Here is a 261,358-nt window from a genome sequence, read left to right as displayed (position 1 = left end):
CACCGCAAGAGAATCCTGGTCCCAAAGGAGCCTTCTGGGGGACCGGTGCTGAGAGAGGTTGTGGGCATGGCCCGCTGGGGCTCTGCCCGACCCAGGGCTGAGAGATGCCACCTCCCAGCTCTGGGTCCCTGCAGGAAGTGTTGGCAAGCACAGGGCCGGTCCTCCAAAGGCCCAGGTGCAGGGAGCCCAGGCCAAGCAGCCTGTGGAAGAAGCCACTTGCCGTGCCACCCCCGGGAACAGGACTGCAGGTCCCGGCCCTTCCCACCTCCTCCTCCTCCTCCTCCTCCTCCTCCTCCCCCCCGCCCCGCCCCCACAGGGCACAGGGCTCAGAGACACCTCAGACTCTTGCTACCCAAAGTGCAAAGGGCATCAGTTGCTCCTCCAACACCCCCCACCCGCCCAGCAGACCACGTTGTCCAGCCAGCCCCCGGGCCTCCCTGGGGTGCCCAGCACAAAAGTGCAGACACCCACCGGACCCTCAGTCTCAGTTTTCGGAGGTTTTTGCCACTCTAAGGACCCGCAGGCCAGCTGGGCCTTCGGGCAGGACAGAGAGCCCCGGAATCCGACGTGGAGAGCTGCGTGTACGTCCCCATCAGGAGGCGGTCCCCACCTCCGCGGCTCTCCCCTTGCGGGGAGCGGCAGCCCAGCCGGCAGCCGCAGGGCCTCAGGGAAGACACCAGGCTGGGCCCCCGCGGCACAGCGGGGGCACGTCCCCCGCACTCACGCGACTTAGGGACGGCTGCTGGAGACTGCTGCGGCCACCCTGCTGCCGGGTTTCTGGAGGGCTTCCTGGTAGCAGCATCCACACCAAGCCCTTGGAAGGCCCAGGCGACGGAGGAGCCGGTCAGGCAGGGGCCGAGGACGGTGAGAGGCCGGGGGGGAAGGAGCGTGTCAGGCAGGGGCAGAGGACGGTGACAGGCCGGGCGTGGAGGAGCCGGTCAGGCGGGGGCCCAGGACAGTGACGGGCCTGGCCGGGGAGGAGTGCGTCAGGCAGGGGCAGAGGAGACGGGCTGGGTAAGGGTTAGGGTTACAGTTAGGGCACAATTCACAATCCCAAAGACGTGGAAGCGACCCGAGTGCCCATCCATCCAGGAGTGCATCAATAAAATGTGGCGCGTGGACACCACGGAGTGCCATTCGGCTGTGAGGAGCAGCGGTGAGAGGGCGCCTCTCGTGTTCTCCTGGCCAGAGCTGGAACCCGTTCCAGTAAGCCAAGTATCCCAAGAATGGACACACGAGCACCACGTGAGCGCGCTCACCAGCAAATTGGTACGAACGGATGGACACCTAAGTGGACAGAGAGGAATCACCTTCATCGGGTGGGTGTCGGGCGGGTGGGGGGAGGGGAGGGGCATACACATCCATTAGGCATGGGGTGGGTGCGCACCGACTGGGGGATGGGCGCACTTGAAGCTCTGACCCGAGGGGGGAGGCTTGGAGAGGGCAAGGCACCCGACCTTAACATTGGTACCCCCACAATACGCTGGAACAACATGAGAGGTATATGAATAAGAACACAGGGGGGGCCGGGCGCGGTGGCTCACGCCTGTAATCCTAGCTCTCTGGGAGGCCGAGGCGGGCGGATTGCTCCAGGTCAGGAGTTCGAAACCAGCCTGAGCAAGAGCGAGACCCCGTCTCTACTAAAAATAGAAAGAAATTAATTGGCCAACTAATACATATAGAGAAACACAGCCGGGCGTGGTGGTGCATGCCTGTAGTCCCAACTACTCGGGAGGCTGAGGCAGCAGGATTGCTTGAGCCCGGAGATTCAGGTTGCTGTGAGCTAGGCTGACGCCATGGCACTCACTCTAGCCTGGGCAGCAAAACGAGACTCTGTCTCAAAAAATAAAAAAAAAAGAACACAGGGGGGAGGGCGGCACGGGCAACACATGTCACCTGAATACTTGTACTCCCATCATCTGCTTGAAAAGAGAGAGAAAAGAAAATGCAATCCTAGAGGTAAGAGACACTTTTTAAAAATAATGAATCCGAAGAGAAAAGTAAAAGGAGGCCTGTGGAGCAGGTCTGGGTGTGACTCCGGATCCCCCAACATCAGGTGCCACCACCAAAGATTCCTGCGTGTAGCCCATAGAACCCCAAAAGCAACGGGACGAGTTCTGGTCACATACTCCCTCAAAATGACATCCTGGCCTTCTTCTGGAACTCCCTCCCCTCTCAGACTCTCAAGGTTTCCTCCAGCGTGTCGGTTCCCACAGAGCAGACCTTTGGTCTGAGACCTGACAGTCCAGATGCCACGCATGCTGCCGCGTGGCGGCGGTGTCGCGGCTTGGGACAAGAGGAGGCCCCACGGTGCGGGCTGGGGCGCCAGGCACCGCGCGGGCGCTGAGGGTGGGGGTGACCCCCACCCCGGGCCGCCGCCGCGCTCCCAGAAAGGGGACAGAACAAGAGGCAAAAAAAAAAAAAAAAAAAAAGCAGCAGCCTGTGGCACCCGGTATTCCCAGGCGGTCTCCCATCCAAGTACTAACCAGGCCCGACCCTGCTTAGCTTCCGAGACCAGACGAGATCGGGGGCGTTCAGGGTGGTGTGGCCCTAGACGGCGGCGGAGGGCGCCCCTGCCCCGCTCGAGAAGCCGAGCCTCTCTGGGCTTCCCCGCCGCCGCCTCCCGCCCCAGGCCCCGCGCCGGGCCGGGCCGGTTGAGTTCGCCGGCCGGGTCCCGCGGGCTCCCAGGGACGGGGGTGATGGGCGGGGCGGGGCGGGGCGGGGCGGGGTGGGGGGCTGTCTCTCTATACACACACACACACACACTCACACTCACTCACACTCACACAAGATGCGCCTCCACGGCTGGACTCGCCAAGGTGGAGCCCTCCCAGCCCCCCTCGTCTCCTCGCCCGGCCTCCTTCACCTACCCGCTGCCCACCCCCAGCGCGTCGCTGCCTGCCGCTGACTGCGCACGCACGGGACGCTCGCCCTTTGACACCAGCCAGGGGCCGCCCTCCCCCACAACCCCTTTCAGCTGCGCCCCCCCCCTCGCCCTGTGGGTGGGCTGCCGCCTATTCCCCCGGGCCAGGGCTGGGGCACAGCCAGTGTATGGGGCGTCTCTCTCTGGGGATGTGTCCCATGGGTGGGGTGGGGTGGCGTGGTTTGGGGGGCGCTGAAGAAATCAGTCCCCTCCATCTCCTACCTCTGGAAAACGCCCAAGCCCGTGGAGAACTGCCGGCACCGCTTCGTGGGGGCTGGGAACCTCCTCCGTGTCCTCCTGTGGCCCAGTCCAAGGGGCCTGGGCCTGGCCGGGGCTGCATTGGACCCCGACCACCCTGGCGTGTGGACTCGCTAAAAATCGGCCATTAGATATTGGATTCCAGCTTCCTGGAGGTCATTTCACTAATGAGTGCACCGGAAAGAGTTTCCTAATCCATCTGTGAGGGTGGCAACTGAAAGAGAATTTTAAAGCTGACAGAATAGGCGAGGGAAGGCATAGGAGATTTCCACAGCCAGCAAGGAAGACTTTCCCGAAATGGAAGAAAGAAACGAGCAAACAGAGACACCGGTAGCCCGCCCGGAAAAGAGTCTGCCCCTGAGAGAAAGCACCCTGACCAGGTTCACCCGTGGGTGGGTGGCGAGCTAGCGGCATTCAGAAGAGCGAGGCCCGCAGTCTGTGCGGAAGACACCTGCGCTCGGGTGTGTGTGGCGGCGCGATTCACAAGCAGCTCTAGACGTTAAACCAAGGAGAAGCCAGGGAGTTCCCAACGCCCCAGGTGTCCTCAGCCCACGACTGGCTGCTGTGGGAATGCGAAGCCCGGCTCCTTGTCTCAGAGCGGGGTTCCCAGGAGGATCAGGCTGAAGCTGGGACTTGGCCTCAAAGTGTCCCCTCGCACGGCCACCCCCTTCCCCTTCCTGCTCCTCTACTCCTGGTGCCCCTCCATCCAGGGGCCAGACCTTAAAGAGTCACTGCAAGAGAATCCTGGTCCCAAAGGAGCCTTCTGGGGGACCGGTGCTGAGAGAGGTTGTGGGCATGGCCCGCTGGGGCTCTGCCCGACGCAGGGCTGAGAGATGCCACCTCCCAGCTCTGGGTCCCTGCAGGAAGTGTTGGCAAGCACAGGGCCGGTCCTCCAAAGGCCCAGGTGCAGGGAGCCCAGGCCAAGCAGCCTGTGGAAGAAGCCACTTGCCGTGCCACCCCGGGAACAGGACTGCAGGCCCCGCCCTTCCCACCTCCTCCTCCTCCTCCTCCTCCTCCCCCCCGCCCCGCCCCCACAGGGCACAGGGCTCAGAGACACCTCAGACTCTTGCTACCCAAAGTGCAAAGGGCATCAGTTGCTCCTCCAACACCCCCCCCCCCGCCCAGCAGACCACGTTGTCCAGCCAGCCCCCGGGCCTCCCTGGGGTGCCCAGCACAAAAGTGCAGACACCCACCGGACCCTCAGTCTCAGTTTTCGGAGGTTTTTGCCACTCTAAGGACCCGCAGGCCAGCTGGGCCTTCGGGCAGGACAGAGAGCCCCGGAATCCGACGTGGAGAGCTGCGTGTACGTCCCCATCAGGAGGCGGTCCCCACCTCCGCGGCTCTCCCCTTGCGGGGAGCGGCAGCCCAGCCGGCAGCCGCAGGGCCTCAGGGAAGACACCAGGCTGGGCCCCCGCGGCACAGCGGGGGCACGTCCCCCGCACTCACGCGACTTAGGGACGGCTGCTGGAGACTGCTGCGGCCACCCTGCTGCCGGGTTTCTGGAGGGCTTCCTGGAAGCAGCATCCACACCAAGCCCTTGGAAGGCCCAGGCGACGGAGGAGCCGGTCAGGCAGGGGCCGAGGACGGTGAGAGGCCGGGCGGGAAGGAGCGTGTCAGACAGGGGCAGAGGACGGTGACAGGCCGGGCGGGGAGGAGCCGGTCAGGCGGGGGCCCAGGACAGTGACGGGCCTGGCCGGGGAGGAGTGCGTCAGGCAGGGGCAGAGGAGACGGGCTGGGTAAGGGTTAGGGTTACAGTTAGGGCACAATTCACAATCCCAAAGACGTGGAAGCGACCCGAGTGCCCATCCATCCAGGAGTGCATCAATAAAATGTGGCACGTGGACACCACGGAGTGCCATTCGGCTGTGAGGAGCAGCGGTGAGAGGGCGCCTCTCGTGTTCTCCTGGCCAGAGCTGGAACCCGTTCCAGTAGGCCAAGTATCCCAAGAATGGACACACGAGCACCACGTGAGCGCGCTCACCAGCAAATTGGTACGAACGGATGGACGCCTAAGTGGACAGAGAGGAATCACCTTCATCGGGTGGGTGTCGGGCGGGTGGGGGGAGGGGAGGGGCATACACATCCATTAGGCATGGGGTGGGTGCGCACCGACTGGGGGATGGGCGCACTTGAAGCTCTGACCCGAGGGGGGAGGCTTGGAGAGGGCAAGGCACCCGACCTTAACATTGGTACCCCCACAATACGCTGGAACAACATGAGAGGTATATGAATAAGAACACAGGGGGGGCCGGGCGCGGTGGCTCACGCCTGTAATCCTAGCTCTCTGGGAGGCCGAGGCGGGCGGATTGCTCCAGGTCAGGAGTTCGAAACCAGCCTGAGCAAGAGCGAGACCCCGTCTCTACTAAAAATAGAGAGAAATTAATTGGCCAACTAATATATATAGAAAAACACAGCCGGGCGTGGTGGTGCATGCCTGTAGTCCCAACTACTCGGGAGGCTGAGGCAGCAGGATTGCTTGAGCCCGGAGATTGAGGTTGCTGTGAGCTAGGCTGACGCCATGGCACTCACTCTAGCCTGGGCAGCAAAACGAGACTCTGTCTCAAAAAAAAAAAAAAAAAAAAGAACACAGGGGGGAGGGCGGCACGGGCAACACATGTCACCTGAATACTTGTACTCCCATCATCTGCTTGAAAAGAGAGAGAAAAGAAAATGCAATCCTAGAGGTAAGAGACACTTTTTAAAAATAATGAATCCGAAGAGAAAAGTAAAAGGAGGCCTGTGGAGCAGGTCTGGGTGTGACTCCGGATCCCCCAACATCAGGTGCCACCACCAAAGATTCCTGCGTGTAGCCCATAGAACCCCAAAAGCAACGGGACGAGTTCTGGTCACATACTCCCTCAAAATGACATCCTGGCCTTCTTCTGGAACTCCCTCCCCTCTCAGACTCTCAAGGTTTCCTCCAGCGTGTCGGTTCCCACAGAGCAGACCTTTGGTCTGAGACCTGACAGTCCAGATGCCACGCATGCTGCCGCGTGGCGGCGGTGTCGCGGCTTGGGACAAGAGGAGGCCCCACGGTGCGGGCTGGGGCGCCAGGCACCGCGCGGGCGCTGAGGGTGGGGGTGACCCCCACCCCGGGCCGCCGCCGCGCTCCCAGAAAGGGGACAGAACAAGAGGCAAGAAAAAAAAAAAAAAAGCAGCAGCCTGTGGCACCCGGTATTCCCAGGCGGTCTCCCATCCAAGTACTAACCAGGCCCGACCCTGCTTAGCTTCCGAGACCAGACGAGATCGGGGGCGTTCAGGGTGGTGTGGCCCTAGACGGCGGCGGAGGGCGCCCCTGCCCCGCTCGAGAAGCCGAGCCTCTCTGGGCTTCCCCGCCGCCGCCTCCCGCCCCAGGCCCCGCGCCGGGCCGGGCCGGGCTGGTTGAGTTCGCCGGCCGGGTCCCGCTGGCTCCCAGGGACGGGGGTGATGGGCGGGGCGGGGCGGGGCGGGGCGGGGTGGGGGGCTGTCTCTCTATACACACACACACACACTCACACTCACTCACACTCACACAAGATGCGCCTCCACGGCTGGACTCGCCAAGGTGGAGCCCTCCCAGCCCCCCTCGTCTCCTCGCCCGGCCTCCTTCACCTACCCGCTGCCCACCCCCAGCGCGTCGCTGCCGCTGACTGCGCAGGCGCGGGACGCTCGCCCTTTGACCCCAGCCAGGGGCCGCCCTCCCCCACAACCCCTTTCAGCTGCGCCCCCCCCCTCGCCCTGTGGGTGGGCTGCCGCCTATTCCCCCGGGCCAGGGCTGGGGCACAGCCAGTGTATGGGGCGTCTCTCTCTGGGGATGTGTCCCATGGGTGGGGTGGGGTGGCGTGGTTTGGGGGGCGCTGAAGAAATCAGTCCCCTCCATCTCCTACCTCTGGAAAACGCCCAAGCCCGTGGAGAACTGCCGGCACCGCTTCGTGGGGGCTGGGAACCTCCTCCGTGTCCTCCTGTGGCCCAGTCCAAGGGGCCTGGGCCTGGCCGGGGCTGCATTGGACCCCGACCACCCTGGCGTGTGGACTCGCTAAAAATCGGCCATTAGATATTGGATTCCAGCTTCCTGGAGGTCATTTCACTAATGAGTGCACCGGAAAGAGTTTCCTAATCCATCTGTGAGGGTGGCAACTGAAAGAGAATTTTAAAGCTGACAGAATAGGCGAGGGAAGGCATAGGAGATTTCCACAGCCAGCAAGGAAGACTTTCCCGAAATGGAAGAAAGAAACGAGCAAACAGAGACACCGGTAGCCCGCCCGGAAAAGAGTCTGCCCCTGAGAGAAAGCACCCTGACCAGGTTCACCCGTGGGTGGGTGGCGAGCTAGCGGCATTCAGAAGAGCGAGGCCCGCAGTCTGTGCGGAAGACACCTGCGCTCGGGTGTGTGTGGCGGCGCGATTCACAAGCAGCTCTAGACGTTAAACCAAGGAGAAGCCAGGGAGTTCCCAACGCCCCAGGTGTCCTCAGCCCACGACTGGCTGCTGTGGGAATGCGAAGCCCGGCTCCTTGTCTCAGAGCGGGGTTCCCAGGAGGATCAGGCTGAAGCTGGGACTTGGCCTCAAAGTGTCCCCTCGCACGGCCACCCCCTTCCCCTTCCTGCTCCTCTACTCCTGGTGCCCCTCCATCCAGGGGCCAGACCTTAAAGAGTCACTGCAAGAGAATCCTGGTCCCAAAGGAGCCTTCTGGGGGACCGGTGCTGAGAGAGGTTGTGGGCATGGCCCGCTGGGGCTCTGCCCGACGCAGGGCTGAGAGATGCCACCTCCCAGCTCTGGGTCCCTGCAGGAAGTGTTGGCAAGCACAGGGCCGGTCCTCCAAAGGCCCAGGTGCAGGGAGCCCAGGCCAAGCAGCCTGTGGAAGAAGCCACTTGCCGTGCCACCCCGGGAACAGGACTGCAGGCCCCGCCCTTCCCACCTCCTCCTCCTCCTCCTCCTCCTCCCCCCCGCCCCGCCCCCACAGGGCACAGGGCTCAGAGACACCTCAGACTCTTGCTACCCAAAGTGCAAAGGGCATCAGTTGCTCCTCCAACACCCCCCCCCCCGCCCAGCAGACCACGTTGTCCAGCCAGCCCCCGGGCCTCCCTGGGGTGCCCAGCACAAAAGTGCAGACACCCACCGGACCCTCAGTCTCAGTTTTCGGAGGTTTTTGCCACTCTAAGGACCCGCAGGCCAGCTGGGCCTTCGGGCAGGACAGAGAGCCCCGGAATCCGACGTGGAGAGCTGCGTGTACGTCCCCATCAGGAGGCGGTCCCCACCTCCGCGGCTCTCCCCTTGCGGGGAGCGGCAGCCCAGCCGGCAGCCGCAGGGCCTCAGGGAAGACACCAGGCTGGGCCCCCGCGGCACAGCGGGGGCACGTCCCCCGCACTCACGCGACTTAGGGACGGCTGCTGGAGACTGCTGCGGCCACCCTGCTGCCGGGTTTCTGGAGGGCTTCCTGGAAGCAGCATCCACACCAAGCCCTTGGAAGGCCCAGGCGACGGAGGAGCCGGTCAGGCAGGGGCCGAGGACGGTGAGAGGCCGGGCGGGAAGGAGCGTGTCAGACAGGGGCAGAGGACGGTGACAGGCCGGGCGGGGAGGAGCCGGTCAGGCGGGGGCCCAGGACAGTGACGGGCCTGGCCGGGGAGGAGTGCGTCAGGCAGGGGCAGAGGAGACGGGCTGGGTAAGGGTTAGGGTTACAGTTAGGGCACAATTCACAATCCCAAAGACGTGGAAGCGACCCGAGTGCCCATCCATCCAGGAGTGCATCAATAAAATGTGGCACGTGGACACCACGGAGTGCCATTCGGCTGTGAGGAGCAGCGGTGAGAGGGCGCCTCTCGTGTTCTCCTGGCCAGAGCTGGAACCCGTTCCAGTAGGCCAAGTATCCCAAGAATGGACACACGAGCACCACGTGAGCGCGCTCACCAGCAAATTGGTACGAACGGATGGACGCCTAAGTGGACAGAGAGGAATCACCTTCATCGGGTGGGTGTCGGGCGGGTGGGGGGAGGGGAGGGGCATACACATCCATTAGGCATGGGGTGGGTGCGCACCGACTGGGGGATGGGCGCACTTGAAGCTCTGACCCGAGGGGGGAGGCTTGGAGAGGGCAAGGCACCCGACCTTAACATTGGTACCCCCACAATACGCTGGAACAACATGAGAGGTATATGAATAAGAACACAGGGGGGGCCGGGCGCGGTGGCTCACGCCTGTAATCCTAGCTCTCTGGGAGGCCGAGGCGGGCGGATTGCTCCAGGTCAGGAGTTCGAAACCAGCCTGAGCAAGAGCGAGACCCCGTCTCTACTAAAAATAGAGAGAAATTAATTGGCCAACTAATATATATAGAAAAACACAGCCGGGCGTGGTGGTGCATGCCTGTAGTCCCAACTACTCGGGAGGCTGAGGCAGCAGGATTGCTTGAGCCCGGAGATTGAGGTTGCTGTGAGCTAGGCTGACGCCATGGCACTCACTCTAGCCTGGGCAGCAAAACGAGACTCTGTCTCAAAAAAAAAAAAAAAAAAAAGAACACAGGGGGGAGGGCGGCACGGGCAACACATGTCACCTGAATACTTGTACTCCCATCATCTGCTTGAAAAGAGAGAGAAAAGAAAATGCAATCCTAGAGGTAAGAGACACTTTTTAAAAATAATGAATCCGAAGAGAAAAGTAAAAGGAGGCCTGTGGAGCAGGTCTGGGTGTGACTCCGGATCCCCCAACATCAGGTGCCACCACCAAAGATTCCTGCGTGTAGCCCATAGAACCCCAAAAGCAACGGGACGAGTTCTGGTCACATACTCCCTCAAAATGACATCCTGGCCTTCTTCTGGAACTCCCTCCCCTCTCAGACTCTCAAGGTTTCCTCCAGCGTGTCGGTTCCCACAGAGCAGACCTTTGGTCTGAGACCTGACAGTCCAGATGCCACGCATGCTGCCGCGTGGCGGCGGTGTCGCGGCTTGGGACAAGAGGAGGCCCCACGGTGCGGGCTGGGGCGCCAGGCACCGCGCGGGCGCTGAGGGTGGGGGTGACCCCCACCCCGGGCCGCCGCCGCGCTCCCAGAAAGGGGACAGAACAAGAGGCAAGAAAAAAAAAAAAAAAGCAGCAGCCTGTGGCACCCGGTATTCCCAGGCGGTCTCCCATCCAAGTACTAACCAGGCCCGACCCTGCTTAGCTTCCGAGACCAGACGAGATCGGGGGCGTTCAGGGTGGTGTGGCCCTAGACGGCGGCGGAGGGCGCCCCTGCCCCGCTCGAGAAGCCGAGCCTCTCTGGGCTTCCCCGCCGCCGCCTCCCGCCCCAGGCCCCGCGCCGGGCCGGGCCGGGCTGGTTGAGTTCGCCGGCCGGGTCCCGCTGGCTCCCAGGGACGGGGGTGATGGGCGGGGCGGGGCGGGGCGGGGCGGGGTGGGGGGCTGTCTCTCTATACACACACACACACACTCACACTCACTCACACTCACACAAGATGCGCCTCCACGGCTGGACTCGCCAAGGTGGAGCCCTCCCAGCCCCCCTCGTCTCCTCGCCCGGCCTCCTTCACCTACCCGCTGCCCACCCCCAGCGCGTCGCTGCCGCTGACTGCGCAGGCGCGGGACGCTCGCCCTTTGACCCCAGCCAGGGGCCGCCCTCCCCCACAACCCCTTTCAGCTGCGCCCCCCCCCTCGCCCTGTGGGTGGGCTGCCGCCTATTCCCCCGGGCCAGGGCTGGGGCACAGCCAGTGTATGGGGCGTCTCTCTCTGGGGATGTGTCCCATGGGTGGGGTGGGGTGGCGTGGTTTGGGGGGCGCTGAAGAAATCAGTCCCCTCCATCTCCTACCTCTGGAAAACGCCCAAGCCCGTGGAGAACTGCCGGCACCGCTTCGTGGGGGCCGGGACCCTCCTCCGTGTCCTCCTGTGGCCCAGTCCAAGGGGCCTGGGCCTGGCCGGGGCTGCATTGGACCCCGACCACCCTGGCGTGTGGACTCGCTAAAAATCGGCCATTAGATATTGGATTCCAGCTTCCTGGAGGTCATTTCACTAATGAGTGCACCGGAAAGAGTTTCCTAATCCATCTGTGAGGGTGGCAACTGAAAGAGAATTTTAAAGCTGACAGAATAGGCGAGGGAAGGCATAGGAGATTTCCACACCCAGCAAGGAAGACTGTCCCGAAATGGAAGAAAGAAACGAGCAAACAGAGACACCGGTAGCCCGCCCGGAAAAGAGTCTGCCCCTGAGAGAAAGCACCCTGACCAGGTTCACCCGTGGGTGGGTGGCGAGCTAGCGGCATTCAGAAGAGCGAGGCCCGCAGTCTGTGCGGAAGACACGTGCGCTCGGGTGTGTGTGGCGGCGCGATTCACAAGCAGCTCTAGACGTTAAACCCAGGAGAAGCCAGGGAGTTCCCAACGCCCCAGGTGTCCTCAGCCCACGACTGGCTGCTGTGGGAATGCGAAGCCCGGCTCCTTGTCTCAGAGCGGGGTTCCCAGGAGGATCAGGCTGAAGCTGGGACTTGGCCTCAAAGTGTCCCCTCGCATGGCCACCCCCTTCCCCTTCCTGCTCCTCTACTCCTGGTGCCCCTCCATCCAGGGGCCAGACCTTAAAGAGTCACCGCAAGAGAATCCTGGTCCCAAAGGAGCCTTCTGGGGGACCGGTGCTGAGAGAGGTTGTGGGCATGGCCCGCTGGGGCTCTGCCCGACCCAGGGCTGAGAGATGCCACCTCCCAGCTCTGGGTCCCTGCAGGAAGTGTTGGCAAGCACAGGGCCGGTCCTCCAAAGGCCCAGGTGCAGGGAGCCCAGGCCAAGCAGCCTGTGGAAGAAGCCACTTGCCGTGCCACCCCCGGGAACAGGACTGCAGGTCCCGGCCCTTCCCACCTCCTCCTCCTCCTCCTCCTCCTCCTCCTCCCCCCCGCCCCGCCCCCACAGGGCACAGGGCTCAGAGACACCTCAGACTCTTGCTACCCAAAGTGCAAAGGGCATCAGTTGCTCCTCCAACACCCCCCACCCGCCCAGCAGACCACGTTGTCCAGCCAGCCCCCGGGCCTCCCTGGGGTGCCCAGCACAAAAGTGCAGACACCCACCGGACCCTCAGTCTCAGTTTTCGGAGGTTTTTGCCACTCTAAGGACCCGCAGGCCAGCTGGGCCTTCGGGCAGGACAGAGAGCCCCGGAATCCGACGTGGAGAGCTGCGTGTACGTCCCCATCAGGAGGCGGTCCCCACCTCCGCGGCTCTCCCCTTGCGGGGAGCGGCAGCCCAGCCGGCAGCCGCAGGGCCTCAGGGAAGACACCAGGCTGGGCCCCCGCGGCACAGCGGGGGCACGTCCCCCGCACTCACGCGACTTAGGGACGGCTGCTGGAGACTGCTGCGGCCACCCTGCTGCCGGGTTTCTGGAGGGCTTCCTGGTAGCAGCATCCACACCAAGCCCTTGGAAGGCCCAGGCGACGGAGGAGCCGGTCAGGCAGGGGCCGAGGACGGTGAGAGGCCGGGGGGGAAGGAGCGTGTCAGGCAGGGGCAGAGGACGGTGACAGGCCGGGCGTGGAGGAGCCGGTCAGGCGGGGGCCCAGGACAGTGACGGGCCTGGCCGGGGAGGAGTGCGTCAGGCAGGGGCAGAGGAGACGGGCTGGGTAAGGGTTAGGGTTACAGTTAGGGCACAATTCACAATCCCAAAGACGTGGAAGCGACCCGAGTGCCCATCCATCCAGGAGTGCATCAATAAAATGTGGCGCGTGGACACCACGGAGTGCCATTCGGCTGTGAGGAGCAGCGGTGAGAGGGCGCCTCTCGTGTTCTCCTGGCCAGAGCTGGAACCCGTTCCAGTAAGCCAAGTATCCCAAGAATGGACACACGAGCACCACGTGAGCGCGCTCACCAGCAAATTGGTACGAACGGATGGACACCTAAGTGGACAGAGAGGAATCACCTTCATCGGGTGGGTGTCGGGCGGGTGGGGGGAGGGGAGGGGCATACACATCCATTAGGCATGGGGTGGGTGCGCACCGACTGGGGGATGGGCGCACTTGAAGCTCTGACCCGAGGGGGGAGGCTTGGAGAGGGCAAGGCACCCGACCTTAACATTGGTACCCCCACAATACGCTGGAACAACATGAGAGGTATATGAATAAGAACACAGGGGGGGCCGGGCGCGGTGGCTCACGCCTGTAATCCTAGCTCTCTGGGAGGCCGAGGCGGGCGGATTGCTCCAGGTCAGGAGTTCGAAACCAGCCTGAGCAAGAGCGAGACCCCGTCTCTACTAAAAATAGAAAGAAATTAATTGGCCAACTAATACATATAGAGAAACACAGCCGGGCGTGGTGGTGCATGCCTGTAGTCCCAACTACTCGGGAGGCTGAGGCAGCAGGATTGCTTGAGCCCGGAGATTCAGGTTGCTGTGAGCTAGGCTGACGCCATGGCACTCACTCTAGCCTGGGCAGCAAAACGAGACTCTGTCTCAAAAAATAAAAAAAAAAGAACACAGGGGGGAGGGCGGCACGGGCAACACATGTCACCTGAATACTTGTACTCCCATCATCTGCTTGAAAAGAGAGAGAAAAGAAAATGCAATCCTAGAGGTAAGAGACACTTTTTAAAAATAATGAATCCGAAGAGAAAAGTAAAAGGAGGCCTGTGGAGCAGGTCTGGGTGTGACTCCGGATCCCCCAACATCAGGTGCCACCACCAAAGATTCCTGCGTGTAGCCCATAGAACCCCAAAAGCAACGGGACGAGTTCTGGTCACATACTCCCTCAAAATGACATCCTGGCCTTCTTCTGGAACTCCCTCCCCTCTCAGACTCTCAAGGTTTCCTCCAGCGTGTCGGTTCCCACAGAGCAGACCTTTGGTCTGAGACCTGACAGTCCAGATGCCACGCATGCTGCCGCGTGGCGGCGGTGTCGCGGCTTGGGACAAGAGGAGGCCCCACGGTGCGGGCTGGGGCGCCAGGCACCGCGCGGGCGCTGAGGGTGGGGGTGACCCCCACCCCGGGCCGCCGCCGCGCTCCCAGAAAGGGGACAGAACAAGAGGCAAAAAAAAAAAAAAAAAAAAGCAGCAGCCTGTGGCACCCGGTATTCCCAGGCGGTCTCCCATCCAAGTACTAACCAGGCCCGACCCTGCTTAGCTTCTGAGACCAGACGAGATCGGGGGCGTTCAGGGTGGTGTGGCCCTAGACGGCGGCGGAGGGCGCCCCTGCCCCGCTCGAGAAGCCGAGCCTCTCTGGGCTTCCCCGCCGCCGCCTCCCGCCCCAGGCCCCGCGCCGGGCCGGGCCGGTTGAGTTCGCCGGCCGGGTCCCGCGGGCTCCCAGGGACGGGGGTGATGGGCGGGGCGGGGCGGGGCGGGGCGGGGTGGGGGGCTGTCTCTCTATACACACACACACACACTCACACTCACTCACACTCACACAAGATGCGCCTCCACGGCTGGACTCGCCAAGGTGGAGCCCTCCCAGCCCCCCTCGTCTCCTCGCCCGGCCTCCTTCACCTACCCGCTGCCCACCCCCAGCGCGTCGCTGCCTGCCGCTGACTGCGCACGCACGGGACGCTCGCCCTTTGACACCAGCCAGGGGCCGCCCTCCCCCACAACCCCTTTCAGCTGCGCCCCCCCCCTCGCCCTGTGGGTGGGCTGCCGCCTATTCCCCCGGGCCAGGGCTGGGGCACAGCCAGTGTATGGGGCGTCTCTCTCTGGGGATGTGTCCCATGGGTGGGGTGGGGTGGCGTGGTTTGGGGGGCGCTGAAGAAATCAGTCCCCTCCATCTCCTACCTCTGGAAAACGCCCAAGCCCGTGGAGAACTGCCGGCACCGCTTCGTGGGGGCTGGGAACCTCCTCCGTGTCCTCCTGTGGCCCAGTCCAAGGGGCCTGGGCCTGGCCGGGGCTGCATTGGACCCCGACCACCCTGGCGTGTGGACTCGCTAAAAATCGGCCATTAGATATTGGATTCCAGCTTCCTGGAGGTCATTTCACTAATGAGTGCACCGGAAAGAGTTTCCTAATCCATCTGTGAGGGTGGCAACTGAAAGAGAATTTTAAAGCTGACAGAATAGGCGAGGGAAGGCATAGGAGATTTCCACAGCCAGCAAGGAAGACTTTCCCGAAATGGAAGAAAGAAACGAGCAAACAGAGACACCGGTAGCCCGCCCGGAAAAGAGTCTGCCCCTGAGAGAAAGCACCCTGACCAGGTTCACCCGTGGGTGGGTGGCGAGCTAGCGGCATTCAGAAGAGCGAGGCCCGCAGTCTGTGCGGAAGACACCTGCGCTCGGGTGTGTGTGGCGGCGCGATTCACAAGCAGCTCTAGACGTTAAACCAAGGAGAAGCCAGGGAGTTCCCAACGCCCCAGGTGTCCTCAGCCCACGACTGGCTGCTGTGGGAATGCGAAGCCCGGCTCCTTGTCTCAGAGCGGGGTTCCCAGGAGGATCAGGCTGAAGCTGGGACTTGGCCTCAAAGTGTCCCCTCGCATGGCCACCCCCTTCCCCTTCCTGCTCCTCTACTCCTGGTGCCCCTCCATCCAGGGGCCAGACCTTAAAGAGTCACCGCAAGAGAATCCTGGTCCCAAAGGAGCCTTCTGGGGGACCGGTGCTGAGAGAGGTTGTGGGCATGGCCCGCTGGGGCTCTGCCCGACCCAGGGCTGAGAGATGCCACCTCCCAGCTCTGGGTCCCTGCAGGAAGTGTTGGCAAGCACAGGGCCGGTCCTCCAAAGGCCCAGGTGCAGGGAGCCCAGGCCAAGCAGCCTGTGGAAGAAGCCACTTGCCGTGCCACCCCCGGGAACAGGACTGCAGGTCCCGGCCCTTCCCACCTCCTCCTCCTCCTCCTCCTCCTCCTCCTCCCCCCCGCCCCGCCCCCACAGGGCACAGGGCTCAGAGACACCTCAGACTCTTGCTACCCAAAGTGCAAAGGGCATCAGTTGCTCCTCCAACACCCCCCACCCGCCCAGCAGACCACGTTGTCCAGCCAGCCCCCGGGCCTCCCTGGGGTGCCCAGCACAAAAGTGCAGACACCCACCGGACCCTCAGTCTCAGTTTTCGGAGGTTTTTGCCACTCTAAGGACCCGCAGGCCAGCTGGGCCTTCGGGCAGGACAGAGAGCCCCGGAATCCGACGTGGAGAGCTGCGTGTACGTCCCCATCAGGAGGCGGTCCCCACCTCCGCGGCTCTCCCCTTGCGGGGAGCGGCAGCCCAGCCGGCAGCCGCAGGGCCTCAGGGAAGACACCAGGCTGGGCCCCCGCGGCACAGCGGGGGCACGTCCCCCGCACTCACGCGACTTAGGGACGGCTGCTGGAGACTGCTGCGGCCACCCTGCTGCCGGGTTTCTGGAGGGCTTCCTGGTAGCAGCATCCACACCAAGCCCTTGGAAGGCCCAGGCGACGGAGGAGCCGGTCAGGCAGGGGCCGAGGACGGTGAGAGGCCGGGGGGGAAGGAGCGTGTCAGGCAGGGGCAGAGGACGGTGACAGGCCGGGCGTGGAGGAGCCGGTCAGGCGGGGGCCCAGGACAGTGACGGGCCTGGCCGGGGAGGAGTGCGTCAGGCAGGGGCAGAGGAGACGGGCTGGGTAAGGGTTAGGGTTACAGTTAGGGCACAATTCACAATCCCAAAGACGTGGAAGCGACCCGAGTGCCCATCCATCCAGGAGTGCATCAATAAAATGTGGCGCGTGGACACCACGGAGTGCCATTCGGCTGTGAGGAGCAGCGGTGAGAGGGCGCCTCTCGTGTTCTCCTGGCCAGAGCTGGAACCCGTTCCAGTAAGCCAAGTATCCCAAGAATGGACACACGAGCACCACGTGAGCGCGCTCACCAGCAAATTGGTACGAACGGATGGACACCTAAGTGGACAGAGAGGAATCACCTTCATCGGGTGGGTGTCGGGCGGGTGGGGGGAGGGGAGGGGCATACACATCCATTAGGCATGGGGTGGGTGCGCACCGACTGGGGGATGGGCGCACTTGAAGCTCTGACCCGAGGGGGGAGGCTTGGAGAGGGCAAGGCACCCGACCTTAACATTGGTACCCCCACAATACGCTGGAACAACATGAGAGGTATATGAATAAGAACACAGGGGGGGCCGGGCGCGGTGGCTCACGCCTGTAATCCTAGCTCTCTGGGAGGCCGAGGCGGGCGGATTGCTCCAGGTCAGGAGTTCGAAACCAGCCTGAGCAAGAGCGAGACCCCGTCTCTACTAAAAATAGAAAGAAATTAATTGGCCAACTAATACATATAGAGAAACACAGCCGGGCGTGGTGGTGCATGCCTGTAGTCCCAACTACTCGGGAGGCTGAGGCAGCAGGATTGCTTGAGCCCGGAGATTCAGGTTGCTGTGAGCTAGGCTGACGCCATGGCACTCACTCTAGCCTGGGCAGCAAAACGAGACTCTGTCTCAAAAAATAAAAAAAAAAGAACACAGGGGGGAGGGCGGCACGGGCAACACATGTCACCTGAATACTTGTACTCCCATCATCTGCTTGAAAAGAGAGAGAAAAGAAAATGCAATCCTAGAGGTAAGAGACACTTTTTAAAAATAATGAATCCGAAGAGAAAAGTAAAAGGAGGCCTGTGGAGCAGGTCTGGGTGTGACTCCGGATCCCCCAACATCAGGTGCCACCACCAAAGATTCCTGCGTGTAGCCCATAGAACCCCAAAAGCAACGGGACGAGTTCTGGTCACATACTCCCTCAAAATGACATCCTGGCCTTCTTCTGGAACTCCCTCCCCTCTCAGACTCTCAAGGTTTCCTCCAGCGTGTCGGTTCCCACAGAGCAGACCTTTGGTCTGAGACCTGACAGTCCAGATGCCACGCATGCTGCCGCGTGGCGGCGGTGTCGCGGCTTGGGACAAGAGGAGGCCCCACGGTGCGGGCTGGGGCGCCAGGCACCGCGCGGGCGCTGAGGGTGGGGGTGACCCCCACCCCGGGCCGCCGCCGCGCTCCCAGAAAGGGGACAGAACAAGAGGCAAAAAAAAAAAAAAAAAAAAGCAGCAGCCTGTGGCACCCGGTATTCCCAGGCGGTCTCCCATCCAAGTACTAACCAGGCCCGACCCTGCTTAGCTTCCGAGACCAGACGAGATCGGGGGCGTTCAGGGTGGTGTGGCCCTAGACGGCGGCGGAGGGCGCCCCTGCCCCGCTCGAGAAGCCGAGCCTCTCTGGGCTTCCCCGCCGCCGCCTCCCGCCCCAGGCCCCGCGCCGGGCCGGGCCGGTTGAGTTCGCCGGCCGGGTCCCGCGGGCTCCCAGGGACGGGGGTGATGGGCGGGGCGGGGCGGGGCGGGGCGGGGTGGGGGGCTGTCTCTCTATACACACACACACACACACTCACACTCACTCACACTCACACAAGATGCGCCTCCACGGCTGGACTCGCCAAGGTGGAGCCCTCCCAGCCCCCCTCGTCTCCTCGCCCGGCCTCCTTCACCTACCCGCTGCCCACCCCCAGCGCGTCGCTGCCTGCCGCTGACTGCGCACGCACGGGACGCTCGCCCTTTGACACCAGCCAGGGGCCGCCCTCCCCCACAACCCCTTTCAGCTGCGCCCCCCCCCTCGCCCTGTGGGTGGGCTGCCGCCTATTCCCCCGGGCCAGGGCTGGGGCACAGCCAGTGTATGGGGCGTCTCTCTCTGGGGATGTGTCCCATGGGTGGGGTGGGGTGGCGTGGTTTGGGGGGCGCTGAAGAAATCAGTCCCCTCCATCTCCTACCTCTGGAAAACGCCCAAGCCCGTGGAGAACTGCCGGCACCGCTTCGTGGGGGCTGGGAACCTCCTCCGTGTCCTCCTGTGGCCCAGTCCAAGGGGCCTGGGCCTGGCCGGGGCTGCATTGGACCCCGACCACCCTGGCGTGTGGACTCGCTAAAAATCGGCCATTAGATATTGGATTCCAGCTTCCTGGAGGTCATTTCACTAATGAGTGCACCGGAAAGAGTTTCCTAATCCATCTGTGAGGGTGGCAACTGAAAGAGAATTTTAAAGCTGACAGAATAGGCGAGGGAAGGCATAGGAGATTTCCACAGCCAGCAAGGAAGACTTTCCCGAAATGGAAGAAAGAAACGAGCAAACAGAGACACCGGTAGCCCGCCCGGAAAAGAGTCTGCCCCTGAGAGAAAGCACCCTGACCAGGTTCACCCGTGGGTGGGTGGCGAGCTAGCGGCATTCAGAAGAGCGAGGCCCGCAGTCTGTGCGGAAGACACCTGCGCTCGGGTGTGTGTGGCGGCGCGATTCACAAGCAGCTCTAGACGTTAAACCAAGGAGAAGCCAGGGAGTTCCCAACGCCCCAGGTGTCCTCAGCCCACGACTGGCTGCTGTGGGAATGCGAAGCCCGGCTCCTTGTCTCAGAGCGGGGTTCCCAGGAGGATCAGGCTGAAGCTGGGACTTGGCCTCAAAGTGTCCCCTCGCACGGCCACCCCCTTCCCCTTCCTGCTCCTCTACTCCTGGTGCCCCTCCATCCAGGGGCCAGACCTTAAAGAGTCACTGCAAGAGAATCCTGGTCCCAAAGGAGCCTTCTGGGGGACCGGTGCTGAGAGAGGTTGTGGGCATGGCCCGCTGGGGCTCTGCCCGACGCAGGGCTGAGAGATGCCACCTCCCAGCTCTGGGTCCCTGCAGGAAGTGTTGGCAAGCACAGGGCCGGTCCTCCAAAGGCCCAGGTGCAGGGAGCCCAGGCCAAGCAGCCTGTGGAAGAAGCCACTTGCCGTGCCACCCCGGGAACAGGACTGCAGGCCCCGCCCTTCCCACCTCCTCCTCCTCCTCCTCCTCCTCCCCCCCGCCCCGCCCCCACAGGGCACAGGGCTCAGAGACACCTCAGACTCTTGCTACCCAAAGTGCAAAGGGCATCAGTTGCTCCTCCAACACCCCCCCCCCCGCCCAGCAGACCACGTTGTCCAGCCAGCCCCCGGGCCTCCCTGGGGTGCCCAGCACAAAAGTGCAGACACCCACCGGACCCTCAGTCTCAGTTTTCGGAGGTTTTTGCCACTCTAAGGACCCGCAGGCCAGCTGGGCCTTCGGGCAGGACAGAGAGCCCCGGAATCCGACGTGGAGAGCTGCGTGTACGTCCCCATCAGGAGGCGGTCCCCACCTCCGCGGCTCTCCCCTTGCGGGGAGCGGCAGCCCAGCCGGCAGCCGCAGGGCCTCAGGGAAGACACCAGGCTGGGCCCCCGCGGCACAGCGGGGGCACGTCCCCCGCACTCACGGGACTTAGGGACGGCTGCTGGAGACTGCTGCGGCCACCCTGCTGCCGGGTTTCTGGAGGGCTTCCTGGAAGCAGCATCCACACCAAGCCCTTGGAAGGCCCAGGCGACGGAGGAGCCGGTCAGGCAGGGGCCGAGGACGGTGAGAGGCCGGGCGGGAAGGAGCGTGTCAGACAGGGGCAGAGGACGGTGACAGGCCGGGCGGGGAGGAGCCGGTCAGGCGGGGGCCCAGGACAGTGACGGGCCTGGCCGGGGAGGAGTGCGTCAGGCAGGGGCAGAGGAGACGGGCTGGGTAAGGGTTAGGGTTACAGTTAGGGCACAATTCACAATCCCAAAGACGTGGAAGCGACCCGAGTGCCCATCCATCCAGGAGTGCATCAATAAAATGTGGCACGTGGACACCACGGAGTGCCATTCGGCTGTGAGGAGCAGCGGTGAGAGGGCGCCTCTCGTGTTCTCCTGGCCAGAGCTGGAACCCGTTCCAGTAGGCCAAGTATCCCAAGAATGGACACACGAGCACCACGTGAGCGCGCTCACCAGCAAATTGGTACGAACGGATGGACGCCTAAGTGGACAGAGAGGAATCACCTTCATCGGGTGGGTGTCGGGCGGGTGGGGGGAGGGGAGGGGCATACACATCCATTAGGCATGGGGTGGGTGCGCACCGACTGGGGGATGGGCGCACTTGAAGCTCTGACCCGAGGGGGGAGGCTTGGAGAGGGCAAGGCACCCGACCTTAACATTGGTACCCCCACAATACGCTGGAACAACATGAGAGGTATATGAATAAGAACACAGGGGGGGCCGGGCGCGGTGGCTCACGCCTGTAATCCTAGCTCTCTGGGAGGCCGAGGCGGGCGGATTGCTCCAGGTCAGGAGTTCGAAACCAGCCTGAGCAAGAGCGAGACCCCGTCTCTACTAAAAATAGAGAGAAATTAATTGGCCAACTAATATATATAGAAAAACACAGCCGGGCGTGGTGGTGCATGCCTGTAGTCCCAACTACTCGGGAGGCTGAGGCAGCAGGATTGCTTGAGCCCGGAGATTGAGGTTGCTGTGAGCTAGGCTGACGCCATGGCACTCACTCTAGCCTGGGCAGCAAAACGAGACTCTGTCTCAAAAAAAAAAAAAAAAAAAAGAACACAGGGGGGAGGGCGGCACGGGCAACACATGTCACCTGAATACTTGTACTCCCATCATCTGCTTGAAAAGAGAGAGAAAAGAAAATGCAATCCTAGAGGTAAGAGACACTTTTTAAAAATAATGAATCCGAAGAGAAAAGTAAAAGGAGGCCTGTGGAGCAGGTCTGGGTGTGACTCCGGATCCCCCAACATCAGGTGCCACCACCAAAGATTCCTGCGTGTAGCCCATAGAACCCCAAAAGCAACGGGACGAGTTCTGGTCACATACTCCCTCAAAATGACATCCTGGCCTTCTTCTGGAACTCCCTCCCCTCTCAGACTCTCAAGGTTTCCTCCAGCGTGTCGGTTCCCACAGAGCAGACCTTTGGTCTGAGACCTGACAGTCCAGATGCCACGCATGCTGCCGCGTGGCGGCGGTGTCGCGGCTTGGGACAAGAGGAGGCCCCACGGTGCGGGCTGGGGCGCCAGGCACCGCGCGGGCGCTGAGGGTGGGGGTGACCCCCACCCCGGGCCGCCGCCGCGCTCCCAGAAAGGGGACAGAACAAGAGGCAAGAAAAAAAAAAAAAAAGCAGCAGCCTGTGGCACCCGGTATTCCCAGGCGGTCTCCCATCCAAGTACTAACCAGGCCCGACCCTGCTTAGCTTCCGAGACCAGACGAGATCGGGGGCGTTCAGGGTGGTGTGGCCCTAGACGGCGGCGGAGGGCGCCCCTGCCCCGCTCGAGAAGCCGAGCCTCTCTGGGCTTCCCCGCCGCCGCCTCCCGCCCCAGGCCCCGCGCCGGGCCGGGCCGGGCTGGTTGAGTTCGCCGGCCGGGTCCCGCTGGCTCCCAGGGACGGGGGTGATGGGCGGGGCGGGGCGGGGCGGGGCGGGGTGGGGGGCTGTCTCTCTATACACACACACACACACTCACACTCACTCACACTCACACAAGATGCGCCTCCACGGCTGGACTCGCCAAGGTGGAGCCCTCCCAGCCCCCCTCGTCTCCTCGCCCGGCCTCCTTCACCTACCCGCTGCCCACCCCCAGCGCGTCGCTGCCGCTGACTGCGCAGGCGCGGGACGCTCGCCCTTTGACCCCAGCCAGGGGCCGCCCTCCCCCACAACCCCTTTCAGCTGCGCCCCCCCCCTCGCCCTGTGGGTGGGCTGCCGCCTATTCCCCCGGGCCAGGGCTGGGGCACAGCCAGTGTATGGGGCGTCTCTCTCTGGGGATGTGTCCCATGGGTGGGGTGGGGTGGCGTGGTTTGGGGGGCGCTGAAGAAATCAGTCCCCTCCATCTCCTACCTCTGGAAAACGCCCAAGCCCGTGGAGAACTGCCGGCACCGCTTCGTGGGGGCCGGGACCCTCCTCCGTGTCCTCCTGTGGCCCAGTCCAAGGGGCCTGGGCCTGGCCGGGGCTGCATTGGACCCCGACCACCCTGGCGTGTGGACTCGCTAAAAATCGGCCATTAGATATTGGATTCCAGCTTCCTGGAGGTCATTTCACTAATGAGTGCACCGGAAAGAGTTTCCTAATCCATCTGTGAGGGTGGCAACTGAAAGAGAATTTTAAAGCTGACAGAATAGGCGAGGGAAGGCATAGGAGATTTCCACACCCAGCAAGGAAGACTGTCCCGAAATGGAAGAAAGAAACGAGCAAACAGAGACACCGGTAGCCCGCCCGGAAAAGAGTCTGCCCCTGAGAGAAAGCACCCTGACCAGGTTCACCCGTGGGTGGGTGGCGAGCTAGCGGCATTCAGAAGAGCGAGGCCCGCAGTCTGTGCGGAAGACACGTGCGCTCGGGTGTGTGTGGCGGCGCGATTCACAAGCAGCTCTAGACGTTAAACCCAGGAGAAGCCAGGGAGTTCCCAACGCCCCAGGTGTCCTCAGCCCACGACTGGCTGCTGTGGGAATGCGAAGCCCGGCTCCTTGTCTCAGAGCGGGGTTCCCAGGAGGATCAGGCTGAAGCTGGGACTTGGCCTCAAAGTGTCCCCTCGCATGGCCACCCCCTTCCCCTTCCTGCTCCTCTACTCCTGGTGCCCCTCCATCCAGGGGCCAGACCTTAAAGAGTCACCGCAAGAGAATCCTGGTCCCAAAGGAGCCTTCTGGGGGACCGGTGCTGAGAGAGGTTGTGGGCATGGCCCGCTGGGGCTCTGCCCGACCCAGGGCTGAGAGATGCCACCTCCCAGCTCTGGGTCCCTGCAGGAAGTGTTGGCAAGCACAGGGCCGGTCCTCCAAAGGCCCAGGTGCAGGGAGCCCAGGCCAAGCAGCCTGTGGAAGAAGCCACTTGCCGTGCCACCCCCGGGAACAGGACTGCAGGTCCCGGCCCTTCCCACCTCCTCCTCCTCCTCCTCCTCCTCCTCCTCCCCCCCGCCCCGCCCCCACAGGGCACAGGGCTCAGAGACACCTCAGACTCTTGCTACCCAAAGTGCAAAGGGCATCAGTTGCTCCTCCAACACCCCCCACCCGCCCAGCAGACCACGTTGTCCAGCCAGCCCCCGGGCCTCCCTGGGGTGCCCAGCACAAAAGTGCAGACACCCACCGGACCCTCAGTCTCAGTTTTCGGAGGTTTTTGCCACTCTAAGGACCCGCAGGCCAGCTGGGCCTTCGGGCAGGACAGAGAGCCCCGGAATCCGACGTGGAGAGCTGCGTGTACGTCCCCATCAGGAGGCGGTCCCCACCTCCGCGGCTCTCCCCTTGCGGGGAGCGGCAGCCCAGCCGGCAGCCGCAGGGCCTCAGGGAAGACACCAGGCTGGGCCCCCGCGGCACAGCGGGGGCACGTCCCCCGCACTCACGCGACTTAGGGACGGCTGCTGGAGACTGCTGCGGCCACCCTGCTGCCGGGTTTCTGGAGGGCTTCCTGGAAGCAGCATCCACACCAAGCCCTTGGAAGGCCCAGGCGACGGAGGAGCCGGTCAGGCAGGGGCCGAGGACGGTGAGAGGCCGGGCGGGAAGGAGCGTGTCAGGCAGGGGCAGAGGACGGTGACCGGCCGGGCGGGGAGGAGCCGGTCAGGCGGGGGCCCAGGACAGTGACGGGCCTGGCCGGGGAGGAGTGCGTCAGGCAGGGGCAGAGGAGACGGGCTGGGTAAGGGTTAGGGTTACAGTTAGGGCACAATTCACAATCCCAAAGACGTGGAAGCGACCCGAGTGCCCATCCATCCAGGAGTGCATCAATAAAATGTGGCGCGTGGACACCACGGAGTGCCATTCGGCTGTGAGGAGCAGCGGTGAGAGGGCGCCTCTCGTGTTCTCCTGGCCAGAGCTGGAACCCGTTCCAGTAAACCAAGTATCCCAAGAATGGACACACGAGCACCACGTGAGCGCGCTCACCAGCAAATTGGTACGAACGGATGGACGCCTAAGTGGACAGAGAGGAATCACCTTCATCGGGTGGGTGTCGGGCGGGTGGGGGGAGGGGAGGGGCATACACATCCATTAGGCATGGGGTGGGTGCGCACCGACTGGGGGATGGGCGCACTTGAAGCTCTGACCCGAGGGGGGAGGCTTGGAGAGGGCAAGGCACCCGACCTTAACATTGGTACCCCCACAATACGCTGGAACAACATGAGAGGTATATGAATAAGAACACAGGGGGGGCCGGGCGCGGTGGCTCACGCCTGTAATCCTAGCTCTCTGGGAGGCCGAGGCGGGCGGATTGCTCCAGGTCAGGAGTTCGAAACCAGCCTGAGCAAGAGCGAGACCCCGTCTCTACTAAAAATAGAAAGAAATTAATTGGCCAACTAATATATATAGAAAAACACAGCCGGGCGTGGTGGTGCATGCCTGTAGTCCCAACTACTCGGGAGGCTGAGGCAGCAGGATTGCTTGAGCCCGGAGATTGAGGTTGCTGTGAGCTAGGCTGACGCCATGGCACTCACTCTAGCCTGGGCAGCAAAACGAGACTCTGTCTCAAAAAAAAAAAAAAAAAAAGAACACAGGGGGGAGGGCGGCACGGGCAACACATGTCACCTGAATACTTGTACTCCCATCATCTGCTTGAAAAGAGAGAGAAAAGAAAATGCAATCCTAGAGGTAAGAGACACTTTTTAAAAATAATGAATCCGAAGAGAAAAGTAAAAGGAGGCCTGTGGAGCAGGTCTGGGTGTGACTCCGGATCCCCCAACATCAGGTGCCACCACCAAAGTTTCCTGCGTGTAGCCCATAGAACCCCAAAATCAACGGGACGAGTTCTGGTCACATACTCCCTCAAAATGACATCCTGGCCTTCTTCTGGAACTCCCTCCCCTCTCAGACTCTCAAGGTTTCCTCCAGCGTGTCGGTTCCCACAGAGCAGACCTTTGGTCTGAGACCTGACAGTCCAGATGCCACGCATGCTGCCGCGTGGCGGCGGTGTCGAGGCTTGGGACAAGAGGAGGCCCCACGGTGCGGGCTGGGGCGCCAGGCACCGCGCGGGCGCTGAGGGTGGGGGTGACCCCCACCCCGGGCCGCCGCCGCGCTCCCAGAAAGGGGACAGAACAAGAGGCAAGAAAAAAAAAAAAAAAAGCAGCAGCCTGTGGCACCCGGTATTCCCAGGCGGTCTCCCATCCAAGTACTAACCAGGCCCGACCCTGCTTAGCTTCCGAGACCAGACGAGATCGGGGGCGTTCAGGGTGGTGTGGCCCTAGACGGCGGCGGAGGGCGCCCCTGCCCCGCTCGAGAAGCCGAGCCTCTCTGGGCTTCCCCGCCGCCGCCTCCCGCCCCAGGCCCCGCGCCGGGCCGGGCCGGGCTGGTTGAGTTCGCCGGCCGGGTCCCGCTGGCTCCCAGGGACGGGGGTGATGGGCGGGGCGGGGCGGGGCGGGGCGGGGTGGGGGGCTGTCTCTCTATACACACACACACACACTCACACTCACTCACACTCACACAAGATGCGCCTCCACGGCTGGACTCGCCAAGGTGGAGCCCTCCCAGCCCCCCTCGTCTCCTCGCCCGGCCTCCTTCACCTACCCGCTGCCCACCCCCAGCGCGTCGCTGCCGCTGACTGCGCAGGCGCGGGACGCTCGCCCTTTGACCCCAGCCAGGGGCCGCCCTCCCCCACAACCCCTTTCAGCTGCGCCCCCCCCCTCGCCCTGTGGGTGGGCTGCCGCCTATTCCCCCGGGCCAGGGCTGGGGCACAGCCAGTGTATGGGGCGTCTCTCTCTGGGGATGTGTCCCATGGGTGGGGTGGGGTGGCGTGGTTTGGGGGGCGCTGAAGAAATCAGTCCCCTCCATCTCCTACCTCTGGAAAACGCCCAAGCCCGTGGAGAACTGCCGGCACCGCTTCGTGGGGGCCGGGACCCTCCTCCGTGTCCTCCTGTGGCCCAGTCCAAGGGGCCTGGGCCTGGCCGGGGCTGCATTGGACCCCGACCACCCTGGCGTGTGGACTCGCTAAAAATCGGCCATTAGATATTGGATTCCAGCTTCCTGGAGGTCATTTCACTAATGAGTGCACCGGAAAGAGTTTCCTAATCCATCTGTGAGGGTGGCAACTGAAAGAGAATTTTAAAGCTGACAGAATAGGCGAGGGAAGGCATAGGAGATTTCCACACCCAGCAAGGAAGACTGTCCCGAAATGGAAGAAAGAAACGAGCAAACAGAGACACCGGTAGCCCGCCCGGAAAAGAGTCTGCCCCTGAGAGAAAGCACCCTGACCAGGTTCACCCGTGGGTGGGTGGCGAGCTAGCGGCATTCAGAAGAGCGAGGCCCGCAGTCTGTGCGGAAGACACCTGCGCTCGGGTGTGTGTGGCGGCGCGATTCACAAGCAGCTCTAGACGTTAAACCCAGGAGAAGCCAGGGAGTTCCCAACGCCCCAGGTGTCCTCAGCCCACGACTGGCTGCTGTGGGAATGCGAAGCCCGGCTCCTTGTCTCAGAGCGGGGTTCCCAGGAGGATCAGGCTGAAGCTGGGACTTGGCCTCAAAGTGTCCCCTCGCATGGCCACCCCCTTCCCCTTCCTGCTCCTCTACTCCTGGTGCCCCTCCATCCAGGGGCCAGACCTTAAAGAGTCACCGCAAGAGAATCCTGGTCCCAAAGGAGCCTTCTGGGGGACCGGTGCTGAGAGAGGTTGTGGGCATGGCCCGCTGGGGCTCTGCCCGACCCAGGGCTGAGAGATGCCACCTCCCAGCTCTGGGTCCCTGCAGGAAGTGTTGGCAAGCACAGGGCCGGTCCTCCAAAGGCCCAGGTGCAGGGAGCCCAGGCCAAGCAGCCTGTGGAAGAAGCCACTTGCCGTGCCACCCCGGGAACAGGACTGCAGGCCCCGGCCCTTCCCACCTCCTCCTCCTCCTCCTCCTCCTCCCCCCCGCCCCGCCCCCACAGGGCACAGGGCTCAGAGACACCTCAGACTCTTGCTACCCAAAGTGCAAAGGGCATCAGTTGCTCCTCCAACCCCCCCACCACCGCCCAGCAGACCACGTTGTCCAGCCAGCCCCCGGGCCTCCCTGGGGTGCCCAGCACAAAAGTGCAGACACCCACCGGACCCTCAGTCTCAGTTTTCGGAGGTTTTTGCCACTCTAAGGACCCGCAGGCCAGCTGGGCCTTCGGGCAGGACAGAGAGCCCCGGAATCCGACGTGGAGAGCTGCGTGTACGTCCCCATCAGGAGGCGGTCCCCACCTCCGCGGCTCTCCCCTTGCGGGGAGCGGCAGCCCAGCCGGCAGCCGCAGGGCCTCAGGGAAGACACCAGGCTGGGCCCCCGCGGCACAGCGGGGGCACGTCCCCCGCACTCACGCGACTTAGGGACGGCTGCTGGAGACTGCTGCGGCCACCCTGCTGCCGGGTTTCTGGAGGGCTTCCTGGAAGCAGCATCCACACCAAGCCCTTGGAAGGCCCAGGCGACGGAGGAGCCGGTCAGGCAGGGGCCGAGGACGGTGAGAGGCCGGGCGGGAAGGAGCGTGTCAGGCAGGGGCAGAGGACGGTGACCGGCCGGGCGGGGAGGAGCCGGTCAGGCGGGGGCCCAGGACAGTGACGGGCCTGGCCGGGGAGGAGTGCGTCAGGCAGGGGCAGAGGAGACGGGCTGGGTAAGGGTTAGGGTTACAGTTAGGGCACAATTCACAATCCCAAAGACGTGGAAGCGACCCGAGTGCCCATCCATCCAGGAGTGCATCAATAAAATGTGGCGCGTGGACACCACGGAGTGCCATTCGGCTGTGAGGAGCAGCGGTGAGAGGGCGCCTCTCGTGTTCTCCTGGCCAGAGCTGGAACCCGTTCCAGTAAACCAAGTATCCCAAGAATGGACACACGAGCACCACGTGAGCGCGCTCACCAGCAAATTGGTACGAACGGATGGACGCCTAAGTGGACAGAGAGGAATCACCTTCATCGGGTGGGTGTCGGGCGGGTGGGGGGAGGGGAGGGGCATACACATCCATTAGGCATGGGGTGGGTGCGCACCGACTGGGGGATGGGCGCACTTGAAGCTCTGACCCGAGGGGGGAGGCTTGGAGAGGGCAAGGCACCCGACCTTAACATTGGTACCCCCACAATACGCTGGAACAACATGAGAGGTATATGAATAAGAACACAGGGGGGGCCGGGCGCGGTGGCTCACGCCTGTAATCCTAGCTCTCTGGGAGGCCGAGGCGGGCGGATTGCTCCAGGTCAGGAGTTCGAAACCAGCCTGAGCAAGAGCGAGACCCCGTCTCTACTAAAAATAGAAAGAAATTAATTGGCCAACTAATATATATAGAAAAACACAGCCGGGCGTGGTGGTGCATGCCTGTAGTCCCAACTACTCGGGAGGCTGAGGCAGCAGGATTGCTTGAGCCCGGAGATTGAGGTTGCTGTGAGCTAGGCTGACGCCATGGCACTCACTCTAGCCTGGGCAGCAAAACGAGACTCTGTCTCAAAAAAAAAAAAAAAAAAAAGAACACAGGGGGGAGGGCGGCACGGGCAACACATGTCACCTGAATACTTGTACTCCCATCATCTGCTTGAAAAGAGAGAGAAAAGAAAATGCAATCCTAGAGGTAAGAGACACTTTTTAAAAATAATGAATCCGAAGAGAAAAGTAAAAGGAGGCCTGTGGAGCAGGTCTGGGTGTGACTCCGGATCCCCCAACATCAGGTGCCACCACCAAAGTTTCCTGCGTGTAGCCCATAGAACCCCAAAATCAACGGGACGAGTTCTGGTCACATACTCCCTCAAAATGACATCCTGGCCTTCTTCTGGAACTCCCTCCCCTCTCAGACTCTCAAGGTTTCCTCCAGCGTGTCGGTTCCCACAGAGCAGACCTTTGGTCTGAGACCTGACAGTCCAGATGCCACGCATGCTGCCGCGTGGCGGCGGTGTCGAGGCTTGGGACAAGAGGAGGCCCCACGGTGCGGGCTGGGGCGCCAGGCACCGCGCGGGCGCTGAGGGTGGGGGTGACCCCCACCCCGGGCCGCCGCCGCGCTCCCAGAAAGGGGACAGAACAAGAGGCAAGAAAAAAAAAAAAAAAAGCAGCAGCCTGTGGCACCCGGTATTCCCAGGCGGTCTCCCATCCAAGTACTAACCAGGCCCGACCCTGCTTAGCTTCCGAGACCAGACGAGATCGGGGGCGTTCAGGGTGGTGTGGCCCTAGACGGCGGCGGAGGGCGCCCCTGCCCCGCTCGAGAAGCCGAGCCTCTCTGGGCTTCCCCGCCGCCGCCTCCCGCCCCAGGCCCCGCGCCGGGCCGGGCCGGGCTGGTTGAGTTCGCCGGCCGGGTCCCGCTGGCTCCCAGGGACGGGGGTGATGGGCGGGGCGGGGCGGGGCGGGGCGGGGTGGGGGGCTGTCTCTCTATACACACACACACACACTCACACTCACTCACACTCACACAAGATGCGCCTCCACGGCTGGACTCGCCAAGGTGGAGCCCTCCCAGCCCCCCTCGTCTCCTCGCCCGGCCTCCTTCACCTACCCGCTGCCCACCCCCAGCGCGTCGCTGCCGCTGACTGCGCAGGCGCGGGACGCTCGCCCTTTGACCCCAGCCAGGGGCCGCCCTCCCCCACAACCCCTTTCAGCTGCGCCCCCCCCCTCGCCCTGTGGGTGGGCTGCCGCCTATTCCCCCGGGCCAGGGCTGGGGCACAGCCAGTGTATGGGGCGTCTCTCTCTGGGGATGTGTCCCATGGGTGGGGTGGGGTGGCGTGGTTTGGGGGGCGCTGAAGAAATCAGTCCCCTCCATCTCCTACCTCTGGAAAACGCCCAAGCCCGTGGAGAACTGCCGGCACCGCTTCGTGGGGGCCGGGACCCTCCTCCGTGTCCTCCTGTGGCCCAGTCCAAGGGGCCTGGGCCTGGCCGGGGCTGCATTGGACCCCGACCACCCTGGCGTGTGGACTCGCTAAAAATCGGCCATTAGATATTGGATTCCAGCTTCCTGGAGGTCATTTCACTAATGAGTGCACCGGAAAGAGTTTCCTAATCCATCTGTGAGGGTGGCAACTGAAAGAGAATTTTAAAGCTGACAGAATAGGCGAGGGAAGGCATAGGAGATTTCCACACCCAGCAAGGAAGACTGTCCCGAAATGGAAGAAAGAAACGAGCAAACAGAGACACCGGTAGCCCGCCCGGAAAAGAGTCTGCCCCTGAGAGAAAGCACCCTGACCAGGTTCACCCGTGGGTGGGTGGCGAGCTAGCGGCATTCAGAAGAGCGAGGCCCGCAGTCTGTGCGGAAGACACCTGCGCTCGGGTGTGTGTGGCGGCGCGATTCCCAAGCAGCTCTAGACGTTAAACCCAGGAGAAGCCAGGGAGTTCCCAACGCCCCAGGTGTCCTCAGCCCACGACTGGCTGCTGTGGGAATGCGAAGCCCGGCTCCTTGTCTCAGAGCGGGGTTCCCAGGAGGATCAGGCTGAAGCTGGGACTTGGCCTCAAAGTGTCCCCTCGCATGGCCACCCCCTTCCCCTTCCTGCTCCTCTACTCCTGGTGCCCCTCCATCCAGGGGCCAGACCTTAAAGAGTCACCGCAAGAGAATCCTGGTCCCAAAGGAGCCTTCTGGGGGACCGGTGCTGAGAGAGGTTGTGGGCATGGCCCGCTGGGGCTCTGCCCGACCCAGGGCTGAGAGATGCCACCTCCCAGCTCTGGGTCCCTGCAGGAAGTGTTGGCAAGCACAGGGCCGGTCCTCCAAAGGCCCAGGTGCAGGGAGCCCAGGCCAAGCAGCCTGTGGAAGAAGCCACTTGCCGTGCCACCCCGGGAACAGGACTGCAGGCCCCGGCCCTTCCCACCTCCTCCTCCTCCTCCTCCTCCTCCCCCCCGCCCCGCCCCCACAGGGCACAGGGCTCAGAGACACCTCAGACTCTTGCTACCCAAAGTGCAAAGGGCATCAGTTGCTCCTCCAACCCCCCCACCACCGCCCAGCAGACCACGTTGTCCAGCCAGCCCCCGGGCCTCCCTGGGGTGCCCAGCACAAAAGTGCAGACACCCACCGGACCCTCAGTCTCAGTTTTCGGAGGTTTTGCCACTCTAAGGACCCGCAGGCCAGCTGGGCCTTCGGGCAGGACAGAGAGCCCCGGAATCCGACATGGAGAGCTGCGTGTACGTCCCCATCAGGAGGCGGTCCCCACCTCCGCGGCTCTCCCCTTGCGGGGAGCGGCAGCCCAGCCGGCAGCCGCAGGGCCTCAGGGAAGACACCAGGCTGGGCCCCCGCGGCACAGCGGGGGCACGTCCCCCGCACTCACGCGACTTAGGGACGGCTGCTGGAGACTGCTGCGGCCACCCTGCTGCCGGGTTTCTGGAGGGCTTCCTGGAAGCAGCATCCACACCAAGCCCTTGGAAGGCCCAGGCGACGGAGGAGCCGGTCAGGCAGGGGCCGAGGACGGTGAGAGGCCGGGCGGGAAGGAGCGTGTCAGGCAGGGGCAGAGGACGGTGACCGGCCGGGCGGGGAGGAGCCGGTCAGGCGGGGGCCCAGGACAGTGACGGGCCTGGCCGGGGAGGAGTGCGTCAGGCAGGGGCAGAGGAGACGGGCTGGGTAAGGGTTAGGGTTACAGTTAGGGCACAATTCACAATCCCAAAGACGTGGAAGCGACCCGAGTGCCCATCCATCCAGGAGTGCATCAATAAAATGTGGCGCGTGGACACCACGGAGTGCCATTCGGCTGTGAGGAGCAGCGGTGAGAGGGCGCCTCTCGTGTTCTCCTGGCCAGAGCTGGAACCCGTTCCAGTAAACCAAGTATCCCAAGAATGGACACACGAGCACCACGTGAGCGCGCTCACCAGCAAATTGGTACGAACGGATGGACACCTAAGTGGACAGAGAGGAATCACCTTCATCGGGTGGGTGTCGGGCGGGTGGGGGGAGGGGAGGGGCATACACATCCATTAGGCATGGGGTGGGTGCGCACCGACTGGGGGATGGGCGCACTTGAAGCTCTGACCCGAGGGGGGAGGCTTGGAGAGGGCAAGGCACCCGACCTTAACATTGGTACCCCCACAATACGCTGGAACAACATGAGAGGTATATGAATAAGAACACAGGGGGGGCCGGGCGCGGTGGCTCACGCCTGTAATCCTAGCTCTCTGGGAGGCCGAGGCGGGCGGATTGCTCCAGGTCAGGAGTTCGAAACCAGCCTGAGCAAGAGCGAGACCCCGTCTCTACTAAAAATAGAAAGAAATTAATTGGCCAACTAATATATATAGAAAAACACAGCCGGGCGTGGTGGTGCATGCCTGTAGTCCCAACTACTCGGGAGGCTGAGGCAGCAGGATTGCTTGAGCCCGGAGATTGAGGTTGCTGTGAGCTAGGCTGACGCCATGGCACTCACTCTAGCCTGGGCAGCAAAACGAGACTCTGTCTCAAAAAAAAAAAAAAAAAAAAGAACACAGGGGGGAGGGCGGCACGGGCAACACATGTCACCTGAATACTTGTACTCCCATCATCTGCTTGAAAAGAGAGAGAAAAGAAAATGCAATCCTAGAGGTAAGAGACACTTTTTAAAAATAATGAATCCGAAGAGAAAAGTAAAAGGAGGCCTGTGGAGCAGGTCTGGGTGTGACTCCGGATCCCCCAACATCAGGTGCCACCACCAAAGTTTCCTGCGTGTAGCCCATAGAACCCCAAAATCAACGGGACGAGTTCTGGTCACATACTCCCTCAAAATGACATCCTGGCCTTCTTCTGGAACTCCCTCCCCTCTCAGACTCTCAAGGTTTCCTCCAGCGTGTCGGTTCCCACAGAGCAGACCTTTGGTCTGAGACCTGACAGTCCAGATGCCACGCATGCTGCCGCGTGGCGGCGGTGTCGAGGCTTGGGACAAGAGGAGGCCCCACGGTGCGGGCTGGGGCGCCAGGCACCGCGCGGGCGCTGAGGGTGGGGGTGACCCCCACCCCGGGCCGCCGCCGCGCTCCCAGAAAGGGGACAGAACAAGAGGCAAGAAAAAAAAAAAAAAAAGCAGCAGCCTGTGGCACCCGGTATTCCCAGGCGGTCTCCCATCCAAGTACTAACCAGGCCCGACCCTGCTTAGCTTCCGAGACCAGACGAGATCGGGGGCGTTCAGGGTGGTGTGGCCCTAGACGGCGGCGGAGGGCGCCCCTGCCCCGCTCGAGAAGCCGAGCCTCTCTGGGCTTCCCCGCCGCCGCCTCCCGCCCCAGGCCCCGCGCCGGGCCGGGCCGGGCTGGTTGAGTTCGCCGGCCGGGTCCCGCTGGCTCCCAGGGACGGGGGTGATGGGCGGGGCGGGGCGGGGCGGGGCGGGGTGGGGGGCTGTCTCTCTATACACACACACACACACTCACACTCACTCACACTCACACAAGATGCGCCTCCACGGCTGGACTCGCCAAGGTGGAGCCCTCCCAGCCCCCCTCGTCTCCTCGCCCGGCCTCCTTCACCTACCCGCTGCCCACCCCCAGCGCGTCGCTGCCGCTGACTGCGCAGGCGCGGGACGCTCGCCCTTTGACCCCAGCCAGGGGCCGCCCTCCCCCACAACCCCTTTCAGCTGCGCCCCCCCCCTCGCCCTGTGGGTGGGCTGCCGCCTATTCCCCCGGGCCAGGGCTGGGGCACAGCCAGTGTATGGGGCGTCTCTCTCTGGGGATGTGTCCCATGGGTGGGGTGGGGTGGCGTGGTTTGGGGGGCGCTGAAGAAATCAGTCCCCTCCATCTCCTACCTCTGGAAAACGCCCAAGCCCGTGGAGAACTGCCGGCACCGCTTCGTGGGGGCCGGGACCCTCCTCCGTGTCCTCCTGTGGCCCAGTCCAAGGGGCCTGGGCCTGGCCGGGGCTGCATTGGACCCCGACCACCCTGGCGTGTGGACTCGCTAAAAATCGGCCATTAGATATTGGATTCCAGCTTCCTGGAGGTCATTTCACTAATGAGTGCACCGGAAAGAGTTTCCTAATCCATCTGTGAGGGTGGCAACTGAAAGAGAATTTTAAAGCTGACAGAATAGGCGAGGGAAGGCATAGGAGATTTCCACACCCAGCAAGGAAGACTGTCCCGAAATGGAAGAAAGAAACGAGCAAACAGAGACACCGGTAGCCCGCCCGGAAAAGAGTCTGCCCCTGAGAGAAAGCACCCTGACCAGGTTCACCCGTGGGTGGGTGGCGAGCTAGCGGCATTCAGAAGAGCGAGGCCCGCAGTCTGTGCGGAAGACACCTGCGCTCGGGTGTGTGTGGCGGCGCGATTCCCAAGCAGCTCTAGACGTTAAACCCAGGAGAAGCCAGGGAGTTCCCAACGCCCCAGGTGTCCTCAGCCCACGACTGGCTGCTGTGGGAATGCGAAGCCCGGCTCCTTGTCTCAGAGCGGGGTTCCCAGGAGGATCAGGCTGAAGCTGGGACTTGGCCTCAAAGTGTCCCCTCGCATGGCCACCCCCTTCCCCTTCCTGCTCCTCTACTCCTGGTGCCCCTCCATCCAGGGGCCAGACCTTAAAGAGTCACCGCAAGAGAATCCTGGTCCCAAAGGAGCCTTCTGGGGGACCGGTGCTGAGAGAGGTTGTGGGCATGGCCCGCTGGGGCTCTGCCCGACCCAGGGCTGAGAGATGCCACCTCCCAGCTCTGGGTCCCTGCAGGAAGTGTTGGCAAGCACAGGGCCGGTCCTCCAAAGGCCCAGGTGCAGGGAGCCCAGGCCAAGCAGCCTGTGGAAGAAGCCACTTGCCGTGCCACCCCGGGAACAGGACTGCAGGCCCCGGCCCTTCCCACCTCCTCCTCCTCCTCCTCCTCCTCCCCCCCGCCCCGCCCCCACAGGGCACAGGGCTCAGAGACACCTCAGACTCTTGCTACCCAAAGTGCAAAGGGCATCAGTTGCTCCTCCAACCCCCCCACCACCGCCCAGCAGACCACGTTGTCCAGCCAGCCCCCGGGCCTCCCTGGGGTGCCCAGCACAAAAGTGCAGACACCCACCGGACCCTCAGTCTCAGTTTTCGGAGGTTTTTGCCACTCTAAGGACCCGCAGGCCAGCTGGGCCTTCGGGCAGGACAGAGAGCCCCGGAATCCGACGTGGAGAGCTGCGTGTACGTCCCCATCAGGAGGCGGTCCCCACCTCCGCGGCTCTCCCCTTGCGGGGAGCGGCAGCCCAGCCGGCAGCCGCAGGGCCTCAGGGAAGACACCAGGCTGGGCCCCCGCGGCACAGCGGGGGCGCGTCCCCCGCACTCACGCGACTTAGGGACGGCTGCTGGAGACTGCTGCGGCCACCCTGCTGCCGGGTTTCTGGAGGGCTTCCTGGAAGCAGCATCCACACCAAGCCCTTGGAAGGCCCAGGCGACGGAGGAGCCGGTCAGGCAGGGGCCGAGGACGGTGAGAGGCCGGGCGGGAAGGAGCGTGTCAGGCAGGGGCAGAGGACGGTGACCGGCCGGGCGGGGAGGAGCCGGTCAGGCGGGGGCCCAGGACAGTGACGGGCCTGGCCGGGGAGGAGTGCGTCAGGCAGGGGCAGAGGAGACGGGCTGGGTAAGGGTTAGGGTTACAGTTAGGGCACAATTCACAATCCCAAAGACGTGGAAGCGACCCGAGTGCCCATCCATCCAGGAGTGCATCAATAAAATGTGGCGCGTGGACACCACGGAGTGCCATTCGGCTGTGAGGAGCAGCGGTGAGAGGGCGCCTCTCGTGTTCTCCTGGCCAGAGCTGGAACCCGTTCCAGTAAACCAAGTATCCCAAGAATGGACACACGAGCACCACGTGAGCGCGCTCACCAGCAAATTGGTACGAACGGATGGACGCCTAAGTGGACAGAGAGGAATCACCTTCATCGGGTGGGTGTCGGGCGGGTGGGGGGAGGGGAGGGGCATACACATCCATTAGGCATGGGGTGGGTGCGCACCGACTGGGGGATGGGCGCACTTGAAGCTCTGACCCGAGGGGGGAGGCTTGGAGAGGGCAAGGCACCCGACCTTAACATTGGTACCCCCACAATACGCTGGAACAACATGAGAGGTATATGAATAAGAACACAGGGGGGGCCGGGCGCGGTGGCTCACGCCTGTAATCCTAGCTCTCTGGGAGGCCGAGGCGGGCGGATTGCTCCAGGTCAGGAGTTCGAAACCAGCCTGAGCAAGAGCGAGACCCCGTCTCTACTAAAAATAGAAAGAAATTAATTGGCCAACTAATATATATAGAAAAACACAGCCGGGCGTGGTGGTGCATGCCTGTAGTCCCAACTACTCGGGAGGCTGAGGCAGCAGGATTGCTTGAGCCCGGAGATTGAGGTTGCTGTGAGCTAGGCTGACGCCATGGCACTCACTCTAGCCTGGGCAGCAAAACGAGACTCTGTCTCAAAAAAAAAAAAAAAAAAAGAACACAGGGGGGAGGGCGGCACGGGCAACACATGTCACCTGAATACTTGTACTCCCATCATCTGCTTGAAAAGAGAGAGAAAAGAAAATGCAATCCTAGAGGTAAGAGACACTTTTTAAAAATAATGAATCCGAAGAGAAAAGTAAAAGGAGGCCTGTGGAGCAGGTCTGGGTGTGACTCCGGATCCCCCAACATCAGGTGCCACCACCAAAGTTTCCTGCGTGTAGCCCATAGAACCCCAAAATCAACGGGACGAGTTCTGGTCACATACTCCCTCAAAATGACATCCTGGCCTTCTTCTGGAACTCCCTCCCCTCTCAGACTCTCAAGGTTTCCTCCAGCGTGTCGGTTCCCACAGAGCAGACCTTTGGTCTGAGACCTGACAGTCCAGATGCCACGCATGCTGCCGCGTGGCGGCGGTGTCGAGGCTTGGGACAAGAGGAGGCCCCACGGTGCGGGCTGGGGCGCCAGGCACCGCGCGGGCGCTGAGGGTGGGGGTGACCCCCACCCCGGGCCGCCGCCGCGCTCCCAGAAAGGGGACAGAACAAGAGGCAAGAAAAAAAAAAAAAAAAGCAGCAGCCTGTGGCACCCGGTATTCCCAGGCGGTCTCCCATCCAAGTACTAACCAGGCCCGACCCTGCTTAGCTTCCGAGACCAGACGAGATCGGGGGCGTTCAGGGTGGTGTGGCCCTAGACGGCGGCGGAGGGCGCCCCTGCCCCGCTCGAGAAGCCGAGCCTCTCTGGGCTTCCCCGCCGCCGCCTCCCGCCCCAGGCCCCGCGCCGGGCCGGGCCGGGCTGGTTGAGTTCGCCGGCCGGGTCCCGCTGGCTCCCAGGGACGGGGGTGATGGGCGGGGCGGGGCGGGGCGGGGCGGGGTGGGGGGCTGTCTCTCTATACACACACACACACACTCACACTCACTCACACTCACACAAGATGCGCCTCCACGGCTGGACTCGCCAAGGTGGAGCCCTCCCAGCCCCCCTCGTCTCCTCGCCCGGCCTCCTTCACCTACCCGCTGCCCACCCCCAGCGCGTCGCTGCCGCTGACTGCGCAGGCGCGGGACGCTCGCCCTTTGACCCCAGCCAGGGGCCGCCCTCCCCCACAACCCCTTTCAGCTGCGCCCCCCCCCTCGCCCTGTGGGTGGGCTGCCGCCTATTCCCCCGGGCCAGGGCTGGGGCACAGCCAGTGTATGGGGCGTCTCTCTCTGGGGATGTGTCCCATGGGTGGGGTGGGGTGGCGTGGTTTGGGGGGCGCTGAAGAAATCAGTCCCCTCCATCTCCTACCTCTGGAAAACGCCCAAGCCCGTGGAGAACTGCCGGCACCGCTTCGTGGGGGCCGGGACCCTCCTCCGTGTCCTCCTGTGGCCCAGTCCAAGGGGCCTGGGCCTGGCCGGGGCTGCATTGGACCCCGACCACCCTGGCGTGTGGACTCGCTAAAAATCGGCCATTAGATATTGGATTCCAGCTTCCTGGAGGTCATTTCACTAATGAGTGCACCGGAAAGAGTTTCCTAATCCATCTGTGAGGGTGGCAACTGAAAGAGAATTTTAAAGCTGACAGAATAGGCGAGGGAAGGCATAGGAGATTTCCACACCCAGCAAGGAAGACTGTCCCGAAATGGAAGAAAGAAACGAGCAAACAGAGACACCGGTAGCCCGCCCGGAAAAGAGTCTGCCCCTGAGAGAAAGCACCCTGACCAGGTTCACCCGTGGGTGGGTGGCGAGCTAGCGGCATTCAGAAGAGCGAGGCCCGCAGTCTGTGCGGAAGACACCTGCGCTCGGGTGTGTGTGGCGGCGCGATTCACAAGCAGCTCTAGACGTTAAACCCAGGAGAAGCCAGGGAGTTCCCAACGCCCCAGGTGTCCTCAGCCCACGACTGGCTGCTGTGGGAATGCGAAGCCCGGCTCCTTGTCTCAGAGCGGGGTTCCCAGGAGGATCAGGCTGAAGCTGGGACTTGGCCTCAAAGTGTCCCCTCGCATGGCCACCCCCTTCCCCTTCCTGCTCCTCTACTCCTGGTGCCCCTCCATCCAGGGGCCAGACCTTAAAGAGTCACCGCAAGAGAATCCTGGTCCCAAAGGAGCCTTCTGGGGGACCGGTGCTGAGAGAGGTTGTGGGCATGGCCCGCTGGGGCTCTGCCCGACCCAGGGCTGAGAGATGCCACCTCCCAGCTCTGGGTCCCTGCAGGAAGTGTTGGCAAGCACAGGGCCGGTCCTCCAAAGGCCCAGGTGCAGGGAGCCCAGGCCAAGCAGCCTGTGGAAGAAGCCACTTGCCGTGCCACCCCGGGAACAGGACTGCAGGCCCCGGCCCTTCCCACCTCCTCCTCCTCCTCCTCCTCCTCCCCCCCGCCCCGCCCCCACAGGGCACAGGGCTCAGAGACACCTCAGACTCTTGCTACCCAAAGTGCAAAGGGCATCAGTTGCTCCTCCAACCCCCCCACCACCGCCCAGCAGACCACGTTGTCCAGCCAGCCCCCGGGCCTCCCTGGGGTGCCCAGCACAAAAGTGCAGACACCCACCGGACCCTCAGTCTCAGTTTTCGGAGGTTTTTGCCACTCTAAGGACCCGCAGGCCAGCTGGGCCTTCGGGCAGGACAGAGAGCCCCGGAATCCGACGTGGAGAGCTGCGTGTACGTCCCCATCAGGAGGCGGTCCCCACCTCCGCGGCTCTCCCCTTGCGGGGAGCGGCAGCCCAGCCGGCAGCCGCAGGGCCTCAGGGAAGACACCAGGCTGGGCCCCCGCGGCACAGCGGGGGCGCGTCCCCCGCACTCACGCGACTTAGGGACGGCTGCTGGAGACTGCTGCGGCCACCCTGCTGCCGGGTTTCTGGAGGGCTTCCTGGAAGCAGCATCCACACCAAGCCCTTGGAAGGCCCAGGCGACGGAGGAGCCGGTCAGGCAGGGGCCGAGGACGGTGAGAGGCCGGGCGGGAAGGAGCGTGTCAGGCAGGGGCAGAGGACGGTGACCGGCCGGGCGGGGAGGAGCCGGTCAGGCGGGGGCCCAGGACAGTGACGGGCCTGGCCGGGGAGGAGTGCGTCAGGCAGGGGCAGAGGAGACGGGCTGGGTAAGGGTTAGGGTTACAGTTAGGGCACAATTCACAATCCCAAAGACGTGGAAGCGACCCGAGTGCCCATCCATCCAGGAGTGCATCAATAAAATGTGGCGCGTGGACACCACGGAGTGCCATTCGGCTGTGAGGAGCAGCGGTGAGAGGGCGCCTCTCGTGTTCTCCTGGCCAGAGCTGGAACCCGTTCCAGTAAACCAAGTATCCCAAGAATGGACACACGAGCACCACGTGAGCGCGCTCACCAGCAAATTGGTACGAACGGATGGACGCCTAAGTGGACAGAGAGGAATCACCTTCATCGGGTGGGTGTCGGGCGGGTGGGGGGAGGGGAGGGGCATACACATCCATTAGGCATGGGGTGGGTGCGCACCGACTGGGGGATGGGCGCACTTGAAGCTCTGACCCGAGGGGGGAGGCTTGGAGAGGGCAAGGCACCCGACCTTAACATTGGTACCCCCACAATACGCTGGAACAACATGAGAGGTATATGAATAAGAACACAGGGGGGGCCGGGCGCGGTGGCTCACGCCTGTAATCCTAGCTCTCTGGGAGGCCGAGGCGGGCGGATTGCTCCAGGTCAGGAGTTCGAAACCAGCCTGAGCAAGAGCGAGACCCCGTCTCTACTAAAAATAGAAAGAAATTAATTGGCCAACTAATATATATAGAAAAACACAGCCGGGCGTGGTGGTGCATGCCTGTAGTCCCAACTACTCGGGAGGCTGAGGCAGCAGGATTGCTTGAGCCCGGAGATTGAGGTTGCTGTGAGCTAGGCTGACGCCATGGCACTCACTCTAGCCTGGGCAGCAAAACGAGACTCTGTCTCAAAAAAAAAAAAAAAAAAAGAACACAGGGGGGAGGGCGGCACGGGCAACACATGTCACCTGAATACTTGTACTCCCATCATCTGCTTGAAAAGAGAGAGAAAAGAAAATGCAATCCTAGAGGTAAGAGACACTTTTTAAAAATAATGAATCCGAAGAGAAAAGTAAAAGGAGGCCTGTGGAGCAGGTCTGGGTGTGACTCCGGATCCCCCAACATCAGGTGCCACCACCAAAGTTTCCTGCGTGTAGCCCATAGAACCCCAAAATCAACGGGACGAGTTCTGGTCACATACTCCCTCAAAATGACATCCTGGCCTTCTTCTGGAACTCCCTCCCCTCTCAGACTCTCAAGGTTTCCTCCAGCGTGTCGGTTCCCACAGAGCAGACCTTTGGTCTGAGACCTGACAGTCCAGATGCCACGCATGCTGCCGCGTGGCGGCGGTGTCGAGGCTTGGGACAAGAGGAGGCCCCACGGTGCGGGCTGGGGCGCCAGGCACCGCGCGGGCGCTGAGGGTGGGGGTGACCCCCACCCCGGGCCGCCGCCGCGCTCCCAGAAAGGGGACAGAACAAGAGGCAAGAAAAAAAAAAAAAAAGCAGCAGCCTGTGGCACCCGGTATTCCCAGGCGGTCTCCCATCCAAGTACTAACCAGGCCCGACCCTGCTTAGCTTCCGAGACCAGACGAGATCGGGGGCGTTCAGGGTGGTGTGGCCCTAGACGGCGGCGGAGGGCGCCCCTGCCCCGCTCGAGAAGCCGAGCCTCTCTGGGCTTCCCCGCCGCCGCCTCCCGCCCCAGGCCCCGCGCCGGGCCGGGCCGGGCTGGTTGAGTTCGCCGGCCGGGTCCCGCTGGCTCCCAGGGACGGGGGTGATGGGCGGGGCGGGGCGGGGCGGGGCGGGGTGGGGGGCTGTCTCTCTATACACACACACACACACTCACACTCACTCACACTCACACAAGATGCGCCTCCACGGCTGGACTCGCCAAGGTGGAGCCCTCCCAGCCCCCCTCGTCTCCTCGCCCGGCCTCCTTCACCTACCCGCTGCCCACCCCCAGCGCGTCGCTGCCGCTGACTGCGCAGGCGCGGGACGCTCGCCCTTTGACCCCAGCCAGGGGCCGCCCTCCCCCACAACCCCTTTCAGCTGCGCCCCCCCCCTCGCCCTGTGGGTGGGCTGCCGCCTATTCCCCCGGGCCAGGGCTGGGGCACAGCCAGTGTATGGGGCGTCTCTCTCTGGGGATGTGTCCCATGGGTGGGGTGGGGTGGCGTGGTTTGGGGGGCGCTGAAGAAATCAGTCCCCTCCATCTCCTACCTCTGGAAAACGCCCAAGCCCGTGGAGAACTGCCGGCACCGCTTCGTGGGGGCCGGGACCCTCCTCCGTGTCCTCCTGTGGCCCAGTCCAAGGGGCCTGGGCCTGGCCGGGGCTGCATTGGACCCCGACCACCCTGGCGTGTGGACTCGCTAAAAATCGGCCATTAGATATTGGATTCCAGCTTCCTGGAGGTCATTTCACTAATGAGTGCACCGGAAAGAGTTTCCTAATCCATCTGTGAGGGTGGCAACTGAAAGAGAATTTTAAAGCTGACAGAATAGGCGAGGGAAGGCATAGGAGATTTCCACACCCAGCAAGGAAGACTGTCCCGAAATGGAAGAAAGAAACGAGCAAACAGAGACACCGGTAGCCCGCCCGGAAAAGAGTCTGCCCCTGAGAGAAAGCACCCTGACCAGGTTCACCCGTGGGTGGGTGGCGAGCTAGCGGCATTCAGAAGAGCGAGGCCCGCAGTCTGTGCGGAAGACACCTGCGCTCGGGTGTGTGTGGCGGCGCGATTCCCAAGCAGCTCTAGACGTTAAACCCAGGAGAAGCCAGGGAGTTCCCAACGCCCCAGGTGTCCTCAGCCCACGACTGGCTGCTGTGGGAATGCGAAGCCCGGCTCCTTGTCTCAGAGCGGGGTTCCCAGGAGGATCAGGCTGAAGCTGGGACTTGGCCTCAAAGTGTCCCCTCGCATGGCCACCCCCTTCCCCTTCCTGCTCCTCTACTCCTGGTGCCCCTCCATCCAGGGGCCAGACCTTAAAGAGTCACCGCAAGAGAATCCTGGTCCCAAAGGAGCCTTCTGGGGGACCGGTGCTGAGAGAGGTTGTGGGCATGGCCCGCTGGGGCTCTGCCCGACCCAGGGCTGAGAGATGCCACCTCCCAGCTCTGGGTCCCTGCAGGAAGTGTTGGCAAGCACAGGGCCGGTCCTCCAAAGGCCCAGGTGCAGGGAGCCCAGGCCAAGCAGCCTGTGGAAGAAGCCACTTGCCGTGCCACCCCGGGAACAGGACTGCAGGCCCCGGCCCTTCCCACCTCCTCCTCCTCCTCCTCCTCCTCCCCCCCGCCCCGCCCCCACAGGGCACAGGGCTCAGAGACACCTCAGACTCTTGCTACCCAAAGTGCAAAGGGCATCAGTTGCTCCTCCAACCCCCCCACCACCGCCCAGCAGACCACGTTGTCCAGCCAGCCCCCGGGCCTCCCTGGGGTGCCCAGCACAAAAGTGCAGACACCCACCGGACCCTCAGTCTCAGTTTTCGGAGGTTTTTGCCACTCTAAGGACCCGCAGGCCAGCTGGGCCTTCGGGCAGGACAGAGAGCCCCGGAATCCGACGTGGAGAGCTGCGTGTACGTCCCCATCAGGAGGCGGTCCCCACCTCCGCGGCTCTCCCCTTGCGGGGAGCGGCAGCCCAGCCGGCAGCCGCAGGGCCTCAGGGAAGACACCAGGCTGGGCCCCCGCGGCACAGCGGGGGCGCGTCCCCCGCACTCACGCGACTTAGGGACGGCTGCTGGAGACTGCTGCGGCCACCCTGCTGCCGGGTTTCTGGAGGGCTTCCTGGAAGCAGCATCCACACCAAGCCCTTGGAAGGCCCAGGCGACGGAGGAGCCGGTCAGGCAGGGGCCGAGGACGGTGAGAGGCCGGGCGGGAAGGAGCGTGTCAGGCAGGGGCAGAGGACGGTGACCGGCCGGGCGGGGAGGAGCCGGTCAGGCGGGGGCCCAGGACAGTGACGGGCCTGGCCGGGGAGGAGTGCGTCAGGCAGGGGCAGAGGAGACGGGCTGGGTAAGGGTTAGGGTTACAGTTAGGGCACAATTCACAATCCCAAAGACGTGGAAGCGACCCGAGTGCCCATCCATCCAGGAGTGCATCAATAAAATGTGGCGCGTGGACACCACGGAGTGCCATTCGGCTGTGAGGAGCAGCGGTGAGAGGGCGCCTCTCGTGTTCTCCTGGCCAGAGCTGGAACCCGTTCCAGTAAACCAAGTATCCCAAGAATGGACACACGAGCACCACGTGAGCGCGCTCACCAGCAAATTGGTACGAACGGATGGACGCCTAAGTGGACAGAGAGGAATCACCTTCATCGGGTGGGTGTCGGGCGGGTGGGGGGAGGGGAGGGGCATACACATCCATTAGGCATGGGGTGGGTGCGCACCGACTGGGGGATGGGCGCACTTGAAGCTCTGACCCGAGGGGGGAGGCTTGGAGAGGGCAAGGCACCCGACCTTAACATTGGTACCCCCACAATACGCTGGAACAACATGAGAGGTATATGAATAAGAACACAGGGGGGGCCGGGCGCGGTGGCTCACGCCTGTAATCCTAGCTCTCTGGGAGGCCGAGGCGGGCGGATTGCTCCAGGTCAGGAGTTCGAAACCAGCCTGAGCAAGAGCGAGACCCCGTCTCTACTAAAAATAGAAAGAAATTAATTGGCCAACTAATATATATAGAAAAACACAGCCGGGCGTGGTGGTGCATGCCTGTAGTCCCAACTACTCGGGAGGCTGAGGCAGCAGGATTGCTTGAGCCCGGAGATTGAGGTTGCTGTGAGCTAGGCTGACGCCATGGCACTCACTCTAGCCTGGGCAGCAAAACGAGACTCTGTCTCAAAAAAAAAAAAAAAAAAAGAACACAGGGGGGAGGGCGGCACGGGCAACACATGTCACCTGAATACTTGTACTCCCATCATCTGCTTGAAAAGAGAGAGAAAAGAAAATGCAATCCTAGAGGTAAGAGACACTTTTTAAAAATAATGAATCCGAAGAGAAAAGTAAAAGGAGGCCTGTGGAGCAGGTCTGGGTGTGACTCCGGATCCCCCAACATCAGGTGCCACCACCAAAGTTTCCTGCGTGTAGCCCATAGAACCCCAAAATCAACGGGACGAGTTCTGGTCACATACTCCCTCAAAATGACATCCTGGCCTTCTTCTGGAACTCCCTCCCCTCTCAGACTCTCAAGGTTTCCTCCAGCGTGTCGGTTCCCACAGAGCAGACCTTTGGTCTGAGACCTGACAGTCCAGATGCCACGCATGCTGCCGCGTGGCGGCGGTGTCGAGGCTTGGGACAAGAGGAGGCCCCACGGTGCGGGCTGGGGCGCCAGGCACCGCGCGGGCGCTGAGGGTGGGGGTGACCCCCACCCCGGGCCGCCGCCGCGCTCCCAGAAAGGGGACAGAACAAGAGGCAAGAAAAAAAAAAAAAAAAGCAGCAGCCTGTGGCACCCGGTATTCCCAGGCGGTCTCCCATCCAAGTACTAACCAGGCCCGACCCTGCTTAGCTTCCGAGACCAGACGAGATCGGGGGCGTTCAGGGTGGTGTGGCCCTAGACGGCGGCGGAGGGCGCCCCTGCCCCGCTCGAGAAGCCGAGCCTCTCTGGGCTTCCCCGCCGCCGCCTCCCGCCCCAGGCCCCGCGCCGGGCCGGGCCGGGCTGGTTGAGTTCGCCGGCCGGGTCCCGCTGGCTCCCAGGGACGGGGGTGATGGGCGGGGCGGGGCGGGGCGGGGCGGGGTGGGGGGCTGTCTCTCTATACACACACACACACACTCACACTCACTCACACTCACACAAGATGCGCCTCCACGGCTGGACTCGCCAAGGTGGAGCCCTCCCAGCCCCCCTCGTCTCCTCGCCCGGCCTCCTTCACCTACCCGCTGCCCACCCCCAGCGCGTCGCTGCCGCTGACTGCGCAGGCGCGGGACGCTCGCCCTTTGACCCCAGCCAGGGGCCGCCCTCCCCCACAACCCCTTTCAGCTGCGCCCCCCCCCTCGCCCTGTGGGTGGGCTGCCGCCTATTCCCCCGGGCCAGGGCTGGGGCACAGCCAGTGTATGGGGCGTCTCTCTCTGGGGATGTGTCCCATGGGTGGGGTGGGGTGGCGTGGTTTGGGGGGCGCTGAAGAAATCAGTCCCCTCCATCTCCTACCTCTGGAAAACGCCCAAGCCCGTGGAGAACTGCCGGCACCGCTTCGTGGGGGCCGGGACCCTCCTCCGTGTCCTCCTGTGGCCCAGTCCAAGGGGCCTGGGCCTGGCCGGGGCTGCATTGGACCCCGACCACCCTGGCGTGTGGACTCGCTAAAAATCGGCCATTAGATATTGGATTCCAGCTTCCTGGAGGTCATTTCACTAATGAGTGCACCGGAAAGAGTTTCCTAATCCATCTGTGAGGGTGGCAACTGAAAGAGAATTTTAAAGCTGACAGAATAGGCGAGGGAAGGCATAGGAGATTTCCACACCCAGCAAGGAAGACTGTCCCGAAATGGAAGAAAGAAACGAGCAAACAGAGACACCGGTAGCCCGCCCGGAAAAGAGTCTGCCCCTGAGAGAAAGCACCCTGACCAGGTTCACCCGTGGGTGGGTGGCGAGCTAGCGGCATTCAGAAGAGCGAGGCCCGCAGTCTGTGCGGAAGACACCTGCGCTCGGGTGTGTGTGGCGGCGCGATTCCCAAGCAGCTCTAGACGTTAAACCCAGGAGAAGCCAGGGAGTTCCCAACGCCCCAGGTGTCCTCAGCCCACGACTGGCTGCTGTGGGAATGCGAAGCCCGGCTCCTTGTCTCAGAGCGGGGTTCCCAGGAGGATCAGGCTGAAGCTGGGACTTGGCCTCAAAGTGTCCCCTCGCATGGCCACCCCCTTCCCCTTCCTGCTCCTCTACTCCTGGTGCCCCTCCATCCAGGGGCCAGACCTTAAAGAGTCACCGCAAGAGAATCCTGGTCCCAAAGGAGCCTTCTGGGGGACCGGTGCTGAGAGAGGTTGTGGGCATGGCCCGCTGGGGCTCTGCCCGACCCAGGGCTGAGAGATGCCACCTCCCAGCTCTGGGTCCCTGCAGGAAGTGTTGGCAAGCACAGGGCCGGTCCTCCAAAGGCCCAGGTGCAGGGAGCCCAGGCCAAGCAGCCTGTGGAAGAAGCCACTTGCCGTGCCACCCCGGGAACAGGACTGCAGGCCCCGGCCCTTCCCACCTCCTCCTCCTCCTCCTCCTCCTCCCCCCCGCCCCGCCCCCACAGGGCACAGGGCTCAGAGACACCTCAGACTCTTGCTACCCAAAGTGCAAAGGGCATCAGTTGCTCCTCCAACCCCCCCACCACCGCCCAGCAGACCACGTTGTCCAGCCAGCCCCCGGGCCTCCCTGGGGTGCCCAGCACAAAAGTGCAGACACCCACCGGACCCTCAGTCTCAGTTTTCGGAGGTTTTTGCCACTCTAAGGACCCGCAGGCCAGCTGGGCCTTCGGGCAGGACAGAGAGCCCCGGAATCCGACGTGGAGAGCTGCGTGTACGTCCCCATCAGGAGGCGGTCCCCACCTCCGCGGCTCTCCCCTTGCGGGGAGCGGCAGCCCAGCCGGCAGCCGCAGGGCCTCAGGGAAGACACCAGGCTGGGCCCCCGCGGCACAGCGGGGGCGCGTCCCCCGCACTCACGCGACTTAGGGACGGCTGCTGGAGACTGCTGCGGCCACCCTGCTGCCGGGTTTCTGGAGGGCTTCCTGGAAGCAGCATCCACACCAAGCCCTTGGAAGGCCCAGGCGACGGAGGAGCCGGTCAGGCAGGGGCCGAGGACGGTGAGAGGCCGGGCGGGAAGGAGCGTGTCAGGCAGGGGCAGAGGACGGTGACCGGCCGGGCGGGGAGGAGCCGGTCAGGCGGGGGCCCAGGACAGTGACGGGCCTGGCCGGGGAGGAGTGCGTCAGGCAGGGGCAGAGGAGACGGGCTGGGTAAGGGTTAGGGTTACAGTTAGGGCACAATTCACAATCCCAAAGACGTGGAAGCGACCCGAGTGCCCATCCATCCAGGAGTGCATCAATAAAATGTGGCGCGTGGACACCACGGAGTGCCATTCGGCTGTGAGGAGCAGCGGTGAGAGGGCGCCTCTCGTGTTCTCCTGGCCAGAGCTGGAACCCGTTCCAGTAAACCAAGTATCCCAAGAATGGACACACGAGCACCACGTGAGCGCGCTCACCAGCAAATTGGTACGAACGGATGGACGCCTAAGTGGACAGAGAGGAATCACCTTCATCGGGTGGGTGTCGGGCGGGTGGGGGGAGGGGAGGGGCATACACATCCATTAGGCATGGGGTGGGTGCGCACCGACTGGGGGATGGGCGCACTTGAAGCTCTGACCCGAGGGGGGAGGCTTGGAGAGGGCAAGGCACCCGACCTTAACATTGGTACCCCCACAATACGCTGGAACAACATGAGAGGTATATGAATAAGAACACAGGGGGGGCCGGGCGCGGTGGCTCACGCCTGTAATCCTAGCTCTCTGGGAGGCCGAGGCGGGCGGATTGCTCCAGGTCAGGAGTTCGAAACCAGCCTGAGCAAGAGCGAGACCCCGTCTCTACTAAAAATAGAAAGAAATTAATTGGCCAACTAATATATATAGAAAAACACAGCCGGGCGTGGTGGTGCATGCCTGTAGTCCCAACTACTCGGGAGGCTGAGGCAGCAGGATTGCTTGAGCCCGGAGATTGAGGTTGCTGTGAGCTAGGCTGACGCCATGGCACTCACTCTAGCCTGGGCAGCAAAACGAGACTCTGTCTCAAAAAAAAAAAAAAAAAAAGAACACAGGGGGGAGGGCGGCACGGGCAACACATGTCACCTGAATACTTGTACTCCCATCATCTGCTTGAAAAGAGAGAGAAAAGAAAATGCAATCCTAGAGGTAAGAGACACTTTTTAAAAATAATGAATCCGAAGAGAAAAGTAAAAGGAGGCCTGTGGAGCAGGTCTGGGTGTGACTCCGGATCCCCCAACATCAGGTGCCACCACCAAAGTTTCCTGCGTGTAGCCCATAGAACCCCAAAATCAACGGGACGAGTTCTGGTCACATACTCCCTCAAAATGACATCCTGGCCTTCTTCTGGAACTCCCTCCCCTCTCAGACTCTCAAGGTTTCCTCCAGCGTGTCGGTTCCCACAGAGCAGACCTTTGGTCTGAGACCTGACAGTCCAGATGCCACGCATGCTGCCGCGTGGCGGCGGTGTCGAGGCTTGGGACAAGAGGAGGCCCCACGGTGCGGGCTGGGGCGCCAGGCACCGCGCGGGCGCTGAGGGTGGGGGTGACCCCCACCCCGGGCCGCCGCCGCGCTCCCAGAAAGGGGACAGAACAAGAGGCAAGAAAAAAAAAAAAAAAAGCAGCAGCCTGTGGCACCCGGTATTCCCAGGCGGTCTCCCATCCAAGTACTAACCAGGCCCGACCCTGCTTAGCTTCCGAGACCAGACGAGATCGGGGGCGTTCAGGGTGGTGTGGCCCTAGACGGCGGCGGAGGGCGCCCCTGCCCCGCTCGAGAAGCCGAGCCTCTCTGGGCTTCCCCGCCGCCGCCTCCCGCCCCAGGCCCCGCGCCGGGCCGGGCCGGGCTGGTTGAGTTCGCCGGCCGGGTCCCGCTGGCTCCCAGGGACGGGGGTGATGGGCGGGGCGGGGCGGGGCGGGGCGGGGTGGGGGGCTGTCTCTCTATACACACACACACACACTCACACTCACTCACACTCACACAAGATGCGCCTCCACGGCTGGACTCGCCAAGGTGGAGCCCTCCCAGCCCCCCTCGTCTCCTCGCCCGGCCTCCTTCACCTACCCGCTGCCCACCCCCAGCGCGTCGCTGCCGCTGACTGCGCAGGCGCGGGACGCTCGCCCTTTGACCCCAGCCAGGGGCCGCCCTCCCCCACAACCCCTTTCAGCTGCGCCCCCCCCCTCGCCCTGTGGGTGGGCTGCCGCCTATTCCCCCGGGCCAGGGCTGGGGCACAGCCAGTGTATGGGGCGTCTCTCTCTGGGGATGTGTCCCATGGGTGGGGTGGGGTGGCGTGGTTTGGGGGGCGCTGAAGAAATCAGTCCCCTCCATCTCCTACCTCTGGAAAACGCCCAAGCCCGTGGAGAACTGCCGGCACCGCTTCGTGGGGGCCGGGACCCTCCTCCGTGTCCTCCTGTGGCCCAGTCCAAGGGGCCTGGGCCTGGCCGGGGCTGCATTGGACCCCGACCACCCTGGCGTGTGGACTCGCTAAAAATCGGCCATTAGATATTGGATTCCAGCTTCCTGGAGGTCATTTCACTAATGAGTGCACCGGAAAGAGTTTCCTAATCCATCTGTGAGGGTGGCAACTGAAAGAGAATTTTAAAGCTGACAGAATAGGCGAGGGAAGGCATAGGAGATTTCCACACCCAGCAAGGAAGACTGTCCCGAAATGGAAGAAAGAAACGAGCAAACAGAGACACCGGTAGCCCGCCCGGAAAAGAGTCTGCCCCTGAGAGAAAGCACCCTGACCAGGTTCACCCGTGGGTGGGTGGCGAGCTAGCGGCATTCAGAAGAGCGAGGCCCGCAGTCTGTGCGGAAGACACCTGCGCTCGGGTGTGTGTGGCGGCGCGATTCCCAAGCAGCTCTAGACGTTAAACCCAGGAGAAGCCAGGGAGTTCCCAACGCCCCAGGTGTCCTCAGCCCACGACTGGCTGCTGTGGGAATGCGAAGCCCGGCTCCTTGTCTCAGAGCGGGGTTCCCAGGAGGATCAGGCTGAAGCTGGGACTTGGCCTCAAAGTGTCCCCTCGCATGGCCACCCCCTTCCCCTTCCTGCTCCTCTACTCCTGGTGCCCCTCCATCCAGGGGCCAGACCTTAAAGAGTCACCGCAAGAGAATCCTGGTCCCAAAGGAGCCTTCTGGGGGACCGGTGCTGAGAGAGGTTGTGGGCATGGCCCGCTGGGGCTCTGCCCGACCCAGGGCTGAGAGATGCCACCTCCCAGCTCTGGGTCCCTGCAGGAAGTGTTGGCAAGCACAGGGCCGGTCCTCCAAAGGCCCAGGTGCAGGGAGCCCAGGCCAAGCAGCCTGTGGAAGAAGCCACTTGCCGTGCCACCCCGGGAACAGGACTGCAGGCCCCGGCCCTTCCCACCTCCTCCTCCTCCTCCTCCTCCTCCCCCCCGCCCCGCCCCCACAGGGCACAGGGCTCAGAGACACCTCAGACTCTTGCTACCCAAAGTGCAAAGGGCATCAGTTGCTCCTCCAACCCCCCCACCACCGCCCAGCAGACCACGTTGTCCAGCCAGCCCCCGGGCCTCCCTGGGGTGCCCAGCACAAAAGTGCAGACACCCACCGGACCCTCAGTCTCAGTTTTCGGAGGTTTTTGCCACTCTAAGGACCCGCAGGCCAGCTGGGCCTTCGGGCAGGACAGAGAGCCCCGGAATCCGACGTGGAGAGCTGCGTGTACGTCCCCATCAGGAGGCGGTCCCCACCTCCGCGGCTCTCCCCTTGCGGGGAGCGGCAGCCCAGCCGGCAGCCGCAGGGCCTCAGGGAAGACACCAGGCTGGGCCCCCGCGGCACAGCGGGGGCGCGTCCCCCGCACTCACGCGACTTAGGGACGGCTGCTGGAGACTGCTGCGGCCACCCTGCTGCCGGGTTTCTGGAGGGCTTCCTGGAAGCAGCATCCACACCAAGCCCTTGGAAGGCCCAGGCGACGGAGGAGCCGGTCAGGCAGGGGCCGAGGACGGTGAGAGGCCGGGCGGGAAGGAGCGTGTCAGGCAGGGGCAGAGGACGGTGACCGGCCGGGCGGGGAGGAGCCGGTCAGGCGGGGGCCCAGGACAGTGACGGGCCTGGCCGGGGAGGAGTGCGTCAGGCAGGGGCAGAGGAGACGGGCTGGGTAAGGGTTAGGGTTACAGTTAGGGCACAATTCACAATCCCAAAGACGTGGAAGCGACCCGAGTGCCCATCCATCCAGGAGTGCATCAATAAAATGTGGCGCGTGGACACCACGGAGTGCCATTCGGCTGTGAGGAGCAGCGGTGAGAGGGCGCCTCTCGTGTTCTCCTGGCCAGAGCTGGAACCCGTTCCAGTAAACCAAGTATCCCAAGAATGGACACACGAGCACCACGTGAGCGCGCTCACCAGCAAATTGGTACAAACGGATGGACGCCTAAGTGGACAGAGAGGAATCACCTTCATCGGGTGGGTGTCGGGCGGGTGGGGGGAGGGGAGGGGCATACACATCCATTAGGCATGGGGTGGGTGCGCACCGACTGGGGGATGGGCGCACTTGAAGCTCTGACCCGAGGGGGGAGGCTTGGAGAGGGCAAGGCACCCGACCTTAACATTGGTACCCCCACAATACGCTGGAACAACATGAGAGGTATATGAATAAGAACACAGGGGGGGCCGGGCGCGGTGGCTCACGCCTGTAATCCTAGCTCTCTGGGAGGCCGAGGCGGGCGGATTGCTCCAGGTCAGGAGTTCGAAACCAGCCTGAGCAAGAGCGAGACCCCGTCTCTACTAAAAATAGAAAGAAATTAATTGGCCAACTAATATATATAGAAAAACACAGCCGGGCGTGGTGGTGCATGCCTGTAGTCCCAACTACTCGGGAGGCTGAGGCAGCAGGATTGCTTGAGCCCGGAGATTGAGGTTGCTGTGAGCTAGGCTGACGCCATGGCACTCACTCTAGCCTGGGCAGCAAAACGAGACTCTGTCTCAAAAAAAAAAAAAAAAAAGAACACAGGGGGGAGGGCGGCACGGGCAACACATGTCACCTGAATACTTGTACTCCCATCATCTGCTTGAAAAGAGAGAGAAAAGAAAATGCAATCCTAGAGGTAAGAGACACTTTTTAAAAATAATGAATCCGAAGAGAAAAGTAAAAGGAGGCCTGTGGAGCAGGTCTGGGTGTGACTCCGGATCCCCCAACATCAGGTGCCACCACCAAAGTTTCCTGCGTGTAGCCCATAGAACCCCAAAATCAACGGGACGAGTTCTGGTCACATACTCCCTCAAAATGACATCCTGGCCTTCTTCTGGAACTCCCTCCCCTCTCAGACTCTCAAGGTTTCCTCCAGCGTGTCGGTTCCCACAGAGCAGACCTTTGGTCTGAGACCTGACAGTCCAGATGCCACGCATGCTGCCGCGTGGCGGCGGTGTCGAGGCTTGGGACAAGAGGAGGCCCCACGGTGCGGGCTGGGGCGCCAGGCACCGCGCGGGCGCTGAGGGTGGGGGTGACCCCCACCCCGGGCCGCCGCCGCGCTCCCAGAAAGGGGACAGAACAAGAGGCAAGAAAAAAAAAAAAAAAAGCAGCAGCCTGTGGCACCCGGTATTCCCAGGCGGTCTCCCATCCAAGTACTAACCAGGCCCGACCCTGCTTAGCTTCCGAGACCAGACGAGATCGGGGGCGTTCAGGGTGGTGTGGCCCTAGACGGCGGCGGAGGGCGCCCCTGCCCCGCTCGAGAAGCCGAGCCTCTCTGGGCTTCCCCGCCGCCGCCTCCCGCCCCAGGCCCCGCGCCGGGCCGGGCCGGGCTGGTTGAGTTCGCCGGCCGGGTCCCGCTGGCTCCCAGGGACGGGGGTGATGGGCGGGGCGGGGCGGGGCGGGGCGGGGTGGGGGGCTGTCTCTCTATACACACACACACACACTCACACTCACTCACACTCACACAAGATGCGCCTCCACGGCTGGACTCGCCAAGGTGGAGCCCTCCCAGCCCCCCTCGTCTCCTCGCCCGGCCTCCTTCACCTACCCGCTGCCCACCCCCAGCGCGTCGCTGCCGCTGACTGCGCAGGCGCGGGACGCTCGCCCTTTGACCCCAGCCAGGGGCCGCCCTCCCCCACAACCCCTTTCAGCTGCGCCCCCCCCCTCGCCCTGTGGGTGGGCTGCCGCCTATTCCCCCGGGCCAGGGCTGGGGCACAGCCAGTGTATGGGGCGTCTCTCTCTGGGGATGTGTCCCATGGGTGGGGTGGGGTGGCGTGGTTTGGGGGGCGCTGAAGAAATCAGTCCCCTCCATCTCCTACCTCTGGAAAACGCCCAAGCCCGTGGAGAACTGCCGGCACCGCTTCGTGGGGGCCGGGACCCTCCTCCGTGTCCTCCTGTGGCCCAGTCCAAGGGGCCTGGGCCTGGCCGGGGCTGCATTGGACCCCGACCACCCTGGCGTGTGGACTCGCTAAAAATCGGCCATTAGATATTGGATTCCAGCTTCCTGGAGGTCATTTCACTAATGAGTGCACCGGAAAGAGTTTCCTAATCCATCTGTGAGGGTGGCAACTGAAAGAGAATTTTAAAGCTGACAGAATAGGCGAGGGAAGGCATAGGAGATTTCCACACCCAGCAAGGAAGACTGTCCCGAAATGGAAGAAAGAAACGAGCAAACAGAGACACCGGTAGCCCGCCCGGAAAAGAGTCTGCCCCTGAGAGAAAGCACCCTGACCAGGTTCACCCGTGGGTGGGTGGCGAGCTAGCGGCATTCAGAAGAGCGAGGCCCGCAGTCTGTGCGGAAGACACCTGCGCTCGGGTGTGTGTGGCGGCGCGATTCCCAAGCAGCTCTAGACGTTAAACCCAGGAGAAGCCAGGGAGTTCCCAACGCCCCAGGTGTCCTCAGCCCACGACTGGCTGCTGTGGGAATGCGAAGCCCGGCTCCTTGTCTCAGAGCGGGGTTCCCAGGAGGATCAGGCTGAAGCTGGGACTTGGCCTCAAAGTGTCCCCTCGCATGGCCACCCCCTTCCCCTTCCTGCTCCTCTACTCCTGGTGCCCCTCCATCCAGGGGCCAGACCTTAAAGAGTCACCGCAAGAGAATCCTGGTCCCAAAGGAGCCTTCTGGGGGACCGGTGCTGAGAGAGGTTGTGGGCATGGCCCGCTGGGGCTCTGCCCGACCCAGGGCTGAGAGATGCCACCTCCCAGCTCTGGGTCCCTGCAGGAAGTGTTGGCAAGCACAGGGCCGGTCCTCCAAAGGCCCAGGTGCAGGGAGCCCAGGCCAAGCAGCCTGTGGAAGAAGCCACTTGCCGTGCCACCCCCGGGAACAGGACTGCAGGCCCCGGCCCTTCCCACCTCCTCCTCCTCCTCCTCCTCCTCCCCCCCGCCCCGCCCCCACAGGGCACAGGGCTCAGAGACACCTCAGACTCTTGCTACCCAAAGTGCAAAGGGCATCAGTTGCTCCTCCAACCCCCCCACCACCGCCCAGCAGACCACGTTGTCCAGCCAGCCCCCGGGCCTCCCTGGGGTGCCCAGCACAAAAGTGCAGACACCCACCGGACCCTCAGTCTCAGTTTTCGGAGGTTTTTGCCACTCTAAGGACCCGCAGGCCAGCTGGGCCTTCGGGCAGGACAGAGAGCCCCGGAATCCGACGTGGAGAGCTGCGTGTACGTCCCCATCAGGAGGCGGTCCCCACCTCCGCGGCTCTCCCCTTGCGGGGAGCGGCAGCCCAGCCGGCAGCCGCAGGGCCTCAGGGAAGACACCAGGCTGGGCCCCCGCGGCACAGCGGGGGCGCGTCCCCCGCACTCACGCGACTTAGGGACGGCTGCTGGAGACTGCTGCGGCCACCCTGCTGCCGGGTTTCTGGAGGGCTTCCTGGAAGCAGCATCCACACCAAGCCCTTGGAAGGCCCAGGCGACGGAGGAGCCGGTCAGGCAGGGGCCGAGGACGGTGAGAGGCCGGGCGGGAAGGAGCGTGTCAGGCAGGGGCAGAGGACGGTGACCGGCCGGGCGGGGAGGAGCCGGTCAGGCGGGGGCCCAGGACAGTGACGGGCCTGGCCGGGGAGGAGTGCGTCAGGCAGGGGCAGAGGAGACGGGCTGGGTAAGGGTTAGGGTTACAGTTAGGGCACAATTCACAATCCCAAAGACGTGGAAGCGACCCGAGTGCCCATCCATCCAGGAGTGCATCAATAAAATGTGGCGCGTGGACACCACGGAGTGCCATTCGGCTGTGAGGAGCAGCGGTGAGAGGGCGCCTCTCGTGTTCTCCTGGCCAGAGCTGGAACCCGTTCCAGTAAACCAAGTATCCCAAGAATGGACACACGAGCACCACGTGAGCGCGCTCACCAGCAAATTGGTACGAACGGATGGACGCCTAAGTGGACAGAGAGGAATCACCTTCATCGGGTGGGTGTCGGGCGGGTGGGGGGAGGGGAGGGGCATACACATCCATTAGGCATGGGGTGGGTGCGCACCGACTGGGGGATGGGCGCACTTGAAGCTCTGACCCGAGGGGGGAGGCTTGGAGAGGGCAAGGCACCCGACCTTAACATTGGTACCCCCACAATACGCTGGAACAACATGAGAGGTATATGAATAAGAACACAGGGGGGGCCGGGCGCGGTGGCTCACGCCTGTAATCCTAGCTCTCTGGGAGGCCGAGGCGGGCGGATTGCTCCAGGTCAGGAGTTCGAAACCAGCCTGAGCAAGAGCGAGACCCCGTCTCTACTAAAAATAGAAAGAAATTAATTGGCCAACTAATATATATAGAAAAACACAGCCGGGCGTGGTGGTGCATGCCTGTAGTCCCAACTACTCGGGAGGCTGAGGCAGCAGGATTGCTTGAGCCCGGAGATTGAGGTTGCTGTGAGCTAGGCTGACGCCATGGCACTCACTCTAGCCTGGGCAGCAAAACGAGACTCTGTCTCAAAAAAAAAAAAAAAAAAAGAACACAGGGGGGAGGGCGGCACGGGCAACACATGTCACCTGAATACTTGTACTCCCATCATCTGCTTGAAAAGAGAGAGAAAAGAAAATGCAATCCTAGAGGTAAGAGACACTTTTTAAAAATAATGAATCCGAAGAGAAAAGTAAAAGGAGGCCTGTGGAGCAGGTCTGGGTGTGACTCCGGATCCCCCAACATCAGGTGCCACCACCAAAGTTTCCTGCGTGTAGCCCATAGAACCCCAAAATCAACGGGACAAGTTCTGGTCACATACTCCCTCAAAATGACATCCTGGCCTTCTTCTGGAACTCCCTCCCCTCTCAGACTCTCAAGGTTTCCTCCAGCGTGTCGGTTCCCACAGAGCAGACCTTTGGTCTGAGACCTGACAGTCCAGATGCCACGCATGCTGCCGCGTGGCGGCGGTGTCGAGGCTTGGGACAAGAGGAGGCCCCACGGTGCGGGCTGGGGCGCCAGGCACCGCGCGGGCGCTGAGGGTGGGGGTGACCCCCACCCCGGGCCGCCGCCGCGCTCCCAGAAAGGGGACAGAACAAGAGGCAAGAAAAAAAAAAAAAAAAGCAGCAGCCTGTGGCACCCGGTATTCCCAGGCGGTCTCCCATCCAAGTACTAACCAGGCCCGACCCTGCTTAGCTTCCGAGACCAGACGAGATCGGGGGCGTTCAGGGTGGTGTGGCCCTAGACGGCGGCGGAGGGCGCCCCTGCCCCGCTCGAGAAGCCGAGCCTCTCTGGGCTTCCCCGCCGCCGCCTCCCGCCCCAGGCCCCGCGCCGGGCCGGGCCGGGCTGGTTGAGTTCGCCGGCCGGGTCCCGCTGGCTCCCAGGGACGGGGGTGATGGGCGGGGCGGGGCGGGGCGGGGCGGGGTGGGGGGCTGTCTCTCTATACACACACACACACACTCACACTCACTCACACTCACACAAGATGCGCCTCCACGGCTGGACTCGCCAAGGTGGAGCCCTCCCAGCCCCCCTCGTCTCCTCGCCCGGCCTCCTTCACCTACCCGCTGCCCACCCCCAGCGCGTCGCTGCCGCTGACTGCGCAGGCGCGGGACGCTCGCCCTTTGACCCCAGCCAGGGGCCGCCCTCCCCCACAACCCCTTTCAGCTGCGCCCCCCCCCTCGCCCTGTGGGTGGGCTGCCGCCTATTCCCCCGGGCCAGGGCTGGGGCACAGCCAGTGTATGGGGCGTCTCTCTCTGGGGATGTGTCCCATGGGTGGGGTGGGGTGGCGTGGTTTGGGGGGCGCTGAAGAAATCAGTCCCCTCCATCTCCTACCTCTGGAAAACGCCCAAGCCCGTGGAGAACTGCCGGCACCGCTTCGTGGGGGCCGGGACCCTCCTCCGTGTCCTCCTGTGGCCCAGTCCAAGGGGCCTGGGCCTGGCCGGGGCTGCATTGGACCCCGACCACCCTGGCGTGTGGACTCGCTAAAAATCGGCCATTAGATATTGGATTCCAGCTTCCTGGAGGTCATTTCACTAATGAGTGCACCGGAAAGAGTTTCCTAATCCATCTGTGAGGGTGGCAACTGAAAGAGAATTTTAAAGCTGACAGAATAGGCGAGGGAAGGCATAGGAGATTTCCACACCCAGCAAGGAAGACTGTCCCGAAATGGAAGAAAGAAACGAGCAAACAGAGACACCGGTAGCCCGCCCGGAAAAGAGTCTGCCCCTGAGAGAAAGCACCCTGACCAGGTTCACCCGTGGGTGGGTGGCGAGCTAGCGGCATTCAGAAGAGCGAGGCCCGCAGTCTGTGCGGAAGACACCTGCGCTCGGGTGTGTGTGGCGGCGCGATTCCCAAGCAGCTCTAGACGTTAAACCCAGGAGAAGCCAGGGAGTTCCCAACGCCCCAGGTGTCCTCAGCCCACGACTGGCTGCTGTGGGAATGCGAAGCCCGGCTCCTTGTCTCAGAGCGGGGTTCCCAGGAGGATCAGGCTGAAGCTGGGACTTGGCCTCAAAGTGTCCCCTCGCATGGCCACCCCCTTCCCCTTCCTGCTCCTCTACTCCTGGTGCCCCTCCATCCAGGGGCCAGACCTTAAAGAGTCACCGCAAGAGAATCCTGGTCCCAAAGGAGCCTTCTGGGGGACCGGTGCTGAGAGAGGTTGTGGGCATGGCCCGCTGGGGCTCTGCCCGACCCAGGGCTGAGAGATGCCACCTCCCAGCTCTGGGTCCCTGCAGGAAGTGTTGGCAAGCACAGGGCCGGTCCTCCAAAGGCCCAGGTGCAGGGAGCCCAGGCCAAGCAGCCTGTGGAAGAAGCCACTTGCCGTGCCACCCCCGGGAACAGGACTGCAGGCCCCGGCCCTTCCCACCTCCTCCTCCTCCTCCTCCTCCTCCCCCCCGCCCCGCCCCCACAGGGCACAGGGCTCAGAGACACCTCAGACTCTTGCTACCCAAAGTGCAAAGGGCATCAGTTGCTCCTCCAACCCCCCCACCACCGCCCAGCAGACCACGTTGTCCAGCCAGCCCCCGGGCCTCCCTGGGGTGCCCAGCACAAAAGTGCAGACACCCACCGGACCCTCAGTCTCAGTTTTCGGAGGTTTTTGCCACTCTAAGGACCCGCAGGCCAGCTGGGCCTTCGGGCAGGACAGAGAGCCCCGGAATCCGACGTGGAGAGCTGCGTGTACGTCCCCATCAGGAGGCGGTCCCCACCTCCGCGGCTCTCCCCTTGCGGGGAGCGGCAGCCCAGCCGGCAGCCGCAGGGCCTCAGGGAAGACACCAGGCTGGGCCCCCGCGGCACAGCGGGGGCGCGTCCCCCGCACTCACGCGACTTAGGGACGGCTGCTGGAGACTGCTGCGGCCACCCTGCTGCCGGGTTTCTGGAGGGCTTCCTGGAAGCAGCATCCACACCAAGCCCTTGGAAGGCCCAGGCGACGGAGGAGCCGGTCAGGCAGGGGCCGAGGACGGTGAGAGGCCGGGCGGGAAGGAGCGTGTCAGGCAGGGGCAGAGGACGGTGACCGGCCGGGCGGGGAGGAGCCGGTCAGGCGGGGGCCCAGGACAGTGACGGGCCTGGCCGGGGAGGAGTGCGTCAGGCAGGGGCAGAGGAGACGGGCTGGGTAAGGGTTAGGGTTACAGTTAGGGCACAATTCACAATCCCAAAGACGTGGAAGCGACCCGAGTGCCCATCCATCCAGGAGTGCATCAATAAAATGTGGCGCGTGGACACCACGGAGTGCCATTCGGCTGTGAGGAGCAGCGGTGAGAGGGCGCCTCTCGTGTTCTCCTGGCCAGAGCTGGAACCCGTTCCAGTAAACCAAGTATCCCAAGAATGGACACACGAGCACCACGTGAGCGCGCTCACCAGCAAATTGGTACGAACGGATGGACGCCTAAGTGGACAGAGAGGAATCACCTTCATCGGGTGGGTGTCGGGCGGGTGGGGGGAGGGGAGGGGCATACACATCCATTAGGCATGGGGTGGGTGCGCACCGACTGGGGGATGGGCGCACTTGAAGCTCTGACCCGAGGGGGGAGGCTTGGAGAGGGCAAGGCACCCGACCTTAACATTGGTACCCCCACAATACGCTGGAACAACATGAGAGGTATATGAATAAGAACACAGGGGGGGCCGGGCGCGGTGGCTCACGCCTGTAATCCTAGCTCTCTGGGAGGCCGAGGCGGGCGGATTGCTCCAGGTCAGGAGTTCGAAACCAGCCTGAGCAAGAGCGAGACCCCGTCTCTACTAAAAATAGAAAGAAATTAATTGGCCAACTAATATATATAGAAAAACACAGCCGGGCGTGGTGGTGCATGCCTGTAGTCCCAACTACTCGGGAGGCTGAGGCAGCAGGATTGCTTGAGCCCGGAGATTGAGGTTGCTGTGAGCTAGGCTGACGCCATGGCACTCACTCTAGCCTGGGCAGCAAAACGAGACTCTGTCTCAAAAAAAAAAAAAAAAAAAGAACACAGGGGGGAGGGCGGCACGGGCAACACATGTCACCTGAATACTTGTACTCCCATCATCTGCTTGAAAAGAGAGAGAAAAGAAAATGCAATCCTAGAGGTAAGAGACACTTTTTAAAAATAATGAATCCGAAGAGAAAAGTAAAAGGAGGCCTGTGGAGCAGGTCTGGGTGTGACTCCGGATCCCCCAACATCAGGTGCCACCACCAAAGTTTCCTGCGTGTAGCCCATAGAACCCCAAAATCAACGGGACGAGTTCTGGTCACATACTCCCTCAAAATGACATCCTGGCCTTCTTCTGGAACTCCCTCCCCTCTCAGACTCTCAAGGTTTCCTCCAGCGTGTCGGTTCCCACAGAGCAGACCTTTGGTCTGAGACCTGACAGTCCAGATGCCACGCATGCTGCCGCGTGGCGGCGGTGTCGAGGCTTGGGACAAGAGGAGGCCCCACGGTGCGGGCTGGGGCGCCAGGCACCGCGCGGGCGCTGAGGGTGGGGGTGACCCCCACCCCGGGCCGCCGCCGCGCTCCCAGAAAGGGGACAGAACAAGAGGCAAGAAAAAAAAAAAAAAAAGCAGCAGCCTGTGGCACCCGGTATTCCCAGGCGGTCTCCCATCCAAGTACTAACCAGGCCCGACCCTGCTTAGCTTCCGAGACCAGACGAGATCGGGGGCGTTCAGGGTGGTGTGGCCCTAGACGGCGGCGGAGGGCGCCCCTGCCCCGCTCGAGAAGCCGAGCCTCTCTGGGCTTCCCCGCCGCCGCCTCCCGCCCCAGGCCCCGCGCCGGGCCGGGCCGGGCTGGTTGAGTTCGCCGGCCGGGTCCCGCTGGCTCCCAGGGACGGGGGTGATGGGCGGGGCGGGGCGGGGCGGGGCGGGGTGGGGGGCTGTCTCTCTATACACACACACACACACTCACACTCACTCACACTCACACAAGATGCGCCTCCACGGCTGGACTCGCCAAGGTGGAGCCCTCCCAGCCCCCCTCGTCTCCTCGCCCGGCCTCCTTCACCTACCCGCTGCCCACCCCCAGCGCGTCGCTGCCGCTGACTGCGCAGGCGCGGGACGCTCGCCCTTTGACCCCAGCCAGGGGCCGCCCTCCCCCACAACCCCTTTCAGCTGCGCCCCTCCCCTCGCCCTGTGGGTGGGCTGCCGCCTATTCCCCCGGGCCAGGGCTGGGGCACAGCCAGTGTATGGGGCGTCTCTCTCTGGGGATGTGTCCCATGGGTGGGGTGGGGTGGCGTGGTTTGGGGGGCGCTGAAGAAATCAGTCCCCTCCATCTCCTACCTCTGGAAAACGCCCAAGCCCGTGGAGAACTGCCGGCACCGCTTCGTGGGGGCCGGGACCCTCCTCCGTGTCCTCCTGTGGCCCAGTCCAAGGGGCCTGGGCCTGGCCGGGGCTGCATTGGACCCCGACCACCCTGGCGTGTGGACTCGCTAAAAATCGGCCATTAGATATTGGATTCCAGCTTCCTGGAGGTCATTTCACTAATGAGTGCACCGGAAAGAGTTTCCTAATCCATCTGTGAGGGTGGCAACTGAAAGAGAATTTTAAAGCTGACAGAATAGGCGAGGGAAGGCATAGGAGATTTCCACACCCAGCAAGGAAGACTGTCCCGAAATGGAAGAAAGAAACGAGCAAACAGAGACACCGGTAGCCCGCCCGGAAAAGAGTCTGCCCCTGAGAGAAAGCACCCTGACCAGGTTCACCCGTGGGTGGGTGGCGAGCTAGCGGCATTCAGAAGAGCGAGGCCCGCAGTCTGTGCGGAAGACACCTGCGCTCGGGTGTGTGTGGCGGCGCGATTCCCAAGCAGCTCTAGACGTTAAACCCAGGAGAAGCCAGGGAGTTCCCAACGCCCCAGGTGTCCTCAGCCCACGACTGGCTGCTGTGGGAATGCGAAGCCCGGCTCCTTGTCTCAGAGCGGGGTTCCCAGGAGGATCAGGCTGAAGCTGGGACTTGGCCTCAAAGTGTCCCCTCGCATGGCCACCCCCTTCCCCTTCCTGCTCCTCTACTCCTGGTGCCCCTCCATCCAGGGGCCAGACCTTAAAGAGTCACCGCAAGAGAATCCTGGTCCCAAAGGAGCCTTCTGGGGGACCGGTGCTGAGAGAGGTTGTGGGCATGGCCCGCTGGGGCTCTGCCCGACCCAGGGCTGAGAGATGCCACCTCCCAGCTCTGGGTCCCTGCAGGAAGTGTTGGCAAGCACAGGGCCGGTCCTCCAAAGGCCCAGGTGCAGGGAGCCCAGGCCAAGCAGCCTGTGGAAGAAGCCACTTGCCGTGCCACCCCCGGGAACAGGACTGCAGGCCCCGGCCCTTCCCACCTCCTCCTCCTCCTCCTCCTCCTCCCCCCCGCCCCGCCCCCACAGGGCACAGGGCTCAGAGACACCTCAGACTCTTGCTACCCAAAGTGCAAAGGGCATCAGTTGCTCCTCCAACCCCCCCACCACCGCCCAGCAGACCACGTTGTCCAGCCAGCCCCCGGGCCTCCCTGGGGTGCCCAGCACAAAAGTGCAGACACCCACCGGACCCTCAGTCTCAGTTTTCGGAGGTTTTTGCCACTCTAAGGACCCGCAGGCCAGCTGGGCCTTCGGGCAGGACAGAGAGCCCCGGAATCCGACGTGGAGAGCTGCGTGTACGTCCCCATCAGGAGGCGGTCCCCACCTCCGCGGCTCTCCCCTTGCGGGGAGCGGCAGCCCAGCCGGCAGCCGCAGGGCCTCAGGGAAGACACCAGGCTGGGCCCCCGCGGCACAGCGGGGGCGCGTCCCCCGCACTCACGCGACTTAGGGACGGCTGCTGGAGACTGCTGCGGCCACCCTGCTGCCGGGTTTCTGGAGGGCTTCCTGGAAGCAGCATCCACACCAAGCCCTTGGAAGGCCCAGGCGACGGAGGAGCCGGTCAGGCAGGGGCCGAGGACGGTGAGAGGCCGGGCGGGAAGGAGCGTGTCAGGCAGGGGCAGAGGACGGTGACCGGCCGGGCGGGGAGGAGCCGGTCAGGCGGGGGCCCAGGACAGTGACGGGCCTGGCCGGGGAGGAGTGCGTCAGGCAGGGGCAGAGGAGACGGGCTGGGTAAGGGTTAGGGTTACAGTTAGGGCACAATTCACAATCCCAAAGACGTGGAAGCGACCCGAGTGCCCATCCATCCAGGAGTGCATCAATAAAATGTGGCGCGTGGACACCACGGAGTGCCATTCGGCTGTGAGGAGCAGCGGTGAGAGGGCGCCTCTCGTGTTCTCCTGGCCAGAGCTGGAACCCGTTCCAGTAAACCAAGTATCCCAAGAATGGACACACGAGCACCACGTGAGCGCGCTCACCAGCAAATTGGTACGAACGGATGGACGCCTAAGTGGACAGAGAGGAATCACCTTCATCGGGTGGGTGTCGGGCGGGTGGGGGGAGGGGAGGGGCATACACATCCATTAGGCATGGGGTGGGTGCGCACCGACTGGGGGATGGGCGCACTTGAAGCTCTGACCCGAGGGGGGAGGCTTGGAGAGGGCAAGGCACCCGACCTTAACATTGGTACCCCCACAATACGCTGCAACAACATGAGAGGTATATGAATAAGAACACAGGGGGGGCCGGGCGCGGTGGCTCACGCCTGTAATCCTAGCTCTCTGGGAGGCCGAGGCGGGCGGATTGCTCCAGGTCAGGAGTTCGAAACCAGCCTGAGCAAGAGCGAGACCCCGTCTCTACTAAAAATAGAAAGAAATTAATTGGCCAACTAATATATATAGAAAAACACAGCCGGGCGTGGTGGTGCATGCCTGTAGTCCCAACTACTCGGGAGGCTGAGGCAGCAGGATTGCTTGAGCCCGGAGATTGAGGTTGCTGTGAGCTAGGCTGACGCCATGGCACTCACTCTAGCCTGGGCAGCAAAACGAGACTCTGTCTCAAAAAAAAAAAAAAAAAAAGAACACAGGGGGGAGGGCGGCACGGGCAACACATGTCACCTGAATACTTGTACTCCCATCATCTGCTTGAAAAGAGAGAGAAAAGAAAATGCAATCCTAGAGGTAAGAGACACTTTTTAAAAATAATGAATCCGAAGAGAAAAGTAAAAGGAGGCCTGTGGAGCAGGTCTGGGTGTGACTCCGGATCCCCCAACATCAGGTGCCACCACCAAAGTTTCCTGCGTGTAGCCCATAGAACCCCAAAATCAACGGGACGAGTTCTGGTCACATACTCCCTCAAAATGACATCCTGGCCTTCTTCTGGAACTCCCTCCCCTCTCAGACTCTCAAGGTTTCCTCCAGCGTGTCGGTTCCCACAGAGCAGACCTTTGGTCTGAGACCTGACAGTCCAGATGCCACGCATGCTGCCGCGTGGCGGCGGTGTCGAGGCTTGGGACAAGAGGAGGCCCCACGGTGCGGGCTGGGGCGCCAGGCACCGCGCGGGCGCTGAGGGTGGGGGTGACCCCCACCCCGGGCCGCCGCCGCGCTCCCAGAAAGGGGACAGAACAAGAGGCAAGAAAAAAAAAAAAAAAAAGCAGCAGCCTGTGGCACCCGGTATTCCCAGGCGGTCTCCCATCCAAGTACTAACCAGGCCCGACCCTGCTTAGCTTCCGAGACCAGACGAGATCGGGGGCGTTCAGGGTGGTGTGGCCCTAGACGGCGGCGGAGGGCGCCCCTGCCCCGCTCGAGAAGCCGAGCCTCTCTGGGCTTCCCCGCCGCCGCCTCCCGCCCCAGGCCCCGCGCCGGGCCGGGCCGGGCTGGTTGAGTTCGCCGGCCGGGTCCCGCTGGCTCCCAGGGACGGGGGTGATGGGCGGGGCGGGGCGGGGCGGGGCGGGGTGGGGGGCTGTCTCTCTATACACACACACACACACTCACACTCACTCACACTCACACAAGATGCGCCTCCACGGCTGGACTCGCCAAGGTGGAGCCCTCCCAGCCCCCCTCGTCTCCTCGCCCGGCCTCCTTCACCTACCCGCTGCCCACCCCCAGCGCGTCGCTGCCGCTGACTGCGCAGGCGCGGGACGCTCGCCCTTTGACCCCAGCCAGGGGCCGCCCTCCCCCACAACCCCTTTCAGCTGCGCCCCCCCCCTCGCCCTGTGGGTGGGCTGCCGCCTATTCCCCCGGGCCAGGGCTGGGGCACAGCCAGTGTATGGGGCGTCTCTCTCTGGGGATGTGTCCCATGGGTGGGGTGGGGTGGCGTGGTTTGGGGGGCGCTGAAGAAATCAGTCCCCTCCATCTCCTACCTCTGGAAAACGCCCAAGCCCGTGGAGAACTGCCGGCACCGCTTCGTGGGGGCCGGGACCCTCCTCCGTGTCCTCCTGTGGCCCAGTCCAAGGGGCCTGGGCCTGGCCGGGGCTGCATTGGACCCCGACCACCCTGGCGTGTGGACTCGCTAAAAATCGGCCATTAGATATTGGATTCCAGCTTCCTGGAGGTCATTTCACTAATGAGTGCACCGGAAAGAGTTTCCTAATCCATCTGTGAGGGTGGCAACTGAAAGAGAATTTTAAAGCTGACAGAATAGGCGAGGGAAGGCATAGGAGATTTCCACACCCAGCAAGGAAGACTGTCCCGAAATGGAAGAAAGAAACGAGCAAACAGAGACACCGGTAGCCCGCCCGGAAAAGAGTCTGCCCCTGAGAGAAAGCACCCTGACCAGGTTCACCCGTGGGTGGGTGGCGAGCTAGCGGCATTCAGAAGAGCGAGGCCCGCAGTCTGTGCGGAAGACACCTGCGCTCGGGTGTGTGTGGCGGCGCGATTCCCAAGCAGCTCTAGACGTTAAACCCAGGAGAAGCCAGGGAGTTCCCAACGCCCCAGGTGTCCTCAGCCCACGACTGGCTGCTGTGGGAATGCGAAGCCCGGCTCCTTGTCTCAGAGCGGGGTTCCCAGGAGGATCAGGCTGAAGCTGGGACTTGGCCTCAAAGTGTCCCCTCGCATGGCCACCCCCTTCCCCTTCCTGCTCCTCTACTCCTGGTGCCCCTCCATCCAGGGGCCAGACCTTAAAGAGTCACCGCAAGAGAATCCTGGTCCCAAAGGAGCCTTCTGGGGGACCGGTGCTGAGAGAGGTTGTGGGCATGGCCCGCTGGGGCTCTGCCCGACCCAGGGCTGAGAGATGCCACCTCCCAGCTCTGGGTCCCTGCAGGAAGTGTTGGCAAGCACAGGGCCGGTCCTCCAAAGGCCCAGGTGCAGGGAGCCCAGGCCAAGCAGCCTGTGGAAGAAGCCACTTGCCGTGCCACCCCGGGAACAGGACTGCAGGCCCCGGCCCTTCCCACCTCCTCCTCCTCCTCCTCCTCCTCCCCCCCGCCCCGCCCCCACAGGGCACAGGGCTCAGAGACACCTCAGACTCTTGCTACCCAAAGTGCAAAGGGCATCAGTTGCTCCTCCAACCCCCCCACCACCGCCCAGCAGACCACGTTGTCCAGCCAGCCCCCGGGCCTCCCTGGGGTGCCCAGCACAAAAGTGCAGACACCCACCGGACCCTCAGTCTCAGTTTTCGGAGGTTTTTGCCACTCTAAGGACCCGCAGGCCAGCTGGGCCTTCGGGCAGGACAGAGAGCCCCGGAATCCGACGTGGAGAGCTGCGTGTACGTCCCCATCAGGAGGCGGTCCCCACCTCCGCGGCTCTCCCCTTGCGGGGAGCGGCAGCCCAGCCGGCAGCCGCAGGGCCTCAGGGAAGACACCAGGCTGGGCCCCCGCGGCACAGCGGGGGCGCGTCCCCCGCACTCACGCGACTTAGGGACGGCTGCTGGAGACTGCTGCGGCCACCCTGCTGCCGGGTTTCTGGAGGGCTTCCTGGAAGCAGCATCCACACCAAGCCCTTGGAAGGCCCAGGCGACGGAGGAGCCGGTCAGGCAGGGGCCGAGGACGGTGAGAGGCCGGGCGGGAAGGAGCGTGTCAGGCAGGGGCAGAGGACGGTGACCGGCCGGGCGGGGAGGAGCCGGTCAGGCGGGGGCCCAGGACAGTGACGGGCCTGGCCGGGGAGGAGTGCGTCAGGCAGGGGCAGAGGAGACGGGCTGGGTAAGGGTTAGGGTTACAGTTAGGGCACAATTCACAATCCCAAAGACGTGGAAGCGACCCGAGTGCCCATCCATCCAGGAGTGCATCAATAAAATGTGGCGCGTGGACACCACGGAGTGCCATTCGGCTGTGAGGAGCAGCGGTGAGAGGGCGCCTCTCGTGTTCTCCTGGCCAGAGCTGGAACCCGTTCCAGTAAACCAAGTATCCCAAGAATGGACACACGAGCACCACGTGAGCGCGCTCACCAGCAAATTGGTACGAACGGATGGACGCCTAAGTGGACAGAGAGGAATCACCTTCATCGGGTGGGTGTCGGGCGGGTGGGGGGAGGGGAGGGGCATACACATCCATTAGGCATGGGGTGGGTGCGCACCGACTGGGGGATGGGCGCACTTGAAGCTCTGACCCGAGGGGGGAGGCTTGGAGAGGGCAAGGCACCCGACCTTAACATTGGTACCCCCACAATACGCTGGAACAACATGAGAGGTATATGAATAAGAACACAGGGGGGGCCGGGCGCGGTGGCTCACGCCTGTAATCCTAGCTCTCTGGGAGGCCGAGGCGGGCGGATTGCTCCAGGTCAGGAGTTCGAAACCAGCCTGAGCAAGAGCGAGACCCCGTCTCTACTAAAAATAGAAAGAAATTAATTGGCCAACTAATATATATAGAAAAACACAGCCGGGCGTGGTGGTGCATGCCTGTAGTCCCAACTACTCGGGAGGCTGAGGCAGCAGGATTGCTTGAGCCCGGAGATTGAGGTTGCTGTGAGCTAGGCTGACGCCATGGCACTCACTCTAGCCTGGGCAGCAAAACGAGACTCTGTCTCAAAAAAAAAAAAAAAAAGAACACAGGGGGGAGGGCGGCACGGGCAACACATGTCACCTGAATACTTGTACTCCCATCATCTGCTTGAAAAGAGAGAGAAAAGAAAATGCAATCCTAGAGGTAAGAGACACTTTTTAAAAATAATGAATCCGAAGAGAAAAGTAAAAGGAGGCCTGTGGAGCAGGTCTGGGTGTGACTCCGGATCCCCCAACATCAGGTGCCACCACCAAAGTTTCCTGCGTGTAGCCCATAGAACCCCAAAATCAACGGGACGAGTTCTGGTCACATACTCCCTCAAAATGACATCCTGGCCTTCTTCTGGAACTCCCTCCCCTCTCAGACTCTCAAGGTTTCCTCCAGCGTGTCGGTTCCCACAGAGCAGACCTTTGGTCTGAGACCTGACAGTCCAGATGCCACGCATGCTGCCGCGTGGCGGCGGTGTCGAGGCTTGGGACAAGAGGAGGCCCCACGGTGCGGGCTGGGGCGCCAGGCACCGCGCGGGCGCTGAGGGTGGGGGTGACCCCCACCCCGGGCCGCCGCCGCGCTCCCAGAAAGGGGACAGAACAAGAGGCAAGAAAAAAAAAAAAAAAAAGCAGCAGCCTGTGGCACCCGGTATTCCCAGGCGGTCTCCCATCCAAGTACTAACCAGGCCCGACCCTGCTTAGCTTCCGAGACCAGACGAGATCGGGGGCGTTCAGGGTGGTGTGGCCCTAGACGGCGGCGGAGGGCGCCCCTGCCCCGCTCGAGAAGCCGAGCCTCTCTGGGCTTCCCCGGCGCCGCCTCCCGCCCCAGGCCCCGCGCCGGGCCGGGCCGGGCTGGTTGAGTTCGCCGGCCGGGTCCCGCTGGCTCCCAGGGACGGGGGTGATGGGCGGGGCGGGGCGGGGCGGGGCGGGGTGGGGGGCTGTCTCTCTATACACACACACACACACTCACACTCACTCACACTCACACAAGATGCGCCTCCACGGCTGGACTCGCCAAGGTGGAGCCCTCCCAGCCCCCCTCGTCTCCTCGCCCGGCCTCCTTCACCTACCCGCTGCCCACCCCCAGCGCGTCGCTGCCGCTGACTGCGCAGGCGCGGGACGCTCGCCCTTTGACCCCAGCCAGGGGCCGCCCTCCCCCACAACCCCTTTCAGCTGCGCCCCCCCCCTCGCCCTGTGGGTGGGCTGCCGCCTATTCCCCCGGGCCAGGGCTGGGGCACAGCCAGTGTATGGGGCGTCTCTCTCTGGGGATGTGTCCCATGGGTGGGGTGGGGTGGCGTGGTTTGGGGGGCGCTGAAGAAATCAGTCCCCTCCATCTCCTACCTCTGGAAAACGCCCAAGCCCGTGGAGAACTGCCGGCACCGCTTCGTGGGGGCCGGGACCCTCCTCCGTGTCCTCCTGTGGCCCAGTCCAAGGGGCCTGGGCCTGGCCGGGGCTGCATTGGACCCCGACCACCCTGGCGTGTGGACTCGCTAAAAATCGGCCATTAGATATTGGATTCCAGCTTCCTGGAGGTCATTTCACTAATGAGTGCACCGGAAAGAGTTTCCTAATCCATCTGTGAGGGTGGCAACTGAAAGAGAATTTTAAAGCTGACAGAATAGGCGAGGGAAGGCATAGGAGATTTCCACACCCAGCAAGGAAGACTGTCCCGAAATGGAAGAAAGAAACGAGCAAACAGAGACACCGGTAGCCCGCCCGGAAAAGAGTCTGCCCCTGAGAGAAAGCACCCTGACCAGGTTCACCCGTGGGTGGGTGGCGAGCTAGCGGCATTCAGAAGAGCGAGGCCCGCAGTCTGTGCGGAAGACACCTGCGCTCGGGTGTGTGTGGCGGCGCGATTCCCAAGCAGCTCTAGACGTTAAACCCAGGAGAAGCCAGGGAGTTCCCAACGCCCCAGGTGTCCTCAGCCCACGACTGGCTGCTGTGGGAATGCGAAGCCCGGCTCCTTGTCTCAGAGCGGGGTTCCCAGGAGGATCAGGCTGAAGCTGGGACTTGGCCTCAAAGTGTCCCCTCGCATGGCCACCCCCTTCCCCTTCCTGCTCCTCTACTCCTGGTGCCCCTCCATCCAGGGGCCAGACCTTAAAGAGTCACCGCAAGAGAATCCTGGTCCCAAAGGAGCCTTCTGGGGGACCGGTGCTGAGAGAGGTTGTGGGCATGGCCCGCTGGGGCTCTGCCCGACCCAGGGCTGAGAGATGCCACCTCCCAGCTCTGGGTCCCTGCAGGAAGTGTTGGCAAGCACAGGGCCGGTCCTCCAAAGGCCCAGGTGCAGGGAGCCCAGGCCAAGCAGCCTGTGGAAGAAGCCACTTGCCGTGCCACCCCGGGAACAGGACTGCAGGCCCCGGCCCTTCCCACCTCCTCCTCCTCCTCCTCCTCCTCCCCCCCGCCCCGCCCCCACAGGGCACAGGGCTCAGAGACACCTCAGACTCTTGCTACCCAAAGTGCAAAGGGCATCAGTTGCTCCTCCAACCCCCCCACCACCGCCCAGCAGACCACGTTGTCCAGCCAGCCCCCGGGCCTCCCTGGGGTGCCCAGCACAAAAGTGCAGACACCCACCGGACCCTCAGTCTCAGTTTTCGGAGGTTTTTGCCACTCTAAGGACCCGCAGGCCAGCTGGGCCTTCGGGCAGGACAGAGAGCCCCGGAATCCGACGTGGAGAGCTGCGTGTACGTCCCCATCAGGAGGCGGTCCCCACCTCCGCGGCTCTCCCCTTGCGGGGAGCGGCAGCCCAGCCGGCAGCCGCAGGGCCTCAGGGAAGACACCAGGCTGGGCCCCCGCGGCACAGCGGGGGCGCGTCCCCCGCACTCACGCGACTTAGGGACGGCTGCTGGAGACTGCTGCGGCCACCCTGCTGCCGGGTTTCTGGAGGGCTTCCTGGAAGCAGCATCCACACCAAGCCCTTGGAAGGCCCAGGCGACGGAGGAGCCGGTCAGGCAGGGGCCGAGGACGGTGAGAGGCCGGGCGGGAAGGAGCGTGTCAGGCAGGGGCAGAGGACGGTGACCGGCCGGGCGGGGAGGAGCCGGTCAGGCGGGGGCCCAGGACAGTGACGGGCCTGGCCGGGGAGGAGTGCGTCAGGCAGGGGCAGAGGAGACGGGCTGGGTAAGGGTTAGGGTTACAGTTAGGGCACAATTCACAATCCCAAAGACGTGGAAGCGACCCGAGTGCCCATCCATCCAGGAGTGCATCAATAAAATGTGGCGCGTGGACACCACGGAGTGCCATTCGGCTGTGAGGAGCAGCGGTGAGAGGGCGCCTCTCGTGTTCTCCTGGCCAGAGCTGGAACCCGTTCCAGTAAACCAAGTATCCCAAGAATGGACACACGAGCACCACGTGAGCGCGCTCACCAGCAAATTGGTACGAACGGATGGACGCCTAAGTGGACAGAGAGGAATCACCTTCATCGGGTGGGTGTCGGGCGGGTGGGGGGAGGGGAGGGGCATACACATCCTTAGGCATGGGGTGGGTGCGCACCGACTGGGGGATGGGCGCACTTGAAGCTCTGACCCGAGGGGGGAGGCTTGGAGAGGGCAAGGCACCCGACCTTAACATTGGTACCCCCACAATACGCTGGAACAACATGAGAGGTATATGAATAAGAACACAGGGGGGGCCGGGCGCGGTGGCTCACGCCTGTAATCCTAGCTCTCTGGGAGGCCGAGGCGGGCGGATTGCTCCAGGTCAGGAGTTCGAAACCAGCCTGAGCAAGAGCGAGACCCCGTCTCTACTAAAAATAGAAAGAAATTAATTGGCCAACTAATATATATAGAAAAACACAGCCGGGCGTGGTGGTGCATGCCTGTAGTCCCAACTACTCGGGAGGCTGAGGCAGCAGGATTGCTTGAGCCCGGAGATTGAGGTTGCTGTGAGCTAGGCTGACGCCATGGCACTCACTCTAGCCTGGGCAGCAAAACGAGACTCTGTCTCAAAAAAAAAAAAAAAAAAAGAACACAGGGGGGAGGGCGGCACGGGCAACACATGTCACCTGAATACTTGTACTCCCATCATCTGCTTGAAAAGAGAGAGAAAAGAAAATGCAATCCTAGAGGTAAGAGACACTTTTTAAAAATAATGAATCCGAAGAGAAAAGTAAAAGGAGGCCTGTGGAGCAGGTCTGGGTGTGACTCCGGATCCCCCAACATCAGGTGCCACCACCAAAGTTTCCTGCGTGTAGCCCATAGAACCCCAAAATCAACGGGACGAGTTCTGGTCACATACTCCCTCAAAATGACATCCTGGCCTTCTTCTGGAACTCCCTCCCCTCTCAGACTCTCAAGGTTTCCTCCAGCGTGTCGGTTCCCACAGAGCAGACCTTTGGTCTGAGACCTGACAGTCCAGATGCCACGCATGCTGCCGCGTGGCGGCGGTGTCGAGGCTTGGGACAAGAGGAGGCCCCACGGTGCGGGCTGGGGCGCCAGGCACCGCGCGGGCGCTGAGGGTGGGGGTGACCCCCACCCCGGGCCGCCGCCGCGCTCCCAGAAAGGGGACAGAACAAGAGGCAAGAAAAAAAAAAAAAAAAAGCAGCAGCCTGTGGCACCCGGTATTCCCAGGCGGTCTCCCATCCAAGTACTAACCAGGCCCGACCCTGCTTAGCTTCCGAGACCAGACGAGATCGGGGGCGTTCAGGGTGGTGTGGCCCTAGACGGCGGCGGAGGGCGCCCCTGCCCCGCTCGAGAAGCCGAGCCTCTCTGGGCTTCCCCGCCGCCGCCTCCCGCCCCAGGCCCCGCGCCGGGCCGGGCCGGGCTGGTTGAGTTCGCCGGCCGGGTCCCGCTGGCTCCCAGGGACGGGGGTGATGGGCGGGGCGGGGCGGGGCGGGGCGGGGTGGGGGGCTGTCTCTCTATACACACACACACACACTCACACTCACTCACACTCACACAAGATGCGCCTCCACGGCTGGACTCGCCAAGGTGGAGCCCTCCCAGCCCCCCTCGTCTCCTCGCCCGGCCTCCTTCACCTACCCGCTGCCCACCCCCAGCGCGTCGCTGCCGCTGACTGCGCAGGCGCGGGACGCTCGCCCTTTGACCCCAGCCAGGGGCCGCCCTCCCCCACAACCCCTTTCAGCTGCGCCCCCCCCTCGCCCTGTGGGTGGGCTGCCGCCTATTCCCCCGGGCCAGGGCTGGGGCACAGCCAGTGTATGGGGCGTCTCTCTCTGGGGATGTGTCCCATGGGTGGGGTGGGGTGGCGTGGTTTGGGGGGCGCTGAAGAAATCAGTCCCCTCCATCTCCTACCTCTGGAAAACGCCCAAGCCCGTGGAGAACTGCCGGCACCGCTTCGTGGGGGCCGGGACCCTCCTCCGTGTCCTCCTGTGGCCCAGTCCAAGGGGCCTGGGCCTGGCCGGGGCTGCATTGGACCCCGACCACCCTGGCGTGTGGACTCGCTAAAAATCGGCCATTAGATATTGGATTCCAGCTTCCTGGAGGTCATTTCACTAATGAGTGCACCGGAAAGAGTTTCCTAATCCATCTGTGAGGGTGGCAACTGAAAGAGAATTTTAAAGCTGACAGAATAGGCGAGGGAAGGCATAGGAGATTTCCACACCCAGCAAGGAAGACTGTCCCGAAATGGAAGAAAGAAACGAGCAAACAGAGACACCGGTAGCCCGCCCGGAAAAGAGTCTGCCCCTGAGAGAAAGCACCCTGACCAGGTTCACCCGTGGGTGGGTGGCGAGCTAGCGGCATTCAGAAGAGCGAGGCCCGCAGTCTGTGCGGAAGACACCTGCGCTCGGGTGTGTGTGGCGGCGCGATTCCCAAGCAGCTCTAGACGTTAAACCCAGGAGAAGCCAGGGAGTTCCCAACGCCCCAGGTGTCCTCAGCCCACGACTGGCTGCTGTGGGAATGCGAAGCCCGGCTCCTTGTCTCAGAGCGGGGTTCCCAGGAGGATCAGGCTGAAGCTGGGACTTGGCCTCAAAGTGTCCCCTCGCATGGCCACCCCCTTCCCCTTCCTGCTCCTCTACTCCTGGTGCCCCTCCATCCAGGGGCCAGACCTTAAAGAGTCACCGCAAGAGAATCCTGGTCCCAAAGGAGCCTTCTGGGGGACCGGTGCTGAGAGAGGTTGTGGGCATGGTCCGCTGGGGCTCTGCCCGACCCAGGGCTGAGAGATGCCACCTCCCAGCTCTGGGTCCCTGCAGGAAGTGTTGGCAAGCACAGGGCCGGTCCTCCAAAGGCCCAGGTGCAGGGAGCCCAGGCCAAGCAGCCTGTGGAAGAAGCCACTTGCCGTGCCACCCCCGGGAACAGGACTGCAGGCCCCGGCCCTTCCCACCTCCTCCTCCTCCTCCTCCTCCTCCCCCCCGCCCCGCCCCCACAGGGCACAGGGCTCAGAGACACCTCAGACTCTTGCTACCCAAAGTGCAAAGGGCATCAGTTGCTCCTCCAACCCCCCCACCACCGCCCAGCAGACCACGTTGTCCAGCCAGCCCCCGGGCCTCCCTGGGGTGCCCAGCACAAAATTGCAGACACCCACCGGACCCTCAGTCTCAGTTTTCGGAGGTTTTTGCCACTCTAAGGACCCGCAGGCCAGCTGGGCCTTCGGGCAGGACAGAGAGCCCCGGAATCCGACGTGGAGAGCTGCGTGTACGTCCCCATCAGGAGGCGGTCCCCACCTCCGCGGCTCTCCCCTTGCGGGGAGCGGCAGCCCAGCCGGCAGCCGCAGGGCCTCAGGGAAGACACCAGGCTGGGCCCCCGCGGCACAGCGGGGGCGCGTCCCCCGCACTCACGCGACTTAGGGACGGCTGCTGGAGACTGCTGCGGCCACCCTGCTGCCGGGTTTCTGGAGGGCTTCCTGGAAGCAGCATCCACACCAAGCCCTTGGAAGGCCCAGGCGACGGAGGAGCCGGTCAGGCAGGGGCCGAGGACGGTGAGAGGCCGGGCGGGAAGGAGCGTGTCAGGCAGGGGCAGAGGACGGTGACCGGCCGGGCGGGGAGGAGCCGGTCAGGCGGGGGCCCAGGACAGTGACGGGCCTGGCCGGGGAGGAGTGCGTCAGGCAGGGGCAGAGGAGACGGGCTGGGTAAGGGTTAGGGTTACAGTTAGGGCACAATTCACAATCCCAAAGACGTGGAAGCGACCCGAGTGCCCATCCATCCAGGAGTGCATCAATAAAATGTGGCGCGTGGACACCACGGAGTGCCATTCGGCTGTGAGGAGCAGCGGTGAGAGGGCGCCTCTCGTGTTCTCCTGGCCAGAGCTGGAACCCGTTCCAGTAAACCAAGTATCCCAAGAATGGACACACGAGCACCACGTGAGCGCGCTCACCAGCAAATTGGTACGAACGGATGGACGCCTAAGTGGACAGAGAGGAATCACCTTCATCGGGTGGGTGTCGGGCGGGTGGGGGGAGGGGAGGGGCATACACATCCATTAGGCATGGGGTGGGTGCGCACCGACTGGGGGATGGGCGCACTTGAAGCTCTGACCCGAGGGGGGAGGCTTGGAGAGGGCAAGGCACCCGACCTTAACATTGGTACCCCCACAATACGCTGGAACAACATGAGAGGTATATGAATAAGAACACAGGGGGGGCCGGGCGCGGTGGCTCACGCCTGTAATCCTAGCTCTCTGGGAGGCCGAGGCGGGCGGATTGCTCCAGGTCAGGAGTTCGAAACCAGCCTGAGCAAGAGCGAGACCCCGTCTCTACTAAAAATAGAAAGAAATTAATTGGCCAACTAATATATATAGAAAAACACAGCCGGGCGTGGTGGTGCATGCCTGTAGTCCCAACTACTCGGGAGGCTGAGGCAGCAGGATTGCTTGAGCCCGGAGATTGAGGTTGCTGTGAGCTAGGCTGACGCCATGGCACTCACTCTAGCCTGGGCAGCAAAACGAGACTCTGTCTCAAAAAAAAAAAAAAAAAAAGAACACAGGGGGGAGGGCGGCACGGGCAACACATGTCACCTGAATACTTGTACTCCCATCATCTGCTTGAAAAGAGAGAGAAAAGAAAATGCAATCCTAGAGGTAAGAGACACTTTTTAAAAATAATGAATCCGAAGAGAAAAGTAAAAGGAGGCCTGTGGAGCAGGTCTGGGTGTGACTCCGGATCCCCCAACATCAGGTGCCACCACCAAAGTTTCCTGCGTGTAGCCCATAGAACCCCAAAATCAACGGGACGAGTTCTGGTCACATACTCCCTCAAAATGACATCCTGGCCTTCTTCTGGAACTCCCTCCCCTCTCAGACTCTCAAGGTTTCCTCCAGCGTGTCGGTTCCCACAGAGCAGACCTTTGGTCTGAGACCTGACAGTCCAGATGCCACGCATGCTGCCGCGTGGCGGCGGTGTCGAGGCTTGGGACAAGAGGAGGCCCCACGGTGCGGGCTGGGGCGCCAGGCACCGCGCGGGCGCTGAGGGTGGGGGTGACCCCCACCCCGGGCCGCCGCCGCGCTCCCAGAAAGGGGACAGAACAAGAGGCAAGAAAAAAAAAAAAAAAAGCAGCAGCCTGTGGCACCCGGTATTCCCAGGCGGTCTCCCATCCAAGTACTAACCAGGCCCGACCCTGCTTAGCTTCCGAGACCAGACGAGATCGGGGGCGTTCAGGGTGGTGTGGCCCTAGACGGCGGCGGAGGGCGCCCCTGCCCCGCTCGAGAAGCCGAGCCTCTCTGGGCTTCCCCGCCGCCGCCTCCCGCCCCAGGCCCCGCGCCGGGCCGGGCCGGGCTGGTTGAGTTCGCCGGCCGGGTCCCGCTGGCTCCCAGGGACGGGGGTGATGGGCGGGGCGGGGCGGGGCGGGGTGGGGGGCTGTCTCTCTATACACACACACACACACTCACACTCACTCACACTCACACAAGATGCGCCTCCACGGCTGGACTCGCCAAGGTGGAGCCCTCCCAGCCCCCCTCGTCTCCTCGCCCGGCCTCCTTCACCTACCCGCTGCCCACCCCCAGCGCGTCGCTGCCGCTGACTGCGCAGGCGCGGGACGCTCGCCCTTTGACCCCAGCCAGGGGCCGCCCTCCCCCACAACCCCTTTCAGCTGCGCCCCCCCCCTCGCCCTGTGGGTGGGCTGCCGCCTATTCCCCCGGGCCAGGGCTGGGGCACAGCCAGTGTATGGGGCGTCTCTCTCTGGGGATGTGTCCCATGGGTGGGGTGGGGTGGCGTGGTTTGGGGGGCGCTGAAGAAATCAGTCCCCTCCATCTCCTACCTCTGGAAAACGCCCAAGCCCGTGGAGAACTGCCGGCACCGCTTCGTGGGGGCCGGGACCCTCCTCCGTGTCCTCCTGTGGCCCAGTCCAAGGGGCCTGGGCCTGGCCGGGGCTGCATTGGACCCCGACCACCCTGGCGTGTGGACTCGCTAAAAATCGGCCATTAGATATTGGATTCCAGCTTCCTGGAGGTCATTTCACTAATGAGTGCACCGGAAAGAGTTTCCTAATCCATCTGTGAGGGTGGCAACTGAAAGAGAATTTTAAAGCTGACAGAATAGGCGAGGGAAGGCATAGGAGATTTCCACACCCAGCAAGGAAGACTGTCCCGAAATGGAAGAAAGAAACGAGCAAACAGAGACACCGGTAGCCCGCCCGGAAAAGAGTCTGCCCCTGAGAGAAAGCACCCTGACCAGGTTCACCCGTGGGTGGGTGGCGAGCTAGCGGCATTCAGAAGAGCGAGGCCCGCAGTCTGTGCGGAAGACACCTGCGCTCGGGTGTGTGTGGCGGCGCGATTCCCAAGCAGCTCTAGACGTTAAACCCAGGAGAAGCCAGGGAGTTCCCAACGCCCCAGGTGTCCTCAGCCCACGACTGGCTGCTGTGGGAATGCGAAGCCCGGCTCCTTGTCTCAGAGCGGGGTTCCCAGGAGGATCAGGCTGAAGCTGGGACTTGGCCTCAAAGTGTCCCCTCGCATGGCCACCCCCTTCCCCTTCCTGCTCCTCTACTCCTGGTGCCCCTCCATCCAGGGGCCAGACCTTAAAGAGTCACCGCAAGAGAATCCTGGTCCCAAAGGAGCCTTCTGGGGGACCGGTGCTGAGAGAGGTTGTGGGCATGGCCCGCTGGGGCTCTGCCCGACCCAGGGCTGAGAGATGCCACCTCCCAGCTCTGGGTCCCTGCAGGAAGTGTTGGCAAGCACAGGGCCGGTCCTCCAAAGGCCCAGGTGCAGGGAGCCCAGGCCAAGCAGCCTGTGGAAGAAGCCACTTGCCGTGCCACCCCGGGAACAGGACTGCAGGCCCCGGCCCTTCCCACCTCCTCCTCCTCCTCCTCCTCCTCCCCCCCGCCCCGCCCCCACAGGGCACAGGGCTCAGAGACACCTCAGACTCTTGCTACCCAAAGTGCAAAGGGCATCAGTTGCTCCTCCAACCCCCCCACCACCGCCCAGCAGACCACGTTGTCCAGCCAGCCCCCGGGCCTCCCTGGGGTGCCCAGCACAAAAGTGCAGACACCCACCGGACCCTCAGTCTCAGTTTTCGGAGGTTTTTGCCACTCTAAGGACCCGCAGGCCAGCTGGGCCTTCGGGCAGGACAGAGAGCCCCGGAATCCGACGTGGAGAGCTGCGTGTACGTCCCCATCAGGAGGCGGTCCCCACCTCCGCGGCTCTCCCCTTGCGGGGAGCGGCAGCCCAGCCGGCAGCCGCAGGGCCTCAGGGAAGACACCAGGCTGGGCCCCCGCGGCACAGCGGGGGCGCGTCCCCCGCACTCACGCGACTTAGGGACGGCTGCTGGAGACTGCTGCGGCCACCCTGCTGCCGGGTTTCTGGAGGGCTTCCTGGAAGCAGCATCCACACCAAGCCCTTGGAAGGCCCAGGCGACGGAGGAGCCGGTCAGGCAGGGGCCGAGGACGGTGAGAGGCCGGGCGGGAAGGAGCGTGTCAGGCAGGGGCAGAGGACGGTGACCGGCCGGGCGGGGAGGAGCCGGTCAGGCGGGGGCCCAGGACAGTGACGGGCCTGGCCGGGGAGGAGTGCGTCAGGCAGGGGCAGAGGAGACGGGCTGGGTAAGGGTTAGGGTTACAGTTAGGGCACAATTCACAATCCCAAAGACGTGGAAGCGACCCGAGTGCCCATCCATCCAGGAGTGCATCAATAAAATGTGGCGCGTGGACACCACGGAGTGCCATTCGGCTGTGAGGAGCAGCGGTGAGAGGGCGCCTCTCGTGTTCTCCTGGCCAGAGCTGGAACCCGTTCCAGTAAACCAAGTATCCCAAGAATGGACACACGAGCACCACGTGAGCGCGCTCACCAGCAAATTGGTACGAACGGATGGACGCCTAAGTGGACAGAGAGGAATCACCTTCATCGGGTGGGTGTCGGGCGGGTGGGGGGAGGGGAGGGGCATACACATCCATTAGGCATGGGGTGGGTGCGCACCGACTGGGGGATGGGCGCACTTGAAGCTCTGACCCGAGGGGGGAGGCTTGGAGAGGGCAAGGCACCCGACCTTAACATTGGTACCCCCACAATACGCTGGAACAACATGAGAGGTATATGAATAAGAACACAGGGGGGGCCGGGCGCGGTGGCTCACGCCTGTAATCCTAGCTCTCTGGGAGGCCGAGGCGGGCGGATTGCTCCAGGTCAGGAGTTCGAAACCAGCCTGAGCAAGAGCGAGACCCCGTCTCTACTAAAAATAGAAAGAAATTAATTGGCCAACTAATATATATAGAAAAACACAGCCGGGCGTGGTGGTGCATGCCTGTAGTCCCAACTACTCGGGAGGCTGAGGCAGCAGGATTGCTTGAGCCCGGAGATTGAGGTTGCTGTGAGCTAGGCTGACGCCATGGCACTCACTCTAGCCTGGGCAGCAAAACGAGACTCTGTCTCAAAAAAAAAAAAAAAAAAAGAACACAGGGGGGAGGGCGGCACGGGCAACACATGTCACCTGAATACTTGTACTCCCATCATCTGCTTGAAAAGAGAGAGAAAAGAAAATGCAATCCTAGAGGTAAGAGACACTTTTTAAAAATAATGAATCCGAAGAGAAAAGTAAAAGGAGGCCTGTGGAGCAGGTCTGGGTGTGACTCCGGATCCCCCAACATCAGGTGCCACCACCAAAGTTTCCTGCGTGTAGCCCATAGAACCCCAAAATCAACGGGACGAGTTCTGGTCACATACTCCCTCAAAATGACATCCTGGCCTTCTTCTGGAACTCCCTCCCCTCTCAGACTCTCAAGGTTTCCTCCAGCGTGTCGGTTCCCACAGAGCAGACCTTTGGTCTGAGACCTGACAGTCCAGATGCCACGCATGCTGCCGCGTGGCGGCGGTGTCGAGGCTTGGGACAAGAGGAGGCCCCACGGTGCGGGCTGGGGCGCCAGGCACCGCGCGGGCGCTGAGGGTGGGGGTGACCCCCACCCCGGGCCGCCGCCGCGCTCCCAGAAAGGGGACAGAACAAGAGGCAAGAAAAAAAAAAAAAAAAGCAGCAGCCTGTGGCACCCGGTATTCCCAGGCGGTCTCCCATCCAAGTACTAACCAGGCCCGACCCTGCTTAGCTTCCGAGACCAGACGAGATCGGGGGCGTTCAGGGTGGTGTGGCCCTAGACGGCGGCGGAGGGCGCCCCTGCCCCGCTCGAGAAGCCGAGCCTCTCTGGGCTTCCCCGCCGCCGCCTCCCGCCCCAGGCCCCGCGCCGGGCCGGGCCGGGCTGGTTGAGTTCGCCGGCCGGGTCCCGCTGGCTCCCAGGGACGGGGGTGATGGGCGGGGCGGGGCGGGGCGGGGCGGGGTGGGGGGCTGTCTCTCTATACACACACACACACACTCACACTCACTCACACTCACACAAGATGCGCCTCCACGGCTGGACTCGCCAAGGTGGAGCCCTCCCAGCCCCCCTCGTCTCCTCGCCCGGCCTCCTTCACCTACCCGCTGCCCACCCCCAGCGCGTCGCTGCCGCTGACTGCGCAGGCGCGGGACGCTCGCCCTTTGACCCCAGCCAGGGGCCGCCCTCCCCCACAACCCCTTTCAGCTGCGCCCCCCCCCTCGCCCTGTGGGTGGGCTGCCGCCTATTCCCCCGGGCCAGGGCTGGGGCACAGCCAGTGTATGGGGCGTCTCTCTCTGGGGATGTGTCCCATGGGTGGGGTGGGGTGGCGTGGTTTGGGGGGCGCTGAAGAAATCAGTCCCCTCCATCTCCTACCTCTGGAAAACGCCCAAGCCCGTGGAGAACTGCCGGCACCGCTTCGTGGGGGCCGGGACCCTCCTCCGTGTCCTCCTGTGGCCCAGTCCAAGGGGCCTGGGCCTGGCCGGGGCTGCATTGGACCCCGACCACCCTGGCGTGTGGACTCGCTAAAAATCGGCCATTAGATATTGGATTCCAGCTTCCTGGAGGTCATTTCACTAATGAGTGCACCGGAAAGAGTTTCCTAATCCATCTGTGAGGGTGGCAACTGAAAGAGAATTTTAAAGCTGACAGAATAGGCGAGGGAAGGCATAGGAGATTTCCACACCCAGCAAGGAAGACTGTCCCGAAATGGAAGAAAGAAACGAGCAAACAGAGACACCGGTAGCCCGCCCGGAAAAGAGTCTGCCCCTGAGAGAAAGCACCCTGACCAGGTTCACCCGTGGGTGGGTGGCGAGCTAGCGGCATTCAGAAGAGCGAGGCCCGCAGTCTGTGCGGAAGACACCTGCGCTCGGGTGTGTGTGGCGGCGCGATTCCCAAGCAGCTCTAGACGTTAAACCCAGGAGAAGCCAGGGAGTTCCCAACGCCCCAGGTGTCCTCAGCCCACGACTGGCTGCTGTGGGAATGCGAAGCCCGGCTCCTTGTCTCAGAGCGGGGTTCCCAGGAGGATCAGGCTGAAGCTGGGACTTGGCCTCAAAGTGTCCCCTCGCATGGCCACCCCCTTCCCCTTCCTGCTCCTCTACTCCTGGTGCCCCTCCATCCAGGGGCCAGACCTTAAAGAGTCACCGCAAGAGAATCCTGGTCCCAAAGGAGCCTTCTGGGGGACCGGTGCTGAGAGAGGTTGTGGGCATGGCCCGCTGGGGCTCTGCCCGACCCAGGGCTGAGAGATGCCACCTCCCAGCTCTGGGTCCCTGCAGGAAGTGTTGGCAAGCACAGGGCCGGTCCTCCAAAGGCCCAGGTGCAGGGAGCCCAGGCCAAGCAGCCTGTGGAAGAAGCCACTTGCCGTGCCACCCCCGGGAACAGGACTGCAGGCCCCGGCCCTTCCCACCTCCTCCTCCTCCTCCTCCTCCTCCCCCCCGCCCCGCCCCCACAGGGCACAGGGCTCAGAGACACCTCAGACTCTTGCTACCCAAAGTGCAAAGGGCATCAGTTGCTCCTCCAACCCCCCCACCACCGCCCAGCAGACCACGTTGTCCAGCCAGCCCCCGGGCCTCCCTGGGGTGCCCAGCACAAAAGTGCAGACACCCACCGGACCCTCAGTCTCAGTTTTCGGAGGTTTTTGCCACTCTAAGGACCCGCAGGCCAGCTGGGCCTTCGGGCAGGACAGAGAGCCCCGGAATCCGACGTGGAGAGCTGCGTGTACGTCCCCATCAGGAGGCGGTCCCCACCTCCGCGGCTCTCCCCTTGCGGGGAGCGGCAGCCCAGCCGGCAGCCGCAGGGCCTCAGGGAAGACACCAGGCTGGGCCCCCGCGGCACAGCGGGGGCGCGTCCCCCGCACTCACGCGACTTAGGGACGGCTGCTGGAGACTGCTGCGGCCACCCTGCTGCCGGGTTTCTGGAGGGCTTCCTGGAAGCAGCATCCACACCAAGCCCTTGGAAGGCCCAGGCGACGGAGGAGCCGGTCAGGCAGGGGCCGAGGACGGTGAGAGGCCGGGCGGGAAGGAGCGTGTCAGGCAGGGGCAGAGGACGGTGACCGGCCGGGCGGGGAGGAGCCGGTCAGGCGGGGGCCCAGGACAGTGACGGGCCTGGCCGGGGAGGAGTGCGTCAGGCAGGGGCAGAGGAGACGGGCTGGGTAAGGGTTAGGGTTACAGTTAGGGCACAATTCACAATCCCAAAGACGTGGAAGCGACCCGAGTGCCCATCCATCCAGGAGTGCATCAATAAAATGTGGCGCGTGGACACCACGGAGTGCCATTCGGCTGTGAGGAGCAGCGGTGAGAGGGCGCCTCTCGTGTTCTCCTGGCCAGAGCTGGAACCCGTTCCAGTAAACCAAGTATCCCAAGAATGGACACACGAGCACCACGTGAGCGCGCTCACCAGCAAATTGGTACGAACGGATGGACGCCTAAGTGGACAGAGAGGAATCACCTTCATCGGGTGGGTGTCGGGCGGGTGGGGGGAGGGGAGGGGCATACACATCCATTAGGCATGGGGTGGGTGCGCACCGACTGGGGGATGGGCGCACTTGAAGCTCTGACCCGAGGGGGGAGGCTTGGAGAGGGCAAGGCACCCGACCTTAACATTGGTACCCCCACAATACGCTGGAACAACATGAGAGGTATATGAATAAGAACACAGGGGGGGCCGGGCGCGGTGGCTCACGCCTGTAATCCTAGCTCTCTGGGAGGCCGAGGCGGGCGGATTGCTCCAGGTCAGGAGTTCGAAACCAGCCTGAGCAAGAGCGAGACCCCGTCTCTACTAAAAATAGAAAGAAATTAATTGGCCAACTAATATATATAGAAAAACACAGCCGGGCGTGGTGGTGCATGCCTGTAGTCCCAACTACTCGGGAGGCTGAGGCAGCAGGATTGCTTGAGCCCGGAGATTGAGGTTGCTGTGAGCTAGGCTGACGCCATGGCACTCACTCTAGCCTGGGCAGCAAAACGAGACTCTGTCTCAAAAAAAAAAAAAAAAAAAGAACACAGGGGGGAGGGCGGCACGGGCAACACATGTCACCTGAATACTTGTACTCCCATCATCTGCTTGAAAAGAGAGAGAAAAGAAAATGCAATCCTAGAGGTAAGAGACACTTTTTAAAAATAATGAATCCGAAGAGAAAAGTAAAAGGAGGCCTGTGGAGCAGGTCTGGGTGTGACTCCGGATCCCCCAACATCAGGTGCCACCACCAAAGTTTCCTGCGTGTAGCCCATAGAACCCCAAAATCAACGGGACGAGTTCTGGTCACATACTCCCTCAAAATGACATCCTGGCCTTCTTCTGGAACTCCCTCCCCTCTCAGACTCTCAAGGTTTCCTCCAGCGTGTCGGTTCCCACAGAGCAGACCTTTGGTCTGAGACCTGACAGTCCAGATGCCACGCATGCTGCCGCGTGGCGGCGGTGTCGAGGCTTGGGACAAGAGGAGGCCCCACGGTGCGGGCTGGGGCGCCAGGCACCGCGCGGGCGCTGAGGGTGGGGGTGACCCCCACCCCGGGCCGCCGCCGCGCTCCCAGAAAGGGGACAGAACAAGAGGCAAGAAAAAAAAAAAAAAAAAGCAGCAGCCTGTGGCACCCGGTATTCCCAGGCGGTCTCCCATCCAAGTACTAACCAGGCCCGACCCTGCTTAGCTTCCGAGACCAGACGAGATCGGGGGCGTTCAGGGTGGTGTGGCCCTAGACGGCGGCGGAGGGCGCCCCTGCCCCGCTCGAGAAGCCGAGCCTCTCTGGGCTTCCCCGCCGCCGCCTCCCGCCCCAGGCCCCGCGCCGGGCCGGGCCGGGCTGGTTGAGTTCGCCGGCCGGGTCCCGCTGGCTCCCAGGGACGGGGGTGATGGGCGGGGCGGGGCGGGGCGGGGCGGGGTGGGGGGCTGTCTCTCTATACACACACACACACACTCACACTCACTCACACTCACACAAGATGCGCCTCCACGGCTGGACTCGCCAAGGTGGAGCCCTCCCAGCCCCCCTCGTCTCCTCGCCCGGCCTCCTTCACCTACCCGCTGCCCACCCCCAGCGCGTCGCTGCCGCTGACTGCGCAGGCGCGGGACGCTCGCCCTTTGACCCCAGCCAGGGGCCGCCCTCCCCCACAACCCCTTTCAGCTGCGCCCCCCCCCTCGCCCTGTGGGTGGGCTGCCGCCTATTCCCCCGGGCCAGGGCTGGGGCACAGCCAGTGTATGGGGCGTCTCTCTCTGGGGATGTGTCCCATGGGTGGGGTGGGGTGGCGTGGTTTGGGGGGCGCTGAAGAAATCAGTCCCCTCCATCTCCTACCTCTGGAAAACGCCCAAGCCCGTGGAGAACTGCCGGCACCGCTTCGTGGGGGCCGGGACCCTCCTCCGTGTCCTCCTGTGGCCCAGTCCAAGGGGCCTGGGCCTGGCCGGGGCTGCATTGGACCCCGACCACCCTGGCGTGTGGACTCGCTAAAAATCGGCCATTAGATATTGGATTCCAGCTTCCTGGAGGTCATTTCACTAATGAGTGCACCGGAAAGAGTTTCCTAATCCATCTGTGAGGGTGGCAACTGAAAGAGAATTTTAAAGCTGACAGAATAGGCGAGGGAAGGCATAGGAGATTTCCACACCCAGCAAGGAAGACTGTCCCGAAATGGAAGAAAGAAACGAGCAAACAGAGACACCGGTAGCCCGCCCGGAAAAGAGTCTGCCCCTGAGAGAAAGCACCCTGACCAGGTTCACCCGTGGGTGGGTGGCGAGCTAGCGGCATTCAGAAGAGCGAGGCCCGCAGTCTGTGCGGAAGACACCTGCGCTCGGGTGTGTGTGGCGGCGCGATTCCCAAGCAGCTCTAGACGTTAAACCCAGGAGAAGCCAGGGAGTTCCCAACGCCCCAGGTGTCCTCAGCCCACGACTGGCTGCTGTGGGAATGCGAAGCCCGGCTCCTTGTCTCAGAGCGGGGTTCCCAGGAGGATCAGGCTGAAGCTGGGACTTGGCCTCAAAGTGTCCCCTCGCATGGCCACCCCCTTCCCCTTCCTGCTCCTCTACTCCTGGTGCCCCTCCATCCAGGGGCCAGACCTTAAAGAGTCACCGCAAGAGAATCCTGGTCCCAAAGGAGCCTTCTGGGGGACCGGTGCTGAGAGAGGTTGTGGGCATGGCCCGCTGGGGCTCTGCCCGACCCAGGGCTGAGAGATGCCACCTCCCAGCTCTGGGTCCCTGCAGGAAGTGTTGGCAAGCACAGGGCCGGTCCTCCAAAGGCCCAGGTGCAGGGAGCCCAGGCCAAGCAGCCTGTGGAAGAAGCCACTTGCCGTGCCACCCCCGGGAACAGGACTGCAGGCCCCGGCCCTTCCCACCTCCTCCTCCTCCTCCTCCTCCTCCCCCCCGCCCCGCCCCCACAGGGCACAGGGCTCAGAGACACCTCAGACTCTTGCTACCCAAAGTGCAAAGGGCATCAGTTGCTCCTCCAACCCCCCCACCACCGCCCAGCAGACCACGTTGTCCAGCCAGCCCCCGGGCCTCCCTGGGGTGCCCAGCACAAAAGTGCAGACACCCACCGGACCCTCAGTCTCAGTTTTCGGAGGTTTTTGCCACTCTAAGGACCCGCAGGCCAGCTGGGCCTTCGGGCAGGACAGAGAGCCCCGGAATCCGACGTGGAGAGCTGCGTGTACGTCCCCATCAGGAGGCGGTCCCCACCTCCGCGGCTCTCCCCTTGCGGGGAGCGGCAGCCCAGCCGGCAGCCGCAGGGCCTCAGGGAAGACACCAGGCTGGGCCCCCGCGGCACAGCGGGGGCGCGTCCCCCGCACTCACGCGACTTAGGGACGGCTGCTGGAGACTGCTGCGGCCACCCTGCTGCCGGGTTTCTGGAGGGCTTCCTGGAAGCAGCATCCACACCAAGCCCTTGGAAGGCCCAGGCGACGGAGGAGCCGGTCAGGCAGGGGCCGAGGACGGTGAGAGGCCGGGCGGGAAGGAGCGTGTCAGGCAGGGGCAGAGGACGGTGACCGGCCGGGCGGGGAGGAGCCGGTCAGGCGGGGGCCCAGGACAGTGACGGGCCTGGCCGGGGAGGAGTGCGTCAGGCAGGGGCAGAGGAGACGGGCTGGGTAAGGGTTAGGGTTACAGTTAGGGCACAATTCACAATCCCAAAGACGTGGAAGCGACCCGAGTGCCCATCCATCCAGGAGTGCATCAATAAAATGTGGCGCGTGGACACCACGGAGTGCCATTCGGCTGTGAGGAGCAGCGGTGAGAGGGCGCCTCTCGTGTTCTCCTGGCCAGAGCTGGAACCCGTTCCAGTAAACCAAGTATCCCAAGAATGGACACACGAGCACCACGTGAGCGCGCTCACCAGCAAATTGGTACGAACGGATGGACGCCTAAGTGGACAGAGAGGAATCACCTTCATCGGGTGGGTGTCGGGCGGGTGGGGGGAGGGGAGGGGCATACACATCCATTAGGCATGGGGTGGGTGCGCACCGACTGGGGGATGGGCGCACTTGAAGCTCTGACCCGAGGGGGGAGGCTTGGAGAGGGCAAGGCACCCGACCTTAACATTGGTACCCCCACAATACGCTGCAACAACATGAGAGGTATATGAATAAGAACACAGGGGGGGCCGGGCGCGGTGGCTCACGCCTGTAATCCTAGCTCTCTGGGAGGCCGAGGCGGGCGGATTGCTCCAGGTCAGGAGTTCGAAACCAGCCTGAGCAAGAGCGAGACCCCGTCTCTACTAAAAATAGAAAGAAATTAATTGGCCAACTAATATATATAGAAAAACACAGCCGGGCGTGGTGGTGCATGCCTGTAGTCCCAACTACTCGGGAGGCTGAGGCAGCAGGATTGCTTGAGCCCGGAGATTGAGGTTGCTGTGAGCTAGGCTGACGCCATGGCACTCACTCTAGCCTGGGCAGCAAAACGAGACTCTGTCTCAAAAAAAAAAAAAAAAAAAGAACACAGGGGGGAGGGCGGCACGGGCAACACATGTCACCTGAATACTTGTACTCCCATCATCTGCTTGAAAAGAGAGAGAAAAGAAAATGCAATCCTAGAGGTAAGAGACACTTTTTAAAAATAATGAATCCGAAGAGAAAAGTAAAAGGAGGCCTGTGGAGCAGGTCTGGGTGTGACTCCGGATCCCCCAACATCAGGTGCCACCACCAAAGTTTCCTGCGTGTAGCCCATAGAACCCCAAAATCAACGGGACGAGTTCTGGTCACATACTCCCTCAAAATGACATCCTGGCCTTCTTCTGGAACTCCCTCCCCTCTCAGACTCTCAAGGTTTCCTCCAGCGTGTCGGTTCCCACAGAGCAGACCTTTGGTCTGAGACCTGACAGTCCAGATGCCACGCATGCTGCCGCGTGGCGGCGGTGTCGAGGCTTGGGACAAGAGGAGGCCCCACGGTGCGGGCTGGGGCGCCAGGCACCGCGCGGGCGCTGAGGGTGGGGGTGACCCCCACCCCGGGCCGCCGCCGCGCTCCCAGAAAGGGGACAGAACAAGAGGCAAGAAAAAAAAAAAAAAAAAGCAGCAGCCTGTGGCACCCGGTATTCCCAGGCGGTCTCCCATCCAAGTACTAACCAGGCCCGACCCTGCTTAGCTTCCGAGACCAGACGAGATCGGGGGCGTTCAGGGTGGTGTGGCCCTAGACGGCGGCGGAGGGCGCCCCTGCCCCGCTCGAGAAGCCGAGCCTCTCTGGGCTTCCCCGCCGCCGCCTCCCGCCCCAGGCCCCGCGCCGGGCCGGGCCGGGCTGGTTGAGTTCGCCGGCCGGGTCCCGCTGGCTCCCAGGGACGGGGGTGATGGGCGGGGCGGGGCGGGGCGGGGCGGGGTGGGGGGCTGTCTCTCTATACACACACACACACACTCACACTCACTCACACTCACACAAGATGCGCCTCCACGGCTGGACTCGCCAAGGTGGAGCCCTCCCAGCCCCCCTCGTCTCCTCGCCCGGCCTCCTTCACCTACCCGCTGCCCACCCCCAGCGCGTCGCTGCCGCTGACTGCGCAGGCGCGGGACGCTCGCCCTTTGACCCCAGCCAGGGGCCGCCCTCCCCCACAACCCCTTTCAGCTGCGCCCCCCCCCTCGCCCTGTGGGTGGGCTGCCGCCTATTCCCCCGGGCCAGGGCTGGGGCACAGCCAGTGTATGGGGCGTCTCTCTCTGGGGATGTGTCCCATGGGTGGGGTGGGGTGGCGTGGTTTGGGGGGCGCTGAAGAAATCAGTCCCCTCCATCTCCTACCTCTGGAAAACGCCCAAGCCCGTGGAGAACTGCCGGCACCGCTTCGTGGGGGCCGGGACCCTCCTCCGTGTCCTCCTGTGGCCCAGTCCAAGGGGCCTGGGCCTGGCCGGGGCTGCATTGGACCCCGACCACCCTGGCGTGTGGACTCGCTAAAAATCGGCCATTAGATATTGGATTCCAGCTTCCTGGAGGTCATTTCACTAATGAGTGCACCGGAAAGAGTTTCCTAATCCATCTGTGAGGGTGGCAACTGAAAGAGAATTTTAAAGCTGACAGAATAGGCGAGGGAAGGCATAGGAGATTTCCACACCCAGCAAGGAAGACTGTCCCGAAATGGAAGAAAGAAACGAGCAAACAGAGACACCGGTAGCCCGCCCGGAAAAGAGTCTGCCCCTGAGAGAAAGCACCCTGACCAGGTTCACCCGTGGGTGGGTGGCGAGCTAGCGGCATTCAGAAGAGCGAGGCCCGCAGTCTGTGCGGAAGACACCTGCGCTCGGGTGTGTGTGGCGGCGCGATTCCCAAGCAGCTCTAGACGTTAAACCCAGGAGAAGCCAGGGAGTTCCCAACGCCCCAGGTGTCCTCAGCCCACGACTGGCTGCTGTGGGAATGCGAAGCCCGGCTCCTTGTCTCAGAGCGGGGTTCCCAGGAGGATCAGGCTGAAGCTGGGACTTGGCCTCAAAGTGTCCCCTCGCATGGCCACCCCCTTCCCCTTCCTGCTCCTCTACTCCTGGTGCCCCTCCATCCAGGGGCCAGACCTTAAAGAGTCACCGCAAGAGAATCCTGGTCCCAAAGGAGCCTTCTGGGGGACCGGTGCTGAGAGAGGTTGTGGGCATGGCCCGCTGGGGCTCTGCCCGACCCAGGGCTGAGAGATGCCACCTCCCAGCTCTGGGTCCCTGCAGGAAGTGTTGGCAAGCACAGGGCCGGTCCTCCAAAGGCCCAGGTGCAGGGAGCCCAGGCCAAGCAGCCTGTGGAAGAAGCCACTTGCCGTGCCACCCCGGGAACAGGACTGCAGGCCCCGGCCCTTCCCACCTCCTCCTCCTCCTCCTCCTCCTCCCCCCCGCCCCGCCCCCACAGGGCACAGGGCTCAGAGACACCTCAGACTCTTGCTACCCAAAGTGCAAAGGGCATCAGTTGCTCCTCCAACCCCCCCACCACCGCCCAGCAGACCACGTTGTCCAGCCAGCCCCCGGGCCTCCCTGGGGTGCCCAGCACAAAAGTGCAGACACCCACCGGACCCTCAGTCTCAGTTTTCGGAGGTTTTTGCCACTCTAAGGACCCGCAGGCCAGCTGGGCCTTCGGGCAGGACAGAGAGCCCCGGAATCCGACGTGGAGAGCTGCGTGTACGTCCCCATCAGGAGGCGGTCCCCACCTCCGCGGCTCTCCCCTTGCGGGGAGCGGCAGCCCAGCCGGCAGCCGCAGGGCCTCAGGGAAGACACCAGGCTGGGCCCCCGCGGCACAGCGGGGGCGCGTCCCCCGCACTCACGCGACTTAGGGACGGCTGCTGGAGACTGCTGCGGCCACCCTGCTGCCGGGTTTCTGGAGGGCTTCCTGGAAGCAGCATCCACACCAAGCCCTTGGAAGGCCCAGGCGACGGAGGAGCCGGTCAGGCAGGGGCCGAGGACGGTGAGAGGCCGGGCGGGAAGGAGCGTGTCAGGCAGGGGCAGAGGACGGTGACCGGCCGGGCGGGGAGGAGCCGGTCAGGCGGGGGCCCAGGACAGTGACGGGCCTGGCCGGGGAGGAGTGCGTCAGGCAGGGGCAGAGGAGACGGGCTGGGTAAGGGTTAGGGTTACAGTTAGGGCACAATTCACAATCCCAAAGACGTGGAAGCGACCCGAGTGCCCATCCATCCAGGAGTGCATCAATAAAATGTGGCGCGTGGACACCACGGAGTGCCATTCGGCTGTGAGGAGCAGCGGTGAGAGGGCGCCTCTCGTGTTCTCCTGGCCAGAGCTGGAACCCGTTCCAGTAAACCAAGTATCCCAAGAATGGACACACGAGCACCACGTGAGCGCGCTCACCAGCAAATTGGTACGAACGGATGGACGCCTAAGTGGACAGAGAGGAATCACCTTCATCGGGTGGGTGTCGGGCGGGTGGGGGGAGGGGAGGGGCATACACATCCTTAGGCATGGGGTGGGTGCGCACCGACTGGGGGATGGGCGCACTTGAAGCTCTGACCCGAGGGGGGAGGCTTGGAGAGGGCAAGGCACCCGACCTTAACATTGGTACCCCCACAATACGCTGGAACAACATGAGAGGTATATGAATAAGAACACAGGGGGGGCCGGGCGCGGTGGCTCACGCCTGTAATCCTAGCTCTCTGGGAGGCCGAGGCGGGCGGATTGCTCCAGGTCAGGAGTTCGAAACCAGCCTGAGCAAGAGCGAGACCCCGTCTCTACTAAAAATAGAAAGAAATTAATTGGCCAACTAATATATATAGAAAAACACAGCCGGGCGTGGTGGTGCATGCCTGTAGTCCCAACTACTCGGGAGGCTGAGGCAGCAGGATTGCTTGAGCCCGGAGATTGAGGTTGCTGTGAGCTAGGCTGACGCCATGGCACTCACTCTAGCCTGGGCAGCAAAACGAGACTCTGTCTCAAAAAAAAAAAAAAAAAAAGAACACAGGGGGGAGGGCGGCACGGGCAACACATGTCACCTGAATACTTGTACTCCCATCATCTGCTTGAAAAGAGAGAGAAAAGAAAATGCAATCCTAGAGGTAAGAGACACTTTTTAAAAATAATGAATCCGAAGAGAAAAGTAAAAGGAGGCCTGTGGAGCAGGTCTGGGTGTGACTCCGGATCCCCCAACATCAGGTGCCACCACCAAAGTTTCCTGCGTGTAGCCCATAGAACCCCAAAATCAACGGGACGAGTTCTGGTCACATACTCCCTCAAAATGACATCCTGGCCTTCTTCTGGAACTCCCTCCCCTCTCAGACTCTCAAGGTTTCCTCCAGCGTGTCGGTTCCCACAGAGCAGACCTTTGGTCTGAGACCTGACAGTCCAGATGCCACGCATGCTGCCGCGTGGCGGCGGTGTCGAGGCTTGGGACAAGAGGAGGCCCCACGGTGCGGGCTGGGGCGCCAGGCACCGCGCGGGCGCTGAGGGTGGGGGTGACCCCCACCCCGGGCCGCCGCCGCGCTCCCAGAAAGGGGACAGAACAAGAGGCAAGAAAAAAAAAAAAAAAAGCAGCAGCCTGTGGCACCCGGTATTCCCAGGCGGTCTCCCATCCAAGTACTAACCAGGCCCGACCCTGCTTAGCTTCCGAGACCAGACGAGATCGGGGGCGTTCAGGGTGGTGTGGCCCTAGACGGCGGCGGAGGGCGCCCCTGCCCCGCTCGAGAAGCCGAGCCTCTCTGGGCTTCCCCGCCGCCGCCTCCCGCCCCAGGCCCCGCGCCGGGCCGGGCCGGGCTGGTTGAGTTCGCCGGCCGGGTCCCGCTGGCTCCCAGGGACGGGGGTGATGGGCGGGGCGGGGCGGGGCGGGGCGGGGTGGGGGGCTGTCTCTCTATACACACACACACACACTCACACTCACTCACACTCACACAAGATGCGCCTCCACGGCTGGACTCGCCAAGGTGGAGCCCTCCCAGCCCCCCTCGTCTCCTCGCCCGGCCTCCTTCACCTACCCGCTGCCCACCCCCAGCGCGTCGCTGCCGCTGACTGCGCAGGCGCGGGACGCTCGCCCTTTGACCCCAGCCAGGGGCCGCCCTCCCCCACAACCCCTTTCAGCTGCGCCCCCCCCTCGCCCTGTGGGTGGGCTGCCGCCTATTCCCCCGGGCCAGGGCTGGGGCACAGCCAGTGTATGGGGCGTCTCTCTCTGGGGATGTGTCCCATGGGTGGGGTGGGGTGGCGTGGTTTGGGGGGCGCTGAAGAAATCAGTCCCCTCCATCTCCTACCTCTGGAAAACGCCCAAGCCCGTGGAGAACTGCCGGCACCGCTTCGTGGGGGCCGGGACCCTCCTCCGTGTCCTCCTGTGGCCCAGTCCAAGGGGCCTGGGCCTGGCCGGGGCTGCATTGGACCCCGACCACCCTGGCGTGTGGACTCGCTAAAAATCGGCCATTAGATATTGGATTCCAGCTTCCTGGAGGTCATTTCACTAATGAGTGCACCGGAAAGAGTTTCCTAATCCATCTGTGAGGGTGGCAACTGAAAGAGAATTTTAAAGCTGACAGAATAGGCGAGGGAAGGCATAGGAGATTTCCACACCCAGCAAGGAAGACTGTCCCGAAATGGAAGAAAGAAACGAGCAAACAGAGACACCGGTAGCCCGCCCGGAAAAGAGTCTGCCCCTGAGAGAAAGCACCCTGACCAGGTTCACCCGTGGGTGGGTGGCGAGCTAGCGGCATTCAGAAGAGCGAGGCCCGCAGTCTGTGCGGAAGACACCTGCGCTCGGGTGTGTGTGGCGGCGCGATTCCCAAGCAGCTCTAGACGTTAAACCCAGGAGAAGCCAGGGAGTTCCCAACGCCCCAGGTGTCCTCAGCCCACGACTGGCTGCTGTGGGAATGCGAAGCCCGGCTCCTTGTCTCAGAGCGGGGTTCCCAGGAGGATCAGGCTGAAGCTGGGACTTGGCCTCAAAGTGTCCCCTCGCATGGCCACCCCCTTCCCCTTCCTGCTCCTCTACTCCTGGTGCCCCTCCATCCAGGGGCCAGACCTTAAAGAGTCACCGCAAGAGAATCCTGGTCCCAAAGGAGCCTTCTGGGGGACCGGTGCTGAGAGAGGTTGTGGGCATGGTCCGCTGGGGCTCTGCCCGACCCAGGGCTGAGAGATGCCACCTCCCAGCTCTGGGTCCCTGCAGGAAGTGTTGGCAAGCACAGGGCCGGTCCTCCAAAGGCCCAGGTGCAGGGAGCCCAGGCCAAGCAGCCTGTGGAAGAAGCCACTTGCCGTGCCACCCCCGGGAACAGGACTGCAGGCCCCGGCCCTTCCCACCTCCTCCTCCTCCTCCTCCTCCTCCCCCCCGCCCCGCCCCCACAGGGCACAGGGCTCAGAGACACCTCAGACTCTTGCTACCCAAAGTGCAAAGGGCATCAGTTGCTCCTCCAACCCCCCCACCACCGCCCAGCAGACCACGTTGTCCAGCCAGCCCCCGGGCCTCCCTGGGGTGCCCAGCACAAAAGTGCAGACACCCACCGGACCCTCAGTCTCAGTTTTCGGAGGTTTTTGCCACTCTAAGGACCCGCAGGCCAGCTGGGCCTTCGGGCAGGACAGAGAGCCCCGGAATCCGACGTGGAGAGCTGCGTGTACGTCCCCATCAGGAGGCGGTCCCCACCTCCGCGGCTCTCCCCTTGCGGGGAGCGGCAGCCCAGCCGGCAGCCGCAGGGCCTCAGGGAAGACACCAGGCTGGGCCCCCGCGGCACAGCGGGGGCGCGTCCCCCGCACTCACGCGACTTAGGGACGGCTGCTGGAGACTGCTGCGGCCACCCTGCTGCCGGGTTTCTGGAGGGCTTCCTGGAAGCAGCATCCACACCAAGCCCTTGGAAGGCCCAGGCGACGGAGGAGCCGGTCAGGCAGGGGCCGAGGACGGTGAGAGGCCGGGCGGGAAGGAGCGTGTCAGGCAGGGGCAGAGGACGGTGACCGGCCGGGCGGGGAGGAGCCGGTCAGGCGGGGGCCCAGGACAGTGACGGGCCTGGCCGGGGAGGAGTGCGTCAGGCAGGGGCAGAGGAGACGGGCTGGGTAAGGGTTAGGGTTACAGTTAGGGCACAATTCACAATCCCAAAGACGTGGAAGCGACCCGAGTGCCCATCCATCCAGGAGTGCATCAATAAAATGTGGCGCGTGGACACCACGGAGTGCCATTCGGCTGTGAGGAGCAGCGGTGAGAGGGCGCCTCTCGTGTTCTCCTGGCCAGAGCTGGAACCCGTTCCAGTAAACCAAGTATCCCAAGAATGGACACACGAGCACCACGTGAGCGCGCTCACCAGCAAATTGGTACGAACGGATGGACGCCTAAGTGGACAGAGAGGAATCACCTTCATCGGGTGGGTGTCGGGCGGGTGGGGGGAGGGGAGGGGCATACACATCCATTAGGCATGGGGTGGGTGCGCACCGACTGGGGGATGGGCGCACTTGAAGCTCTGACCCGAGGGGGGAGGCTTGGAGAGGGCAAGGCACCCGACCTTAACATTGGTACCCCCACAATACGCTGGAACAACATGAGAGGTATATGAATAAGAACACAGGGGGGGCCGGGCGCGGTGGCTCACGCCTGTAATCCTAGCTCTCTGGGAGGCCGAGGCGGGCGGATTGCTCCAGGTCAGGAGTTCGAAACCAGCCTGAGCAAGAGCGAGACCCCGTCTCTACTAAAAATAGAAAGAAATTAATTGGCCAACTAATATATATAGAAAAACACAGCCGGGCGTGGTGGTGCATGCCTGTAGTCCCAACTACTCGGGAGGCTGAGGCAGCAGGATTGCTTGAGCCCGGAGATTGAGGTTGCTGTGAGCTAGGCTGACGCCATGGCACTCACTCTAGCCTGGGCAGCAAAACGAGACTCTGTCTCAAAAAAAAAAAAAAAAAAAAGAACACAGGGGGGAGGGCGGCACGGGCAACACATGTCACCTGAATACTTGTACTCCCATCATCTGCTTGAAAAGAGAGAGAAAAGAAAATGCAATCCTAGAGGTAAGAGACACTTTTTAAAAATAATGAATCCGAAGAGAAAAGTAAAAGGAGGCCTGTGGAGCAGGTCTGGGTGTGACTCCGGATCCCCCAACATCAGGTGCCACCACCAAAGTTTCCTGCGTGTAGCCCATAGAACCCCAAAATCAACGGGACGAGTTCTGGTCACATACTCCCTCAAAATGACATCCTGGCCTTCTTCTGGAACTCCCTCCCCTCTCAGACTCTCAAGGTTTCCTCCAGCGTGTCGGTTCCCACAGAGCAGACCTTTGGTCTGAGACCTGACAGTCCAGATGCCACGCATGCTGCCGCGTGGCGGCGGTGTCGAGGCTTGGGACAAGAGGAGGCCCCACGGTGCGGGCTGGGGCGCCAGGCACCGCGCGGGCGCTGAGGGTGGGGGTGACCCCCACCCCGGGCCGCCGCCGCGCTCCCAGAAAGGGGACAGAACAAGAGGCAAGAAAAAAAAAAAAAAAAAGCAGCAGCCTGTGGCACCCGGTATTCCCAGGCGGTCTCCCATCCAAGTACTAACCAGGCCCGACCCTGCTTAGCTTCCGAGACCAGACGAGATCGGGGGCGTTCAGGGTGGTGTGGCCCTAGACGGCGGCGGAGGGCGCCCCTGCCCCGCTCGAGAAGCCGAGCCTCTCTGGGCTTCCCCGCCGCCGCCTCCCGCCCCAGGCCCCGCGCCGGGCCGGGCCGGGCTGGTTGAGTTCGCCGGCCGGGTCCCGCTGGCTCCCAGGGACGGGGGTGATGGGCGGGGCGGGGCGGGGCGGGGCGGGGTGGGGGGCTGTCTCTCTATACACACACACACACACTCACACTCACTCACACTCACACAAGATGCGCCTCCACGGCTGGACTCGCCAAGGTGGAGCCCTCCCAGCCCCCCTCGTCTCCTCGCCCGGCCTCCTTCACCTACCCGCTGCCCACCCCCAGCGCGTCGCTGCCGCTGACTGCGCAGGCGCGGGACGCTCGCCCTTTGACCCCAGCCAGGGGCCGCCCTCCCCCACAACCCCTTTCAGCTGCGCCCCCCCCCTCGCCCTGTGGGTGGGCTGCCGCCTATTCCCCCGGGCCAGGGCTGGGGCACAGCCAGTGTATGGGGCGTCTCTCTCTGGGGATGTGTCCCATGGGTGGGGTGGGGTGGCGTGGTTTGGGGGGCGCTGAAGAAATCAGTCCCCTCCATCTCCTACCTCTGGAAAACGCCCAAGCCCGTGGAGAACTGCCGGCACCGCTTCGTGGGGGCCGGGACCCTCCTCCGTGTCCTCCTGTGGCCCAGTCCAAGGGGCCTGGGCCTGGCCGGGGCTGCATTGGACCCCGACCACCCTGGCGTGTGGACTCGCTAAAAATCGGCCATTAGATATTGGATTCCAGCTTCCTGGAGGTCATTTCACTAATGAGTGCACCGGAAAGACTTTCCTAATCCATCTGTGAGGGTGGCAACTGAAAGAGAATTTTAAAGCTGACAGAATAGGCGAGGGAAGGCATAGGAGATTTCCACACCCAGCAAGGAAGACTGTCCCGAAATGGAAGAAAGAAACGAGCAAACAGAGACACCGGTAGCCCGCCCGGAAAAGAGTCTGCCCCTGAGAGAAAGCACCCTGACCAGGTTCACCCGTGGGTGGGTGGCGAGCTAGCGGCATTCAGAAGAGCGAGGCCCGCAGTCTGTGCGGAAGACACCTGCGCTCGGGTGTGTGTGGCGGCGCGATTCCCAAGCAGCTCTAGACGTTAAACCCAGGAGAAGCCAGGGAGTTCCCAACGCCCCAGGTGTCCTCAGCCCACGACTGGCTGCTGTGGGAATGCGAAGCCCGGCTCCTTGTCTCAGAGCGGGGTTCCCAGGAGGATCAGGCTGAAGCTGGGACTTGGCCTCAAAGTGTCCCCTCGCATGGCCACCCCCTTCCCCTTCCTGCTCCTCTACTCCTGGTGCCCCTCCATCCAGGGGCCAGACCTTAAAGAGTCACCGCAAGAGAATCCTGGTCCCAAAGGAGCCTTCTGGGGGACCGGTGCTGAGAGAGGTTGTGGGCATGGCCCGCTGGGGCTCTGCCCGACCCAGGGCTGAGAGATGCCACCTCCCAGCTCTGGGTCCCTGCAGGAAGTGTTGGCAAGCACAGGGCCGGTCCTCCAAAGGCCCAGGTGCAGGGAGCCCAGGCCAAGCAGCCTGTGGAAGAAGCCACTTGCCGTGCCACCCCGGGAACAGGACTGCAGGCCCCGGCCCTTCCCACCTCCTCCTCCTCCTCCTCCTCCTCCCCCCCGCCCCGCCCCCACAGGGCACAGGGCTCAGAGACACCTCAGACTCTTGCTACCCAAAGTGCAAAGGGCATCAGTTGCTCCTCCAACCCCCCCACCACCGCCCAGCAGACCACGTTGTCCAGCCAGCCCCCGGGCCTCCCTGGGGTGCCCAGCACAAAAGTGCAGACACCCACCGGACCCTCAGTCTCAGTTTTCGGAGGTTTTTGCCACTCTAAGGACCCGCAGGCCAGCTGGGCCTTCGGGCAGGACAGAGAGCCCCGGAATCCGACGTGGAGAGCTGCGTGTACGTCCCCATCAGGAGGCGGTCCCCACCTCCGCGGCTCTCCCCTTGCGGGGAGCGGCAGCCCAGCCGGCAGCCGCAGGGCCTCAGGGAAGACACCAGGCTGGGCCCCCGCGGCACAGCGGGGGCGCGTCCCCCGCACTCACGCGACTTAGGGACGGCTGCTGGAGACTGCTGCGGCCACCCTGCTGCCGGGTTTCTGGAGGGCTTCCTGGAAGCAGCATCCACACCAAGCCCTTGGAAGGCCCAGGCGACGGAGGAGCCGGTCAGGCAGGGGCCGAGGACGGTGAGAGGCCGGGCGGGAAGGAGCGTGTCAGGCAGGGGCAGAGGACGGTGACCGGCCGGGCGGGGAGGAGCCGGTCAGGCGGGGGCCCAGGACAGTGACGGGCCTGGCCGGGGAGGAGTGCGTCAGGCAGGGGCAGAGGAGACGGGCTGGGTAAGGGTTAGGGTTACAGTTAGGGCACAATTCACAATCCCAAAGACGTGGAAGCGACCCGAGTGCCCATCCATCCAGGAGTGCATCAATAAAATGTGGCGCGTGGACACCACGGAGTGCCATTCGGCTGTGAGGAGCAGCGGTGAGAGGGCGCCTCTCGTGTTCTCCTGGCCAGAGCTGGAACCCGTTCCAGTAAACCAAGTATCCCAAGAATGGACACACGAGCACCACGTGAGCGCGCTCACCAGCAAATTGGTACGAACGGATGGACGCCTAAGTGGACAGAGAGGAATCACCTTCATCGGGTGGGTGTCGGGCGGGTGGGGGGAGGGGAGGGGCATACACATCCATTAGGCATGGGGTGGGTGCGCACCGACTGGGGGATGGGCGCACTTGAAGCTCTGACCCGAGGGGGGAGGCTTGGAGAGGGCAAGGCACCCGACCTTAACATTGGTACCCCCACAATACGCTGGAACAACATGAGAGGTATATGAATAAGAACACAGGGGGGGCCGGGCGCGGTGGCTCACGCCTGTAATCCTAGCTCTCTGGGAGGCCGAGGCGGGCGGATTGCTCCAGGTCAGGAGTTCGAAACCAGCCTGAGCAAGAGCGAGACCCCGTCTCTACTAAAAATAGAAAGAAATTAATTGGCCAACTAATATATATAGAAAAACACAGCCGGGCGTGGTGGTGCATGCCTGTAGTCCCAACTACTCGGGAGGCTGAGGCAGCAGGATTGCTTGAGCCCGGAGATTGAGGTTGCTGTGAGCTAGGCTGACGCCATGGCACTCACTCTAGCCTGGGCAGCAAAACGAGACTCTGTCTCAAAAAAAAAAAAAAAAAAAGAACACAGGGGGGAGGGCGGCACGGGCAACACATGTCACCTGAATACTTGTACTCCCATCATCTGCTTGAAAAGAGAGAGAAAAGAAAATGCAATCCTAGAGGTAAGAGACACTTTTTAAAAATAATGAATCCGAAGAGAAAAGTAAAAGGAGGCCTGTGGAGCAGGTCTGGGTGTGACTCCGGATCCCCCAACATCAGGTGCCACCACCAAAGTTTCCTGCGTGTAGCCCATAGAACCCCAAAATCAACGGGACGAGTTCTGGTCACATACTCCCTCAAAATGACATCCTGGCCTTCTTCTGGAACTCCCTCCCCTCTCAGACTCTCAAGGTTTCCTCCAGCGTGTCGGTTCCCACAGAGCAGACCTTTGGTCTGAGACCTGACAGTCCAGATGCCACGCATGCTGCCGCGTGGCGGCGGTGTCGAGGCTTGGGACAAGAGGAGGCCCCACGGTGCGGGCTGGGGCGCCAGGCACCGCGCGGGCGCTGAGGGTGGGGGTGACCCCCACCCCGGGCCGCCGCCGCGCTCCCAGAAAGGGGACAGAACAAGAGGCAAGAAAAAAAAAAAAAAAAAGCAGCAGCCTGTGGCACCCGGTATTCCCAGGCGGTCTCCCATCCAAGTACTAACCAGGCCCGACCCTGCTTAGCTTCCGAGACCAGACGAGATCGGGGGCGTTCAGGGTGGTGTGGCCCTAGACGGCGGCGGAGGGCGCCCCTGCCCCGCTCGAGAAGCCGAGCCTCTCTGGGCTTCCCCGCCGCCGCCTCCCGCCCCAGGCCCCGCGCCGGGCCGGGCCGGGCTGGTTGAGTTCGCCGGCCGGGTCCCGCTGGCTCCCAGGGACGGGGGTGATGGGCGGGGCGGGGCGGGGCGGGGCGGGGTGGGGGGCTGTCTCTCTATACACACACACACACACTCACACTCACTCACACTCACACAAGATGCGCCTCCACGGCTGGACTCGCCAAGGTGGAGCCCTCCCAGCCCCCCTCGTCTCCTCGCCCGGCCTCCTTCACCTACCCGCTGCCCACCCCCAGCGCGTCGCTGCCGCTGACTGCGCAGGCGCGGGACGCTCGCCCTTTGACCCCAGCCAGGGGCCGCCCTCCCCCACAACCCCTTTCAGCTGCGCCCCCCCCCTCGCCCTGTGGGTGGGCTGCCGCCTATTCCCCCGGGCCAGGGCTGGGGCACAGCCAGTGTATGGGGCGTCTCTCTCTGGGGATGTGTCCCATGGGTGGGGTGGGGTGGCGTGGTTTGGGGGGCGCTGAAGAAATCAGTCCCCTCCATCTCCTACCTCTGGAAAACGCCCAAGCCCGTGGAGAACTGCCGGCACCGCTTCGTGGGGGCCGGGACCCTCCTCCGTGTCCTCCTGTGGCCCAGTCCAAGGGGCCTGGGCCTGGCCGGGGCTGCATTGGACCCCGACCACCCTGGCGTGTGGACTCGCTAAAAATCGGCCATTAGATATTGGATTCCAGCTTCCTGGAGGTCATTTCACTAATGAGTGCACCGGAAAGAGTTTCCTAATCCATCTGTGAGGGTGGCAACTGAAAGAGAATTTTAAAGCTGACAGAATAGGCGAGGGAAGGCATAGGAGATTTCCACACCCAGCAAGGAAGACTGTCCCGAAATGGAAGAAAGAAACGAGCAAACAGAGACACCGGTAGCCCGCCCGGAAAAGAGTCTGCCCCTGAGAGAAAGCACCCTGACCAGGTTCACCCGTGGGTGGGTGGCGAGCTAGCGGCATTCAGAAGAGCGAGGCCCGCAGTCTGTGCGGAAGACACCTGCGCTCGGGTGTGTGTGGCGGCGCGATTCCCAAGCAGCTCTAGACGTTAAACCCAGGAGAAGCCAGGGAGTTCCCAACGCCCCAGGTGTCCTCAGCCCACGACTGGCTGCTGTGGGAATGCGAAGCCCGGCTCCTTGTCTCAGAGCGGGGTTCCCAGGAGGATCAGGCTGAAGCTGGGACTTGGCCTCAAAGTGTCCCCTCGCATGGCCACCCCCTTCCCCTTCCTGCTCCTCTACTCCTGGTGCCCCTCCATCCAGGGGCCAGACCTTAAAGAGTCACCGCAAGAGAATCCTGGTCCCAAAGGAGCCTTCTGGGGGACCGGTGCTGAGAGAGGTTGTGGGCATGGCCCGCTGGGGCTCTGCCCGACCCAGGGCTGAGAGATGCCACCTCCCAGCTCTGGGTCCCTGCAGGAAGTGTTGGCAAGCACAGGGCCGGTCCTCCAAAGGCCCAGGTGCAGGGAGCCCAGGCCAAGCAGCCTGTGGAAGAAGCCACTTGCCGTGCCACCCCGGGAACAGGACTGCAGGCCCCGGCCCTTCCCACCTCCTCCTCCTCCTCCTCCTCCTCCCCCCCGCCCCGCCCCCACAGGGCACAGGGCTCAGAGACACCTCAGACTCTTGCTACCCAAAGTGCAAAGGGCATCAGTTGCTCCTCCAACCCCCCCACCACCGCCCAGCAGACCACGTTGTCCAGCCAGCCCCCGGGCCTCCCTGGGGTGCCCAGCACAAAAGTGCAGACACCCACCGGACCCTCAGTCTCAGTTTTCGGAGGTTTTTGCCACTCTAAGGACCCGCAGGCCAGCTGGGCCTTCGGGCAGGACAGAGAGCCCCGGAATCCGACGTGGAGAGCTGCGTGTACGTCCCCATCAGGAGGCGGTCCCCACCTCCGCGGCTCTCCCCTTGCGGGGAGCGGCAGCCCAGCCGGCAGCCGCAGGGCCTCAGGGAAGACACCAGGCTGGGCCCCCGCGGCACAGCGGGGGCGCGTCCCCCGCACTCACGCGACTTAGGGACGGCTGCTGGAGACTGCTGCGGCCACCCTGCTGCCGGGTTTCTGGAGGGCTTCCTGGAAGCAGCATCCACACCAAGCCCTTGGAAGGCCCAGGCGACGGAGGAGCCGGTCAGGCAGGGGCCGAGGACGGTGAGAGGCCGGGCGGGAAGGAGCGTGTCAGGCAGGGGCAGAGGACGGTGACCGGCCGGGCGGGGAGGAGCCGGTCAGGCGGGGGCCCAGGACAGTGACGGGCCTGGCCGGGGAGGAGTGCGTCAGGCAGGGGCAGAGGAGACGGGCTGGGTAAGGGTTAGGGTTACAGTTAGGGCACAATTCACAATCCCAAAGACGTGGAAGCGACCCGAGTGCCCATCCATCCAGGAGTGCATCAATAAAATGTGGCGCGTGGACACCACGGAGTGCCATTCGGCTGTGAGGAGCAGCGGTGAGAGGGCGCCTCTCGTGTTCTCCTGGCCAGAGCTGGAACCCGTTCCAGTAAACCAAGTATCCCAAGAATGGACACACGAGCACCACGTGAGCGCGCTCACCAGCAAATTGGTACGAACGGATGGACGCCTAAGTGGACAGAGAGGAATCACCTTCATCGGGTGGGTGTCGGGCGGGTGGGGGGAGGGGAGGGGCATACACATCCTTAGGCATGGGGTGGGTGCGCACCGACTGGGGGATGGGCGCACTTGAAGCTCTGACCCGAGGGGGGAGGCTTGGAGAGGGCAAGGCACCCGACCTTAACATTGGTACCCCCACAATACGCTGGAACAACATGAGAGGTATATGAATAAGAACACAGGGGGGGCCGGGCGCGGTGGCTCACGCCTGTAATCCTAGCTCTCTGGGAGGCCGAGGCGGGCGGATTGCTCCAGGTCAGGAGTTCGAAACCAGCCTGAGCAAGAGCGAGACCCCGTCTCTACTAAAAATAGAAAGAAATTAATTGGCCAACTAATATATATAGAAAAACACAGCCGGGCGTGGTGGTGCATGCCTGTAGTCCCAACTACTCGGGAGGCTGAGGCAGCAGGATTGCTTGAGCCCGGAGATTGAGGTTGCTGTGAGCTAGGCTGACGCCATGGCACTCACTCTAGCCTGGGCAGCAAAACGAGACTCTGTCTCAAAAAAAAAAAAAAAAAAAGAACACAGGGGGGAGGGCGGCACGGGCAACACATGTCACCTGAATACTTGTACTCCCATCATCTGCTTGAAAAGAGAGAGAAAAGAAAATGCAATCCTAGAGGTAAGAGACACTTTTTAAAAATAATGAATCCGAAGAGAAAAGTAAAAGGAGGCCTGTGGAGCAGGTCTGGGTGTGACTCCGGATCCCCCAACATCAGGTGCCACCACCAAAGTTTCCTGCGTGTAGCCCATAGAACCCCAAAATCAACGGGACGAGTTCTGGTCACATACTCCCTCAAAATGACATCCTGGCCTTCTTCTGGAACTCCCTCCCCTCTCAGACTCTCAAGGTTTCCTCCAGCGTGTCGGTTCCCACAGAGCAGACCTTTGGTCTGAGACCTGACAGTCCAGATGCCACGCATGCTGCCGCGTGGCGGCGGTGTCGAGGCTTGGGACAAGAGGAGGCCCCACGGTGCGGGCTGGGGCGCCAGGCACCGCGCGGGCGCTGAGGGTGGGGGTGACCCCCACCCCGGGCCGCCGCCGCGCTCCCAGAAAGGGGACAGAACAAGAGGCAAGAAAAAAAAAAAAAAAAAGCAGCAGCCTGTGGCACCCGGTATTCCCAGGCGGTCTCCCATCCAAGTACTAACCAGGCCCGACCCTGCTTAGCTTCCGAGACCAGACGAGATCGGGGGCGTTCAGGGTGGTGTGGCCCTAGACGGCGGCGGAGGGCGCCCCTGCCCCGCTCGAGAAGCCGAGCCTCTCTGGGCTTCCCCGCCGCCGCCTCCCGCCCCAGGCCCCGCGCCGGGCCGGGCCGGGCTGGTTGAGTTCGCCGGCCGGGTCCCGCTGGCTCCCAGGGACGGGGGTGATGGGCGGGGCGGGGCGGGGCGGGGCGGGGTGGGGGGCTGTCTCTCTATACACACACACACACACTCACACTCACTCACACTCACACAAGATGCGCCTCCACGGCTGGACTCGCCAAGGTGGAGCCCTCCCAGCCCCCCTCGTCTCCTCGCCCGGCCTCCTTCACCTACCCGCTGCCCACCCCCAGCGCGTCGCTGCCGCTGACTGCGCAGGCGCGGGACGCTCGCCCTTTGACCCCAGCCAGGGGCCGCCCTCCCCCACAACCCCTTTCAGCTGCGCCCCCCCCTCGCCCTGTGGGTGGGCTGCCGCCTATTCCCCCGGGCCAGGGCTGGGGCACAGCCAGTGTATGGGGCGTCTCTCTCTGGGGATGTGTCCCATGGGTGGGGTGGGGTGGCGTGGTTTGGGGGGCGCTGAAGAAATCAGTCCCCTCCATCTCCTACCTCTGGAAAACGCCCAAGCCCGTGGAGAACTGCCGGCACCGCTTCGTGGGGGCCGGGACCCTCCTCCGTGTCCTCCTGTGGCCCAGTCCAAGGGGCCTGGGCCTGGCCGGGGCTGCATTGGACCCCGACCACCCTGGCGTGTGGACTCGCTAAAAATCGGCCATTAGATATTGGATTCCAGCTTCCTGGAGGTCATTTCACTAATGAGTGCACCGGAAAGAGTTTCCTAATCCATCTGTGAGGGTGGCAACTGAAAGAGAATTTTAAAGCTGACAGAATAGGCGAGGGAAGGCATAGGAGATTTCCACACCCAGCAAGGAAGACTGTCCCGAAATGGAAGAAAGAAACGAGCAAACAGAGACACCGGTAGCCCGCCCGGAAAAGAGTCTGCCCCTGAGAGAAAGCACCCTGACCAGGTTCACCCGTGGGTGGGTGGCGAGCTAGCGGCATTCAGAAGAGCGAGGCCCGCAGTCTGTGCGGAAGACACCTGCGCTCGGGTGTGTGTGGCGGCGCGATTCCCAAGCAGCTCTAGACGTTAAACCCAGGAGAAGCCAGGGAGTTCCCAACGCCCCAGGTGTCCTCAGCCCACGACTGGCTGCTGTGGGAATGCGAAGCCCGGCTCCTTGTCTCAGAGCGGGGTTCCCAGGAGGATCAGGCTGAAGCTGGGACTTGGCCTCAAAGTGTCCCCTCGCATGGCCACCCCCTTCCCCTTCCTGCTCCTCTACTCCTGGTGCCCCTCCATCCAGGGGCCAGACCTTAAAGAGTCACCGCAAGAGAATCCTGGTCCCAAAGGAGCCTTCTGGGGGACCGGTGCTGAGAGAGGTTGTGGGCATGGTCCGCTGGGGCTCTGCCCGACCCAGGGCTGAGAGATGCCACCTCCCAGCTCTGGGTCCCTGCAGGAAGTGTTGGCAAGCACAGGGCCGGTCCTCCAAAGGCCCAGGTGCAGGGAGCCCAGGCCAAGCAGCCTGTGGAAGAAGCCACTTGCCGTGCCACCCCCGGGAACAGGACTGCAGGCCCCGGCCCTTCCCACCTCCTCCTCCTCCTCCTCCTCCTCCCCCCCGCCCCGCCCCCACAGGGCACAGGGCTCAGAGACACCTCAGACTCTTGCTACCCAAAGTGCAAAGGGCATCAGTTGCTCCTCCAACCCCCCCACCACCGCCCAGCAGACCACGTTGTCCAGCCAGCCCCCGGGCCTCCCTGGGGTGCCCAGCACAAAAGTGCAGACACCCACCGGACCCTCAGTCTCAGTTTTCGGAGGTTTTTGCCACTCTAAGGACCCGCAGGCCAGCTGGGCCTTCGGGCAGGACAGAGAGCCCCGGAATCCGACGTGGAGAGCTGCGTGTACGTCCCCATCAGGAGGCGGTCCCCACCTCCGCGGCTCTCCCCTTGCGGGGAGCGGCAGCCCAGCCGGCAGCCGCAGGGCCTCAGGGAAGACACCAGGCTGGGCCCCCGCGGCACAGCGGGGGCGCGTCCCCCGCACTCACGCGACTTAGGGACGGCTGCTGGAGACTGCTGCGGCCACCCTGCTGCCGGGTTTCTGGAGGGCTTCCTGGAAGCAGCATCCACACCAAGCCCTTGGAAGGCCCAGGCGACGGAGGAGCCGGTCAGGCAGGGGCCGAGGACGGTGAGAGGCCGGGCGGGAAGGAGCGTGTCAGGCAGGGGCAGAGGACGGTGACCGGCCGGGCGGGGAGGAGCCGGTCAGGCGGGGGCCCAGGACAGTGACGGGCCTGGCCGGGGAGGAGTGCGTCAGGCAGGGGCAGAGGAGACGGGCTGGGTAAGGGTTAGGGTTACAGTTAGGGCACAATTCACAATCCCAAAGACGTGGAAGCGACCCGAGTGCCCATCCATCCAGGAGTGCATCAATAAAATGTGGCGCGTGGACACCACGGAGTGCCATTCGGCTGTGAGGAGCAGCGGTGAGAGGGCGCCTCTCGTGTTCTCCTGGCCAGAGCTGGAACCCGTTCCAGTAAACCAAGTATCCCAAGAATGGACACACGAGCACCACGTGAGCGCGCTCACCAGCAAATTGGTACGAACGGATGGACGCCTAAGTGGACAGAGAGGAATCACCTTCATCGGGTGGGTGTCGGGCGGGTGGGGGGAGGGGAGGGGCATACACATCCATTAGGCATGGGGTGGGTGCGCACCGACTGGGGGATGGGCGCACTTGAAGCTCTGACCCGAGGGGGGAGGCTTGGAGAGGGCAAGGCACCCGACCTTAACATTGGTACCCCCACAATACGCTGCAACAACATGAGAGGTATATGAATAAGAACACAGGGGGGGCCGGGCGCGGTGGCTCACGCCTGTAATCCTAGCTCTCTGGGAGGCCGAGGCGGGCGGATTGCTCCAGGTCAGGAGTTCGAAACCAGCCTGAGCAAGAGCGAGACCCCGTCTCTACTAAAAATAGAAAGAAATTAATTGGCCAACTAATATATATAGAAAAACACAGCCGGGCGTGGTGGTGCATGCCTGTAGTCCCAACTACTCGGGAGGCTGAGGCAGCAGGATTGCTTGAGCCCGGAGATTGAGGTTGCTGTGAGCTAGGCTGACGCCATGGCACTCACTCTAGCCTGGGCAGCAAAACGAGACTCTGTCTCAAAAAAAAAAAAAAAAAGAACACAGGGGGGAGGGCGGCACGGGCAACACATGTCACCTGAATACTTGTACTCCCATCATCTGCTTGAAAAGAGAGAGAAAAGAAAATGCAATCCTAGAGGTAAGAGACACTTTTTAAAAATAATGAATCCGAAGAGAAAAGTAAAAGGAGGCCTGTGGAGCAGGTCTGGGTGTGACTCCGGATCCCCCAACATCAGGTGCCACCACCAAAGTTTCCTGCGTGTAGCCCATAGAACCCCAAAATCAACGGGACGAGTTCTGGTCACATACTCCCTCAAAATGACATCCTGGCCTTCTTCTGGAACTCCCTCCCCTCTCAGACTCTCAAGGTTTCCTCCAGCGTGTCGGTTCCCACAGAGCAGACCTTTGGTCTGAGACCTGACAGTCCAGATGCCACGCATGCTGCCGCGTGGCGGCGGTGTCGAGGCTTGGGACAAGAGGAGGCCCCACGGTGCGGGCTGGGGCGCCAGGCACCGCGCGGGCGCTGAGGGTGGGGGTGACCCCCACCCCGGGCCGCCGCCGCGCTCCCAGAAAGGGGACAGAACAAGAGGCAAGAAAAAAAAAAAAAAAAAGCAGCAGCCTGTGGCACCCGGTATTCCCAGGCGGTCTCCCATCCAAGTACTAACCAGGCCCGACCCTGCTTAGCTTCCGAGACCAGACGAGATCGGGGGCGTTCAGGGTGGTGTGGCCCTAGACGGCGGCGGAGGGCGCCCCTGCCCCGCTCGAGAAGCCGAGCCTCTCTGGGCTTCCCCGCCGCCGCCTCCCGCCCCAGGCCCCGCGCCGGGCCGGGCCGGGCTGGTTGAGTTCGCCGGCCGGGTCCCGCTGGCTCCCAGGGACGGGGGTGATGGGCGGGGCGGGGCGGGGCGGGGCGGGGTGGGGGGCTGTCTCTCTATACACACACACACACACTCACACTCACTCACACTCACACAAGATGCGCCTCCACGGCTGGACTCGCCAAGGTGGAGCCCTCCCAGCCCCCCTCGTCTCCTCGCCCGGCCTCCTTCACCTACCCGCTGCCCACCCCCAGCGCGTCGCTGCCGCTGACTGCGCAGGCGCGGGACGCTCGCCCTTTGACCCCAGCCAGGGGCCGCCCTCCCCCACAACCCCTTTCAGCTGCGCCCCCCCCCTCGCCCTGTGGGTGGGCTGCCGCCTATTCCCCCGGGCCAGGGCTGGGGCACAGCCAGTGTATGGGGCGTCTCTCTCTGGGGATGTGTCCCATGGGTGGGGTGGGGTGGCGTGGTTTGGGGGGCGCTGAAGAAATCAGTCCCCTCCATCTCCTACCTCTGGAAAACGCCCAAGCCCGTGGAGAACTGCCGGCACCGCTTCGTGGGGGCCGGGACCCTCCTCCGTGTCCTCCTGTGGCCCAGTCCAAGGGGCCTGGGCCTGGCCGGGGCTGCATTGGACCCCGACCACCCTGGCGTGTGGACTCGCTAAAAATCGGCCATTAGATATTGGATTCCAGCTTCCTGGAGGTCATTTCACTAATGAGTGCACCGGAAAGAGTTTCCTAATCCATCTGTGAGGGTGGCAACTGAAAGAGAATTTTAAAGCTGACAGAATAGGCGAGGGAAGGCATAGGAGATTTCCACACCCAGCAAGGAAGACTGTCCCGAAATGGAAGAAAGAAACGAGCAAACAGAGACACCGGTAGCCCGCCCGGAAAAGAGTCTGCCCCTGAGAGAAAGCACCCTGACCAGGTTCACCCGTGGGTGGGTGGCGAGCTAGCGGCATTCAGAAGAGCGAGGCCCGCAGTCTGTGCGGAAGACACCTGCGCTCGGGTGTGTGTGGCGGCGCGATTCCCAAGCAGCTCTAGACGTTAAACCCAGGAGAAGCCAGGGAGTTCCCAACGCCCCAGGTGTCCTCAGCCCACGACTGGCTGCTGTGGGAATGCGAAGCCCGGCTCCTTGTCTCAGAGCGGGGTTCCCAGGAGGATCAGGCTGAAGCTGGGACTTGGCCTCAAAGTGTCCCCTCGCATGGCCACCCCCTTCCCCTTCCTGCTCCTCTACTCCTGGTGCCCCTCCATCCAGGGGCCAGACCTTAAAGAGTCACCGCAAGAGAATCCTGGTCCCAAAGGAGCCTTCTGGGGGACCGGTGCTGAGAGAGGTTGTGGGCATGGCCCGCTGGGGCTCTGCCCGACCCAGGGCTGAGAGATGCCACCTCCCAGCTCTGGGTCCCTGCAGGAAGTGTTGGCAAGCACAGGGCCGGTCCTCCAAAGGCCCAGGTGCAGGGAGCCCAGGCCAAGCAGCCTGTGGAAGAAGCCACTTGCCGTGCCACCCCGGGAACAGGACTGCAGGCCCCGGCCCTTCCCACCTCCTCCTCCTCCTCCTCCTCCTCCCCCCCGCCCCGCCCCCACAGGGCACAGGGCTCAGAGACACCTCAGACTCTTGCTACCCAAAGTGCAAAGGGCATCAGTTGCTCCTCCAACCCCCCCACCACCGCCCAGCAGACCACGTTGTCCAGCCAGCCCCCGGGCCTCCCTGGGGTGCCCAGCACAAAAGTGCAGACACCCACCGGACCCTCAGTCTCAGTTTTCGGAGGTTTTTGCCACTCTAAGGACCCGCAGGCCAGCTGGGCCTTCGGGCAGGACAGAGAGCCCCGGAATCCGACGTGGAGAGCTGCGTGTACGTCCCCATCAGGAGGCGGTCCCCACCTCCGCGGCTCTCCCCTTGCGGGGAGCGGCAGCCCAGCCGGCAGCCGCAGGGCCTCAGGGAAGACACCAGGCTGGGCCCCCGCGGCACAGCGGGGGCGCGTCCCCCGCACTCACGCGACTTAGGGACGGCTGCTGGAGACTGCTGCGGCCACCCTGCTGCCGGGTTTCTGGAGGGCTTCCTGGAAGCAGCATCCACACCAAGCCCTTGGAAGGCCCAGGCGACGGAGGAGCCGGTCAGGCAGGGGCCGAGGACGGTGAGAGGCCGGGCGGGAAGGAGCGTGTCAGGCAGGGGCAGAGGACGGTGACCGGCCGGGCGGGGAGGAGCCGGTCAGGCGGGGGCCCAGGACAGTGACGGGCCTGGCCGGGGAGGAGTGCGTCAGGCAGGGGCAGAGGAGACGGGCTGGGTAAGGGTTAGGGTTACAGTTAGGGCACAATTCACAATCCCAAAGACGTGGAAGCGACCCGAGTGCCCATCCATCCAGGAGTGCATCAATAAAATGTGGCGCGTGGACACCACGGAGTGCCATTCGGCTGTGAGGAGCAGCGGTGAGAGGGCGCCTCTCGTGTTCTCCTGGCCAGAGCTGGAACCCGTTCCAGTAAACCAAGTATCCCAAGAATGGACACACGAGCACCACGTGAGCGCGCTCACCAGCAAATTGGTACGAACGGATGGACGCCTAAGTGGACAGAGAGGAATCACCTTCATCGGGTGGGTGTCGGGCGGGTGGGGGGAGGGGAGGGGCATACACATCCTTAGGCATGGGGTGGGTGCGCACCGACTGGGGGATGGGCGCACTTGAAGCTCTGACCCGAGGGGGGAGGCTTGGAGAGGGCAAGGCACCCGACCTTAACATTGGTACCCCCACAATACGCTGGAACAACATGAGAGGTATATGAATAAGAACACAGGGGGGGCCGGGCGCGGTGGCTCACGCCTGTAATCCTAGCTCTCTGGGAGGCCGAGGCGGGCGGATTGCTCCAGGTCAGGAGTTCGAAACCAGCCTGAGCAAGAGCGAGACCCCGTCTCTACTAAAAATAGAAAGAAATTAATTGGCCAACTAATATATATAGAAAAACACAGCCGGGCGTGGTGGTGCATGCCTGTAGTCCCAACTACTCGGGAGGCTGAGGCAGCAGGATTGCTTGAGCCCGGAGATTGAGGTTGCTGTGAGCTAGGCTGACGCCATGGCACTCACTCTAGCCTGGGCAGCAAAACGAGACTCTGTCTCAAAAAAAAAAAAAAAAAAAGAACACAGGGGGGAGGGCGGCACGGGCAACACATGTCACCTGAATACTTGTACTCCCATCATCTGCTTGAAAAGAGAGAGAAAAGAAAATGCAATCCTAGAGGTAAGAGACACTTTTTAAAAATAATGAATCCGAAGAGAAAAGTAAAAGGAGGCCTGTGGAGCAGGTCTGGGTGTGACTCCGGATCCCCCAACATCAGGTGCCACCACCAAAGTTTCCTGCGTGTAGCCCATAGAACCCCAAAATCAACGGGACGAGTTCTGGTCACATACTCCCTCAAAATGACATCCTGGCCTTCTTCTGGAACTCCCTCCCCTCTCAGACTCTCAAGGTTTCCTCCAGCGTGTCGGTTCCCACAGAGCAGACCTTTGGTCTGAGACCTGACAGTCCAGATGCCACGCATGCTGCCGCGTGGCGGCGGTGTCGAGGCTTGGGACAAGAGGAGGCCCCACGGTGCGGGCTGGGGCGCCAGGCACCGCGCGGGCGCTGAGGGTGGGGGTGACCCCCACCCCGGGCCGCCGCCGCGCTCCCAGAAAGGGGACAGAACAAGAGGCAAGAAAAAAAAAAAAAAAAAGCAGCAGCCTGTGGCACCCGGTATTCCCAGGCGGTCTCCCATCCAAGTACTAACCAGGCCCGACCCTGCTTAGCTTCCGAGACCAGACGAGATCGGGGGCGTTCAGGGTGGTGTGGCCCTAGACGGCGGCGGAGGGCGCCCCTGCCCCGCTCGAGAAGCCGAGCCTCTCTGGGCTTCCCCGCCGCCGCCTCCCGCCCCAGGCCCCGCGCCGGGCCGGGCCGGGCTGGTTGAGTTCGCCGGCCGGGTCCCGCTGGCTCCCAGGGACGGGGGTGATGGGCGGGGCGGGGCGGGGCGGGGCGGGGTGGGGGGCTGTCTCTCTATACACACACACACACACTCACACTCACTCACACTCACACAAGATGCGCCTCCACGGCTGGACTCGCCAAGGTGGAGCCCTCCCAGCCCCCCTCGTCTCCTCGCCCGGCCTCCTTCACCTACCCGCTGCCCACCCCCAGCGCGTCGCTGCCGCTGACTGCGCAGGCGCGGGACGCTCGCCCTTTGACCCCAGCCAGGGGCCGCCCTCCCCCACAACCCCTTTCAGCTGCGCCCCCCCCTCGCCCTGTGGGTGGGCTGCCGCCTATTCCCCCGGGCCAGGGCTGGGGCACAGCCAGTGTATGGGGCGTCTCTCTCTGGGGATGTGTCCCATGGGTGGGGTGGGGTGGCGTGGTTTGGGGGGCGCTGAAGAAATCAGTCCCCTCCATCTCCTACCTCTGGAAAACGCCCAAGCCCGTGGAGAACTGCCGGCACCGCTTCGTGGGGGCCGGGACCCTCCTCCGTGTCCTCCTGTGGCCCAGTCCAAGGGGCCTGGGCCTGGCCGGGGCTGCATTGGACCCCGACCACCCTGGCGTGTGGACTCGCTAAAAATCGGCCATTAGATATTGGATTCCAGCTTCCTGGAGGTCATTTCACTAATGAGTGCACCGGAAAGAGTTTCCTAATCCATCTGTGAGGGTGGCAACTGAAAGAGAATTTTAAAGCTGACAGAATAGGCGAGGGAAGGCATAGGAGATTTCCACACCCAGCAAGGAAGACTGTCCCGAAATGGAAGAAAGAAACGAGCAAACAGAGACACCGGTAGCCCGCCCGGAAAAGAGTCTGCCCCTGAGAGAAAGCACCCTGACCAGGTTCACCCGTGGGTGGGTGGCGAGCTAGCGGCATTCAGAAGAGCGAGGCCCGCAGTCTGTGCGGAAGACACCTGCGCTCGGGTGTGTGTGGCGGCGCGATTCCCAAGCAGCTCTAGACGTTAAACCCAGGAGAAGCCAGGGAGTTCCCAACGCCCCAGGTGTCCTCAGCCCACGACTGGCTGCTGTGGGAATGCGAAGCCCGGCTCCTTGTCTCAGAGCGGGGTTCCCAGGAGGATCAGGCTGAAGCTGGGACTTGGCCTCAAAGTGTCCCCTCGCATGGCCACCCCCTTCCCCTTCCTGCTCCTCTACTCCTGGTGCCCCTCCATCCAGGGGCCAGACCTTAAAGAGTCACCGCAAGAGAATCCTGGTCCCAAAGGAGCCTTCTGGGGGACCGGTGCTGAGAGAGGTTGTGGGCATGGTCCGCTGGGGCTCTGCCCGACCCAGGGCTGAGAGATGCCACCTCCCAGCTCTGGGTCCCTGCAGGAAGTGTTGGCAAGCACAGGGCCGGTCCTCCAAAGGCCCAGGTGCAGGGAGCCCAGGCCAAGCAGCCTGTGGAAGAAGCCACTTGCCGTGCCACCCCCGGGAACAGGACTGCAGGCCCCGGCCCTTCCCACCTCCTCCTCCTCCTCCTCCTCCTCCCCCCCGCCCCGCCCCCACAGGGCACAGGGCTCAGAGACACCTCAGACTCTTGCTACCCAAAGTGCAAAGGGCATCAGTTGCTCCTCCAACCCCCCCACCACCGCCCAGCAGACCACGTTGTCCAGCCAGCCCCCGGGCCTCCCTGGGGTGCCCAGCACAAAATTGCAGACACCCACCGGACCCTCAGTCTCAGTTTTCGGAGGTTTTTGCCACTCTAAGGACCCGCAGGCCAGCTGGGCCTTCGGGCAGGACAGAGAGCCCCGGAATCCGACGTGGAGAGCTGCGTGTACGTCCCCATCAGGAGGCGGTCCCCACCTCCGCGGCTCTCCCCTTGCGGGGAGCGGCAGCCCAGCCGGCAGCCGCAGGGCCTCAGGGAAGACACCAGGCTGGGCCCCCGCGGCACAGCGGGGGCGCGTCCCCCGCACTCACGCGACTTAGGGACGGCTGCTGGAGACTGCTGCGGCCACCCTGCTGCCGGGTTTCTGGAGGGCTTCCTGGAAGCAGCATCCACACCAAGCCCTTGGAAGGCCCAGGCGACGGAGGAGCCGGTCAGGCAGGGGCCGAGGACGGTGAGAGGCCGGGCGGGAAGGAGCGTGTCAGGCAGGGGCAGAGGACGGTGACCGGCCGGGCGGGGAGGAGCCGGTCAGGCGGGGGCCCAGGACAGTGACGGGCCTGGCCGGGGAGGAGTGCGTCAGGCAGGGGCAGAGGAGACGGGCTGGGTAAGGGTTAGGGTTACAGTTAGGGCACAATTCACAATCCCAAAGACGTGGAAGCGACCCGAGTGCCCATCCATCCAGGAGTGCATCAATAAAATGTGGCGCGTGGACACCACGGAGTGCCATTCGGCTGTGAGGAGCAGCGGTGAGAGGGCGCCTCTCGTGTTCTCCTGGCCAGAGCTGGAACCCGTTCCAGTAAACCAAGTATCCCAAGAATGGACACACGAGCACCACGTGAGCGCGCTCACCAGCAAATTGGTACGAACGGATGGACGCCTAAGTGGACAGAGAGGAATCACCTTCATCGGGTGGGTGTCGGGCGGGTGGGGGGAGGGGAGGGGCATACACATCCTTAGGCATGGGGTGGGTGCGCACCGACTGGGGGATGGGCGCACTTGAAGCTCTGACCCGAGGGGGGAGGCTTGGAGAGGGCAAGGCACCCGACCTTAACATTGGTACCCCCACAATACGCTGGAACAACATGAGAGGTATATGAATAAGAACACAGGGGGGGCCGGGCGCGGTGGCTCACGCCTGTAATCCTAGCTCTCTGGGAGGCCGAGGCGGGCGGATTGCTCCAGGTCAGGAGTTCGAAACCAGCCTGAGCAAGAGCGAGACCCCGTCTCTACTAAAAATAGAAAGAAATTAATTGGCCAACTAATATATATAGAAAAACACAGCCGGGCGTGGTGGTGCATGCCTGTAGTCCCAACTACTCGGGAGGCTGAGGCAGCAGGATTGCTTGAGCCCGGAGATTGAGGTTGCTGTGAGCTAGGCTGACGCCATGGCACTCACTCTAGCCTGGGCAGCAAAACGAGACTCTGTCTCAAAAAAAAAAAAAAAAAAAGAACACAGGGGGGAGGGCGGCACGGGCAACACATGTCACCTGAATACTTGTACTCCCATCATCTGCTTGAAAAGAGAGAGAAAAGAAAATGCAATCCTAGAGGTAAGAGACACTTTTTAAAAATAATGAATCCGAAGAGAAAAGTAAAAGGAGGCCTGTGGAGCAGGTCTGGGTGTGACTCCGGATCCCCCAACATCAGGTGCCACCACCAAAGTTTCCTGCGTGTAGCCCATAGAACCCCAAAATCAACGGGACGAGTTCTGGTCACATACTCCCTCAAAATGACATCCTGGCCTTCTTCTGGAACTCCCTCCCCTCTCAGACTCTCAAGGTTTCCTCCAGCGTGTCGGTTCCCACAGAGCAGACCTTTGGTCTGAGACCTGACAGTCCAGATGCCACGCATGCTGCCGCGTGGCGGCGGTGTCGAGGCTTGGGACAAGAGGAGGCCCCACGGTGCGGGCTGGGGCGCCAGGCACCGCGCGGGCGCTGAGGGTGGGGGTGACCCCCACCCCGGGCCGCCGCCGCGCTCCCAGAAAGGGGACAGAACAAGAGGCAAGAAAAAAAAAAAAAAAAAGCAGCAGCCTGTGGCACCCGGTATTCCCAGGCGGTCTCCCATCCAAGTACTAACCAGGCCCGACCCTGCTTAGCTTCCGAGACCAGACGAGATCGGGGGCGTTCAGGGTGGTGTGGCCCTAGACGGCGGCGGAGGGCGCCCCTGCCCCGCTCGAGAAGCCGAGCCTCTCTGGGCTTCCCCGCCGCCGCCTCCCGCCCCAGGCCCCGCGCCGGGCCGGGCCGGGCTGGTTGAGTTCGCCGGCCGGGTCCCGCTGGCTCCCAGGGACGGGGGTGATGGGCGGGGCGGGGCGGGGCGGGGCGGGGTGGGGGGCTGTCTCTCTATACACACACACACACACTCACACTCACTCACACTCACACAAGATGCGCCTCCACGGCTGGACTCGCCAAGGTGGAGCCCTCCCAGCCCCCCTCGTCTCCTCGCCCGGCCTCCTTCACCTACCCGCTGCCCACCCCCAGCGCGTCGCTGCCGCTGACTGCGCAGGCGCGGGACGCTCGCCCTTTGACCCCAGCCAGGGGCCGCCCTCCCCCACAACCCCTTTCAGCTGCGCCCCCCCCTCGCCCTGTGGGTGGGCTGCCGCCTATTCCCCCGGGCCAGGGCTGGGGCACAGCCAGTGTATGGGGCGTCTCTCTCTGGGGATGTGTCCCATGGGTGGGGTGGGGTGGCGTGGTTTGGGGGGCGCTGAAGAAATCAGTCCCCTCCATCTCCTACCTCTGGAAAACGCCCAAGCCCGTGGAGAACTGCCGGCACCGCTTCGTGGGGGCCGGGACCCTCCTCCGTGTCCTCCTGTGGCCCAGTCCAAGGGGCCTGGGCCTGGCCGGGGCTGCATTGGACCCCGACCACCCTGGCGTGTGGACTCGCTAAAAATCGGCCATTAGATATTGGATTCCAGCTTCCTGGAGGTCATTTCACTAATGAGTGCACCGGAAAGAGTTTCCTAATCCATCTGTGAGGGTGGCAACTGAAAGAGAATTTTAAAGCTGACAGAATAGGCGAGGGAAGGCATAGGAGATTTCCACACCCAGCAAGGAAGACTGTCCCGAAATGGAAGAAAGAAACGAGCAAACAGAGACACCGGTAGCCCGCCCGGAAAAGAGTCTGCCCCTGAGAGAAAGCACCCTGACCAGGTTCACCCGTGGGTGGGTGGCGAGCTAGCGGCATTCAGAAGAGCGAGGCCCGCAGTCTGTGCGGAAGACACCTGCGCTCGGGTGTGTGTGGCGGCGCGATTCCCAAGCAGCTCTAGACGTTAAACCCAGGAGAAGCCAGGGAGTTCCCAACGCCCCAGGTGTCCTCAGCCCACGACTGGCTGCTGTGGGAATGCGAAGCCCGGCTCCTTGTCTCAGAGCGGGGTTCCCAGGAGGATCAGGCTGAAGCTGGGACTTGGCCTCAAAGTGTCCCCTCGCATGGCCACCCCCTTCCCCTTCCTGCTCCTCTACTCCTGGTGCCCCTCCATCCAGGGGCCAGACCTTAAAGAGTCACCGCAAGAGAATCCTGGTCCCAAAGGAGCCTTCTGGGGGACCGGTGCTGAGAGAGGTTGTGGGCATGGTCCGCTGGGGCTCTGCCCGACCCAGGGCTGAGAGATGCCACCTCCCAGCTCTGGGTCCCTGCAGGAAGTGTTGGCAAGCACAGGGCCGGTCCTCCAAAGGCCCAGGTGCAGGGAGCCCAGGCCAAGCAGCCTGTGGAAGAAGCCACTTGCCGTGCCACCCCCGGGAACAGGACTGCAGGCCCCGGCCCTTCCCACCTCCTCCTCCTCCTCCTCCTCCTCCCCCCCGCCCCGCCCCCACAGGGCACAGGGCTCAGAGACACCTCAGACTCTTGCTACCCAAAGTGCAAAGGGCATCAGTTGCTCCTCCAACCCCCCCACCACCGCCCAGCAGACCACGTTGTCCAGCCAGCCCCCGGGCCTCCCTGGGGTGCCCAGCACAAAAGTGCAGACACCCACCGGACCCTCAGTCTCAGTTTTCGGAGGTTTTTGCCACTCTAAGGACCCGCAGGCCAGCTGGGCCTTCGGGCAGGACAGAGAGCCCCGGAATCCGACGTGGAGAGCTGCGTGTACGTCCCCATCAGGAGGCGGTCCCCACCTCCGCGGCTCTCCCCTTGCGGGGAGCGGCAGCCCAGCCGGCAGCCGCAGGGCCTCAGGGAAGACACCAGGCTGGGCCCCCGCGGCACAGCGGGGGCGCGTCCCCCGCACTCACGCGACTTAGGGACGGCTGCTGGAGACTGCTGCGGCCACCCTGCTGCCGGGTTTCTGGAGGGCTTCCTGGAAGCAGCATCCACACCAAGCCCTTGGAAGGCCCAGGCGACGGAGGAGCCGGTCAGGCAGGGGCCGAGGACGGTGAGAGGCCGGGCGGGAAGGAGCGTGTCAGGCAGGGGCAGAGGACGGTGACCGGCCGGGCGGGGAGGAGCCGGTCAGGCGGGGGCCCAGGACAGTGACGGGCCTGGCCGGGGAGGAGTGCGTCAGGCAGGGGCAGAGGAGACGGGCTGGGTAAGGGTTAGGGTTACAGTTAGGGCACAATTCACAATCCCAAAGACGTGGAAGCGACCCGAGTGCCCATCCATCCAGGAGTGCATCAATAAAATGTGGCGCGTGGACACCACGGAGTGCCATTCGGCTGTGAGGAGCAGCGGTGAGAGGGCGCCTCTCGTGTTCTCCTGGCCAGAGCTGGAACCCGTTCCAGTAAACCAAGTATCCCAAGAATGGACACACGAGCACCACGTGAGCGCGCTCACCAGCAAATTGGTACGAACGGATGGACGCCTAAGTGGACAGAGAGGAATCACCTTCATCGGGTGGGTGTCGGGCGGGTGGGGGGAGGGGAGGGGCATACACATCCATTAGGCATGGGGTGGGTGCGCACCGACTGGGGGATGGGCGCACTTGAAGCTCTGACCCGAGGGGGGAGGCTTGGAGAGGGCAAGGCACCCGACCTTAACATTGGTACCCCCACAATACGCTGCAACAACATGAGAGGTATATGAATAAGAACACAGGGGGGGCCGGGCGCGGTGGCTCACGCCTGTAATCCTAGCTCTCTGGGAGGCCGAGGCGGGCGGATTGCTCCAGGTCAGGAGTTCGAAACCAGCCTGAGCAAGAGCGAGACCCCGTCTCTACTAAAAATAGAAAGAAATTAATTGGCCAACTAATATATATAGAAAAACACAGCCGGGCGTGGTGGTGCATGCCTGTAGTCCCAACTACTCGGGAGGCTGAGGCAGCAGGATTGCTTGAGCCCGGAGATTGAGGTTGCTGTGAGCTAGGCTGACGCCATGGCACTCACTCTAGCCTGGGCAGCAAAACGAGACTCTGTCTCAAAAAAAAAAAAAAAAAGAACACAGGGGGGAGGGCGGCACGGGCAACACATGTCACCTGAATACTTGTACTCCCATCATCTGCTTGAAAAGAGAGAGAAAAGAAAATGCAATCCTAGAGGTAAGAGACACTTTTTAAAAATAATGAATCCGAAGAGAAAAGTAAAAGGAGGCCTGTGGAGCAGGTCTGGGTGTGACTCCGGATCCCCCAACATCAGGTGCCACCACCAAAGTTTCCTGCGTGTAGCCCATAGAACCCCAAAATCAACGGGACGAGTTCTGGTCACATACTCCCTCAAAATGACATCCTGGCCTTCTTCTGGAACTCCCTCCCCTCTCAGACTCTCAAGGTTTCCTCCAGCGTGTCGGTTCCCACAGAGCAGACCTTTGGTCTGAGACCTGACAGTCCAGATGCCACGCATGCTGCCGCGTGGCGGCGGTGTCGAGGCTTGGGACAAGAGGAGGCCCCACGGTGCGGGCTGGGGCGCCAGGCACCGCGCGGGCGCTGAGGGTGGGGGTGACCCCCACCCCGGGCCGCCGCCGCGCTCCCAGAAAGGGGACAGAACAAGAGGCAAGAAAAAAAAAAAAAAAAAGCAGCAGCCTGTGGCACCCGGTATTCCCAGGCGGTCTCCCATCCAAGTACTAACCAGGCCCGACCCTGCTTAGCTTCCGAGACCAGACGAGATCGGGGGCGTTCAGGGTGGTGTGGCCCTAGACGGCGGCGGAGGGCGCCCCTGCCCCGCTCGAGAAGCCGAGCCTCTCTGGGCTTCCCCGCCGCCGCCTCCCGCCCCAGGCCCCGCGCCGGGCCGGGCCGGGCTGGTTGAGTTCGCCGGCCGGGTCCCGCTGGCTCCCAGGGACGGGGGTGATGGGCGGGGCGGGGCGGGGCGGGGCGGGGTGGGGGGCTGTCTCTCTATACACACACACACACACTCACACTCACTCACACTCACACAAGATGCGCCTCCACGGCTGGACTCGCCAAGGTGGAGCCCTCCCAGCCCCCCTCGTCTCCTCGCCCGGCCTCCTTCACCTACCCGCTGCCCACCCCCAGCGCGTCGCTGCCGCTGACTGCGCAGGCGCGGGACGCTCGCCCTTTGACCCCAGCCAGGGGCCGCCCTCCCCCACAACCCCTTTCAGCTGCGCCCCCCCCCTCGCCCTGTGGGTGGGCTGCCGCCTATTCCCCCGGGCCAGGGCTGGGGCACAGCCAGTGTATGGGGCGTCTCTCTCTGGGGATGTGTCCCATGGGTGGGGTGGGGTGGCGTGGTTTGGGGGGCGCTGAAGAAATCAGTCCCCTCCATCTCCTACCTCTGGAAAACGCCCAAGCCCGTGGAGAACTGCCGGCACCGCTTCGTGGGGGCCGGGACCCTCCTCCGTGTCCTCCTGTGGCCCAGTCCAAGGGGCCTGGGCCTGGCCGGGGCTGCATTGGACCCCGACCACCCTGGCGTGTGGACTCGCTAAAAATCGGCCATTAGATATTGGATTCCAGCTTCCTGGAGGTCATTTCACTAATGAGTGCACCGGAAAGAGTTTCCTAATCCATCTGTGAGGGTGGCAACTGAAAGAGAATTTTAAAGCTGACAGAATAGGCGAGGGAAGGCATAGGAGATTTCCACACCCAGCAAGGAAGACTGTCCCGAAATGGAAGAAAGAAACGAGCAAACAGAGACACCGGTAGCCCGCCCGGAAAAGAGTCTGCCCCTGAGAGAAAGCACCCTGACCAGGTTCACCCGTGGGTGGGTGGCGAGCTAGCGGCATTCAGAAGAGCGAGGCCCGCAGTCTGTGCGGAAGACACCTGCGCTCGGGTGTGTGTGGCGGCGCGATTCCCAAGCAGCTCTAGACGTTAAACCCAGGAGAAGCCAGGGAGTTCCCAACGCCCCAGGTGTCCTCAGCCCACGACTGGCTGCTGTGGGAATGCGAAGCCCGGCTCCTTGTCTCAGAGCGGGGTTCCCAGGAGGATCAGGCTGAAGCTGGGACTTGGCCTCAAAGTGTCCCCTCGCATGGCCACCCCCTTCCCCTTCCTGCTCCTCTACTCCTGGTGCCCCTCCATCCAGGGGCCAGACCTTAAAGAGTCACCGCAAGAGAATCCTGGTCCCAAAGGAGCCTTCTGGGGGACCGGTGCTGAGAGAGGTTGTGGGCATGGCCCGCTGGGGCTCTGCCCGACCCAGGGCTGAGAGATGCCACCTCCCAGCTCTGGGTCCCTGCAGGAAGTGTTGGCAAGCACAGGGCCGGTCCTCCAAAGGCCCAGGTGCAGGGAGCCCAGGCCAAGCAGCCTGTGGAAGAAGCCACTTGCCGTGCCACCCCGGGAACAGGACTGCAGGCCCCGGCCCTTCCCACCTCCTCCTCCTCCTCCTCCTCCTCCCCCCCGCCCCGCCCCCACAGGGCACAGGGCTCAGAGACACCTCAGACTCTTGCTACCCAAAGTGCAAAGGGCATCAGTTGCTCCTCCAACCCCCCCACCACCGCCCAGCAGACCACGTTGTCCAGCCAGCCCCCGGGCCTCCCTGGGGTGCCCAGCACAAAAGTGCAGACACCCACCGGACCCTCAGTCTCAGTTTTCGGAGGTTTTTGCCACTCTAAGGACCCGCAGGCCAGCTGGGCCTTCGGGCAGGACAGAGAGCCCCGGAATCCGACGTGGAGAGCTGCGTGTACGTCCCCATCAGGAGGCGGTCCCCACCTCCGCGGCTCTCCCCTTGCGGGGAGCGGCAGCCCAGCCGGCAGCCGCAGGGCCTCAGGGAAGACACCAGGCTGGGCCCCCGCGGCACAGCGGGGGCGCGTCCCCCGCACTCACGCGACTTAGGGACGGCTGCTGGAGACTGCTGCGGCCACCCTGCTGCCGGGTTTCTGGAGGGCTTCCTGGAAGCAGCATCCACACCAAGCCCTTGGAAGGCCCAGGCGACGGAGGAGCCGGTCAGGCAGGGGCCGAGGACGGTGAGAGGCCGGGCGGGAAGGAGCGTGTCAGGCAGGGGCAGAGGACGGTGACCGGCCGGGCGGGGAGGAGCCGGTCAGGCGGGGGCCCAGGACAGTGACGGGCCTGGCCGGGGAGGAGTGCGTCAGGCAGGGGCAGAGGAGACGGGCTGGGTAAGGGTTAGGGTTACAGTTAGGGCACAATTCACAATCCCAAAGACGTGGAAGCGACCCGAGTGCCCATCCATCCAGGAGTGCATCAATAAAATGTGGCGCGTGGACACCACGGAGTGCCATTCGGCTGTGAGGAGCAGCGGTGAGAGGGCGCCTCTCGTGTTCTCCTGGCCAGAGCTGGAACCCGTTCCAGTAAACCAAGTATCCCAAGAATGGACACACGAGCACCACGTGAGCGCGCTCACCAGCAAATTGGTACGAACGGATGGACGCCTAAGTGGACAGAGAGGAATCACCTTCATCGGGTGGGTGTCGGGCGGGTGGGGGGAGGGGAGGGGCATACACATCCTTAGGCATGGGGTGGGTGCGCACCGACTGGGGGATGGGCGCACTTGAAGCTCTGACCCGAGGGGGGAGGCTTGGAGAGGGCAAGGCACCCGACCTTAACATTGGTACCCCCACAATACGCTGGAACAACATGAGAGGTATATGAATAAGAACACAGGGGGGGCCGGGCGCGGTGGCTCACGCCTGTAATCCTAGCTCTCTGGGAGGCCGAGGCGGGCGGATTGCTCCAGGTCAGGAGTTCGAAACCAGCCTGAGCAAGAGCGAGACCCCGTCTCTACTAAAAATAGAAAGAAATTAATTGGCCAACTAATATATATAGAAAAACACAGCCGGGCGTGGTGGTGCATGCCTGTAGTCCCAACTACTCGGGAGGCTGAGGCAGCAGGATTGCTTGAGCCCGGAGATTGAGGTTGCTGTGAGCTAGGCTGACGCCATGGCACTCACTCTAGCCTGGGCAGCAAAACGAGACTCTGTCTCAAAAAAAAAAAAAAAAAAAGAACACAGGGGGGAGGGCGGCACGGGCAACACATGTCACCTGAATACTTGTACTCCCATCATCTGCTTGAAAAGAGAGAGAAAAGAAAATGCAATCCTAGAGGTAAGAGACACTTTTTAAAAATAATGAATCCGAAGAGAAAAGTAAAAGGAGGCCTGTGGAGCAGGTCTGGGTGTGACTCCGGATCCCCCAACATCAGGTGCCACCACCAAAGTTTCCTGCGTGTAGCCCATAGAACCCCAAAATCAACGGGACGAGTTCTGGTCACATACTCCCTCAAAATGACATCCTGGCCTTCTTCTGGAACTCCCTCCCCTCTCAGACTCTCAAGGTTTCCTCCAGCGTGTCGGTTCCCACAGAGCAGACCTTTGGTCTGAGACCTGACAGTCCAGATGCCACGCATGCTGCCGCGTGGCGGCGGTGTCGAGGCTTGGGACAAGAGGAGGCCCCACGGTGCGGGCTGGGGCGCCAGGCACCGCGCGGGCGCTGAGGGTGGGGGTGACCCCCACCCCGGGCCGCCGCCGCGCTCCCAGAAAGGGGACAGAACAAGAGGCAAGAAAAAAAAAAAAAAAAAGCAGCAGCCTGTGGCACCCGGTATTCCCAGGCGGTCTCCCATCCAAGTACTAACCAGGCCCGACCCTGCTTAGCTTCCGAGACCAGACGAGATCGGGGGCGTTCAGGGTGGTGTGGCCCTAGACGGCGGCGGAGGGCGCCCCTGCCCCGCTCGAGAAGCCGAGCCTCTCTGGGCTTCCCCGCCGCCGCCTCCCGCCCCAGGCCCCGCGCCGGGCCGGGCCGGGCTGGTTGAGTTCGCCGGCCGGGTCCCGCTGGCTCCCAGGGACGGGGGTGATGGGCGGGGCGGGGCGGGGCGGGGCGGGGTGGGGGGCTGTCTCTCTATACACACACACACACACTCACACTCACTCACACTCACACAAGATGCGCCTCCACGGCTGGACTCGCCAAGGTGGAGCCCTCCCAGCCCCCCTCGTCTCCTCGCCCGGCCTCCTTCACCTACCCGCTGCCCACCCCCAGCGCGTCGCTGCCGCTGACTGCGCAGGCGCGGGACGCTCGCCCTTTGACCCCAGCCAGGGGCCGCCCTCCCCCACAACCCCTTTCAGCTGCGCCCCCCCCTCGCCCTGTGGGTGGGCTGCCGCCTATTCCCCCGGGCCAGGGCTGGGGCACAGCCAGTGTATGGGGCGTCTCTCTCTGGGGATGTGTCCCATGGGTGGGGTGGGGTGGCGTGGTTTGGGGGGCGCTGAAGAAATCAGTCCCCTCCATCTCCTACCTCTGGAAAACGCCCAAGCCCGTGGAGAACTGCCGGCACCGCTTCGTGGGGGCCGGGACCCTCCTCCGTGTCCTCCTGTGGCCCAGTCCAAGGGGCCTGGGCCTGGCCGGGGCTGCATTGGACCCCGACCACCCTGGCGTGTGGACTCGCTAAAAATCGGCCATTAGATATTGGATTCCAGCTTCCTGGAGGTCATTTCACTAATGAGTGCACCGGAAAGAGTTTCCTAATCCATCTGTGAGGGTGGCAACTGAAAGAGAATTTTAAAGCTGACAGAATAGGCGAGGGAAGGCATAGGAGATTTCCACACCCAGCAAGGAAGACTGTCCCGAAATGGAAGAAAGAAACGAGCAAACAGAGACACCGGTAGCCCGCCCGGAAAAGAGTCTGCCCCTGAGAGAAAGCACCCTGACCAGGTTCACCCGTGGGTGGGTGGCGAGCTAGCGGCATTCAGAAGAGCGAGGCCCGCAGTCTGTGCGGAAGACACCTGCGCTCGGGTGTGTGTGGCGGCGCGATTCCCAAGCAGCTCTAGACGTTAAACCCAGGAGAAGCCAGGGAGTTCCCAACGCCCCAGGTGTCCTCAGCCCACGACTGGCTGCTGTGGGAATGCGAAGCCCGGCTCCTTGTCTCAGAGCGGGGTTCCCAGGAGGATCAGGCTGAAGCTGGGACTTGGCCTCAAAGTGTCCCCTCGCATGGCCACCCCCTTCCCCTTCCTGCTCCTCTACTCCTGGTGCCCCTCCATCCAGGGGCCAGACCTTAAAGAGTCACCGCAAGAGAATCCTGGTCCCAAAGGAGCCTTCTGGGGGACCGGTGCTGAGAGAGGTTGTGGGCATGGTCCGCTGGGGCTCTGCCCGACCCAGGGCTGAGAGATGCCACCTCCCAGCTCTGGGTCCCTGCAGGAAGTGTTGGCAAGCACAGGGCCGGTCCTCCAAAGGCCCAGGTGCAGGGAGCCCAGGCCAAGCAGCCTGTGGAAGAAGCCACTTGCCGTGCCACCCCCGGGAACAGGACTGCAGGCCCCGGCCCTTCCCACCTCCTCCTCCTCCTCCTCCTCCTCCCCCCCGCCCCGCCCCCACAGGGCACAGGGCTCAGAGACACCTCAGACTCTTGCTACCCAAAGTGCAAAGGGCATCAGTTGCTCCTCCAACCCCCCCACCACCGCCCAGCAGACCACGTTGTCCAGCCAGCCCCCGGGCCTCCCTGGGGTGCCCAGCACAAAATTGCAGACACCCACCGGACCCTCAGTCTCAGTTTTCGGAGGTTTTTGCCACTCTAAGGACCCGCAGGCCAGCTGGGCCTTCGGGCAGGACAGAGAGCCCCGGAATCCGACGTGGAGAGCTGCGTGTACGTCCCCATCAGGAGGCGGTCCCCACCTCCGCGGCTCTCCCCTTGCGGGGAGCGGCAGCCCAGCCGGCAGCCGCAGGGCCTCAGGGAAGACACCAGGCTGGGCCCCCGCGGCACAGCGGGGGCGCGTCCCCCGCACTCACGCGACTTAGGGACGGCTGCTGGAGACTGCTGCGGCCACCCTGCTGCCGGGTTTCTGGAGGGCTTCCTGGAAGCAGCATCCACACCAAGCCCTTGGAAGGCCCAGGCGACGGAGGAGCCGGTCAGGCAGGGGCCGAGGACGGTGAGAGGCCGGGCGGGAAGGAGCGTGTCAGGCAGGGGCAGAGGACGGTGACCGGCCGGGCGGGGAGGAGCCGGTCAGGCGGGGGCCCAGGACAGTGACGGGCCTGGCCGGGGAGGAGTGCGTCAGGCAGGGGCAGAGGAGACGGGCTGGGTAAGGGTTAGGGTTACAGTTAGGGCACAATTCACAATCCCAAAGACGTGGAAGCGACCCGAGTGCCCATCCATCCAGGAGTGCATCAATAAAATGTGGCGCGTGGACACCACGGAGTGCCATTCGGCTGTGAGGAGCAGCGGTGAGAGGGCGCCTCTCGTGTTCTCCTGGCCAGAGCTGGAACCCGTTCCAGTAAACCAAGTATCCCAAGAATGGACACACGAGCACCACGTGAGCGCGCTCACCAGCAAATTGGTACAAACGGATGGACGCCTAAGTGGACAGAGAGGAATCACCTTCATCGGGTGGGTGTCGGGCGGGTGGGGGGAGGGGAGGGGCATACACATCCATTAGGCATGGGGTGGGTGCGCACCGACTGGGGGATGGGCGCACTTGAAGCTCTGACCCGAGGGGGGAGGCTTGGAGAGGGCAAGGCACCCGACCTTAACATTGGTACCCCCACAATACGCTGGAACAACATGAGAGGTATATGAATAAGAACACAGGGGGGGCCGGGCGCGGTGGCTCACGCCTGTAATCCTAGCTCTCTGGGAGGCCGAGGCGGGCGGATTGCTCCAGGTCAGGAGTTCGAAACCAGCCTGAGCAAGAGCGAGACCCCGTCTCTACTAAAAATAGAAAGAAATTAATTGGCCAACTAATATATATAGAAAAACACAGCCGGGCGTGGTGGTGCATGCCTGTAGTCCCAACTACTCGGGAGGCTGAGGCAGCAGGATTGCTTGAGCCCGGAGATTGAGGTTGCTGTGAGCTAGGCTGACGCCATGGCACTCACTCTAGCCTGGGCAGCAAAACGAGACTCTGTCTCAAAAAAAAAAAAAAAAAAAGAACACAGGGGGGAGGGCGGCACGGGCAACACATGTCACCTGAATACTTGTACTCCCATCATCTGCTTGAAAAGAGAGAGAAAAGAAAATGCAATCCTAGAGGTAAGAGACACTTTTTAAAAATAATGAATCCGAAGAGAAAAGTAAAAGGAGGCCTGTGGAGCAGGTCTGGGTGTGACTCCGGATCCCCCAACATCAGGTGCCACCACCAAAGTTTCCTGCGTGTAGCCCATAGAACCCCAAAATCAACGGGACGAGTTCTGGTCACATACTCCCTCAAAATGACATCCTGGCCTTCTTCTGGAACTCCCTCCCCTCTCAGACTCTCAAGGTTTCCTCCAGCGTGTCGGTTCCCACAGAGCAGACCTTTGGTCTGAGACCTGACAGTCCAGATGCCACGCATGCTGCCGCGTGGCGGCGGTGTCGAGGCTTGGGACAAGAGGAGGCCCCACGGTGCGGGCTGGGGCGCCAGGCACCGCGCGGGCGCTGAGGGTGGGGGTGACCCCCACCCCGGGCCGCCGCCGCGCTCCCAGAAAGGGGACAGAACAAGAGGCAAGAAAAAAAAAAAAAAAAGCAGCAGCCTGTGGCACCCGGTATTCCCAGGCGGTCTCCCATCCAAGTACTAACCAGGCCCGACCCTGCTTAGCTTCCGAGACCAGACGAGATCGGGGGCGTTCAGGGTGGTGTGGCCCTAGACGGCGGCGGAGGGCGCCCCTGCCCCGCTCGAGAAGCCGAGCCTCTCTGGGCTTCCCCGCCGCCGCCTCCCGCCCCAGGCCCCGCGCCGGGCCGGGCCGGGCTGGTTGAGTTCGCCGGCCGGGTCCCGCTGGCTCCCAGGGACGGGGGTGATGGGCGGGGCGGGGCGGGGCGGGGCGGGGTGGGGGGCTGTCTCTCTATACACACACACACACACTCACACTCACTCACACTCACACAAGATGCGCCTCCACGGCTGGACTCGCCAAGGTGGAGCCCTCCCAGCCCCCCTCGTCTCCTCGCCCGGCCTCCTTCACCTACCCGCTGCCCACCCCCAGCGCGTCGCTGCCGCTGACTGCGCAGGCGCGGGACGCTCGCCCTTTGACCCCAGCCAGGGGCCGCCCTCCCCCACAACCCCTTTCAGCTGCGCCCCCCCCCTCGCCCTGTGGGTGGGCTGCCGCCTATTCCCCCGGGCCAGGGCTGGGGCACAGCCAGTGTATGGGGCGTCTCTCTCTGGGGATGTGTCCCATGGGTGGGGTGGGGTGGCGTGGTTTGGGGGGCGCTGAAGAAATCAGTCCCCTCCATCTCCTACCTCTGGAAAACGCCCAAGCCCGTGGAGAACTGCCGGCACCGCTTCGTGGGGGCCGGGACCCTCCTCCGTGTCCTCCTGTGGCCCAGTCCAAGGGGCCTGGGCCTGGCCGGGGCTGCATTGGACCCCGACCACCCTGGCGTGTGGACTCGCTAAAAATCGGCCATTAGATATTGGATTCCAGCTTCCTGGAGGTCATTTCACTAATGAGTGCACCGGAAAGAGTTTCCTAATCCATCTGTGAGGGTGGCAACTGAAAGAGAATTTTAAAGCTGACAGAATAGGCGAGGGAAGGCATAGGAGATTTCCACACCCAGCAAGGAAGACTGTCCCGAAATGGAAGAAAGAAACGAGCAAACAGAGACACCGGTAGCCCGCCCGGAAAAGAGTCTGCCCCTGAGAGAAAGCACCCTGACCAGGTTCACCCGTGGGTGGGTGGCGAGCTAGCGGCATTCAGAAGAGCGAGGCCCGCAGTCTGTGCGGAAGACACCTGCGCTCGGGTGTGTGTGGCGGCGCGATTCCCAAGCAGCTCTAGACGTTAAACCCAGGAGAAGCCAGGGAGTTCCCAACGCCCCAGGTGTCCTCAGCCCACGACTGGCTGCTGTGGGAATGCGAAGCCCGGCTCCTTGTCTCAGAGCGGGGTTCCCAGGAGGATCAGGCTGAAGCTGGGACTTGGCCTCAAAGTGTCCCCTCGCATGGCCACCCCCTTCCCCTTCCTGCTCCTCTACTCCTGGTGCCCCTCCATCCAGGGGCCAGACCTTAAAGAGTCACCGCAAGAGAATCCTGGTCCCAAAGGAGCCTTCTGGGGGACCGGTGCTGAGAGAGGTTGTGGGCATGGCCCGCTGGGGCTCTGCCCGACCCAGGGCTGAGAGATGCCACCTCCCAGCTCTGGGTCCCTGCAGGAAGTGTTGGCAAGCACAGGGCCGGTCCTCCAAAGGCCCAGGTGCAGGGAGCCCAGGCCAAGCAGCCTGTGGAAGAAGCCACTTGCCGTGCCACCCCGGGAACAGGACTGCAGGCCCCGGCCCTTCCCACCTCCTCCTCCTCCTCCTCCTCCTCCCCCCCGCCCCGCCCCCACAGGGCACAGGGCTCAGAGACACCTCAGACTCTTGCTACCCAAAGTGCAAAGGGCATCAGTTGCTCCTCCAACCCCCCCACCACCGCCCAGCAGACCACGTTGTCCAGCCAGCCCCCGGGCCTCCCTGGGGTGCCCAGCACAAAAGTGCAGACACCCACCGGACCCTCAGTCTCAGTTTTCGGAGGTTTTTGCCACTCTAAGGACCCGCAGGCCAGCTGGGCCTTCGGGCAGGACAGAGAGCCCCGGAATCCGACGTGGAGAGCTGCGTGTACGTCCCCATCAGGAGGCGGTCCCCACCTCCGCGGCTCTCCCCTTGCGGGGAGCGGCAGCCCAGCCGGCAGCCGCAGGGCCTCAGGGAAGACACCAGGCTGGGCCCCCGCGGCACAGCGGGGGCGCGTCCCCCGCACTCACGCGACTTAGGGACGGCTGCTGGAGACTGCTGCGGCCACCCTGCTGCCGGGTTTCTGGAGGGCTTCCTGGAAGCAGCATCCACACCAAGCCCTTGGAAGGCCCAGGCGACGGAGGAGCCGGTCAGGCAGGGGCCGAGGACGGTGAGAGGCCGGGCGGGAAGGAGCGTGTCAGGCAGGGGCAGAGGACGGTGACCGGCCGGGCGGGGAGGAGCCGGTCAGGCGGGGGCCCAGGACAGTGACGGGCCTGGCCGGGGAGGAGTGCGTCAGGCAGGGGCAGAGGAGACGGGCTGGGTAAGGGTTAGGGTTACAGTTAGGGCACAATTCACAATCCCAAAGACGTGGAAGCGACCCGAGTGCCCATCCATCCAGGAGTGCATCAATAAAATGTGGCGCGTGGACACCACGGAGTGCCATTCGGCTGTGAGGAGCAGCGGTGAGAGGGCGCCTCTCGTGTTCTCCTGGCCAGAGCTGGAACCCGTTCCAGTAAACCAAGTATCCCAAGAATGGACACACGAGCACCACGTGAGCGCGCTCACCAGCAAATTGGTACGAACGGATGGATGCCTAAGTGGACAGAGAGGAATCACCTTCATCGGGTGGGTGTCGGGCGGGTGGGGGGAGGGGAGGGGCATACACATCCATTAGGCATGGGGTGGGTGCGCACCGACTGGGGGATGGGCGCACTTGAAGCTCTGACCCGAGGGGGGAGGCTTGGAGAGGGCAAGGCACCCGACCTTAACATTGGTACCCCCACAATACGCTGGAACAACATGAGAGGTATATGAATAAGAACACAGGGGGGGCCGGGCGCGGTGGCTCACGCCTGTAATCCTAGCTCTCTGGGAGGCCGAGGCGGGCGGATTGCTCCAGGTCAGGAGTTCGAAACCAGCCTGAGCAAGAGCGAGACCCCGTCTCTACTAAAAATAGAAAGAAATTAATTGGCCAACTAATATATATAGAAAAACACAGCCGGGCGTGGTGGTGCATGCCTGTAGTCCCAACTACTCGGGAGGCTGAGGCAGCAGGATTGCTTGAGCCCGGAGATTGAGGTTGCTGTGAGCTAGGCTGACGCCATGGCACTCACTCTAGCCTGGGCAGCAAAACGAGACTCTGTCTCAAAAAAAAAAAAAAAAAAGAACACAGGGGGGAGGGCGGCACGGGCAACACATGTCACCTGAATACTTGTACTCCCATCATCTGCTTGAAAAGAGAGAGAAAAGAAAATGCAATCCTAGAGGTAAGAGACACTTTTTAAAAATAATGAATCCGAAGAGAAAAGTAAAAGGAGGCCTGTGGAGCAGGTCTGGGTGTGACTCCGGATCCCCCAACATCAGGTGCCACCACCAAAGTTTCCTGCGTGTAGCCCATAGAACCCCAAAATCAACGGGACGAGTTCTGGTCACATACTCCCTCAAAATGACATCCTGGCCTTCTTCTGGAACTCCCTCCCCTCTCAGACTCTCAAGGTTTCCTCCAGCGTGTCGGTTCCCACAGAGCAGACCTTTGGTCTGAGACCTGACAGTCCAGATGCCACGCATGCTGCCGCGTGGCGGCGGTGTCGAGGCTTGGGACAAGAGGAGGCCCCACGGTGCGGGCTGGGGCGCCAGGCACCGCGCGGGCGCTGAGGGTGGGGGTGACCCCCACCCCGGGCCGCCGCCGCGCTCCCAGAAAGGGGACAGAACAAGAGGCAAGAAAAAAAAAAAAAAAAGCAGCAGCCTGTGGCACCCGGTATTCCCAGGCGGTCTCCCATCCAAGTACTAACCAGGCCCGACCCTGCTTAGCTTCCGAGACCAGACGAGATCGGGGGCGTTCAGGGTGGTGTGGCCCTAGACGGCGGCGGAGGGCGCCCCTGCCCCGCTCGAGAAGCCGAGCCTCTCTGGGCTTCCCCGCCGCCGCCTCCCGCCCCAGGCCCCGCGCCGGGCCGGGCCGGGCTGGTTGAGTTCGCCGGCCGGGTCCCGCTGGCTCCCAGGGACGGGGGTGATGGGCGGGGCGGGGCGGGGCGGGGCGGGGTGGGGGGCTGTCTCTCTATACACACACACACACACTCACACTCACTCACACTCACACAAGATGCGCCTCCACGGCTGGACTCGCCAAGGTGGAGCCCTCCCAGCCCCCCTCGTCTCCTCGCCCGGCCTCCTTCACCTACCCGCTGCCCACCCCCAGCGCGTCGCTGCCGCTGACTGCGCAGGTGCGGGACGCTCGCCCTTTGACCCCAGCCAGGGGCCGCCCTCCCCCACAACCCCTTTCAGCTGCGCCCCCCCCCTCGCCCTGTGGGTGGGCTGCCGCCTATTCCCCCGGGCCAGGGCTGGGGCACAGCCAGTGTATGGGGCGTCTCTCTCTGGGGATGTGTCCCATGGGTGGGGTGGGGTGGCGTGGTTTGGGGGGCGCTGAAGAAATCAGTCCCCTCCATCTCCTACCTCTGGAAAACGCCCAAGCCCGTGGAGAACTGCCGGCACCGCTTCGTGGGGGCCGGGACCCTCCTCCGTGTCCTCCTGTGGCCCAGTCCAAGGGGCCTGGGCCTGGCCGGGGCTGCATTGGACCCCGACCACCCTGGCGTGTGGACTCGCTAAAAATCGGCCATTAGATATTGGATTCCAGCTTCCTGGAGGTCATTTCACTAATGAGTGCACCGGAAAGAGTTTCCTAATCCATCTGTGAGGGTGGCAACTGAAAGAGAATTTTAAAGCTGACAGAATAGGCGAGGGAAGGCATAGGAGATTTCCACACCCAGCAAGGAAGACTGTCCCGAAATGGAAGAAAGAAACGAGCAAACAGAGACACCGGTAGCCCGCCCGGAAAAGAGTCTGCCCCTGAGAGAAAGCACCCTGACCAGGTTCACCCGTGGGTGGGTGGCGAGCTAGCGGCATTCAGAAGAGCGAGGCCCGCAGTCTGTGCGGAAGACACCTGCGCTCGGGTGTGTGTGGCGGCGCGATTCCCAAGCAGCTCTAGACGTTAAACCCAGGAGAAGCCAGGGAGTTCCCAACGCCCCAGGTGTCCTCAGCCCACGACTGGCTGCTGTGGGAATGCGAAGCCCGGCTCCTTGTCTCAGAGCGGGGTTCCCAGGAGGATCAGGCTGAAGCTGGGACTTGGCCTCAAAGTGTCCCCTCGCATGGCCACCCCCTTCCCCTTCCTGCTCCTCTACTCCTGGTGCCCCTCCATCCAGGGGCCAGACCTTAAAGAGTCACCGCAAGAGAATCCTGGTCCCAAAGGAGCCTTCTGGGGGACCGGTGCTGAGAGAGGTTGTGGGCATGGCCCGCTGGGGCTCTGCCCGACCCAGGGCTGAGAGATGCCACCTCCCAGCTCTGGGTCCCTGCAGGAAGTGTTGGCAAGCACAGGGCCGGTCCTCCAAAGGCCCAGGTGCAGGGAGCCCAGGCCAAGCAGCCTGTGGAAGAAGCCACTTGCCGTGCCACCCCGGGAACAGGACTGCAGGCCCCGGCCCTTCCCACCTCCTCCTCCTCCTCCTCCTCCTCCCCCCCGCCCCGCCCCCACAGGGCACAGGGCTCAGAGACACCTCAGACTCTTGCTACCCAAAGTGCAAAGGGCATCAGTTGCTCCTCCAACCCCCCCACCACCGCCCAGCAGACCACGTTGTCCAGCCAGCCCCCGGGCCTCCCTGGGGTGCCCAGCACAAAAGTGCAGACACCCACCGGACCCTCAGTCTCAGTTTTCGGAGGTTTTTGCCACTCTAAGGACCCGCAGGCCAGCTGGGCCTTCGGGCAGGACAGAGAGCCCCGGAATCCGACGTGGAGAGCTGCGTGTACGTCCCCATCAGGAGGCGGTCCCCACCTCCGCGGCTCTCCCCTTGCGGGGAGCGGCAGCCCAGCCGGCAGCCGCAGGGCCTCAGGGAAGACACCAGGCTGGGCCCCCGCGGCACAGCGGGGGCGCGTCCCCCGCACTCACGCGACTTAGGGACGGCTGCTGGAGACTGCTGCGGCCACCCTGCTGCCGGGTTTCTGGAGGGCTTCCTGGAAGCAGCATCCACACCAAGCCCTTGGAAGGCCCAGGCGACGGAGGAGCCGGTCAGGCAGGGGCCGAGGACGGTGAGAGGCCGGGCGGGAAGGAGCGTGTCAGGCAGGGGCAGAGGACGGTGACCGGCCGGGCGGGGAGGAGCCGGTCAGGCGGGGGCCCAGGACAGTGACGGGCCTGGCCGGGGAGGAGTGCGTCAGGCAGGGGCAGAGGAGACGGGCTGGGTAAGGGTTAGGGTTACAGTTAGGGCACAATTCACAATCCCAAAGACGTGGAAGCGACCCGAGTGCCCATCCATCCAGGAGTGCATCAATAAAATGTGGCGCGTGGACACCACGGAGTGCCATTCGGCTGTGAGGAGCAGCGGTGAGAGGGCGCCTCTCGTGTTCTCCTGGCCAGAGCTGGAACCCGTTCCAGTAAACCAAGTATCCCAAGAATGGACACACGAGCACCACGTGAGCGCGCTCACCAGCAAATTGGTACGAACGGATGGATGCCTAAGTGGACAGAGAGGAATCACCTTCATCGGGTGGGTGTCGGGCGGGTGGGGGGAGGGGAGGGGCATACACATCCATTAGGCATGGGGTGGGTGCGCACCGACTGGGGGATGGGCGCACTTGAAGCTCTGACCCGAGGGGGGAGGCTTGGAGAGGGCAAGGCACCCGACCTTAACATTGGTACCCCCACAATACGCTGGAACAACATGAGAGGTATATGAATAAGAACACAGGGGGGGCCGGGCGCGGTGGCTCACGCCTGTAATCCTAGCTCTCTGGGAGGCCGAGGCGGGCGGATTGCTCCAGGTCAGGAGTTCGAAACCAGCCTGAGCAAGAGCGAGACCCCGTCTCTACTAAAAATAGAAAGAAATTAATTGGCCAACTAATATATATAGAAAAACACAGCCGGGCGTGGTGGTGCATGCCTGTAGTCCCAACTACTCGGGAGGCTGAGGCAGCAGGATTGCTTGAGCCCGGAGATTGAGGTTGCTGTGAGCTAGGCTGACGCCATGACACTCACTCTAGCCTGGGCAGCAAAACGAGACTCTGTCTCAAAAAAAAAAAAAAAAAAAGAACACAGGGGGGAGGGCGGCACGGGCAACACATGTCACCTGAATACTTGTACTCCCATCATCTGCTTGAAAAGAGAGAGAAAAGAAAATGCAATCCTAGAGGTAAGAGACACTTTTTAAAAATAATGAATCCGAAGAGAAAAGTAAAAGGAGGCCTGTGGAGCAGGTCTGGGTGTGACTCCGGATCCCCCAACATCAGGTGCCACCACCAAAGTTTCCTGCGTGTAGCCCATAGAACCCCAAAATCAACGGGACGAGTTCTGGTCACATACTCCCTCAAAATGACATCCTGGCCTTCTTCTGGAACTCCCTCCCCTCTCAGACTCTCAAGGTTTCCTCCAGCGTGTCGGTTCCCACAGAGCAGACCTTTGGTCTGAGACCTGACAGTCCAGATGCCACGCATGCTGCCGCGTGGCGGCGGTGTCGAGGCTTGGGACAAGAGGAGGCCCCACGGTGCGGGCTGGGGCGCCAGGCACCGCGCGGGCGCTGAGGGTGGGGGTGACCCCCACCCCGGGCCGCCGCCGCGCTCCCAGAAAGGGGACAGAACAAGAGGCAAGAAAAAAAAAAAAAAAAGCAGCAGCCTGTGGCACCCGGTATTCCCAGGCGGTCTCCCATCCAAGTACTAACCAGGCCCGACCCTGCTTAGCTTCCGAGACCAGACGAGATCGGGGGCGTTCAGGGTGGTGTGGCCCTAGACGGCGGCGGAGGGCGCCCCTGCCCCGCTCGAGAAGCCGAGCCTCTCTGGGCTTCCCCGCCGCCGCCTCCCGCCCCAGGCCCCGCGCCGGGCCGGGCCGGGCTGGTTGAGTTCGCCGGCCGGGTCCCGCTGGCTCCCAGGGACGGGGGTGATGGGCGGGGCGGGGCGGGGCGGGGCGGGGTGGGGGGCTGTCTCTCTATACACACACACACACACTCACACTCACTCACACTCACACAAGATGCGCCTCCACGGCTGGACTCGCCAAGGTGGAGCCCTCCCAGCCCCCCTCGTCTCCTCGCCCGGCCTCCTTCACCTACCCGCTGCCCACCCCCAGCGCGTCGCTGCCGCTGACTGCGCAGGCGCGGGACGCTCGCCCTTTGACCCCAGCCAGGGGCCGCCCTCCCCCACAACCCCTTTCAGCTGCGCCCCCCCCCTCGCCCTGTGGGTGGGCTGCCGCCTATTCCCCCGGGCCAGGGCTGGGGCACAGCCAGTGTATGGGGCGTCTCTCTCTGGGGATGTGTCCCATGGGTGGGGTGGGGTGGCGTGGTTTGGGGGGCGCTGAAGAAATCAGTCCCCTCCATCTCCTACCTCTGGAAAACGCCCAAGCCCGTGGAGAACTGCCGGCACCGCTTCGTGGGGGCCGGGACCCTCCTCCGTGTCCTCCTGTGGCCCAGTCCAAGGGGCCTGGGCCTGGCCGGGGCTGCATTGGACCCCGACCACCCTGGCGTGTGGACTCGCTAAAAATCGGCCATTAGATATTGGATTCCAGCTTCCTGGAGGTCATTTCACTAATGAGTGCACCGGAAAGAGTTTCCTAATCCATCTGTGAGGGTGGCAACTGAAAGAGAATTTTAAAGCTGACAGAATAGGCGAGGGAAGGCATAGGAGATTTCCACACCCAGCAAGGAAGACTGTCCCGAAATGGAAGAAAGAAACGAGCAAACAGAGACACCGGTAGCCCGCCCGGAAAAGAGTCTGCCCCTGAGAGAAAGCACCCTGACCAGGTTCACCCGTGGGTGGGTGGCGAGCTAGCGGCATTCAGAAGAGCGAGGCCCGCAGTCTGTGCGGAAGACACCTGCGCTCGGGTGTGTGTGGCGGCGCGATTCCCAAGCAGCTCTAGACGTTAAACCCAGGAGAAGCCAGGGAGTTCCCAACGCCCCAGGTGTCCTCAGCCCACGACTGGCTGCTGTGGGAATGCGAAGCCCGGCTCCTTGTCTCAGAGCGGGGTTCCCAGGAGGATCAGGCTGAAGCTGGGACTTGGCCTCAAAGTGTCCCCTCGCATGGCCACCCCCTTCCCCTTCCTGCTCCTCTACTCCTGGTGCCCCTCCATCCAGGGGCCAGACCTTAAAGAGTCACCGCAAGAGAATCCTGGTCCCAAAGGAGCCTTCTGGGGGACCGGTGCTGAGAGAGGTTGTGGGCATGGCCCGCTGGGGCTCTGCCCGACCCAGGGCTGAGAGATGCCACCTCCCAGCTCTGGGTCCCTGCAGGAAGTGTTGGCAAGCACAGGGCCGGTCCTCCAAAGGCCCAGGTGCAGGGAGCCCAGGCCAAGCAGCCTGTGGAAGAAGCCACTTGCCGTGCCACCCCGGGAACAGGACTGCAGGCCCCGGCCCTTCCCACCTCCTCCTCCTCCTCCTCCTCCTCCCCCCCGCCCCGCCCCCACAGGGCACAGGGCTCAGAGACACCTCAGACTCTTGCTACCCAAAGTGCAAAGGGCATCAGTTGCTCCTCCAACCCCCCCACCACCGCCCAGCAGACCACGTTGTCCAGCCAGCCCCCGGGCCTCCCTGGGGTGCCCAGCACAAAAGTGCAGACACCCACCGGACCCTCAGTCTCAGTTTTCGGAGGTTTTTGCCACTCTAAGGACCCGCAGGCCAGCTGGGCCTTCGGGCAGGACAGAGAGCCCCGGAATCCGACGTGGAGAGCTGCGTGTACGTCCCCATCAGGAGGCGGTCCCCACCTCCGCGGCTCTCCCCTTGCGGGGAGCGGCAGCCCAGCCGGCAGCCGCAGGGCCTCAGGGAAGACACCAGGCTGGGCCCCCGCGGCACAGCGGGGGCGCGTCCCCCGCACTCACGCGACTTAGGGACGGCTGCTGGAGACTGCTGCGGCCACCCTGCTGCCGGGTTTCTGGAGGGCTTCCTGGAAGCAGCATCCACACCAAGCCCTTGGAAGGCCCAGGCGACGGAGGAGCCGGTCAGGCAGGGGCCGAGGACGGTGAGAGGCCGGGCGGGAAGGAGCGTGTCAGGCAGGGGCAGAGGACGGTGACCGGCCGGGCGGGGAGGAGCCGGTCAGGCGGGGGCCCAGGACAGTGACGGGCCTGGCCGGGGAGGAGTGCGTCAGGCAGGGGCAGAGGAGACGGGCTGGGTAAGGGTTAGGGTTACAGTTAGGGCACAATTCACAATCCCAAAGACGTGGAAGCGACCCGAGTGCCCATCCATCCAGGAGTGCATCAATAAAATGTGGCGCGTGGACACCACGGAGTGCCATTCGGCTGTGAGGAGCAGCGGTGAGAGGGCGCCTCTCGTGTTCTCCTGGCCAGAGCTGGAACCCGTTCCAGTAAACCAAGTATCCCAAGAATGGACACACGAGCACCACGTGAGCGCGCTCACCAGCAAATTGGTACGAACGGATGGACGCCTAAGTGGACAGAGAGGAATCACCTTCATCGGGTGGGTGTCGGGCGGGTGGGGGGAGGGGAGGGGCATACACATCCTTAGGCATGGGGTGGGTGCGCACCGACTGGGGGATGGGCGCACTTGAAGCTCTGACCCGAGGGGGGAGGCTTGGAGAGGGCAAGGCACCCGACCTTAACATTGGTACCCCCACAATACGCTGGAACAACATGAGAGGTATATGAATAAGAACACAGGGGGGGCCGGGCGCGGTGGCTCACGCCTGTAATCCTAGCTCTCTGGGAGGCCGAGGCGGGCGGATTGCTCCAGGTCAGGAGTTCGAAACCAGCCTGAGCAAGAGCGAGACCCCGTCTCTACTAAAAATAGAAAGAAATTAATTGGCCAACTAATATATATAGAAAAACACAGCCGGGCGTGGTGGTGCATGCCTGTAGTCCCAACTACTCGGGAGGCTGAGGCAGCAGGATTGCTTGAGCCCGGAGATTGAGGTTGCTGTGAGCTAGGCTGACGCCATGGCACTCACTCTAGCCTGGGCAGCAAAACGAGACTCTGTCTCAAAAAAAAAAAAAAAAAAAGAACACAGGGGGGAGGGCGGCACGGGCAACACATGTCACCTGAATACTTGTACTCCCATCATCTGCTTGAAAAGAGAGAGAAAAGAAAATGCAATCCTAGAGGTAAGAGACACTTTTTAAAAATAATGAATCCGAAGAGAAAAGTAAAAGGAGGCCTGTGGAGCAGGTCTGGGTGTGACTCCGGATCCCCCAACATCAGGTGCCACCACCAAAGTTTCCTGCGTGTAGCCCATAGAACCCCAAAATCAACGGGACGAGTTCTGGTCACATACTCCCTCAAAATGACATCCTGGCCTTCTTCTGGAACTCCCTCCCCTCTCAGACTCTCAAGGTTTCCTCCAGCGTGTCGGTTCCCACAGAGCAGACCTTTGGTCTGAGACCTGACAGTCCAGATGCCACGCATGCTGCCGCGTGGCGGCGGTGTCGAGGCTTGGGACAAGAGGAGGCCCCACGGTGCGGGCTGGGGCGCCAGGCACCGCGCGGGCGCTGAGGGTGGGGGTGACCCCCACCCCGGGCCGCCGCCGCGCTCCCAGAAAGGGGACAGAACAAGAGGCAAGAAAAAAAAAAAAAAAAAGCAGCAGCCTGTGGCACCCGGTATTCCCAGGCGGTCTCCCATCCAAGTACTAACCAGGCCCGACCCTGCTTAGCTTCCGAGACCAGACGAGATCGGGGGCGTTCAGGGTGGTGTGGCCCTAGACGGCGGCGGAGGGCGCCCCTGCCCCGCTCGAGAAGCCGAGCCTCTCTGGGCTTCCCCGCCGCCGCCTCCCGCCCCAGGCCCCGCGCCGGGCCGGGCCGGGCTGGTTGAGTTCGCCGGCCGGGTCCCGCTGGCTCCCAGGGACGGGGGTGATGGGCGGGGCGGGGCGGGGCGGGGCGGGGTGGGGGGCTGTCTCTCTATACACACACACACACACTCACACTCACTCACACTCACACAAGATGCGCCTCCACGGCTGGACTCGCCAAGGTGGAGCCCTCCCAGCCCCCCTCGTCTCCTCGCCCGGCCTCCTTCACCTACCCGCTGCCCACCCCCAGCGCGTCGCTGCCGCTGACTGCGCAGGCGCGGGACGCTCGCCCTTTGACCCCAGCCAGGGGCCGCCCTCCCCCACAACCCCTTTCAGCTGCGCCCCCCCCTCGCCCTGTGGGTGGGCTGCCGCCTATTCCCCCGGGCCAGGGCTGGGGCACAGCCAGTGTATGGGGCGTCTCTCTCTGGGGATGTGTCCCATGGGTGGGGTGGGGTGGCGTGGTTTGGGGGGCGCTGAAGAAATCAGTCCCCTCCATCTCCTACCTCTGGAAAACGCCCAAGCCCGTGGAGAACTGCCGGCACCGCTTCGTGGGGGCCGGGACCCTCCTCCGTGTCCTCCTGTGGCCCAGTCCAAGGGGCCTGGGCCTGGCCGGGGCTGCATTGGACCCCGACCACCCTGGCGTGTGGACTCGCTAAAAATCGGCCATTAGATATTGGATTCCAGCTTCCTGGAGGTCATTTCACTAATGAGTGCACCGGAAAGAGTTTCCTAATCCATCTGTGAGGGTGGCAACTGAAAGAGAATTTTAAAGCTGACAGAATAGGCGAGGGAAGGCATAGGAGATTTCCACACCCAGCAAGGAAGACTGTCCCGAAATGGAAGAAAGAAACGAGCAAACAGAGACACCGGTAGCCCGCCCGGAAAAGAGTCTGCCCCTGAGAGAAAGCACCCTGACCAGGTTCACCCGTGGGTGGGTGGCGAGCTAGCGGCATTCAGAAGAGCGAGGCCCGCAGTCTGTGCGGAAGACACCTGCGCTCGGGTGTGTGTGGCGGCGCGATTCCCAAGCAGCTCTAGACGTTAAACCCAGGAGAAGCCAGGGAGTTCCCAACGCCCCAGGTGTCCTCAGCCCACGACTGGCTGCTGTGGGAATGCGAAGCCCGGCTCCTTGTCTCAGAGCGGGGTTCCCAGGAGGATCAGGCTGAAGCTGGGACTTGGCCTCAAAGTGTCCCCTCGCATGGCCACCCCCTTCCCCTTCCTGCTCCTCTACTCCTGGTGCCCCTCCATCCAGGGGCCAGACCTTAAAGAGTCACCGCAAGAGAATCCTGGTCCCAAAGGAGCCTTCTGGGGGACCGGTGCTGAGAGAGGTTGTGGGCATGGTCCGCTGGGGCTCTGCCCGACCCAGGGCTGAGAGATGCCACCTCCCAGCTCTGGGTCCCTGCAGGAAGTGTTGGCAAGCACAGGGCCGGTCCTCCAAAGGCCCAGGTGCAGGGAGCCCAGGCCAAGCAGCCTGTGGAAGAAGCCACTTGCCGTGCCACCCCCGGGAACAGGACTGCAGGCCCCGGCCCTTCCCACCTCCTCCTCCTCCTCCTCCTCCTCCCCCCCGCCCCGCCCCCACAGGGCACAGGGCTCAGAGACACCTCAGACTCTTGCTACCCAAAGTGCAAAGGGCATCAGTTGCTCCTCCAACCCCCCCACCACCGCCCAGCAGACCACGTTGTCCAGCCAGCCCCCGGGCCTCCCTGGGGTGCCCAGCACAAAATTGCAGACACCCACCGGACCCTCAGTCTCAGTTTTCGGAGGTTTTTGCCACTCTAAGGACCCGCAGGCCAGCTGGGCCTTCGGGCAGGACAGAGAGCCCCGGAATCCGACGTGGAGAGCTGCGTGTACGTCCCCATCAGGAGGCGGTCCCCACCTCCGCGGCTCTCCCCTTGCGGGGAGCGGCAGCCCAGCCGGCAGCCGCAGGGCCTCAGGGAAGACACCAGGCTGGGCCCCCGCGGCACAGCGGGGGCGCGTCCCCCGCACTCACGCGACTTAGGGACGGCTGCTGGAGACTGCTGCGGCCACCCTGCTGCCGGGTTTCTGGAGGGCTTCCTGGAAGCAGCATCCACACCAAGCCCTTGGAAGGCCCAGGCGACGGAGGAGCCGGTCAGGCAGGGGCCGAGGACGGTGAGAGGCCGGGCGGGAAGGAGCGTGTCAGGCAGGGGCAGAGGACGGTGACCGGCCGGGCGGGGAGGAGCCGGTCAGGCGGGGGCCCAGGACAGTGACGGGCCTGGCCGGGGAGGAGTGCGTCAGGCAGGGGCAGAGGAGACGGGCTGGGTAAGGGTTAGGGTTACAGTTAGGGCACAATTCACAATCCCAAAGACGTGGAAGCGACCCGAGTGCCCATCCATCCAGGAGTGCATCAATAAAATGTGGCGCGTGGACACCACGGAGTGCCATTCGGCTGTGAGGAGCAGCGGTGAGAGGGCGCCTCTCGTGTTCTCCTGGCCAGAGCTGGAACCCGTTCCAGTAAACCAAGTATCCCAAGAATGGACACACGAGCACCACGTGAGCGCGCTCACCAGCAAATTGGTACAAACGGATGGACGCCTAAGTGGACAGAGAGGAATCACCTTCATCGGGTGGGTGTCGGGCGGGTGGGGGGAGGGGAGGGGCATACACATCCATTAGGCATGGGGTGGGTGCGCACCGACTGGGGGATGGGCGCACTTGAAGCTCTGACCCGAGGGGGGAGGCTTGGAGAGGGCAAGGCACCCGACCTTAACATTGGTACCCCCACAATACGCTGGAACAACATGAGAGGTATATGAATAAGAACACAGGGGGGGCCGGGCGCGGTGGCTCACGCCTGTAATCCTAGCTCTCTGGGAGGCCGAGGCGGGCGGATTGCTCCAGGTCAGGAGTTCGAAACCAGCCTGAGCAAGAGCGAGACCCCGTCTCTACTAAAAATAGAAAGAAATTAATTGGCCAACTAATATATATAGAAAAACACAGCCGGGCGTGGTGGTGCATGCCTGTAGTCCCAACTACTCGGGAGGCTGAGGCAGCAGGATTGCTTGAGCCCGGAGATTGAGGTTGCTGTGAGCTAGGCTGACGCCATGGCACTCACTCTAGCCTGGGCAGCAAAACGAGACTCTGTCTCAAAAAAAAAAAAAAAAAAAGAACACAGGGGGGAGGGCGGCACGGGCAACACATGTCACCTGAATACTTGTACTCCCATCATCTGCTTGAAAAGAGAGAGAAAAGAAAATGCAATCCTAGAGGTAAGAGACACTTTTTAAAAATAATGAATCCGAAGAGAAAAGTAAAAGGAGGCCTGTGGAGCAGGTCTGGGTGTGACTCCGGATCCCCCAACATCAGGTGCCACCACCAAAGTTTCCTGCGTGTAGCCCATAGAACCCCAAAATCAACGGGACGAGTTCTGGTCACATACTCCCTCAAAATGACATCCTGGCCTTCTTCTGGAACTCCCTCCCCTCTCAGACTCTCAAGGTTTCCTCCAGCGTGTCGGTTCCCACAGAGCAGACCTTTGGTCTGAGACCTGACAGTCCAGATGCCACGCATGCTGCCGCGTGGCGGCGGTGTCGAGGCTTGGGACAAGAGGAGGCCCCACGGTGCGGGCTGGGGCGCCAGGCACCGCGCGGGCGCTGAGGGTGGGGGTGACCCCCACCCCGGGCCGCCGCCGCGCTCCCAGAAAGGGGACAGAACAAGAGGCAAGAAAAAAAAAAAAAAAAGCAGCAGCCTGTGGCACCCGGTATTCCCAGGCGGTCTCCCATCCAAGTACTAACCAGGCCCGACCCTGCTTAGCTTCCGAGACCAGACGAGATCGGGGGCGTTCAGGGTGGTGTGGCCCTAGACGGCGGCGGAGGGCGCCCCTGCCCCGCTCGAGAAGCCGAGCCTCTCTGGGCTTCCCCGCCGCCGCCTCCCGCCCCAGGCCCCGCGCCGGGCCGGGCCGGGCTGGTTGAGTTCGCCGGCCGGGTCCCGCTGGCTCCCAGGGACGGGGGTGATGGGCGGGGCGGGGCGGGGCGGGGCGGGGTGGGGGGCTGTCTCTCTATACACACACACACACACTCACACTCACTCACACTCACACAAGATGCGCCTCCACGGCTGGACTCGCCAAGGTGGAGCCCTCCCAGCCCCCCTCGTCTCCTCGCCCGGCCTCCTTCACCTACCCGCTGCCCACCCCCAGCGCGTCGCTGCCGCTGACTGCGCAGGCGCGGGACGCTCGCCCTTTGACCCCAGCCAGGGGCCGCCCTCCCCCACAACCCCTTTCAGCTGCGCCCCCCCCCTCGCCCTGTGGGTGGGCTGCCGCCTATTCCCCCGGGCCAGGGCTGGGGCACAGCCAGTGTATGGGGCGTCTCTCTCTGGGGATGTGTCCCATGGGTGGGGTGGGGTGGCGTGGTTTGGGGGGCGCTGAAGAAATCAGTCCCCTCCATCTCCTACCTCTGGAAAACGCCCAAGCCCGTGGAGAACTGCCGGCACCGCTTCGTGGGGGCCGGGACCCTCCTCCGTGTCCTCCTGTGGCCCAGTCCAAGGGGCCTGGGCCTGGCCGGGGCTGCATTGGACCCCGACCACCCTGGCGTGTGGACTCGCTAAAAATCGGCCATTAGATATTGGATTCCAGCTTCCTGGAGGTCATTTCACTAATGAGTGCACCGGAAAGAGTTTCCTAATCCATCTGTGAGGGTGGCAACTGAAAGAGAATTTTAAAGCTGACAGAATAGGCGAGGGAAGGCATAGGAGATTTCCACACCCAGCAAGGAAGACTGTCCCGAAATGGAAGAAAGAAACGAGCAAACAGAGACACCGGTAGCCCGCCCGGAAAAGAGTCTGCCCCTGAGAGAAAGCACCCTGACCAGGTTCACCCGTGGGTGGGTGGCGAGCTAGCGGCATTCAGAAGAGCGAGGCCCGCAGTCTGTGCGGAAGACACCTGCGCTCGGGTGTGTGTGGCGGCGCGATTCCCAAGCAGCTCTAGACGTTAAACCCAGGAGAAGCCAGGGAGTTCCCAACGCCCCAGGTGTCCTCAGCCCACGACTGGCTGCTGTGGGAATGCGAAGCCCGGCTCCTTGTCTCAGAGCGGGGTTCCCAGGAGGATCAGGCTGAAGCTGGGACTTGGCCTCAAAGTGTCCCCTCGCATGGCCACCCCCTTCCCCTTCCTGCTCCTCTACTCCTGGTGCCCCTCCATCCAGGGGCCAGACCTTAAAGAGTCACCGCAAGAGAATCCTGGTCCCAAAGGAGCCTTCTGGGGGACCGGTGCTGAGAGAGGTTGTGGGCATGGCCCGCTGGGGCTCTGCCCGACCCAGGGCTGAGAGATGCCACCTCCCAGCTCTGGGTCCCTGCAGGAAGTGTTGGCAAGCACAGGGCCGGTCCTCCAAAGGCCCAGGTGCAGGGAGCCCAGGCCAAGCAGCCTGTGGAAGAAGCCACTTGCCGTGCCACCCCGGGAACAGGACTGCAGGCCCCGGCCCTTCCCACCTCCTCCTCCTCCTCCTCCTCCTCCCCCCCGCCCCGCCCCCACAGGGCACAGGGCTCAGAGACACCTCAGACTCTTGCTACCCAAAGTGCAAAGGGCATCAGTTGCTCCTCCAACCCCCCCACCACCGCCCAGCAGACCACGTTGTCCAGCCAGCCCCCGGGCCTCCCTGGGGTGCCCAGCACAAAAGTGCAGACACCCACCGGACCCTCAGTCTCAGTTTTCGGAGGTTTTTGCCACTCTAAGGACCCGCAGGCCAGCTGGGCCTTCGGGCAGGACAGAGAGCCCCGGAATCCGACGTGGAGAGCTGCGTGTACGTCCCCATCAGGAGGCGGTCCCCACCTCCGCGGCTCTCCCCTTGCGGGGAGCGGCAGCCCAGCCGGCAGCCGCAGGGCCTCAGGGAAGACACCAGGCTGGGCCCCCGCGGCACAGCGGGGGCGCGTCCCCCGCACTCACGCGACTTAGGGACGGCTGCTGGAGACTGCTGCGGCCACCCTGCTGCCGGGTTTCTGGAGGGCTTCCTGGAAGCAGCATCCACACCAAGCCCTTGGAAGGCCCAGGCGACGGAGGAGCCGGTCAGGCAGGGGCCGAGGACGGTGAGAGGCCGGGCGGGAAGGAGCGTGTCAGGCAGGGGCAGAGGACGGTGACCGGCCGGGCGGGGAGGAGCCGGTCAGGCGGGGGCCCAGGACAGTGACGGGCCTGGCCGGGGAGGAGTGCGTCAGGCAGGGGCAGAGGAGACGGGCTGGGTAAGGGTTAGGGTTACAGTTAGGGCACAATTCACAATCCCAAAGACGTGGAAGCGACCCGAGTGCCCATCCATCCAGGAGTGCATCAATAAAATGTGGCGCGTGGACACCACGGAGTGCCATTCGGCTGTGAGGAGCAGCGGTGAGAGGGCGCCTCTCGTGTTCTCCTGGCCAGAGCTGGAACCCGTTCCAGTAAACCAAGTATCCCAAGAATGGACACACGAGCACCACGTGAGCGCGCTCACCAGCAAATTGGTACGAACGGATGGATGCCTAAGTGGACAGAGAGGAATCACCTTCATCGGGTGGGTGTCGGGCGGGTGGGGGGAGGGGAGGGGCATACACATCCATTAGGCATGGGGTGGGTGCGCACCGACTGGGGGATGGGCGCACTTGAAGCTCTGACCCGAGGGGGGAGGCTTGGAGAGGGCAAGGCACCCGACCTTAACATTGGTACCCCCACAATACGCTGGAACAACATGAGAGGTATATGAATAAGAACACAGGGGGGGCCGGGCGCGGTGGCTCACGCCTGTAATCCTAGCTCTCTGGGAGGCCGAGGCGGGCGGATTGCTCCAGGTCAGGAGTTCGAAACCAGCCTGAGCAAGAGCGAGACCCCGTCTCTACTAAAAATAGAAAGAAATTAATTGGCCAACTAATATATATAGAAAAACACAGCCGGGCGTGGTGGTGCATGCCTGTAGTCCCAACTACTCGGGAGGCTGAGGCAGCAGGATTGCTTGAGCCCGGAGATTGAGGTTGCTGTGAGCTAGGCTGACGCCATGGCACTCACTCTAGCCTGGGCAGCAAAACGAGACTCTGTCTCAAAAAAAAAAAAAAAAAAGAACACAGGGGGGAGGGCGGCACGGGCAACACATGTCACCTGAATACTTGTACTCCCATCATCTGCTTGAAAAGAGAGAGAAAAGAAAATGCAATCCTAGAGGTAAGAGACACTTTTTAAAAATAATGAATCCGAAGAGAAAAGTAAAAGGAGGCCTGTGGAGCAGGTCTGGGTGTGACTCCGGATCCCCCAACATCAGGTGCCACCACCAAAGTTTCCTGCGTGTAGCCCATAGAACCCCAAAATCAACGGGACGAGTTCTGGTCACATACTCCCTCAAAATGACATCCTGGCCTTCTTCTGGAACTCCCTCCCCTCTCAGACTCTCAAGGTTTCCTCCAGCGTGTCGGTTCCCACAGAGCAGACCTTTGGTCTGAGACCTGACAGTCCAGATGCCACGCATGCTGCCGCGTGGCGGCGGTGTCGAGGCTTGGGACAAGAGGAGGCCCCACGGTGCGGGCTGGGGCGCCAGGCACCGCGCGGGCGCTGAGGGTGGGGGTGACCCCCACCCCGGGCCGCCGCCGCGCTCCCAGAAAGGGGACAGAACAAGAGGCAAGAAAAAAAAAAAAAAAAGCAGCAGCCTGTGGCACCCGGTATTCCCAGGCGGTCTCCCATCCAAGTACTAACCAGGCCCGACCCTGCTTAGCTTCCGAGACCAGACGAGATCGGGGGCGTTCAGGGTGGTGTGGCCCTAGACGGCGGCGGAGGGCGCCCCTGCCCCGCTCGAGAAGCCGAGCCTCTCTGGGCTTCCCCGCCGCCGCCTCCCGCCCCAGGCCCCGCGCCGGGCCGGGCCGGGCTGGTTGAGTTCGCCGGCCGGGTCCCGCTGGCTCCCAGGGACGGGGGTGATGGGCGGGGCGGGGCGGGGCGGGGCGGGGTGGGGGGCTGTCTCTCTATACACACACACACACACTCACACTCACTCACACTCACACAAGATGCGCCTCCACGGCTGGACTCGCCAAGGTGGAGCCCTCCCAGCCCCCCTCGTCTCCTCGCCCGGCCTCCTTCACCTACCCGCTGCCCACCCCCAGCGCGTCGCTGCCGCTGACTGCGCAGGTGCGGGACGCTCGCCCTTTGACCCCAGCCAGGGGCCGCCCTCCCCCACAACCCCTTTCAGCTGCGCCCCCCCCCTCGCCCTGTGGGTGGGCTGCCGCCTATTCCCCCGGGCCAGGGCTGGGGCACAGCCAGTGTATGGGGCGTCTCTCTCTGGGGATGTGTCCCATGGGTGGGGTGGGGTGGCGTGGTTTGGGGGGCGCTGAAGAAATCAGTCCCCTCCATCTCCTACCTCTGGAAAACGCCCAAGCCCGTGGAGAACTGCCGGCACCGCTTCGTGGGGGCCGGGACCCTCCTCCGTGTCCTCCTGTGGCCCAGTCCAAGGGGCCTGGGCCTGGCCGGGGCTGCATTGGACCCCGACCACCCTGGCGTGTGGACTCGCTAAAAATCGGCCATTAGATATTGGATTCCAGCTTCCTGGAGGTCATTTCACTAATGAGTGCACCGGAAAGAGTTTCCTAATCCATCTGTGAGGGTGGCAACTGAAAGAGAATTTTAAAGCTGACAGAATAGGCGAGGGAAGGCATAGGAGATTTCCACACCCAGCAAGGAAGACTGTCCCGAAATGGAAGAAAGAAACGAGCAAACAGAGACACCGGTAGCCCGCCCGGAAAAGAGTCTGCCCCTGAGAGAAAGCACCCTGACCAGGTTCACCCGTGGGTGGGTGGCGAGCTAGCGGCATTCAGAAGAGCGAGGCCCGCAGTCTGTGCGGAAGACACCTGCGCTCGGGTGTGTGTGGCGGCGCGATTCCCAAGCAGCTCTAGACGTTAAACCCAGGAGAAGCCAGGGAGTTCCCAACGCCCCAGGTGTCCTCAGCCCACGACTGGCTGCTGTGGGAATGCGAAGCCCGGCTCCTTGTCTCAGAGCGGGGTTCCCAGGAGGATCAGGCTGAAGCTGGGACTTGGCCTCAAAGTGTCCCCTCGCATGGCCACCCCCTTCCCCTTCCTGCTCCTCTACTCCTGGTGCCCCTCCATCCAGGGGCCAGACCTTAAAGAGTCACCGCAAGAGAATCCTGGTCCCAAAGGAGCCTTCTGGGGGACCGGTGCTGAGAGAGGTTGTGGGCATGGCCCGCTGGGGCTCTGCCCGACCCAGGGCTGAGAGATGCCACCTCCCAGCTCTGGGTCCCTGCAGGAAGTGTTGGCAAGCACAGGGCCGGTCCTCCAAAGGCCCAGGTGCAGGGAGCCCAGGCCAAGCAGCCTGTGGAAGAAGCCACTTGCCGTGCCACCCCGGGAACAGGACTGCAGGCCCCGGCCCTTCCCACCTCCTCCTCCTCCTCCTCCTCCTCCCCCCCGCCCCGCCCCCACAGGGCACAGGGCTCAGAGACACCTCAGACTCTTGCTACCCAAAGTGCAAAGGGCATCAGTTGCTCCTCCAACCCCCCCACCACCGCCCAGCAGACCACGTTGTCCAGCCAGCCCCCGGGCCTCCCTGGGGTGCCCAGCACAAAAGTGCAGACACCCACCGGACCCTCAGTCTCAGTTTTCGGAGGTTTTTGCCACTCTAAGGACCCGCAGGCCAGCTGGGCCTTCGGGCAGGACAGAGAGCCCCGGAATCCGACGTGGAGAGCTGCGTGTACGTCCCCATCAGGAGGCGGTCCCCACCTCCGCGGCTCTCCCCTTGCGGGGAGCGGCAGCCCAGCCGGCAGCCGCAGGGCCTCAGGGAAGACACCAGGCTGGGCCCCCGCGGCACAGCGGGGGCGCGTCCCCCGCACTCACGCGACTTAGGGACGGCTGCTGGAGACTGCTGCGGCCACCCTGCTGCCGGGTTTCTGGAGGGCTTCCTGGAAGCAGCATCCACACCAAGCCCTTGGAAGGCCCAGGCGACGGAGGAGCCGGTCAGGCAGGGGCCGAGGACGGTGAGAGGCCGGGCGGGAAGGAGCGTGTCAGGCAGGGGCAGAGGACGGTGACCGGCCGGGCGGGGAGGAGCCGGTCAGGCGGGGGCCCAGGACAGTGACGGGCCTGGCCGGGGAGGAGTGCGTCAGGCAGGGGCAGAGGAGACGGGCTGGGTAAGGGTTAGGGTTACAGTTAGGGCACAATTCACAATCCCAAAGACGTGGAAGCGACCCGAGTGCCCATCCATCCAGGAGTGCATCAATAAAATGTGGCGCGTGGACACCACGGAGTGCCATTCGGCTGTGAGGAGCAGCGGTGAGAGGGCGCCTCTCGTGTTCTCCTGGCCAGAGCTGGAACCCGTTCCAGTAAACCAAGTATCCCAAGAATGGACACACGAGCACCACGTGAGCGCGCTCACCAGCAAATTGGTACGAACGGATGGATGCCTAAGTGGACAGAGAGGAATCACCTTCATCGGGTGGGTGTCGGGCGGGTGGGGGGAGGGGAGGGGCATACACATCCATTAGGCATGGGGTGGGTGCGCACCGACTGGGGGATGGGCGCACTTGAAGCTCTGACCCGAGGGGGGAGGCTTGGAGAGGGCAAGGCACCCGACCTTAACATTGGTACCCCCACAATACGCTGGAACAACATGAGAGGTATATGAATAAGAACACAGGGGGGGCCGGGCGCGGTGGCTCACGCCTGTAATCCTAGCTCTCTGGGAGGCCGAGGCGGGCGGATTGCTCCAGGTCAGGAGTTCGAAACCAGCCTGAGCAAGAGCGAGACCCCGTCTCTACTAAAAATAGAAAGAAATTAATTGGCCAACTAATATATATAGAAAAACACAGCCGGGCGTGGTGGTGCATGCCTGTAGTCCCAACTACTCGGGAGGCTGAGGCAGCAGGATTGCTTGAGCCCGGAGATTGAGGTTGCTGTGAGCTAGGCTGACGCCATGACACTCACTCTAGCCTGGGCAGCAAAACGAGACTCTGTCTCAAAAAAAAAAAAAAAAAAAGAACACAGGGGGGAGGGCGGCACGGGCAACACATGTCACCTGAATACTTGTACTCCCATCATCTGCTTGAAAAGAGAGAGAAAAGAAAATGCAATCCTAGAGGTAAGAGACACTTTTTAAAAATAATGAATCCGAAGAGAAAAGTAAAAGGAGGCCTGTGGAGCAGGTCTGGGTGTGACTCCGGATCCCCCAACATCAGGTGCCACCACCAAAGTTTCCTGCGTGTAGCCCATAGAACCCCAAAATCAACGGGACGAGTTCTGGTCACATACTCCCTCAAAATGACATCCTGGCCTTCTTCTGGAACTCCCTCCCCTCTCAGACTCTCAAGGTTTCCTCCAGCGTGTCGGTTCCCACAGAGCAGACCTTTGGTCTGAGACCTGACAGTCCAGATGCCACGCATGCTGCCGCGTGGCGGCGGTGTCGAGGCTTGGGACAAGAGGAGGCCCCACGGTGCGGGCTGGGGCGCCAGGCACCGCGCGGGCGCTGAGGGTGGGGGTGACCCCCACCCCGGGCCGCCGCCGCGCTCCCAGAAAGGGGACAGAACAAGAGGCAAGAAAAAAAAAAAAAAAAGCAGCAGCCTGTGGCACCCGGTATTCCCAGGCGGTCTCCCATCCAAGTACTAACCAGGCCCGACCCTGCTTAGCTTCCGAGACCAGACGAGATCGGGGGCGTTCAGGGTGGTGTGGCCCTAGACGGCGGCGGAGGGCGCCCCTGCCCCGCTCGAGAAGCCGAGCCTCTCTGGGCTTCCCCGCCGCCGCCTCCCGCCCCAGGCCCCGCGCCGGGCCGGGCCGGGCTGGTTGAGTTCGCCGGCCGGGTCCCGCTGGCTCCCAGGGACGGGGGTGATGGGCGGGGCGGGGCGGGGCGGGGCGGGGTGGGGGGCTGTCTCTCTATACACACACACACACACTCACACTCACTCACACTCACACAAGATGCGCCTCCACGGCTGGACTCGCCAAGGTGGAGCCCTCCCAGCCCCCCTCGTCTCCTCGCCCGGCCTCCTTCACCTACCCGCTGCCCACCCCCAGCGCGTCGCTGCCGCTGACTGCGCAGGCGCGGGACGCTCGCCCTTTGACCCCAGCCAGGGGCCGCCCTCCCCCACAACCCCTTTCAGCTGCGCCCCCCCCCTCGCCCTGTGGGTGGGCTGCCGCCTATTCCCCCGGGCCAGGGCTGGGGCACAGCCAGTGTATGGGGCGTCTCTCTCTGGGGATGTGTCCCATGGGTGGGGTGGGGTGGCGTGGTTTGGGGGGCGCTGAAGAAATCAGTCCCCTCCATCTCCTACCTCTGGAAAACGCCCAAGCCCGTGGAGAACTGCCGGCACCGCTTCGTGGGGGCCGGGACCCTCCTCCGTGTCCTCCTGTGGCCCAGTCCAAGGGGCCTGGGCCTGGCCGGGGCTGCATTGGACCCCGACCACCCTGGCGTGTGGACTCGCTAAAAATCGGCCATTAGATATTGGATTCCAGCTTCCTGGAGGTCATTTCACTAATGAGTGCACCGGAAAGAGTTTCCTAATCCATCTGTGAGGGTGGCAACTGAAAGAGAATTTTAAAGCTGACAGAATAGGCGAGGGAAGGCATAGGAGATTTCCACACCCAGCAAGGAAGACTGTCCCGAAATGGAAGAAAGAAACGAGCAAACAGAGACACCGGTAGCCCGCCCGGAAAAGAGTCTGCCCCTGAGAGAAAGCACCCTGACCAGGTTCACCCGTGGGTGGGTGGCGAGCTAGCGGCATTCAGAAGAGCGAGGCCCGCAGTCTGTGCGGAAGACACCTGCGCTCGGGTGTGTGTGGCGGCGCGATTCCCAAGCAGCTCTAGACGTTAAACCCAGGAGAAGCCAGGGAGTTCCCAACGCCCCAGGTGTCCTCAGCCCACGACTGGCTGCTGTGGGAATGCGAAGCCCGGCTCCTTGTCTCAGAGCGGGGTTCCCAGGAGGATCAGGCTGAAGCTGGGACTTGGCCTCAAAGTGTCCCCTCGCATGGCCACCCCCTTCCCCTTCCTGCTCCTCTACTCCTGGTGCCCCTCCATCCAGGGGCCAGACCTTAAAGAGTCACCGCAAGAGAATCCTGGTCCCAAAGGAGCCTTCTGGGGGACCGGTGCTGAGAGAGGTTGTGGGCATGGCCCGCTGGGGCTCTGCCCGACCCAGGGCTGAGAGATGCCACCTCCCAGCTCTGGGTCCCTGCAGGAAGTGTTGGCAAGCACAGGGCCGGTCCTCCAAAGGCCCAGGTGCAGGGAGCCCAGGCCAAGCAGCCTGTGGAAGAAGCCACTTGCCGTGCCACCCCGGGAACAGGACTGCAGGCCCCGGCCCTTCCCACCTCCTCCTCCTCCTCCTCCTCCTCCCCCCCGCCCCGCCCCCACAGGGCACAGGGCTCAGAGACACCTCAGACTCTTGCTACCCAAAGTGCAAAGGGCATCAGTTGCTCCTCCAACCCCCCCACCACCGCCCAGCAGACCACGTTGTCCAGCCAGCCCCCGGGCCTCCCTGGGGTGCCCAGCACAAAAGTGCAGACACCCACCGGACCCTCAGTCTCAGTTTTCGGAGGTTTTTGCCACTCTAAGGACCCGCAGGCCAGCTGGGCCTTCGGGCAGGACAGAGAGCCCCGGAATCCGACGTGGAGAGCTGCGTGTACGTCCCCATCAGGAGGCGGTCCCCACCTCCGCGGCTCTCCCCTTGCGGGGAGCGGCAGCCCAGCCGGCAGCCGCAGGGCCTCAGGGAAGACACCAGGCTGGGCCCCCGCGGCACAGCGGGGGCGCGTCCCCCGCACTCACGCGACTTAGGGACGGCTGCTGGAGACTGCTGCGGCCACCCTGCTGCCGGGTTTCTGGAGGGCTTCCTGGAAGCAGCATCCACACCAAGCCCTTGGAAGGCCCAGGCGACGGAGGAGCCGGTCAGGCAGGGGCCGAGGACGGTGAGAGGCCGGGCGGGAAGGAGCGTGTCAGGCAGGGGCAGAGGACGGTGACCGGCCGGGCGGGGAGGAGCCGGTCAGGCGGGGGCCCAGGACAGTGACGGGCCTGGCCGGGGAGGAGTGCGTCAGGCAGGGGCAGAGGAGACGGGCTGGGTAAGGGTTAGGGTTACAGTTAGGGCACAATTCACAATCCCAAAGACGTGGAAGCGACCCGAGTGCCCATCCATCCAGGAGTGCATCAATAAAATGTGGCGCGTGGACACCACGGAGTGCCATTCGGCTGTGAGGAGCAGCGGTGAGAGGGCGCCTCTCGTGTTCTCCTGGCCAGAGCTGGAACCCGTTCCAGTAAACCAAGTATCCCAAGAATGGACACACGAGCACCACGTGAGCGCGCTCACCAGCAAATTGGTACGAACGGATGGACGCCTAAGTGGACAGAGAGGAATCACCTTCATCGGGTGGGTGTCGGGCGGGTGGGGGGAGGGGAGGGGCATACACATCCATTAGGCATGGGGTGGGTGCGCACCGACTGGGGGATGGGCGCACTTGAAGCTCTGACCCGAGGGGGGAGGCTTGGAGAGGGCAAGGCACCCGACCTTAACATTGGTACCCCCACAATACGCTGGAACAACATGAGAGGTATATGAATAAGAACACAGGGGGGGCCGGGCGCGGTGGCTCACGCCTGTAATCCTAGCTCTCTGGGAGGCCGAGGCGGGCGGATTGCTCCAGGTCAGGAGTTCGAAACCAGCCTGAGCAAGAGCGAGACCCCGTCTCTACTAAAAATAGAAAGAAATTAATTGGCCAACTAATATATATAGAAAAACACAGCCGGGCGTGGTGGTGCATGCCTGTAGTCCCAACTACTCGGGAGGCTGAGGCAGCAGGATTGCTTGAGCCCGGAGATTGAGGTTGCTGTGAGCTAGGCTGACGCCATGGCACTCACTCTAGCCTGGGCAGCAAAACGAGACTCTGTCTCAAAAAAAAAAAAAAAAAAAGAACACAGGGGGGAGGGCGGCACGGGCAACACATGTCACCTGAATACTTGTACTCCCATCATCTGCTTGAAAAGAGAGAGAAAAGAAAATGCAATCCTAGAGGTAAGAGACACTTTTTAAAAATAATGAATCCGAAGAGAAAAGTAAAAGGAGGCCTGTGGAGCAGGTCTGGGTGTGACTCCGGATCCCCCAACATCAGGTGCCACCACCAAAGTTTCCTGCGTGTAGCCCATAGAACCCCAAAATCAACGGGACGAGTTCTGGTCACATACTCCCTCAAAATGACATCCTGGCCTTCTTCTGGAACTCCCTCCCCTCTCAGACTCTCAAGGTTTCCTCCAGCGTGTCGGTTCCCACAGAGCAGACCTTTGGTCTGAGACCTGACAGTCCAGATGCCACGCATGCTGCCGCGTGGCGGCGGTGTCGAGGCTTGGGACAAGAGGAGGCCCCACGGTGCGGGCTGGGGCGCCAGGCACCGCGCGGGCGCTGAGGGTGGGGGTGACCCCCACCCCGGGCCGCCGCCGCGCTCCCAGAAAGGGGACAGAACAAGAGGCAAGAAAAAAAAAAAAAAAAAGCAGCAGCCTGTGGCACCCGGTATTCCCAGGCGGTCTCCCATCCAAGTACTAACCAGGCCCGACCCTGCTTAGCTTCCGAGACCAGACGAGATCGGGGGCGTTCAGGGTGGTGTGGCCCTAGACGGCGGCGGAGGGCGCCCCTGCCCCGCTCGAGAAGCCGAGCCTCTCTGGGCTTCCCCGCCGCCGCCTCCCGCCCCAGGCCCCGCGCCGGGCCGGGCCGGGCTGGTTGAGTTCGCCGGCCGGGTCCCGCTGGCTCCCAGGGACGGGGGTGATGGGCGGGGCGGGGCGGGGCGGGGCGGGGTGGGGGGCTGTCTCTCTATACACACACACACACACTCACACTCACTCACACTCACACAAGATGCGCCTCCACGGCTGGACTCGCCAAGGTGGAGCCCTCCCAGCCCCCCTCGTCTCCTCGCCCGGCCTCCTTCACCTACCCGCTGCCCACCCCCAGCGCGTCGCTGCCGCTGACTGCGCAGGCGCGGGACGCTCGCCCTTTGACCCCAGCCAGGGGCCGCCCTCCCCCACAACCCCTTTCAGCTGCGCCCCCCCCCTCGCCCTGTGGGTGGGCTGCCGCCTATTCCCCCGGGCCAGGGCTGGGGCACAGCCAGTGTATGGGGCGTCTCTCTCTGGGGATGTGTCCCATGGGTGGGGTGGGGTGGCGTGGTTTGGGGGGCGCTGAAGAAATCAGTCCCCTCCATCTCCTACCTCTGGAAAACGCCCAAGCCCGTGGAGAACTGCCGGCACCGCTTCGTGGGGGCCGGGACCCTCCTCCGTGTCCTCCTGTGGCCCAGTCCAAGGGGCCTGGGCCTGGCCGGGGCTGCATTGGACCCCGACCACCCTGGCGTGTGGACTCGCTAAAAATCGGCCATTAGATATTGGATTCCAGCTTCCTGGAGGTCATTTCACTAATGAGTGCACCGGAAAGAGTTTCCTAATCCATCTGTGAGGGTGGCAACTGAAAGAGAATTTTAAAGCTGACAGAATAGGCGAGGGAAGGCATAGGAGATTTCCACACCCAGCAAGGAAGACTGTCCCGAAATGGAAGAAAGAAACGAGCAAACAGAGACACCGGTAGCCCGCCCGGAAAAGAGTCTGCCCCTGAGAGAAAGCACCCTGACCAGGTTCACCCGTGGGTGGGTGGCGAGCTAGCGGCATTCAGAAGAGCGAGGCCCGCAGTCTGTGCGGAAGACACCTGCGCTCGGGTGTGTGTGGCGGCGCGATTCCCAAGCAGCTCTAGACGTTAAACCCAGGAGAAGCCAGGGAGTTCCCAACGCCCCAGGTGTCCTCAGCCCACGACTGGCTGCTGTGGGAATGCGAAGCCCGGCTCCTTGTCTCAGAGCGGGGTTCCCAGGAGGATCAGGCTGAAGCTGGGACTTGGCCTCAAAGTGTCCCCTCGCATGGCCACCCCCTTCCCCTTCCTGCTCCTCTACTCCTGGTGCCCCTCCATCCAGGGGCCAGACCTTAAAGAGTCACCGCAAGAGAATCCTGGTCCCAAAGGAGCCTTCTGGGGGACCGGTGCTGAGAGAGGTTGTGGGCATGGCCCGCTGGGGCTCTGCCCGACCCAGGGCTGAGAGATGCCACCTCCCAGCTCTGGGTCCCTGCAGGAAGTGTTGGCAAGCACAGGGCCGGTCCTCCAAAGGCCCAGGTGCAGGGAGCCCAGGCCAAGCAGCCTGTGGAAGAAGCCACTTGCCGTGCCACCCCGGGAACAGGACTGCAGGCCCCGGCCCTTCCCACCTCCTCCTCCTCCTCCTCCTCCTCCCCCCCGCCCCGCCCCCACAGGGCACAGGGCTCAGAGACACCTCAGACTCTTGCTACCCAAAGTGCAAAGGGCATCAGTTGCTCCTCCAACCCCCCCACCACCGCCCAGCAGACCACGTTGTCCAGCCAGCCCCCGGGCCTCCCTGGGGTGCCCAGCACAAAAGTGCAGACACCCACCGGACCCTCAGTCTCAGTTTTCGGAGGTTTTTGCCACTCTAAGGACCCGCAGGCCAGCTGGGCCTTCGGGCAGGACAGAGAGCCCCGGAATCCGACGTGGAGAGCTGCGTGTACGTCCCCATCAGGAGGCGGTCCCCACCTCCGCGGCTCTCCCCTTGCGGGGAGCGGCAGCCCAGCCGGCAGCCGCAGGGCCTCAGGGAAGACACCAGGCTGGGCCCCCGCGGCACAGCGGGGGCGCGTCCCCCGCACTCACGCGACTTAGGGACGGCTGCTGGAGACTGCTGCGGCCACCCTGCTGCCGGGTTTCTGGAGGGCTTCCTGGAAGCAGCATCCACACCAAGCCCTTGGAAGGCCCAGGCGACGGAGGAGCCGGTCAGGCAGGGGCCGAGGACGGTGAGAGGCCGGGCGGGAAGGAGCGTGTCAGGCAGGGGCAGAGGACGGTGACCGGCCGGGCGGGGAGGAGCCGGTCAGGCGGGGGCCCAGGACAGTGACGGGCCTGGCCGGGGAGGAGTGCGTCAGGCAGGGGCAGAGGAGACGGGCTGGGTAAGGGTTAGGGTTACAGTTAGGGCACAATTCACAATCCCAAAGACGTGGAAGCGACCCGAGTGCCCATCCATCCAGGAGTGCATCAATAAAATGTGGCGCGTGGACACCACGGAGTGCCATTCGGCTGTGAGGAGCAGCGGTGAGAGGGCGCCTCTCGTGTTCTCCTGGCCAGAGCTGGAACCCGTTCCAGTAAACCAAGTATCCCAAGAATGGACACACGAGCACCACGTGAGCGCGCTCACCAGCAAATTGGTACGAACGGATGGACGCCTAAGTGGACAGAGAGGAATCACCTTCATCGGGTGGGTGTCGGGCGGGTGGGGGGAGGGGAGGGGCATACACATCCATTAGGCATGGGGTGGGTGCGCACCGACTGGGGGATGGGCGCACTTGAAGCTCTGACCCGAGGGGGGAGGCTTGGAGAGGGCAAGGCACCCGACCTTAACATTGGTACCCCCACAATACGCTGGAACAACATGAGAGGTATATGAATAAGAACACAGGGGGGGCCGGGCGCGGTGGCTCACGCCTGTAATCCTAGCTCTCTGGGAGGCCGAGGCGGGCGGATTGCTCCAGGTCAGGAGTTCGAAACCAGCCTGAGCAAGAGCGAGACCCCGTCTCTACTAAAAATAGAAAGAAATTAATTGGCCAACTAATATATATAGAAAAACACAGCCGGGCGTGGTGGTGCATGCCTGTAGTCCCAACTACTCGGGAGGCTGAGGCAGCAGGATTGCTTGAGCCCGGAGATTGAGGTTGCTGTGAGCTAGGCTGACGCCATGGCACTCACTCTAGCCTGGGCAGCAAAACGAGACTCTGTCTCAAAAAAAAAAAAAAAAAAAAGAACACAGGGGGGAGGGCGGCACGGGCAACACATGTCACCTGAATACTTGTACTCCCATCATCTGCTTGAAAAGAGAGAGAAAAGAAAATGCAATCCTAGAGGTAAGAGACACTTTTTAAAAATAATGAATCCGAAGAGAAAAGTAAAAGGAGGCCTGTGGAGCAGGTCTGGGTGTGACTCCGGATCCCCCAACATCAGGTGCCACCACCAAAGTTTCCTGCGTGTAGCCCATAGAACCCCAAAATCAACGGGACGAGTTCTGGTCACATACTCCCTCAAAATGACATCCTGGCCTTCTTCTGGAACTCCCTCCCCTCTCAGACTCTCAAGGTTTCCTCCAGCGTGTCGGTTCCCACAGAGCAGACCTTTGGTCTGAGACCTGACAGTCCAGATGCCACGCATGCTGCCGCGTGGCGGCGGTGTCGAGGCTTGGGACAAGAGGAGGCCCCACGGTGCGGGCTGGGGCGCCAGGCACCGCGCGGGCGCTGAGGGTGGGGGTGACCCCCACCCCGGGCCGCCGCCGCGCTCCCAGAAAGGGGACAGAACAAGAGGCAAGAAAAAAAAAAAAAAAAGCAGCAGCCTGTGGCACCCGGTATTCCCAGGCGGTCTCCCATCCAAGTACTAACCAGGCCCGACCCTGCTTAGCTTCCGAGACCAGACGAGATCGGGGGCGTTCAGGGTGGTGTGGCCCTAGACGGCGGCGGAGGGCGCCCCTGCCCCGCTCGAGAAGCCGAGCCTCTCTGGGCTTCCCCGCCGCCGCCTCCCGCCCCAGGCCCCGCGCCGGGCCGGGCCGGGCTGGTTGAGTTCGCCGGCCGGGTCCCGCTGGCTCCCAGGGACGGGGGTGATGGGCGGGGCGGGGCGGGGCGGGGCGGGGTGGGGGGCTGTCTCTCTATACACACACACACACACTCACACTCACTCACACTCACACAAGATGCGCCTCCACGGCTGGACTCGCCAAGGTGGAGCCCTCCCAGCCCCCCTCGTCTCCTCGCCCGGCCTCCTTCACCTACCCGCTGCCCACCCCCAGCGCGTCGCTGCCGCTGACTGCGCAGGCGCGGGACGCTCGCCCTTTGACCCCAGCCAGGGGCCGCCCTCCCCCACAACCCCTTTCAGCTGCGCCCCCCCCCTCGCCCTGTGGGTGGGCTGCCGCCTATTCCCCCGGGCCAGGGCTGGGGCACAGCCAGTGTATGGGGCGTCTCTCTCTGGGGATGTGTCCCATGGGTGGGGTGGGGTGGCGTGGTTTGGGGGGCGCTGAAGAAATCAGTCCCCTCCATCTCCTACCTCTGGAAAACGCCCAAGCCCGTGGAGAACTGCCGGCACCGCTTCGTGGGGGCCGGGACCCTCCTCCGTGTCCTCCTGTGGCCCAGTCCAAGGGGCCTGGGCCTGGCCGGGGCTGCATTGGACCCCGACCACCCTGGCGTGTGGACTCGCTAAAAATCGGCCATTAGATATTGGATTCCAGCTTCCTGGAGGTCATTTCACTAATGAGTGCACCGGAAAGAGTTTCCTAATCCATCTGTGAGGGTGGCAACTGAAAGAGAATTTTAAAGCTGACAGAATAGGCGAGGGAAGGCATAGGAGATTTCCACACCCAGCAAGGAAGACTGTCCCGAAATGGAAGAAAGAAACGAGCAAACAGAGACACCGGTAGCCCGCCCGGAAAAGAGTCTGCCCCTGAGAGAAAGCACCCTGACCAGGTTCACCCGTGGGTGGGTGGCGAGCTAGCGGCATTCAGAAGAGCGAGGCCCGCAGTCTGTGCGGAAGACACCTGCGCTCGGGTGTGTGTGGCGGCGCGATTCACAAGCAGCTCTAGACGTTAAACCCAGGAGAAGCCAGGGAGTTCCCAACGCCCCAGGTGTCCTCAGCCCACGACTGGCTGCTGTGGGAATGCGAAGCCCGGCTCCTTGTCTCAGAGCAGGGTTCCCAGGAGGATCAGGCTGAAGCTGGGACTTGGCCTCAAAGTGTCCCCTCGCATGGCCACCCCCTTCCCCTTCCTGCTCCTCTACTCCTGGTGCCCCTCCATCCAGGGGCCAGACCTTAAAGAGTCACCGCAAGAGAATCCTGGTCCCAAAGGAGCCTTCTGGGGGACCGGTGCTGAGAGAGGTTGTGGGCATGGCCCGCTGGGGCTCTGCCCGACCCAGGGCTGAGAGATGCCACCTCCCAGCTCTGGGTCCCTGCAGGAAGTGTTGGCAAGCACAGGGCCGGTCCTCCAAAGGCCCAGGTGCAGGGAGCCCAGGCCAAGCAGCCTGTGGAAGAAGCCACTTGCCGTGCCACCCCGGGAACAGGACTGCAGGCCCCGGCCCTTCCCACCTCCTCCTCCTCCTCCTCCTCCTCACCCCCGCCCCGCCCCCACAGGGCACAGGGCTCAGAGACACCTCAGACTCTTGCTACCCAAAGTGCAAAGGGCATCAGTTGCTCCTCCAACCCCCCCACCACCGCCCAGCAGACCACGTTGTCCAGCCAGCCCCCGGGCCTCCCTGGGGTGCCCAGCACAAAAGTGCAGACACCCACCGGACCCTCAGTCTCAGTTTTCGGAGGTTTTTGCCACTCTAAGGACCCGCAGGCCAGCTGGGCCTTCGGGCAGGACAGAGAGCCCCGGAATCCGACGTGGAGAGCTGCGTGTACGTCCCCATCAGGAGGCGGTCCCCACCTCCGCGGCTCTCCCCTTGCGGGGAGCGGCAGCCCAGCCGGCAGCCGCAGGGCCTCAGGGAAGACACCAGGCTGGGCCCCCGCGGCACAGCGGGGGCGCGTCCCCCGCACTCACGCGACTTAGGGACGGCTGCTGGAGACTGCTGCGGCCACCCTGCTGCCGGGTTTCTGGAGGGCTTCCTGGAAGCAGCATCCACACCAAGCCCTTGGAAGGCCCAGGCGACGGAGGAGCCGGTCAGGCAGGGGCCGAGGACGGTGAGAGGCCGGGCGGGAAGGAGCGTGTCAGGCAGGGGCAGAGGACGGTGACCGGCCGGGCGGGGAGGAGCCGGTCAGGCGGGGGCCCAGGACAGTGACGGGCCTGGCCGGGGAGGAGTGCGTCAGGCAGGGGCAGAGGAGACGGGCTGGGTAAGGGTTAGGGTTACAGTTAGGGCACAATTCACAATCCCAAAGACGTGGAAGCGACCCGAGTGCCCATCCATCCAGGAGTGCATCAATAAAATGTGGCGCGTGGACACCACGGAGTGCCATTCGGCTGTGAGGAGCAGCGGTGAGAGGGCGCCTCTCGTGTTCTCCTGGCCAGAGCTGGAACCCGTTCCAGTAAACCAAGTATCCCAAGAATGGACACACGAGCACCACGTGAGCGCGCTCACCAGCAAATTGGTACGAACGGATGGACGCCTAAGTGGACAGAGAGGAATCACCTTCATCGGGTGGGTGTCGGGCGGGTGGGGGGAGGGGAGGGGCATACACATCCATTAGGCATGGGGTGGGTGCGCACCGACTGGGGGATGGGCGCACTTGAAGCTCTGACCCGAGGGGGGAGGCTTGGAGAGGGCAAGGCACCCGACCTTAACATTGGTACCCCCACAATACGCTGGAACAACATGAGAGGTATATGAATAAGAACACAGGGGGGGCCGGGCGCGGTGGCTCACGCCTGTAATCCTAGCTCTCTGGGAGGCCGAGGCGGGCGGATTGCTCCAGGTCAGGAGTTCGAAACCAGCCTGAGCAAGAGCGAGACCCCGTCTCTACTAAAAATAGAAAGAAATTAATTGGCCAACTAATATATATAGAAAAACACAGCCGGGCGTGGTGGTGCATGCCTGTAGTCCCAACTACTCGGGAGGCTGAGGCAGCAGGATTGCTTGAGCCCGGAGATTGAGGTTGCTGTGAGCTAGGCTGACGCCATGGCACTCACTCTAGCCTGGGCAGCAAAACGAGACTCTGTCTCAAAAAAAAAAAAAAAAAAAGAACACAGGGGGGAGGGCGGCACGGGCAACACATGTCACCTGAATACTTGTACTCCCATCATCTGCTTGAAAAGAGAGAGAAAAGAAAATGCAATCCTAGAGGTAAGAGACACTTTTTAAAAATAATGAATCCGAAGAGAAAAGTAAAAGGAGGCCTGTGGAGCAGGTCTGGGTGTGACTCCGGATCCCCCAACATCAGGTGCCACCACCAAAGTTTCCTGCGTGTAGCCCATAGAACCCCAAAATCAACGGGACGAGTTCTGGTCACATACTCCCTCAAAATGACATCCTGGCCTTCTTCTGGAACTCCCTCCCCTCTCAGACTCTCAAGGTTTCCTCCAGCGTGTCGGTTCCCACAGAGCAGACCTTTGGTCTGAGACCTGACAGTCCAGATGCCACGCATGCTGCCGCGTGGCGGCGGTGTCGAGGCTTGGGACAAGAGGAGGCCCCACGGTGCGGGCTGGGGCGCCAGGCACCGCGCGGGCGCTGAGGGTGGGGGTGACCCCCACCCCGGGCCGCCGCCGCGCTCCCAGAAAGGGGACAGAACAAGAGGCAAGAAAAAAAAAAAAAAAAGCAGCAGCCTGTGGCACCCGGTATTCCCAGGCGGTCTCCCATCCAAGTACTAACCAGGCCCGACCCTGCTTAGCTTCCGAGACCAGACGAGATCGGGGGCGTTCAGGGTGGTGTGGCCCTAGACGGCGGCGGAGGGCGCCCCTGCCCCGCTCGAGAAGCCGAGCCTCTCTGGGCTTCCCCGCCGCCGCCTCCCGCCCCAGGCCCCGCGCCGGGCCGGGCCGGGCTGGTTGAGTTCGCCGGCCGGGTCCCGCTGGCTCCCAGGGACGGGGGTGATGGGCGGGGCGGGGCGGGGCGGGGCGGGGTGGGGGGCTGTCTCTCTATACACACACACACACACTCACACTCACTCACACTCACACAAGATGCGCCTCCACGGCTGGACTCGCCAAGGTGGAGCCCTCCCAGCCCCCCTCGTCTCCTCGCCCGGCCTCCTTCACCTACCCGCTGCCCACCCCCAGCGCGTCGCTGCCGCTGACTGCGCAGGCGCGGGACGCTCGCCCTTTGACCCCAGCCAGGGGCCGCCCTCCCCCACAACCCCTTTCAGCTGCGCCCCCCCCCTCGCCCTGTGGGTGGGCTGCCGCCTATTCCCCCGGGCCAGGGCTGGGGCACAGCCAGTGTATGGGGCGTCTCTCTCTGGGGATGTGTCCCATGGGTGGGGTGGGGTGGCGTGGTTTGGGGGGCGCTGAAGAAATCAGTCCCCTCCATCTCCTACCTCTGGAAAACGCCCAAGCCCGTGGAGAACTGCCGGCACCGCTTCGTGGGGGCCGGGACCCTCCTCCGTGTCCTCCTGTGGCCCAGTCCAAGGGGCCTGGGCCTGGCCGGGGCTGCATTGGACCCCGACCACCCTGGCGTGTGGACTCGCTAAAAATCGGCCATTAGATATTGGATTCCAGCTTCCTGGAGGTCATTTCACTAATGAGTGCACCGGAAAGAGTTTCCTAATCCATCTGTGAGGGTGGCAACTGAAAGAGAATTTTAAAGCTGACAGAATAGGCGAGGGAAGGCATAGGAGATTTCCACACCCAGCAAGGAAGACTTTCCCGAAATGGAAGAAAGAAACGAGCAAACAGAGACACCGGTAGCCCGCCCGGAAAAGAGTCTGCCCCTGAGAGAAAGCACCCTGACCAGGTTCACCCGTGGGTGGGTGGCGAGCTAGCGGCATTCAGAAGAGCGAGGCCCGCAGTCTGTGCGGAAGACACCTGCGCTCGGGTGTGTGTGGCGGCGCGATTCACAAGCAGCTCTAGACGTTAAACCCAGGAGAAGCCAGGGAGTTCCCAACGCCCCAGGTGTCCTCAGCCCACGACTGGCTGCTGTGGGAATGCGAAGCCCGGCTCCTTGTCTCAGAGCGGGGTTCCCAGGAGGATCAGGCTGAAGCTGGGACTTGGCCTCAAAGTGTCCCCTCGCATGGCCACCCCCTTCCCCTTCCTGCTCCTCTACTCCTGGTGCCCCTCCATCCAGGGGCCAGACCTTAAAGAGTCACCGCAAGAGAATCCTGGTCCCAAAGGAGCCTTCTGGGGGACCGGTGCTGAGAGAGGTTGTGGGCATGGCCCGCTGGGGCTCTGCCCGACCCAGGGCTGAGAGATGCCACCTCCCAGCTCTGGGTCCCTGCAGGAAGTGTTGGCAAGCACAGGGCCGGTCCTCCAAAGGCCCAGGTGCAGGGAGCCCAGGCCAAGCAGCCTGTGGAAGAAGCCACTTGCCGTGCCACCCCGGGAACAGGACTGCAGGCCCCGGCCCTTCCCACCTCCTCCTCCTCCTCCTCCTCCTCCCCCCCGCCCCGCCCCCACAGGGCACAGGGCTCAGAGACACCTCAGACTCTTGCTACCCAAAGTGCAAAGGGCATCAGTTGCTCCTCCAACCCCCCCACCACCGCCCAGCAGACCACGTTGTCCAGCCAGCCCCCGGGCCTCCCTGGGGTGCCCAGCACAAAAGTGCAGACACCCACCGGACCCTCAGTCTCAGTTTTCGGAGGTTTTTGCCACTCTAAGGACCCGCAGGCCAGCTGGGCCTTCGGGCAGGACAGAGAGCCCCGGAATCCGACGTGGAGAGCTGCGTGTACGTCCCCATCAGGAGGCGGTCCCCACCTCCGCGGCTCTCCCCTTGCGGGGAGCGGCAGCCCAGCCGGCAGCCGCAGGGCCTCAGGGAAGACACCAGGCTGGGCCCCCGCGGCACAGCGGGGGCGCGTCCCCCGCACTCACGCGACTTAGGGACGGCTGCTGGAGACTGCTGCGGCCACCCTGCTGCCGGGTTTCTGGAGGGCTTCCTGGAAGCAGCATCCACACCAAGCCCTTGGAAGGCCCAGGCGACGGAGGAGCCGGTCAGGCAGGGGCCGAGGACGGTGAGAGGCCGGGCGGGAAGGAGCGTGTCAGGCAGGGGCAGAGGACGGTGACCGGCCGGGCGGGGAGGAGCCGGTCAGGCGGGGGCCCAGGACAGTGACGGGCCTGGCCGGGGAGGAGTGCGTCAGGCAGGGGCAGAGGAGACGGGCTGGGTAAGGGTTAGGGTTACAGTTAGGGCACAATTCACAATCCCAAAGACGTGGAAGCGACCCCAGTGCCCATCCATCCAGGAGTGCATCAATAAAATGTGGCGCGTGGACACCACGGAGTGCCATTCGGCTGTGAGGAGCAGCGGTGAGAGGGCGCCTCTCGTGTTCTCCTGGCCAGAGCTGGAACCCGTTCCAGTAAACCAAGTATCCCAAGAATGGACACACGAGCACCACGTGAGCGCGCTCACCAGCAAATTGGTACGAACGGATGGACGCCTAAGTGGACAGAGAGGAATCACCTTCATCGGGTGGGTGTCGGGCGGGTGGGGGGAGGGGAGGGGCATACACATCCATTAGGCATGGGGTGGGTGCGCACCGACTGGGGGATGGGCGCACTTGAAGCTCTGACCCGAGGGGGGAGGCTTGGAGAGGGCAAGGCACCCGACCTTAACATTGGTACCCCCACAATACGCTGGAACAACATGAGAGGTATATGAATAAGAACACAGGGGGGGCCGGGCGCGGTGGCTCACGCCTGTAATCCTAGCTCTCTGGGAGGCCGAGGCGGGCGGATTGCTCCAGGTCAGGAGTTCGAAACCAGCCTGAGCAAGAGCGAGACCCCGTCTCTACTAAAAATAGAAAGAAATTAATTGGCCAACTAATATATATAGAAAAACACAGCCGGGCGTGGTGGTGCATGCCTGTAGTCCCAACTACTCGGGAGGCTGAGGCAGCAGGATTGCTTGAGCCCGGAGATTGAGGTTGCTGTGAGCTAGGCTGACGCCATGGCACTCACTCTAGCCTGGGCAGCAAAACGAGACTCTGTCTCAAAAAAAAAAAAAAAAAAAGAACACAGGGGGGAGGGCGGCACGGGCAACACATGTCACCTGAATACTTGTACTCCCATCATCTGCTTGAAAAGAGAGAGAAAAGAAAATGCAATCCTAGAGGTAAGAGACACTTTTTAAAAATAATGAATCCGAAGAGAAAAGTAAAAGGAGGCCTGTGGAGCAGGTCTGGGTGTGACTCCGGATCCCCCAACATCAGGTGCCACCACCAAAGTTTCCTGCGTGTAGCCCATAGAACCCCAAAATCAACGGGACGAGTTCTGGTCACATACTCCCTCAAAATGACATCCTGGCCTTCTTCTGGAACTCCCTCCCCTCTCAGACTCTCAAGGTTTCCTCCAGCGTGTCGGTTCCCACAGAGCAGACCTTTGGTCTGAGACCTGACGGTCCAGATGCCACGCATGCTGCCGCGTGGCGGCGGTGTCGAGGCTTGGGACAAGAGGAGGCCCCACGGTGCGGGCTGGGGCGCCAGGCACCGCGCGGGCGCTGAGGGTGGGGGTGACCCCCACCCCGGGCCGCCGCCGCGCTCCCAGAAAGGGGACAGAACAAGAGGCAAGAAAAAAAAAAAAAAAAGCAGCAGCCTGTGGCACCCGGTATTCCCAGGCGGTCTCCCATCCAAGTACTAACCAGGCCCGACCCTGCTTAGCTTCCGAGACCAGACGAGATCGGGGGCGTTCAGGGTGGTGTGGCCCTAGACGGCGGCGGAGGGCGCCCCTGCCCCGCTCGAGAAGCCGAGCCTCTCTGGGCTTCCCCGCCGCCGCCTCCCGCCCCAGGCCCCGCGCCGGGCCGGGCCGGGCTGGTTGAGTTCGCCGGCCGGGTCCCGCTGGCTCCCAGGGACGGGGGTGATGGGCGGGGCGGGGCGGGGCGGGGCGGGGTGGGGGGCTGTCTCTCTATACACACACACACACACTCACACTCACTCACACTCACACAAGATGCGCCTCCACGGCTGGACTCGCCAAGGTGGAGCCCTCCCAGCCCCCCTCGTCTCCTCGCCCGGCCTCCTTCACCTACCCGCTGCCCACCCCCAGCGCGTCGCTGCCGCTGACTGCGCAGGCGCGGGACGCTCGCCCTTTGACCCCAGCCAGGGGCCGCCCTCCCCCACAACCCCTTTCAGCTGCGCCCCCCCCCTCGCCCTGTGGGTGGGCTGCCGCCTATTCCCCCGGGCCAGGGCTGGGGCACAGCCAGTGTATGGGGCGTCTCTCTCTGGGGATGTGTCCCATGGGTGGGGTGGGGTGGCGTGGTTTGGGGGGCGCTGAAGAAATCAGTCCCCTCCATCTCCTACCTCTGGAAAACGCCCAAGCCCGTGGAGAACTGCCGGCACCGCTTCGTGGGGGCCGGGACCCTCCTCCGTGTCCTCCTGTGGCCCAGTCCAAGGGGCCTGGGCCTGGCCGGGGCTGCATTGGACCCCGACCACCCTGGCGTGTGGACTCGCTAAAAATCGGCCATTAGATATTGGATTCCAGCTTCCTGGAGGTCATTTCACTAATGAGTGCACCGGAAAGAGTTTCCTAATCCATCTGTGAGGGTGGCAACTGAAAGAGAATTTTAAAGCTGACAGAATAGGCGAGGGAAGGCATAGGAGATTTCCACACCCAGCAAGGAAGACTGTCCCGAAATGGAAGAAAGAAACGAGCAAACAGAGACACCGGTAGCCCGCCCGGAAAAGAGTCTGCCCCTGAGAGAAAGCACCCTGACCAGGTTCACCCGTGGGTGGGTGGCGAGCTAGCGGCATTCAGAAGAGCGAGGCCCGCAGTCTGTGCGGAAGACACCTGCGCTCGGGTGTGTGTGGCGGCGCGATTCCCAAGCAGCTCTAGACGTTAAACCCAGGAGAAGCCAGGGAGTTCCCAACGCCCCAGGTGTCCTCAGCCCACGACTGGCTGCTGTGGGAATGCGAAGCCCGGCTCCTTGTCTCAGAGCGGGGTTCCCAGGAGGATCAGGCTGAAGCTGGGACTTGGCCTCAAAGTGTCCCCTCGCATGGCCACCCCCTTCCCCTTCCTGCTCCTCTACTCCTGGTGCCCCTCCATCCAGGGGCCAGACCTTAAAGAGTCACCGCAAGAGAATCCTGGTCCCAAAGGAGCCTTCTGGGGGACCGGTGCTGAGAGAGGTTGTGGGCATGGCCCGCTGGGGCTCTGCCCGACCCAGGGCTGAGAGATGCCACCTCCCAGCTCTGGGTCCCTGCAGGAAGTGTTGGCAAGCACAGGGCCGGTCCTCCAAAGGCCCAGGTGCAGGGAGCCCAGGCCAAGCAGCCTGTGGAAGAAGCCACTTGCCGTGCCACCCCGGGAACAGGACTGCAGGCCCCGGCCCTTCCCACCTCCTCCTCCTCCTCCTCCTCCTCCCCCCCGCCCCGCCCCCACAGGGCACAGGGCTCAGAGACACCTCAGACTCTTGCTACCCAAAGTGCAAAGGGCATCAGTTGCTCCTCCAACCCCCCCACCACCGCCCAGCAGACCACGTTGTCCAGCCAGCCCCCGGGCCTCCCTGGGGTGCCCAGCACAAAAGTGCAGACACCCACCGGACCCTCAGTCTCAGTTTTCGGAGGTTTTTGCCACTCTAAGGACCCGCAGGCCAGCTGGGCCTTCGGGCAGGACAGAGAGCCCCGGAATCCGACGTGGAGAGCTGCGTGTACGTCCCCATCAGGAGGCGGTCCCCACCTCCGCGGCTCTCCCCTTGCGGGGAGCGGCAGCCCAGCCGGCAGCCGCAGGGCCTCAGGGAAGACACCAGGCTGGGCCCCCGCGGCACAGCGGGGGCGCGTCCCCCGCACTCACGCGACTTAGGGACGGCTGCTGGAGACTGCTGCGGCCACCCTGCTGCCGGGTTTCTGGAGGGCTTCCTGGAAGCAGCATCCACACCAAGCCCTTGGAAGGCCCAGGCGACGGAGGAGCCGGTCAGGCAGGGGCCGAGGACGGTGAGAGGCCGGGCGGGAAGGAGCGTGTCAGGCAGGGGCAGAGGACGGTGACCGGCCGGGCGGGGAGGAGCCGGTCAGGCGGGGGCCCAGGACAGTGACGGGCCTGGCCGGGGAGGAGTGCGTCAGGCAGGGGCAGAGGAGACGGGCTGGGTAAGGGTTAGGGTTACAGTTAGGGCACAATTCACAATCCCAAAGACGTGGAAGCGACCCGAGTGCCCATCCATCCAGGAGTGCATCAATAAAATGTGGCGCGTGGACACCACGGAGTGCCATTCGGCTGTGAGGAGCAGCGGTGAGAGGGCGCCTCTCGTGTTCTCCTGGCCAGAGCTGGAACCCGTTCCAGTAAACCAAGTATCCCAAGAATGGACACACGAGCACCACGTGAGCGCGCTCACCAGCAAATTGGTACGAACGGATGGACGCCTAAGTGGACAGAGAGGAATCACCTTCATCGGGTGGGTGTCGGGCGGGTGGGGGGAGGGGAGGGGCATACACATCCATTAGGCATGGGGTGGGTGCGCACCGACTGGGGGATGGGCGCACTTGAAGCTCTGACCCGAGGGGGGAGGCTTGGAGAGGGCAAGGCACCCGACCTTAACATTGGTACCCCCACAATACGCTGGAACAACATGAGAGGTATATGAATAAGAACACAGGGGGGGCCGGGCGCGGTGGCTCACGCCTGTAATCCTAGCTCTCTGGGAGGCCGAGGCGGGCGGATTGCTCCAGGTCAGGAGTTCGAAACCAGCCTGAGCAAGAGCGAGACCCCGTCTCTACTAAAAATAGAAAGAAATTAATTGGCCAACTAATATATATAGAAAAACACAGCCGGGCGTGGTGGTGCATGCCTGTAGTCCCAACTACTCGGGAGGCTGAGGCAGCAGGATTGCTTGAGCCCGGAGATTGAGGTTGCTGTGAGCTAGGCTGACGCCATGGCACTCACTCTAGCCTGGGCAGCAAAACGAGACTCTGTCTCAAAAAAAAAAAAAAAAAAAGAACACAGGGGGGAGGGCGGCACGGGCAACACATGTCACCTGAATACTTGTACTCCCATCATCTGCTTGAAAAGAGAGAGAAAAGAAAATGCAATCCTAGAGGTAAGAGACACTTTTTAAAAATAATGAATCCGAAGAGAAAAGTAAAAGGAGGCCTGTGGAGCAGGTCTGGGTGTGACTCCGGATCCCCCAACATCAGGTGCCACCACCAAAGTTTCCTGCGTGTAGCCCATAGAACCCCAAAATCAACGGGACGAGTTCTGGTCACATACTCCCTCAAAATGACATCCTGGCCTTCTTCTGGAACTCCCTCCCCTCTCAGACTCTCAAGGTTTCCTCCAGCGTGTCGGTTCCCACAGAGCAGACCTTTGGTCTGAGACCTGACGGTCCAGATGCCACGCATGCTGCCGCGTGGCGGCGGTGTCGAGGCTTGGGACAAGAGGAGGCCCCACGGTGCGGGCTGGGGCGCCAGGCACCGCGCGGGCGCTGAGGGTGGGGGTGACCCCCACCCCGGGCCGCCGCCGCGCTCCCAGAAAGGGGACAGAACAAGAGGCAAGAAAAAAAAAAAAAAAAGCAGCAGCCTGTGGCACCCGGTATTCCCAGGCGGTCTCCCATCCAAGTACTAACCAGGCCCGACCCTGCTTAGCTTCCGAGACCAGACGAGATCGGGGGCGTTCAGGGTGGTGTGGCCCTAGACGGCGGCGGAGGGCGCCCCTGCCCCGCTCGAGAAGCCGAGCCTCTCTGGGCTTCCCCGCCGCCGCCTCCCGCCCCAGGCCCCGCGCCGGGCCGGGCCGGGCTGGTTGAGTTCGCCGGCCGGGTCCCGCTGGCTCCCAGGGACGGGGGTGATGGGCGGGGCGGGGCGGGGCGGGGCGGGGTGGGGGGCTGTCTCTCTATACACACACACACACACTCACACTCACTCACACTCACACAAGATGCGCCTCCACGGCTGGACTCGCCAAGGTGGAGCCCTCCCAGCCCCCCTCGTCTCCTCGCCCGGCCTCCTTCACCTACCCGCTGCCCACCCCCAGCGCGTCGCTGCCGCTGACTGCGCAGGCGCGGGACGCTCGCCCTTTGACCCCAGCCAGGGGCCGCCCTCCCCCACAACCCCTTTCAGCTGCGCCCCCCCCCCTCGCCCTGTGGGTGGGCTGCCGCCTATTCCCCCGGGCCAGGGCTGGGGCACAGCCAGTGTATGGGGCGTCTCTCTCTGGGGATGTGTCCCATGGGTGGGGTGGGGTGGCGTGGTTTGGGGGGCGCTGAAGAAATCAGTCCCCTCCATCTCCTACCTCTGGAAAACGCCCAAGCCCGTGGAGAACTGCCGGCACCGCTTCGTGGGGGCCGGGACCCTCCTCCGTGTCCTCCTGTGGCCCAGTCCAAGGGGCCTGGGCCTGGCCGGGGCTGCATTGGACCCCGACCACCCTGGCGTGTGGACTCGCTAAAAATCGGCCATTAGATATTGGATTCCAGCTTCCTGGAGGTCATTTCACTAATGAGTGCACCGGAAAGAGTTTCCTAATCCATCTGTGAGGGTGGCAACTGAAAGAGAATTTTAAAGCTGACAGAATAGGCGAGGGAAGGCATAGGAGATTTCCACACCCAGCAAGGAAGACTTTCCCGAAATGGAAGAAAGAAACGAGCAAACAGAGACACCGGTAGCCCGCCCGGAAAAGAGTCTGCCCCTGAGAGAAAGCACCCTGACCGGGTTCACCCGTGGGTGGGTGGCGAGCTAGCGGCATTCAGAAGAGCGAGGCCCGCAGTCTGTGCGGAAGACACGTGCGCTCGGGTGTGTGTGGCGGCGCGATTCACAAGCAGCTCTAGACGTTAAACCCAGGAGAAGCCAGGGAGTTCCCAACGCCCCAGGTGTCCTCAGCCCACGACTGGCTGCTGTGGGAATGCGAAGCCCGGCTCCTTGTCTCAGAGCGGGGTTCCCAGGAGGATCAGGCTGAAGCTGGGACTTGGCCTCAAAGTGTCCCCTCGCATGGCCACCCCCTTCCCCTTCCTGCTCCTCTACTCCTGGTGCCCCTCCATCCAGGGGCCAGACCTTAAAGAGTCACCGCAAGAGAATCCTGGTCCCAAAGGAGCCTTCTGGGGGACCGGTGCTGAGAGAGGTTGTGGGCATGGCCCGCTGGGGCTCTGCCCGACCCAGGGCTGAGAGATGCCACCTCCCAGCTCTGGGTCCCTGCAGGAAGTGTTGGCAAGCACAGGGCCGGTCCTCCAAAGGCCCAGGTGCAGGGAGCCCAGGCCAAGCAGCCTGTGGAAGAAGCCACTTGCCGTGCCACCCCGGGAACAGGACTGCAGGCCCCGGCCCTTCCCACCTCCTCCTCCTCCTCCTCCTCCTCCCCCCCGCCCCGCCCCCACAGGGCACAGGGCTCAGAGACACCTCAGACTCTTGCTACCCAAAGTGCAAAGGGCATCAGTTGCTCCTCCAACCCCCCCACCACCGCCCAGCAGACCACGTTGTCCAGCCAGCCCCCGGGCCTCCCTGGGGTGCCCAGCACAAAAGTGCAGACACCCACCGGACCCTCAGTCTCAGTTTTCGGAGGTTTTTGCCACTCTAAGGACCCGCAGGCCAGCTGGGCCTTCGGGCAGGACAGAGAGCCCCGGAATCCGACGTGGAGAGCTGCGTGTACGTCCCCATCAGGAGGCGGTCCCCACCTCCGCGGCTCTCCCCTTGCGGGGAGCGGCAGCCCAGCCGGCAGCCGCAGGGCCTCAGGGAAGACACCAGGCTGGGCCCCCGCGGCACAGCGGGGGCACGTCCCCCGCACTCACGCGACTTAGGGACGGCTGCTGGAGACTGCTGCGGCCACCCTGCTGCCGGGTTTCTGGAGGGCTTCCTGGAAGCAGCATCCACACCAAGCCCTTGGAAGGCCCAGGCGACGGAGGAGCCGGTCAGGCAGGGGCCGAGGACGGTGAGAGGCCGGGCGGGAAGGAGCGTGTCAGGCAGGGGCAGAGGACGGTGACCGGCCGGGCGGGGAGGAGCCGGTCAGGCGGGGGCCCAGGACAGTGACGGGCCTGGCCGGGGAGGAGTGCGTCAGGCAGGGGCAGAGGAGACGGGCTGGGTAAGGGTTAGGGTTACAGTTAGGGCACAATTCACAATCCCAAAGACGTGGAAGCGACCCGAGTGCCCATCCATCCAGGAGTGCATCAATAAAATGTGGCGCGTGGACACCACGGAGTGCCATTCGGCTGTGAGGAGCAGCGGTGAGAGGGCGCCTCTCGTGTTCTCCTGGCCAGAGCTGGAACCCGTTCCAGTAAACCAAGTATCCCAAGAATGGACACACGAGCACCACGTGAGCGCGCTCACCAGCAAATTGGTACGAACGGATGGACGCCTAAGTGGACAGAGAGGAATCACCTTCATCGGGTGGGTGTCGGGCGGGTGGGGGGAGGGGAGGGGCATACACATCCATTAGGCATGGGGTGGGTGCGCACCGACTGGGGGATGGGCGCACTTGAAGCTCTGACCCGAGGGGGGAGGCTTGGAGAGGGCAAGGCACCCGACCTTAACATTGGTACCCCCACAATACGCTGGAACAACATGAGAGGTATATGAATAAGAACACAGGGGGGGCCGGGCGCGGTGGCTCACGCCTGTAATCCTAGCTCTCTGGGAGGCCGAGGCGGGCGGATTGCTCCAGGTCAGGAGTTCGAAACCAGCCTGAGCAAGAGCGAGACCCCGTCTCTACTAAAAATAGAAAGAAATTAATTGGCCAACTAATATATATAGAAAAACACAGCCGGGCGTGGTGGTGCATGCCTGTAGTCCCAACTACTCGGGAGGCTGAGGCAGCAGGATTGCTTGAGCCCGGAGATTGAGGTTGCTGTGAGCTAGGCTGACGCCATGGCACTCACTCTAGCCTGGGCAGCAAAACGAGACTCTGTCTCAAAAAAAAAAAAAAAAAAAGAACACAGGGGGGAGGGCGGCACGGGCAACACATGTCACCTGAATACTTGTACTCCCATCATCTGCTTGAAAAGAGAGAGAAAAGAAAATGCAATCCTAGAGGTAAGAGACACTTTTTAAAAATAATGAATCCGAAGAGAAAAGTAAAAGGAGGCCTGTGGAGCAGGTCTGGGTGTGACTCCGGATCCCCCAACATCAGGTGCCACCACCAAAGTTTCCTGCGTGTAGCCCATAGAACCCCAAAATCAACGGGACGAGTTCTGGTCACATACTCCCTCAAAATGACATCCTGGCCTTCTTCTGGAACTCCCTCCCCTCTCAGACTCTCAAGGTTTCCTCCAGCGTGTCGGTTCCCACAGAGCAGACCTTTGGTCTGAGACCTGACGGTCCAGATGCCACGCATGCTGCCGCGTGGCGGCGGTGTCGAGGCTTGGGACAAGAGGAGGCCCCACGGTGCGGGCTGGGGCGCCAGGCACCGCGCGGGCGCTGAGGGTGGGGGTGACCCCCACCCCGGGCCGCCGCCGCGCTCCCAGAAAGGGGACAGAACAAGAGGCAAGAAAAAAAAAAAAAAAAGCAGCAGCCTGTGGCACCCGGTATTCCCAGGCGGTCTCCCATCCAAGTACTAACCAGGCCCGACCCTGCTTAGCTTCCGAGACCAGACGAGATCGGGGGCGTTCAGGGTGGTGTGGCCCTAGACGGCGGCGGAGGGCGCCCCTGCCCCGCTCGAGAAGCCGAGCCTCTCTGGGCTTCCCCGCCGCCGCCTCCCGCCCCAGGCCCCGCGCCGGGCCCGGCCGGGCTGGTTGAGTTCGCCGGCCGGGTCCCGCTGGCTCCCAGGGACGGGGGTGATGGGCGGGGCGGGGCGGGGCGGGGCGGGGTGGGGGGGCTGTCTCTCTATACACACACACACACACTCACACTCACTCACACTCACACAAGATGCGCCTCCACGGCTGGACTCGCCAAGGTGGAGCCCTCCCAGCCCCCCTCGTCTCCTCGCCCGGCCTCCTTCACCTACCCGCTGCCCACCCCCAGCGCGTCGCTGCCGCTGACTGCGCAGGCGCGGGACGCTCGCCCTTTGACCCCAGCCAGGGGCCGCCCTCCCCCACAACCCCTTTCAGCTGCGCCCCCCCCCTCGCCCTGTGGGTGGGCTGCCGCCTATTCCCCCGGGCCAGGGCTGGGGCACAGCCAGTGTATGGGGCGTCTCTCTCTGGGGATGTGTCCCATGGGTGGGGTGGGGTGGCGTGGTTTGGGGGGCGCTGAAGAAATCAGTCCCCTCCATCTCCTACCTCTGGAAAACGCCCAAGCCCGTGGAGAACTGCCGGCACCGCTTCGTGGGGGCCGGGACCCTCCTCCGTGTCCTCCTGTGGCCCAGTCCAAGGGGCCTGGGCCTGGCCGGGGCTGCATTGGACCCCGACCACCCTGGCGTGTGGACTCGCTAAAAATCGGCCATTAGATATTGGATTCCAGCTTCCTGGAGGTCATTTCACTAATGAGTGCACCGGAAAGAGTTTCCTAATCCATCTGTGAGGGTGGCAACTGAAAGAGAATTTTAAAGCTGACAGAATAGGCGAGGGAAGGCATAGGAGATTTCCACACCCAGCAAGGAAGACTTTCCCGAAATGGAAGAAAGAAACGAGCAAACAGAGACACCGGTAGCCCGCCCGGAAAAGAGTCTGCCCCTGAGAGAAAGCACCCTGACCAGGTTCACCCGTGGGTGGGTGGCGAGCTAGCGGCATTCAGAAGAGCGAGGCCCGCAGTCTGTGCGGAAGACACCTGCGCTCGGGTGTGTGTGGCGGCGCGATTCACAAGCAGCTCTAGACGTTAAACCCAGGAGAAGCCAGGGAGTTCCCAACGCCCCAGGTGTCCTCAGCCCACGACTGGCTGCTGTGGGAATGCGAAGCCCGGCTCCTTGTCTCAGAGCGGGGTTCCCAGGAGGATCAGGCTGAAGCTGGGACTTGGCCTCAAAGTGTCCCCTCGCATGGCCACCCCCTTCCCCTTCCTGCTCCTCTACTCCTGGTGCCCCTCCATCCAGGGGCCAGACCTTAAAGAGTCACCGCAAGAGAATCCTGGTCCCAAAGGAGCCTTCTGGGGGACCGGTGCTGAGAGAGGTTGTGGGCATGGCCCGCTGGGGCTCTGCCCGACCCAGGGCTGAGAGATGCCACCTCCCAGCTCTGGGTCCCTGCAGGAAGTGTTGGCAAGCACAGGGCCGGTCCTCCAAAGGCCCAGGTGCAGGGAGCCCAGGCCAAGCAGCCTGTGGAAGAAGCCACTTGCCGTGCCACCCCGGGAACAGGACTGCAGGCCCCGGCCCTTCCCACCTCCTCCTCCTCCTCCTCCTCCTCCCCCCCGCCCCGCCCCCACAGGGCACAGGGCTCAGAGACACCTCAGACTCTTGCTACCCAAAGTGCAAAGGGCATCAGTTGCTCCTCCAACCCCCCCACCACCGCCCAGCAGACCACGTTGTCCAGCCAGCCCCCGGGCCTCCCTGGGGTGCCCAGCACAAAAGTGCAGACACCCACCGGACCCTCAGTCTCAGTTTTCGGAGGTTTTTGCCACTCTAAGGACCCGCAGGCCAGCTGGGCCTTCGGGCAGGACAGAGAGCCCCGGAATCCGACGTGGAGAGCTGCGTGTACGTCCCCATCAGGAGGCGGTCCCCACCTCCGCGGCTCTCCCCTTGCGGGGAGCGGCAGCCCAGCCGGCAGCCGCAGGGCCTCAGGGAAGACACCAGGCTGGGCCCCCGCGGCACAGCGGGGGCACGTCCCCCGCACTCACGCGACTTAGGGACGGCTGCTGGAGACTGCTGCGGCCACCCTGCTGCCGGGTTTCTGGAGGGCTTCCTGGAAGCAGCATCCACACCAAGCCCTTGGAAGGCCCAGGCGACGGAGGAGCCGGTCAGGCAGGGGCCGAGGACGGTGAGAGGCCGGGCGGGAAGGAGCGTGTCAGGCAGGGGCAGAGGACGGTGACCGGCCGGGCGGGGAGGAGCCGGTCAGGCGGGGGCCCAGGACAGTGACGGGCCTGGCCGGGGAGGAGTGCGTCAGGCAGGGGCAGAGGAGACGGGCTGGGTAAGGGTTAGGGTTACAGTTAGGGCACAATTCACAATCCCAAAGACGTGGAAGCGACCCGAGTGCCCATCCATCCAGGAGTGCATCAATAAAATGTGGCGCGTGGACACCACGGAGTGCCATTCGGCTGTGAGGAGCAGCGGTGAGAGGGCGCCTCTCGTGTTCTCCTGGCCAGAGCTGGAACCCGTTCCAGTAAACCAAGTATCCCAAGAATGGACACACGAGCACCACGTGAGCGCGCTCACCAGCAAATTGGTACGAACGGATGGACGCCTAAGTGGACAGAGAGGAATCACCTTCATCGGGTGGGTGTCGGGCGGGTGGGGGGAGGGGAGGGGCATACACATCCATTAGGCATGGGGTGGGTGCGCACCGACTGGGGGATGGGCGCACTTGAAGCTCTGACCCGAGGGGGGAGGCTTGGAGAGGGCAAGGCACCCGACCTTAACATTGGTACCCCCACAATACGCTGGAACAACATGAGAGGTATATGAATAAGAACACAGGGGGGGCCGGGCGCGGTGGCTCACGCCTGTAATCCTAGCTCTCTGGGAGGCCGAGGCGGGCGGATTGCTCCAGGTCAGGAGTTCGAAACCAGCCTGAGCAAGAGCGAGACCCCGTCTCTACTAAAAATAGAAAGAAATTAATTGGCCAACTAATATATATAGAAAAACACAGCCGGGCGTGGTGGTGCATGCCTGTAGTCCCAACTACTCGGGAGGCTGAGGCAGCAGGATTGCTTGAGCCCGGAGATTGAGGTTGCTGTGAGCTAGGCTGACGCCATGGCACTCACTCTAGCCTGGGCAGCAAAACGAGACTCTGTCTCAAAAAAAAAAAAAAAAAAAGAACACAGGGGGGAGGGCGGCACGGGCAACACATGTCACCTGAATACTTGTACTCCCATCATCTGCTTGAAAAGAGAGAGAAAAGAAAATGCAATCCTAGAGGTAAGAGACACTTTTTAAAAATAATGAATCCGAAGAGAAAAGTAAAAGGAGGCCTGTGGAGCAGGTCTGGGTGTGACTCCGGATCCCCCAACATCAGGTGCCACCACCAAAGTTTCCTGCGTGTAGCCCATAGAACCCCAAAATCAACGGGACGAGTTCTGGTCACATACTCCCTCAAAATGACATCCTGGCCTTCTTCTGGAACTCCCTCCCCTCTCAGACTCTCAAGGTTTCCTCCAGCGTGTCGGTTCCCACAGAGCAGACCTTTGGTCTGAGACCTGACGGTCCAGATGCCACGCATGCTGCCGCGTGGCGGCGGTGTCGAGGCTTGGGACAAGAGGAGGCCCCACGGTGCGGGCTGGGGCGCCAGGCACCGCGCGGGCGCTGAGGGTGGGGGTGACCCCCACCCCGGGCCGCCGCCGCGCTCCCAGAAAGGGGACAGAACAAGAGGCAAGAAAAAAAAAAAAAAAAGCAGCAGCCTGTGGCACCCGGTATTCCCAGGCGGTCTCCCATCCAAGTACTAACCAGGCCCGACCCTGCTTAGCTTCCGAGACCAGACGAGATCGGGGGCGTTCAGGGTGGTGTGGCCCTAGACGGCGGCGGAGGGCGCCCCTGCCCCGCTCGAGAAGCCGAGCCTCTCTGGGCTTCCCCGCCGCCGCCTCCCGCCCCAGGCCCCGCGCCGGGCCGGGCCGGGCTGGTTGAGTTCGCCGGCCGGGTCCCGCTGGCTCCCAGGGACGGGGGTGATGGGCGGGGCGGGGCGGGGCGGGGCGGGGTGGGGGGCTGTCTCTCTATACACACACACACACACTCACACTCACTCACACTCACACAAGATGCGCCTCCACGGCTGGACTCGCCAAGGTGGAGCCCTCCCAGCCCCCCTCGTCTCCTCGCCCGGCCTCCTTCACCTACCCGCTGCCCACCCCCAGCGCGTCGCTGCCGCTGACTGCGCAGGCGCGGGACGCTCGCCCTTTGACCCCAGCCAGGGGCCGCCCTCCCCCACAACCCCTTTCAGCTGCGCCCCCCCCCTCGCCCTGTGGGTGGGCTGCCGCCTATTCCCCCGGGCCAGGGCTGGGGCACAGCCAGTGTATGGGGCGTCTCTCTCTGGGGATGTGTCCCATGGGTGGGGTGGGGTGGCGTGGTTTGGGGGGCGCTGAAGAAATCAGTCCCCTCCATCTCCTACCTCTGGAAAACGCCCAAGCCCGTGGAGAACTGCCGGCACCGCTTCGTGGGGGCCGGGACCCTCCTCCGTGTCCTCCTGTGGCCCAGTCCAAGGGGCCTGGGCCTGGCCGGGGCTGCATTGGACCCCGACCACCCTGGCGTGTGGACTCGCTAAAAATCGGCCATTAGATATTGGATTCCAGCTTCCTGGAGGTCATTTCACTAATGAGTGCACCGGAAAGAGTTTCCTAATCCATCTGTGAGGGTGGCAACTGAAAGAGAATTTTAAAGCTGACAGAATAGGCGAGGGAAGGCATAGGAGATTTCCACACCCAGCAAGGAAGACTGTCCCGAAATGGAAGAAAGAAACGAGCAAACAGAGACACCGGTAGCCCGCCCGGAAAAGAGTCTGCCCCTGAGAGAAAGCACCCTGACCAGGTTCACCCGTGGGTGGGTGGCGAGCTAGCGGCATTCAGAAGAGCGAGGCCCGCAGTCTGTGCGGAAGACACCTGCGCTCGGGTGTGTGTGGCGGCGCGATTCACAAGCAGCTCTAGACGTTAAACCCAGGAGAAGCCAGGGAGTTCCCAACGCCCCAGGTGTCCTCAGCCCACGACTGGCTGCTGTGGGAATGCGAAGCCCGGCTCCTTGTCTCAGAGCGGGGTTCCCAGGAGGATCAGGCTGAAGCTGGGACTTGGCCTCAAAGTGTCCCCTCGCATGGCCACCCCCTTCCCCTTCCTGCTCCTCTACTCCTGGTGCCCCTCCATCCAGGGGCCAGACCTTAAAGAGTCACCGCAAGAGAATCCTGGTCCCAAAGGAGCCTTCTGGGGGACCGGTGCTGAGAGAGGTTGTGGGCATGGCCCGCTGGGGCTCTGCCCGACCCAGGGCTGAGAGATGCCACCTCCCAGCTCTGGGTCCCTGCAGGAAGTGTTGGCAAGCACAGGGCCGGTCCTCCAAAGGCCCAGGTGCAGGGAGCCCAGGCCAAGCAGCCTGTGGAAGAAGCCACTTGCCGTGCCACCCCGGGAACAGGACTGCAGGCCCCGGCCCTTCCCACCTCCTCCTCCTCCTCCTCCTCCTCCCCCCCGCCCCGCCCCCACAGGGCACAGGGCTCAGAGACACCTCAGACTCTTGCTACCCAAAGTGCAAAGGGCATCAGTTGCTCCTCCAACCCCCCCACCACCGCCCAGCAGACCACGTTGTCCAGCCAGCCCCCGGGCCTCCCTGGGGTGCCCAGCACAAAAGTGCAGACACCCACCGGACCCTCAGTCTCAGTTTTCGGAGGTTTTTGCCACTCTAAGGACCCGCAGGCCAGCTGGGCCTTCGGGCAGGACAGAGAGCCCCGGAATCCGACGTGGAGAGCTGCGTGTACGTCCCCATCAGGAGGCGGTCCCCACCTCCGCGGCTCTCCCCTTGCGGGGAGCGGCAGCCCAGCCGGCAGCCGCAGGGCCTCAGGGAAGACACCAGGCTGGGCCCCCGCGGCACAGCGGGGGCGCGTCCCCCGCACTCACGCGACTTAGGGACGGCTGCTGGAGACTGCTGCGGCCACCCTGCTGCCGGGTTTCTGGAGGGCTTCCTGGAAGCAGCATCCACACCAAGCCCTTGGAAGGCCCAGGCGACGGAGGAGCCGGTCAGGCAGGGGCCGAGGACGGTGAGAGGCCGGGCGGGAAGGAGCGTGTCAGGCAGGGGCAGAGGACGGTGACCGGCCGGGCGGGGAGGAGCCGGTCAGGCGGGGGCCCAGGACAGTGACGGGCCTGGCCGGGGAGGAGTGCGTCAGGCAGGGGCAGAGGAGACGGGCTGGGTAAGGGTTAGGGTTACAGTTAGGGCACAATTCACAATCCCAAAGACGTGGAAGCGACCCGAGTGCCCATCCATCCAGGAGTGCATCAATAAAATGTGGCGCGTGGACACCACGGAGTGCCATTCGGCTGTGAGGAGCAGCGGTGAGAGGGCGCCTCTCGTGTTCTCCTGGCCAGAGCTGGAACCCGTTCCAGTAAACCAAGTATCCCAAGAATGGACACACGAGCACCACGTGAGCGCGCTCACCAGCAAATTGGTACGAACGGATGGACGCCTAAGTGGACAGAGAGGAATCACCTTCATCGGGTGGGTGTCGGGCGGGTGGGGGGAGGGGAGGGGCATACACATCCATTAGGCATGGGGTGGGTGCGCACCGACTGGGGGATGGGCGCACTTGAAGCTCTGACCCGAGGGGGGAGGCTTGGAGAGGGCAAGGCACCCGACCTTAACATTGGTACCCCCACAATACGCTGGAACAACATGAGAGGTATATGAATAAGAACACAGGGGGGGCCGGGCGCGGTGGCTCACGCCTGTAATCCTAGCTCTCTGGGAGGCCGAGGCGGGCGGATTGCTCCAGGTCAGGAGTTCGAAACCAGCCTGAGCAAGAGCGAGACCCCGTCTCTACTAAAAATAGAAAGAAATTAATTGGCCAACTAATATATATAGAAAAACACAGCCGGGCGTGGTGGTGCATGCCTGTAGTCCCAACTACTCGGGAGGCTGAGGCAGCAGGATTGCTTGAGCCCGGAGATTGAGGTTGCTGTGAGCTAGGCTGACGCCATGGCACTCACTCTAGCCTGGGCAGCAAAACGAGACTCTGTCTCAAAAAAAAAAAAAAAAAAAGAACACAGGGGGGAGGGCGGCACGGGCAACACATGTCACCTGAATACTTGTACTCCCATCATCTGCTTGAAAAGAGAGAGAAAAGAAAATGCAATCCTAGAGGTAAGAGACACTTTTTAAAAATAATGAATCCGAAGAGAAAAGTAAAAGGAGGCCTGTGGAGCAGGTCTGGGTGTGACTCCGGATCCCCCAACATCAGGTGCCACCACCAAAGTTTCCTGCGTGTAGCCCATAGAACCCCAAAATCAACGGGACGAGTTCTGGTCACATACTCCCTCAAAATGACATCCTGGCCTTCTTCTGGAACTCCCTCCCCTCTCAGACTCTCAAGGTTTCCTCCAGCGTGTCGGTTCCCACAGAGCAGACCTTTGGTCTGAGACCTGACGGTCCAGATGCCACGCATGCTGCCGCGTGGCGGCGGTGTCGAGGCTTGGGACAAGAGGAGGCCCCACGGTGCGGGCTGGGGCGCCAGGCACCGCGCGGGCGCTGAGGGTGGGGGTGACCCCCACCCCGGGCCGCCGCCGCGCTCCCAGAAAGGGGACAGAACAAGAGGCAAGAAAAAAAAAAAAAAAAGCAGCAGCCTGTGGCACCCGGTATTCCCAGGCGGTCTCCCATCCAAGTACTAACCAGGCCCGACCCTGCTTAGCTTCCGAGACCAGACGAGATCGGGGGCGTTCAGGGTGGTGTGGCCCTAGACGGCGGCGGAGGGCGCCCCTGCCCCGCTCGAGAAGCCGAGCCTCTCTGGGCTTCCCCGCCGCCGCCTCCCGCCCCAGGCCCCGCGCCGGGCCGGGCCGGGCTGGTTGAGTTCGCCGGCCGGGTCCCGCTGGCTCCCAGGGACGGGGGTGATGGGCGGGGCGGGGCGGGGCGGGGCGGGGTGGGGGGCTGTCTCTCTATACACACACACACACACTCACACTCACTCACACTCACACAAGATGCGCCTCCACGGCTGGACTCGCCAAGGTGGAGCCCTCCCAGCCCCCCTCGTCTCCTCGCCCGGCCTCCTTCACCTACCCGCTGCCCACCCCCAGCGCGTCGCTGCCGCTGACTGCGCAGGCGCGGGACGCTCGCCCTTTGACCCCAGCCAGGGGCCGCCCTCCCCCACAACCCCTTTCAGCTGCGCCCCCCCCCTCGCCCTGTGGGTGGGCTGCCGCCTATTCCCCCGGGCCAGGGCTGGGGCACAGCCAGTGTATGGGGCGTCTCTCTCTGGGGATGTGTCCCATGGGTGGGGTGGGGTGGCGTGGTTTGGGGGGCGCTGAAGAAATCAGTCCCCTCCATCTCCTACCTCTGGAAAACGCCCAAGCCCGTGGAGAACTGCCGGCACCGCTTCGTGGGGGCCGGGACCCTCCTCCGTGTCCTCCTGTGGCCCAGTCCAAGGGGCCTGGGCCTGGCCGGGGCTGCATTGGACCCCGACCACCCTGGCGTGTGGACTCGCTAAAAATCGGCCATTAGATATTGGATTCCAGCTTCCTGGAGGTCATTTCACTAATGAGTGCACCGGAAAGAGTTTCCTAATCCATCTGTGAGGGTGGCAACTGAAAGAGAATTTTAAAGCTGACAGAATAGGCGAGGGAAGGCATAGGAGATTTCCACACCCAGCAAGGAAGACTTTCCCGAAATGGAAGAAAGAAACGAGCAAACAGAGACACCGGTAGCCCGCCCGGAAAAGAGTCTGCCCCTGAGAGAAAGCACCCTGACCAGGTTCACCCGTGGGTGGGTGGCGAGCTAGCGGCATTCAGAAGAGCGAGGCCCGCAGTCTGTGCGGAAGACACCTGCGCTCGGGTGTGTGTGGCGGCGCGATTCACAAGCAGCTCTAGACGTTAAACCCAGGAGAAGCCAGGGAGTTCCCAACGCCCCAGGTGTCCTCAGCCCACGACTGGCTGCTGTGGGAATGCGAAGCCCGGCTCCTTGTCTCAGAGCGGGGTTCCCAGGAGGATCAGGCTGAAGCTGGGACTTGGCCTCAAAGTGTCCCCTCGCATGGCCACCCCCTTCCCCTTCCTGCTCCTCTACTCCTGGTGCCCCTCCATCCAGGGGCCAGACCTTAAAGAGTCACCGCAAGAGAATCCTGGTCCCAAAGGAGCCTTCTGGGGGACCGGTGCTGAGAGAGGTTGTGGGCATGGCCCGCTGGGGCTCTGCCCGACCCAGGGCTGAGAGATGCCACCTCCCAGCTCTGGGTCCCTGCAGGAAGTGTTGGCAAGCACAGGGCCGGTCCTCCAAAGGCCCAGGTGCAGGGAGCCCAGGCCAAGCAGCCTGTGGAAGAAGCCACTTGCCGTGCCACCCCGGGAACAGGACTGCAGGCCCCGGCCCTTCCCACCTCCTCCTCCTCCTCCTCCTCCTCCCCCCCGCCCCGCCCCCACAGGGCACAGGGCTCAGAGACACCTCAGACTCTTGCTACCCAAAGTGCAAAGGGCATCAGTTGCTCCTCCAACCCCCCCACCACCGCCCAGCAGACCACGTTGTCCAGCCAGCCCCCGGGCCTCCCTGGGGTGCCCAGCACAAAAGTGCAGACACCCACCGGACCCTCAGTCTCAGTTTTCGGAGGTTTTTGCCACTCTAAGGACCCGCAGGCCAGCTGGGCCTTCGGGCAGGACAGAGAGCCCCGGAATCCGACGTGGAGAGCTGCGTGTACGTCCCCATCAGGAGGCGGTCCCCACCTCCGCGGCTCTCCCCTTGCGGGGAGCGGCAGCCCAGCCGGCAGCCGCAGGGCCTCAGGGAAGACACCAGGCTGGGCCCCCGCGGCACAGCGGGGGCGCGTCCCCCGCACTCACGCGACTTAGGGACGGCTGCTGGAGACTGCTGCGGCCACCCTGCTGCCGGGTTTCTGGAGGGCTTCCTGGAAGCAGCATCCACACCAAGCCCTTGGAAGGCCCAGGCGACGGAGGAGCCGGTCAGGCAGGGGCCGAGGACGGTGAGAGGCCGGGCGGGAAGGAGCGTGTCAGGCAGGGGCAGAGGACGGTGACCGGCCGGGCGGGGAGGAGCCGGTCAGGCGGGGGCCCAGGACAGTGACGGGCCTGGCCGGGGAGGAGTGCGTCAGGCAGGGGCAGAGGAGACGGGCTGGGTAAGGGTTAGGGTTACAGTTAGGGCACAATTCACAATCCCAAAGACGTGGAAGCGACCCGAGTGCCCATCCATCCAGGAGTGCATCAATAAAATGTGGCGCGTGGACACCACGGAGTGCCATTCGGCTGTGAGGAGCAGCGGTGAGAGGGCGCCTCTCGTGTTCTCCTGGCCAGAGCTGGAACCCGTTCCAGTAAACCAAGTATCCCAAGAATGGACACACGAGCACCACGTGAGCGCGCTCACCAGCAAATTGGTACGAACGGATGGACGCCTAAGTGGACAGAGAGGAATCACCTTCATCGGGTGGGTGTCGGGCGGGTGGGGGGAGGGGAGGGGCATACACATCCATTAGGCATGGGGTGGGTGCGCACCGACTGGGGGATGGGCGCACTTGAAGCTCTGACCCGAGGGGGGAGGCTTGGAGAGGGCAAGGCACCCGACCTTAACATTGGTACCCCCACAATACGCTGGAACAACATGAGAGGTATATGAATAAGAACACAGGGGGGGCCGGGCGCGGTGGCTCACGCCTGTAATCCTAGCTCTCTGGGAGGCCGAGGCGGGCGGATTGCTCCAGGTCAGGAGTTCGAAACCAGCCTGAGCAAGAGCGAGACCCCGTCTCTACTAAAAATAGAAAGAAATTAATTGGCCAACTAATATATATAGAAAAACACAGCCGGGCGTGGTGGTGCATGCCTGTAGTCCCAACTACTCGGGAGGCTGAGGCAGCAGGATTGCTTGAGCCCGGAGATTGAGGTTGCTGTGAGCTAGGCTGACGCCATGGCACTCACTCTAGCCTGGGCAGCAAAACGAGACTCTGTCTCAAAAAAAAAAAAAAAAAAAGAACACAGGGGGGAGGGCGGCACGGGCAACACATGTCACCTGAATACTTGTACTCCCATCATCTGCTTGAAAAGAGAGAGAAAAGAAAATGCAATCCTAGAGGTAAGAGACACTTTTTAAAAATAATGAATCCGAAGAGAAAAGTAAAAGGAGGCCTGTGGAGCAGGTCTGGGTGTGACTCCGGATCCCCCAACATCAGGTGCCACCACCAAAGTTTCCTGCGTGTAGCCCATAGAACCCCAAAATCAACGGGACGAGTTCTGGTCACATACTCCCTCAAAATGACATCCTGGCCTTCTTCTGGAACTCCCTCCCCTCTCAGACTCTCAAGGTTTCCTCCAGCGTGTCGGTTCCCACAGAGCAGACCTTTGGTCTGAGACCTGACGGTCCAGATGCCACGCATGCTGCCGCGTGGCGGCGGTGTCGAGGCTTGGGACAAGAGGAGGCCCCACGGTGCGGGCTGGGGCGCCAGGCACCGCGCGGGCGCTGAGGGTGGGGGTGACCCCCACCCCGGGCCGCCGCCGCGCTCCCAGAAAGGGGACAGAACAAGAGGCAAGAAAAAAAAAAAAAAAAGCAGCAGCCTGTGGCACCCGGTATTCCCAGGCGGTCTCCCATCCAAGTACTAACCAGGCCCGACCCTGCTTAGCTTCCGAGACCAGACGAGATCGGGGGCGTTCAGGGTGGTGTGGCCCTAGACGGCGGCGGAGGGCGCCCCTGCCCCGCTCGAGAAGCCGAGCCTCTCTGGGCTTCCCCGCCGCCGCCTCCCGCCCCAGGCCCCGCGCCGGGCCGGGCCGGGCTGGTTGAGTTCGCCGGCCGGGTCCCGCTGGCTCCCAGGGACGGGGGTGATGGGCGGGGCGGGGCGGGGCGGGGCGGGGTGGGGGGCTGTCTCTCTATACACACACACACACACTCACACTCACTCACACTCACACAAGATGCGCCTCCACGGCTGGACTCGCCAAGGTGGAGCCCTCCCAGCCCCCCTCGTCTCCTCGCCCGGCCTCCTTCACCTACCCGCTGCCCACCCCCAGCGCGTCGCTGCCGCTGACTGCGCAGGCGCGGGACGCTCGCCCTTTGACCCCAGCCAGGGGCCGCCCTCCCCCACAACCCCTTTCAGCTGCGCCCCCCCCCTCGCCCTGTGGGTGGGCTGCCGCCTATTCCCCCGGGCCAGGGCTGGGGCACAGCCAGTGTATGGGGCGTCTCTCTCTGGGGATGTGTCCCATGGGTGGGGTGGGGTGGCGTGGTTTGGGGGGCGCTGAAGAAATCAGTCCCCTCCATCTCCTACCTCTGGAAAACGCCCAAGCCCGTGGAGAACTGCCGGCACCGCTTCGTGGGGGCCGGGACCCTCCTCCGTGTCCTCCTGTGGCCCAGTCCAAGGGGCCTGGGCCTGGCCGGGGCTGCATTGGACCCCGACCACCCTGGCGTGTGGACTCGCTAAAAATCGGCCATTAGATATTGGATTCCAGCTTCCTGGAGGTCATTTCACTAATGAGTGCACCGGAAAGAGTTTCCTAATCCATCTGTGAGGGTGGCAACTGAAAGAGAATTTTAAAGCTGACAGAATAGGCGAGGGAAGGCATAGGAGATTTCCACACCCAGCAAGGAAGACTGTCCCGAAATGGAAGAAAGAAACGAGCAAACAGAGACACCGGTAGCCCGCCCGGAAAAGAGTCTGCCCCTGAGAGAAAGCACCCTGACCAGGTTCACCCGTGGGTGGGTGGCGAGCTAGCGGCATTCAGAAGAGCGAGGCCCGCAGTCTGTGCGGAAGACACCTGCGCTCGGGTGTGTGTGGCGGCGCGATTCACAAGCAGCTCTAGACGTTAAACCCAGGAGAAGCCAGGGAGTTCCCAACGCCCCAGGTGTCCTCAGCCCACGACTGGCTGCTGTGGGAATGCGAAGCCCGGCTCCTTGTCTCAGAGCGGGGTTCCCAGGAGGATCAGGCTGAAGCTGGGACTTGGCCTCAAAGTGTCCCCTCGCATGGCCACCCCCTTCCCCTTCCTGCTCCTCTACTCCTGGTGCCCCTCCATCCAGGGGCCAGACCTTAAAGAGTCACCGCAAGAGAATCCTGGTCCCAAAGGAGCCTTCTGGGGGACCGGTGCTGAGAGAGGTTGTGGGCATGGCCCGCTGGGGCTCTGCCCGACCCAGGGCTGAGAGATGCCACCTCCCAGCTCTGGGTCCCTGCAGGAAGTGTTGGCAAGCACAGGGCCGGTCCTCCAAAGGCCCAGGTGCAGGGAGCCCAGGCCAAGCAGCCTGTGGAAGAAGCCACTTGCCGTGCCACCCCGGGAACAGGACTGCAGGCCCCGGCCCTTCCCACCTCCTCCTCCTCCTCCTCCTCCTCCCCCCCGCCCCGCCCCCACAGGGCACAGGGCTCAGAGACACCTCAGACTCTTGCTACCCAAAGTGCAAAGGGCATCAGTTGCTCCTCCAACCCCCCCACCACCGCCCAGCAGACCACGTTGTCCAGCCAGCCCCCGGGCCTCCCTGGGGTGCCCAGCACAAAAGTGCAGACACCCACCGGACCCTCAGTCTCAGTTTTCGGAGGTTTTTGCCACTCTAAGGACCCGCAGGCCAGCTGGGCCTTCGGGCAGGACAGAGAGCCCCGGAATCCGACGTGGAGAGCTGCGTGTACGTCCCCATCAGGAGGCGGTCCCCACCTCCGCGGCTCTCCCCTTGCGGGGAGCGGCAGCCCAGCCGGCAGCCGCAGGGCCTCAGGGAAGACACCAGGCTGGGCCCCCGCGGCACAGCGGGGGCGCGTCCCCCGCACTCACGCGACTTAGGGACGGCTGCTGGAGACTGCTGCGGCCACCCTGCTGCCGGGTTTCTGGAGGGCTTCCTGGAAGCAGCATCCACACCAAGCCCTTGGAAGGCCCAGGCGACGGAGGAGCCGGTCAGGCAGGGGCCGAGGACGGTGAGAGGCCGGGCGGGAAGGAGCGTGTCAGGCAGGGGCAGAGGACGGTGACCGGCCGGGCGGGGAGGAGCCGGTCAGGCGGGGGCCCAGGACAGTGACGGGCCTGGCCGGGGAGGAGTGCGTCAGGCAGGGGCAGAGGAGACGGGCTGGGTAAGGGTTAGGGTTACAGTTAGGGCACAATTCACAATCCCAAAGACGTGGAAGCGACCCGAGTGCCCATCCATCCAGGAGTGCATCAATAAAATGTGGCGCGTGGACACCACGGAGTGCCATTCGGCTGTGAGGAGCAGCGGTGAGAGGGCGCCTCTCGTGTTCTCCTGGCCAGAGCTGGAACCCGTTCCAGTAAACCAAGTATCCCAAGAATGGACACACGAGCACCACGTGAGCGCGCTCACCAGCAAATTGGTACGAACGGATGGACGCCTAAGTGGACAGAGAGGAATCACCTTCATCGGGTGGGTGTCGGGCGGGTGGGGGGAGGGGAGGGGCATACACATCCATTAGGCATGGGGTGGGTGCGCACCGACTGGGGGATGGGCGCACTTGAAGCTCTGACCCGAGGGGGGAGGCTTGGAGAGGGCAAGGCACCCGACCTTAACATTGGTACCCCCACAATACGCTGGAACAACATGAGAGGTATATGAATAAGAACACAGGGGGGGCCGGGCGCGGTGGCTCACGCCTGTAATCCTAGCTCTCTGGGAGGCCGAGGCGGGCGGATTGCTCCAGGTCAGGAGTTCGAAACCAGCCTGAGCAAGAGCGAGACCCCGTCTCTACTAAAAATAGAAAGAAATTAATTGGCCAACTAATATATATAGAAAAACACAGCCGGGCGTGGTGGTGCATGCCTGTAGTCCCAACTACTCGGGAGGCTGAGGCAGCAGGATTGCTTGAGCCCGGAGATTGAGGTTGCTGTGAGCTAGGCTGACGCCATGGCACTCACTCTAGCCTGGGCAGCAAAACGAGACTCTGTCTCAAAAAAAAAAAAAAAAAAAGAACACAGGGGGGAGGGCGGCACGGGCAACACATGTCACCTGAATACTTGTACTCCCATCATCTGCTTGAAAAGAGAGAGAAAAGAAAATGCAATCCTAGAGGTAAGAGACACTTTTTAAAAATAATGAATCCGAAGAGAAAAGTAAAAGGAGGCCTGTGGAGCAGGTCTGGGTGTGACTCCGGATCCCCCAACATCAGGTGCCACCACCAAAGTTTCCTGCGTGTAGCCCATAGAACCCCAAAATCAACGGGACGAGTTCTGGTCACATACTCCCTCAAAATGACATCCTGGCCTTCTTCTGGAACTCCCTCCCCTCTCAGACTCTCAAGGTTTCCTCCAGCGTGTCGGTTCCCACAGAGCAGACCTTTGGTCTGAGACCTGACGGTCCAGATGCCACGCATGCTGCCGCGTGGCGGCGGTGTCGAGGCTTGGGACAAGAGGAGGCCCCACGGTGCGGGCTGGGGCGCCAGGCACCGCGCGGGCGCTGAGGGTGGGGGTGACCCCCACCCCGGGCCGCCGCCGCGCTCCCAGAAAGGGGACAGAACAAGAGGCAAGAAAAAAAAAAAAAAAAGCAGCAGCCTGTGGCACCCGGTATTCCCAGGCGGTCTCCCATCCAAGTACTAACCAGGCCCGACCCTGCTTAGCTTCCGAGACCAGACGAGATCGGGGGCGTTCAGGGTGGTGTGGCCCTAGACGGCGGCGGAGGGCGCCCCTGCCCCGCTCGAGAAGCCGAGCCTCTCTGGGCTTCCCCGCCGCCGCCTCCCGCCCCAGGCCCCGCGCCGGGCCGGGCCGGGCTGGTTGAGTTCGCCGGCCGGGTCCCGCTGGCTCCCAGGGACGGGGGTGATGGGCGGGGCGGGGCGGGGCGGGGCGGGGTGGGGGGCTGTCTCTCTATACACACACACACACACTCACACTCACTCACACTCACACAAGATGCGCCTCCACGGCTGGACTCGCCAAGGTGGAGCCCTCCCAGCCCCCCTCGTCTCCTCGCCCGGCCTCCTTCACCTACCCGCTGCCCACCCCCAGCGCGTCGCTGCCGCTGACTGCGCAGGCGCGGGACGCTCGCCCTTTGACCCCAGCCAGGGGCCGCCCTCCCCCACAACCCCTTTCAGCTGCGCCCCCCCCCTCGCCCTGTGGGTGGGCTGCCGCCTATTCCCCCGGGCCAGGGCTGGGGCACAGCCAGTGTATGGGGCGTCTCTCTCTGGGGATGTGTCCCATGGGTGGGGTGGGGTGGCGTGGTTTGGGGGGCGCTGAAGAAATCAGTCCCCTCCATCTCCTACCTCTGGAAAACGCCCAAGCCCGTGGAGAACTGCCGGCACCGCTTCGTGGGGGCCGGGACCCTCCTCCGTGTCCTCCTGTGGCCCAGTCCAAGGGGCCTGGGCCTGGCCGGGGCTGCATTGGACCCCGACCACCCTGGCGTGTGGACTCGCTAAAAATCGGCCATTAGATATTGGATTCCAGCTTCCTGGAGGTCATTTCACTAATGAGTGCACCGGAAAGAGTTTCCTAATCCATCTGTGAGGGTGGCAACTGAAAGAGAATTTTAAAGCTGACAGAATAGGCGAGGGAAGGCATAGGAGATTTCCACACCCAGCAAGGAAGACTGTCCCGAAATGGAAGAAAGAAACGAGCAAACAGAGACACCGGTAGCCCGCCCGGAAAAGAGTCTGCCCCTGAGAGAAAGCACCCTGACCAGGTTCACCCGTGGGTGGGTGGCGAGCTAGCGGCATTCAGAAGAGCGAGGCCCGCAGTCTGTGCGGAAGACACCTGCGCTCGGGTGTGTGTGGCGGCGCGATTCACAAGCAGCTCTAGACGTTAAACCCAGGAGAAGCCAGGGAGTTCCCAACGCCCCAGGTGTCCTCAGCCCACGACTGGCTGCTGTGGGAATGCGAAGCCCGGCTCCTTGTCTCAGAGCGGGGTTCCCAGGAGGATCAGGCTGAAGCTGGGACTTGGCCTCAAAGTGTCCCCTCGCATGGCCACCCCCTTCCCCTTCCTGCTCCTCTACTCCTGGTGCCCCTCCATCCAGGGGCCAGACCTTAAAGAGTCACCGCAAGAGAATCCTGGTCCCAAAGGAGCCTTCTGGGGGACCGGTGCTGAGAGAGGTTGTGGGCATGGCCCGCTGGGGCTCTGCCCGACCCAGGGCTGAGAGATGCCACCTCCCAGCTCTGGGTCCCTGCAGGAAGTGTTGGCAAGCACAGGGCCGGTCCTCCAAAGGCCCAGGTGCAGGGAGCCCAGGCCAAGCAGCCTGTGGAAGAAGCCACTTGCCGTGCCACCCCGGGAACAGGACTGCAGGCCCCGGCCCTTCCCACCTCCTCCTCCTCCTCCTCCTCCTCCCCCCCGCCCCGCCCCCACAGGGCACAGGGCTCAGAGACACCTCAGACTCTTGCTACCCAAAGTGCAAAGGGCATCAGTTGCTCCTCCAACCCCCCCACCACCGCCCAGCAGACCACGTTGTCCAGCCAGCCCCCGGGCCTCCCTGGGGTGCCCAGCACAAAAGTGCAGACACCCACCGGACCCTCAGTCTCAGTTTTCGGAGGTTTTTGCCACTCTAAGGACCCGCAGGCCAGCTGGGCCTTCGGGCAGGACAGAGAGCCCCGGAATCCGACGTGGAGAGCTGCGTGTACGTCCCCATCAGGAGGCGGTCCCCACCTCCGCGGCTCTCCCCTTGCGGGGAGCGGCAGCCCAGCCGGCAGCCGCAGGGCCTCAGGGAAGACACCAGGCTGGGCCCCCGCGGCACAGCGGGGGCGCGTCCCCCGCACTCACGCGACTTAGGGACGGCTGCTGGAGACTGCTGCGGCCACCCTGCTGCCGGGTTTCTGGAGGGCTTCCTGGAAGCAGCATCCACACCAAGCCCTTGGAAGGCCCAGGCGACGGAGGAGCCGGTCAGGCAGGGGCCGAGGACGGTGAGAGGCCGGGCGGGAAGGAGCGTGTCAGGCAGGGGCAGAGGACGGTGACCGGCCGGGCGGGGAGGAGCCGGTCAGGCGGGGGCCCAGGACAGTGACGGGCCTGGCCGGGGAGGAGTGCGTCAGGCAGGGGCAGAGGAGACGGGCTGGGTAAGGGTTAGGGTTACAGTTAGGGCACAATTCACAATCCCAAAGACGTGGAAGCGACCCGAGTGCCCATCCATCCAGGAGTGCATCAATAAAATGTGGCGCGTGGACACCACGGAGTGCCATTCGGCTGTGAGGAGCAGCGGTGAGAGGGCGCCTCTCGTGTTCTCCTGGCCAGAGCTGGAACCCGTTCCAGTAAACCAAGTATCCCAAGAATGGACACACGAGCACCACGTGAGCGCGCTCACCAGCAAATTGGTACGAACGGATGGACGCCTAAGTGGACAGAGAGGAATCACCTTCATCGGGTGGGTGTCGGGCGGGTGGGGGGAGGGGAGGGGCATACACATCCATTAGGCATGGGGTGGGTGCGCACCGACTGGGGGATGGGCGCACTTGAAGCTCTGACCCGAGGGGGGAGGCTTGGAGAGGGCAAGGCACCCGACCTTAACATTGGTACCCCCACAATACGCTGGAACAACATGAGAGGTATATGAATAAGAACACAGGGGGGGCCGGGCGCGGTGGCTCACGCCTGTAATCCTAGCTCTCTGGGAGGCCGAGGCGGGCGGATTGCTCCAGGTCAGGAGTTCGAAACCAGCCTGAGCAAGAGCGAGACCCCGTCTCTACTAAAAATAGAAAGAAATTAATTGGCCAACTAATATATATAGAAAAACACAGCCGGGCGTGGTGGTGCATGCCTGTAGTCCCAACTACTCGGGAGGCTGAGGCAGCAGGATTGCTTGAGCCCGGAGATTGAGGTTGCTGTGAGCTAGGCTGACGCCATGGCACTCACTCTAGCCTGGGCAGCAAAACGAGACTCTGTCTCAAAAAAAAAAAAAAAAAAGAACACAGGGGGGAGGGCGGCACGGGCAACACATGTCACCTGAATACTTGTACTCCCATCATCTGCTTGAAAAGAGAGAGAAAAGAAAATGCAATCCTAGAGGTAAGAGACACTTTTTAAAAATAATGAATCCGAAGAGAAAAGTAAAAGGAGGCCTGTGGAGCAGGTCTGGGTGTGACTCCGGATCCCCCAACATCAGGTGCCACCACCAAAGTTTCCTGCGTGTAGCCCATAGAACCCCAAAATCAACGGGACGAGTTCTGGTCACATACTCCCTCAAAATGACATCCTGGCCTTCTTCTGGAACTCCCTCCCCTCTCAGACTCTCAAGGTTTCCTCCAGCGTGTCGGTTCCCACAGAGCAGACCTTTGGTCTGAGACCTGACAGTCCAGATGCCACGCATGCTGCCGCGTGGCGGCGGTGTCGAGGCTTGGGACAAGAGGAGGCCCCACGGTGCGGGCTGGGGCGCCAGGCACCGCGCGGGCGCTGAGGGTGGGGGTGACCCCCACCCCGGGCCGCCGCCGCGCTCCCAGAAAGGGGACAGAACAAGAGGCAAGAAAAAAAAAAAAAAAAGCAGCAGCCTGTGGCACCCGGTATTCCCAGGCGGTCTCCCATCCAAGTACTAACCAGGCCCGACCCTGCTTAGCTTCCGAGACCAGACGAGATCGGGGGCGTTCAGGGTGGTGTGGCCCTAGACGGCGGCGGAGGGCGCCCCTGCCCCGCTCGAGAAGCCGAGCCTCTCTGGGCTTCCCCGCCGCCGCCTCCCGCCCCAGGCCCCGCGCCGGGCCGGGCCGGGCTGGTTGAGTTCGCCGGCCGGGTCCCGCTGGCTCCCAGGGACGGGGGTGATGGGCGGGGCGGGGCGGGGCGGGGCGGGGTGGGGGGCTGTCTCTCTATACACACACACACACACTCACACTCACTCACACTCACACAAGATGCGCCTCCACGGCTGGACTCGCCAAGGTGGAGCCCTCCCAGCCCCCCTCGTCTCCTCGCCCGGCCTCCTTCACCTACCCGCTGCCCACCCCCAGCGCGTCGCTGCCGCTGACTGCGCAGGCGCGGGACGCTCGCCCTTTGACCCCAGCCAGGGGCCGCCCTCCCCCACAACCCCTTTCAGCTGCGCCCCCCCCCTCGCCCTGTGGGTGGGCTGCCGCCTATTCCCCCGGGCCAGGGCTGGGGCACAGCCAGTGTATGGGGCGTCTCTCTCTGGGGATGTGTCCCATGGGTGGGGTGGGGTGGCGTGGTTTGGGGGGCGCTGAAGAAATCAGTCCCCTCCATCTCCTACCTCTGGAAAACGCCCAAGCCCGTGGAGAACTGCCGGCACCGCTTCGTGGGGGCCGGGACCCTCCTCCGTGTCCTCCTGTGGCCCAGTCCAAGGGGCCTGGGCCTGGCCGGGGCTGCATTGGACCCCGACCACCCTGGCGTGTGGACTCGCTAAAAATCGGCCATTAGATATTGGATTCCAGCTTCCTGGAGGTCATTTCACTAATGAGTGCACCGGAAAGAGTTTCCTAATCCATCTGTGAGGGTGGCAACTGAAAGAGAATTTTAAAGCTGACAGAATAGGCGAGGGAAGGCATAGGAGATTTCCACACCCAGCAAGGAAGACTGTCCCGAAATGGAAGAAAGAAACGAGCAAACAGAGACACCGGTAGCCCGCCCGGAAAAGAGTCTGCCCCTGAGAGAAAGCACCCTGACCAGGTTCACCCGTGGGTGGGTGGCGAGCTAGCGGCATTCAGAAGAGCGAGGCCCGCAGTCTGTGCGGAAGACACCTGCGCTCGGGTGTGTGTGGCGGCGCGATTCACAAGCAGCTCTAGACGTTAAACCCAGGAGAAGCCAGGGAGTTCCCAACGCCCCAGGTGTCCTCAGCCCACGACTGGCTGCTGTGGGAATGCGAAGCCCGGCTCCTTGTCTCAGAGCGGGGTTCCCAGGAGGATCAGGCTGAAGCTGGGACTTGGCCTCAAAGTGTCCCCTCGCATGGCCACCCCCTTCCCCTTCCTGCTCCTCTACTCCTGGTGCCCCTCCATCCAGGGGCCAGACCTTAAAGAGTCACCGCAAGAGAATCCTGGTCCCAAAGGAGCCTTCTGGGGGACCGGTGCTGAGAGAGGTTGTGGGCATGGCCCGCTGGGGCTCTGCCCGACCCAGGGCTGAGAGATGCCACCTCCCAGCTCTGGGTCCCTGCAGGAAGTGTTGGCAAGCACAGGGCCGGTCCTCCAAAGGCCCAGGTGCAGGGAGCCCAGGCCAAGCAGCCTGTGGAAGAAGCCACTTGCCGTGCCACCCCGGGAACAGGACTGCAGGCCCCGGCCCTTCCCACCTCCTCCTCCTCCTCCTCCTCCTCCCCCCCGCCCCGCCCCCACAGGGCACAGGGCTCAGAGACACCTCAGACTCTTGCTACCCAAAGTGCAAAGGGCATCAGTTGCTCCTCCAACCCCCCCACCACCGCCCAGCAGACCACGTTGTCCAGCCAGCCCCCGGGCCTCCCTGGGGTGCCCAGCACAAAAGTGCAGACACCCACCGGACCCTCAGTCTCAGTTTTCGGAGGTTTTTGCCACTCTAAGGACCCGCAGGCCAGCTGGGCCTTCGGGCAGGACAGAGAGCCCCGGAATCCGACGTGGAGAGCTGCGTGTACGTCCCCATCAGGAGGCGGTCCCCACCTCCGCGGCTCTCCCCTTGCGGGGAGCGGCAGCCCAGCCGGCAGCCGCAGGGCCTCAGGGAAGACACCAGGCTGGGCCCCCGCGGCACAGCGGGGGCGCGTCCCCCGCACTCACGCGACTTAGGGACGGCTGCTGGAGACTGCTGCGGCCACCCTGCTGCCGGGTTTCTGGAGGGCTTCCTGGAAGCAGCATCCACACCAAGCCCTTGGAAGGCCCAGGCGACGGAGGAGCCGGTCAGGCAGGGGCCGAGGACGGTGAGAGGCCGGGCGGGAAGGAGCGTGTCAGGCAGGGGCAGAGGACGGTGACCGGCCGGGCGGGGAGGAGCCGGTCAGGCGGGGGCCCAGGACAGTGACGGGCCTGGCCGGGGAGGAGTGCGTCAGGCAGGGGCAGAGGAGACGGGCTGGGTAAGGGTTAGGGTTACAGTTAGGGCACAATTCACAATCCCAAAGACGTGGAAGCGACCCGAGTGCCCATCCATCCAGGAGTGCATCAATAAAATGTGGCGCGTGGACACCACGGAGTGCCATTCGGCTGTGAGGAGCAGCGGTGAGAGGGCGCCTCTCGTGTTCTCCTGGCCAGAGCTGGAACCCGTTCCAGTAAACCAAGTATCCCAAGAATGGACACACGAGCACCACGTGAGCGCGCTCACCAGCAAATTGGTACGAACGGATGGACGCCTAAGTGGACAGAGAGGAATCACCTTCATCGGGTGGGTGTCGGGCGGGTGGGGGGAGGGGAGGGGCATACACATCCATTAGGCATGGGGTGGGTGCGCACCGACTGGGGGATGGGCGCACTTGAAGCTCTGACCCGAGGGGGGAGGCTTGGAGAGGGCAAGGCACCCGACCTTAACATTGGTACCCCCACAATACGCTGGAACAACATGAGAGGTATATGAATAAGAACACAGGGGGGGCCGGGCGCGGTGGCTCACGCCTGTAATCCTAGCTCTCTGGGAGGCCGAGGCGGGCGGATTGCTCCAGGTCAGGAGTTCGAAACCAGCCTGAGCAAGAGCGAGACCCCGTCTCTACTAAAAATAGAAAGAAATTAATTGGCCAACTAATATATATAGAAAAACACAGCCGGGCGTGGTGGTGCATGCCTGTAGTCCCAACTACTCGGGAGGCTGAGGCAGCAGGATTGCTTGAGCCCGGAGATTGAGGTTGCTGTGAGCTAGGCTGACGCCATGGCACTCACTCTAGCCTGGGCAGCAAAACGAGACTCTGTCTCAAAAAAAAAAAAAAAAAAAGAACACAGGGGGGAGGGCGGCACGGGCAACACATGTCACCTGAATACTTGTACTCCCATCATCTGCTTGAAAAGAGAGAGAAAAGAAAATGCAATCCTAGAGGTAAGAGACACTTTTTAAAAATAATGAATCCGAAGAGAAAAGTAAAAGGAGGCCTGTGGAGCAGGTCTGGGTGTGACTCCGGATCCCCCAACATCAGGTGCCACCACCAAAGTTTCCTGCGTGTAGCCCATAGAACCCCAAAATCAACGGGACGAGTTCTGGTCACATACTCCCTCAAAATGACATCCTGGCCTTCTTCTGGAACTCCCTCCCCTCTCAGACTCTCAAGGTTTCCTCCAGCGTGTCGGTTCCCACAGAGCAGACCTTTGGTCTGAGACCTGACGGTCCAGATGCCACGCATGCTGCCGCGTGGCGGCGGTGTCGAGGCTTGGGACAAGAGGAGGCCCCACGGTGCGGGCTGGGGCGCCAGGCACCGCGCGGGCGCTGAGGGTGGGGGTGACCCCCACCCCGGGCCGCCGCCGCGCTCCCAGAAAGGGGACAGAACAAGAGGCAAGAAAAAAAAAAAAAAAAGCAGCAGCCTGTGGCACCCGGTATTCCCAGGCGGTCTCCCATCCAAGTACTAACCAGGCCCGACCCTGCTTAGCTTCCGAGACCAGACGAGATCGGGGGCGTTCAGGGTGGTGTGGCCCTAGACGGCGGCGGAGGGCGCCCCTGCCCCGCTCGAGAAGCCGAGCCTCTCTGGGCTTCCCCGCCGCCGCCTCCCGCCCCAGGCCCCGCGCCGGGCCCGGCCGGGCTGGTTGAGTTCGCCGGCCGGGTCCCGCTGGCTCCCAGGGACGGGGGTGATGGGCGGGGCGGGGCGGGGCGGGGCGGGGTGGGGGGGCTGTCTCTCTATACACACACACACACACTCACACTCACTCACACTCACACAAGATGCGCCTCCACGGCTGGACTCGCCAAGGTGGAGCCCTCCCAGCCCCCCTCGTCTCCTCGCCCGGCCTCCTTCACCTACCCGCTGCCCACCCCCAGCGCGTCGCTGCCGCTGACTGCGCAGGCGCGGGACGCTCGCCCTTTGACCCCAGCCAGGGGCCGCCCTCCCCCACAACCCCTTTCAGCTGCGCCCCCCCCCTCGCCCTGTGGGTGGGCTGCCGCCTATTCCCCCGGGCCAGGGCTGGGGCACAGCCAGTGTATGGGGCGTCTCTCTCTGGGGATGTGTCCCATGGGTGGGGTGGGGTGGCGTGGTTTGGGGGGCGCTGAAGAAATCAGTCCCCTCCATCTCCTACCTCTGGAAAACGCCCAAGCCCGTGGAGAACTGCCGGCACCGCTTCGTGGGGGCCGGGACCCTCCTCCGTGTCCTCCTGTGGCCCAGTCCAAGGGGCCTGGGCCTGGCCGGGGCTGCATTGGACCCCGACCACCCTGGCGTGTGGACTCGCTAAAAATCGGCCATTAGATATTGGATTCCAGCTTCCTGGAGGTCATTTCACTAATGAGTGCACCGGAAAGAGTTTCCTAATCCATCTGTGAGGGTGGCAACTGAAAGAGAATTTTAAAGCTGACAGAATAGGCGAGGGAAGGCATAGGAGATTTCCACAGCCAGCAAGGAAGACTTTCCCGAAATGGAAGAAAGAAACGAGCAAACAGAGACACCGGTAGCCCGCCCGGAAAAGAGTCTGCCCCTGAGAGAAAGCACCCTGACCAGGTTCACCCGTGGGTGGGTGGCGAGCTAGCGGCATTCAGAAGAGCGAGGCCCGCAGTCTGTGCGGAAGACACCTGCGCTCGGGTGTGTGTGGCGGCGCGATTCACAAGCAGCTCTAGACGTTAAACCCAGGAGAAGCCAGGGAGTTCCCAACGCCCCAGGTGTCCTCAGCCCACGACTGGCTGCTGTGGGAATGCGAAGCCCGGCTCCTTGTCTCAGAGCGGGGTTCCCAGGAGGATCAGGCTGAAGCTGGGACTTGGCCTCAAAGTGTCCCCTCGCATGGCCACCCCCTTCCCCTTCCTGCTCCTCTACTCCTGGTGCCCCTCCATCCAGGGGCCAGACCTTAAAGAGTCACCGCAAGAGAATCCTGGTCCCAAAGGAGCCTTCTGGGGGACCGGTGCTGAGAGAGGTTGTGGGCATGGCCCGCTGGGGCTCTGCCCGACCCAGGGCTGAGAGATGCCACCTCCCAGCTCTGGGTCCCTGCAGGAAGTGTTGGCAAGCACAGGGCCGGTCCTCCAAAGGCCCAGGTGCAGGGAGCCCAGGCCAAGCAGCCTGTGGAAGAAGCCACTTGCCGTGCCACCCCGGGAACAGGACTGCAGGCCCCGGCCCTTCCCACCTCCTCCTCCTCCTCCTCCTCCTCCCCCCCGCCCCGCCCCCACAGGGCACAGGGCTCAGAGACACCTCAGACTCTTGCTACCCAAAGTGCAAAGGGCATCAGTTGCTCCTCCAACCCCCCCACCACCGCCCAGCAGACCACGTTGTCCAGCCAGCCCCCGGGCCTCCCTGGGGTGCCCAGCACAAAAGTGCAGACACCCACCGGACCCTCAGTCTCAGTTTTCGGAGGTTTTTGCCACTCTAAGGACCCGCAGGCCAGCTGGGCCTTCGGGCAGGACAGAGAGCCCCGGAATCCGACGTGGAGAGCTGCGTGTACGTCCCCATCAGGAGGCGGTCCCCACCTCCGCGGCTCTCCCCTTGCGGGGAGCGGCAGCCCAGCCGGCAGCCGCAGGGCCTCAGGGAAGACACCAGGCTGGGCCCCCGCGGCACAGCGGGGGCGCGTCCCCCGCACTCACGCGACTTAGGGACGGCTGCTGGAGACTGCTGCGGCCACCCTGCTGCCGGGTTTCTGGAGGGCTTCCTGGAAGCAGCATCCACACCAAGCCCTTGGAAGGCCCAGGCGACGGAGGAGCCGGTCAGGCAGGGGCCGAGGACGGTGAGAGGCCGGGCGGGAAGGAGCGTGTCAGGCAGGGGCAGAGGACGGTGACCGGCCGGGCGGGGAGGAGCCGGTCAGGCGGGGGCCCAGGACAGTGACGGGCCTGGCCGGGGAGGAGTGCGTCAGGCAGGGGCAGAGGAGACGGGCTGGGTAAGGGTTAGGGTTACAGTTAGGGCACAATTCACAATCCCAAAGACGTGGAAGCGACCCGAGTGCCCATCCATCCAGGAGTGCATCAATAAAATGTGGCGCGTGGACACCACGGAGTGCCATTCGGCTGTGAGGAGCAGCGGTGAGAGGGCGCCTCTCGTGTTCTCCTGGCCAGAGCTGGAACCCGTTCCAGTAAACCAAGTATCCCAAGAATGGACACACGAGCACCACGTGAGCGCGCTCACCAGCAAATTGGTACGAACGGATGGACGCCTAAGTGGACAGAGAGGAATCACCTTCATCGGGTGGGTGTCGGGCGGGTGGGGGGAGGGGAGGGGCATACACATCCATTAGGCATGGGGTGGGTGCGCACCGACTGGGGGATGGGCGCACTTGAAGCTCTGACCCGAGGGGGGAGGCTTGGAGAGGGCAAGGCACCCGACCTTAACATTGGTACCCCCACAATACGCTGGAACAACATGAGAGGTATATGAATAAGAACACAGGGGGGGCCGGGCGCGGTGGCTCACGCCTGTAATCCTAGCTCTCTGGGAGGCCGAGGCGGGCGGATTGCTCCAGGTCAGGAGTTCGAAACCAGCCTGAGCAAGAGCGAGACCCCGTCTCTACTAAAAATAGAAAGAAATTAATTGGCCAACTAATATATATAGAAAAACACAGCCGGGCGTGGTGGTGCATGCCTGTAGTCCCAACTACTCGGGAGGCTGAGGCAGCAGGATTGCTTGAGCCCGGAGATTGAGGTTGCTGTGAGCTAGGCTGACGCCATGGCACTCACTCTAGCCTGGGCAGCAAAACGAGACTCTGTCTCAAAAAAAAAAAAAAAAAAAAGAACACAGGGGGGAGGGCGGCACGGGCAACACATGTCACCTGAATACTTGTACTCCCATCATCTGCTTGAAAAGAGAGAGAAAAGAAAATGCAATCCTAGAGGTAAGAGACACTTTTTAAAAATAATGAATCCGAAGAGAAAAGTAAAAGGAGGCCTGTGGAGCAGGTCTGGGTGTGACTCCGGATCCCCCAACATCAGGTGCCACCACCAAAGTTTCCTGCGTGTAGCCCATAGAACCCCAAAATCAACGGGACGAGTTCTGGTCACATACTCCCTCAAAATGACATCCTGGCCTTCTTCTGGAACTCCCTCCCCTCTCAGACTCTCAAGGTTTCCTCCAGCGTGTCGGTTCCCACAGAGCAGACCTTTGGTCTGAGACCTGACGGTCCAGATGCCACGCATGCTGCCGCGTGGCGGCGGTGTCGAGGCTTGGGACAAGAGGAGGCCCCACGGTGCGGGCTGGGGCGCCAGGCACCGCGCGGGCGCTGAGGGTGGGGGTGACCCCCACCCCGGGCCGCCGCCGCGCTCCCAGAAAGGGGACAGAACAAGAGGCAAGAAAAAAAAAAAAAAAAGCAGCAGCCTGTGGCACCCGGTATTCCCAGGCGGTCTCCCATCCAAGTACTAACCAGGCCCGACCCTGCTTAGCTTCCGAGACCAGACGAGATCGGGGGCGTTCAGGGTGGTGTGGCCCTAGACGGCGGCGGAGGGCGCCCCTGCCCCGCTCGAGAAGCCGAGCCTCTCTGGGCTTCCCCGCCGCCGCCTCCCGCCCCAGGCCCCGCGCCGGGCCGGGCCGGGCTGGTTGAGTTCGCCGGCCGGGTCCCGCTGGCTCCCAGGGACGGGGGTGATGGGCGGGGCGGGGCGGGGCGGGGCGGGGTGGGGGGCTGTCTCTCTATACACACACACACACACTCACACTCACTCACACTCACACAAGATGCGCCTCCACGGCTGGACTCGCCAAGGTGGAGCCCTCCCAGCCCCCCTCGTCTCCTCGCCCGGCCTCCTTCACCTACCCGCTGCCCACCCCCAGCGCGTCGCTGCCGCTGACTGCGCAGGCGCGGGACGCTCGCCCTTTGACCCCAGCCAGGGGCCGCCCTCCCCCACAACCCCTTTCAGCTGCGCCCCCCCCCTCGCCCTGTGGGTGGGCTGCCGCCTATTCCCCCGGGCCAGGGCTGGGGCACAGCCAGTGTATGGGGCGTCTCTCTCTGGGGATGTGTCCCATGGGTGGGGTGGGGTGGCGTGGTTTGGGGGGCGCTGAAGAAATCAGTCCCCTCCATCTCCTACCTCTGGAAAACGCCCAAGCCCGTGGAGAACTGCCGGCACCGCTTCGTGGGGGCCGGGACCCTCCTCCGTGTCCTCCTGTGGCCCAGTCCAAGGGGCCTGGGCCTGGCCGGGGCTGCATTGGACCCCGACCACCCTGGCGTGTGGACTCGCTAAAAATCGGCCATTAGATATTGGATTCCAGCTTCCTGGAGGTCATTTCACTAATGAGTGCACCGGAAAGAGTTTCCTAATCCATCTGTGAGGGTGGCAACTGAAAGAGAATTTTAAAGCTGACAGAATAGGCGAGGGAAGGCATAGGAGATTTCCACACCCAGCAAGGAAGACTTTCCCGAAATGGAAGAAAGAAACGAGCAAACAGAGACACCGGTAGCCCGCCCGGAAAAGAGTCTGCCCCTGAGAGAAAGCACCCTGACCAGGTTCACCCGTGGGTGGGTGGCGAGCTAGCGGCATTCAGAAGAGCGAGGCCCGCAGTCTGTGCGGAAGACACCTGCGCTCGGGTGTGTGTGGCGGCGCGATTCACAAGCAGCTCTAGACGTTAAACCCAGGAGAAGCCAGGGAGTTCCCAACGCCCCAGGTGTCCTCAGCCCACGACTGGCTGCTGTGGGAATGCGAAGCCCGGCTCCTTGTCTCAGAGCGGGGTTCCCAGGAGGATCAGGCTGAAGCTGGGACTTGGCCTCAAAGTGTCCCCTCGCATGGCCACCCCCTTCCCCTTCCTGCTCCTCTACTCCTGGTGCCCCTCCATCCAGGGGCCAGACCTTAAAGAGTCACCGCAAGAGAATCCTGGTCCCAAAGGAGCCTTCTGGGGGACCGGTGCTGAGAGAGGTTGTGGGCATGGCCCGCTGGGGCTCTGCCCGACCCAGGGCTGAGAGATGCCACCTCCCAGCTCTGGGTCCCTGCAGGAAGTGTTGGCAAGCACAGGGCCGGTCCTCCAAAGGCCCAGGTGCAGGGAGCCCAGGCCAAGCAGCCTGTGGAAGAAGCCACTTGCCGTGCCACCCCGGGAACAGGACTGCAGGCCCCGGCCCTTCCCACCTCCTCCTCCTCCTCCTCCTCCTCCCCCCCGCCCCGCCCCCACAGGGCACAGGGCTCAGAGACACCTCAGACTCTTGCTACCCAAAGTGCAAAGGGCATCAGTTGCTCCTCCAACCCCCCCACCACCGCCCAGCAGACCACGTTGTCCAGCCAGCCCCCGGGCCTCCCTGGGGTGCCCAGCACAAAAGTGCAGACACCCACCGGACCCTCAGTCTCAGTTTTCGGAGGTTTTTGCCACTCTAAGGACCCGCAGGCCAGCTGGGCCTTCGGGCAGGACAGAGAGCCCCGGAATCCGACGTGGAGAGCTGCGTGTACGTCCCCATCAGGAGGCGGTCCCCACCTCCGCGGCTCTCCCCTTGCGGGGAGCGGCAGCCCAGCCGGCAGCCGCAGGGCCTCAGGGAAGACACCAGGCTGGGCCCCCGCGGCACAGCGGGGGCGCGTCCCCCGCACTCACGCGACTTAGGGACGGCTGCTGGAGACTGCTGCGGCCACCCTGCTGCCGGGTTTCTGGAGGGCTTCCTGGAAGCAGCATCCACACCAAGCCCTTGGAAGGCCCAGGCGACGGAGGAGCCGGTCAGGCAGGGGCCGAGGACGGTGAGAGGCCGGGCGGGAAGGAGCGTGTCAGGCAGGGGCAGAGGACGGTGACCGGCCGGGCGGGGAGGAGCCGGTCAGGCGGGGGCCCAGGACAGTGACGGGCCTGGCCGGGGAGGAGTGCGTCAGGCAGGGGCAGAGGAGACGGGCTGGGTAAGGGTTAGGGTTACAGTTAGGGCACAATTCACAATCCCAAAGACGTGGAAGCGACCCGAGTGCCCATCCATCCAGGAGTGCATCAATAAAATGTGGCGCGTGGACACCACGGAGTGCCATTCGGCTGTGAGGAGCAGCGGTGAGAGGGCGCCTCTCGTGTTCTCCTGGCCAGAGCTGGAACCCGTTCCAGTAAACCAAGTATCCCAAGAATGGACACACGAGCACCACGTGAGCGCGCTCACCAGCAAATTGGTACGAACGGATGGACGCCTAAGTGGACAGAGAGGAATCACCTTCATCGGGTGGGTGTCGGGCGGGTGGGGGGAGGGGAGGGGCATACACATCCATTAGGCATGGGGTGGGTGCGCACCGACTGGGGGATGGGCGCACTTGAAGCTCTGACCCGAGGGGGGAGGCTTGGAGAGGGCAAGGCACCCGACCTTAACATTGGTACCCCCACAATACGCTGGAACAACATGAGAGGTATATGAATAAGAACACAGGGGGGGCCGGGCGCGGTGGCTCACGCCTGTAATCCTAGCTCTCTGGGAGGCCGAGGCGGGCGGATTGCTCCAGGTCAGGAGTTCGAAACCAGCCTGAGCAAGAGCGAGACCCCGTCTCTACTAAAAATAGAAAGAAATTAATTGGCCAACTAATATATATAGAAAAACACAGCCGGGCGTGGTGGTGCATGCCTGTAGTCCCAACTACTCGGGAGGCTGAGGCAGCAGGATTGCTTGAGCCCGGAGATTGAGGTTGCTGTGAGCTAGGCTGACGCCATGGCACTCACTCTAGCCTGGGCAGCAAAACGAGACTCTGTCTCAAAAAAAAAAAAAAAAAAAGAACACAGGGGGGAGGGCGGCACGGGCAACACATGTCACCTGAATACTTGTACTCCCATCATCTGCTTGAAAAGAGAGAGAAAAGAAAATGCAATCCTAGAGGTAAGAGACACTTTTTAAAAATAATGAATCCGAAGAGAAAAGTAAAAGGAGGCCTGTGGAGCAGGTCTGGGTGTGACTCCGGATCCCCCAACATCAGGTGCCACCACCAAAGTTTCCTGCGTGTAGCCCATAGAACCCCAAAATCAACGGGACGAGTTCTGGTCACATACTCCCTCAAAATGACATCCTGGCCTTCTTCTGGAACTCCCTCCCCTCTCAGACTCTCAAGGTTTCCTCCAGCGTGTCGGTTCCCACAGAGCAGACCTTTGGTCTGAGACCTGACGGTCCAGATGCCACGCATGCTGCCGCGTGGCGGCGGTGTCGAGGCTTGGGACAAGAGGAGGCCCCACGGTGCGGGCTGGGGCGCCAGGCACCGCGCGGGCGCTGAGGGTGGGGGTGACCCCCACCCCGGGCCGCCGCCGCGCTCCCAGAAAGGGGACAGAACAAGAGGCAAGAAAAAAAAAAAAAAAAGCAGCAGCCTGTGGCACCCGGTATTCCCAGGCGGTCTCCCATCCAAGTACTAACCAGGCCCGACCCTGCTTAGCTTCCGAGACCAGACGAGATCGGGGGCGTTCAGGGTGGTGTGGCCCTAGACGGCGGCGGAGGGCGCCCCTGCCCCGCTCGAGAAGCCGAGCCTCTCTGGGCTTCCCCGCCGCCGCCTCCCGCCCCAGGCCCCGCGCCGGGCCGGGCCGGGCTGGTTGAGTTCGCCGGCCGGGTCCCGCTGGCTCCCAGGGACGGGGGTGATGGGCGGGGCGGGGCGGGGCGGGGCGGGGTGGGGGGCTGTCTCTCTATACACACACACACACACTCACACTCACTCACACTCACACAAGATGCGCCTCCACGGCTGGACTCGCCAAGGTGGAGCCCTCCCAGCCCCCCTCGTCTCCTCGCCCGGCCTCCTTCACCTACCCGCTGCCCACCCCCAGCGCGTCGCTGCCGCTGACTGCGCAGGCGCGGGACGCTCGCCCTTTGACCCCAGCCAGGGGCCGCCCTCCCCCACAACCCCTTTCAGCTGCGCCCCCCCCCTCGCCCTGTGGGTGGGCTGCCGCCTATTCCCCCGGGCCAGGGCTGGGGCACAGCCAGTGTATGGGGCGTCTCTCTCTGGGGATGTGTCCCATGGGTGGGGTGGGGTGGCGTGGTTTGGGGGGCGCTGAAGAAATCAGTCCCCTCCATCTCCTACCTCTGGAAAACGCCCAAGCCCGTGGAGAACTGCCGGCACCGCTTCGTGGGGGCCGGGACCCTCCTCCGTGTCCTCCTGTGGCCCAGTCCAAGGGGCCTGGGCCTGGCCGGGGCTGCATTGGACCCCGACCACCCTGGCGTGTGGACTCGCTAAAAATCGGCCATTAGATATTGGATTCCAGCTTCCTGGAGGTCATTTCACTAATGAGTGCACCGGAAAGAGTTTCCTAATCCATCTGTGAGGGTGGCAACTGAAAGAGAATTTTAAAGCTGACAGAATAGGCGAGGGAAGGCATAGGAGATTTCCACACCCAGCAAGGAAGACTTTCCCGAAATGGAAGAAAGAAACGAGCAAACAGAGACACCGGTAGCCCGCCCGGAAAAGAGTCTGCCCCTGAGAGAAAGCACCCTGACCAGGTTCACCCGTGGGTGGGTGGCGAGCTAGCGGCATTCAGAAGAGCGAGGCCCGCAGTCTGTGCGGAAGACACGTGCGCTCGGGTGTGTGTGGCGGCGCGATTCCCAAGCAGCTCTAGACGTTAAACCCAGGAGAAGCCAGGGAGTTCCCAACGCCCCAGGTGTCCTCAGCCCACGACTGGCTGCTGTGGGAATGCGAAGCCCGGCTCCTTGTCTCAGAGCGGGGTTCCCAGGAGGATCAGGCTGAAGCTGGGACTTGGCCTCAAAGTGTCCCCTCGCATGGCCACCCCCTTCCCCTTCCTGCTCCTCTACTCCTGGTGCCCCTCCATCCAGGGGCCAGACCTTAAAGAGTCACCGCAAGAGAATCCTGGTCCCAAAGGAGCCTTCTGGGGGACCGGTGCTGAGAGAGGTTGTGGGCATGGCCCGCTGGGGCTCTGCCCGACCCAGGGCTGAGAGATGCCACCTCCCAGCTCTGGGTCCCTGCAGGAAGTGTTGGCAAGCACAGGGCCGGTCCTCCAAAGGCCCAGGTGCAGGGAGCCCAGGCCAAGCAGCCTGTGGAAGAAGCCACTTGCCGTGCCACCCCGGGAACAGGACTGCAGGCCCCGGCCCTTCCCACCTCCTCCTCCTCCTCCTCCTCCTCCCCCCCGCCCCGCCCCCACAGGGCACAGGGCTCAGAGACACCTCAGACTCTTGCTACCCAAAGTGCAAAGGGCATCAGTTGCTCCTCCAACCCCCCCACCACCGCCCAGCAGACCACGTTGTCCAGCCAGCCCCCGGGCCTCCCTGGGGTGCCCAGCACAAAAGTGCAGACACCCACCGGACCCTCAGTCTCAGTTTTCGGAGGTTTTTGCCACTCTAAGGACCCGCAGGCCAGCTGGGCCTTCGGGCAGGACAGAGAGCCCCGGAATCCGACGTGGAGAGCTGCGTGTACGTCCCCATCAGGAGGCGGTCCCCACCTCCGCGGCTCTCCCCTTGCGGGGAGCGGCAGCCCAGCCGGCAGCCGCAGGGCCTCAGGGAAGACACCAGGCTGGGCCCCCGCGGCACAGCGGGGGCGCGTCCCCCGCACTCACGCGACTTAGGGACGGCTGCTGGAGACTGCTGCGGCCACCCTGCTGCCGGGTTTCTGGAGGGCTTCCTGGAAGCAGCATCCACACCAAGCCCTTGGAAGGCCCAGGCGACGGAGGAGCCGGTCAGGCAGGGGCCGAGGACGGTGAGAGGCCGGGCGGGAAGGAGCGTGTCAGGCAGGGGCAGAGGACGGTGACCGGCCGGGCGGGGAGGAGCCGGTCAGGCGGGGGCCCAGGACAGTGACGGGCCTGGCCGGGGAGGAGTGCGTCAGGCAGGGGCAGAGGAGACGGGCTGGGTAAGGGTTAGGGTTACAGTTAGGGCACAATTCACAATCCCAAAGACGTGGAAGCGACCCCAGTGCCCATCCATCCAGGAGTGCATCAATAAAATGTGGCGCGTGGACACCACGGAGTGCCATTCGGCTGTGAGGAGCAGCGGTGAGAGGGCGCCTCTCGTGTTCTCCTGGCCAGAGCTGGAACCCGTTCCAGTAAACCAAGTATCCCAAGAATGGACACACGAGCACCACGTGAGCGCGCTCACCAGCAAATTGGTACGAACGGATGGACGCCTAAGTGGACAGAGAGGAATCACCTTCATCGGGTGGGTGTCGGGCGGGTGGGGGGAGGGGAGGGGCATACACATCCATTAGGCATGGGGTGGGTGCGCACCGACTGGGGGATGGGCGCACTTGAAGCTCTGACCCGAGGGGGGAGGCTTGGAGAGGGCAAGGCACCCGACCTTAACATTGGTACCCCCACAATACGCTGGAACAACATGAGAGGTATATGAATAAGAACACAGGGGGGGCCGGGCGCGGTGGCTCACGCCTGTAATCCTAGCTCTCTGGGAGGCCGAGGCGGGCGGATTGCTCCAGGTCAGGAGTTCGAAACCAGCCTGAGCAAGAGCGAGACCCCGTCTCTACTAAAAATAGAAAGAAATTAATTGGCCAACTAATATATATAGAAAAACACAGCCGGGCGTGGTGGTGCATGCCTGTAGTCCCAACTACTCGGGAGGCTGAGGCAGCAGGATTGCTTGAGCCCGGAGATTGAGGTTGCTGTGAGCTAGGCTGACGCCATGGCACTCACTCTAGCCTGGGCAGCAAAACGAGACTCTGTCTCAAAAAAAAAAAAAAAAAAAGAACACAGGGGGGAGGGCGGCACGGGCAACACATGTCACCTGAATACTTGTACTCCCATCATCTGCTTGAAAAGAGAGAGAAAAGAAAATGCAATCCTAGAGGTAAGAGACACTTTTTAAAAATAATGAATCCGAAGAGAAAAGTAAAAGGAGGCCTGTGGAGCAGGTCTGGGTGTGACTCCGGATCCCCCAACATCAGGTGCCACCACCAAAGTTTCCTGCGTGTAGCCCATAGAACCCCAAAATCAACGGGACGAGTTCTGGTCACATACTCCCTCAAAATGACATCCTGGCCTTCTTCTGGAACTCCCTCCCCTCTCAGACTCTCAAGGTTTCCTCCAGCGTGTCGGTTCCCACAGAGCAGACCTTTGGTCTGAGACCTGACAGTCCAGATGCCACGCATGCTGCCGCGTGGCGGCGGTGTCGAGGCTTGGGACAAGAGGAGGCCCCACGGTGCGGGCTGGGGCGCCAGGCACCGCGCGGGCGCTGAGGGTGGGGGTGACCCCCACCCCGGGCCGCCGCCGCGCTCCCAGAAAGGGGACAGAACAAGAGGCAAGAAAAAAAAAAAAAAAAGCAGCAGCCTGTGGCACCCGGTATTCCCAGGCGGTCTCCCATCCAAGTACTAACCAGGCCCGACCCTGCTTAGCTTCCGAGACCAGACGAGATCGGGGGCGTTCAGGGTGGTGTGGCCCTAGACGGCGGCGGAGGGCGCCCCTGCCCCGCTCGAGAAGCCGAGCCTCTCTGGGCTTCCCCGCCGCCGCCTCCCGCCCCAGGCCCCGCGCCGGGCCGGGCCGGGCTGGTTGAGTTCGCCGGCCGGGTCCCGCTGGCTCCCAGGGACGGGGGTGATGGGCGGGGCGGGGCGGGGCGGGGCGGGGTGGGGGGCTGTCTCTCTATACACACACACACACACTCACACTCACTCACACTCACACAAGATGCGCCTCCACGGCTGGACTCGCCAAGGTGGAGCCCTCCCAGCCCCCCTCGTCTCCTCGCCCGGCCTCCTTCACCTACCCGCTGCCCACCCCCAGCGCGTCGCTGCCGCTGACTGCGCAGGCGCGGGACGCTCGCCCTTTGACCCCAGCCAGGGGCCGCCCTCCCCCACAACCCCTTTCAGCTGCGCCCCCCCCCTCGCCCTGTGGGTGGGCTGCCGCCTATTCCCCCGGGCCAGGGCTGGGGCACAGCCAGTGTATGGGGCGTCTCTCTCTGGGGATGTGTCCCATGGGTGGGGTGGGGTGGCGTGGTTTGGGGGGCGCTGAAGAAATCAGTCCCCTCCATCTCCTACCTCTGGAAAACGCCCAAGCCCGTGGAGAACTGCCGGCACCGCTTCGTGGGGGCCGGGACCCTCCTCCGTGTCCTCCTGTGGCCCAGTCCAAGGGGCCTGGGCCTGGCCGGGGCTGCATTGGACCCCGACCACCCTGGCGTGTGGACTCGCTAAAAATCGGCCATTAGATATTGGATTCCAGCTTCCTGGAGGTCATTTCACTAATGAGTGCACCGGAAAGAGTTTCCTAATCCATCTGTGAGGGTGGCAACTGAAAGAGAATTTTAAAGCTGACAGAATAGGCGAGGGAAGGCATAGGAGATTTCCACACCCAGCAAGGAAGACTGTCCCGAAATGGAAGAAAGAAACGAGCAAACAGAGACACCGGTAGCCCGCCCGGAAAAGAGTCTGCCCCTGAGAGAAAGCACCCTGACCAGGTTCACCCGTGGGTGGGTGGCGAGCTAGCGGCATTCAGAAGAGCGAGGCCCGCAGTCTGTGCGGAAGACACGTGCGCTCGGGTGTGTGTGGCGGCGCGATTCACAAGCAGCTCTAGACGTTAAACCCAGGAGAAGCCAGGGAGTTCCCAACGCCCCAGGTGTCCTCAGCCCACGACTGGCTGCTGTGGGAATGCGAAGCCCGGCTCCTTGTCTCAGAGCGGGGTTCCCAGGAGGATCAGGCTGAAGCTGGGACTTGGCCTCAAAGTGTCCCCTCGCATGGCCACCCCCTTCCCCTTCCTGCTCCTCTACTCCTGGTGCCCCTCCATCCAGGGGCCAGACCTTAAAGAGTCACCGCAAGAGAATCCTGGTCCCAAAGGAGCCTTCTGGGGGACCGGTGCTGAGAGAGGTTGTGGGCATGGCCCGCTGGGGCTCTGCCCGACCCAGGGCTGAGAGATGCCACCTCCCAGCTCTGGGTCCCTGCAGGAAGTGTTGGCAAGCACAGGGCCGGTCCTCCAAAGGCCCAGGTGCAGGGAGCCCAGGCCAAGCAGCCTGTGGAAGAAGCCACTTGCCGTGCCACCCCGGGAACAGGACTGCAGGCCCCGGCCCTTCCCACCTCCTCCTCCTCCTCCTCCTCCTCCCCCCCGCCCCGCCCCCACAGGGCACAGGGCTCAGAGACACCTCAGACTCTTGCTACCCAAAGTGCAAAGGGCATCAGTTGCTCCTCCAACCCCCCCACCACCGCCCAGCAGACCACGTTGTCCAGCCAGCCCCCGGGCCTCCCTGGGGTGCCCAGCACAAAAGTGCAGACACCCACCGGACCCTCAGTCTCAGTTTTCGGAGGTTTTTGCCACTCTAAGGACCCGCAGGCCAGCTGGGCCTTCGGGCAGGACAGAGAGCCCCGGAATCCGACGTGGAGAGCTGCGTGTACGTCCCCATCAGGAGGCGGTCCCCACCTCCGCGGCTCTCCCCTTGCGGGGAGCGGCAGCCCAGCCGGCAGCCGCAGGGCCTCAGGGAAGACACCAGGCTGGGCCCCCGCGGCACAGCGGGGGCGCGTCCCCCGCACTCACGCGACTTAGGGACGGCTGCTGGAGACTGCTGCGGCCACCCTGCTGCCGGGTTTCTGGAGGGCTTCCTGGAAGCAGCATCCACACCAAGCCCTTGGAAGGCCCAGGCGACGGAGGAGCCGGTCAGGCAGGGGCCGAGGACGGTGAGAGGCCGGGCGGGAAGGAGCGTGTCAGGCAGGGGCAGAGGACGGTGACCGGCCGGGCGGGGAGGAGCCGGTCAGGCGGGGGCCCAGGACAGTGACGGGCCTGGCCGGGGAGGAGTGCGTCAGGCAGGGGCAGAGGAGACGGGCTGGGTAAGGGTTAGGGTTACAGTTAGGGCACAATTCACAATCCCAAAGACGTGGAAGCGACCCGAGTGCCCATCCATCCAGGAGTGCATCAATAAAATGTGGCGCGTGGACACCACGGAGTGCCATTCGGCTGTGAGGAGCAGCGGTGAGAGGGCGCCTCTCGTGTTCTCCTGGCCAGAGCTGGAACCCGTTCCAGTAAACCAAGTATCCCAAGAATGGACACACGAGCACCACGTGAGCGCGCTCACCAGCAAATTGGTACGAACGGATGGACGCCTAAGTGGACAGAGAGGAATCACCTTCATCGGGTGGGTGTCGGGCGGGTGGGGGGAGGGGAGGGGCATACACATCCATTAGGCATGGGGTGGGTGCGCACCGACTGGGGGATGGGCGCACTTGAAGCTCTGACCCGAGGGGGGAGGCTTGGAGAGGGCAAGGCACCCGACCTTAACATTGGTACCCCCACAATACGCTGGAACAACATGAGAGGTATATGAATAAGAACACAGGGGGGGCCGGGCGCGGTGGCTCACGCCTGTAATCCTAGCTCTCTGGGAGGCCGAGGCGGGCGGATTGCTCCAGGTCAGGAGTTCGAAACCAGCCTGAGCAAGAGCGAGACCCCGTCTCTACTAAAAATAGAAAGAAATTAATTGGCCAACTAATATATATAGAAAAACACAGCCGGGCGTGGTGGTGCATGCCTGTAGTCCCAACTACTCGGGAGGCTGAGGCAGCAGGATTGCTTGAGCCCGGAGATTGAGGTTGCTGTGAGCTAGGCTGACGCCATGGCACTCACTCTAGCCTGGGCAGCAAAACGAGACTCTGTCTCAAAAAAAAAAAAAAAAAAAAGAACACAGGGGGGAGGGCGGCACGGGCAACACATGTCACCTGAATACTTGTACTCCCATCATCTGCTTGAAAAGAGAGAGAAAAGAAAATGCAATCCTAGAGGTAAGAGACACTTTTTAAAAATAATGAATCCGAAGAGAAAAGTAAAAGGAGGCCTGTGGAGCAGGTCTGGGTGTGACTCCGGATCCCCCAACATCAGGTGCCACCACCAAAGTTTCCTGCGTGTAGCCCATAGAACCCCAAAATCAACGGGACGAGTTCTGGTCACATACTCCCTCAAAATGACATCCTGGCCTTCTTCTGGAACTCCCTCCCCTCTCAGACTCTCAAGGTTTCCTCCAGCGTGTCGGTTCCCACAGAGCAGACCTTTGGTCTGAGACCTGACGGTCCAGATGCCACGCATGCTGCCGCGTGGCGGCGGTGTCGAGGCTTGGGACAAGAGGAGGCCCCACGGTGCGGGCTGGGGCGCCAGGCACCGCGCGGGCGCTGAGGGTGGGGGTGACCCCCACCCCGGGCCGCCGCCGCGCTCCCAGAAAGGGGACAGAACAAGAGGCAAGAAAAAAAAAAAAAAAAGCAGCAGCCTGTGGCACCCGGTATTCCCAGGCGGTCTCCCATCCAAGTACTAACCAGGCCCGACCCTGCTTAGCTTCCGAGACCAGACGAGATCGGGGGCGTTCAGGGTGGTGTGGCCCTAGACGGCGGCGGAGGGCGCCCCTGCCCCGCTCGAGAAGCCGAGCCTCTCTGGGCTTCCCCGCCGCCGCCTCCCGCCCCAGGCCCCGCGCCGGGCCCGGCCGGGCTGGTTGAGTTCGCCGGCCGGGTCCCGCTGGCTCCCAGGGACGGGGGTGATGGGCGGGGCGGGGCGGGGCGGGGCGGGGTGGGGGGGCTGTCTCTCTATACACACACACACACACTCACACTCACTCACACTCACACAAGATGCGCCTCCACGGCTGGACTCGCCAAGGTGGAGCCCTCCCAGCCCCCCTCGTCTCCTCGCCCGGCCTCCTTCACCTACCCGCTGCCCACCCCCAGCGCGTCGCTGCCGCTGACTGCGCAGGCGCGGGACGCTCGCCCTTTGACCCCAGCCAGGGGCCGCCCTCCCCCACAACCCCTTTCAGCTGCGCCCCCCCCCTCGCCCTGTGGGTGGGCTGCCGCCTATTCCCCCGGGCCAGGGCTGGGGCACAGCCAGTGTATGGGGCGTCTCTCTCTGGGGATGTGTCCCATGGGTGGGGTGGGGTGGCGTGGTTTGGGGGGCGCTGAAGAAATCAGTCCCCTCCATCTCCTACCTCTGGAAAACGCCCAAGCCCGTGGAGAACTGCCGGCACCGCTTCGTGGGGGCCGGGACCCTCCTCCGTGTCCTCCTGTGGCCCAGTCCAAGGGGCCTGGGCCTGGCCGGGGCTGCATTGGACCCCGACCACCCTGGCGTGTGGACTCGCTAAAAATCGGCCATTAGATATTGGATTCCAGCTTCCTGGAGGTCATTTCACTAATGAGTGCACCGGAAAGAGTTTCCTAATCCATCTGTGAGGGTGGCAACTGAAAGAGAATTTTAAAGCTGACAGAATAGGCGAGGGAAGGCATAGGAGATTTCCACACCCAGCAAGGAAGACTTTCCCGAAATGGAAGAAAGAAACGAGCAAACAGAGACACCGGTAGCCCGCCCGGAAAAGAGTCTGCCCCTGAGAGAAAGCACCCTGACCAGGTTCACCCGTGGGTGGGTGGCGAGCTAGCGGCATTCAGAAGAGCGAGGCCCGCAGTCTGTGCGGAAGACACGTGCGCTCGGGTGTGTGTGGCGGCGCGATTCACAAGCAGCTCTAGACGTTAAACCCAGGAGAAGCCAGGGAGTTCCCAACGCCCCAGGTGTCCTCAGCCCACGACTGGCTGCTGTGGGAATGCGAAGCCCGGCTCCTTGTCTCAGAGCGGGGTTCCCAGGAGGATCAGGCTGAAGCTGGGACTTGGCCTCAAAGTGTCCCCTCGCATGGCCACCCCCTTCCCCTTCCTGCTCCTCTACTCCTGGTGCCCCTCCATCCAGGGGCCAGACCTTAAAGAGTCACCGCAAGAGAATCCTGGTCCCAAAGGAGCCTTCTGGGGGACCGGTGCTGAGAGAGGTTGTGGGCATGGCCCGCTGGGGCTCTGCCCGACCCAGGGCTGAGAGATGCCACCTCCCAGCTCTGGGTCCCTGCAGGAAGTGTTGGCAAGCACAGGGCCGGTCCTCCAAAGGCCCAGGTGCAGGGAGCCCAGGCCAAGCAGCCTGTGGAAGAAGCCACTTGCCGTGCCACCCCGGGAACAGGACTGCAGGCCCCGGCCCTTCCCACCTCCTCCTCCTCCTCCTCCTCCTCCCCCCCGCCCCGCCCCCACAGGGCACAGGGCTCAGAGACACCTCAGACTCTTGCTACCCAAAGTGCAAAGGGCATCAGTTGCTCCTCCAACCCCCCCACCACCGCCCAGCAGACCACGTTGTCCAGCCAGCCCCCGGGCCTCCCTGGGGTGCCCAGCACAAAAGTGCAGACACCCACCGGACCCTCAGTCTCAGTTTTCGGAGGTTTTTGCCACTCTAAGGACCCGCAGGCCAGCTGGGCCTTCGGGCAGGACAGAGAGCCCCGGAATCCGACGTGGAGAGCTGCGTGTACGTCCCCATCAGGAGGCGGTCCCCACCTCCGCGGCTCTCCCCTTGCGGGGAGCGGCAGCCCAGCCGGCAGCCGCAGGGCCTCAGGGAAGACACCAGGCTGGGCCCCCGCGGCACAGCGGGGGCGCGTCCCCCGCACTCACGCGACTTAGGGACGGCTGCTGGAGACTGCTGCGGCCACCCTGCTGCCGGGTTTCTGGAGGGCTTCCTGGAAGCAGCATCCACACCAAGCCCTTGGAAGGCCCAGGCGACGGAGGAGCCGGTCAGGCAGGGGCCGAGGACGGTGAGAGGCCGGGCGGGAAGGAGCGTGTCAGGCAGGGGCAGAGGACGGTGACCGGCCGGGCGGGGAGGAGCCGGTCAGGCGGGGGCCCAGGACAGTGACGGGCCTGGCCGGGGAGGAGTGCGTCAGGCAGGGGCAGAGGAGACGGGCTGGGTAAGGGTTAGGGTTACAGTTAGGGCACAATTCACAATCCCAAAGACGTGGAAGCGACCCGAGTGCCCATCCATCCAGGAGTGCATCAATAAAATGTGGCGCGTGGACACCACGGAGTGCCATTCGGCTGTGAGGAGCAGCGGTGAGAGGGCGCCTCTCGTGTTCTCCTGGCCAGAGCTGGAACCCGTTCCAGTAAACCAAGTATCCCAAGAATGGACACACGAGCACCACGTGAGCGCGCTCACCAGCAAATTGGTACGAACGGATGGACGCCTAAGTGGACAGAGAGGAATCACCTTCATCGGGTGGGTGTCGGGCGGGTGGGGGGAGGGGAGGGGCATACACATCCATTAGGCATGGGGTGGGTGCGCACCGACTGGGGGATGGGCGCACTTGAAGCTCTGACCCGAGGGGGGAGGCTTGGAGAGGGCAAGGCACCCGACCTTAACATTGGTACCCCCACAATACGCTGGAACAACATGAGAGGTATATGAATAAGAACACAGGGGGGGCCGGGCGCGGTGGCTCACGCCTGTAATCCTAGCTCTCTGGGAGGCCGAGGCGGGCGGATTGCTCCAGGTCAGGAGTTCGAAACCAGCCTGAGCAAGAGCGAGACCCCGTCTCTACTAAAAATAGAAAGAAATTAATTGGCCAACTAATATATATAGAAAAACACAGCCGGGCGTGGTGGTGCATGCCTGTAGTCCCAACTACTCGGGAGGCTGAGGCAGCAGGATTGCTTGAGCCCGGAGATTGAGGTTGCTGTGAGCTAGGCTGACGCCATGGCACTCACTCTAGCCTGGGCAGCAAAACGAGACTCTGTCTCAAAAAAAAAAAAAAAAAAAGAACACAGGGGGGAGGGCGGCACGGGCAACACATGTCACCTGAATACTTGTACTCCCATCATCTGCTTGAAAAGAGAGAGAAAAGAAAATGCAATCCTAGAGGTAAGAGACACTTTTTAAAAATAATGAATCCGAAGAGAAAAGTAAAAGGAGGCCTGTGGAGCAGGTCTGGGTGTGACTCCGGATCCCCCAACATCAGGTGCCACCACCAAAGTTTCCTGCGTGTAGCCCATAGAACCCCAAAATCAACGGGACGAGTTCTGGTCACATACTCCCTCAAAATGACATCCTGGCCTTCTTCTGGAACTCCCTCCCCTCTCAGACTCTCAAGGTTTCCTCCAGCGTGTCGGTTCCCACAGAGCAGACCTTTGGTCTGAGACCTGACGGTCCAGATGCCACGCATGCTGCCGCGTGGCGGCGGTGTCGAGGCTTGGGACAAGAGGAGGCCCCACGGTGCGGGCTGGGGCGCCAGGCACCGCGCGGGCGCTGAGGGTGGGGGTGACCCCCACCCCGGGCCGCCGCCGCGCTCCCAGAAAGGGGACAGAACAAGAGGCAAGAAAAAAAAAAAAAAAAGCAGCAGCCTGTGGCACCCGGTATTCCCAGGCGGTCTCCCATCCAAGTACTAACCAGGCCCGACCCTGCTTAGCTTCCGAGACCAGACGAGATCGGGGGCGTTCAGGGTGGTGTGGCCCTAGACGGCGGCGGAGGGCGCCCCTGCCCCGCTCGAGAAGCCGAGCCTCTCTGGGCTTCCCCGCCGCCGCCTCCCGCCCCAGGCCCCGCGCCGGGCCGGGCCGGGCTGGTTGAGTTCGCCGGCCGGGTCCCGCTGGCTCCCAGGGACGGGGGTGATGGGCGGGGCGGGGCGGGGCGGGGCGGGGTGGGGGGCTGTCTCTCTATACACACACACACACACTCACACTCACTCACACTCACACAAGATGCGCCTCCACGGCTGGACTCGCCAAGGTGGAGCCCTCCCAGCCCCCCTCGTCTCCTCGCCCGGCCTCCTTCACCTACCCGCTGCCCACCCCCAGCGCGTCGCTGCCGCTGACTGCGCAGGCGCGGGACGCTCGCCCTTTGACCCCAGCCAGGGGCCGCCCTCCCCCACAACCCCTTTCAGCTGCGCCCCCCCCCTCGCCCTGTGGGTGGGCTGCCGCCTATTCCCCCGGGCCAGGGCTGGGGCACAGCCAGTGTATGGGGCGTCTCTCTCTGGGGATGTGTCCCATGGGTGGGGTGGGGTGGCGTGGTTTGGGGGGCGCTGAAGAAATCAGTCCCCTCCATCTCCTACCTCTGGAAAACGCCCAAGCCCGTGGAGAACTGCCGGCACCGCTTCGTGGGGGCCGGGACCCTCCTCCGTGTCCTCCTGTGGCCCAGTCCAAGGGGCCTGGGCCTGGCCGGGGCTGCATTGGACCCCGACCACCCTGGCGTGTGGACTCGCTAAAAATCGGCCATTAGATATTGGATTCCAGCTTCCTGGAGGTCATTTCACTAATGAGTGCACCGGAAAGAGTTTCCTAATCCATCTGTGAGGGTGGCAACTGAAAGAGAATTTTAAAGCTGACAGAATAGGCGAGGGAAGGCATAGGAGATTTCCACACCCAGCAAGGAAGACTGTCCCGAAATGGAAGAAAGAAACGAGCAAACAGAGACACCGGTAGCCCGCCCGGAAAAGAGTCTGCCCCTGAGAGAAAGCACCCTGACCAGGTTCACCCGTGGGTGGGTGGCGAGCTAGCGGCATTCAGAAGAGCGAGGCCCGCAGTCTGTGCGGAAGACACCTGCGCTCGGGTGTGTGTGGCGGCGCGATTCACAAGCAGCTCTAGACGTTAAACCCAGGAGAAGCCAGGGAGTTCCCAACGCCCCAGGTGTCCTCAGCCCACGACTGGCTGCTGTGGGAATGCGAAGCCCGGCTCCTTGTCTCAGAGCGGGGTTCCCAGGAGGATCAGGCTGAAGCTGGGACTTGGCCTCAAAGTGTCCCCTCGCATGGCCACCCCCTTCCCCTTCCTGCTCCTCTACTCCTGGTGCCCCTCCATCCAGGGGCCAGACCTTAAAGAGTCACCGCAAGAGAATCCTGGTCCCAAAGGAGCCTTCTGGGGGACCGGTGCTGAGAGAGGTTGTGGGCATGGCCCGCTGGGGCTCTGCCCGACCCAGGGCTGAGAGATGCCACCTCCCAGCTCTGGGTCCCTGCAGGAAGTGTTGGCAAGCACAGGGCCGGTCCTCCAAAGGCCCAGGTGCAGGGAGCCCAGGCCAAGCAGCCTGTGGAAGAAGCCACTTGCCGTGCCACCCCGGGAACAGGACTGCAGGCCCCGGCCCTTCCCACCTCCTCCTCCTCCTCCTCCTCCTCCCCCCCGCCCCGCCCCCACAGGGCACAGGGCTCAGAGACACCTCAGACTCTTGCTACCCAAAGTGCAAAGGGCATCAGTTGCTCCTCCAACCCCCCCACCACCGCCCAGCAGACCACGTTGTCCAGCCAGCCCCCGGGCCTCCCTGGGGTGCCCAGCACAAAAGTGCAGACACCCACCGGACCCTCAGTCTCAGTTTTCGGAGGTTTTTGCCACTCTAAGGACCCGCAGGCCAGCTGGGCCTTCGGGCAGGACAGAGAGCCCCGGAATCCGACGTGGAGAGCTGCGTGTACGTCCCCATCAGGAGGCGGTCCCCACCTCCGCGGCTCTCCCCTTGCGGGGAGCGGCAGCCCAGCCGGCAGCCGCAGGGCCTCAGGGAAGACACCAGGCTGGGCCCCCGCGGCACAGCGGGGGCGCGTCCCCCGCACTCACGCGACTTAGGGACGGCTGCTGGAGACTGCTGCGGCCACCCTGCTGCCGGGTTTCTGGAGGGCTTCCTGGAAGCAGCATCCACACCAAGCCCTTGGAAGGCCCAGGCGACGGAGGAGCCGGTCAGGCAGGGGCCGAGGACGGTGAGAGGCCGGGCGGGAAGGAGCGTGTCAGGCAGGGGCAGAGGACGGTGACCGGCCGGGCGGGGAGGAGCCGGTCAGGCGGGGGCCCAGGACAGTGACGGGCCTGGCCGGGGAGGAGTGCGTCAGGCAGGGGCAGAGGAGACGGGCTGGGTAAGGGTTAGGGTTACAGTTAGGGCACAATTCACAATCCCAAAGACGTGGAAGCGACCCGAGTGCCCATCCATCCAGGAGTGCATCAATAAAATGTGGCGCGTGGACACCACGGAGTGCCATTCGGCTGTGAGGAGCAGCGGTGAGAGGGCGCCTCTCGTGTTCTCCTGGCCAGAGCTGGAACCCGTTCCAGTAAACCAAGTATCCCAAGAATGGACACACGAGCACCACGTGAGCGCGCTCACCAGCAAATTGGTACGAACGGATGGACGCCTAAGTGGACAGAGAGGAATCACCTTCATCGGGTGGGTGTCGGGCGGGTGGGGGGAGGGGAGGGGCATACACATCCATTAGGCATGGGGTGGGTGCGCACCGACTGGGGGATGGGCGCACTTGAAGCTCTGACCCGAGGGGGGAGGCTTGGAGAGGGCAAGGCACCCGACCTTAACATTGGTACCCCCACAATACGCTGGAACAACATGAGAGGTATATGAATAAGAACACAGGGGGGGCCGGGCGCGGTGGCTCACGCCTGTAATCCTAGCTCTCTGGGAGGCCGAGGCGGGCGGATTGCTCCAGGTCAGGAGTTCGAAACCAGCCTGAGCAAGAGCGAGACCCCGTCTCTACTAAAAATAGAAAGAAATTAATTGGCCAACTAATATATATAGAAAAACACAGCCGGGCGTGGTGGTGCATGCCTGTAGTCCCAACTACTCGGGAGGCTGAGGCAGCAGGATTGCTTGAGCCCGGAGATTGAGGTTGCTGTGAGCTAGGCTGACGCCATGGCACTCACTCTAGCCTGGGCAGCAAAACGAGACTCTGTCTCAAAAAAAAAAAAAAAAAAAGAACACAGGGGGGAGGGCGGCACGGGCAACACATGTCACCTGAATACTTGTACTCCCATCATCTGCTTGAAAAGAGAGAGAAAAGAAAATGCAATCCTAGAGGTAAGAGACACTTTTTAAAAATAATGAATCCGAAGAGAAAAGTAAAAGGAGGCCTGTGGAGCAGGTCTGGGTGTGACTCCGGATCCCCCAACATCAGGTGCCACCACCAAAGTTTCCTGCGTGTAGCCCATAGAACCCCAAAATCAACGGGACGAGTTCTGGTCACATACTCCCTCAAAATGACATCCTGGCCTTCTTCTGGAACTCCCTCCCCTCTCAGACTCTCAAGGTTTCCTCCAGCGTGTCGGTTCCCACAGAGCAGACCTTTGGTCTGAGACCTGACAGTCCAGATGCCACGCATGCTGCCGCGTGGCGGCGGTGTCGAGGCTTGGGACAAGAGGAGGCCCCACGGTGCGGGCTGGGGCGCCAGGCACCGCGCGGGCGCTGAGGGTGGGGGTGACCCCCACCCCGGGCCGCCGCCGCGCTCCCAGAAAGGGGACAGAACAAGAGGCAAGAAAAAAAAAAAAAAAAGCAGCAGCCTGTGGCACCCGGTATTCCCAGGCGGTCTCCCATCCAAGTACTAACCAGGCCCGACCCTGCTTAGCTTCCGAGACCAGACGAGATCGGGGGCGTTCAGGGTGGTGTGGCCCTAGACGGCGGCGGAGGGCGCCCCTGCCCCGCTCGAGAAGCCGAGCCTCTCTGGGCTTCCCCGCCGCCGCCTCCCGCCCCAGGCCCCGCGCCGGGCCGGGCCGGGCTGGTTGAGTTCGCCGGCCGGGTCCCGCTGGCTCCCAGGGACGGGGGTGATGGGCGGGGCGGGGCGGGGCGGGGCGGGGTGGGGGGCTGTCTCTCTATACACACACACACACACTCACACTCACTCACACTCACACAAGATGCGCCTCCACGGCTGGACTCGCCAAGGTGGAGCCCTCCCAGCCCCCCTCGTCTCCTCGCCCGGCCTCCTTCACCTACCCGCTGCCCACCCCCAGCGCGTCGCTGCCGCTGACTGCGCAGGCGCGGGACGCTCGCCCTTTGACCCCAGCCAGGGGCCGCCCTCCCCCACAACCCCTTTCAGCTGCGCCCCCCCCCTCGCCCTGTGGGTGGGCTGCCGCCTATTCCCCCGGGCCAGGGCTGGGGCACAGCCAGTGTATGGGGCGTCTCTCTCTGGGGATGTGTCCCATGGGTGGGGTGGGGTGGCGTGGTTTGGGGGGCGCTGAAGAAATCAGTCCCCTCCATCTCCTACCTCTGGAAAACGCCCAAGCCCGTGGAGAACTGCCGGCACCGCTTCGTGGGGGCCGGGACCCTCCTCCGTGTCCTCCTGTGGCCCAGTCCAAGGGGCCTGGGCCTGGCCGGGGCTGCATTGGACCCCGACCACCCTGGCGTGTGGACTCGCTAAAAATCGGCCATTAGATATTGGATTCCAGCTTCCTGGAGGTCATTTCACTAATGAGTGCACCGGAAAGAGTTTCCTAATCCATCTGTGAGGGTGGCAACTGAAAGAGAATTTTAAAGCTGACAGAATAGGCGAGGGAAGGCATAGGAGATTTCCACACCCAGCAAGGAAGACTGTCCCGAAATGGAAGAAAGAAACGAGCAAACAGAGACACCGGTAGCCCGCCCGGAAAAGAGTCTGCCCCTGAGAGAAAGCACCCTGACCAGGTTCACCCGTGGGTGGGTGGCGAGCTAGCGGCATTCAGAAGAGCGAGGCCCGCAGTCTGTGCGGAAGACACCTGCGCTCGGGTGTGTGTGGCGGCGCGATTCACAAGCAGCTCTAGACGTTAAACCCAGGAGAAGCCAGGGAGTTCCCAACGCCCCAGGTGTCCTCAGCCCACGACTGGCTGCTGTGGGAATGCGAAGCCCGGCTCCTTGTCTCAGAGCGGGGTTCCCAGGAGGATCAGGCTGAAGCTGGGACTTGGCCTCAAAGTGTCCCCTCGCATGGCCACCCCCTTCCCCTTCCTGCTCCTCTACTCCTGGTGCCCCTCCATCCAGGGGCCAGACCTTAAAGAGTCACCGCAAGAGAATCCTGGTCCCAAAGGAGCCTTCTGGGGGACCGGTGCTGAGAGAGGTTGTGGGCATGGCCCGCTGGGGCTCTGCCCGACCCAGGGCTGAGAGATGCCACCTCCCAGCTCTGGGTCCCTGCAGGAAGTGTTGGCAAGCACAGGGCCGGTCCTCCAAAGGCCCAGGTGCAGGGAGCCCAGGCCAAGCAGCCTGTGGAAGAAGCCACTTGCCGTGCCACCCCGGGAACAGGACTGCAGGCCCCGGCCCTTCCCACCTCCTCCTCCTCCTCCTCCTCCTCCCCCCCGCCCCGCCCCCACAGGGCACAGGGCTCAGAGACACCTCAGACTCTTGCTACCCAAAGTGCAAAGGGCATCAGTTGCTCCTCCAACCCCCCCACCACCGCCCAGCAGACCACGTTGTCCAGCCAGCCCCCGGGCCTCCCTGGGGTGCCCAGCACAAAAGTGCAGACACCCACCGGACCCTCAGTCTCAGTTTTCGGAGGTTTTTGCCACTCTAAGGACCCGCAGGCCAGCTGGGCCTTCGGGCAGGACAGAGAGCCCCGGAATCCGACGTGGAGAGCTGCGTGTACGTCCCCATCAGGAGGCGGTCCCCACCTCCGCGGCTCTCCCCTTGCGGGGAGCGGCAGCCCAGCCGGCAGCCGCAGGGCCTCAGGGAAGACACCAGGCTGGGCCCCCGCGGCACAGCGGGGGCGCGTCCCCCGCACTCACGCGACTTAGGGACGGCTGCTGGAGACTGCTGCGGCCACCCTGCTGCCGGGTTTCTGGAGGGCTTCCTGGAAGCAGCATCCACACCAAGCCCTTGGAAGGCCCAGGCGACGGAGGAGCCGGTCAGGCAGGGGCCGAGGACGGTGAGAGGCCGGGCGGGAAGGAGCGTGTCAGGCAGGGGCAGAGGACGGTGACCGGCCGGGCGGGGAGGAGCCGGTCAGGCGGGGGCCCAGGACAGTGACGGGCCTGGCCGGGGAGGAGTGCGTCAGGCAGGGGCAGAGGAGACGGGCTGGGTAAGGGTTAGGGTTACAGTTAGGGCACAATTCACAATCCCAAAGACGTGGAAGCGACCCGAGTGCCCATCCATCCAGGAGTGCATCAATAAAATGTGGCGCGTGGACACCACGGAGTGCCATTCGGCTGTGAGGAGCAGCGGTGAGAGGGCGCCTCTCGTGTTCTCCTGGCCAGAGCTGGAACCCGTTCCAGTAAACCAAGTATCCCAAGAATGGACACACGAGCACCACGTGAGCGCGCTCACCAGCAAATTGGTACGAACGGATGGACGCCTAAGTGGACAGAGAGGAATCACCTTCATCGGGTGGGTGTCGGGCGGGTGGGGGGAGGGGAGGGGCATACACATCCATTAGGCATGGGGTGGGTGCGCACCGACTGGGGGATGGGCGCACTTGAAGCTCTGACCCGAGGGGGGAGGCTTGGAGAGGGCAAGGCACCCGACCTTAACATTGGTACCCCCACAATACGCTGGAACAACATGAGAGGTATATGAATAAGAACACAGGGGGGGCCGGGCGCGGTGGCTCACGCCTGTAATCCTAGCTCTCTGGGAGGCCGAGGCGGGCGGATTGCTCCAGGTCAGGAGTTCGAAACCAGCCTGAGCAAGAGCGAGACCCCGTCTCTACTAAAAATAGAAAGAAATTAATTGGCCAACTAATATATATAGAAAAACACAGCCGGGCGTGGTGGTGCATGCCTGTAGTCCCAACTACTCGGGAGGCTGAGGCAGCAGGATTGCTTGAGCCCGGAGATTGAGGTTGCTGTGAGCTAGGCTGACGCCATGGCACTCACTCTAGCCTGGGCAGCAAAACGAGACTCTGTCTCAAAAAAAAAAAAAAAAAAAGAACACAGGGGGGAGGGCGGCACGGGCAACACATGTCACCTGAATACTTGTACTCCCATCATCTGCTTGAAAAGAGAGAGAAAAGAAAATGCAATCCTAGAGGTAAGAGACACTTTTTAAAAATAATGAATCCGAAGAGAAAAGTAAAAGGAGGCCTGTGGAGCAGGTCTGGGTGTGACTCCGGATCCCCCAACATCAGGTGCCACCACCAAAGTTTCCTGCGTGTAGCCCATAGAACCCCAAAATCAACGGGACGAGTTCTGGTCACATACTCCCTCAAAATGACATCCTGGCCTTCTTCTGGAACTCCCTCCCCTCTCAGACTCTCAAGGTTTCCTCCAGCGTGTCGGTTCCCACAGAGCAGACCTTTGGTCTGAGACCTGACGGTCCAGATGCCACGCATGCTGCCGCGTGGCGGCGGTGTCGAGGCTTGGGACAAGAGGAGGCCCCACGGTGCGGGCTGGGGCGCCAGGCACCGCGCGGGCGCTGAGGGTGGGGGTGACCCCCACCCCGGGCCGCCGCCGCGCTCCCAGAAAGGGGACAGAACAAGAGGCAAGAAAAAAAAAAAAAAAAGCAGCAGCCTGTGGCACCCGGTATTCCCAGGCGGTCTCCCATCCAAGTACTAACCAGGCCCGACCCTGCTTAGCTTCCGAGACCAGACGAGATCGGGGGCGTTCAGGGTGGTGTGGCCCTAGACGGCGGCGGAGGGCGCCCCTGCCCCGCTCGAGAAGCCGAGCCTCTCTGGGCTTCCCCGCCGCCGCCTCCCGCCCCAGGCCCCGCGCCGGGCCGGGCCGGGCTGGTTGAGTTCGCCGGCCGGGTCCCGCTGGCTCCCAGGGACGGGGGTGATGGGCGGGGCGGGGCGGGGCGGGGCGGGGTGGGGGGCTGTCTCTCTATACACACACACACACACTCACACTCACTCACACTCACACAAGATGCGCCTCCACGGCTGGACTCGCCAAGGTGGAGCCCTCCCAGCCCCCCTCGTCTCCTCGCCCGGCCTCCTTCACCTACCCGCTGCCCACCCCCAGCGCGTCGCTGCCGCTGACTGCGCAGGCGCGGGACGCTCGCCCTTTGACCCCAGCCAGGGGCCGCCCTCCCCCACAACCCCTTTCAGCTGCGCCCCCCCCCTCGCCCTGTGGGTGGGCTGCCGCCTATTCCCCCGGGCCAGGGCTGGGGCACAGCCAGTGTATGGGGCGTCTCTCTCTGGGGATGTGTCCCATGGGTGGGGTGGGGTGGCGTGGTTTGGGGGGCGCTGAAGAAATCAGTCCCCTCCATCTCCTACCTCTGGAAAACGCCCAAGCCCGTGGAGAACTGCCGGCACCGCTTCGTGGGGGCCGGGACCCTCCTCCGTGTCCTCCTGTGGCCCAGTCCAAGGGGCCTGGGCCTGGCCGGGGCTGCATTGGACCCCGACCACCCTGGCGTGTGGACTCGCTAAAAATCGGCCATTAGATATTGGATTCCAGCTTCCTGGAGGTCATTTCACTAATGAGTGCACCGGAAAGAGTTTCCTAATCCATCTGTGAGGGTGGCAACTGAAAGAGAATTTTAAAGCTGACAGAATAGGCGAGGGAAGGCATAGGAGATTTCCACACCCAGCAAGGAAGACTGTCCCGAAATGGAAGAAAGAAACGAGCAAACAGAGACACCGGTAGCCCGCCCGGAAAAGAGTCTGCCCCTGAGAGAAAGCACCCTGACCAGGTTCACCCGTGGGTGGGTGGCGAGCTAGCGGCATTCAGAAGAGCGAGGCCCGCAGTCTGTGCGGAAGACACCTGCGCTCGGGTGTGTGTGGCGGCGCGATTCACAAGCAGCTCTAGACGTTAAACCCAGGAGAAGCCAGGGAGTTCCCAACGCCCCAGGTGTCCTCAGCCCACGACTGGCTGCTGTGGGAATGCGAAGCCCGGCTCCTTGTCTCAGAGCGGGGTTCCCAGGAGGATCAGGCTGAAGCTGGGACTTGGCCTCAAAGTGTCCCCTCGCATGGCCACCCCCTTCCCCTTCCTGCTCCTCTACTCCTGGTGCCCCTCCATCCAGGGGCCAGACCTTAAAGAGTCACCGCAAGAGAATCCTGGTCCCAAAGGAGCCTTCTGGGGGACCGGTGCTGAGAGAGGTTGTGGGCATGGCCCGCTGGGGCTCTGCCCGACCCAGGGCTGAGAGATGCCACCTCCCAGCTCTGGGTCCCTGCAGGAAGTGTTGGCAAGCACAGGGCCGGTCCTCCAAAGGCCCAGGTGCAGGGAGCCCAGGCCAAGCAGCCTGTGGAAGAAGCCACTTGCCGTGCCACCCCGGGAACAGGACTGCAGGCCCCGGCCCTTCCCACCTCCTCCTCCTCCTCCTCCTCCTCCCCCCCGCCCCGCCCCCACAGGGCACAGGGCTCAGAGACACCTCAGACTCTTGCTACCCAAAGTGCAAAGGGCATCAGTTGCTCCTCCAACCCCCCCACCACCGCCCAGCAGACCACGTTGTCCAGCCAGCCCCCGGGCCTCCCTGGGGTGCCCAGCACAAAAGTGCAGACACCCACCGGACCCTCAGTCTCAGTTTTCGGAGGTTTTTGCCACTCTAAGGACCCGCAGGCCAGCTGGGCCTTCGGGCAGGACAGAGAGCCCCGGAATCCGACGTGGAGAGCTGCGTGTACGTCCCCATCAGGAGGCGGTCCCCACCTCCGCGGCTCTCCCCTTGCGGGGAGCGGCAGCCCAGCCGGCAGCCGCAGGGCCTCAGGGAAGACACCAGGCTGGGCCCCCGCGGCACAGCGGGGGCGCGTCCCCCGCACTCACGCGACTTAGGGACGGCTGCTGGAGACTGCTGCGGCCACCCTGCTGCCGGGTTTCTGGAGGGCTTCCTGGAAGCAGCATCCACACCAAGCCCTTGGAAGGCCCAGGCGACGGAGGAGCCGGTCAGGCAGGGGCCGAGGACGGTGAGAGGCCGGGCGGGAAGGAGCGTGTCAGGCAGGGGCAGAGGACGGTGACCGGCCGGGCGGGGAGGAGCCGGTCAGGCGGGGGCCCAGGACAGTGACGGGCCTGGCCGGGGAGGAGTGCGTCAGGCAGGGGCAGAGGAGACGGGCTGGGTAAGGGTTAGGGTTACAGTTAGGGCACAATTCACAATCCCAAAGACGTGGAAGCGACCCGAGTGCCCATCCATCCAGGAGTGCATCAATAAAATGTGGCGCGTGGACACCACGGAGTGCCATTCGGCTGTGAGGAGCAGCGGTGAGAGGGCGCCTCTCGTGTTCTCCTGGCCAGAGCTGGAACCCGTTCCAGTAAACCAAGTATCCCAAGAATGGACACACGAGCACCACGTGAGCGCGCTCACCAGCAAATTGGTACGAACGGATGGACGCCTAAGTGGACAGAGAGGAATCACCTTCATCGGGTGGGTGTCGGGCGGGTGGGGGGAGGGGAGGGGCATACACATCCATTAGGCATGGGGTGGGTGCGCACCGACTGGGGGATGGGCGCACTTGAAGCTCTGACCCGAGGGGGGAGGCTTGGAGAGGGCAAGGCACCCGACCTTAACATTGGTACCCCCACAATACGCTGGAACAACATGAGAGGTATATGAATAAGAACACAGGGGGGGCCGGGCGCGGTGGCTCACGCCTGTAATCCTAGCTCTCTGGGAGGCCGAGGCGGGCGGATTGCTCCAGGTCAGGAGTTCGAAACCAGCCTGAGCAAGAGCGAGACCCCGTCTCTACTAAAAATAGAAAGAAATTAATTGGCCAACTAATATATATAGAAAAACACAGCCGGGCGTGGTGGTGCATGCCTGTAGTCCCAACTACTCGGGAGGCTGAGGCAGCAGGATTGCTTGAGCCCGGAGATTGAGGTTGCTGTGAGCTAGGCTGACGCCATGGCACTCACTCTAGCCTGGGCAGCAAAACGAGACTCTGTCTCAAAAAAAAAAAAAAAAAAAGAACACAGGGGGGAGGGCGGCACGGGCAACACATGTCACCTGAATACTTGTACTCCCATCATCTGCTTGAAAAGAGAGAGAAAAGAAAATGCAATCCTAGAGGTAAGAGACACTTTTTAAAAATAATGAATCCGAAGAGAAAAGTAAAAGGAGGCCTGTGGAGCAGGTCTGGGTGTGACTCCGGATCCCCCAACATCAGGTGCCACCACCAAAGTTTCCTGCGTGTAGCCCATAGAACCCCAAAATCAACGGGACGAGTTCTGGTCACATACTCCCTCAAAATGACATCCTGGCCTTCTTCTGGAACTCCCTCCCCTCTCAGACTCTCAAGGTTTCCTCCAGCGTGTCGGTTCCCACAGAGCAGACCTTTGGTCTGAGACCTGACAGTCCAGATGCCACGCATGCTGCCGCGTGGCGGCGGTGTCGAGGCTTGGGACAAGAGGAGGCCCCACGGTGCGGGCTGGGGCGCCAGGCACCGCGCGGGCGCTGAGGGTGGGGGTGACCCCCACCCCGGGCCGCCGCCGCGCTCCCAGAAAGGGGACAGAACAAGAGGCAAGAAAAAAAAAAAAAAAAGCAGCAGCCTGTGGCACCCGGTATTCCCAGGCGGTCTCCCATCCAAGTACTAACCAGGCCCGACCCTGCTTAGCTTCCGAGACCAGACGAGATCGGGGGCGTTCAGGGTGGTGTGGCCCTAGACGGCGGCGGAGGGCGCCCCTGCCCCGCTCGAGAAGCCGAGCCTCTCTGGGCTTCCCCGCCGCCGCCTCCCGCCCCAGGCCCCGCGCCGGGCCGGGCCGGGCTGGTTGAGTTCGCCGGCCGGGTCCCGCTGGCTCCCAGGGACGGGGGTGATGGGCGGGGCGGGGCGGGGCGGGGCGGGGTGGGGGGCTGTCTCTCTATACACACACACACACACTCACACTCACTCACACTCACACAAGATGCGCCTCCACGGCTGGACTCGCCAAGGTGGAGCCCTCCCAGCCCCCCTCGTCTCCTCGCCCGGCCTCCTTCACCTACCCGCTGCCCACCCCCAGCGCGTCGCTGCCGCTGACTGCGCAGGCGCGGGACGCTCGCCCTTTGACCCCAGCCAGGGGCCGCCCTCCCCCACAACCCCTTTCAGCTGCGCCCCCCCCCTCGCCCTGTGGGTGGGCTGCCGCCTATTCCCCCGGGCCAGGGCTGGGGCACAGCCAGTGTATGGGGCGTCTCTCTCTGGGGATGTGTCCCATGGGTGGGGTGGGGTGGCGTGGTTTGGGGGGCGCTGAAGAAATCAGTCCCCTCCATCTCCTACCTCTGGAAAACGCCCAAGCCCGTGGAGAACTGCCGGCACCGCTTCGTGGGGGCCGGGACCCTCCTCCGTGTCCTCCTGTGGCCCAGTCCAAGGGGCCTGGGCCTGGCCGGGGCTGCATTGGACCCCGACCACCCTGGCGTGTGGACTCGCTAAAAATCGGCCATTAGATATTGGATTCCAGCTTCCTGGAGGTCATTTCACTAATGAGTGCACCGGAAAGAGTTTCCTAATCCATCTGTGAGGGTGGCAACTGAAAGAGAATTTTAAAGCTGACAGAATAGGCGAGGGAAGGCATAGGAGATTTCCACACCCAGCAAGGAAGACTTTCCCGAAATGGAAGAAAGAAACGAGCAAACAGAGACACCGGTAGCCCGCCCGGAAAAGAGTCTGCCCCTGAGAGAAAGCACCCTGACCAGGTTCACCCGTGGGTGGGTGGCGAGCTAGCGGCATTCAGAAGAGCGAGGCCCGCAGTCTGTGCGGAAGACACCTGCGCTCGGGTGTGTGTGGCGGCGCGATTCACAAGCAGCTCTAGACGTTAAACCCAGGAGAAGCCAGGGAGTTCCCAACGCCCCAGGTGTCCTCAGCCCACGACTGGCTGCTGTGGGAATGCGAAGCCCGGCTCCTTGTCTCAGAGCGGGGTTCCCAGGAGGATCAGGCTGAAGCTGGGACTTGGCCTCAAAGTGTCCCCTCGCATGGCCACCCCCTTCCCCTTCCTGCTCCTCTACTCCTGGTGCCCCTCCATCCAGGGGCCAGACCTTAAAGAGTCACCGCAAGAGAATCCTGGTCCCAAAGGAGCCTTCTGGGGGACCGGTGCTGAGAGAGGTTGTGGGCATGGCCCGCTGGGGCTCTGCCCGACCCAGGGCTGAGAGATGCCACCTCCCAGCTCTGGGTCCCTGCAGGAAGTGTTGGCAAGCACAGGGCCGGTCCTCCAAAGGCCCAGGTGCAGGGAGCCCAGGCCAAGCAGCCTGTGGAAGAAGCCACTTGCCGTGCCACCCCGGGAACAGGACTGCAGGCCCCGGCCCTTCCCACCTCCTCCTCCTCCTCCTCCTCCTCCCCCCCGCCCCGCCCCCACAGGGCACAGGGCTCAGAGACACCTCAGACTCTTGCTACCCAAAGTGCAAAGGGCATCAGTTGCTCCTCCAACCCCCCCACCACCGCCCAGCAGACCACGTTGTCCAGCCAGCCCCCGGGCCTCCCTGGGGTGCCCAGCACAAAAGTGCAGACACCCACCGGACCCTCAGTCTCAGTTTTCGGAGGTTTTTGCCACTCTAAGGACCCGCAGGCCAGCTGGGCCTTCGGGCAGGACAGAGAGCCCCGGAATCCGACGTGGAGAGCTGCGTGTACGTCCCCATCAGGAGGCGGTCCCCACCTCCGCGGCTCTCCCCTTGCGGGGAGCGGCAGCCCAGCCGGCAGCCGCAGGGCCTCAGGGAAGACACCAGGCTGGGCCCCCGCGGCACAGCGGGGGCGCGTCCCCCGCACTCACGCGACTTAGGGACGGCTGCTGGAGACTGCTGCGGCCACCCTGCTGCCGGGTTTCTGGAGGGCTTCCTGGAAGCAGCATCCACACCAAGCCCTTGGAAGGCCCAGGCGACGGAGGAGCCGGTCAGGCAGGGGCCGAGGACGGTGAGAGGCCGGGCGGGAAGGAGCGTGTCAGGCAGGGGCAGAGGACGGTGACCGGCCGGGCGGGGAGGAGCCGGTCAGGCGGGGGCCCAGGACAGTGACGGGCCTGGCCGGGGAGGAGTGCGTCAGGCAGGGGCAGAGGAGACGGGCTGGGTAAGGGTTAGGGTTACAGTTAGGGCACAATTCACAATCCCAAAGACGTGGAAGCGACCCGAGTGCCCATCCATCCAGGAGTGCATCAATAAAATGTGGCGCGTGGACACCACGGAGTGCCATTCGGCTGTGAGGAGCAGCGGTGAGAGGGCGCCTCTCGTGTTCTCCTGGCCAGAGCTGGAACCCGTTCCAGTAAACCAAGTATCCCAAGAATGGACACACGAGCACCACGTGAGCGCGCTCACCAGCAAATTGGTACGAACGGATGGACGCCTAAGTGGACAGAGAGGAATCACCTTCATCGGGTGGGTGTCGGGCGGGTGGGGGGAGGGGAGGGGCATACACATCCATTAGGCATGGGGTGGGTGCGCACCGACTGGGGGATGGGCGCACTTGAAGCTCTGACCCGAGGGGGGAGGCTTGGAGAGGGCAAGGCACCCGACCTTAACATTGGTACCCCCACAATACGCTGGAACAACATGAGAGGTATATGAATAAGAACACAGGGGGGGCCGGGCGCGGTGGCTCACGCCTGTAATCCTAGCTCTCTGGGAGGCCGAGGCGGGCGGATTGCTCCAGGTCAGGAGTTCGAAACCAGCCTGAGCAAGAGCGAGACCCCGTCTCTACTAAAAATAGAAAGAAATTAATTGGCCAACTAATATATATAGAAAAACACAGCCGGGCGTGGTGGTGCATGCCTGTAGTCCCAACTACTCGGGAGGCTGAGGCAGCAGGATTGCTTGAGCCCGGAGATTGAGGTTGCTGTGAGCTAGGCTGACGCCATGGCACTCACTCTAGCCTGGGCAGCAAAACGAGACTCTGTCTCAAAAAAAAAAAAAAAAAAAGAACACAGGGGGGAGGGCGGCACGGGCAACACATGTCACCTGAATACTTGTACTCCCATCATCTGCTTGAAAAGAGAGAGAAAAGAAAATGCAATCCTAGAGGTAAGAGACACTTTTTAAAAATAATGAATCCGAAGAGAAAAGTAAAAGGAGGCCTGTGGAGCAGGTCTGGGTGTGACTCCGGATCCCCCAACATCAGGTGCCACCACCAAAGTTTCCTGCGTGTAGCCCATAGAACCCCAAAATCAACGGGACGAGTTCTGGTCACATACTCCCTCAAAATGACATCCTGGCCTTCTTCTGGAACTCCCTCCCCTCTCAGACTCTCAAGGTTTCCTCCAGCGTGTCGGTTCCCACAGAGCAGACCTTTGGTCTGAGACCTGACAGTCCAGATGCCACGCATGCTGCCGCGTGGCGGCGGTGTCGAGGCTTGGGACAAGAGGAGGCCCCACGGTGCGGGCTGGGGCGCCAGGCACCGCGCGGGCGCTGAGGGTGGGGGTGACCCCCACCCCGGGCCGCCGCCGCGCTCCCAGAAAGGGGACAGAACAAGAGGCAAGAAAAAAAAAAAAAAAAGCAGCAGCCTGTGGCACCCGGTATTCCCAGGCGGTCTCCCATCCAAGTACTAACCAGGCCCGACCCTGCTTAGCTTCCGAGACCAGACGAGATCGGGGGCGTTCAGGGTGGTGTGGCCCTAGACGGCGGCGGAGGGCGCCCCTGCCCCGCTCGAGAAGCCGAGCCTCTCTGGGCTTCCCCGCCGCCGCCTCCCGCCCCAGGCCCCGCGCTGGGCCGGGCCGGGCTGGTTGAGTTCGCCGGCCGGGTCCCGCTGGCTCCCAGGGACGGGGGTGATGGGCGGGGCGGGGCGGGGCGGGGCGGGGTGGGGGGCTGTCTCTCTATACACACACACACACACTCACACTCACTCACACTCACACAAGATGCGCCTCCACGGCTGGACTCGCCAAGGTGGAGCCCTCCCAGCCCCCCTCGTCTCCTCGCCTGGCCTCCTTCACCTACCCGCTGCCCACCCCCAGCGCGTCGCTGCCGCTGACTGCGCAGGCGCGGGACGCTCGCCCTTTGACCCCAGCCAGGGGCCGCCCTCCCCCACAACCCCTTTCAGCTGCGCCCCCCCCCTCGCCCTGTGGGTGGGCTGCCGCCTATTCCCCCGGGCCAGGGCTGGGGCACAGCCAGTGTATGGGGCGTCTCTCTCTGGGGATGTGTCCCATGGGTGGGGTGGGGTGGCGTGGTTTGGGGGGCGCTGAAGAAATCAGTCCCCTCCATCTCCTACCTCTGGAAAACGCCCAAGCCCGTGGAGAACTGCCGGCACCGCTTCGTGGGGGCCGGGACCCTCCTCCGTGTCCTCCTGTGGCCCAGTCCAAGGGGCCTGGGCCTGGCCGGGGCTGCATTGGACCCCGACCACCCTGGCGTGTGGACTCGCTAAAAATCGGCCATTAGATATTGGATTCCAGCTTCCTGGAGGTCATTTCACTAATGAGTGCACCGGAAAGAGTTTCCTAATCCATCTGTGAGGGTGGCAACTGAAAGAGAATTTTAAAGCTGACAGAATAGGCGAGGGAAGGCATAGGAGATTTCCACACCCAGCAAGGAAGACTGTCCCGAAATGGAAGAAAGAAACGAGCAAACAGAGACACCGGTAGCCCGCCCGGAAAAGAGTCTGCCCCTGAGAGAAAGCACCCTGACCAGGTTCACCCGTGGGTGGGTGGCGAGCTAGCGGCATTCAGAAGAGCGAGGCCCGCAGTCTGTGCGGAAGACACCTGCGCTCGGGTGTGTGTGGCGGCGCGATTCACAAGCAGCTCTAGACGTTAAACCCAGGAGAAGCCAGGGAGTTCCCAACGCCCCAGGTGTCCTCAGCCCACGACTGGCTGCTGTGGGAATGCGAAGCCCGGCTCCTTGTCTCAGAGCGGGGTTCCCAGGAGGATCAGGCTGAAGCTGGGACTTGGCCTCAAAGTGTCCCCTCGCATGGCCACCCCCTTCCCCTTCCTGCTCCTCTACTCCTGGTGCCCCTCCATCCAGGGGCCAGACCTTAAAGAGTCACCGCAAGAGAATCCTGGTCCCAAAGGAGCCTTCTGGGGGACCGGTGCTGAGAGAGGTTGTGGGCATGGCCCGCTGGGGCTCTGCCCGACCCAGGGCTGAGAGATGCCACCTCCCAGCTCTGGGTCCCTGCAGGAAGTGTTGGCAAGCACAGGGCCGGTCCTCCAAAGGCCCAGGTGCAGGGAGCCCAGGCCAAGCAGCCTGTGGAAGAAGCCACTTGCCGTGCCACCCCGGGAACAGGACTGCAGGCCCCGGCCCTTCCCACCTCCTCCTCCTCCTCCTCCTCCTCCCCCCCGCCCCGCCCCCACAGGGCACAGGGCTCAGAGACACCTCAGACTCTTGCTACCCAAAGTGCAAAGGGCATCAGTTGCTCCTCCAACCCCCCCACCACCGCCCAGCAGACCACGTTGTCCAGCCAGCCCCCGGGCCTCCCTGGGGTGCCCAGCACAAAAGTGCAGACACCCACCGGACCCTCAGTCTCAGTTTTCGGAGGTTTTTGCCACTCTAAGGACCCGCAGGCCAGCTGGGCCTTCGGGCAGGACAGAGAGCCCCGGAATCCGACGTGGAGAGCTGCGTGTACGTCCCCATCAGGAGGCGGTCCCCACCTCCGCGGCTCTCCCCTTGCGGGGAGCGGCAGCCCAGCCGGCAGCCGCAGGGCCTCAGGGAAGACACCAGGCTGGGCCCCCGCGGCACAGCGGGGGCGCGTCCCCCGCACTCACGCGACTTAGGGACGGCTGCTGGAGACTGCTGCGGCCACCCTGCTGCCGGGTTTCTGGAGGGCTTCCTGGAAGCAGCATCCACACCAAGCCCTTGGAAGGCCCAGGCGACGGAGGAGCCGGTCAGGCAGGGGCCGAGGACGGTGAGAGGCCGGGCGGGAAGGAGCGTGTCAGGCAGGGGCAGAGGACGGTGACCGGCCGGGCGGGGAGGAGCCGGTCAGGCGGGGGCCCAGGACAGTGACGGGCCTGGCCGGGGAGGAGTGCGTCAGGCAGGGGCAGAGGAGACGGGCTGGGTAAGGGTTAGGGTTACAGTTAGGGCACAATTCACAATCCCAAAGACGTGGAAGCGACCCGAGTGCCCATCCATCCAGGAGTGCATCAATAAAATGTGGCGCGTGGACACCACGGAGTGCCATTCGGCTGTGAGGAGCAGCGGTGAGAGGGCGCCTCTCGTGTTCTCCTGGCCAGAGCTGGAACCCGTTCCAGTAAACCAAGTATCCCAAGAATGGACACACGAGCACCACGTGAGCGCGCTCACCAGCAAATTGGTACGAACGGATGGACGCCTAAGTGGACAGAGAGGAATCACCTTCATCGGGTGGGTGTCGGGCGGGTGGGGGGAGGGGAGGGGCATACACATCCATTAGGCATGGGGTGGGTGCGCACCGACTGGGGGATGGGCGCACTTGAAGCTCTGACCCGAGGGGGGAGGCTTGGAGAGGGCAAGGCACCCGACCTTAACATTGGTACCCCCACAATACGCTGGAACAACATGAGAGGTATATGAATAAGAACACAGGGGGGGCCGGGCGCGGTGGCTCACGCCTGTAATCCTAGCTCTCTGGGAGGCCGAGGCGGGCGGATTGCTCCAGGTCAGGAGTTCGAAACCAGCCTGAGCAAGAGCGAGACCCCGTCTCTACTAAAAATAGAAAGAAATTAATTGGCCAACTAATATATATAGAAAAACACAGCCGGGCGTGGTGGTGCATGCCTGTAGTCCCAACTACTCGGGAGGCTGAGGCAGCAGGATTGCTTGAGCCCGGAGATTGAGGTTGCTGTGAGCTAGGCTGACGCCATGGCACTCACTCTAGCCTGGGCAGCAAAACGAGACTCTGTCTCAAAAAAAAAAAAAAAAAAAGAACACAGGGGGGAGGGCGGCACGGGCAACACATGTCACCTGAATACTTGTACTCCCATCATCTGCTTGAAAAGAGAGAGAAAAGAAAATGCAATCCTAGAGGTAAGAGACACTTTTTAAAAATAATGAATCCGAAGAGAAAAGTAAAAGGAGGCCTGTGGAGCAGGTCTGGGTGTGACTCCGGATCCCCCAACATCAGGTGCCACCACCAAAGTTTCCTGCGTGTAGCCCATAGAACCCCAAAATCAACGGGACGAGTTCTGGTCACATACTCCCTCAAAATGACATCCTGGCCTTCTTCTGGAACTCCCTCCCCTCTCAGACTCTCAAGGTTTCCTCCAGCGTGTCGGTTCCCACAGAGCAGACCTTTGGTCTGAGACCTGACGGTCCAGATGCCACGCATGCTGCCGCGTGGCGGCGGTGTCGAGGCTTGGGACAAGAGGAGGCCCCACGGTGCGGGCTGGGGCGCCAGGCACCGCGCGGGCGCTGAGGGTGGGGGTGACCCCCACCCCGGGCCGCCGCCGCGCTCCCAGAAAGGGGACAGAACAAGAGGCAAGAAAAAAAAAAAAAAAAGCAGCAGCCTGTGGCACCCGGTATTCCCAGGCGGTCTCCCATCCAAGTACTAACCAGGCCCGACCCTGCTTAGCTTCCGAGACCAGACGAGATCGGGGGCGTTCAGGGTGGTGTGGCCCTAGACGGCGGCGGAGGGCGCCCCTGCCCCGCTCGAGAAGCCGAGCCTCTCTGGGCTTCCCCGCCGCCGCCTCCCGCCCCAGGCCCCGCGCCGGGCCGGGCCGGGCTGGTTGAGTTCGCCGGCCGGGTCCCGCTGGCTCCCAGGGACGGGGGTGATGGGCGGGGCGGGGCGGGGCGGGGCGGGGTGGGGGGCTGTCTCTCTATACACACACACACACACTCACACTCACTCACACTCACACAAGATGCGCCTCCACGGCTGGACTCGCCAAGGTGGAGCCCTCCCAGCCCCCCTCGTCTCCTCGCCCGGCCTCCTTCACCTACCCGCTGCCCACCCCCAGCGCGTCGCTGCCGCTGACTGCGCAGGCGCGGGACGCTCGCCCTTTGACCCCAGCCAGGGGCCGCCCTCCCCCACAACCCCTTTCAGCTGCGCCCCCCCCCTCGCCCTGTGGGTGGGCTGCCGCCTATTCCCCCGGGCCAGGGCTGGGGCACAGCCAGTGTATGGGGCGTCTCTCTCTGGGGATGTGTCCCATGGGTGGGGTGGGGTGGCGTGGTTTGGGGGGCGCTGAAGAAATCAGTCCCCTCCATCTCCTACCTCTGGAAAACGCCCAAGCCCGTGGAGAACTGCCGGCACCGCTTCGTGGGGGCCGGGACCCTCCTCCGTGTCCTCCTGTGGCCCAGTCCAAGGGGCCTGGGCCTGGCCGGGGCTGCATTGGACCCCGACCACCCTGGCGTGTGGACTCGCTAAAAATCGGCCATTAGATATTGGATTCCAGCTTCCTGGAGGTCATTTCACTAATGAGTGCACCGGAAAGAGTTTCCTAATCCATCTGTGAGGGTGGCAACTGAAAGAGAATTTTAAAGCTGACAGAATAGGCGAGGGAAGGCATAGGAGATTTCCACACCCAGCAAGGAAGACTGTCCCGAAATGGAAGAAAGAAACGAGCAAACAGAGACACCGGTAGCCCGCCCGGAAAAGAGTCTGCCCCTGAGAGAAAGCACCCTGACCAGGTTCACCCGTGGGTGGGTGGCGAGCTAGCGGCATTCAGAAGAGCGAGGCCCGCAGTCTGTGCGGAAGACACCTGCGCTCGGGTGTGTGTGGCGGCGCGATTCACAAGCAGCTCTAGACGTTAAACCCAGGAGAAGCCAGGGAGTTCCCAACGCCCCAGGTGTCCTCAGCCCACGACTGGCTGCTGTGGGAATGCGAAGCCCGGCTCCTTGTCTCAGAGCGGGGTTCCCAGGAGGATCAGGCTGAAGCTGGGACTTGGCCTCAAAGTGTCCCCTCGCATGGCCACCCCCTTCCCCTTCCTGCTCCTCTACTCCTGGTGCCCCTCCATCCAGGGGCCAGACCTTAAAGAGTCACCGCAAGAGAATCCTGGTCCCAAAGGAGCCTTCTGGGGGACCGGTGCTGAGAGAGGTTGTGGGCATGGCCCGCTGGGGCTCTGCCCGACCCAGGGCTGAGAGATGCCACCTCCCAGCTCTGGGTCCCTGCAGGAAGTGTTGGCAAGCACAGGGCCGGTCCTCCAAAGGCCCAGGTGCAGGGAGCCCAGGCCAAGCAGCCTGTGGAAGAAGCCACTTGCCGTGCCACCCCGGGAACAGGACTGCAGGCCCCGGCCCTTCCCACCTCCTCCTCCTCCTCCTCCTCCTCCCCCCCGCCCCGCCCCCACAGGGCACAGGGCTCAGAGACACCTCAGACTCTTGCTACCCAAAGTGCAAAGGGCATCAGTTGCTCCTCCAACCCCCCCACCACCGCCCAGCAGACCACGTTGTCCAGCCAGCCCCCGGGCCTCCCTGGGGTGCCCAGCACAAAAGTGCAGACACCCACCGGACCCTCAGTCTCAGTTTTCGGAGGTTTTTGCCACTCTAAGGACCCGCAGGCCAGCTGGGCCTTCGGGCAGGACAGAGAGCCCCGGAATCCGACGTGGAGAGCTGCGTGTACGTCCCCATCAGGAGGCGGTCCCCACCTCCGCGGCTCTCCCCTTGCGGGGAGCGGCAGCCCAGCCGGCAGCCGCAGGGCCTCAGGGAAGACACCAGGCTGGGCCCCCGCGGCACAGCGGGGGCGCGTCCCCCGCACTCACGCGACTTAGGGACGGCTGCTGGAGACTGCTGCGGCCACCCTGCTGCCGGGTTTCTGGAGGGCTTCCTGGAAGCAGCATCCACACCAAGCCCTTGGAAGGCCCAGGCGACGGAGGAGCCGGTCAGGCAGGGGCCGAGGACGGTGAGAGGCCGGGCGGGAAGGAGCGTGTCAGGCAGGGGCAGAGGACGGTGACCGGCCGGGCGGGGAGGAGCCGGTCAGGCGGGGGCCCAGGACAGTGACGGGCCTGGCCGGGGAGGAGTGCGTCAGGCAGGGGCAGAGGAGACGGGCTGGGTAAGGGTTAGGGTTACAGTTAGGGCACAATTCACAATCCCAAAGACGTGGAAGCGACCCGAGTGCCCATCCATCCAGGAGTGCATCAATAAAATGTGGCGCGTGGACACCACGGAGTGCCATTCGGCTGTGAGGAGCAGCGGTGAGAGGGCGCCTCTCGTGTTCTCCTGGCCAGAGCTGGAACCCGTTCCAGTAAACCAAGTATCCCAAGAATGGACACACGAGCACCACGTGAGCGCGCTCACCAGCAAATTGGTACGAACGGATGGACGCCTAAGTGGACAGAGAGGAATCACCTTCATCGGGTGGGTGTCGGGCGGGTGGGGGGAGGGGAGGGGCATACACATCCATTAGGCATGGGGTGGGTGCGCACCGACTGGGGGATGGGCGCACTTGAAGCTCTGACCCGAGGGGGGAGGCTTGGAGAGGGCAAGGCACCCGACCTTAACATTGGTACCCCCACAATACGCTGGAACAACATGAGAGGTATATGAATAAGAACACAGGGGGGGCCGGGCGCGGTGGCTCACGCCTGTAATCCTAGCTCTCTGGGAGGCCGAGGCGGGCGGATTGCTCCAGGTCAGGAGTTCGAAACCAGCCTGAGCAAGAGCGAGACCCCGTCTCTACTAAAAATAGAAAGAAATTAATTGGCCAACTAATATATATAGAAAAACACAGCCGGGCGTGGTGGTGCATGCCTGTAGTCCCAACTACTCGGGAGGCTGAGGCAGCAGGATTGCTTGAGCCCGGAGATTGAGGTTGCTGTGAGCTAGGCTGACGCCATGGCACTCACTCTAGCCTGGGCAGCAAAACGAGACTCTGTCTCAAAAAAAAAAAAAAAAAAAGAACACAGGGGGGAGGGCGGCACGGGCAACACATGTCACCTGAATACTTGTACTCCCATCATCTGCTTGAAAAGAGAGAGAAAAGAAAATGCAATCCTAGAGGTAAGAGACACTTTTTAAAAATAATGAATCCGAAGAGAAAAGTAAAAGGAGGCCTGTGGAGCAGGTCTGGGTGTGACTCCGGATCCCCCAACATCAGGTGCCACCACCAAAGTTTCCTGCGTGTAGCCCATAGAACCCCAAAATCAACGGGACGAGTTCTGGTCACATACTCCCTCAAAATGACATCCTGGCCTTCTTCTGGAACTCCCTCCCCTCTCAGACTCTCAAGGTTTCCTCCAGCGTGTCGGTTCCCACAGAGCAGACCTTTGGTCTGAGACCTGACAGTCCAGATGCCACGCATGCTGCCGCGTGGCGGCGGTGTCGAGGCTTGGGACAAGAGGAGGCCCCACGGTGCGGGCTGGGGCGCCAGGCACCGCGCGGGCGCTGAGGGTGGGGGTGACCCCCACCCCGGGCCGCCGCCGCGCTCCCAGAAAGGGGACAGAACAAGAGGCAAGAAAAAAAAAAAAAAAAGCAGCAGCCTGTGGCACCCGGTATTCCCAGGCGGTCTCCCATCCAAGTACTAACCAGGCCCGACCCTGCTTAGCTTCCGAGACCAGACGAGATCGGGGGCGTTCAGGGTGGTGTGGCCCTAGACGGCGGCGGAGGGCGCCCCTGCCCCGCTCGAGAAGCCGAGCCTCTCTGGGCTTCCCCGCCGCCGCCTCCCGCCCCAGGCCCCGCGCCGGGCCGGGCCGGGCTGGTTGAGTTCGCCGGCCGGGTCCCGCTGGCTCCCAGGGACGGGGGTGATGGGCGGGGCGGGGCGGGGCGGGGCGGGGTGGGGGGCTGTCTCTCTATACACACACACACACACTCACACTCACTCACACTCACACAAGATGCGCCTCCACGGCTGGACTCGCCAAGGTGGAGCCCTCCCAGCCCCCCTCGTCTCCTCGCCCGGCCTCCTTCACCTACCCGCTGCCCACCCCCAGCGCGTCGCTGCCGCTGACTGCGCAGGCGCGGGACGCTCGCCCTTTGACCCCAGCCAGGGGCCGCCCTCCCCCACAACCCCTTTCAGCTGCGCCCCCCCCCTCGCCCTGTGGGTGGGCTGCCGCCTATTCCCCCGGGCCAGGGCTGGGGCACAGCCAGTGTATGGGGCGTCTCTCTCTGGGGATGTGTCCCATGGGTGGGGTGGGGTGGCGTGGTTTGGGGGGCGCTGAAGAAATCAGTCCCCTCCATCTCCTACCTCTGGAAAACGCCCAAGCCCGTGGAGAACTGCCGGCACCGCTTCGTGGGGGCCGGGACCCTCCTCCGTGTCCTCCTGTGGCCCAGTCCAAGGGGCCTGGGCCTGGCCGGGGCTGCATTGGACCCCGACCACCCTGGCGTGTGGACTCGCTAAAAATCGGCCATTAGATATTGGATTCCAGCTTCCTGGAGGTCATTTCACTAATGAGTGCACCGGAAAGAGTTTCCTAATCCATCTGTGAGGGTGGCAACTGAAAGAGAATTTTAAAGCTGACAGAATAGGCGAGGGAAGGCATAGGAGATTTCCACACCCAGCAAGGAAGACTGTCCCGAAATGGAAGAAAGAAACGAGCAAACAGAGACACCGGTAGCCCGCCCGGAAAAGAGTCTGCCCCTGAGAGAAAGCACCCTGACCAGGTTCACCCGTGGGTGGGTGGCGAGCTAGCGGCATTCAGAAGAGCGAGGCCCGCAGTCTGTGCGGAAGACACCTGCGCTCGGGTGTGTGTGGCGGCGCGATTCACAAGCAGCTCTAGACGTTAAACCCAGGAGAAGCCAGGGAGTTCCCAACGCCCCAGGTGTCCTCAGCCCACGACTGGCTGCTGTGGGAATGCGAAGCCCGGCTCCTTGTCTCAGAGCGGGGTTCCCAGGAGGATCAGGCTGAAGCTGGGACTTGGCCTCAAAGTGTCCCCTCGCATGGCCACCCCCTTCCCCTTCCTGCTCCTCTACTCCTGGTGCCCCTCCATCCAGGGGCCAGACCTTAAAGAGTCACCGCAAGAGAATCCTGGTCCCAAAGGAGCCTTCTGGGGGACCGGTGCTGAGAGAGGTTGTGGGCATGGCCCGCTGGGGCTCTGCCCGACCCAGGGCTGAGAGATGCCACCTCCCAGCTCTGGGTCCCTGCAGGAAGTGTTGGCAAGCACAGGGCCGGTCCTCCAAAGGCCCAGGTGCAGGGAGCCCAGGCCAAGCAGCCTGTGGAAGAAGCCACTTGCCGTGCCACCCCGGGAACAGGACTGCAGGCCCCGGCCCTTCCCACCTCCTCCTCCTCCTCCTCCTCCTCCCCCCCGCCCCGCCCCCACAGGGCACAGGGCTCAGAGACACCTCAGACTCTTGCTACCCAAAGTGCAAAGGGCATCAGTTGCTCCTCCAACCCCCCCACCACCGCCCAGCAGACCACGTTGTCCAGCCAGCCCCCGGGCCTCCCTGGGGTGCCCAGCACAAAAGTGCAGACACCCACCGGACCCTCAGTCTCAGTTTTCGGAGGTTTTTGCCACTCTAAGGACCCGCAGGCCAGCTGGGCCTTCGGGCAGGACAGAGAGCCCCGGAATCCGACGTGGAGAGCTGCGTGTACGTCCCCATCAGGAGGCGGTCCCCACCTCCGCGGCTCTCCCCTTGCGGGGAGCGGCAGCCCAGCCGGCAGCCGCAGGGCCTCAGGGAAGACACCAGGCTGGGCCCCCGCGGCACAGCGGGGGCGCGTCCCCCGCACTCACGCGACTTAGGGACGGCTGCTGGAGACTGCTGCGGCCACCCTGCTGCCGGGTTTCTGGAGGGCTTCCTGGAAGCAGCATCCACACCAAGCCCTTGGAAGGCCCAGGCGACGGAGGAGCCGGTCAGGCAGGGGCCGAGGACGGTGAGAGGCCGGGCGGGAAGGAGCGTGTCAGGCAGGGGCAGAGGACGGTGACCGGCCGGGCGGGGAGGAGCCGGTCAGGCGGGGGCCCAGGACAGTGACGGGCCTGGCCGGGGAGGAGTGCGTCAGGCAGGGGCAGAGGAGACGGGCTGGGTAAGGGTTAGGGTTACAGTTAGGGCACAATTCACAATCCCAAAGACGTGGAAGCGACCCGAGTGCCCATCCATCCAGGAGTGCATCAATAAAATGTGGCGCGTGGACACCACGGAGTGCCATTCGGCTGTGAGGAGCAGCGGTGAGAGGGCGCCTCTCGTGTTCTCCTGGCCAGAGCTGGAACCCGTTCCAGTAAACCAAGTATCCCAAGAATGGACACACGAGCACCACGTGAGCGCGCTCACCAGCAAATTGGTACGAACGGATGGACGCCTAAGTGGACAGAGAGGAATCACCTTCATCGGGTGGGTGTCGGGCGGGTGGGGGGAGGGGAGGGGCATACACATCCATTAGGCATGGGGTGGGTGCGCACCGACTGGGGGATGGGCGCACTTGAAGCTCTGACCCGAGGGGGGAGGCTTGGAGAGGGCAAGGCACCCGACCTTAACATTGGTACCCCCACAATACGCTGGAACAACATGAGAGGTATATGAATAAGAACACAGGGGGGGCCGGGCGCGGTGGCTCACGCCTGTAATCCTAGCTCTCTGGGAGGCCGAGGCGGGCGGATTGCTCCAGGTCAGGAGTTCGAAACCAGCCTGAGCAAGAGCGAGACCCCGTCTCTACTAAAAATAGAAAGAAATTAATTGGCCAACTAATATATATAGAAAAACACAGCCGGGCGTGGTGGTGCATGCCTGTAGTCCCAACTACTCGGGAGGCTGAGGCAGCAGGATTGCTTGAGCCCGGAGATTGAGGTTGCTGTGAGCTAGGCTGACGCCATGGCACTCACTCTAGCCTGGGCAGCAAAACGAGACTCTGTCTCAAAAAAAAAAAAAAAAAAAGAACACAGGGGGGAGGGCGGCACGGGCAACACATGTCACCTGAATACTTGTACTCCCATCATCTGCTTGAAAAGAGAGAGAAAAGAAAATGCAATCCTAGAGGTAAGAGACACTTTTTAAAAATAATGAATCCGAAGAGAAAAGTAAAAGGAGGCCTGTGGAGCAGGTCTGGGTGTGACTCCGGATCCCCCAACATCAGGTGCCACCACCAAAGTTTCCTGCGTGTAGCCCATAGAACCCCAAAATCAACGGGACGAGTTCTGGTCACATACTCCCTCAAAATGACATCCTGGCCTTCTTCTGGAACTCCCTCCCCTCTCAGACTCTCAAGGTTTCCTCCAGCGTGTCGGTTCCCACAGAGCAGACCTTTGGTCTGAGACCTGACAGTCCAGATGCCACGCATGCTGCCGCGTGGCGGCGGTGTCGAGGCTTGGGACAAGAGGAGGCCCCACGGTGCGGGCTGGGGCGCCAGGCACCGCGCGGGCGCTGAGGGTGGGGGTGACCCCCACCCCGGGCCGCCGCCGCGCTCCCAGAAAGGGGACAGAACAAGAGGCAAGAAAAAAAAAAAAAAAAGCAGCAGCCTGTGGCACCCGGTATTCCCAGGCGGTCTCCCATCCAAGTACTAACCAGGCCCGACCCTGCTTAGCTTCCGAGACCAGACGAGATCGGGGGCGTTCAGGGTGGTGTGGCCCTAGACGGCGGCGGAGGGCGCCCCTGCCCCGCTCGAGAAGCCGAGCCTCTCTGGGCTTCCCCGCCGCCGCCTCCCGCCCCAGGCCCCGCGCCGGGCCGGGCCGGGCTGGTTGAGTTCGCCGGCCGGGTCCCGCTGGCTCCCAGGGACGGGGGTGATGGGCGGGGCGGGGCGGGGCGGGGCGGGGTGGGGGGCTGTCTCTCTATACACACACACACACACTCACACTCACTCACACTCACACAAGATGCGCCTCCACGGCTGGACTCGCCAAGGTGGAGCCCTCCCAGCCCCCCTCGTCTCCTCGCCCGGCCTCCTTCACCTACCCGCTGCCCACCCCCAGCGCGTCGCTGCCGCTGACTGCGCAGGCGCGGGACGCTCGCCCTTTGACCCCAGCCAGGGGCCGCCCTCCCCCACAACCCCTTTCAGCTGCGCCCCCCCCCTCGCCCTGTGGGTGGGCTGCCGCCTATTCCCCCGGGCCAGGGCTGGGGCACAGCCAGTGTATGGGGCGTCTCTCTCTGGGGATGTGTCCCATGGGTGGGGTGGGGTGGCGTGGTTTGGGGGGCGCTGAAGAAATCAGTCCCCTCCATCTCCTACCTCTGGAAAACGCCCAAGCCCGTGGAGAACTGCCGGCACCGCTTCGTGGGGGCCGGGACCCTCCTCCGTGTCCTCCTGTGGCCCAGTCCAAGGGGCCTGGGCCTGGCCGGGGCTGCATTGGACCCCGACCACCCTGGCGTGTGGACTCGCTAAAAATCGGCCATTAGATATTGGATTCCAGCTTCCTGGAGGTCATTTCACTAATGAGTGCACCGGAAAGAGTTTCCTAATCCATCTGTGAGGGTGGCAACTGAAAGAGAATTTTAAAGCTGACAGAATAGGCGAGGGAAGGCATAGGAGATTTCCACACCCAGCAAGGAAGACTGTCCCGAAATGGAAGAAAGAAACGAGCAAACAGAGACACCGGTAGCCCGCCCGGAAAAGAGTCTGCCCCTGAGAGAAAGCACCCTGACCAGGTTCACCCGTGGGTGGGTGGCGAGCTAGCGGCATTCAGAAGAGCGAGGCCCGCAGTCTGTGCGGAAGACACCTGCGCTCGGGTGTGTGTGGCGGCGCGATTCACAAGCAGCTCTAGACGTTAAACCCAGGAGAAGCCAGGGAGTTCCCAACGCCCCAGGTGTCCTCAGCCCACGACTGGCTGCTGTGGGAATGCGAAGCCCGGCTCCTTGTCTCAGAGCGGGGTTCCCAGGAGGATCAGGCTGAAGCTGGGACTTGGCCTCAAAGTGTCCCCTCGCATGGCCACCCCCTTCCCCTTCCTGCTCCTCTACTCCTGGTGCCCCTCCATCCAGGGGCCAGACCTTAAAGAGTCACCGCAAGAGAATCCTGGTCCCAAAGGAGCCTTCTGGGGGACCGGTGCTGAGAGAGGTTGTGGGCATGGCCCGCTGGGGCTCTGCCCGACCCAGGGCTGAGAGATGCCACCTCCCAGCTCTGGGTCCCTGCAGGAAGTGTTGGCAAGCACAGGGCCGGTCCTCCAAAGGCCCAGGTGCAGGGAGCCCAGGCCAAGCAGCCTGTGGAAGAAGCCACTTGCCGTGCCACCCCGGGAACAGGACTGCAGGCCCCGGCCCTTCCCACCTCCTCCTCCTCCTCCTCCTCCTCCCCCCCGCCCCGCCCCCACAGGGCACAGGGCTCAGAGACACCTCAGACTCTTGCTACCCAAAGTGCAAAGGGCATCAGTTGCTCCTCCAACCCCCCCACCACCGCCCAGCAGACCACGTTGTCCAGCCAGCCCCCGGGCCTCCCTGGGGTGCCCAGCACAAAAGTGCAGACACCCACCGGACCCTCAGTCTCAGTTTTCGGAGGTTTTTGCCACTCTAAGGACCCGCAGGCCAGCTGGGCCTTCGGGCAGGACAGAGAGCCCCGGAATCCGACGTGGAGAGCTGCGTGTACGTCCCCATCAGGAGGCGGTCCCCACCTCCGCGGCTCTCCCCTTGCGGGGAGCGGCAGCCCAGCCGGCAGCCGCAGGGCCTCAGGGAAGACACCAGGCTGGGCCCCCGCGGCACAGCGGGGGCGCGTCCCCCGCACTCACGCGACTTAGGGACGGCTGCTGGAGACTGCTGCGGCCACCCTGCTGCCGGGTTTCTGGAGGGCTTCCTGGAAGCAGCATCCACACCAAGCCCTTGGAAGGCCCAGGCGACGGAGGAGCCGGTCAGGCAGGGGCCGAGGACGGTGAGAGGCCGGGCGGGAAGGAGCGTGTCAGGCAGGGGCAGAGGACGGTGACCGGCCGGGCGGGGAGGAGCCGGTCAGGCGGGGGCCCAGGACAGTGACGGGCCTGGCCGGGGAGGAGTGCGTCAGGCAGGGGCAGAGGAGACGGGCTGGGTAAGGGTTAGGGTTACAGTTAGGGCACAATTCACAATCCCAAAGACGTGGAAGCGACCCGAGTGCCCATCCATCCAGGAGTGCATCAATAAAATGTGGCGCGTGGACACCACGGAGTGCCATTCGGCTGTGAGGAGCAGCGGTGAGAGGGCGCCTCTCGTGTTCTCCTGGCCAGAGCTGGAACCCGTTCCAGTAAACCAAGTATCCCAAGAATGGACACACGAGCACCACGTGAGCGCGCTCACCAGCAAATTGGTACGAACGGATGGACGCCTAAGTGGACAGAGAGGAATCACCTTCATCGGGTGGGTGTCGGGCGGGTGGGGGGAGGGGAGGGGCATACACATCCATTAGGCATGGGGTGGGTGCGCACCGACTGGGGGATGGGCGCACTTGAAGCTCTGACCCGAGGGGGGAGGCTTGGAGAGGGCAAGGCACCCGACCTTAACATTGGTACCCCCACAATACGCTGGAACAACATGAGAGGTATATGAATAAGAACACAGGGGGGGCCGGGCGCGGTGGCTCACGCCTGTAATCCTAGCTCTCTGGGAGGCCGAGGCGGGCGGATTGCTCCAGGTCAGGAGTTCGAAACCAGCCTGAGCAAGAGCGAGACCCCGTCTCTACTAAAAATAGAAAGAAATTAATTGGCCAACTAATATATATAGAAAAACACAGCCGGGCGTGGTGGTGCATGCCTGTAGTCCCAACTACTCGGGAGGCTGAGGCAGCAGGATTGCTTGAGCCCGGAGATTGAGGTTGCTGTGAGCTAGGCTGACGCCATGGCACTCACTCTAGCCTGGGCAGCAAAACGAGACTCTGTCTCAAAAAAAAAAAAAAAAAAAGAACACAGGGGGGAGGGCGGCACGGGCAACACATGTCACCTGAATACTTGTACTCCCATCATCTGCTTGAAAAGAGAGAGAAAAGAAAATGCAATCCTAGAGGTAAGAGACACTTTTTAAAAATAATGAATCCGAAGAGAAAAGTAAAAGGAGGCCTGTGGAGCAGGTCTGGGTGTGACTCCGGATCCCCCAACATCAGGTGCCACCACCAAAGTTTCCTGCGTGTAGCCCATAGAACCCCAAAATCAACGGGACGAGTTCTGGTCACATACTCCCTCAAAATGACATCCTGGCCTTCTTCTGGAACTCCCTCCCCTCTCAGACTCTCAAGGTTTCCTCCAGCGTGTCGGTTCCCACAGAGCAGACCTTTGGTCTGAGACCTGACGGTCCAGATGCCACGCATGCTGCCGCGTGGCGGCGGTGTCGAGGCTTGGGACAAGAGGAGGCCCCACGGTGCGGGCTGGGGCGCCAGGCACCGCGCGGGCGCTGAGGGTGGGGGTGACCCCCACCCCGGGCCGCCGCCGCGCTCCCAGAAAGGGGACAGAACAAGAGGCAAGAAAAAAAAAAAAAAAAGCAGCAGCCTGTGGCACCCGGTATTCCCAGGCGGTCTCCCATCCAAGTACTAACCAGGCCCGACCCTGCTTAGCTTCCGAGACCAGACGAGATCGGGGGCGTTCAGGGTGGTGTGGCCCTAGACGGCGGCGGAGGGCGCCCCTGCCCCGCTCGAGAAGCCGAGCCTCTCTGGGCTTCCCCGCCGCCGCCTCCCGCCCCAGGCCCCGCGCCGGGCCGGGCCGGGCTGGTTGAGTTCGCCGGCCGGGTCCCGCTGGCTCCCAGGGACGGGGGTGATGGGCGGGGCGGGGCGGGGCGGGGCGGGGTGGGGGGCTGTCTCTCTATACACACACACACACACTCACACTCACTCACACTCACACAAGATGCGCCTCCACGGCTGGACTCGCCAAGGTGGAGCCCTCCCAGCCCCCCTCGTCTCCTCGCCCGGCCTCCTTCACCTACCCGCTGCCCACCCCCAGCGCGTCGCTGCCGCTGACTGCGCAGGCGCGGGACGCTCGCCCTTTGACCCCAGCCAGGGGCCGCCCTCCCCCACAACCCCTTTCAGCTGCGCCCCCCCCCTCGCCCTGTGGGTGGGCTGCCGCCTATTCCCCCGGGCCAGGGCTGGGGCACAGCCAGTGTATGGGGCGTCTCTCTCTGGGGATGTGTCCCATGGGTGGGGTGGGGTGGCGTGGTTTGGGGGGCGCTGAAGAAATCAGTCCCCTCCATCTCCTACCTCTGGAAAACGCCCAAGCCCGTGGAGAACTGCCGGCACCGCTTCGTGGGGGCCGGGACCCTCCTCCGTGTCCTCCTGTGGCCCAGTCCAAGGGGCCTGGGCCTGGCCGGGGCTGCATTGGACCCCGACCACCCTGGCGTGTGGACTCGCTAAAAATCGGCCATTAGATATTGGATTCCAGCTTCCTGGAGGTCATTTCACTAATGAGTGCACCGGAAAGAGTTTCCTAATCCATCTGTGAGGGTGGCAACTGAAAGAGAATTTTAAAGCTGACAGAATAGGCGAGGGAAGGCATAGGAGATTTCCACACCCAGCAAGGAAGACTGTCCCGAAATGGAAGAAAGAAACGAGCAAACAGAGACACCGGTAGCCCGCCCGGAAAAGAGTCTGCCCCTGAGAGAAAGCACCCTGACCAGGTTCACCCGTGGGTGGGTGGCGAGCTAGCGGCATTCAGAAGAGCGAGGCCCGCAGTCTGTGCGGAAGACACCTGCGCTCGGGTGTGTGTGGCGGCGCGATTCACAAGCAGCTCTAGACGTTAAACCCAGGAGAAGCCAGGGAGTTCCCAACGCCCCAGGTGTCCTCAGCCCACGACTGGCTGCTGTGGGAATGCGAAGCCCGGCTCCTTGTCTCAGAGCGGGGTTCCCAGGAGGATCAGGCTGAAGCTGGGACTTGGCCTCAAAGTGTCCCCTCGCATGGCCACCCCCTTCCCCTTCCTGCTCCTCTACTCCTGGTGCCCCTCCATCCAGGGGCCAGACCTTAAAGAGTCACCGCAAGAGAATCCTGGTCCCAAAGGAGCCTTCTGGGGGACCGGTGCTGAGAGAGGTTGTGGGCATGGCCCGCTGGGGCTCTGCCCGACCCAGGGCTGAGAGATGCCACCTCCCAGCTCTGGGTCCCTGCAGGAAGTGTTGGCAAGCACAGGGCCGGTCCTCCAAAGGCCCAGGTGCAGGGAGCCCAGGCCAAGCAGCCTGTGGAAGAAGCCACTTGCCGTGCCACCCCGGGAACAGGACTGCAGGCCCCGGCCCTTCCCACCTCCTCCTCCTCCTCCTCCTCCTCCCCCCCGCCCCGCCCCCACAGGGCACAGGGCTCAGAGACACCTCAGACTCTTGCTACCCAAAGTGCAAAGGGCATCAGTTGCTCCTCCAACCCCCCCACCACCGCCCAGCAGACCACGTTGTCCAGCCAGCCCCCGGGCCTCCCTGGGGTGCCCAGCACAAAAGTGCAGACACCCACCGGACCCTCAGTCTCAGTTTTCGGAGGTTTTTGCCACTCTAAGGACCCGCAGGCCAGCTGGGCCTTCGGGCAGGACAGAGAGCCCCGGAATCCGACGTGGAGAGCTGCGTGTACGTCCCCATCAGGAGGCGGTCCCCACCTCCGCGGCTCTCCCCTTGCGGGGAGCGGCAGCCCAGCCGGCAGCCGCAGGGCCTCAGGGAAGACACCAGGCTGGGCCCCCGCGGCACAGCGGGGGCGCGTCCCCCGCACTCACGCGACTTAGGGACGGCTGCTGGAGACTGCTGCGGCCACCCTGCTGCCGGGTTTCTGGAGGGCTTCCTGGAAGCAGCATCCACACCAAGCCCTTGGAAGGCCCAGGCGACGGAGGAGCCGGTCAGGCAGGGGCCGAGGACGGTGAGAGGCCGGGCGGGAAGGAGCGTGTCAGGCAGGGGCAGAGGACGGTGACCGGCCGGGCGGGGAGGAGCCGGTCAGGCGGGGGCCCAGGACAGTGACGGGCCTGGCCGGGGAGGAGTGCGTCAGGCAGGGGCAGAGGAGACGGGCTGGGTAAGGGTTAGGGTTACAGTTAGGGCACAATTCACAATCCCAAAGACGTGGAAGCGACCCGAGTGCCCATCCATCCAGGAGTGCATCAATAAAATGTGGCGCGTGGACACCACGGAGTGCCATTCGGCTGTGAGGAGCAGCGGTGAGAGGGCGCCTCTCGTGTTCTCCTGGCCAGAGCTGGAACCCGTTCCAGTAAACCAAGTATCCCAAGAATGGACACACGAGCACCACGTGAGCGCGCTCACCAGCAAATTGGTACGAACGGATGGACGCCTAAGTGGACAGAGAGGAATCACCTTCATCGGGTGGGTGTCGGGCGGGTGGGGGGAGGGGAGGGGCATACACATCCATTAGGCATGGGGTGGGTGCGCACCGACTGGGGGATGGGCGCACTTGAAGCTCTGACCCGAGGGGGGAGGCTTGGAGAGGGCAAGGCACCCGACCTTAACATTGGTACCCCCACAATACGCTGGAACAACATGAGAGGTATATGAATAAGAACACAGGGGGGGCCGGGCGCGGTGGCTCACGCCTGTAATCCTAGCTCTCTGGGAGGCCGAGGCGGGCGGATTGCTCCAGGTCAGGAGTTCGAAACCAGCCTGAGCAAGAGCGAGACCCCGTCTCTACTAAAAATAGAAAGAAATTAATTGGCCAACTAATATATATAGAAAAACACAGCCGGGCGTGGTGGTGCATGCCTGTAGTCCCAACTACTCGGGAGGCTGAGGCAGCAGGATTGCTTGAGCCCGGAGATTGAGGTTGCTGTGAGCTAGGCTGACGCCATGGCACTCACTCTAGCCTGGGCAGCAAAACGAGACTCTGTCTCAAAAAAAAAAAAAAAAAAAGAACACAGGGGGGAGGGCGGCACGGGCAACACATGTCACCTGAATACTTGTACTCCCATCATCTGCTTGAAAAGAGAGAGAAAAGAAAATGCAATCCTAGAGGTAAGAGACACTTTTTAAAAATAATGAATCCGAAGAGAAAAGTAAAAGGAGGCCTGTGGAGCAGGTCTGGGTGTGACTCCGGATCCCCCAACATCAGGTGCCACCACCAAAGTTTCCTGCGTGTAGCCCATAGAACCCCAAAATCAACGGGACGAGTTCTGGTCACATACTCCCTCAAAATGACATCCTGGCCTTCTTCTGGAACTCCCTCCCCTCTCAGACTCTCAAGGTTTCCTCCAGCGTGTCGGTTCCCACAGAGCAGACCTTTGGTCTGAGACCTGACAGTCCAGATGCCACGCATGCTGCCGCGTGGCGGCGGTGTCGAGGCTTGGGACAAGAGGAGGCCCCACGGTGCGGGCTGGGGCGCCAGGCACCGCGCGGGCGCTGAGGGTGGGGGTGACCCCCACCCCGGGCCGCCGCCGCGCTCCCAGAAAGGGGACAGAACAAGAGGCAAGAAAAAAAAAAAAAAAAGCAGCAGCCTGTGGCACCCGGTATTCCCAGGCGGTCTCCCATCCAAGTACTAACCAGGCCCGACCCTGCTTAGCTTCCGAGACCAGACGAGATCGGGGGCGTTCAGGGTGGTGTGGCCCTAGACGGCGGCGGAGGGCGCCCCTGCCCCGCTCGAGAAGCCGAGCCTCTCTGGGCTTCCCCGCCGCCGCCTCCCGCCCCAGGCCCCGCGCCGGGCCGGGCCGGGCTGGTTGAGTTCGCCGGCCGGGTCCCGCTGGCTCCCAGGGACGGGGGTGATGGGCGGGGCGGGGCGGGGCGGGGCGGGGTGGGGGGCTGTCTCTCTATACACACACACACACACTCACACTCACTCACACTCACACAAGATGCGCCTCCACGGCTGGACTCGCCAAGGTGGAGCCCTCCCAGCCCCCCTCGTCTCCTCGCCCGGCCTCCTTCACCTACCCGCTGCCCACCCCCAGCGCGTCGCTGCCGCTGACTGCGCAGGCGCGGGACGCTCGCCCTTTGACCCCAGCCAGGGGCCGCCCTCCCCCACAACCCCTTTCAGCTGCGCCCCCCCCCTCGCCCTGTGGGTGGGCTGCCGCCTATTCCCCCGGGCCAGGGCTGGGGCACAGCCAGTGTATGGGGCGTCTCTCTCTGGGGATGTGTCCCATGGGTGGGGTGGGGTGGCGTGGTTTGGGGGGCGCTGAAGAAATCAGTCCCCTCCATCTCCTACCTCTGGAAAACGCCCAAGCCCGTGGAGAACTGCCGGCACCGCTTCGTGGGGGCCGGGACCCTCCTCCGTGTCCTCCTGTGGCCCAGTCCAAGGGGCCTGGGCCTGGCCGGGGCTGCATTGGACCCCGACCACCCTGGCGTGTGGACTCGCTAAAAATCGGCCATTAGATATTGGATTCCAGCTTCCTGGAGGTCATTTCACTAATGAGTGCACCGGAAAGAGTTTCCTAATCCATCTGTGAGGGTGGCAACTGAAAGAGAATTTTAAAGCTGACAGAATAGGCGAGGGAAGGCATAGGAGATTTCCACACCCAGCAAGGAAGACTGTCCCGAAATGGAAGAAAGAAACGAGCAAACAGAGACACCGGTAGCCCGCCCGGAAAAGAGTCTGCCCCTGAGAGAAAGCACCCTGACCAGGTTCACCCGTGGGTGGGTGGCGAGCTAGCGGCATTCAGAAGAGCGAGGCCCGCAGTCTGTGCGGAAGACACCTGCGCTCGGGTGTGTGTGGCGGCGCGATTCACAAGCAGCTCTAGACGTTAAACCCAGGAGAAGCCAGGGAGTTCCCAACGCCCCAGGTGTCCTCAGCCCACGACTGGCTGCTGTGGGAATGCGAAGCCCGGCTCCTTGTCTCAGAGCGGGGTTCCCAGGAGGATCAGGCTGAAGCTGGGACTTGGCCTCAAAGTGTCCCCTCGCATGGCCACCCCCTTCCCCTTCCTGCTCCTCTACTCCTGGTGCCCCTCCATCCAGGGGCCAGACCTTAAAGAGTCACCGCAAGAGAATCCTGGTCCCAAAGGAGCCTTCTGGGGGACCGGTGCTGAGAGAGGTTGTGGGCATGGCCCGCTGGGGCTCTGCCCGACCCAGGGCTGAGAGATGCCACCTCCCAGCTCTGGGTCCCTGCAGGAAGTGTTGGCAAGCACAGGGCCGGTCCTCCAAAGGCCCAGGTGCAGGGAGCCCAGGCCAAGCAGCCTGTGGAAGAAGCCACTTGCCGTGCCACCCCGGGAACAGGACTGCAGGCCCCGGCCCTTCCCACCTCCTCCTCCTCCTCCTCCTCCTCCCCCCCGCCCCGCCCCCACAGGGCACAGGGCTCAGAGACACCTCAGACTCTTGCTACCCAAAGTGCAAAGGGCATCAGTTGCTCCTCCAACCCCCCCACCACCGCCCAGCAGACCACGTTGTCCAGCCAGCCCCCGGGCCTCCCTGGGGTGCCCAGCACAAAAGTGCAGACACCCACCGGACCCTCAGTCTCAGTTTTCGGAGGTTTTTGCCACTCTAAGGACCCGCAGGCCAGCTGGGCCTTCGGGCAGGACAGAGAGCCCCGGAATCCGACGTGGAGAGCTGCGTGTACGTCCCCATCAGGAGGCGGTCCCCACCTCCGCGGCTCTCCCCTTGCGGGGAGCGGCAGCCCAGCCGGCAGCCGCAGGGCCTCAGGGAAGACACCAGGCTGGGCCCCCGCGGCACAGCGGGGGCGCGTCCCCCGCACTCACGCGACTTAGGGACGGCTGCTGGAGACTGCTGCGGCCACCCTGCTGCCGGGTTTCTGGAGGGCTTCCTGGAAGCAGCATCCACACCAAGCCCTTGGAAGGCCCAGGCGACGGAGGAGCCGGTCAGGCAGGGGCCGAGGACGGTGAGAGGCCGGGCGGGAAGGAGCGTGTCAGGCAGGGGCAGAGGACGGTGACCGGCCGGGCGGGGAGGAGCCGGTCAGGCGGGGGCCCAGGACAGTGACGGGCCTGGCCGGGGAGGAGTGCGTCAGGCAGGGGCAGAGGAGACGGGCTGGGTAAGGGTTAGGGTTACAGTTAGGGCACAATTCACAATCCCAAAGACGTGGAAGCGACCCGAGTGCCCATCCATCCAGGAGTGCATCAATAAAATGTGGCGCGTGGACACCACGGAGTGCCATTCGGCTGTGAGGAGCAGCGGTGAGAGGGCGCCTCTCGTGTTCTCCTGGCCAGAGCTGGAACCCGTTCCAGTAAACCAAGTATCCCAAGAATGGACACACGAGCACCACGTGAGCGCGCTCACCAGCAAATTGGTACGAACGGATGGACGCCTAAGTGGACAGAGAGGAATCACCTTCATCGGGTGGGTGTCGGGCGGGTGGGGGGAGGGGAGGGGCATACACATCCATTAGGCATGGGGTGGGTGCGCACCGACTGGGGGATGGGCGCACTTGAAGCTCTGACCCGAGGGGGGAGGCTTGGAGAGGGCAAGGCACCCGACCTTAACATTGGTACCCCCACAATACGCTGGAACAACATGAGAGGTATATGAATAAGAACACAGGGGGGGCCGGGCGCGGTGGCTCACGCCTGTAATCCTAGCTCTCTGGGAGGCCGAGGCGGGCGGATTGCTCCAGGTCAGGAGTTCGAAACCAGCCTGAGCAAGAGCGAGACCCCGTCTCTACTAAAAATAGAAAGAAATTAATTGGCCAACTAATATATATAGAAAAACACAGCCGGGCGTGGTGGTGCATGCCTGTAGTCCCAACTACTCGGGAGGCTGAGGCAGCAGGATTGCTTGAGCCCGGAGATTGAGGTTGCTGTGAGCTAGGCTGACGCCATGGCACTCACTCTAGCCTGGGCAGCAAAACGAGACTCTGTCTCAAAAAAAAAAAAAAAAAAAGAACACAGGGGGGAGGGCGGCACGGGCAACACATGTCACCTGAATACTTGTACTCCCATCATCTGCTTGAAAAGAGAGAGAAAAGAAAATGCAATCCTAGAGGTAAGAGACACTTTTTAAAAATAATGAATCCGAAGAGAAAAGTAAAAGGAGGCCTGTGGAGCAGGTCTGGGTGTGACTCCGGATCCCCCAACATCAGGTGCCACCACCAAAGTTTCCTGCGTGTAGCCCATAGAACCCCAAAATCAACGGGACGAGTTCTGGTCACATACTCCCTCAAAATGACATCCTGGCCTTCTTCTGGAACTCCCTCCCCTCTCAGACTCTCAAGGTTTCCTCCAGCGTGTCGGTTCCCACAGAGCAGACCTTTGGTCTGAGACCTGACAGTCCAGATGCCACGCATGCTGCCGCGTGGCGGCGGTGTCGAGGCTTGGGACAAGAGGAGGCCCCACGGTGCGGGCTGGGGCGCCAGGCACCGCGCGGGCGCTGAGGGTGGGGGTGACCCCCACCCCGGGCCGCCGCCGCGCTCCCAGAAAGGGGACAGAACAAGAGGCAAGAAAAAAAAAAAAAAAAGCAGCAGCCTGTGGCACCCGGTATTCCCAGGCGGTCTCCCATCCAAGTACTAACCAGGCCCGACCCTGCTTAGCTTCCGAGACCAGACGAGATCGGGGGCGTTCAGGGTGGTGTGGCCCTAGACGGCGGCGGAGGGCGCCCCTGCCCCGCTCGAGAAGCCGAGCCTCTCTGGGCTTCCCCGCCGCCGCCTCCCGCCCCAGGCCCCGCGCCGGGCCGGGCCGGGCTGGTTGAGTTCGCCGGCCGGGTCCCGCTGGCTCCCAGGGACGGGGGTGATGGGCGGGGCGGGGCGGGGCGGGGCGGGGTGGGGGGCTGTCTCTCTATACACACACACACACACTCACACTCACTCACACTCACACAAGATGCGCCTCCACGGCTGGACTCGCCAAGGTGGAGCCCTCCCAGCCCCCCTCGTCTCCTCGCCCGGCCTCCTTCACCTACCCGCTGCCCACCCCCAGCGCGTCGCTGCCGCTGACTGCGCAGGCGCGGGACGCTCGCCCTTTGACCCCAGCCAGGGGCCGCCCTCCCCCACAACCCCTTTCAGCTGCGCCCCCCCCCTCGCCCTGTGGGTGGGCTGCCGCCTATTCCCCCGGGCCAGGGCTGGGGCACAGCCAGTGTATGGGGCGTCTCTCTCTGGGGATGTGTCCCATGGGTGGGGTGGGGTGGCGTGGTTTGGGGGGCGCTGAAGAAATCAGTCCCCTCCATCTCCTACCTCTGGAAAACGCCCAAGCCCGTGGAGAACTGCCGGCACCGCTTCGTGGGGGCCGGGACCCTCCTCCGTGTCCTCCTGTGGCCCAGTCCAAGGGGCCTGGGCCTGGCCGGGGCTGCATTGGACCCCGACCACCCTGGCGTGTGGACTCGCTAAAAATCGGCCATTAGATATTGGATTCCAGCTTCCTGGAGGTCATTTCACTAATGAGTGCACCGGAAAGAGTTTCCTAATCCATCTGTGAGGGTGGCAACTGAAAGAGAATTTTAAAGCTGACAGAATAGGCGAGGGAAGGCATAGGAGATTTCCACACCCAGCAAGGAAGACTGTCCCGAAATGGAAGAAAGAAACGAGCAAACAGAGACACCGGTAGCCCGCCCGGAAAAGAGTCTGCCCCTGAGAGAAAGCACCCTGACCAGGTTCACCCGTGGGTGGGTGGCGAGCTAGCGGCATTCAGAAGAGCGAGGCCCGCAGTCTGTGCGGAAGACACCTGCGCTCGGGTGTGTGTGGCGGCGCGATTCACAAGCAGCTCTAGACGTTAAACCCAGGAGAAGCCAGGGAGTTCCCAACGCCCCAGGTGTCCTCAGCCCACGACTGGCTGCTGTGGGAATGCGAAGCCCGGCTCCTTGTCTCAGAGCGGGGTTCCCAGGAGGATCAGGCTGAAGCTGGGACTTGGCCTCAAAGTGTCCCCTCGCATGGCCACCCCCTTCCCCTTCCTGCTCCTCTACTCCTGGTGCCCCTCCATCCAGGGGCCAGACCTTAAAGAGTCACCGCAAGAGAATCCTGGTCCCAAAGGAGCCTTCTGGGGGACCGGTGCTGAGAGAGGTTGTGGGCATGGCCCGCTGGGGCTCTGCCCGACCCAGGGCTGAGAGATGCCACCTCCCAGCTCTGGGTCCCTGCAGGAAGTGTTGGCAAGCACAGGGCCGGTCCTCCAAAGGCCCAGGTGCAGGGAGCCCAGGCCAAGCAGCCTGTGGAAGAAGCCACTTGCCGTGCCACCCCGGGAACAGGACTGCAGGCCCCGGCCCTTCCCACCTCCTCCTCCTCCTCCTCCTCCTCCCCCCCGCCCCGCCCCCACAGGGCACAGGGCTCAGAGACACCTCAGACTCTTGCTACCCAAAGTGCAAAGGGCATCAGTTGCTCCTCCAACCCCCCCACCACCGCCCAGCAGACCACGTTGTCCAGCCAGCCCCCGGGCCTCCCTGGGGTGCCCAGCACAAAAGTGCAGACACCCACCGGACCCTCAGTCTCAGTTTTCGGAGGTTTTTGCCACTCTAAGGACCCGCAGGCCAGCTGGGCCTTCGGGCAGGACAGAGAGCCCCGGAATCCGACGTGGAGAGCTGCGTGTACGTCCCCATCAGGAGGCGGTCCCCACCTCCGCGGCTCTCCCCTTGCGGGGAGCGGCAGCCCAGCCGGCAGCCGCAGGGCCTCAGGGAAGACACCAGGCTGGGCCCCCGCGGCACAGCGGGGGCGCGTCCCCCGCACTCACGCGACTTAGGGACGGCTGCTGGAGACTGCTGCGGCCACCCTGCTGCCGGGTTTCTGGAGGGCTTCCTGGAAGCAGCATCCACACCAAGCCCTTGGAAGGCCCAGGCGACGGAGGAGCCGGTCAGGCAGGGGCCGAGGACGGTGAGAGGCCGGGCGGGAAGGAGCGTGTCAGGCAGGGGCAGAGGACGGTGACCGGCCGGGCGGGGAGGAGCCGGTCAGGCGGGGGCCCAGGACAGTGACGGGCCTGGCCGGGGAGGAGTGCGTCAGGCAGGGGCAGAGGAGACGGGCTGGGTAAGGGTTAGGGTTACAGTTAGGGCACAATTCACAATCCCAAAGACGTGGAAGCGACCCGAGTGCCCATCCATCCAGGAGTGCATCAATAAAATGTGGCGCGTGGACACCACGGAGTGCCATTCGGCTGTGAGGAGCAGCGGTGAGAGGGCGCCTCTCGTGTTCTCCTGGCCAGAGCTGGAACCCGTTCCAGTAAACCAAGTATCCCAAGAATGGACACACGAGCACCACGTGAGCGCGCTCACCAGCAAATTGGTACGAACGGATGGACGCCTAAGTGGACAGAGAGGAATCACCTTCATCGGGTGGGTGTCGGGCGGGTGGGGGGAGGGGAGGGGCATACACATCCATTAGGCATGGGGTGGGTGCGCACCGACTGGGGGATGGGCGCACTTGAAGCTCTGACCCGAGGGGGGAGGCTTGGAGAGGGCAAGGCACCCGACCTTAACATTGGTACCCCCACAATACGCTGGAACAACATGAGAGGTATATGAATAAGAACACAGGGGGGGCCGGGCGCGGTGGCTCACGCCTGTAATCCTAGCTCTCTGGGAGGCCGAGGCGGGCGGATTGCTCCAGGTCAGGAGTTCGAAACCAGCCTGAGCAAGAGCGAGACCCCGTCTCTACTAAAAATAGAAAGAAATTAATTGGCCAACTAATATATATAGAAAAACACAGCCGGGCGTGGTGGTGCATGCCTGTAGTCCCAACTACTCGGGAGGCTGAGGCAGCAGGATTGCTTGAGCCCGGAGATTGAGGTTGCTGTGAGCTAGGCTGACGCCATGGCACTCACTCTAGCCTGGGCAGCAAAACGAGACTCTGTCTCAAAAAAAAAAAAAAAAAAAGAACACAGGGGGGAGGGCGGCACGGGCAACACATGTCACCTGAATACTTGTACTCCCATCATCTGCTTGAAAAGAGAGAGAAAAGAAAATGCAATCCTAGAGGTAAGAGACACTTTTTAAAAATAATGAATCCGAAGAGAAAAGTAAAAGGAGGCCTGTGGAGCAGGTCTGGGTGTGACTCCGGATCCCCCAACATCAGGTGCCACCACCAAAGTTTCCTGCGTGTAGCCCATAGAACCCCAAAATCAACGGGACGAGTTCTGGTCACATACTCCCTCAAAATGACATCCTGGCCTTCTTCTGGAACTCCCTCCCCTCTCAGACTCTCAAGGTTTCCTCCAGCGTGTCGGTTCCCACAGAGCAGACCTTTGGTCTGAGACCTGACGGTCCAGATGCCACGCATGCTGCCGCGTGGCGGCGGTGTCGAGGCTTGGGACAAGAGGAGGCCCCACGGTGCGGGCTGGGGCGCCAGGCACCGCGCGGGCGCTGAGGGTGGGGGTGACCCCCACCCCGGGCCGCCGCCGCGCTCCCAGAAAGGGGACAGAACAAGAGGCAAGAAAAAAAAAAAAAAAAGCAGCAGCCTGTGGCACCCGGTATTCCCAGGCGGTCTCCCATCCAAGTACTAACCAGGCCCGACCCTGCTTAGCTTCCGAGACCAGACGAGATCGGGGGCGTTCAGGGTGGTGTGGCCCTAGACGGCGGCGGAGGGCGCCCCTGCCCCGCTCGAGAAGCCGAGCCTCTCTGGGCTTCCCCGCCGCCGCCTCCCGCCCCAGGCCCCGCGCCGGGCCGGGCCGGGCTGGTTGAGTTCGCCGGCCGGGTCCCGCTGGCTCCCAGGGACGGGGGTGATGGGCGGGGCGGGGCGGGGCGGGGCGGGGTGGGGGGCTGTCTCTCTATACACACACACACACACTCACACTCACTCACACTCACACAAGATGCGCCTCCACGGCTGGACTCGCCAAGGTGGAGCCCTCCCAGCCCCCCTCGTCTCCTCGCCCGGCCTCCTTCACCTACCCGCTGCCCACCCCCAGCGCGTCGCTGCCGCTGACTGCGCAGGCGCGGGACGCTCGCCCTTTGACCCCAGCCAGGGGCCGCCCTCCCCCACAACCCCTTTCAGCTGCGCCCCCCCCCTCGCCCTGTGGGTGGGCTGCCGCCTATTCCCCCGGGCCAGGGCTGGGGCACAGCCAGTGTATGGGGCGTCTCTCTCTGGGGATGTGTCCCATGGGTGGGGTGGGGTGGCGTGGTTTGGGGGGCGCTGAAGAAATCAGTCCCCTCCATCTCCTACCTCTGGAAAACGCCCAAGCCCGTGGAGAACTGCCGGCACCGCTTCGTGGGGGCCGGGACCCTCCTCCGTGTCCTCCTGTGGCCCAGTCCAAGGGGCCTGGGCCTGGCCGGGGCTGCATTGGACCCCGACCACCCTGGCGTGTGGACTCGCTAAAAATCGGCCATTAGATATTGGATTCCAGCTTCCTGGAGGTCATTTCACTAATGAGTGCACCGGAAAGAGTTTCCTAATCCATCTGTGAGGGTGGCAACTGAAAGAGAATTTTAAAGCTGACAGAATAGGCGAGGGAAGGCATAGGAGATTTCCACACCCAGCAAGGAAGACTGTCCCGAAATGGAAGAAAGAAACGAGCAAACAGAGACACCGGTAGCCCGCCCGGAAAAGAGTCTGCCCCTGAGAGAAAGCACCCTGACCAGGTTCACCCGTGGGTGGGTGGCGAGCTAGCGGCATTCAGAAGAGCGAGGCCCGCAGTCTGTGCGGAAGACACCTGCGCTCGGGTGTGTGTGGCGGCGCGATTCACAAGCAGCTCTAGACGTTAAACCCAGGAGAAGCCAGGGAGTTCCCAACGCCCCAGGTGTCCTCAGCCCACGACTGGC

General features: G+C 63.0%; 66 non-coding genes and 1 pseudogene across 66 annotated transcripts; all 67 read right to left on the bottom strand.

The window, feature by feature from the left end:
- Window positions 1-2,437: 2,437 nt before the first annotated feature.
- Window positions 2,438-2,556, bottom strand: LOC142867121 (5S ribosomal RNA). Its single transcript, XR_012916852.1, has one exon. It is a non-coding gene; the product is annotated as a 5S ribosomal RNA (ribosomal RNA).
- Window positions 2,557-6,340: 3,784 nt separating this feature from the next.
- Window positions 6,341-6,459, bottom strand: LOC142867120 (5S ribosomal RNA). The gene has a single exon (XR_012916851.1). It is a non-coding gene; the product is annotated as a 5S ribosomal RNA (ribosomal RNA).
- A 3,783-nt stretch (window positions 6,460-10,242) lies between these two features.
- LOC142867119 (5S ribosomal RNA) lies at window positions 10,243-10,361 on the bottom strand. The gene has a single exon (XR_012916850.1). It is a non-coding gene; the product is annotated as a 5S ribosomal RNA (ribosomal RNA).
- A 3,789-nt stretch (window positions 10,362-14,150) lies between these two features.
- On the bottom strand, window positions 14,151-14,269 carry LOC142867139 (uncharacterized; annotated as a pseudogene).
- Window positions 14,270-18,057: 3,788 nt separating this feature from the next.
- On the bottom strand, window positions 18,058-18,176 carry LOC142867118 (5S ribosomal RNA). The gene has a single exon (XR_012916849.1). It is a non-coding gene; the product is annotated as a 5S ribosomal RNA (ribosomal RNA).
- A 3,784-nt stretch (window positions 18,177-21,960) lies between these two features.
- Window positions 21,961-22,079, bottom strand: LOC142867117 (5S ribosomal RNA). Its single transcript, XR_012916848.1, has one exon. It is a non-coding gene; the product is annotated as a 5S ribosomal RNA (ribosomal RNA).
- A 3,790-nt stretch (window positions 22,080-25,869) lies between these two features.
- Window positions 25,870-25,988, bottom strand: LOC142867116 (5S ribosomal RNA). Its single transcript, XR_012916847.1, has one exon. It is a non-coding gene; the product is annotated as a 5S ribosomal RNA (ribosomal RNA).
- Window positions 25,989-29,773: 3,785 nt separating this feature from the next.
- On the bottom strand, window positions 29,774-29,892 carry LOC142867115 (5S ribosomal RNA). Its single transcript, XR_012916846.1, has one exon. It is a non-coding gene; the product is annotated as a 5S ribosomal RNA (ribosomal RNA).
- Window positions 29,893-33,676: 3,784 nt separating this feature from the next.
- Window positions 33,677-33,795, bottom strand: LOC142867114 (5S ribosomal RNA). The gene has a single exon (XR_012916845.1). It is a non-coding gene; the product is annotated as a 5S ribosomal RNA (ribosomal RNA).
- Window positions 33,796-37,579: 3,784 nt separating this feature from the next.
- LOC142867113 (5S ribosomal RNA) lies at window positions 37,580-37,698 on the bottom strand. The gene has a single exon (XR_012916844.1). It is a non-coding gene; the product is annotated as a 5S ribosomal RNA (ribosomal RNA).
- A 3,783-nt stretch (window positions 37,699-41,481) lies between these two features.
- On the bottom strand, window positions 41,482-41,600 carry LOC142867111 (5S ribosomal RNA). The gene has a single exon (XR_012916842.1). It is a non-coding gene; the product is annotated as a 5S ribosomal RNA (ribosomal RNA).
- A 3,784-nt stretch (window positions 41,601-45,384) lies between these two features.
- On the bottom strand, window positions 45,385-45,503 carry LOC142867110 (5S ribosomal RNA). The gene has a single exon (XR_012916841.1). It is a non-coding gene; the product is annotated as a 5S ribosomal RNA (ribosomal RNA).
- Window positions 45,504-49,287: 3,784 nt separating this feature from the next.
- On the bottom strand, window positions 49,288-49,406 carry LOC142867109 (5S ribosomal RNA). The gene has a single exon (XR_012916840.1). It is a non-coding gene; the product is annotated as a 5S ribosomal RNA (ribosomal RNA).
- A 3,783-nt stretch (window positions 49,407-53,189) lies between these two features.
- LOC142867108 (5S ribosomal RNA) lies at window positions 53,190-53,308 on the bottom strand. The gene has a single exon (XR_012916839.1). It is a non-coding gene; the product is annotated as a 5S ribosomal RNA (ribosomal RNA).
- Window positions 53,309-57,093: 3,785 nt separating this feature from the next.
- Window positions 57,094-57,212, bottom strand: LOC142867107 (5S ribosomal RNA). The gene has a single exon (XR_012916838.1). It is a non-coding gene; the product is annotated as a 5S ribosomal RNA (ribosomal RNA).
- A 3,785-nt stretch (window positions 57,213-60,997) lies between these two features.
- Window positions 60,998-61,116, bottom strand: LOC142867106 (5S ribosomal RNA). The gene has a single exon (XR_012916837.1). It is a non-coding gene; the product is annotated as a 5S ribosomal RNA (ribosomal RNA).
- A 3,786-nt stretch (window positions 61,117-64,902) lies between these two features.
- Window positions 64,903-65,021, bottom strand: LOC142867105 (5S ribosomal RNA). Its single transcript, XR_012916836.1, has one exon. It is a non-coding gene; the product is annotated as a 5S ribosomal RNA (ribosomal RNA).
- Window positions 65,022-68,804: 3,783 nt separating this feature from the next.
- On the bottom strand, window positions 68,805-68,923 carry LOC142867104 (5S ribosomal RNA). The gene has a single exon (XR_012916835.1). It is a non-coding gene; the product is annotated as a 5S ribosomal RNA (ribosomal RNA).
- Window positions 68,924-72,707: 3,784 nt separating this feature from the next.
- On the bottom strand, window positions 72,708-72,826 carry LOC142867103 (5S ribosomal RNA). The gene has a single exon (XR_012916834.1). It is a non-coding gene; the product is annotated as a 5S ribosomal RNA (ribosomal RNA).
- Window positions 72,827-76,610: 3,784 nt separating this feature from the next.
- Window positions 76,611-76,729, bottom strand: LOC142867102 (5S ribosomal RNA). Its single transcript, XR_012916833.1, has one exon. It is a non-coding gene; the product is annotated as a 5S ribosomal RNA (ribosomal RNA).
- Window positions 76,730-80,508: 3,779 nt separating this feature from the next.
- On the bottom strand, window positions 80,509-80,627 carry LOC142867100 (5S ribosomal RNA). Its single transcript, XR_012916831.1, has one exon. It is a non-coding gene; the product is annotated as a 5S ribosomal RNA (ribosomal RNA).
- Window positions 80,628-84,413: 3,786 nt separating this feature from the next.
- Window positions 84,414-84,532, bottom strand: LOC142867099 (5S ribosomal RNA). Its single transcript, XR_012916830.1, has one exon. It is a non-coding gene; the product is annotated as a 5S ribosomal RNA (ribosomal RNA).
- Window positions 84,533-88,318: 3,786 nt separating this feature from the next.
- LOC142867098 (5S ribosomal RNA) lies at window positions 88,319-88,437 on the bottom strand. Its single transcript, XR_012916829.1, has one exon. It is a non-coding gene; the product is annotated as a 5S ribosomal RNA (ribosomal RNA).
- Window positions 88,438-92,220: 3,783 nt separating this feature from the next.
- Window positions 92,221-92,339, bottom strand: LOC142867097 (5S ribosomal RNA). Its single transcript, XR_012916828.1, has one exon. It is a non-coding gene; the product is annotated as a 5S ribosomal RNA (ribosomal RNA).
- Window positions 92,340-96,125: 3,786 nt separating this feature from the next.
- Window positions 96,126-96,244, bottom strand: LOC142867096 (5S ribosomal RNA). The gene has a single exon (XR_012916827.1). It is a non-coding gene; the product is annotated as a 5S ribosomal RNA (ribosomal RNA).
- Window positions 96,245-100,029: 3,785 nt separating this feature from the next.
- Window positions 100,030-100,148, bottom strand: LOC142867095 (5S ribosomal RNA). The gene has a single exon (XR_012916826.1). It is a non-coding gene; the product is annotated as a 5S ribosomal RNA (ribosomal RNA).
- Window positions 100,149-103,932: 3,784 nt separating this feature from the next.
- Window positions 103,933-104,051, bottom strand: LOC142867094 (5S ribosomal RNA). The gene has a single exon (XR_012916825.1). It is a non-coding gene; the product is annotated as a 5S ribosomal RNA (ribosomal RNA).
- Window positions 104,052-107,834: 3,783 nt separating this feature from the next.
- On the bottom strand, window positions 107,835-107,953 carry LOC142867093 (5S ribosomal RNA). The gene has a single exon (XR_012916824.1). It is a non-coding gene; the product is annotated as a 5S ribosomal RNA (ribosomal RNA).
- A 3,784-nt stretch (window positions 107,954-111,737) lies between these two features.
- On the bottom strand, window positions 111,738-111,856 carry LOC142867092 (5S ribosomal RNA). The gene has a single exon (XR_012916823.1). It is a non-coding gene; the product is annotated as a 5S ribosomal RNA (ribosomal RNA).
- Window positions 111,857-115,640: 3,784 nt separating this feature from the next.
- Window positions 115,641-115,759, bottom strand: LOC142867091 (5S ribosomal RNA). Its single transcript, XR_012916822.1, has one exon. It is a non-coding gene; the product is annotated as a 5S ribosomal RNA (ribosomal RNA).
- A 3,783-nt stretch (window positions 115,760-119,542) lies between these two features.
- Window positions 119,543-119,661, bottom strand: LOC142867089 (5S ribosomal RNA). The gene has a single exon (XR_012916820.1). It is a non-coding gene; the product is annotated as a 5S ribosomal RNA (ribosomal RNA).
- A 3,784-nt stretch (window positions 119,662-123,445) lies between these two features.
- Window positions 123,446-123,564, bottom strand: LOC142867088 (5S ribosomal RNA). Its single transcript, XR_012916819.1, has one exon. It is a non-coding gene; the product is annotated as a 5S ribosomal RNA (ribosomal RNA).
- Window positions 123,565-127,348: 3,784 nt separating this feature from the next.
- On the bottom strand, window positions 127,349-127,467 carry LOC142867087 (5S ribosomal RNA). The gene has a single exon (XR_012916818.1). It is a non-coding gene; the product is annotated as a 5S ribosomal RNA (ribosomal RNA).
- A 3,783-nt stretch (window positions 127,468-131,250) lies between these two features.
- On the bottom strand, window positions 131,251-131,369 carry LOC142867086 (5S ribosomal RNA). Its single transcript, XR_012916817.1, has one exon. It is a non-coding gene; the product is annotated as a 5S ribosomal RNA (ribosomal RNA).
- Window positions 131,370-135,153: 3,784 nt separating this feature from the next.
- On the bottom strand, window positions 135,154-135,272 carry LOC142867085 (5S ribosomal RNA). The gene has a single exon (XR_012916816.1). It is a non-coding gene; the product is annotated as a 5S ribosomal RNA (ribosomal RNA).
- Window positions 135,273-139,056: 3,784 nt separating this feature from the next.
- On the bottom strand, window positions 139,057-139,175 carry LOC142867084 (5S ribosomal RNA). Its single transcript, XR_012916815.1, has one exon. It is a non-coding gene; the product is annotated as a 5S ribosomal RNA (ribosomal RNA).
- A 3,784-nt stretch (window positions 139,176-142,959) lies between these two features.
- LOC142867083 (5S ribosomal RNA) lies at window positions 142,960-143,078 on the bottom strand. Its single transcript, XR_012916814.1, has one exon. It is a non-coding gene; the product is annotated as a 5S ribosomal RNA (ribosomal RNA).
- A 3,783-nt stretch (window positions 143,079-146,861) lies between these two features.
- Window positions 146,862-146,980, bottom strand: LOC142867082 (5S ribosomal RNA). Its single transcript, XR_012916813.1, has one exon. It is a non-coding gene; the product is annotated as a 5S ribosomal RNA (ribosomal RNA).
- Window positions 146,981-150,764: 3,784 nt separating this feature from the next.
- On the bottom strand, window positions 150,765-150,883 carry LOC142867081 (5S ribosomal RNA). The gene has a single exon (XR_012916812.1). It is a non-coding gene; the product is annotated as a 5S ribosomal RNA (ribosomal RNA).
- Window positions 150,884-154,668: 3,785 nt separating this feature from the next.
- Window positions 154,669-154,787, bottom strand: LOC142867080 (5S ribosomal RNA). Its single transcript, XR_012916811.1, has one exon. It is a non-coding gene; the product is annotated as a 5S ribosomal RNA (ribosomal RNA).
- A 3,785-nt stretch (window positions 154,788-158,572) lies between these two features.
- On the bottom strand, window positions 158,573-158,691 carry LOC142867078 (5S ribosomal RNA). Its single transcript, XR_012916809.1, has one exon. It is a non-coding gene; the product is annotated as a 5S ribosomal RNA (ribosomal RNA).
- A 3,784-nt stretch (window positions 158,692-162,475) lies between these two features.
- On the bottom strand, window positions 162,476-162,594 carry LOC142867077 (5S ribosomal RNA). Its single transcript, XR_012916808.1, has one exon. It is a non-coding gene; the product is annotated as a 5S ribosomal RNA (ribosomal RNA).
- A 3,784-nt stretch (window positions 162,595-166,378) lies between these two features.
- LOC142867076 (5S ribosomal RNA) lies at window positions 166,379-166,497 on the bottom strand. Its single transcript, XR_012916807.1, has one exon. It is a non-coding gene; the product is annotated as a 5S ribosomal RNA (ribosomal RNA).
- Window positions 166,498-170,281: 3,784 nt separating this feature from the next.
- LOC142867075 (5S ribosomal RNA) lies at window positions 170,282-170,400 on the bottom strand. The gene has a single exon (XR_012916806.1). It is a non-coding gene; the product is annotated as a 5S ribosomal RNA (ribosomal RNA).
- Window positions 170,401-174,185: 3,785 nt separating this feature from the next.
- Window positions 174,186-174,304, bottom strand: LOC142867074 (5S ribosomal RNA). The gene has a single exon (XR_012916805.1). It is a non-coding gene; the product is annotated as a 5S ribosomal RNA (ribosomal RNA).
- Window positions 174,305-178,089: 3,785 nt separating this feature from the next.
- On the bottom strand, window positions 178,090-178,208 carry LOC142867073 (5S ribosomal RNA). The gene has a single exon (XR_012916804.1). It is a non-coding gene; the product is annotated as a 5S ribosomal RNA (ribosomal RNA).
- A 3,784-nt stretch (window positions 178,209-181,992) lies between these two features.
- Window positions 181,993-182,111, bottom strand: LOC142867072 (5S ribosomal RNA). Its single transcript, XR_012916803.1, has one exon. It is a non-coding gene; the product is annotated as a 5S ribosomal RNA (ribosomal RNA).
- A 3,784-nt stretch (window positions 182,112-185,895) lies between these two features.
- Window positions 185,896-186,014, bottom strand: LOC142867071 (5S ribosomal RNA). The gene has a single exon (XR_012916802.1). It is a non-coding gene; the product is annotated as a 5S ribosomal RNA (ribosomal RNA).
- Window positions 186,015-189,798: 3,784 nt separating this feature from the next.
- LOC142867070 (5S ribosomal RNA) lies at window positions 189,799-189,917 on the bottom strand. Its single transcript, XR_012916801.1, has one exon. It is a non-coding gene; the product is annotated as a 5S ribosomal RNA (ribosomal RNA).
- Window positions 189,918-193,700: 3,783 nt separating this feature from the next.
- LOC142867069 (5S ribosomal RNA) lies at window positions 193,701-193,819 on the bottom strand. Its single transcript, XR_012916800.1, has one exon. It is a non-coding gene; the product is annotated as a 5S ribosomal RNA (ribosomal RNA).
- A 3,784-nt stretch (window positions 193,820-197,603) lies between these two features.
- LOC142867067 (5S ribosomal RNA) lies at window positions 197,604-197,722 on the bottom strand. Its single transcript, XR_012916798.1, has one exon. It is a non-coding gene; the product is annotated as a 5S ribosomal RNA (ribosomal RNA).
- A 3,786-nt stretch (window positions 197,723-201,508) lies between these two features.
- Window positions 201,509-201,627, bottom strand: LOC142867066 (5S ribosomal RNA). The gene has a single exon (XR_012916797.1). It is a non-coding gene; the product is annotated as a 5S ribosomal RNA (ribosomal RNA).
- A 3,784-nt stretch (window positions 201,628-205,411) lies between these two features.
- On the bottom strand, window positions 205,412-205,530 carry LOC142867065 (5S ribosomal RNA). The gene has a single exon (XR_012916796.1). It is a non-coding gene; the product is annotated as a 5S ribosomal RNA (ribosomal RNA).
- A 3,784-nt stretch (window positions 205,531-209,314) lies between these two features.
- LOC142867064 (5S ribosomal RNA) lies at window positions 209,315-209,433 on the bottom strand. The gene has a single exon (XR_012916795.1). It is a non-coding gene; the product is annotated as a 5S ribosomal RNA (ribosomal RNA).
- Window positions 209,434-213,218: 3,785 nt separating this feature from the next.
- LOC142867063 (5S ribosomal RNA) lies at window positions 213,219-213,337 on the bottom strand. The gene has a single exon (XR_012916794.1). It is a non-coding gene; the product is annotated as a 5S ribosomal RNA (ribosomal RNA).
- Window positions 213,338-217,122: 3,785 nt separating this feature from the next.
- On the bottom strand, window positions 217,123-217,241 carry LOC142867062 (5S ribosomal RNA). The gene has a single exon (XR_012916793.1). It is a non-coding gene; the product is annotated as a 5S ribosomal RNA (ribosomal RNA).
- A 3,784-nt stretch (window positions 217,242-221,025) lies between these two features.
- LOC142867061 (5S ribosomal RNA) lies at window positions 221,026-221,144 on the bottom strand. The gene has a single exon (XR_012916792.1). It is a non-coding gene; the product is annotated as a 5S ribosomal RNA (ribosomal RNA).
- A 3,784-nt stretch (window positions 221,145-224,928) lies between these two features.
- LOC142867060 (5S ribosomal RNA) lies at window positions 224,929-225,047 on the bottom strand. The gene has a single exon (XR_012916791.1). It is a non-coding gene; the product is annotated as a 5S ribosomal RNA (ribosomal RNA).
- A 3,784-nt stretch (window positions 225,048-228,831) lies between these two features.
- LOC142867059 (5S ribosomal RNA) lies at window positions 228,832-228,950 on the bottom strand. The gene has a single exon (XR_012916790.1). It is a non-coding gene; the product is annotated as a 5S ribosomal RNA (ribosomal RNA).
- A 3,784-nt stretch (window positions 228,951-232,734) lies between these two features.
- LOC142867058 (5S ribosomal RNA) lies at window positions 232,735-232,853 on the bottom strand. The gene has a single exon (XR_012916789.1). It is a non-coding gene; the product is annotated as a 5S ribosomal RNA (ribosomal RNA).
- A 3,784-nt stretch (window positions 232,854-236,637) lies between these two features.
- Window positions 236,638-236,756, bottom strand: LOC142867056 (5S ribosomal RNA). Its single transcript, XR_012916787.1, has one exon. It is a non-coding gene; the product is annotated as a 5S ribosomal RNA (ribosomal RNA).
- A 3,784-nt stretch (window positions 236,757-240,540) lies between these two features.
- On the bottom strand, window positions 240,541-240,659 carry LOC142867055 (5S ribosomal RNA). The gene has a single exon (XR_012916786.1). It is a non-coding gene; the product is annotated as a 5S ribosomal RNA (ribosomal RNA).
- Window positions 240,660-244,443: 3,784 nt separating this feature from the next.
- On the bottom strand, window positions 244,444-244,562 carry LOC142867054 (5S ribosomal RNA). The gene has a single exon (XR_012916785.1). It is a non-coding gene; the product is annotated as a 5S ribosomal RNA (ribosomal RNA).
- Window positions 244,563-248,346: 3,784 nt separating this feature from the next.
- LOC142867053 (5S ribosomal RNA) lies at window positions 248,347-248,465 on the bottom strand. Its single transcript, XR_012916784.1, has one exon. It is a non-coding gene; the product is annotated as a 5S ribosomal RNA (ribosomal RNA).
- A 3,784-nt stretch (window positions 248,466-252,249) lies between these two features.
- On the bottom strand, window positions 252,250-252,368 carry LOC142867052 (5S ribosomal RNA). Its single transcript, XR_012916783.1, has one exon. It is a non-coding gene; the product is annotated as a 5S ribosomal RNA (ribosomal RNA).
- Window positions 252,369-256,152: 3,784 nt separating this feature from the next.
- Window positions 256,153-256,271, bottom strand: LOC142867051 (5S ribosomal RNA). Its single transcript, XR_012916782.1, has one exon. It is a non-coding gene; the product is annotated as a 5S ribosomal RNA (ribosomal RNA).
- Window positions 256,272-260,055: 3,784 nt separating this feature from the next.
- On the bottom strand, window positions 260,056-260,174 carry LOC142867050 (5S ribosomal RNA). Its single transcript, XR_012916781.1, has one exon. It is a non-coding gene; the product is annotated as a 5S ribosomal RNA (ribosomal RNA).
- Window positions 260,175-261,358: the final 1,184 nt, after the last annotated feature.

Source organism: Microcebus murinus, unplaced genomic scaffold, assembly GCF_040939455.1.
Source record: "Microcebus murinus isolate Inina unplaced genomic scaffold, M.murinus_Inina_mat1.0 scaf013_hap2_Mmur4.0, whole genome shotgun sequence".
Taxonomy (NCBI): domain Eukaryota; kingdom Metazoa; phylum Chordata; class Mammalia; order Primates; family Cheirogaleidae; genus Microcebus; species Microcebus murinus.
The sequence above is the reverse complement of the archived record's forward strand: the minus strand, read 5'-3'. Positions and strand labels throughout refer to the sequence as shown.